The sequence below is a fragment of the Pan paniscus genome, chromosome 21 (genome assembly GCF_029289425.2).
Source record: "Pan paniscus chromosome 21, NHGRI_mPanPan1-v2.0_pri, whole genome shotgun sequence".
Taxonomy (NCBI): Eukaryota; Metazoa; Chordata; class Mammalia; order Primates; family Hominidae; genus Pan; species Pan paniscus.
Window position 1 is genome coordinate 18,501,891 of NC_073270.2, and position 287,736 is coordinate 18,789,626.

Genomic DNA, 287,736 nt, shown 5'->3' on the forward strand with positions numbered 1-287,736 from the left:
GCCAGGACAGAGACCCCTTGTTCATTCCCGGACCTCCATCACACAACAGCCCAGGCCACCAGCCGCGCTCACAAACCTCAGCCCCTCCGGGATGCGGGGCAGCAGTAAATGTGTCTGGCTCTCAGGTGTCGCAGGCCCTGCCCCCTTATCCTGCCCGGAGGGCACTGAGGTCTGGGAGGTGACAAGGAAAACTGCTGGGGGCCCCGGAAGCAGCGAGTCTCAGCCCCATGCTACGCGGAGCTGCAGCCTCTGCCTTCAAAGCAGCTGAGGCCCACGCTTACTCTCTTCCCGAGTGCGCCCCCATCCCTTGGTTCTTCATCTTGGGCCCAACAGTGGGTGGGGGAGCCCCAGCAGAAGACCAGACGAGACCGCAGCACCGGGCACCAACGTTGGTTTTAATGGCATCAATACCCAGGAGGTCACACGTCAGTTCTGGTTGGCAATGTCTAGGGGTGAGGGGCTGTGGCCTCCAGTCGGCCCCACAGCCTTTGAGAACTGGCTGCCCGGTCCCACCCGCTTCCCGCCCCGCCCCACTGAAAAAACACTAAACGATTGCACTGACAGACAGACCCCAGAGCGCCCGGCCTCCCACACACCCACGGGGCTGTCAGAGTCAACCAGGGCTTTGGCGTCACTCAGCGGTGGCCCAGGGCTGCGCCCAGGATAGTGTTTATCAAATGTGACACAGGTTCATTTACAAACTGGGGCTCTGGAAGGTCTACTTCTGTGGCTCTAAGAGACTTGTCTCTCATGGCTTCTCTCGGAGCTACCGGAAGTTGGGCCTGGATAACGCTGTGTAGGTTGGTTGGTTTATTTGTAAGGAAGGTGTAAGGCATTTTGGTAAGTTGAACAGTAACTTCTTTTTCCAAAGAGGAGACTCAGACAGAGGTGCCCTCCTTTGAGCTGCTGCCGTCCTCCTGTGAACGAAGGCAGGTGGCGTGAGGGGGGCTGGGCCACGAGCCCTGGCAGAACCACCTGCCCTCTACCCTGGGCCTTTAGTCCCTCCCTGGATTGACCCCCTCAAGCCACTCCAGTCCCTCAGAGAACAGGAGCCACAGACCCCTGGGGCTGGGGGACAGGGAGGACTTGGTGGGAGCTGAGGGGGAAACCATCATCCTGCAGGGCAGGGGCTGGGGCACTGGCTAAGGGGCCCACACAGGTGCAAAGTGAGGACCTGGGCCAGCAGGGGGATCAGACACTCGCTTCCCAGCAAGGGAACCCCAGAAGGGTGGGTGGTGGGCCGGGTGGGCTGAAGCCCTCGTTAGGAAGTCTCTGTCCCCACTACCTCCGCCCAGCTCTACCTCCCCTGGGGCTCCCGGCCCAGCGCTCCCAGCAGCTCGACGACTCCGCCCAGCTCTGCCTCTCCCAGTCCTGCCTGCCCAGGGCTCCCGGTCCTGCCTCCCTGGGGCTCCCGGCAGCTCGACTCCTCCCGCCCTGCTTTGGCGCCAGGCACGCACTGTCTTTTCCAGCTGTTCCTGCAGCTTCTTCACCGTGTCCTTCTCCCTTGCCAGCTGCTCCTGGGTCGTCTTCAGAAGCTCCTGCAGTTTTATGGCGGCGCGCCCCAGGTCACTTGTTAACTTCTTCTCTTTTTCTAGTCTCTCCTGATGGTCAGAAGGTTGACGGGCGTCAGCCCTTGCACCAGCAGGAGGGCCACCCCAGCTATGCCCACAGGACCCTGACGCCAGGGGCTGGAGCCCTCTGGGGACACAAGGAAGGCAACTCCTGGTCACCCGGAGACAGGTGGTGACGACAGGGAGGAAAGCGCCCATGCGGACCGTGAGGGCTGGGTCCTGTGCTCTCAGCACCACCAGAACTTCCTGGGGCAGGAGCAGTCTACTCCGCACTGTCCAAGGCAGCACAGGAGACACACCTGACTACTGAGCGCTGGACGTGTGGCTGAGGAACGCACTTCACGTTCTACATGATTCACATTTCAACAGCCACCAGGACTAATGGCTGCCATGTGACCATGTGACACTGCAGGGCTAGGAGTCCCCACCCCAGCCCCGGGTAGTGACAAGGGGAACCAGTGCCGAGGGCAGGTCCCAGTGGGGTCGGCTCTCCCCTTCCTGGCCCCTTTCCGAGGCCAAGAGTGGCACCAGCCCCAGAGCAGACCCTCCAGATGTGACCCCCGCCCCAGCCCCTGCCTGCCTTCAGCTGTGAGGCCTCCTCTGTTTCTGAAGACTCTAGGGGGCCGGCTGTGCGGAGCTTCTCCAATTCTTCTTGTAACCGACATGCCGAGGTCTGAGCCTTGCCAGAGAGGGAAGTGAGGTCTGGGTGAGACGTCTTATAAACGGCTGTGCTGTCAAGACCCTACCGAGCACGCCTGGGGACCAGGGGGCCCCCCCAGCCTGATGGAGCAATAGCTCCATCCTGTAGCTGGAATGAGTGGACCAGACCCACAAGTTCTGACCCAGTCCCAGGCCCTCCAGGCTCCTCAGGGATGCAGACCACCCACAGGGCTCCCAAGGTGCCTCCAGCCTGTGCTCCACCTGCCCGGGCCCCACCCACTGCTGCCCAGAAGGCCCAGGCCCAGCCCAGGTGCTGCTGGGCACAGCCGAGCGGGGCAGGGCTGACCCACTCATTCCCTGGAGACTCAGGGCCCGGGGGCTGATGGGGGCTGAGAGCCACCAGGCAGGGCCTGACCTCCTCAAACTCGGCCGTGAGCTTCTGCCGCTGTGTCTGCTCATCCTCCAGGATGGCTTCTGTCCGCTCCAGCTGCGTCTTCAGCTGTGCAAACACCGCAAACATAACCCGGCAGCCCGGTGAGGAACCCTCCAGGGGCCCAGGGATCCAGCACAGGCACCGCTCTCTAGCTGCTTCTAGCTTCCCCTTTCCCTGCCCCAACACTCCCCTCGTTGGGGAGAGGGCACCTCAGCCCCTGGTACAGACTTGGGTGTGGCTCAGGAGCAGCTGATGGGGCCTCTGCAACCTCAGGGGCCTTTAATGAGACTCACAGGACAAGAAAGATGCCTCCGAGCCCTGGCCCCACGACAACCCCCTTAACAGCCACACCATGGCCACCCCAGGGACAGGCCCTGCCTCTTGGTGAGGACTCTTGGTGGCTATCGCCGGGCTCAAAACTCTGGAGAGCGAATATCCTGCTAGCGATGTCCCAGCCGGGGTTGCAGTGGGAGACAGTCCCCTTCGGTGGCTGCAGACCCTGCCCAGGGCTGCTCCTGAGCCCTGTAGGTGCAGACCCCAAATCGCGGACTCCCTCTTCGAGTCCCACCTCCCCCCCACTCCTCCAGCCACCTTCCTGTTCCATGCTCTGTGGCTTTCTCCGAACCTGGATGACCCAAATGGGGCAAAGCAGGGTGGGGTGGGGAAGCAGCGGAGGCTGGAGCAGCCAGTGCGGGGTTTAGTCGGAACGGAGGCAGCAGGGCCTGCACTCTTCTGGGATTAGTGGTGTTGTCTGGGGACCGGCTCACCGCCCTAACCTGAACGGGGTCCTGCTCAGCTGGGGGCGCCTCTGGGGAGGAAGCTGGGGCCCCAGCTATGTCACCATCCTCTACGTGGCTCTTCATTTCACTCAACTGCTGCCTGACCTGGAACAGGAAGGGGTGTGTTTGCAAATGCACAGCCAGTCGCACACCCACCATGCTCACTCCTGCAGGGACCCCCTCGGAGGACCGTAGCTGCTCTCAACAGCCAAAGTCCCTTCAGGGGACCTGGCTTGGTAACTGTGACCTATGTCTGGCCACCCCCGCCGCCAACCTGAGCCAAACCAAGGCCACCAAGCCTCTGGGCTAATGAGACCCAATGTGCTCTGCTCCAAGCCCAACCGGAGGGGAGCCCTCCCTTGGAGTGAGGTGACCCCTGATGGGCATGGCCCACAGAGCGAATGAATCCGAATGGAACCGGGGGGTGGCCGCCACACTGTCTACACCCCCCGTTTCTCCTTCAAGGATGCAGTCCACTGCTCAGAGCCCTTTCCGGGGTCTAGAAAAGATTATGAGATAACATTCTTGCCTAACAAGGTCCCCCACCCCTACGCTCCATCACTGGGGTTGGGTGGCATATCTGGCCGCACCCAAACCACTGGGCCTGCAATTTGAAGGGCAGGTGTCACTCGAGAGGCTCAGGTAGAGGTTCCAATTGGAGACCCGAGTAGGGCCCTTGGCATAAGCTCCCCAGGGAACATGGGTGGTGTCTGACCCTGCGCTGAGGGGCCACCCCAGGTACGTGGGAACCCCAGACATTCTTCCCCCTCTCTGAACAGCCCCTCCCAATGCAAATACCAAACTGCACAGCTGGAAGACAACAGAAACTCCAGGGGGTTTTCTCTGCACACCCCCGGGCCTGGGCCATGCCCCTGGGGCCTGTCACCCAGACTTCGCTCAGCCAAGGCTTCAGTGAGTGGCCCCTAGACACAGGAGACCTGGCCTGGGCAGCACTGCCCTCTGGTGTTCTGGTCCGGGTAAGACCTGAATGACCAAGGGGGACCGAGGGTGTTGGGAGCGTGTGCCGGACTCACTGGCTGCTGCAGGGGGAATGCCAGCCCATTTTTATTTAAAATTTCCCAATTTCTCCCTGTTGACAACTAATTCAAGATTTAAAAGAACACCGCAGATCAAACAGAACATGTCTGCGGCCTCACAGGGTGCTGCTCACAACACCAGCCTTGGGGCGGTACCAGATCCAGTGAGGCTGGGTGGAGCCTGCCAAGGAGCTGGGACTTGGCATCAGACACCTGAGCCGAACACCAGGAGGGACTCGAGGCCACCTGCACAGGCAGAGCTCCAGCGGTCTGCCAATGGGGCTGCTCTCTGCACCCGGCAGCTGGTACGGGGCCGGGTGTGGAGCAGGTCTTCCCTGCATGCCTGTGGCTTTGACTGAATTGATCTGTCACTGAGGTGAGAAAACCCACAGCACGGGACTTGCTGAGAGCCCCAGGGCAATGGGTGGCCAGGCCAGGAGGAACCCCCAGGCTTCCTGGTCTTGTGATGCCAGGGACTGCAATGTCCCTGACGCCCCCAGGTGACTACAATGGGCTCACAGGGAATGCAGACGCCCAGAGCTCTCACTACCTTGAACAGGGGACCAGGTAGCCAGGGGACAGGAGATGGAGTGGGAGCACCCTGGTCCCAACAGCCACAGGCCCAGCTCAGAGTTCTGGGCAAATGTGCAGGAAGGCCCCCAGAAGCCGGCCCCATGCTGCTCAACGGGTGACACTGTCCCTTCCCTAGGCTTTATCTTCGAGTGGACACAAATGCATGACTGGCAAATGCATCTCACACACGCAACGCCCCAGGTCACACTCCCGGCATGGGGACATGGAGGCCACCTACCAGGGCAAGCTCATCGCTCTGTTTCTGGGCTTCGCTCTTGGCGGCATCGAGCTGAGATTGAGATTCTAGGAGAAGTTGCCTCAGCTTGGGGAGAAAACAGAGGCGGGTGATGGGAAAAAAGGAGCGAAAAGGAGAAAACCAGTCCCCGTGAGTTAGCGCCGAAACATAAAACCTAACACATCCACTTAACCAAAACCATGAGGAGGGTCACAGCATCGGGCCGGCACAGGGCTCGCCAGGCTTCCTACAGCTACGATTTCTTTTTTGAGGACTTAGGAAGAATGGTGTTCACTGCGTACCTCTTTCAGGCCTTCACAAATGTTTACTGATTATCTCTGGCAAAAAAGGGCCAAAAGTTTGAGATGATTTTTTTTTCAGAGATGGTCTCAATCTGTCGTCCACGCTGGTCTTGAACTCTTGGGTTCAGGCAATCCTCCTGCATCAGCCTCCTAAGCAGCTGGGAACGGAGGTGCCCACCAGTGCGCCTGGCTTTTTTTTTTTTTTTTTTTTTTTTTGGTAGAGATGCGGCCTTGCTATGTTGCCCAGGCCGGTCTCAAATTTCTGGCCTTGAGCAATCCACCTCAGCCTTTCAAAGTGCTGGGATTACAGGCATGAGCCGCTGTGCCTGGCCCAAAAGTTTGAGATTAAACCAGAATTGGGATACTGGGCTTGTGCTTCTGCTTCTGAAGAGCAGAAAAAGTGTCAGATCTAAATCCACTCCCCACCAGATACGACATCAGCAAGCCAGGCAGAGAATCCCCTCGCGGAGGGATAACCTAGAATGTCAAACGCCTCCCTCGGGGCAGGGCTGCCTGGCTCTGCCCCTGTCCTGGCTGGGAGGCTGCCTTTTTGAAACCTGCCCTGAGAGACACCTCAGGCCTGACAGCCCAACGAGGGGCCTGTGAGGCTTCGGGCAAACGCCTGAGGACTCGGACTTCAAGGCTTATGTCACCGAGAGCTGCTCCCACAGGGCTGAGGAGAAGCAGCTCAGGGAGGACCGCAGATCTGCTGGGCAGGGGCTGCACTCCTTGGGGGGCAGACTCACCCCTGCCACCTCCTTGGCGTAGTTCTGGCACTCGGTGCTGGCGGCCGCCATGTGCTTTTCCAGCTCTGCCTCCAAATGCGACGTGTGCTCCCTCACCTGGACAGATGCACAGACACGCACACGCATGCGCCAGCAGCCTCTGCTCAAAGGGCACTCACCTCAGGGAGCAGGCTGGCCCTGGGATAGGTGAGGGCTCTCGGGAGATCCCTGAGGCCCACCAGCTACCAAGCAAACGAGAAACTAGTCCGTGGCAAGAGAACCCCTTACGGAAAGTGGCAGGCTGCACCCGGGCACTCCTGGGGACTGACATGCTCTTAGATTTACTTGCAAAGGCAGGTACCCAGGGTACCTTCTCCAGGGCTCCCTGTGGCGTCTGAAGGGGGCAGTGGGGCCACCTTGACTGTGAAGGCCGTGGCAGAAGCCCTGTTCACCAGGGCTGGGCAGGTCTGCACAGGGCCCGTGGCTGGGTCTCAGGGTCCTCTGAGGTAGTAAATGTTTCTCATTAAGGAAAAACAGGATGGACAAGATCCCTTGGCTTGAGAGAGAATGCCTCTCTTAAGGCACACGGTCCATGAGGAAGAAATAAGTGAAGTGCCCTCTGCATTAATGTCACTTTCAAAGAGGCTCCCGGGACAAGAGAAAGAGTTCTCTGAGCAGAGCACATACCTGGTCGGAACTTTCAAGTTCTCCTTTTAGCTTCTCTACAATCTCTTCGAGATGTTTCACTGTGACCCGTGACTACAAAGCAAGGGAAAGGCTCCGTCAGACACGAGCACCTGGGGGTGTCTCCTTCCAAGGCCATGCTGGGACCCGAGCAGGACTGACCCAACTTAGGAAGCCCCGGGGGTGCCCACTCCACCCAGCTGGGATGGTCACCCTGGCGCCATCTGGCAGTGTCTTCCTAGGCGAGGGCCTCCTGGAGGACGGACTGAGCTGTCATCCCGCAACTGTGCTTCAAAGGGTGTCGTGGAAAAGCCCCACCGAGACACACGAGTCTCACAGGTGACAGAGACAATCCTGTCAACTCTCCCCTGGGCTTCATGTGCTCCACGGCGCCGGGAGGCAGGCAGGGCTGCATATACCTTCTGGAGCTCCTCCTCTGCGGCGCCCACCTTGGCCCTCCACACCTGCTCCTCCTCCTCCACGCTCTTCTGCAGGTCTCTGAGCATGCCCTCCTGGGGGGAAACCGAGGTGAGGCAGGGCCCTCTCCCTCCCGGGAGCCGCACCACACAACCGCATCTTCCTGTCCCTGCAGCCCTGGCGACCTGCCGTGCTCCGCCTGCTGACTTCATGAGCGCCAGCATTAGGTGGGGAGGGAAGGCAGCCACTGTCCTGGGAGGGAGGTCCTCTGGCCAGTGGGCCAGTGTGGCTGCAGTGCCAGGCAAGGAAATGAGGTCTGTGACCTGCACGGGACCACTAGGATGCTTGTTACTGCCAGGGTTTGCCACCAGCACCAAGCGTGTCAATGGCCCAGGACGAGGAGCACAGGATGGGCCGGCCAGAGAGTGGCAGGGCTAGACCTGGCATTGCTCTTAGAGTCACAAAGGGGGTTCAACCTGGCAATCACCAGCTGCTTACCCCGTCCTTTCCCTTTCTCAGCTTAGAGACCGGCCCCAAACCTTCAACTTGGCCTTCTCTTCAGCTTAGAAACAATGACGACCTCAGAGGGTGCCATCCATTCCCTTTACCATGCAGCCGAAGAACGGGGCCCAGAGTCACAAGGCCAGTGGGCTTTTCCAAAACACCAGGCCACCTCCTGCCCCATAGGCCCCGAAGCTCTCCTTCCCTGCAGCCTCCCAGGGATGCCCAGCTGGCAGGTTCCCAATGCTCACCGTCTCCGCCAGGATGCTGCGGTACTGGTCACACTCGGCCTGCAGTGTGCTCTGCGTCTCCTCGGCCTCCCTCAACTTGGAGGCCAGGTCCTGAGAGAGGGAAGAACAGGTGTTTAGTTAGCCACACACAGAGGTTTTTCTCTTGGCTTCCCGTTGAAATGACTTGGGGCAGCCCCTCTTCCTGGGGACAGGGGAGCCCGACAGAGGAGCCTTGCCAGGCAGCCACACTTACCGAGGAGGGCTCCGCAGGAGCTGGCGGGTGCTTCAGCAGCGTGGGGCCTTTCTCTTTGAGATCCTGCAGCCACTCGGTGTAACTCTGCAATGAAACACATTCGGTGAGACCCGGGGACGTTCCCTGAGAACTGTGAGGTCCCCGGGAACCACCCTCCCCTCCTACCTGTTGTGCCAAGACAGAGAGTTCTGGGAGCAGAGCCAGCAGGGCCTCCATGGTCTGCGCCTCAATCAGGCAGAGCTGCTTCTCCGATTCCTCCTGGGGGGTGGGTGGGGAAGAGCGGAAGGTGTTCAGCTGCGGAGGTGTGGGGCACCTCCCCAGGTCTTTACTGATATGCCCGGGTCTCTGCCCCAGAAAGGGCACATCCTCAGCTCTTCAGGGAAGCGACAAGAATCAAAGGAGAAGATGAGGCTCCATGGGGCTGACTGTAAGCAGAGGGGTTACCCAGCCTGTGCCTGGTCCATTTCAAACAGACTAAGCTCTGATGAAAGGAGCATACTGGGTCAGGCCAAGATGGCAGGTGCCAGCTCCCGGGACATCTCCCAGCAGGGACAGTCTCCACCAGCTCTCACTTCCTGAGCTCTCTGGGCATGTGTGCATGTGTGGGGGAATTTGGGGGGTCCGCAGTTGATGTGTGAGAGCCAGGGCAGGAAGAAGGGATGGGAGGACACTCATGGCCCCCAGTGTTTTGGAATCTAGAGCTGTGATGGGGATGGGGGTGAAGGCAGGGAAGCAGTGCGTCTGCTGGCGGCACCACCGTCAGGGGCTAGTGGCAGCCAGGAAGGGGCAACCCAGAGAGGCTCATCTCCAGCCACCCTGGAGAGGGTGGATCAGCATTCCCCCTCTGCAGAGGGAGAAGCCCACTCAGAGGAGACAGGGACTTTGCACCCTGTGCCATGCTGGGTCGGACACCCCCTCAGTCCTCAATGAAGAGCCAGCAGCCCCCATTCAAAGCACAGCAAAGAAAAGGAAACAAAGGGGGCCCGAGGGAATCATGAAGCAAAGCCTAGGACCACAGTGTCCCCCGGGAGACAGCTGGGCTCTCCCACACCCCGAGGGGAAGGCTGCTGGGGTAACAGCCTGTGTCTGGCCCTGCCACCACCTGGACAGGCCTGGCCTAAGACCCAGGGAGGCCCCAGGAACTCCACCTGGATCAGAGCCGATGGAGTGTTAACTCCCCCGAGCAGAGTCCTGGAATGTGCATGAAGGATGCTGACCACCAGACACCCAGCCTGAGCGCAGCGCCCTCTGGCCTGACGCACACCTGAGAAGCGGGCCCTTCCTGGCTGGCCAGGTTATCCACAGGTAGGGCCCGTGACCCATGTGGACCCTTGACCTCACGACCACCACTGAGGCCTCTAGTTGTGAGTCAAGGCAAGCTGGAGACCCAGAGGCCACCTTCTATCTGGATGTGTGACCACAATCAAGTCAGGTGACATCTCTGGTCACAGCTTCATTTACCACATGGTAGCCAGTCTCTGAGGTCACTGGGGGATAGAAGGCCAAGATTCTAGGAGTCTAACTATAGCTCTCACAGGGTGGCCTGAGGCGATCCTTCACCTCCTGCCCTAGCTAGTTGTCCTCATCTGATACAACCCTCAGGCTTCCTGGGAATCACCGCAAAGCTCCTGCCGTTGGGGGAGATATTCCTGTGAGGGAGGCTGGGAGGGGAGGCCCTTTCATGAGGTAGGAAAACGTGTGTGACCTCAAAGTGTGGGCAGGGCCTTTAGTTGCAGCTGCTGCTGGCCATGTCCCCTGGCCAGAGCCTCCTCACTGGCTCCTGGACAGCCCAGCACCCCAGAAGCAACCCGTGGGCTCAGACACTGGGAGACGCCTGCACACGCCCCACCTGGACAGCATGGAGCGCAGGGCCAACGCGGCCTCTGTTCCCCGAGTGCTCGCTGCAAACAATGTCCTCCCCTCTGTGACTTAAAGACTCCTCATGGCACTGGGCGTGGTGGCTCACGCCTGTAATCCCAACACTTTGGGAGGCCAAGGCAGGCAGATCACTTGAGGTCAGGAGTTGGAGACCAACAAAGCCAACATGGCAAAACCCCATCTGTACAAAACATGCAAAACTTAGCTGGGCGTGGTGGTGCACGCCTGTAATCCCAGCTACTTGAGAGGGTGAGGCAGGAGAATTGCTTGAACCCAGGAGGCAGGGGTTGGAGTGACCTGAGATCACGCCACTGCACTCCAGCCTGGGCGACAGAGCAAGACGCCGTCTCAAAAGAAAAAAAAAGTCTCCTCACAGAGCCCCCTGGGCCATGACTTCAGAGGCCCAAGCAGCAGGATTACCCCGACAAAAGGACACACAACAGAAATAACACCAAAAAAGCTCATAAAGAGTGCAGCCTCGGGCTCACTGCCTCCAGTCCCACCCCAGCAGCTCTGTACCCTCAGCCAGAGAGACCAGCACAGAGAAGCCCATCAAGGGGGCACCCGCATCCCTCTCTCGGAAAGGAGCAAGTGAAGAAGGGAAGGACGGCAGGGAAGGAGGTGGGAGGGGGAGGTGGATGTAGAGCCGGGGTCTGGCGTGGACTCAGGAGCTCTGAGGCCAAGGCCACTCTGTGCGCACTTAGTGCACTGTGTGCGTCCTAGTGCACCTGTGCGTCTGTGTGTCCTAGTGCATCTGTACGTCCTAGTCTGTGTCTGTCCTAGTGCCTCTGTGTGTGTGTCCTAGTGCGTCTGTGCATGCTAGTGCGTCTGTGTGTCCTAGTGCTTCTATGCGTTCCTAGTGCCTCTGTGTGTCTGTCCTAGTGCATCTGTGCGTCCTAGTGCATCTGTACGTCTTAGTGCATTTGTGCATCCTAGTGCACTTTGCATGGTGGGGGTGTGAGTGTGGTCGGGCTCTGACCTTGGCCTGGGTCAGGGAGTGCAGCTTCTCCTTGCAGGCCTGCTCGGCCGTGGTCAGTGCCTCCATGGCCTTCCAGTTCTTCTCCCGGAGGTCCTGGAGGAGACACAGGTGAAAGGTCAGCAGCCTGCACTGGCAGCACGGGCTGCCTAAGCTGGTGTCAGACAGGACAGGGCCCAGAGACCCTCCTTGATGCCACCCTGGCCCACAGAGGACCTGCCACGGGAGAAAATGCCCTTTCCTTGGCCCATGACCATGGCGCCTGAACACAAGGCCTGGGTGCCGTAGCCAGAGGTGGGCAGCATGGCACAGGGTGAAGAGGTGGTGCCCTTTCGATAAAGACACCACTAGCCAAAGGGAGGAGGGAGGGCAAGCCTGTGTCCTCAGAGGGAAGAGGTTCCTGCCACCAAATGGTTAGTGCTGATCCCTTGGGCCAGCTCTGGCAGAGCCTGGCACAGGGAGGCCAAGGCCAGGGCCTGCCTTGGGAAGCTGCAGCCTCTGCAGGGAGCAACCGGGCCAGCCAGCAAGCCCGGCTCTGTGAGAAGGGGGCAGGAGGGTGTGGCCGAGGCCACACCAGGACAGCAGGCATGCCACCTGCCGAGCTTCTACATCCCCTTCTCCTGGACCAGGATCCCCACTTAAGGCAACCACGTGACTCAGGCCAGGCCAACGGCACACTGTCCCCACCCCAGGGATGACTCCACGCTTGAGCGAGTGGCGCAGGCTGATCCACAGGCAGTCAGCCCTGGGTCTTTGGCGGAACTCAGGGGTGAGCGGACGCACCCCCCACACCCTGGACCCCCATAGCACAATGGGGTGTAGAAACACAAGCTCAGCCCTCCCCCGAGTCCAGGGCGGGTGCCACATAGCAGAACCTTTCCCGGCCCCACCTGTGCTTCCCTGGCCCGTCCGTCCCCGCCTGTGCCTGCCGCACTCACATTGTTCTTCACTTTCTGCTGCTCGACGGCCTCCCTGAGCTCAATGGCCTCCTTCTCCAGACCCGACACCTGGGACTCCAGCTCCTTGAGGCTGAAGGGACACAGCGAGGTCACCGCCTAGGCTCCAAGGGGCTATAGCCCCCACAGATCCCACCTAAGGCCCCATCCAGGGAGGAGCACCTTCGAGGCTGAAACACCTGGCCAGGGATGGTCCCCTCTGGCTGCCCCCACCTCACCCAGCGTGAGCTCCCAGGGAAGCCTGAGCAGCCCCCAACACCCTCCCCTCCCCCCGCCATCCAGAGCACTGACCCCAGAGCTGTCACCAGAGTCCCAGTTGGTGACACCGGAGAGTTGGGTTTCCAGGAGAGGTGGAATCGTGACCCTGCCCTCAGAGCTCTCCTGGGGCCCTCACAGCTTTTCCCTTCAATCCCCACATCATGTGACAGCCTCCGCCGGCAAATCACCCCAAGAGCATCCCCAAAAGAATGAGACTCCAAGGAAGAGGTGTCAGCAGGCCAGTGGCAAGGACACACTGACAATCACACCCTTGGCAGCCACTGCCCGAATTCTAGAATATCTGGGGCTGAATTGCTCCTCTCTACTCCAGAGCAGGATGGCCCAGCCTACACATAACTTTCAGATCAACTGTTTGAGAAGGAAATAAAAGCACCAATTTCTGCCAGACACATCTACATGATGCAAGAAAATTCAGATTGATCCTAACTACAACATGAGTTCATTATCCTAGTAATATGCTGTGTGGCCCAAGAATCTGATCTTAAAACACGAGAGCAAAACAACAACCTCTCTACCCCAACAAACACCACCAGGAGAAACAAAGTTTGCCCATGCTTTTTGGGAAAGGAAGGTGGACAAGGTTTGGTTGTGGGTCATTCTGGGCCCTCAGGGAGGCTGGCTTCCTTTCCCAGTCCCCAAGCTGCAGAGCCCAATGCCAGGGAACATGGGCTGTGGCCTGGGGAGCTGCCTCTGCTGAGAGGCACACAGGGAGGTGCTTCTTTGGTGACGAGGGTCAGGACAAGGGAACTTTGTGAACTGATGGCCTAGGACACATCTGACCGTGTGCGAGGGAATGCAGGACACCCTCCATGCCTCCCCCACCTGCTGCTGCATGGACCCCTAGCCACGGCGGCCAGGACCTGCCTCCCGAGACTGTGGGCATGTGCTACAGGAGGCGAGCCCCAGAAGTGACAGTCACAAGGACTCTGGCCCCTGACTCGAGCCACCCCACCCAGGTGTTGGCTCCGGCCTTAGCAACAGCAAATAAACACTCCCCGAACATGGCCTGGCGCTGGTGCTGCTGACACGGAGGGAAAACAAGGTCTGGCCAGCAGTGAAGTCACCTCACAGATGGAGGAAAACAACGCTGAGACGCTGCCAGCTCTGCCCGACGCCTCAAACCTGTGCTCCAGCAGCAAGCCTGGGTTCGCCATTCTGGGTTGTGCAACCATTTTTCCTGTTAGAGTTCCTGACCTCAGCCCCTAAAATCCCTTGCTTGTACACACAGAACCTCTGACCAGTCAGTCCCTTCCCACAGAGGGATGGACAGGTGGATGGATGGACGGCAGGTGGCAGGGGGTGCTCCCACCCTGGCTGAGGCCACTCTGGAACGATGTGATCACGAAGCTCTCTGCAAGGCCGCCTTCTTTCCCGCCCAGGCCTGTCCCCTGTCCTCTAAATCACCGGAGGATGGGGGAGGGAAGGGAGCCTCTGAAAGGAGCTCTTCTGCAGAGGACCTGAGCACCCTCCTGAAAACCCTGGCCCCCCAAGGGTCTTTGGTCCCCCGGGCTGAGGCTCAAGTGAGCAGGCAGGCTGCTTCCCCAGCTTACCGAGTCTGCTGCTGGTCAGCCTCCGCCTGGCTGGCCTGGAATGAGAGACAAAAGCTCCTTGGTCTCCAGGAGACTCATCTCACGCAGCGGGGCTAGTCCACCCACCTGCTGGATGGAATTCCCTTTCCTCCCCATGGCCCCAGGCAGAAGGCTGACCTGGGCGTCCTGGGCGTCCCGCACCTGGCCCGCCTCCAGCAGGGCCTCAATGGAACGGATTCTCTCTGTGAGCTGGGAGTTCTCCGCCCTGGCCTCCTGGAGCTGCCCGTGGAGGCCACTCAGCTCCTCGCATTTGCTGCGCACCTCCGCCTCGGAGGACTGTAACTTGCTGTGCAGCTCTGGTGCAGAGGAAGGGAAACAAGAGAAGTTAAGAGACTGCAAACCCCGGGGGGTGTGAAGGATGCCCTCACTGCTGCCCTCTTAGCACACGTGGGGCACCGAGGGCTTCCTCCTGCCTCCTCTGTGTGTCTGGGGCTCTTAAGACATACTACTGACCACTGGGGCCTCTTGTTAGCGGTTGAAGAAAGTGCCACTCTGGCATCACTTCTGAGAACCGTCAGGGTAGAATGCAATGCTCTCAGGACACTCATGAGAAAATGATAGAGAGTGGAAATGGACTCCAGCTGAGGCTTTTAAAGATTCATCTTCTAGAAGACTCTTTTTCTTACTGAGACCAGAAGTTCCTTAGAAAGTGGCTAGGTGGACCCCACTGCCACACCTCCCCCACCTCCCTGGCTGGGTCCCCCTCAATCCCCAAGACCTCTTCACAGTCGAGAAAGGCCAGGGGGTGACTTTTCTGCCCTGAGCCCCTTTCTCCCCTTGAGGTGTCCTCCTCCTCAGGTCACCTCGGACAGTCCCGTGGGTCTAAGTGTCATCTTCGTGCCTCTGAGGCTGCACTCTCCCCAACCCCAGGCTCTGCCATCTGCCTCTTCTAAATGAAGCTCTAGTTAGACAACGCAAACCCAACATCCCCACCTCCCAGGACTCCTCATCTTCCTCCCTCGCCCACTGCCGAAGCCTATGAGCCCACACCCGCCATCTGTCAAGTTGCCCTCTTTGCTAGCACCTCTGCGGCCACCTGGGCCCCACCCGGCACCCACAGCAGTGCTTGGCCTGGGGAGGGGCTCGGGAAGCACCAGTGAGCCAAGGGCCAGGGGCCTCTCACTGGCACCTTCAGCTCCCTTTCTCCAGGGGCTCTCGGCCCTCCATCCCTGTCACCCTTTCCATGATCGACTGGAGCAAGGGAACCACAGGCTTGTAAATCCTGCCTGGCCTCCTGAGCTGACTGAGCTGGGAGAGTAGAAAGGCCCAGAACACACATTTAGCTGAGACGCCTCAGGATCTCCCTGGCTCACCCACAGCCACTGCGGACCCAGGCTTGGGAGGGAAGCAGTGCCTTCCACCCCCATATGCCCTGCTCCCATGCACACCAGGCCCTCACAGGCCTTGCCCCCCACTTCTAGCCCCTGTAGGTCCCATCCTCACAGCTCCACCCCCCCACCTCTGGACTGCGCCTATAGGCTGACTGCGCCCCCTGCCAGCCCCTGACTGGGCATAATCCCCTGCTCTTTGACTTTCTGAGGGGCAGTCAAGGGATCCGTTCTGCCCTCACCCAACAGGCCTAACCCACTGAGTTGTGGTACTGGCAGTGGGGCTGGGCCGGCATGCAGACCCAGCACCCTGCACTGAACCCCCGGCCCCACTGCCGCCGCCCTTACCGGCCATCTGCTGCTGTTGCTCCTGGGCCTTCTCGGCATCCGCCCGGAGGCTGGCGTGGCTGCTCTGCGTGTGGCACAGCTCCCGGCTGACCTCGTCCAGGCGCTTCTGCAGGCCCTCCTCACTCTCCCTGTGGGACGCCTGGGGACGGGCAGGGGAGTGGGGCAGTGAAGACGTGGAAGGACCAGGCCCTCAGCGGCTCTGCGGTGGAGGCGGACAGAGCTCTTTACCCCACCAAAGCCCCATGCAGTCTCTGGTCCATGCGGGAAGGAAATGCATCCCTCAAGGCTCTAGAACCCGCACAGGCTTCACTTCGGCCAGAACCCTTTCATGGGGAGAAGGCAGCTGCCAGGGATCCACACTCACTTCCCAGTTCTTTTCTGAGTCCCTATTTTTACATTCTCAAGTGATTCATGAAGACGTGGTTACTGCAAGAGTCCAAAGATACTGATTCAGAGTAAACTAGCGACATTTCCCAATCCAGTCCTCGATTCCTCTCCCAGGGGCGGACAGTTTGGTGGGTCTCCCACCTGCAGCTCCACGCGTTACACACACACACGCACGGTGCACCACTGCGATCACGCTATAGGGCAGTGCTCTTAGTTCTTAATATTAGGTTGAACCACACATGAAATTGTCAGTGTTTGACCATTTTTACCTACAAAAATGGCAATTTCACAGGCTTCAAAAGTATCTCAGAGACATTTCCTCACTCAGGACAGACGGGCCCACCACACCCTTGTTTAGGAGCCACACAGAGCTTCAGTGTTTGCCCAGCTCCCGGCTCAGCGTCAGGCAGGCTCTGGCAGTCCCAATCGGTGCCCCACAGGACACCCTCATCCACCTGTAAAGGATTCCCACACACTGGGGCAGAAGTGCTGGCCAAGGCCTCCATTTAACCAGCCCTTTGGAGAACTCAGTTCTCCAAAAAGCCCGACCACTGATTATTCATTAACAAGCTTGTCTGGGGGCAGAACCAGGTAAGAGGGGCATCAACAGATGGCTGCTGTTTAAATAAGAGGCTGTGAGTTATCCCTCGTCAATGCCTTTACCAAGCTGATCCCATCCACATCCGTTTTCATTTTCTTTTAGGGCAATGGCTGCACAACCTGGAGCTGGGGTAACTGCTCAGATGAGCACCATCCGGGCAGAGGCGTGGCTGGAGCCAGTGAAGCCATCACCAAGGAGGTGGCCACTAGGCCATGGTTCACGTGTACTGTGCAGTGAAAACTGGGGGCAGCTTTAGGATGGGCAGTGCTTTCTGCATTAGAACGTAGCAGGGGATTACTCAGTTCCAACTCCTAGGGAGGAAACGAAAGGAGTGACTGCAAGCTGCTCCCAGAAAGCACACCTGCTTCTCCTCTGCCAGGCGTCCCGGGCAGGAGCCTGCCTTGCACCCACCGGCTCCAACACCCTCACACCTCTGCCTCGACCAGGATACACAGGGCAGGGTCATTGCACGACTGGAAGAAAACACACCAGCTGCTGCTGCTTTTTTTCTTTAAGAAAAGGAACTCCAGCTCAGACTGCAGGGAGACTGACCGCACATGTTCTTCCGTTTGTTACTAACATTGATTAGAACTCTGATTCCAGCAACAAGCAAACAAAAACCCACCCACCTTCAGGAACCCCAAACTTAAAATCTTTGATGGAAACCACAGGCCTCCATCTTAAGACCTGAGGTGACAACTGTCTTTGCCTTGAAGAGAATGTTGTTAGCACAGCCAATCACACTGAACAATTTCAGAAGTGGGTCCCATGGCTGGGCGGGCCCAGCTGGGGACTTTCATAAGGCCCTCCTGGATTTCTAAGATTCAGTTCTTCTAGAAGGATGTCATCAGCACCTTCAATGGGTACTTTCTTCCAAGCAGGCCCCAAGAGGCCGTCCGGGGAGAGACAGGCAATGAGGGGCAGGGCACCTCCCTGATGCCAGTGCTCCAGGACCGAAGGTCAGCACAGGCCACCCCCGCCCTCATTCCTGCAGAGCTGGCTGGCAGTGAAGGGGCCTCAGGTGAAGGCAGGACAGTCACAATATGGAAAGAGCCCCATTTTCACCTCAGCAAAAAAGAGACATTTTCTACAACCTCAACCGCCAGTCTGACTTGGAGATATCTTGAATAAAATGTTGTAGAGTTCACATTGAGCTCTTTTTCTGAAAAGCACTGATCTAGTCCTAGGCACTCTGGGTATAATAGCATGGTTAACTCCCACAGTCACCCTGCAGGACAGCTCCTACTATCCTGTCCATAGTACAGATGGGGAAACTGAGGCTCTGAAATAACTTGCTAGGAAGTGGCAGAGCCAGGACCTGAACCCGACAGCTGGCGCCAAAGGCCTCACTGTCAATCACTGACTTGACAGGCACAGCATCTTTGGTGTCAGACTGGAGAGCAGGGAATCCTCTGCCCAGCCCCAGGCTGTGGACAAGGACCCTGAGTCTGGAGAGGACAGGAGATACTGGGAGCCTGGGGGCCCTGGCTAGATCCTTCATAGGAATGACACGTGATGGTGACAGACCAAGCCCAGTTCCAGGCCCAGATGGACCACAACCGTCCAGGAGCCTTTAAAACACAACCATGGGCAGGCACACCCCACAGCTTTTCAACTCCCTGTTCTGAGTGGGTCTGCTTCACATGAACATCAGAAAACACCAAATTATCCATCTCAATTCCACCCCAATTCAAACTGTTTCTTTGTCCATGTTCTCTTCTAGTCCTTGCACACGCTCAAACATCACTCTTAAAATTTCGTGTCTGTTCTAGCTCCTTCCAAGAGGCAGCACTAATGCCCCCATGCACTACAGCCTGGTTTCAATGATGGGACAGAAAAAGGGCCCTAAGCCCCTGGGGTCTCCTCATTATCCAGAAAAGTTAAACCCAAGTGGGCATGACATCAAGGTGCCTCATGCCCTGGGTAACAGCCCTATGTGGGGTCCACCTGCCCAATACAGGCCAGCAGACGGATGGGAATTCATCAGGCAAGGCCTCTGGGCTGGGAAAACATGCTGCATGCTGCCCGTGTCCCCCTGGGGACAGAGGGACAATCTTCCTCCCTCTGAAGGAGAACAGGCACCCTCCTGGGAAAACAGGCCTCAAGGCCACACCCAGAGGCTGAGAAAGAAGAAACCCCACTGGCCTTGAAGCCAGAGGCTGCGTCCACAGCCTGTGGGCTCAGCTGGCTGCTCCAGAGCTGCAGTACCACAGTGGGGGCAAGTATGGGAGGAAAAACACGGCTCCAGAGCGAGACTTGGGGTTCAAATTCTGCTTCTGCCATGTCCTGGCTGGGTGAACTTGAGGTAGTTGCTGAACTTCTCTGCGCCTCAAACTCCCTTATGGGTAAAAATGCAGACACTACCAGTGCCTACCTCATAGGGTTACAAGGAAAAGTGGCTGAGTTAATGCTTGAAAATGCTCAGAACAGTGCTTAGCATACAGAAAGCTCCCGCTTGATGCCAGCTGTAACTACTACCAAGGAGACTAAGGTGAAGAGTTTGAGCCCCAGCCCTGCAGACACCATCATCTGTCCCAGTCAAGGCTAGAAACGGGTGCCCAGTGTGGCACGGCCAGCCTGGGCCCATCCCCACTATGCAGACAGGCTTGCTGGACAGTGAACAGGGCACTGAGGCGGCCACTGCCCCGACTCACCTGCAGCTGCAGGACCTGCTTCTCGAAGGCAGCTGCCTTGGCTTCCAGAGCTTTCCGCTGCTGCTCATCTTGCCGCACAGCCTCTGACTTCTCCACCAGCTCTTTGCTGACCTTGCTGAGCTCCTGCCGAAGCTTGGCCAGCTCTGCGTTCTGCCTGCAAGACAGTCACCAGCCCGACTAATGGAAAGAAAAGGGTGATGGGATCGGTGGTCCAAGCCCTCCCTCCAGGACTCCAGCTCTCTTGTAAGTAAGCAGTTGCCCAAGTCTTGAAGCCATTACCAAAGCCACTTTTCCATTATCAGCTGTGTGGGGTTGGGCATGTGTTTTGTTGATGACATTGTTTTACCCATATACTGCATGAACCAGAGACAGCATAGAGCAAATGTGCACTAAAGCATCCCAGGGGAGCCCCTCCCAGAAACAGCCAGAAATTCACAGAAAACAGCAACACAGTTCTGGGTGCAAACCAGCCTCGAGATGAAGATCCACCCGCCTTGACGCCCTGTAGGCCTGTGGGCAGCAGCCCACGGAGTCCACGTGCCCCCTCACTGGCCAGCTGGACCAGGGCCAGGCTGGGGAGGCTGCCCAAAGCCAGAGCCTGAGGTGCTTACAAAACAGACCCTTTAGGACTGCACTTCAAAAGCTGGGTCTCGGGAGCTGGGAGGAATGTTCCGGAGTTACAGAAGGAGACTTAAAGGAAAAGGGGGCAGCTGGAGGCCTGCCTTTCCAGCGTAAGGCGTGTGATCAGGATGCCACTCCCTCACTAGCAGACGCTGCCTCAAGGCCAAAGACTGACTGTCCAACCAAGGGACACCACCAGACGAGACTGTCCCAAAGCCTGGGACGCAGCACCAGGCCAGGCGGAGCTGGGAAACCGGGCTGAGGCTAGATTTGCTCTGCTGCCTGCGGGGTGGTGGGTCCCACCTCTCTGACTTGGGGGCTGCCTCGTCTGTACTGGGGAGGCCACACCAAAGCCCACTGTAGGGCCATCAGCTCCATGCTTCACAAGGCCAAGGTTCAAGTGACCTAGGAGGGAGGCGGAAGGTCGTGTGGTGCCCTCAAGATGGACTGGGAGCTCTGAAGTGGGCCTGGGAAAACACATCCCGCTGCTGAGAGCCACCCACCAGCCAGAGCTTCTGGACTGGCAGGGCCACCGCCTCAGTGTGACAAGTCTCCTGGCTTTAGAGCCTTACCCAGTAAGGAGGCCACAGCAGATCCTATGTGGGGAGACGCCAGAGAATTTCTCAGTCCCCACATTTGCCTTCTGCTGTGGCTTTTGGGGAACCAGCAGCCACAAACCTCCAACCAGCCGATGGCTCAGGAAGGGGACCCAGAGGGGACAGGCAGAGGGGAAGGCAGCTGCTGGATCTCACTCCACGTCAGAGGGAGCCATAGTCAAAACAGACACTTGGCCCGGCTCCCCTCCCTGTCCAGCTCCCACACTGGACTTCCCCTGACCCGACTCCCAGACAAGGACTAAGGGTACCAGGGTGCTCTGCTGTGGTCAGCCCCTGCCTTGGTGAGAGCAGAGGCTTTCGGGATAACACAGAGCTCTGCCAAGTCCCTGCAGGACACTTCGGACCAGAGAAAGCAAAGAAACGTGCAACTAAAGACACTGCAGTGGGTTTCTCGAGGGCCGCCGCTGAGGGTGTAATGCTTAAATCAGGGAAGCAGAAGTGCGGCTGTACTTAACTCCGGAGGGGAAGTGCACCCTCCGTCCGGCCCACTTGCTGTGGGCTGCGGTGCTTCAGCAACTCAGAGACAACACTGAGATGAGAACCCCGCTAGGCAGGTGGGTGCTGGAAACCCTCCCTAGTACCAGTGCATCTGAAGCAAGGGTGTTGCAGAGCAGGAGGCTGTGCTCCAGGGCACAGTCGAGGCCCACCACCAGCCACCACAGGGACGCTGGGCCACCTGTTAGAAGACTCAGGGGCCCAGAACCCAGACGGGAGATGGAAGGTCAGGACGGCTCCGCACACATGTAGGGCCCATGCCTGGCTCTTGTGCCAGCTGCCCTGGCCGCAGCCTCGTGAAGCCTTCCTCGCTCCAGAGCCCTTGGGGAGGTGCTGAGGCAGGAAAGCTCAGCTTACTTGCTCTCCACCTGGCTCGTAGCCTGGTTCAAGGCATCCCGCAGGATGGAGTTCTCCTGCTGCAGGCGGGCCAGCTGCGTGTTGGGGCCATTCTCCAGCTGCTCCTGAAGAGTCCGGATCTGGAAAGTCACGGGCAAGGGCATCAGAGGCAGCTCAGCCTCACACACAGAACTGACTTCTGAGCAGTGGTTAGTGAAGACACAGCCCACAAAAGAAAACCCCCAAAAGCCTCCACCTTTTCCACGTGGAAGTTAAGAGGATCCCATAAAACAAGAGGCCTGAAAATTGCGAAGCTTAAGCGGCCAAGCATGACTCCCACACCCAGCGACACCTCTCTCGCTCCTCACTGCTCATGGCCTGCCCGAGGCTGAACACTCAGCCCAGGGTCTCTGACACACCCCATGAACATCTGCCTCCAAGGTCACATGGTTGACTGTTCTAAGACAAAGCACATGCACCGCCTCTAACCCCCCTGAGGAAGCCTCGATTCCTGCCCTCTGACCTCTGGCACGTCCTGAGACATGCAGCAGGGAGGAGGTCGCAGCCCACTATGAGCAGGGTGCAGGCTTCAGACTTTGACTACAGGGCCAGTCTGGGCAGCCGCCCAGTGCTGGCCTGGAGCCCCACGCTGGAGCTGTGTGATTTTCAGGCCTTAGTATTATGGGATCCTCCCAACCATGTGGAAAGAAGATAGAGCCTGCGTTTCTCTAGGTTCACATGAAGGGTGAGAACTTCACAGACAACAGGGCTGGCCATCTGAGACTAGGCTCTTTTGAAAAGTGTTCTTTAAAATGTATTTCATACCTCCCTGGCTTTTAACATTATACACACACTTGGGCTGCCAGACCCTGTCCAGCCAAATCCAACAGCCCCTGGACTCCTAAACCTGACCAGACCTTACAGACCCCTGTGGGCATCCTCAACCCCCTCCTCATGCCTCACCCTTTGGGCCTCTCTGGCTCCCTCCGTCCTGGACCGGGACTGGGTCCTGTCCCTTCCCATGTCCCCGCCAGCCACTATACCCACCTTGCCCTGCAGCTGCTGCACCTCCTTCACGTGCTCCCGGTAGCTGGCCTGCATGCGTGCCTGCACAGCCGTGATCTCCTGCTCCCGGGCCACCAGCTGCTTTTTCACTTTGGCCTCCCCGGCTGCTGCTTTGGCCTTTTCCGCTGCCATCTCCTGGGGGGAAAGTAGCAGAGAGAGGGGCTGGTAAGCCTTGCAGGGCAGGAGCCTATCAGAAGGGAGCAAGAGCATCACCCGGGCTGGGAGGCTGGAGAGCAGAGCACAGACCCCTCCTGCTGGCCGGGTTCTCGGCTAGACTCAAGCCAGCTGCAGCGGGAACGACGACAGACAACAAGGGATCCCTGGAAACCCTGCTGGCCCTGGCCGGTTGTGGGCTCAATGTCAGGCCTTGGCCACAGTGGAGGTGGCAGATGCGGCAGGAACAGCAGAGACACACGGTGCTGTCGCTGGCTCTCCAGGGCACTGGCTCGGCCCTGCTGTGATGACAACACCCCGGCTTGACTCAGTCACCAACATCCAGGCCCCTGGGACACCTACTTCTACTCAAGTGCCTTCATCAGGACTGAAAGGCGGCAAGCCCTGATGGCTAGGGTGGGGGTGGGGCCAGCTGCCAGCTCCGCCGTGGCTGGGGGTAGGGCATGGGTCTCTGCAGGCAGTCGCTCTGTCTTCCACCCAGGGGGACATCGGCTCCGATCAGTGCCAGATACCCACAGGTGAACATGGATGCCGAGTCTGGGGGGTCCGGCGTCTCCAGCAGGGACAGAGCAGGATGGGAAGGCTGGCCATGGTCTGTGTCATCCCAGAGGGATGGCCTCAACCAGAAACCATAGGGAGGCAGGGTGACAACTCAAGGAAAGGTTGACACAATGAGCCCCTGGGGTGGGGGTGTTCCCTGTCTAGCAGGCCTGGACAGACCAGCACTGATGTGATGTGAATACATATCATAAACACAGCAGGCCTGGGTGACCAGGGCACAAGCGTCCCACGAGCGTCAAGGCTGCTCCATGGGCAGTGGGCCAGGAGTGGGGAAGTCCGTCCCCTCCCCAGACCAGGACTGTAGGGAGGCCTGTCCCAAAGGCCAGAGTGTCCCTCTTGCCTGAGATGGGAAAGAACCCTGAGGAGGAGCCACTGGGTGCTGGTGCTGTTCCGTGCTCCTGGTACTCTCTGGGACCTCCTGGGACCCTTGGCCTCACTGTTCAAAGACAATCATCTTTTTGGCTCTGCGCGGGGTGAGAGGCCCACAGGAGCCTGCAGGTCTGCTTCACTGATGAGCTACAGAAGTGGGGGGCGGGAGGAGCTGACACTGCGCCCCAGCACTGTCCCATTTAATTTTCTCTGGAAGACGAGGATTACAATCCCCATCCAAGCTGAGGTCACAGAGCCTTGGAGAGGACACACTTGTCCAAGGTTGGGGAGCAGCTCTAAGAGGCAGGGGTGGGGCCCAAACCTAGGACTGTACAAGACCAAGGGGTTCCCAGAAAGGGGAGGAATGAGGACGCCTGCCCTTCTGTGTGGGCTGGGAAGCCCCTGGGGAAAGGGAGGACAGCTCAGCGGTGATTCCAGGACCCCTCCGCACTTCCTCCTCTAACACACGTGGCCCCACCGGCCCACTGCTGGCAGACAGGTGTGGTAGGGATGGCTGGAAGCCTCCAAACACCAGCAGAGAGGAGGCCGCTCTCTTTGCTGAGTTTCCCACACAACGGCCCTTCCAAGTAGATGGTCCAGCCTTGCGAAGAAACCAAAGCTCAGGGAGACCAGGCATTCCCACAGCCACATGGATGGCTGGTTGGGAAGCCACACTTGGGTCATCCTCAGCCCTCCTCTGCCACCTGGAGACACCCTTCCCAGCCCTGGGCAGGCCTTGTGCAGTTCCAAGGTCCACCCCGCTCAGGGTCTGCAGACCCCTATCTCCTGGGGGTCAGCATCCCAAGGCCGCCAGGATTCAATGGGATCTTCCCCCTCCTTTGCCTCTAGGCTTTTCAAAGAGCAGAGAAAAGTCACTTGTCCTCAGTGCAGCTGTTTAGCTCTCTATGGTTTCTTTTTCTTCAAAGAGCTCAGAGTCCCAGGGTTCCTTCTGCTTGTCAAATTCTTAATTCAGTTGCAAGAGTCAGATTTATTTTCTTGAAAAGCATTCCTGATGGTGGTGGGGGGTTCCGGCGCACAAGAAGACAAGGCTTGGCACCATCACTAGCATTGGCTCAGAAGTGACTCTCTGTCCCTACTTCTTCCAGGCGCTGTTCCCTAGGAGTAGTGGGGCCCCTCATGGTGTAAGCTTCGAGGACTGTAGAGAGCCCTCCAACCTGCTTTCCCAGCCAAGCAAGGAAGCAACCTCCACCAAGAAGGCCTGGTAACAGGAACTCCTCCCGTGACCCCACCCCCAGGTAAACCCTCTGAGGGTCCCAGAGGGCCTTGGGGCTCCTTCTGTTTCACAGCCCCATCTCCTTCTGGGCCCTAAAGCCAGAACACGGGACCAAGCCCAGGACGGGGCCAGTCCGAGGCATGGCTTCAGGACAGAGGTTCTGGTGTCCAGGAACATGACAGCTGGAATGTTTTTCCAGAAGGTTGTGCCTTCTTGGTTACATCACTGGAGCTCTGCCTGGACTCCTCAAACCCCCAAGAGATTCTCAGACAGCCAGGACAGAGTTCTCAAGGGTGTCTGAGCCCATCAACTCCTGCAGACAGTGTGTGGATTGGTCCTTGAACCCAACTCTGCTGGGACTTCGCACATTTGGGAGACCTGGATACAGCAGATGATCCAAATTTTCTTTCTCAGTGTGTCCAGATCATGCCTTCAGCATCAGACCCCAAGAAACAGAATTAATGAAAACCCTTTTCAACTATAAAAACTTCTCTACAAGGACAAAGAAAACATGTCGAAGGGACTAGAACAAAAAACATAGGTTCCATCCATCTCCCCAGCTCCTGAGGGGGATTAAGGTAAGAGGAACTGCCACACTCTCTGGAATTTACTGTCTCGTAACATTTCCCTCAGCAGTGCTGGGCAGTTGCAGTGTTACCGTAAGAATGAGGTAAACAGGCCAGGGACAGTGGCTCACAGCTGCAATCCCAGCACTTTGGGAGGCCGAGGTGGGCGGATCACCTGAGGTTGGGAGTTCGAGACCAGCCCGACCAACATGGAGAAACCCTGTCTCTACTAAAAATACAAAATTAGCCGGGTATGGTGGCGCTTGCCTGTAATTCCAGCTACTTGGGAGGCTGAGACAGGAGAATCGCTTGAACCCGGGAGGCGGAGGTTGCAGTGAGCCAAGATCGTGCCATTGCACTCCAGCCTGGGCAACAACAGTGAAACTCCAGTCTCAAAAAAAAAAAAAAAAAAAAAGAATAAGGTAAACACATCGGCTCTGCTCAGGACTCTCAACAGAGAGCACGAGCACAGGGAAGAGAAACGGCCAAAGGCATCGACTACAAACATTTAACTATTTACAAGAAGACAATGTAAAATACTCAGAAATGCCTCCAGGCTTCCCCTCAGCTGCTAGGTGTCCTGGCCCTCTCGGTGGCCACTTGATCACTGGCGGCCTGCTAGGCTGAGCCTGGTGAGACCACCAGAGTGGGTCTGCGCCGCCAGGCTTGAGGTCTGACAGGAGCCAGATGTGGCCAGGTGATGCCTAACTGTACCAATGACCTCCGTGCAGAACAGGAACATGGGAGCTCCAGAAGGCTCCTGAGGGAGGGAAACCAAATTGAGTCTTCCGGAGTAAGAAGACAATGTCCAGACATCCAAGCACGGAAGGGCATTAGAGGCCAAGGGAAGAGCAAGAGGAGAGCCCCAGAGGAGTCACGAAAGGGCACAGCCTGTCTGGGCACAGGTAGGGAAAGGGAAGAGGTGAGGCCAGAGGCAGGGTGAGTGGCTGAGCTGGGGCTTGGGGGACAGACTTAGGTCTGAAGATTAGGGGCCTCTGGCAGAGTTTGATGGGGGTCCTCACAGATCAGCATTTGGGAGCCCAACAGGACCTCTTCAGGCTTAGGGAGCACAGTGTGGGTGGGAGGGAGGCCACGCACCGTTAACCTTCTCCTCACCTAAGAGGCAAGGCCGGTGGTCTCCGAGGAGGCTGGGTACTGAATGAGGACCACAGGCTGCCCTGAGCATGCAGCCAGGGAGATATTCTACCACCCCAGCAGGGTGGAAGGCAGCATCAAAGAGCGGCCATCTAAGGTGTGTCTTCTGGTCCTGCCCATCCCCCACCCAGTGAACTTCCCATCTGGCTCAGAGCCGTGACCCTGAATTTGCGACAAAAAGTAAGGCTGCCTTACTTCCAATTCTTTGTGCTCGAGCAGACAAAGGCACCCGGAGGAAGGGCTGTAGCCCAGACACTGTTGGACAGTCCACCATCCAGGCCCTCCCCCTGCGCCCGCTGCCCGGGATGGAGAAGGCAGGGAGGCAGGGAGAGGGCAAGAGCAAGCCTGCGGTGCTGCATGGGGCAAAGACGGCTTTCAACAGGGCCTGACCAGTCCCAGAGGGCCAGGGAGCCCCTCACCCTGCCCTTCCTCCAGGAAGGCTGGGGCACCAGGGCCCACCCTCAGAAGCAGAGAGGTGGGGAAAGACCCCGGTGAATTCTGCAGTGGGAAGAACAGCCCCTATGCCATGGATCCCAACACAACCTCAACGTGCCATCAGCCCCGTCCTATGGCAGCACCAACCCACCACCGATTGCTGTTCAGAGTGCAAATGCTACGTGCCACGCCATCCGCTGATACGGGGAGCCAGGGTTTCCCTGCACATCCCTCCTCTGACATCAGAAAAAGGGAGAAGAGCAGCCCCTCCAGTCCCCTCCCCACAAGGCTTTGCATAATCCTCAAGAAAACAACCTTGAATCTACTGTGGCCACCCTCCTTTCCAGGCACAGCCCCTAGAAAGCTGGCCTGTGACTGCAGGACCTGTCTAGTGAAAGCCAGGTCTGGTCCATCCCCATCACAAACTGATGCTGCTTAACTTCCAAACCCTTGCTTCGCTTCCCTGCGTTCTTACAGCCACAAAGGAAGCCACCACGCCGTATAGCCACGAGCACTGCCAAGGGTGAGCTGCCGGCCCTTGGCTCTTTAGGCAGCAGACAAGCAGCAGTCCCTACTCAGCAGCCTGACAGCCAGCTACGTTCCAGGCAGGCCCCAGCATCTCGTAGCCCGGGATCCACCGTGGATGGGGCGGGGGTCCTCTGAGGACGGGAGAGGACAAACCATCTCCGAGCCCACTCAGGCTGTACCTTGTTGAGCTCCCTCAGTTTGCTCTTGGCGACAGCCGCATCTTCCTGCTCTGTGGCCAGCAGTTTTTCCTTCTCTTCCAGCTGGCGTTTCAGAATCGCCACAGGGTCACCCTTCTGAGTGGCCTAGAAATACCCAGAGATGCGTTAACAGAGGGGACAAATGGGACTTGGCTCATCCCCCGACCCCGGACAAGAGCAGAGGCCTGAGGGCTTGATGAAGTGGAGCAGGGGCTTCGAGTCAAGGGTTCCACTGGGACTCCAGATACTTGTGGGGAAAGGCGGCCCCGCCTCAGCCATCAGCCTGCCGGGACCCCTGACCCAGCGTGTGTTGGGACTGTCAAGGCCAAAGGCTTTGGATCCCTGGAGTGGCATTTAGGAGTGCGGTGTTGCCAGCTCCTCTGAGGGGCAGCTGGCCACCATTTCTGGCCTGGAGCCTACCCGAGCCGGGCGTGCAGCCCGTAGGCCTCTGGCTGCAGTATGGGGGCCGGGTACTCTGAGGACAGTGACCTGAGCAGAGCCAGGCCTCTCCCTGGTCATCTGAATCTCCTATGGCCACTCATACCCAGTAGAGCCCCCAGTGACGACTGACAAGCTCTCGGTGCCACTGAGACTGTGCAGGATGTGTATGGCCAGGAAGGGAGTGACCCCACTGGCCTCAGGGCACACCTGAGCATCTCTAACCACTAAATTCTCCAGCACAGTTACCCTGAACTCTGACTCCAGTGAAGGAATGTGCCACACAGCACTTCTTGGGCGCAGCTCTTGGCCAGAGGCACGAGATAGCTCAGAACTCTTAGCCTCTGAACCTGCCCCTGGCAGCACGACGGAAACCAGGGGCGCTTCTGGGCTGGGGAACCTCACAGGGCCCCACACTGTGTCCCTATACCTTCCTTTCTGCACCCTGAGCTGTGGCCACAAACTGGCTAGGCCCCAGCTCCCTAGATCCCATACCCTGCCAATACAGAGCCCTGCCCCAGCCCTAACCATCTCAGGAGCCAGGCCATGGGTGGCTTGACAGAAGCCAAAGCACCTGCGAGCGATCCCTCAGGGTGGCAGAATTCTGCCAGGAAAGAGAAGTGGAGGCTGCCCTATGAATGTCCTCTCTGTGGCAGAGGGAAGGGCGAAACCGCCCTAGCCAGCTGCAGTGGCCCCTGAGCATGGCCAGCAGGAGGGTGGGCCCACCTTGTGCCAGGTGTCCTGAATGATGCCAGCCTTCTCAGACAGGATCTCGATGAGCCGCTGGGCCTCGCCCTCGTTGAACACCATGCTCCCAACCGTGGAGACCAGCGTCTTGTAGGGGAGGTAGAGAGGGCCGTCGGCATCTGGGGGCCCTGTGCAGCAAGAGGGAAAGAGCTGAGACTTAGGCCCATAAGCCACAACACACGTGGCCACAAAGCCCATCACACCAAGAAGGTTCCGGCCACAGCCAAGAAGAGCTCTCCGACTGCTTGGGGTCAGCAGGCTGAGCATGGCGAGTCTGCTCCAGTGTCTCCTGCTCTTTCAGGACACCGAGAAACTGACTCAACGATGGGTCCCTGCGCCATCCTAACTCGCCCATAGGAAGTCCCTGCCTGGGGTGGAAGTAGAGCTCATCTTTTTTTTTTTCTACCATCAAGATGGCCTACAACAAAATTAAGCAAGGCGTACTTTTTCCATAGGCTTTTCTCCCTTCCTTTTTTTCTCGCAAATGCACTGGTCCTGTTCTCAACCTGCATGGCTCACCACGGTTCTCCCCACTGGCCGTGACTTAGCCCCGTGGCCTTGTGGGACCTGACTGGGCAGCGAATCTACCGTCCACCACACACAGACACCCAGAGCCACACTCCTGCAGCCACAGGAGGAGCACAGAAGGCAAGGAGAGGCTGCTTCCACACATCAGTGCAAACCCTATTTCCAGCTCCCTGGATGAAGCCCAGGCAGTGACAGGGTTTGGGAGAGGGAAGGCTGGCTGGGTTCTTATAGAAAGGGCCTGTCCACTCGCCAGTCCATGAGTGACTGCCTGGAGGACAGGGAGCCATCTGCCACCAAACGTCACTTCTGAAAAACTAAAACTGCCGACACCCCCCACGCCCCTCCCCACACACACGGTTTTGTTCTCATTGGGGCTTGAATGCAGCCTCGGAAGCAAGAAAGGGTGAACCAAGATGCCACGCCTGAGTGCCTGGACTCTTCCACAGCTGAATGACAGCACTAAAAATGAGCCAAATCAGAGAGCGGACCGGCCTACAGCAGCCCCTCAGCTGAGCCCACCTTGGGAGGACAAAGGAGAGGGCTGGTTTCCATAGCAACCCTCAATTCTCTGGCTTGTCACAATATTTTCACTCACTAGTCATAATATTTTCATTACAAGTCAAAGCATTTGGCACGATACCTTAATGAGGGGAACGTGGGATGTGGGCGAGCTGGTTGCTATGAGCACCTTTATTTTATAACTTCTTACCCTGGTGAGGCTCGGGAGTTTAAAAATAACCATGTTGACACCAAAGGCCTAAGAGGTCATGGGTGCCACGAAAACAGGTCCTGGCAAAAGCATGCCCCTTCAACCTTCTTTTTACTGAAATACGTGTATGTACATAAAGTAATTTTAATGCACACACGAGAAAATTCTAACCCAAAAGCCAAAAGAAAATAAAAACATGCATGGCTCACTCTCGGGAGAAACCCCCGTGTTAGTTCACATTTCGGTTCCCAGCCTTCCTGTCTTCCCCCTCAGCCTGCAGGTGCGTGTCTACTGCCACCACTTTCCAGGAGACAGAGGTCACTTCTTTCAAAGACACCTCTGTAGTTACAGACTGGGCAGGGCAGCTGCTTCAGCCGGCGTCTAGCTGCTGGCTGCAAGGACATTTCCCCCTCCTGACTCAGAAAAGTGTCCTGCGCCGTCCGATGTGCTGGGCACCAGCCACATGTGGCTACTGGGCACCTGCAACGTGGCTGGCCTGACTCGAGATGTGCTACGAGTGGAAAGTACACGTGGAATTTAGAAGATTTGGTATGAGAAAAAAAGAATGTGAGGTATCTGTAATAATTTTATATATGGATTGTATGTTGAAATAACATTTTGGATAAACTGGGTCAAACAAAATGTATCGTTAACATTCAGTCCATTTGTTTCTTGCTGGCCTTTTTAAATGTGGCTGAGGACATTTACATCACATCCATGGCTCACACGTGTGTGGCTCACATTCTGTTTCTCCTGGACTGGCTGGCCTATTCCTTTCCAGAACCGGGGACCCCCAAAGTGCCCCCTGCTGAATTCCTGGCAGCCCCTGGTCCTACAGAGGTTCCAGAGTCACCCAAGAGCTCTGGCCTCTCTTGAACTCTCTCCTTAAAGACCACCCTTCCAGGCCCCACAGCCCCTACTGCACTGCCGGGTGGGGAAACATCTGGATAAGGCAGCTGGATGGCACGCGCTCTAGGACGCCGCTTCCTGCACAGGGGCACCGTGGCCACATGCTCACCCGCTGCAGGCTCAGTCCACAGAGTGCTCCCGAGAGTGTTCTTGGAGCGGCATTCTCATAAATCTTTATTAAAACTTTCTAACGTAATTCCATTCTATTAGATATTTTAACAGAAAAATAAAAACTTGCAACACGTGAAACAAACGCAAAGCTGCGTACAGCAAAATGTTAACGCTCTCCTCTGCCACCTCTCATGGCCCCCCAGAAACTTCCACAGCCTTTGCCACACTCATACAAACACTACCTTTTATACTGTTTTTAGAGAGCTATAACTTTACAAATCATTTTTCATTAAATCTTTTAGGTAAAAACTGTGCTGTCTCAATTGTCCCCAAATCAAGGGCAGCACAACTGAAAGAAAAAAGGAAAGCCCTCAGAAGCAGAGGCAGGATTTCTGGGCCTCCACATGAGTTGCATTTAAATAACGTACTAACGGGAGCCTAAGGCGTGCCCAGCACATCACTTAGGGCTCCAGCAAATACTTGAAGATACCAGTAATCTTCCGAATTGTGAAATCTTAACGCACTAAACTAAGTCTCTCAGACTCAACACCTAGTCTGTGAAATCACAGACTTCAAAAGGCCCAGGGTGCAGTGAATGCTGGAAAAGCTCGGCTCCCTGAGGGCTTGCTCCTGTGGCTAACACTTTGCCCATCTTGGTGGGTATGAAATACCAGGAAGGGACAGGCCAGGAGGCCTGGGGAGTGACCAGGGAGCAGGAGACCCAAGAGTAGAGACGCAGGCCAGTGTCTCACTTTGATGGATAATCCGGACCTCTGCCTGGCAGGGGACACAGCAACACCCCAGGGGCCAGGCCCTGCAGGAATGGGACAGGTACTGTGACAAATAACCACACAGGCCTGGGCTCAGGGGGGTGGCCTCTCCTGAGCTGGGTGGCCCTGGGCACGGCACTTCACCTCCAGGTGATGGCTGCAATGGGGCAATCTGAGCCAGAACCCTCAAAGCCACAGGCCTGCCCAAGAGCCTGGAAACGAGATTTTTAAGTGCTATCTTCTCATCTTTACTGCTGACAGCTAACTCAATAAAAAACAAATAAATGAATGAAACCACTGTACAGATGAACAAACACATCCGTGGGCCACGTCCAGTCTGCAGGTCACCTCTGTCCTTGGGCAGTGGGGCACCAAGGTCAGAGCAAGGCCTCTGGGACCAGGTGGCCTGGAGTCGAATCCCAGTTCAGCTCCTTCCCACCTGTGTCCTTGGACAAGTGGCTTAACCTTCCTTTGCTTCTGTTTCCTTGCCTACAAAATGGGGATGATCATTGTTCCCCTCACAGCGTGGCTGGAAACAGTAAGCTGCAACGTGCTTGGAACCATGCCTGGTGCAGGGTAACGCACAGCAAAATAAATCAGCATGGCCGGCCTTCAAGCAGCTCACAGCAGCTCAGATAACGCACCTCACACCCCAAATTTCAAAATGACTCTCCCTTCTGCGACCACGCTGGGAGGCTCAGGCACCTAAAATTAAACTCATCTGGCAAAGAGGCACTTAGTGTTCTCTCTCACTGTCAACTGTGGTGTCCTTGGATGAGGCTTTTCTCTCTGTATAATTTCCAGGATCCCCCATGGCCAGGGCTCAGGCATAGGAGGAGGATCTCAGCCCTAAGTGGCCTCATGAGACTCAGCGGCCAGCCCCCCACAACAGCTGCTGGAGCACCCCTGCACTGTGCACACCTGGCTCTCTCAGTCCACGGGGAGGGTATCAGAACCACTCCAGGAACTGCCGCCTGAGCCCTGGCAACAGCTGGTGGTTAATAGGAGGGGATTATCGCCTCGGCCCTGGGATGGGCCCCACAAAAGGCTCCAGCTCAGCTCTAGCTGCTGCTACAGGTGCCCAGCAGCCCTGATCAGGGCAGGCAGGGCCAGGTGGTCTCTAGACACAAAGTATGTACCACCTGCATACCCAGCAGTCCGTAAATTGCTGGGCCTGGAAAGTTAAGTTATAGGTTGGGCTGTGGCCAACAGAGGCAGAGGACACAGGGCCATAAGGCAGAAGAGTGACACAAGGGGGACCTGGAGAATGGTTGTGGCAGCAATGCCGAGAAAGGCTTTAAGGCCTTGGGCCAAGCATAGCTGGGTAAGGACACGGTGAGGGGCTTTGGGCCCTAGTGTGTCAGACTTGCACCCGAGGTTGGACTAGGTCCAAGTCTTCATAGGCCCTGGGAATCTGGATTTTATTCTGTAGGCAACAAGCGATGCCTAGAAAGGAGCGTTTGAATTTGAGAAAAAGATTTCAGGATGCCCAGGGGGATGCGGCTGGAAGCAGGCAGACCAGCTGGCCTGGACCCTGGACCTAAGAGCCTATCCCCGCTGGGTCCTAAGAGCCCAGGACCAGGATCCGGGCCCGAGTATTCAGGAAGCTGAGCTGGTGGGAGAGAGGCCCAGGTGTCAACCCAGGGACTCTGGCAATGGAACCTGAAACAGCATGGACTTGAGGGCTTGGGGAAGAACTCCATTGGCAAAAACTCTCATTTCCTAAGAGATTGTCCAGATCAGTTCTGAGGGTGCCTCCCTCAGACACACACATGTAGTCTGAATAGCTGCTGCCTCCGGGCCTGCACAGGGGTGACTCCAGACAGTGCAGACCAAGGCACCCAGCATGGCTGCCCAAGCCAGATTGCAATCTTGGCGTGCCTTCCATGCTCTGCAGTCCCCAGTCACCCGACCCAAACTCAGGTCTGCTGTAAGAAGGTGAAGACCCTGGGGCCCCAGGAAAGGGCTCCCACATGCCTCCTGGAAGCCCAGCACCACGCAAGCAGTCATCAGCCTCTGCAGACCAAGATTCAGAGGCTGAGGACAAGCTCCCCATTCCTGCTGACCCAAAGTCCAGGGCATCTCTGTCTCTCTCAACCTGAGGAGCCGGCTCCCTTCAGGGTCCCACCCCGAGGTGGGACGCAAGACGCTCTCTAGGGAGGAGCTCCGGCCAACATCACTGCTGGCCTCTAACTGCTCGTTCCTGGACTGTGGCCGTGAAGGCTCCTCCTGAGCCTGTGGGGGAAGTGAGCTTTATGAGACCCTGGAGGAAATGAAGATCTACCAAATGCTCCTGGAGGCAAACCGCGACTCCTGCTCTCACTCATTGCTCATCTGCCCACAGCTGAGGCAGGCCCTGGGCAGTGCACAAACAGTGGACTCCAGGCCCAGCTCAGGCCACAGAGCCCGGCCTTGCCCAAGCGCTGGTCAGTGCTCCTGACAGGAAGCAGGCCAAGGAGGCGCAGCTGCACTTGACCCCAAATGCCATGAACGGTCACATCCGCAGCTTTAAGGGCAATGGAGCTCAGTACAAATAATGTCATGAACAACCCAATTCAGGGCCTTTCAATCAGTCCTTTTCCTTTAGTTGGAGAAAAACGTAATCGGCTACAAACTTGGGGACTGGTATATTTAATGGTATCTAATGGAATTTAAAATATCCTATAGATTGAAGAACTGTTTTCCTCTTTAAAGTTTTGTTTTTTTCCTCCAAATTTCAACAAAACCAATTTTATACCTGGAGTTAAAAAAAACCCACATCACCATATTTTTAAAAGAACGACAATTCCTGGAGGACCTCTGGGCAAGGCCCTTCCCAAGGCACACAGGCTGGCCCAAGGAGGATACGGTTTAAACAGCAATTAGGACTCTACCTAATGCCTGCAGAAAACGGCAGGGGATTTTTAATCCCAGGCTGTCTGACCACAGCCGTCTGGGGGCAGTGACCGGAGTCCCAGCCTCAACATGTTTTCAAGTGGCTGAAAAGAGATTTCTGGAAGAGTGTCATCTAGCAGCTTCTCACACTGATACTTGGCTCGCTTCCCTAGGGGATGTTTTTGTTCTTCTTTAAAAAAAGAAGAAGAAAAGAAAAAGTTGGGTTTGAAGAACTTCCACAGAAAGTGAATAAAGGCTCATAAGCCCCAGAGAGTTTTCTTCAGAGCTTCAGACCCTGAGAAACTGAGTTAAGTTCAAAAGAAAAAGTATCTGACTTGATCTCCGTGTACACCTCTCTGTGCAACTGCCGGCGAGAAGGGCACAGGGGCACCTGCCGGGCAGGGCGGGGGCCTCGGGAGGGGCTGCCCACACCGGCCGCTCTGCCATCTGCTGGTCATGTGCATGACTTCTGGGAAGTCTGAGCTTTGCTTTCTGCTTTTGTCAAACAGGTAAAAATTCAAATCCACCTTAGAGAATTGCACGAGGGACAAAGGCATGGAAACCAGCCTCCTAAACTGCACATCTGAACAAACACCTGGCTGGGGAGAGCAGTGGCGTCACACCTGCTGTGCTAAGCAGCGCTGGGTCTGGAGCACAGCAGGCTACACATGGGGAGGACAGGCGTGGGTGGGTGGGTGGGTGAGGAGCTAGGAGCAAGGGGTGTTCCCATCACGAAGTCAAATTGTTTAAGATGAGGGCCCTGCTACCCTAGACACCTTGAATACCGTTTCCTGGGGGCTTGACAACTCTTCCCCATACCCCCTGACCTGTGACCCCAGCCCCATTAGATTGCAGAACACGACTTGGGATTTTAGGTTACATTTCCTATTGTAGGGGTAGAATGGGGGCTCAGCGAGACTGCACATGACACGGAGCTCACAGGCCCCCTCCCACCACGGCACTGCCAGGCTCCAGAATGTGGGAACTGCCTTTAACTTCCCACCTTACCTCAGTTCATGAATGCCTCCCAGACGCCTGTGTGCTAGGGCTGGGACACGCACTGGCCTCCTTCTGGAGGCCTCAGAAGAGCTGGCACTACCTTTCCTCATTCCAGACCCCAAAAGGAGCAACGTGCTCCTTGCTGCTCCTCAGAGGACACAGGGCTGCCTCAAAACACCCAGAAGGATGAGAGTTCCATCAGCTTTGATATAATGAGGGCCTGTTTATTTGACTTAGCGACACATAATGGAGTTTTTGTTTCTTCTCCATAAAAAAAAAAAAAAAAAGTTATAGAAAAACTGGAAAATGCAGAAGGGTGAAAGGAAGATACTAACATTTACCCATAATCCTACCTCCCAAAGGTGGCCTCTTTTTCCCACATGGACTTATCTGACAACGTGGCAAGAATGGGCCTCTGAAATGCCTGTTTCTGAGTGTTTGCCACCTCATGGAGGTTGGGTGGGTTCTCCTGGGCCATGACACAATGGTCTCTCTGGCCACAGAGTAAAACTGGCTTGCATCAGCAGGCTGGGGAAAGAGGGCCCCGCAGAAAGCAGGCCCACAGCCAAGACAGAAGAGCCATGCCCCCAGGGTTACCCACCCCCGTCCATTAGGCAGAAAGGTCACAGGTCCTTGGGTGAGCTCCAGACTCCCCAAGAGTGCAACAAGTACCCTGCATCCCCGCATCCCCTGAGTGATGTGCTAGCAGAGGTAATGAGGAAACACCTGTTTCCAACCAGCAGCAACAATGAGTGAAGCAAGCTCCAGTTAAAAGCACACTGTTCTGGAGCTCATGCTAACTGTGGGGTCTTCAGAATGTACATATGTACTTCCTCAGTCTACGCCCACACTGTAGGATCCAGACTTGATTCCAGGTGCTGGGTGGGACAGCTCTCCTGCCAGTGTAACACCCAGATGGTGATTAGTACAAGATCAGTGCAGCCCAGGGTGGGAGGCAAACCAGCATAATCCTGCAAACAAAGACTCAATCTGAGGATAAAAATAGATTTTTTTAAAAACCAACACCACTGCCGACACACACGTCTTGTGTTAGAAACTTGACTTTCCTAATAGACACTGTGCATAAGTGCTCAGTTAACTATCGGAGAACAAACCAGCTAAAGCCTGGACACGTGCGTCAGCTGACAGTACCCGGAACACGGGGAAGCTTCCATTCTGGGGAATTTCCACTTCTCGAGGATCCCATCAATTTCCTCCTCTCCAAACATTTAGTAAAGAATTTGTGCCTTTCATTTCCAAAGAAAGAGGCTTTCTCCTTATCCCACGTCTGGGTTTATAATGCTCCCTGCTCCCCAAACTTCCTGAAGTTAGAATCATTCCCAGAGTAGCACAGCAGCACCGTGTGAGGAGTGCTGAGTCAGAAAACAAATCTTGTGGGCCTCTCATCGTAAATTGTGAAACGTTTCTGGAAAGCAATGCAGCACTGTCTTCCTAAATTAAAAACGTACCCACCTTTTGACTTGACAATTACTTATCCAGGACTTTATTTTGTAGAGACACACAACAGTGTATGTACATCATTGCAGCATTAATTTTAGCTGCAAAATAGCTGCACACTACTTAAATGTCATTTAAATAAATTACAATACAGTCATGCTAGGGAATATTATGCAGCTGAATGTGGCAGTTACGCAGGTGCAATACGGAAAGATGTCACCAACACACTGTTAAGCAGACAGCAGTGTACACTGTAGCTCCCGTTTGTGGGTGCCCATGTGAAGAGCACAATGAATTTGCCCCCCCGCCCCTCCATCCCCGGGAAGCGGATGGTGATTGGGATGGAGCAAAAAGACTTTCTATTTTCACCTTCCATGCCTCCATACTGTGAATTTTGTTTGCTGGAAACACATATTTATGTAATAATAAATTGTAAAAGGCAAGGATTAGGAAGGCAGGTGTTCTCTGTCAAATACAGCCATGGACAAGTGGTAAAAACCTGCTGCAGGGCCCCCATCTGCTCTTGGAGGAAAATCAGAGCAGAAGTTCTGGAAGAGCTCCAGCCTGGGTCTGCAAAAGCATGTCCTGGGCCTACCACTCCTGCCGGGTCTCCCTCTGGGGCACCTGTCAGCAGGGGGCCCTGCTGGACCAACCAGGTAACAGGTAGGGCTAGGAAGACTGAAGAAGCAATTCAAGTCTCTGGTGGAGCCCAGCTCCAGTACTGGTTTTGCTGCTAATCTGTCCTGTGCTATGGGCCAGCCACAGCCTCTGTGCAACACCAACACAGGTCTGCACAGACCGGCCAGTGATCCAAGAGGCCACCTCCTTTCAGATGGTCCTGTTTAGAGCACTGCTGTGCAAAACTTTCTGCTCTGGCTGAGATGATCTGTCTCTGCACTGTGTAAGGGGAGCCACTAGCCACATGTGACTAGTAGGCACTTGGAATGTGGTTAGTGTGACTGAGGAATGGAATCTTTAATTTTATTTACTTCTGACTGATTTAGGTGATAATTTAAATGCTCCCATGTGACCAGTGCCTCCCACATGGGACAGCACAGCCCTAGGTCCTACACCTCCCCTGCCCAAGTCAAGGCCTCCTGGACTCATGGGAGGAGTTCCCGTCCTGGCCTGCTCCACACCGGTGATCTAGAACCCACTGCCAAGCACCTCCCAGATCCCCGCAGCACAGCCCTCATGCCACCTCACCCCTCCCACCCAACACACTCACACCCACAGGTCCCTGTGTTTCTAGATGCCCAGGGCCAGTCAGCCCACCTGGAGTTCTGCCTACAGTTGCCTCAGGTTGGGCACACATGACCCCCAGAGAAGCTGGAGTGGGCAGGCCCCAGACTGACAGGAAGCTCAGCCCCAGCAGAGGGGCAACGAGGCGCAAGGTGGCCAGTGGGGGCCGCCGCAGCCTTTCCAACAAAGGGAGGAACCCACGGTCTAACGTGTCTCATCCGGGCTTGCTCACCGGGCAACATGGTCACAGCCGCCAATGTTAAGTGGAAATCCAAATAATTCTGGAACATGAAAACTCCACATATAAGACGTAGCAAGGGTGAAACCAATTCCACAAGCCACTGGTGAAAACCCATGCTGTGGACTCACAGATTTCTGCCTCATACCCTCGGGCACCACAGCTCATGGCTAACTGAAAACCAAGAAAATCATCCGAGGGCACAGAGACAAGGTGGGAAATCACTGCAAGTGATGAAGTGTGCCCGGAGCAGAGAAGGGCCTTTGCAAGGCAAAACGGCCAAGCATCCAGAGAGCGCCACCGACAACTGACTGCAGTGGTGGGAATTCTGCCAGATGCAGCGACATGCCCACCGCGCTCAGCGCGCCCTCGGGCTCTCCCCTGTGTTCGTGTTATTTGTGTGTGGGAAAAGCAGACTAACTGTGAGGAGAGGTACACACTTCACTGAGCCCACCCAGGGCCTCTGTCCTTTACAGTCAGAGCTGCAAAGCAGCTGGGAGCTATGCAGACAGACCTTCTTGCACACGCCACCTGGCAGTGGCTTAGGGGTTGGGCCGCCCACCCATGCTGTTAGTAAGAAGATGGTAGCCACAAATGAATCAAGAAATGTCCTTGGAGCCCGTCAGCTGCAAAGAGCAGAAAATACGTTTGCTAAAGAATAAGCAGACTGTGACAGAGTCCAGATGAGACCAATACATACAGATCACACGCCAAGAACAGCCTGGCCCTGGCCAGGCGCGGTGGCTCACGCCTATAATCCCAGCACTTTGGGAGGCCGAGGCGGGTGAATCACCTGAGGTCAGGAGTTCAAGACCAGCTGCCAACATGGTGAAACCCCATCTCTACTAAAAATACAAAAATCAGCTGGGCGTGGTGGTGGGTGCCTGTAATCCCAGCTACTTGGGAGGCTGAGGCAGGAGAATTGCTTAAACCCAAGAGGCAGAGGTTGCAGTGAGCCGAGATCGTGCCATTACATGCCAGCCTGGGTGACAGAGCGAGACTCCATCTCAAAAAAAAAAAAAAAAAAAAAGAACAGCCTCCTGGTCCCAAGGTGGACAGAAAGAGCCACACATACATGCCTCACAACCCCCAGCCACCAAAGACCAATGTTGATGGGGACATTAATATCAGATACCCACCAGCACAGACTAGAGAAAAGCACACTGCACAGTTAAACAGTAATGCACGAACCCATTTTTGTCTGTTTTGGTTTGATAATGGCCATGCAGGGTCTGACCACTGCACTAAAGGACACAACAAAAGGACAGGGCTCTCCACCCCAATCGCTACCCGCGCAGACTGGTGTGGGCCGTCCACGTAACATAGACTCGACCTCCTCACATCCCAGGGCCGGCACCCTCCCTTCACAGTCTCCCTGTAGGAGAGCCTTTGTCATTCCAGGACTCAAACGTCCCCTACATCCTGGGTGTGACCCCATCATGGAACTGGTGGCAGCAGGTGCTGAGTGTGAAGCATCTTAAGCCAGAGTCCTAAATGCTTCTTCTTGTACAGATGCTGCTCCCCCAGTGAGAAAATCTCTACCTGGGACCACGCAACTCCAGACACATTAAGAACTTACGGGTTTTCTGTGGATAAACTTGGAGGCTTACCAATATGCACTACTGATTCTGTGGAAAAGAAGTAGACTGAATACATTGCTTGTTAACTGGGATTTCAAATACCTTGAATTTCGGGCCTTACCACTCAATCACGTGTGCGTTTGCTAGTGACTCCCTTCCATGTTCATAAATGCCTCCTTTCATCTGTCCTAAGCTTTTGCTGCTTGAGCATCATGGAATCAGGGAGGGTCTCTTCACTGTGGCTGGAGCTCTGGACCCATCACCAAGTCCACACTCCCCTATCAACAATCCTGGGTGACTCCATAGCCTGTGCCATTATATAAACCACCCTCAGCCCCTAAGGTCTGTCCACTGTGGCTCTCGGGTCCTTCTCTGCACTTCACCCCCGAACTACTGAGATGAACCCACAGGCAGAGGCCTGCGGTGCTGAGCTATGTCCAGAGACAGCACGCAGGAGCAGGAGTTCCAGTGGCCCCTGCCTTCCAGGGATCTTTCTCAGTTGTTTTAACATCTGGAATTAAGGAAGTATCATTATTCCTTTATTTTTCACAATGGCAAAGAGAGTATTTAAGATAATATATCAAGACCCAACTTTATCTCCCTAAAATAATTTCTGAAGGGCACTATATCAGGAAGGTTTTAATAGGAAATTCTTTGCTTCATCAGTTCGTTGGAATTCCTGTCCCAGTAGCATTAATGAAGGTTTTCCAAAGGGCGTTCCCAGCTCCAGGGGGCGCTGTCACAAACACAAGATCTAGGGTCTTCAGCGTTGCTTTTTGACTTGTATTTTTTTCTTTCTTTTTAACATTTCTTATAGAAACCAGGTCTCACTATGTTGCCCAGGCTGGAACTCCTGGGCTCAAGTGATCTTCCCACCTCGGTCTCCCAGGGGCTGAGGATAACAGGAGTGGGCCACAACGCCCAGCTGCTTTTTGACTTTTGAAGAGAAAACTACTACTACATTGAAGAAAAAAATCAGAAAGGAATTGTACTGTATTTCCTACAGTTACGGTTTATCTTGTTATCACTCATTTAATGTCTCTTGAGGCATCTAAAGAATTTGGCACCCGACTTCTCCAATGAAAAGTCACACTGTGACCACGTGACCATGTCTTTGCAGGTTACTATGGGATCTTCACAGGCATCACTGTTAGTGGCTGCACTGTGTCTGGGTGAGCCGCATGCACCGAGGCCCTTGGGGTGGTCCGAGGGACACCCCAGCCACTCACCCACAGACTTGGCTGCCACAGTTTACACTGTTTCCTGAGGGGAGTCCAGGAGAAGAAGAAAAACTACTCGCCCCTTTGAGGCTCTTGATACATTTCACAAAATTGCTTTTCAAAATGGTCACACAATTTACAATGCCAGCATTTAAAAATATACATTATATATTTATATTAACAGTTTTTAAATAAAGCTTATTTGCTTTAATGTGAGTTTTCAAAACTGCTAAATGATGATGTCTCCTGGATCCTGACTGGCCCCACATGTGGGACGTGGGACCCACAGCATCAGCAGCTCCCAGGAACTGCTTAGAAATGCAGAATCTCAGGCCCCACCTGGGAGCTGCTGAGTCACAAGATCCTGGGTGATTCATCTGCATACCAAAGTTTAAGAAGCACTTCAGGAGGGGACGTCTCCAGGATCCTCACGGTGTCTAGGGAGTGGCCCAAATCCACCGCAGATGGCCCTGAAGATGCCTTTGTACATCAACCATGGGAAAACAGGCCTGAGATTCCTCAGTGCTAATTCAAGAAACGAAAATACAAAGTCCAAGAAAGAACTTTCCCCATGTTTTCCAGACTGCCGACACTGTGAAGAAGAAAGAAACCACCTTGCGGGCGGCATGTTGGTGGCACGTGTGGCCCTGTCTCTGCCTCCTCCTTGTGGTTGCGCAGCCCTGCGTGGCTGTGTGTCAAGCTCCCCCATGTCAGCCTTGGTGACTTCTTCTCATGACAATGTCAGAGTGGCCATCTTCCACCATCTGGGCTAACCCATATTCATTTCTTTTCAAATTAAATCTATTTCATCCAAACCTTAAATTTTTATAGAGGCAAGTGCTTGGCGGGTCTAAGAAGACTTTTCCAAATTATGAATATATGAACACACTGCCCTAGATCATCTGCTGAACGTTTCCTTCCCTACTGCAATATGATGCTTCTCTCATTCAAGTTCTCAGTCAGTTTCAGAGCCTTCTATTCCCCTACTTGTAATTACAACAGTTGGGAGACGTTCACACATTGACAGGACTGGCCTTCTAAAATCCACTGTAAAAAAATCTATTCAATTATTCTTACCTATTTTTCCCTCAGATAGGACTTTTGGAATAATCCGTCAAGTTAGGGGGAAAATCTTCTCAAGAAAGTTTGGCTGGAATAATGGTAGACCACTAAATTAACTTGAAAATTACTATCCTTTCATTGATAATATTTCATCTTCTTCTCCTGGAATATGGGTTTTGTTTTCTTGGTTCCAACTTTATCACCCCACTCAAGCTGTTGTGTTACGTTCACAGAGGTCACACGTAGGTCTCATCCCTAACAAGGTTCTTTATTACCTGCAAATTAGAACAATTTTGTCTTCCTTTCCAATATTATCATCACACTTCTGTTTCATATCTCGTTTCAAATGTCTAAAACCACACGAAATAACAATGACCATGGGATGCAGGAAGCTGTGGACATGCCTGATGTGGAAGAACCAAGTAAAAGCTGATTCTCAGCTCCATCCCCAGCTTTGAATCAAGTGGAACATCATGTTAAAGAAAGGGCAGTGCGTCGCCTGCCAGCCTCTGGAAGTAGGGCTGAGGCCAGAGCGTCTGGGTTTTCAAAGGGCTTTCGAGGCCACCTGATCTGGGCTGGGCAGCTGGTCCCTGGCTTCCCACAGGAGCCTACAGCTGCTCACAGGGGACAGGGCCTCTCACACGGAGCAGGGGGCTGCTGCCCTAGCAAATGGCCCATCAAAAACAGCAGAAGGAGGAAACCCCACGAAGGTAATAGCCTGACAGAGGCAAGATAGGGAAGCCCAGCTAAAGACACAGGGCCTGTGCAGCCCGACACAGGTACAAACATTTCACACCTCCTAAGATACCCTTTGTCAACACAAATGCAATTATTTTTCCAAATCAGCTAATGGCTATTTAAAAACAAGAAAAGAGAAGAAAAGAAAAGAAAGGAAAAAAGAAAAGAAAAGAAAAGAAAAAAGAAAAGGAAAGGAGAGGAGAGGAGAGGAAAGGAGAGGAGAGGAAAGAAAACATAAGTGAAACTGAATGAATGACAAACATGAAACAGGAACTCCCTGGACCAATTTCTACAGTAATATACACTAAACAGATAAAGGTAAACCAGTGCTTCATATGATCACATATCTATCTATGTAATCCAGTGTTTATGTTAATGCTCTATAATGCTTTACCAAATGACTAGGGTGGCGCAGGGGAAGGAGAAGGCAGAAGAGGAAAGAATGCAACTGCTCTTTAAAAACACCTTCCTACCATCATTCACTCAACAAGCACAGATACCCGAGTCAGGCTGCACAAAAGCATCAGGTGAGGCAAGAACATCGAACAGGCTGACGGAACGCAGCCAGACAGTTAAGAAAGACTTGCCAACACGCAGAACTCTTCTACACTGTGTGGTGGACAGAATTACTGCTCCTAATTCCTCACCTTTCCTTGTGCTCCCATATGTTTAAGACATGCCAAGACACGGACCTATTGCTCACTCCTCACCTCTCCTTTCTCACATCACCCTGCAGTCCCTTCTCCCTGGACACAGTGGACTCCCTGCCCCTTGACTCAGGCTCAGACACATCACTTGATCTGGTCAATGAAATGCTGACTTGAAATGCCCTTTTGTGCCTCTGTTGTAACTATGAAGGGCCTCTGCCCTGGAGGGCGCCAGAAGGACCACACATGGAACTGACCTGAGCTCAACCTGTAGCAAAGAGTCACCAACCCAGTTAAAACCAGATTGAGGCAGAGCCACCAACCGAGAAAGCTCACATCTGCCAACCTCCAGAAGCATGAGCAACAATAAATGACTGCTGTTGAAGGCCAATGAATTTTTTTTGAATGTTTGTTACGCAGCCTTATTATGACAATAGCTGACTGATACAGGTGGCACTCCCCGAGAGAATCCATAAGTCATTTAAAGACAGCCTTTCCTTCTAAGTTCATAAAGAAATCAGTTACTTACCAGGCTCACCTTTTTTCTTTGAACCAGACTTCTTCTTGGCAGGAGCCTCTTGCTTTGGTGCCTCTGGGCTCTGGGCCACATCTGTATTTCTGCCCTGGACAGAAGCTGACTCTGTCTTTTTACCCTGATTGGCAGCTGCGTCTGCCTTTTTGCCTTGGTTGGGGGACCCTTCTGCCTTTTTGCCTTGACTGGGGGACCCTTCTGCTTTTTTCCCCTGGTTTGTAATATCCTCTACCTTTGTGCCCTGATTAGCAACCGAATCTGCCTTTTTGCCCTGGTTGGGACTCCTTTCTGTCTTTTTGCCCTGAGCCCCTTCTGTCTTTTTACCCTGATTCTGGGCTCCCTCTCCTTTTTGGCCCTGGTTCTGGGCTCCCTCGGCCTTTTTGCCCTGGTTCTGAGCCCCCTCGGCCTTTTTGCCCTGGTTCTGAGCCCCCTCGGCCTTCTTGCCCTGGTTCTGGGCCCCCTCGGCCTTCTTGCCCTGGTTCTGGGCCCCCTCGGCCTTCTTGCCCTGGTTCTGGGCCCCTTCTACTTTTTTGCCCTGGTTCTGAGCACCTTCGGCCTTCTTGCCCTGGTTCTGAGCCCCCTCGGCCTTCTTGCCCTGGTTCTGGGCCCCCTCGGCCTTCTTGCCCTGGTTCTGGGCCCCCTCGGCCTTCTTGCCCTGGTTCTGAGCCCCCTCGGCCTTCTTGCCCTGGTTCTGGGCCCCCTCGGCCTTCTTGCCCTGGTTCTGGGCCCCTTCGGCCTTCTTGCCCTGGTTCTGGGCCCCCTCGGCCTTCTTGCCCTGGTTCTGGGCCCCCTCGGCCTTCTTGCCCTGGTTCTGGGCCCCCTCGGCCTTTTTGCCCTGGTTCTGGGCACCCTCAGCCTTCTTGCCCTGGTTCTGGGCCCCTTCTACTTTTTTGCCCTGGTTCTGGGCACCCTCAGCCTTCTTGCCCTGGTTCTGGGCCCCTTCTACTTTTTTGCCCTGGTTCTGGGCCCCTTCTACTTTTTTGCCCTGGTTCTGGGCACCCTCAGCCTTCTTGCCCTGGTTCTGGGCCCCTTCTACTTTTTTGCCCTGGTTCTGGGCCCCCTCTGCTTTTTTGCCCTGGTTCTGAGCCCCCTCGGCCTTTTTGCCCTGATTCTGGGCCCCCTCTGCTTTTTTGCCCTGGTTCTGAGCCCCCTCGGCCTTCTTGCCCTGGTTCTGGGCCCCCTCTGCCTTCTTGCCCTGATTCTGGGCCCCCTCGGCCTTCTTGCCCTGGTTCTGGGCCCCCTCTCCCTTTTTGCCCTGATTCTGGGCCCCCTCTGCCTTTTTGCCCTGGTTCTGGGCCCCTTCTACCTTTTTGGCCTGGTTCTGAGCCCCCTCGGCCTTTTTGCCCTGGGTTGGGGCCCCCTCCACCTTTTTCCCCTGGTTGGGGGTTGTATCTGCCTTTTTACCCTGGTTCTGGGCCCCCTCCGCCTTTTTGCCTTGGTTTGGGGTTCCTTCTGCCTTTTTGCCTTGGTTTGGGGTTCCCTCTGCCTTTTTCCCTTGGTTTGGGGTTCCCTCTGTCTTTCTGCCCTGGTTTGGGGTTCCCTCTGCCTTTCTGCCCTGGTTTGGGGCTCCTTCAGCCTTTTTGCTTTGATTCTGAGTCCCCTCCGGCTTTTTGCCCTGAGTAGTGCCAGTGGCTGGTGTGTTGCCCTTGGCACCCACTGGGGGCACCACCACCATCGGCACCTCCTTGGGAGCAGTTTCCAAGATGGCAGCCTTCGAAGTGAGAACCTGGATGGAATTCACTACAGAGCTGACAGCTGGTTCCACTTTTGCCACTTTTTTCTCCTTCTTCTTTTTGTCCTTGGGGGAGGAGGCCAGCTTCTCCTGGGGCATGGCTGGAACTGTGGCGACAGGAGCAACGATAATGGGGGGCTGGACTGGGGTTGGAGCCACAGCCACAGCAGGAGCCCGCACTGGTTCTCGAAGGAGGACAGTCACACTGGGGGCTGGATCGTGATCAGGTATCTTCCCATCAGGTTTCTCTTCCTTTTTCTTGGTCTTTCCTTTCTTCTCCACTGTTTTCTCCTTCTTTTTCTTCTCTACTTTCTGGTGGTGAGTTTTTGCCATCTCCTTGCGCTGGTTGGCTAGGGCTTCTTCATACGACGTTTCCTTCATGGAGAAAGTCGACACCAGGAAGATGCCAATGGCAGAAACAACCATGAATCCTCCAAAGACCACAACCCCCAAGGTTTGAGTGTCGTAAATATCCATCCTGGCTTGCTTTCCTTTCACCTGTCAAACATACATGGAGGTTACTATTTATAGAAATCAAGGCCTTCAACAGTTTCTATCCCCACCCTACCATCAAACTTCAGGTTTCACTAATTCTTTCTTCAGGCAAATAAATTCAGAGAAGAAACAAACCCAGGCACTCTCTGATGTCCCACATTCTCACCTGCTCCTCTTTAGGAGTGAGCGATTCGTACCCAAGGCATGAGCAGTCCCCATACAAAGCAACAGCAGAGTCAGAGCAGAGTGGAGGCCTATCTCTGGAGCACACACGCCCAGGAGCCTCAGCAGCCATGACCCTGATGCAAGATATTCCCCACCCAAGGTCAAAGATGCACAGGAGCACAAACGCAGGCCAGGTGTGAGACCATGGGGAGTGGTGGAGACTGTAGTAAAAACACCCGCCCCCACCTAAAATTAGACAGTGACACTCTGTCATGGCCGATTGCCCTAGAAATGTGATTGCTGAGTTGGAAGATGTTTTGATTTTTCACGTTAGGCCAGACACTTTAAAAAAATTCTTCTCTCAACGTGAAATTGACTGATTTAAAAAATATGTGAACCGAACCAAACCAAACACATCTGCAGGCTTTCAGCCACAAGCATTTTAGCCAGCAGGCCCACAGCGTGCCATCTCCACTCTGTTGCTTCCCTCTTCCCCAGTGCCAATAAATGCTGCTACCCAGGATCAGAGATAAAAACTTCTGCATTACAATCCTGAAACGTGTTCAAAAATTCAGTGAGGGAAAATAGCCTTTTGCCAGCAATAGCTCCTGAGGGGTTACGGAGCCTGCAATTTGCATGTTGGGAAACAGGAAGAATCAGTCTTGGGAGGCCCAGAAAATGCCAGGTTTGGAATTTCACATCCAGAAGCTGCACAGAGGGTGAGGAGACAGTGTCAGCAGGCCCCTCTGTCAGACAACACTCCCCAAACCATAAGGACGAACAACACCATTCTCACTGCCTGTGGACCAAAGTCCAATGGGTCAGAGGCATCCAGGTTCATACACCTTCCTGCCACAGCCCGGGCTAAGTTCGACTTCACTGAGGAACTCCAGGAGGTGTATTTATTTGGATACATTCAAGCCAGTCCCGAGTCTCTCTAAAGAAGATCGATGGAATGAGCAAAGAGAACACAAGGGTAAGAAGGGGTGGGTAAGGGGAGGTAGAAGGAGGTAGAAGAGGAGAGGAGGGGAAGTGGACAGGCCTCCCCCAACATTGCCCTGCAAAACCTCTAGATGCTGTGGGAGACTGGGTCCAGGATGCTTAGTGGCTCAGATACTGAGATTCTTCTCCTAAGAAATTGAGATCCCCACTCCTCTTGAGTGGATATAGAGGAGGGAAACAGAGTAGGAATCAAATCCAAATTTTGACATGAGGGCATTTTAAAGAAGGGACTGAGAAGGGAGACTGTTTTCAACGTCTTGGCATTGTGTTCTAAGAAAAATCACTCTCGGCCGGGCGCGGTGGCTCACGCCTGTAATCCCAGCACTTTGGGAGGCCAAGGCAGGCAGATCACGAGGTCAGGAGATCGAGACCATCCTGGCTAACACGGTGAAACCCTGACTCTACTAAAAATACAAAAAACTTAGCCAGGCGTGGCGGCGGGTGCCTGTAGTCCAGGCTACTCGGGAGGCTGAGGCAGGAGAATGGGATGAACCTGGGAGGTGGAGCTTGCAGTGAGCCAAGATCGCGCCACTGCACTCTAGCCTGGGCGACAGAGCGAGACTCCGTCTCAAAAAAAAATTTTTCAAAAAAAAAAATCACTCTCATCACAGAAGGAACACATTACTTTGACCTAAGACCTTCGCAAGAAGAGGGTTTAAGACACTCATGACGAAAAAACTTCCCAGCATATGCTCTCCCTGGGGACAACTCTATCAGCTGCTGTGGCAACACACTTCTCCCACACTGTCACTCGGCGTTGAGCGAGACTGAGTCACACTTTTCATTCCAGTCTTAACCTCTACAAAGTCTTAGGGGAGCTCATGGAGGCCTTTGAATCCTGGGTAAGGCAGCATTTATATTTCCAAATGGGTTCTGACCTCTGGCCGTGGGCAGTGACAGTGTGATCCACAGCCAGGGAACGCTCACGTTTGATCATCGAGGGAGGATACCAGGAACTGGCCTTCCGAGAACACACTCTCAAGCTGGGTGTTAAAAAGGAAATCGCACCCTGCTCAGCCATGGATGGATTCAGTGGGTAGGAGGATGGGGACAAGAAGGTCTGGAACATGGTATAGGCAACCCTCACTTTTTGGCAGGTACCCACCAACCAAAACTCCTCTGGGTACTTACAAGATTTCTCAGAACTCTGCCAAAATGGACACCACATTATAATCACTACATTCAAAAATCCTAAGGCCAGGCATGGTGGTACAAGCCCGTGATCTTAGCACTTTGGGAAGCTGAGGAGGGAGGATCGCTTGAGCTCTGGAGTTCAAGGCCAACCCAGGCAACATAGTGAGACCCCATCTCTATTTTAAAAAAAATAAAAAATCCTCTAAAACACTCCCCTTCTCTAGAGAAACGAACATTAGGGGCCTGGGTCACCCTCATTGAGGCTCCATAAACCCCGAATGGTTTCCCAACAACCATGTGCTCGAGGGGTAGTCTTTACCGAGTCGCGATTGGCACTGGTTGCAGACCGTGACACAGTGAACAGCCATGCACAAAGCGGGGCCTGTTCACAGCCGAGGACTGTGGGGCTCTGTGCAGCCTTGTGGTTTCCAACTTCTAAACTCCAGCAGAAAAGCCAAGGCTGGAAAATGAACTTTTAATCTTACTCAACATAGGCAAACACAGAATACAAAAATATATTCTCTGTTGGGACCCAGAATCGAGAAAAGCAAACTCGGGAGAATATTTTTCCTTTGCAACGCACACAAATGTATGTTTTATAGCAGCACAAATGTGTCTTCCCAACTTTTGCAGAAAAAGAAATTACATCCCCACCACTAATTCCCAAGTTAGAATTTTTTAAAAGAAATCTTTCACAAGAAAATGAAAAGCCCTAGTCTTAAGTAGTAATACACTGAAACATTTAAGGCTAAGGCAATACCACCACGGACAGCAAAGAAATCGAAATGAAAAACAACCTTTCTGCTGCTTTGCAGAGTCAGCTTCGGTGAGGCGTAAACATCATGCTGGGAGATCCCTGATTCACAGAAATGATGAAGCCAGGGATGCCTCTCAAATTCGGTTCTCACAATCAGCATTCCGGGAGATTTGCTCCTGAAATCCACACCATAAGAGGCCCCCAACAGAAACCTCTTCTAGGGCTTCCTCCACTGCACCAGAGTTAGGGCAGATGTGTGCCCACCCATACCTTGTAGGGTCTGACCACAGGGATCTATATTCTCTCAATTCCAGAAACTTCTGTCAAATACGTACTTTTACTCACTGCAGTGGTCCTCCCTTATCCTCTGGGAAACTTCCCAACACCCCCAGTGGGTCTGAAACTGCAGTAATACTGAATCCTATATACACTATTTTTTTCCTATACCTACATACCTATGATGAAATTTAATTTAGAAATTAGCCACAGTACGAGATTAACAATAATAAAATAGAACAATTATAACCATATGCTAGCATCACCACTCTTGCACTTTGGGGCCATGATTAAGTAAAGTAAGGGTGACTCAAACACACGCACTGTGATACCAGACAGTGGATCTGAAAGCTGAGAGGGCCACCAAGTGACGCACAGGCAGGTAACACAGACGGCGTGAATCCACTGCACACGGGATCGTTCACATCCCAGGCAAGACACTACTCAGAATGGCATGCAACTTAAAACTCAGGAAGAGTTTCTTTCTGAAATTTTCCATTTAATATTGTCAGACCACAGCTTTCTGCTGGTAACTGAAACCACAAAGAGTGAAACCATAGATAAAGGGGGACTACGATATTGCTAACATACTCAGACTGTAAGACAAAAAGATGAAGGCCCCAAGAGGGAAGGATGTAGGAGGCTGCGCAGAGGCTGGACAGACTGAACTCACTGGCCCACCTCTAAGATCTTGAGAGAATGGCTCTTCTTCTGTTCTTAAGATTCGGGGAACAAAAGTAAGAGGAAGCCCCAAACTCTTTAGACACAGAAGATATCTGCTAATTCACATGGCCCGGCCAAGCCAGTTGGGTCCAATTTGGCAGCTGGGATTTTGGTAGGTTTTGTGAAAAGACCCTCAACAGCTCCCAGGACTCTGTCTCATTACTAAGCAGCAGCTCCCCGGGGGACCGTGTGTGGAATCTTGGAGAAGCTGTGGGGTAGGGGTGGACAAAGAAAACAAACCCCCAGATCCATTTCCTGGGCATAAGGTGACCTGCTAGGAAGGTACAGAACGAAAACAGAATGACAATAAAACAGAGACCCTAGCAGACATGGCTACATCAGAATCAACAGCTCCTAATTTTTAAAATATTATGAAATGACTCATACAAAAGACTAAAAAGAAAAATATGAACATCCATTAGCCTACCACCCAGGTTTACCAAACCCTAACATTTTGCCATATGCACTTTAGATATTTATATATATATATGTATGTGCCTGTGTATACATATATATGTGGGGGGGGACACACATGTGTATATGTATATATATGTCATCTCCCTTCTAGAGGGGGACAACACCCTGAATGGGCCACTTACCACTTCCACCTGCTTTTGCTTCTATTACATGTATCTCTACCAACAAAATACAGCCATTACTTTGTGTGTTGGTAATTGCTGTGTAAGTGACATTGTTCTGGGTGCTATTTGGTAACATTTTTGGACTAAACTTTGTGAGAATATTCATATAGATACACATAGCTTTGGTTTATTCTTTTTGTTTTTTTGAGACAAAGTCTCTCTCTGTTGCCCAGGCTGGAGCTCAGTGGCATGATCCTGGCTCACTGCAACCTCTGCCTCTCAGGTTCAAGCCATTCTTGTGCCTCAGGCTCCCAAGTAGCTGGGATTACAGGCGTGTGCCACCACACCCAGCTAATTTTTGTAGTTTTTAGTAGAGACGGGGTTTCACCATACTGGCCAGGCTGGGGTTTATTTATTTTCACTCCTATATTACATAGTTGAACCACAAATTATTATCCATACTCCAATGCTTTTAGGTTTTAAAAATTTATGCTATCACACAAAATTGTAGTGTGACATGTCTACCATATGACTGAAAAATCTCCTTTATACCCCTGAAGCCAGCCACCCAGGGTCGCTTCCTGGAGATAACCATTGTGACAGAAGTCATTTTACTGTTTGTAAGTTATTTTCTTCAAAAGACTTTGGTAATGCATTTCAAAGTCAGGTTCTCAATTACCAGGAATTTACTTTGGTATGTGACAGGAAACAGTGATAAAACTTTCCCCATCAGTTTAATTACCCAGCACCATTTCCTGACTGGTCTTTTCCTTCCCCCACAGACTCAGATGGCCATTTCTGTGCCATTCAGTGGATCTGTTTCTAGATTCTACACTTTGTTCCACTGTTATATTTATGCCCTGCATCAATGCCACATTTTCAGCTTAAGCATCCCCTCCAAAATTTCTACTGGAATTTGTATTTGAATCGCACTGAGTTTATACATGAACGTAGAAAGGATTGATATTTCTAACTATAGAAGCTATCTGTCAATGAATATGGTATGCTAGAGCACTACACTGACTTAAATGTTTTCTTCGAAGCCAGGCACAGTGGTTCATGTCTGTAGTCCAAGCTACTTGGGGGGCTGAGGCAGGAGATCACTTGAGCCTTGGAGTTGAACACCAGCCTGAGCATCATAGCAAGACCCTGTCTCTTAAAAAAAAAAAAAAAAAAAAAAAGTTTTCTTCCATACTTCTATAAGATTTTAATGATTTTCTCCATAAAAGTCTTACACGTTGTTTTGTTGATGGTTAGAATACCTTTTGTAAATTACTTCTTCTACTCCTCAGCTACAGATAACCAGCAAAGTAATTCATTTCTGCATATGTATAATTTACCCAGCTATCATCTATGTTCTTGTCAAATCTAGGAGTTTGTAGATTCTTTCCGATTTTTTTTAATAAAAAGTAAGCTGTGGAAAAAAAGACAGTATTGTTTCTTGCTTTCCAAACCATATGATCTCATTTCTTTTTCTTGGCTTAACAGAGCTGGCTGAGAACTCTGATGCAGTGCTGAGCAGAGTCTGTGCAATAAGCTGCCTTGTAGCATTCGCAAGTTACTACTTCTAATGTTTTACTACCAGTGTCGTACCAACTGCAGGTTTCTGGCAGAAATCTTTCCTCAGGTTAAGTAGCATGTCTTATATTCCTAGTTATCTTTTTAATATAATTGAGTATTAGATTTTACCAATTGCTTTGTCTTTACCAGTTGACAGTTTCTCCTTTAATCTGAAGTATGTGGAATTACAGTAATGCACAGTCTAATAATGCCAGTTCACAGAAAGTTTCTATGGTATAAATGTTTCTTGATGGAGATTCTTTTCTAACACATCACTAGATTTGGTTTGTTAACATTTTTATGTGAGATTTCTATGTGTATTTTAAAATGAGAAAAATCAGAGGTGATTCTCAGACTGTTCTCTGATCTTGGTATTAGGGTCTCTTGAGTCTCATAGAATGAGCTAAAAATCATTCCTTTTCCCCTATTCTTTGGGATCGTTTGTGTAAAGGTAGGGTTTTCTGTTCTTTGTAGATCTGGAAGAACTTGCCCATAAAACCATCAGGATTAGTGTTCTGAGATCTTTTCTTAAAGGGGGAAGGGTGGCTAGAGTGCTGATTTTTAACAATTTCAATACAATTTAACAACATCAATTTCAATGATGATTCTAGGACCAGCTGCTGGGTTTGTGATCCAATCTATAAAATTAATATTCATTATTCCTTCCTCCATCTTCCATTGGTTTATTCTGTCTTTTCTAACTTCCTGACACGGCCATTTATCAACTTCCAGTCCTTTCTCTTTTCTTGCAGCAAATATTTAAGGCAATAAATTTCCCCCTAAGTACTGCTACGGCTTCATCCTACAAGCTGTGATGCTAACACATCTTCCTAACATCCATACGTGACTGAATTTCATGAATGTCTCCAGCTGCCTCCCCAGTGGTCAAACCACCTACAAGGTCTTAGGTCTGCTGCCCTTCCCCATGACATGAGCCCCCATCACACACACATCTGGCCTAGTCAGTGTTGTTTGGTTCCGGATAGCTGACACTTGCTTGTTTACCCAAATGCTGGCCATCTGCTCATCACTGCTATTTGCATCTCATTCCTTTTTTTAGGGTCTTGCCAAAGTACATCCTTGAGTAGTTCTTTCAGCAAGGATCTCTCCTTCATAAACTTTCTCAGTCCTTAAAGCCCTGAGAAAATTTACTTCACCTTCATGGATTAACTGAGGACAGAATTCCATGCTGACAGTTTTCTCTCACCATGTTGAAGATGTTATTTCACTTGTCTTCTGGCCTTTTCTTGATGAGATGTTTAGAAACACACTGTCAGTCTATTTGTTATTCCTTTATAATATCTTTTTAATCTCTCATTACTTTTAAGATCCATTTCTGGGGTTCTAAGGATTCAGCAAAATGTTTGTAAGTGTATATTTAACTTATTCAGGCTCACTGTGCTGAGTGTGAGGAGTTATGTTATTCTTCAATTCTGGAAAATCCTTGGCCACACACTTCTTTGAAAATGGTCTGCTCCCTATTCCTTCCTGGTAGAGCTCCTAATTAGACCTCAATCTCTTTGTGCTACCATTTGGAGAACTCGTTAGACCTACACTCCAGTCTTCAGCTGAATCTCACTAGCTCTATAATCAGTCCTTCGAGTTATTTGATTTGTTTTTTAAGTCTGACTGGCTTTTCTATTTTTCATTGTCTTCTTTTCTACCTCTAATAGTGATGTGATATTATATCTTTGTGGGGCTTTATCACTGGTAAACCTTAATGGGCTGAGTCGTGGGCCTGCCTCTAACGAGCTGTTTTATCTTTGCTTCAACTAGGCCCTCAGGGAAGACCAGCCAGGGACTAACTTTTACAAGAGGCATGGTCTCTTACAAATTATCAGGAGACTGTGTCTCCCTTGCCCAAGACAAAACAGATAAATTCTTACCTGTCATCTCCCCTTGCTACTACTGGGCAGGTGTTCTTTCTAGTCTGTCCCCCCATGGAGGGTACAGCCCTTCAAGGGTTCAAGTCTTACAGGGGGATGTGAGAGAAGGCTCAGTTCCCATTCCCAGTCTCAGACAAAATCCCATTCCCCCTGGACATTAAAGCCAAAGACTCAGATGACTTTGACCAATAATACCGCACCCCTACCCCTGTCCCAGGGTCAGCTCACTGCAGGTCCCAGTCACTCGCTGCAACCTTGGCTTATGAACTCTGGTCATCTCTTTCCCTACCTTGTGAATGCACTACTATGCATTTTAAAGACTGCTTACTAACTATGTAACATTTCTAAGTGTTGGAGAAGTGGGTTTCAGATCAGTTGACCTAAAATTTTAAGTGCAATCTCTGATTTTTTTTTAACCCAAAGAAACTAAGAGAAAATGCAGTAACAAAGAGTCTGAAAAAATTTATTTAATTTCTAAGAGGATACATATAATGGACTTCCTATTTTAAAGAAACAATGTTACTCATTTTAAAAAAGAGTTGAAACACTAAAAATAGAAATGTACTCTATTATAAGCCTTTGCTTATTCATCAGCCATTTCAGATTCAATTTCTATGCCTGAGGGGGGTAAAAAAATAAAGAATTGACAATTTTTGGTGTCTCTCCAAATAACAGTCTTTGGAAAGTAGGTACTTAAACAGACCCAAATCTTCTGCAAACTTCCAAGAAGCCTACAGGCTTCACCTTATTGAGGAAGACAGCATGCCTATGCGGTAGGAATCAAGAACTGATGTCTCAAAATGGACATGAACAGTTAAGATGTGCTAGCCCACAAGGGAGTTCTTACTGCGGTAAACATTTGTCTCCCCAAAGCAGGGGTCAGTCTCATCTATACTGTACCAAATCAAACCTCACCACATCAAATATGGTAAGTGATGAATCAATCGTCTACTCAATATCATATCAGGATCATATGTGCTAATGTATATCATTATAAGGATCAAATCTAAACAGAACAACCCAAGTATCCAGATGGAAAATAATACACACTATGGAGTCTTACACATTTTCAGAGTTACTTCTTAGTTTTTCATAGTTTTCACACACTTACAAATGGTAGCTCTGAAGTTTCGTTTTCTGCTTGTTGCTGGTATACGGAAACGTTACTGATTCCAGTAGGGTGATTTTTCCCCAACAGCAACTTGCCTAAATTCTAGTAACACATCTGTCAATTAAAAAGAAAAAAATTCTACATATATAAGCATATGAATCACAGTTTTGTTTCTTTCTTCCCAATTTCCTATCGTCTGCTTAATTTTTCTTGAATTTTTGCACAGGGCAGGACCTTCAACACAGTGCTAAAGAGAAGGAATGACAGCAAGTATTCTGTTTTTCTCATATCAAAGGGAAAGATTTAGGTGTCTCTCTTTAGTGTGAGATTTACTAAAGCCTTTTTGTAGACATCCTTTATCAGGATAAAGAGGTTGCTTTCTTATTCCTAGTTTACATAAACAGATGTTGAATTTTATCAAATACTTTATCTGTATCTATTAAGATAATCATACTATTCTACTCCTATAACCCGTAGGTGTGGAAGGTGAATATAACTTATTTTTAAACGTTAAACCAAGTTTGAATTCCTAGGATAAAACGATTTACTCATACATACTGCTGGACTTCGTTTATCTTTTCAGGTATGAGATCTGACTGATGGTTTTCTTTCCTCCTACCATTCTTGTCAAGTTTTGTAACAAGGTTGGCTGGCATCAAAATGAGTAGTGTAGGATTCTTTTTTTTTTTTCATTGTTTCTACTTTTTAGCAATTACCTTAAAAAAAAAAAACAGTAACACACAGCACTCACAAAATTCAAAGTTAAACAAATCTTTACCCCCCCAAATTAATTCTATTATCCCTTCCAACTTAGACGTTACTGTTTTCATGTATTTAATCTTATCCTTGTTCCAGCCTCTCCAACATTATTCTTTTACATGTATTTAGAACTGTCCAAATATTTACCACTTTCTTTACTCATCATTGCTTGTTATGTCTTTTTCCACTTGCCATCACCTTCCTTCCAAGAATATCCTTGAGAAGTTCCTTTAGCAAAGATCTGTCAGTAGCTATCTTGGGTTTTTGTCTTAAAACGATCTTTTCACTCTCACTGTTGAATTTTTCCCTTGAGTTGCTGTATCACTAAATGTCTATATGTGGATTTATTTTTATTTACCCTGCTTGGGTTTTGGTTGGGTGTCTTACGCATTCCGCAAAATTCTCAGTCATTAGCTTTTCAAGTACTGGCTCTGTCCTCGCTCCTCTCCTGGAACCCCAATTAGACACACTTCTGAATCTACTCTTCCTGAATCTTAATTGGTCTTACAAATTATTCATCTATGTGGTTCTCTAAATTATATTTCTTCTTCTCTACTTTCCAGGTCATTCCCTCTCTTCAGTTTTATGTAATCTGCTAGTAAATCCATCTGTTAGATTTTTATTATAAAGACATGAACTTTTCATGTCTACAAGTTGTTCCTGGTTGCTTTTTCAAATTTGCTAGGTCATTGTATAGTTTCCTCTTCCTCATAGGTATTTTCAATCTTGCCTATTTAGTTTGAGTAAGGCCTTTAAAATCTATGTCAACGAGTCCATTATCTTATGTTTTCTGAGATCTGTTCCTGCTGGCCCTCATTCAGTGCTTTCATCCTTTGCATTTAGTTGTTACTAACTATGGACTATTCTCTTTCGTTTGATAATTACACCTGCGGATTTGGTGAGCCTAGGATAAAGGTGCAGTCCTTCAACGATCTGCTCGCCCCTGGACTGACCCAGGAACACTAGGTGTGCAGGTCCACTCTCAAATAAAGAATCTTCAAATCAGCTTGGAGTTTCCCGCTACTCAAGTCATGGGATCCACATGAGGGACAACTTGTGATACCCACTTCTCAGAATGTGCCCCTCCCTACCCTGCCTGTAGGGTGAGAATGGGCTTACCTCTGACTCCCCTTCTCCATGAAGGTGTCATGGCCCCTTGTGGTTCCAACTCAGGGAGCCTGTGTCCTATCATGCTGCCAGCATTAATCTCTGCCCCCTGCGCCTGGAGATGCTATCAGAACTTAAGAGTTCGCCTATTTTGCCAAAGGCCCCCAGGGTTGTCCTTATCCTCTTGGGTCACTCCTTTCACCGCCTGCTTCAGTGTATTCCATTCTAGGCTTGTCAGAAGGTATTTTTAATGTCATTTACCTCTTGTCCAGGCCATCCAGCAAGTTAGAAGACTGGTTCAGGCCACCCAGCCTATTCTATCACCAGAAACCCAGTGTTGTCGCCCCCAACAGCCAAACCAAATTCCAGCCAACCATGCTCTTCAAAGAAAAGGGAGCACGTGGCTGCCATGTGCCAGGAGGCTGGCTGTGCCAGGGAGACTACTACCAACTCTGGACCTGGATATACCATCCTTCATTACTAGGTGGGCCAGGGAGGAAGGGCTCCTGCAGGAATATCCCAACACCGCCAACCCCTGGAGGTGGGCGGAGCTTCTAATTAGAAACACATGGGCCAGAGCTAAATGAGGTCTGATACCCAACTATTGGTTCTTTTGTTTTTAAGAAATTCACTCTGTAGGGGAAGAGTTCTGATGAAGAATTCAATCTCAAGATATGAGCTTCGTTGAATTCCCTTCCATTAACTCCTCGGAGAAGAGCTGCATTTCCACTCAGGTTTATATTAGGAAATATCACCTGCCCATCAGCAATAAAATCTGACCCTCTCACAAGCCCTTTTCCCAAGGCCCACCTTTGATTAACGAATTCTGCCAGCCTAACATCCTCTCTCTGTGACAGCGGAGAACTTCAGCCTGAGTGAGTCATTTCTTATTTATTATCAACGGTAACTCAAAATTCATTTTGGTTCCCTTTTAGAATCAGCCACTTTATAATATATTCCAAGGTCTCATTCATATACTGTTGGTGGGAGTGTAAATTAGAACAAGCACTTCAGATAAAAAGTCTGGCACTTTCTTTTAAAGCCAAGCACCTACCTCCTTCTGGTCCTGCAATTCCACTCCTAGGTATACAGACCCAATGGAAATGTGTATAGACATTCACCAAAAGTCTGCGGTATTAATAGCCCCAAACTGGAAACTCTCCAAGTACCCACCTACAGTAATGTGAATAAACTCATATATTCACATGCTGGAATAGTGAGAATGAACAAACTACAATTACCCCAACAACCTGACAAGTCTTACACGTAACGTTGAGTGAAAGACACAAAAGAGCATATGCCGTTTGAGTCCATTTACATCAAGTTCAAACACAAGCAAAATCAATCACTGGTATTATTAAGAAGAGAGCAGGTATTCCCTGCCCACGATGGGCAGCAGCTGGAAGGGGGGCACAAAAGGAGGTTGGGGAGGTCGGGAATAATCTATTTCTTGATCTGCTGGTTAAACAAGCATGTTTAGCTTGTGGATACTTATTGTGTCGACTCGTGATAGTGCATTTTTCTGTATATATTTTACTTTAATAAAGAGTTTAAAATGTGTGTCATATTTCCTTGGAAAACGTGCCCCACAGATCCTGGAGGAGGAGCATCTTTAAGGCCTGAAGAATCTGTTACGGAGCCCTGTTACTACTGCCACTTCCCAGTGCTCACACCCACACAGGATCGCTCCCTTCACAGACAGGAAGTAACTGAGGCCAGGGTCAAGGCAGGCAGTCACCTCCTGACCTGACAGGGCAGTGACTCAGTGGGACCCACAGCCCTTTACAGTCCTGTGGCCATGCCACCTTGCTGTCCTGAAGTCTTTCTTTTTTCTTTTTTTTTTTTTTGTGATGGAGTCTCACTTTGTCGCCCAGGCTGGAGTGCAGTGGTACGATCCCGGCTCACTGCAACCTCCACCTCCCGGGTTCAAGTGATTCTCCTGCCTCAGCCTCCCAAGTAGCTGCGATTACAGGCATGTGCCACCATGTCCAGCTAGTTTTTGTATTTTTAGTAGAGACAGGGTTTCACCATGTTGGCCAGGCTGGTCTCGAACTCCTGACCTCAGGTGATCTGCCCGCCTTAGCCTCCCAAAGTGCTGGGACTACAGGCTGAGCCACCATGCCCAGCCCACCTGCAGTCTTTTTAAAATCAAACTGTACAGAATAAGTCTCCAGATCTTCCAACTTAAGAGGGATATGACTTAAGATGGAAAAGACTAACTGAGCTTCAGAGCAGTGGCTAAAGTTGACCTTTTAAGAGTCCTTTGACACATCACCAATAAGACTTTTCATTAAGAGTCTCAATAATTCATTTATTCTTCAGCATTGACTCCTTCCTCCCCTCAATCACTGTGATTACTATTCTGAAAATTAAGACTTTCCTTTCTAATTACTACAAATACCTAGAACAACCAAGGAAATAAAAATGTATTCATAAAACTAAAGCTACATCTAATTCCTATTCAGGATCAGACTTAATTAAAAACCAATTTAATGCAGTTGAGTTGCACACTTTAATCACTGAATGAGAACTTCAAAAAAACACACCACCTGGGTTTGAACAAGGGTCTTTCACCTTTCCAAGTAAAATGAGTAGGTCAGACATTCCCGTTAGAAAGGGCTAGAAATCTAGTATCTACTCTTCTTCACCTAAAATCAACAGGAGAGAAGAGGAGAAAAAAGGATGGGGCTAGACATAGTATTGCCTCTTTCCAACCAGACCACCCTGCCTCAGCCATTGCTCCTCCTACTTAGCGGACTGCCACACAAAATTCCTCTGAGAAAAGAAAAACACCATGAGGTGAGGCAGGAGAGGAACCTTGTCCCCTCCCTCACTTCCTAGCACGATGAGGACTGACCAAGAGAAAACAAAATGTAATGCCAACTATAAGAATTCTCCCGGCCAGGCTCGGTGGCTCACGCCTGTAATCCCAGCACTTTGGGAGGCCGAGGCGGGTGGATCACGAGGTCAGGAGATCGAAACCATCCTGGCTAACATGGTGAAACCCCGTCTCTACTAAAAAAAAATACAAAAAATTAGCTGGGCTTGGTGGTGGGCGCCTGTAGTCCAGCAGGAGGGTGAGGCAGGAGAATGGCGTGAACCTGAGGGCAGAGCTTGCAGTGAGCTGAGATGCACCACTGCACTCCAGCCTGGGAGACAGAGCGAGACTCCCTCTCAAAAAAAAAGAATTCTCCCTTCTCCCCCTAAGGAACATTCTTGCCCACTAAACACAAAATCTACCTCTTTTCAGAGCAGCCAGCACACTGTTCACACCCAAAACAAATGTTCTGTTTCCTGGTGAGTGTGTCGTCACTGAAATGCTCAGTGACTCTGCAAGGCCCACCTCACACTCACTGGTTATACAAGGAATTAAAGGATGCTCACAGCCAAGTCTCCTCCCCAGAACTGGTGCAAGCACCTGGGAAGGGCCCAGTTCTGTCAAGGTGCCATGCATGATGGACTCCCAGAGACACTGGGATGAATCTAACCAGGCTGGAGACTGAGGGCTCCCAGGAGAGAGCCAACATCCACATCATCTCCTAAGGTTCACTTCAAACCCCAGCCTCCGCTGGAAGGGCAGGATGTCCACATTTAACAGTGCCCTCTGCATGTGACTGTCAATTTCTCAACTGGAGGCAGGCTGGAGGTAATCCAAACTTCACTTGCATTTGGCTCTGGAATATGTTTTTGTGTTTATATGTGATGCTCTAGGAATCCAGACTCCTTCAGGCTACATGATATACTCACAGAACGCCAGTGCTACAAAATCATCTCCATTAGCTCAGCAAGAATGGGCACCTATTGCATGCTAGTCACTGCCCTCGACACTGGATATACCTCAGAAAACAAAAGCTACATCCCTGCACTGGTAGAGCTTACGCTTCGGAGGGGGAGATGACAAAGTCAGTCAAATACGGGACATGTCAGGGGGTGATGAAGAGAAAGTGATGCAGAGAAGGGGGGCAGGGAGTGGGGGTGGGGGAGCGTCAGAGGCTGACACTCCACACAGGGTAGCCAACAGGCCTGAAGGAGACGAGGGAGCCAGCCATGTGCCATCTAAGGAAAAGCTCTTAGGGATATGCCAAAGGAGACGCAAAGGCCCGGAGGCAGAAGCATGCCTGAGGAACAGAGGCCACCGTGGCTGCAGCAGAGGACAGGGAGACGGTAGGAGTGAAGCTAGAGCAAAAGTGCCCTGAGAGGCCACTGGAGACCTTGACCAAGGAGGGTCTTGAACAGAGGAGTGACATGGTCTGCTCTGGCAACAGACTAGAAGGCAGGGGTTATAGGCAAAGGCAGGGAGCCCACCAGAGGCTAGAGAAATAACCCAGGGCAGAGGTGAGAGCAGGCTGGGCATGCTGGCTCACGCCTACAATCCTGGCACTTTGGGTGGCCAAGGCAGGAGGACTCCTTTAGCCCAGGAGTTCAAGACTAGCCTGGGCAACGTGGCAAGACACCATTTCTACAAAAAAACCTAAAATTTCACTGGGTGTGGTAGCATGCACTTGTGGTACCAGCTACCCAGGAGGCTGAGGCAGGAGGATTAACTGAGCCTGCAATGTTGTAACTGCAGTGAGCAGCGATTGCGCCACTGTACTCCAGCCTGGGTGATAGAACAAGACCCTCTCAGAAATAAAAAATCAAAAGGTAAGAGCTGTTTGGACCAGGGAGAAGGCAGAAGTGGTGAGAATGGTCACACTGGCTCTGTCTGGAAGGTAGAGCTGATGGGACCTGCTGCGTACAGGGTACAGGTATAAGACGGCGAGGAGTTAAGGATAAACCGAGGTTTGTGGCCTGAAAGGTGGAGCTAGCTGGCCTAGTTTCATTTTATAGGAGGAGAAAACTGAAGCCCAGGGAGGAGAAGTCATGTCCAAAGTCACTCACTTACTCCAGGGATTACAACACCCAACCAGTGCTTCTCCCACTGCTCCACACAGCAGCTCCATGGGACATGCTGATGACTAGTCCGGTCACACCGGACAGCCCCCAGCACCCTGAGGGACTGCCAATACCCAAGCACGTAACATAAATTGGGGTAGGATGCTGGGCACTGAGAGCACAGGCCCGGCCCAGAGACGACAAACACAGTCCACGGCTGCCACACAAGAAAGTCAACCTAGTGTAGCCAGAAATTCCCATTTTCCCCCAGAGAACCCAAAAATCTAGATTTTGTTTTTGTTTTTTATTATGTGACAGAGTCTCACTCTGTCGCCTAGGCTGGAGTGTAGTATGATCTTGGCTCACTGCAACCTCCACCTTCCAGGTTCAAATGATTCTCCTGCCTCAGCCACCTGAGTAGCCAGGACTACAGGCACATGCCACCATGCCTGGCTAGTTTTTGCATTCTTTATAGAGATGGGGTTTTGCCATGTTGCCCAGGCTGGTCTCAAACTTCTGGGCTCAAGCGATCCACCCGCCTTGGCCTCCCAAAGTGCTGGGATTACAGGGATTAGCCACTGTGCCCAGCCCAAAAAATCTAGATTTTAGTGGGAAAAAAAAAAAAATTCCATTTTTAAAAGGTGACTCAATTGCTTAATAACATGAGGTCAGTGAAACAAATTCCATGTGAAGGCCAAGTTCAGCTCACACAGGGCACCAGTTTGGAATTCCTCTCAAGACAGCCTAACAGACCTTGTTTGCTTATACCTTGCCCAGGATAGAGAATTAAAGATTTGAATTCAAGATGGTCTTTTATTCCAACTTTTGAATCAGCAGATGATATTCATTATCACTATAAATAGTCTGTAACTTCCAGTAGTCTTAGTGGGCCTCCTTTCTGACCAGAAAGAGATCAAGTAGCTATCCATCATTCAGCTTCTTCCTTTAAACTTTGGTTTTATGTTATTCTTTACAGAGTACTAATACTAAGATGAGCCCATAAGTACAACCAAGAATTCAAAAATTATTCCCCAGTACTGCCCAATGAGCCTTTCAAAGTTATATGGAGGCCGGGCACAGTGGCTCATGCCTATAATCCTAGCACTTTGGGAGGCCGAGGAGGGCAGATCACCTGAGGTCAGGACTTCTAGACCAGCCTGACTAACATGGTGAAACCCCGTCTCTACTAAAAATACAAAATTAGCCGGGTGTGGTGGCGCATGCCTGTAATCCCAGCTACTTGGGAGGCTGAGGCAGAAGAATCACTTGAACCCGGGAGGTAGAAGTTGCAGTAAACCAAGATCACGCCATTGGACTCCAGCCTGGGCAACAAGAGTGAAACTTTGTCTCAAAAAAAAAAAGAAAAAGGAAAAAGAAAAAAAACTTATATGGAGAATAACAGAGCTGTGTAAATAGTCACTGGTGTAGGAAGCAATTTATGCCACCCAAGAACACTGGAACTCCAATACTTTGGAACTGAAAAGGTTTTGGGACTGGGCAGGTATTCTAGTCTTGCCAAAAAAATCTAAGTTAGAAATCACAAAATGTTCTTGATAAGTTAAAGTTGCTGCCCATTGTTGACAGGTGGAAGACACATGTTACTGAATGCACATAAAGGACACACACGTCTGGTTTTGGGGGGTGTCTGGTTGTCTGCTTCAGGAGACTCGGCCAGAATTTGTCTGCCTAAGAAAAGTCTCCTAGGAGGCCCCTGAACTAATTTTCTATATGCTAAGTGAGAGTGCCTCCTTACCTAGGCACTGTCACTTAAAATTAAATATTTACCTTCCCTTACAAGCCATCACTTTCTACCTAATATCAATTTATTTTCTGTCTTTGCTACAAGTCACCATTCTGATGCTGAGGGCATTGGGTAAAAAATCTCTCCAGGAAAGGGCCACTATCTGTGTGGACCCCTCCCACTCCTTTTTCTTGGAATGCAGTTTACAATGCACACAAAGAGGCGGGACTAATGCTTTCTCAGGGTGAGATCTTATCAGGTGAAGTGTATCAACTGCCACTAGTCAACTGGTTTTGACCTACAGAATGGGCAATTTCATGTGGTTCAACATATTACCACATGATCAAGAGGAACAGGGACATGAATGTTTAGAGAACACCAGCTGCCTCTACATCAGCACTGTCCAGAACTTTCTGTGATGGTGGAAACCATCTACAGCCACGCTGACCAACTTATGACTACTGAGCACCTGAAATGTGGCTAATTTGACTCAGAAATTGAATTTTTAATTTTACTTAATTTAATTTGAATTGTTTTAAACTTAAATTGCTACTTGTGGCTACTGTATTGGACAACACAGTTCTAGACAGTAGCTTTTTCAGGCAAGAACTAGGCCTCACTTGCAGTGTTTGAAGGCCCACCACACAGGAGACCCTCGGTGAAAAAAATGAAATGAAAAATACCTTCAGCACTGCCAGATTTTCAAAATGCCTCCCCACCTTCCTGCCACTGAAGCTGTTAATTTTGATCTTCACGTTCTGTGTCCTCCCTTGGGTAATTACTGCCCCAGGAAGGTGGAGGTATATGGCCAGGAGGGAACATTTGGAAGGCCGGGCCCGCATCGCCTAGCAACTGGGCAACAGGAACTGGCCTGACAACCTTCTGACCAGCTGGACCTCCACGTTCTCATCCACTGAATGGGTGACAACCATTCCCACCCTCTAGAACCGAGTTATTTTAAGGCCTAAATGTAAACCACAGTTGTGGAATCTGATTCTAAAAAGTGAACCTTAAAAACCAAGTTGGGCTCAGCTTCATTTATCCAATGAGACAGCTGGGAATAGTTTAACAGGTATGGGGGGGCTGTCCACCTGGTATAACCAATATTTATGATGTTATAGGCCAGGCCTTAACCACTGCAGGCCCAGCATGCACAGACGGACAGCACAGTCCCTGCCTTCATCATTCTGACTTGACCATTATTTTTGTTTCTCCTGAAACAAGATTTTAGCAAAGAAAAACTTGCTGTCTCAACAGAACGGTTGATCCTCTATGTGTCATTCATCTATTAGTTAAAATTCCCAGGGCTAAAAAGACAAGAAGAGTCTGGGGTCCCAACACTTTTAAAAGGTGTCCCTGCTACATAATAAACCAATACTCCAATTCAATCACTGGTATTCAACCATTTAAACTGAGTTTGCTGCTATGTAATTATTGCAGCCTGTTGAGTTAGGGCTCATTTCATTAAAGAGCATAATTGCTCAAATGTGACTTGATTTAAGATTTATTTAAAACTCTTCCATCACCAAAAAATACTCATACACCATGAACCACTGTAACTTCTTAATCTCTCTGTAAATGTTCAGAGGCAGATTCCTAAGTATGAAAGGTGAGAGTTGTTATAGTGCCTAGAGCTCTAAACCCTCTCCTTCTAAACCCCAAGATCCCTTTCTGGTTTCCCCTCCCCCAACCTTAGCCTCCTCCAGGCCTCCACTGGTCCAAGATCCCTGCAAGCCGGCTTTGCGGTGCTCCATGTAAAAGGAAAACTTCACCTACTAGGAGGTCTGCCCCGGCCTTTGCTTCAACAGAGAGGGAAATGGCACCTCCAGGACCTCAGAACCGGAAGCTTCTTTCTGGAAGGGAAAGAGGTTGGCAGATGATAGTGGGAATGACCTTTGGCAAGTTCGTAAACGAGTCAAGACATCACACAGTAAGTGACATGCTGCAGGGTCACAGATTTCTCCAGGTGTCGGATTAACAGGAAGTTAAATCAAACAAGGAGTGTGAGGAGGGAGGCGGGGCAGTGGGAGAATGCCCCCCAGCTGCACAGGGCGGGGTAACATTCGCAGTTGTTCTTCCTGGGAGTGCCAGACAGACGTCCTGGGTCTCTGGGGACACCCAGTTCTGAAGAGGTATGTAATGTGAGATATGAGGCCCTACCAGGCCCATTTCTCCAAATTCCTGAAAATGCCATCCAGATGGCCCCTACCCTGAAGGTTCCAGCACGCAGAGTGAATAGCTGAGCAGTGACGTGGGAGGCTCCTCAGGTCCCTCAGAGTTTCATTTCCTTGGTGCTTCCCAGTCTTTCCTAACCTCTGACCTCTCAGAGTAATTGCCAAATTGCCTTCTGTTTGTACAAGGTCCCAGCACTTCCCGGCGTGGTTCCCGACCCTGTGAGTGGGTGGTGCTGTCTTCAGGCCACAGATAAGAAACTAGGGTTCAGAGGAGCTATGGGACCTGCGAGTAGGCGGCCAGTACGTGGCCCGGGGTGTAGAACCCTGGCTGTGCAACTTCTGCAGCCCCGCGCCCGCCGCAGTGCCGGAGCCAGGCCCCACCTTCCTCCCGTGTCCAGCACTCCCCAACAAAAGCATCCCAACTGAACAGCCAACACTTGTGGCTCCTTCCTACAAGTGCTGGGTCTCCACAGCTTTCCTCGCAAATCGAAGCTAACAGGAGCCCCGATTTGCAGACCAGGAAATGGAGACCCCGAACGAAACAACTTGGTCGGGGTCACCCTCGCCAGCCGGGACACTCTAGAGCTAAAACTCGCTACTTATCATTCGGAGAGGGGTCCCTGAAGCATTGCGGGCGCCCCACTGGAAGCGCAGACCCCGGCCTGCCTCCCCTAATCAGGGCGCAGCGGGAGAGCCGGCCGGGCCGGGGCGGGCACCAGGCCGGGTGCCAGAGCGCTTGGCCGGCCCGGAGGTGTCCGCTTCCGCCCGGGGCTGGCACCGCCGGCCCATTCATCGTGGCCGCGGGCGGGGCGGGGCGGGCCGGGCCCCGGGCGCCCTCGTCCCCCCGCCGGGAGCCCTCGAGCTAGGCTCCGCGCAGCCCAGCCGGGGAAACGGTGGCCCCGGCCCCGCCGCCAGGGGGAGCAGGGAGCCGCCTCCCGCACTCCGGGAAGTTGCCACCGCGGCCGCCCGGCGTCCGTACCATGGACAGACCCGGTCCCTGCGCCGCGAGCCCTGCGGCCCCGGCCCGCCCCGTCGGGGACCGTCCCAGCCCCGCGAAGCGCCAGCGGGCCGCGGCCCAGGACCGGCGCGCTCGGCCCGTGGGCCCCCATTCAATCCCGCCCTCCTCCCCTCGGCCGGCCTCCGCCGCCTTCCGCCCGCACCCCCACCCCTCCGGCCCGGACTCCAGCCCGGCAACGTCATCCGGCGGCTTCCCGAAACTTAACCCCTTCCTCCGCCAGCTGTGCGCCGCCCCGCCCCGCCGCCAACTTTCTTCGCCCAACTTCGGAGCGCGCTGGCCGGCCCGACGGCCCTGCCGGGAGGGAGGGAGGCAGGGAGCGGTCGCCACGTCGCGCCCGCCTGCCGCCGCAGCTCCCCCGACGGCGAGGGCCGCGGGGTCCACACCACGGGGCGCGCCCTGCCTACGCCCCGGTACGGCGCTTGCCCGGCACCCCCGCCCCGAGTCCGACCCCGACCCCGATGGTGCACGGCCGCGGCGGCGGGCGGCGGGCGGGCCGGGGGAGGGGCCGCCGAGGAGACGTGTCACTCGCGGCGCAGCGCGGCCGGCCCCGGCCCCCCGACGGCCCGGCCCGCGCGCGGCCGCTGCAGGGCCCGGCCAAGTTTCTTACCTGCAGCCAGAGACGCGAGAGGGAAAGCGAGAGGGCAGGAGCCGCCGCCTTCGCAGCCGCCGCGGAGCCGGGAGAGAGGAGCCGGCCAAGCCTCCGCCAAGAAACCGCCCCCGAGCAGCTGTAGACGCTGCGACCCTGACGCCGCCCGCCCCGTCTGCCGTCCGCTCCGGCCGCTCGCTGGCTGCGTGCGCGCGTGTGGAGTCGTGGCACTTTCTGCCTCAGAGCTGGCGAACGGCCCCCTCCGCCGGGATCGCCGCCTCCTGCCTTCCCCACCCGGGCCAGCCATTCATCGAGCCGCCTCTTCCCATTGGTCCGCACCCCGCCACTCTGCCGGTCGCTGGCCAGTCAGGACGCGGGTGGCCGAGCCGCGGCGGCGGCCATTGGGCAGAGAGGAGGGTCTCCACCTCGGCCAATGGGAGAGGGGAGGAGCTGCGGGGAGGTGAAGGGGGCAGGGCCGGGAGAGGCGGGGCCGAGCGGCGCGGCGCTCGGCCGTGCGCGGGGCGGAGCGGAGCAGGAACGCCCCGCCCACCGAGGGGGGGGTCTCCGGCCAGCTCCGCCCACTCTGGGCCCGCGGCTCTCCCAGCAGTCTCTGACTAGGATCCGGCTCTGCCTAGGCGGGAAGCAGAAGGTTCGGGTCCCGGCGGTCCCGGGCCTGCGCCTCTGGATACCGCTGGGCTGACATGGCGGTGGCTGAACAGGGTTGCGCAACCGCGAACAGCCAAGGAAGCTGCTTTATTTAAACCCAACTAACTTCCCCCGAAGCAGCGCCCCCTCGGGCCGCCGGGTATGAGGACAAGCTCTGCTGGGGGTCAGCCCAGGGAGAGCAAGTTCTTATCATCAAAGAGATTGCAATCAGCACCAGAAGGAATTTCCTTGAGTAAATGGAGGAATTGGGGTGAAAGAGCCAGAAAGTGCACGAGGAATTGAAGCGGATGTCATCGCCCTCGTTGTTAGGGAGGGTACAACTGAGGCACGGTCTATTTAAGATACTCAACCAAATCACAGCCGGCAGAGCAATAATTACAATCCACTCTGTGGCGTTTTATTCCATGCGTTGGGGAAGGTGAGAGGTTCTAACCTAAGAAAACTCATCCGTGTCCCACAAAACGGAGCAACTGGTACTTCCTCATTCCCTGACTTTCTCCCCAATGTCAGCCAACACTCAGTCTTCATAATTAGTCAAGTCTTTAAATTAAAATAATTTTAGGCTTGATTTTTAACCATTATGTCAGCGTCTCTTAAAGCCAACCCTTTGAACTTGAGCCAAAGCCAGCTTCTTTGGAATTTTGGATTCTGAGCGACCAAAGGCTGCCTAGACTGCCCCACATCACTTCCCTAGCTCCCGTTGCTGCAGAATCCCGTGCCTAACATCTATTTCTTGGACAATTTTCAATCTTCCCTGTCCCCATTTGTCACTAGTACTGTACTAGCTGTTGTTAGAAAGATGTGAAAAATACAAGCCTTCATGGGGAATAAAGAGCGATTGGGTTGAAATTAAACTGTTCATTCCTATTTTTAATCTTGGCGGTTCCTTAGCCCATTAATGATTAATCAGCAGGAATTAACCTGGATTAACTCTTGAACACTCAGTCATTTTCCAGCAGTGAGACCCGGCTTCAAATGAAAGTCAAGAATCCCAGCTTCTGGCTGGCAATTGCTACCAATGAGTCCTACTTGACCAGGGCTGGGCCATCTAACTTTTCTGAACATGGGTATACTCCTTTAGGACAATCACTCCTTCCTCTGGGTTTCAGGGAGGAAATTCACTCATTCATTCATTCATTCATTCATTCACCGGTGTTTGTGGAGTGCCCGGTATACAGTGCTAAGCTGGGCAAGCAGCCTAGAATGACACATAGGTCCAGTGAAGACCCAGCTGCCCTCAAGGGCCTGTCCAGGGACAGGGACCTCCTTTATCCTGTTCACTGTTTATCTTTTTCCAGAAGCAGATCCTGGCAGTAGGGTTTGTTCAATCATTCATTTGGGGGATAATCATAAGAAACATTGGTGGAGAAGTGGGATGAGCAAGAGCCAATAAGGGGACCAACATCAAGCCTGTGACTGGTGTGGGCACACAGGGCTCGGCGTCTCTGGGGATGCTGTGAAACTGTGTAGAACACACCCCAGAGACGTCCCAGCTGAGGGGTGAGGACCTGGTTATTTATCCAGCCACTCCCAGTCCTCAATGGTTAACGGCTCCTTCTGGGGGGACTTTAACCCCCGCCCCCATCAAGCTGGAGAAAGCCTTGCAGCAAGAAGCCCTTGGCAGAATGGTGAATGCCTGGAGGCATGTCGAGGGCCACAGCAGTGTCTCCCACACTGTGAACCATAGTCCGACACAGCACCTGCACAGAATAGAGGCTTGTGAATATACGTGTTCTGTAAATATTGTCCCATGAGCGATAACATTACAAAGTCCTTAGGAGTGAGGAGTGTTTACAGAAAAGGGGCTCCCTGTTTGTTCCCTTACATAACTTAACATTTGATTTGGCCTCAACACAACATTTGTTTCGGGATGGAAGAGCAGCCCTGTCTGAGCCTTTGCATTTCCTCTGTCCTTGCCCCTTATCTGCCAACAGCCAGCCCCAATGTGCTGTGAAGACTTCCAGCCTCATCATCCTCATGCCCTTTGAGCAAAGAAATCAGTCCTGCTGCACCAGGCTCTGTCAGGGCTGATCTGCACACCCTCAGGGTGGCCCGACTTTGACAGCCACTGCTGTGCCTGTGGACACCCATCTTTAAGCCCCTGCAGCCTCGTCAGCTCTCCCAAGGCATATCTGGGAAAAACCAGATCCATCCCTAGGACTAGATGGACAAGGGTTGCCTGTGGTGGGAGTGAGAGGCATCCCCCCAGGCTCAAGTCTTCTGCTAAATCATGCAGCCCTCCAGCAGCACGAGAAAGCCCATCCCACAGTCCAGCCTCCAGGCTGGGGCTCTCAGATGGGAACAGGTCATTTCAACACAAAGTCAGCAGTCTGGGAGCCCCCAGCTGGGGGAGTTACCCCACCCTGAGGGGAGCAGAGGCTGACAGCAGAGGTGTGAAGAAGTGGGAGGTAGCCAGGCCAAAAAGGGCACACTGGCGAGGAATAGCATGGGCAAAGTAAGGCATGATGTTAGCCAGGTGTGGTGGTGTGCCCATGCAGCTCCAGCTAGCAGCAGGACTGCTTGAGCCCAGGAGTTCCAGGTTGGAAGAAGAAGAAGAAGAAGAAGAAGAAGGAGAAGGAGAAGGAGAAGGAGAAGGAGAAGAAGAAGACAGAGAAAGAGAAGGAGGAGAGGGGGAGGTGGAGGGAGAGGATGATCTGAGATCACATCATCTCAGTTTATCTGTTGAACAACTCAGTTGTTGGCAAAGCCTGAAGGGCAAGGGAGAGGCTGGGAAGAGCTGGTTCTAGACAGGTGATCATAAGGGAAACAGGGAACTTCCCTGGGGTGGTGCAGATGTTTCATATCTTGATTATAGTGATGGCTGTGGTAAAACTCATCGGATTGTACACTCTTAAAAAGAGTACATTTGGTTTGGAAGCAAATTATGCTTCAATCAACCTGACTCAAAAAAAGGATGTATTTGGTTTTAGTTGTGTATTAAAAACAAAGCATTATTATTAGAAAAAAATTAAACATACAAGAATAATTACCTAATATGGTCCATTAACTCATGACAATAAATTGCAAATATTATCTGAAAGACTAGACAGGAAGATGGGAATATATTATATCTCACAGTTTAAAAAGAGATTTTGCTTCATCAAACAACTATGAAAGCATGACAAATGACAAGTACAATAAAATATCATGTGAAAATAAAAGCCACTGTGATAATACAGAACATGTTTAGGTTTCTTGTGCCAGGTACCATTTGAGACACGCTACAAATACGTAAAGTTATTTAACCCTCAGTACAACCCTATAAGGGAGGTAGAGTTATTATTTCCATTTTAGAGATGAGGAAACTGAGGCACAGAGAGAGCAAGGAACCTGCCCATGTCACAGGGCTCATCGGAGGAGTTACATTGGTCCCCAAGGCTCATGGCAATAACTCTTGCATTCAGCGCCAGGTCGTGGAAGGTGTGCTGTGCCTATAGAAGGGGCAAGATTTGAGCCTAATCCTTTGAGAGTAGCAACTCAAGGAAGGGTTTGTGATTGATGACAGCTGCGATGACTCCTTTGACATTCTATATTTTGGGTGGATGCTAGGTTTGGGGCCCACAGGGTTGTAAGACCCACAATAGCTCAGGTGAGAGGTGACAAGGGCTGGAATGGGGCAGTGGCAGGGGTAGGAGCTGCAAGGTCCTTCAGGAGGGGTATTAGGACATGAAGTAGTAGCAAGTGAGGCTTGGAGACCAGCAGGAGTGAAGGAGAGAGGGGTTACCCATGAGCCCTGTTTCTGGCCTGAGTGATAGGGAGCATGGTGGTGTCACTGCTGGGGCAAGGCACACAAAAGAATGAACAGATTGGGGACAGAAGCTGGGGGAAATGTTGTATTGTATTTTGACATGTTGGATTTCAGGAGCCTAAGGAAAGTCCAGGTGGAGACAATGTTTCCGTAGGTCTGAGGCTCAGGGGTTGATGTCAGGGTCAGTGATGCAATTAGGAAACCTAAGCATACCCTTGGAGGTTCAGACCCAAGGACAGCAATGACTATAACCAGTGGATAGAGTGGGAGTTGCATGTGGATGGGAACAGGAGAAAATGCTTGAGTCCTGAACAGAGAAAGGAAAAAACCCACAAAAGAGTATGTATCAATCAGCTTTTGCTATGTAACAAACCACTCCCAAACTCAGTGGCTTAAAACAAATATGGTTTCTTATCAGAGCTCACACATCTGTGGGTCAGCTGAGGCTTGGCTGATCTTGGTTGGCTCACTCATAGGTCTCTGGGTGGCCTGAGAGCTCACCTCCAGCCTGGGCTTGGCTGGGGCACCTTACAAGCTCTGCTGCACCTGGCTTACCCCCTCTTCCTGTGATCAGCAAGCTATAAGGGGCATTCCCTTCTCACGGTGATGGTTGAAGGAAAAGAAAATAAGCAGAAATACATATACAAGGTGTATTGGATAGGTGAGCCCAGATTCAAGGGGCAGGGAAATACAGGGAAGGGTAAAGCAATGGCACCAGTGATGCAATCAACTACTGAGTCCAAGAAGGAGAGATGGAAAAGGTAAATCAGGTGAGGATGGCCTCAGCAAGGGAAGAGAGTTTCAAGAATTGGGGATGGTAAGCACTGTTAAATGTAGCCTGAAAATCCAGCAAGATGAAGACCGGGGCACATGGCAACTCAAGAGTCACCAGGGACCTTGGGGAAACAGCTTTAGAGGAGGGGTGTTTGGTAAGGATACCACCAGATCGTGGAGGGCTAAGAAATGAATGGGAGTGGAGAAGGTAGAAGGAATGTACATCCATTCATCCGACAGATGAATCCAGCTGAGGACCCACTAAGTGTCAGTCACTGTTCTAGGTGCTGGGGAGAGAGCCACGAACAAAGGAAGGGTCTTCTCTCACGGAGCTCACATTCTAGTGGGAAGAGAGATAGTAGACAAAGCAACCAATAAATAAGTAAGAAGAATTGAAGTGGTGCAATGGGCTACAAGGAAATGAGAATGGGCTCAGGTGATGGAGAGGGATGGGGATTTGGAGAGGGGGAGTGCAGTGGATGTGAAGAAGATGGACAGAGAAAGCCTCTCTGAGGAGGTGATGGTTGACCTGAGACTTAAATGATGAAAAGAAGCTGATCTTGTCTTGGGAAAAGGAAGGGTAAGTGCAAAAATCCTGGGTCAGGGAGGATCTTCGCAGCTGGTTCAGGGAACGGAAAGAAGGTTGTGTGGCTGGAGTTCATGGGCAAATGGAAGGGAGAGAAAGGAAGGGGGTCTGCAGGCAGGAAGGTCCCAGACCACGGAGGCCTGAGGATACCATGGGAAGCTGAGGTTGGGTGGGAGATTTAAGCAGAAGAATGATGCAATCTGATGTGCATTTTCAAAGATCACTTTAGCAGCAATGTGCAGGATAGATTGGACAGTGTAATGGAGGATTCAGGACTCAAATTAGGAGACTGTTCCGAGATTCCAGGCAAGACATGGTGGATGATGTGCTGGTAAATATTTAACAACCGGCTCTCAGGTGCAGATGGGGATGGGGGCACTCCCTGATTTACAGCATCTGCCAATTTCTGTGGTGTAAATATTCCCATCAGAGCCAATTGATTTCAAGCTATGGAGTCATTGAAGGCAAAGATGGGAAGAAATTTGCAGTAGCACACCACTGTCTACTATTTCTACCATAAAAATATGAGAGACACAAATCATTCCAAGAGTAGAGATAGTAGTACAATGTACCAATTAGGAAGTGATGGTTTTGAGTATTTATTATCTTTGTTTTTAATATGATCTATTTCATTTTAAGTTTATATAATTTAATTTTTAATAATGACCATGTTTAACCAACTGCTGGAAAAATTCCTAAAAATGTAACAATCAGCTGTCATAAGCAGGCTGGCTCTACCATACCACTAAATACAATAGTCATGTGGATCAGAGTGGAGTGTGTGTGTGTGTATCTGTGTGTGTGTGTGCATGTGCACATGCATGCCTGAGTGCATGGGAAAGAGAGAGAGAGACCCAGCAGGATTTTTAAATGTTAGAAAAATGAGATGTGCGTGTTCATGTTGGCATTTCTGCACCCATATCATCTCCCTGTCTGAACTGTGGATTCATTAGGGTCAGTGGCTCTACCCAATGTTTAATTATGAACACCTAGTCCAATGCCTTTGTCCTGGTAAGAATTCTCCCTACCTGGGTTAGATTTCCCCAGAAGCAGACCCTGAGAAAAAGTGTTGGAGTGAAAGCAGTTGGAAGGTGATCCCAGGAATTACCAGTAGAGAAGTGGGGAAGTAAGACAGGGAATGTAAGGAAGTCAGTGAACAGTGCATCAACAGCAAGTTACCACTGTGAACAGCTGACGTGTAATCCCATTGAGGAACTCTCCTGCTTCCAAACTGAGAAGCAAGGAAGCAGAGTACTTATTCACCAATTCCTATTCATCACTGGTTGAAGGCTGCTCCTGGAGGCATTAGCTCTCTGGTATTTCCAGCCCACACCTCAGAGAAAGCACTTAGGAAGAAGGTTGCTGGTGTTTGCAATCACAGGCTGTTGATATGCACAGGAATGGCAGAGGGGATGTGGGCAAGGTGCCAACAGTGTCTGCTCCAAAACTCATAAATATTTATTTAATGAATGAACAAATGAATGAATGAGTGTAGGACCGTTTGAGCTTCTTTAAACACTGACCTAGAGTTTTAAAACAGAATGGAGGCTGGGCACGGTGACTCACGCCTGTAATCCCAGCACTTTGGGAGGCCAAGGTGGGCGGATCACCTGAGGTTAGGAGCTCGAGACCAGCCTGGCCAACATGGTGAAACCCCCTCTCTACTAAAAATAAAGAAAATTAGCTAGGCATTGTGGTGGGTGCCTGTAATCTCAGCTACTCGGGAGGCTGAGGCAGGAGAATAACTTGAACTCGGGAGGTAGAGGTTGCAGTGATCTGAGATTGCACCATTGTACTCCAGCCTGAGCAACAGAGTGAGACTCTGTCTAAAAAAAACCAAAAAGCAAAAAACAGAATGGAGAGCCTTCCATTCCATAGTCAGCACATGTATCATGCACTTTTGCAAAATTTAAATCAGAGGACCTATGTGATATCCCAGACAATTAAAATTCTGCAATAGTTTTACTCAAAACCAGAGCAATGTTGTTACACAACAAAAATCTCTATAGACTATAGTGATTGTCAAAACAAAAATAAAATATACACAAAGGAAATAGATGTAAGTGTGAACCCAAGTTGCCAATTTTTGTGGCTGCAAGTGGTAGTAAAAGAGAACTTGGGAGAAGAATATTTGGTTTGTTCTGTGCGTGATGTTAGAAGTGAGCTTACAGATAGGAGTTTTTGCAAAAAATGACAATGATTGACTTAGTGGCTGGTGGTGAGTCCCCAGAGAAAACAAGAAAAACCAAAATAATAGGTGAATGATATTTATCTGACACTTTTCTGTTTGCAAAGTGCTTTGTAATAATTGTTACTATAACCATTATTATTATTATCCTCAGTTCACAGGTGAGGAGCTGACGTTTAGAGAAGTACAGTTGCTTGCTGAAGCCTTCACATTTATAGATAACAAAGTTAAATAAGCCCTGAACACTCCAGAAATGGCACCTTTGTAGGATACATCTCCCTGCCTCTCCCACAGAAATGCCAATGGAGAAATGAGCAGGTATAACAGACCCTACGTGAGTTAATGAAACCTTTCTCCTTTCTATTGTCCTTGCAGGACTCCATGCATCTTCCCTTCAGTGCACTCATTGGATAGTAGCAAGCACTTAGTAAGCTGTCAAAAATGTTTTAATTGAACCAACGACACTGTCTAGCTGTGCTGTCCAGCTACGGTGTCTTAAGAATCCTGGATTCACAACTCCCTATCTCAGATGGGAAGTACCAGTCAGAAGAAACATTTCATGGCCCTGAGGTGTGCCTGGCATGACTAGGTGCCTCACATTGGACATCTTGGGATAAAATCCAAGGTCCACTGAGTTGGAAGGCACAATAGGGCTTCGTCTATCCATCCCTGAGCAGAAGGCATTCTTAGCTAGTCCAGCTAGTTAGACAACTTGGCTCTTCTCTAAGATTACCAGAGATGAAGAGCTCAGGACTTTGATGTGTAGTCTAGAACTTCATCTCCCATTCCTGGTTTAGTAAACTCATTCATTCAATAAATATTTATAGAGCACTGCTGCACACTACAGTCTATATGAGCTGCTAAGAATTCAGCAGAGAACAAGACAAATAGGACCCCTACCCTCAGTGGGTTGATAGTCTAGTGGTGATGGGGGATGGGGGGAGGCAATCAGTATTTCAATAGATGGATGCTTAATTTGTGGTAAGTGCTCCAAAGTAAATTCACAGGGTGAAGTGGTATATGGAAACTGTGAAGGACCAAGTTGTCTTTTTCCCCCCTGCTTTCTCTTTCCAATCCATCCTGCTCACATTTAGGAAACTTAACATTCCAAAACCACTACTTCTATCTTTTCTTGTCTCCCCTTCAGGAGCCTAAAATTGTACCCACCATGTCAAGTCTCTGTTTCTCTGCCTGACTTTTGTGGACCTCCATATACCAGTGCCCCCTGACATTCACCAAGCTCCTCCTCTTCCCATTTGTACCCCATGTGCCTCTGCCCAAAGCACACTCCCTATAGCCTTGCATGCCATTCTTGCCCTCTCATCTTTCAAGAGCTGTCTTTGGTCATTCATCCTGCAGTTGGTGCTAAGTTTGCCAGGCACCCTCTTGTTGATAGGGGTGCAAAGTTGGATTGAACTTGGTTATTCTCTGCCCTCGAAGAGCCTATGGAGCTGATTCCTCCACAGGACTCCTGAATACATAGCTACCACTCTTTTCCTCTGCCCCACCAACTCCCTTTGGAGACCACCACAACACAACTGGGCACCCGAGTTCACTGCTAGATTCTGTACATAGCAATCCTGACTCTTCAACAAAAAAGCTTATAAAAGGCCTGAGTCATACTTGTTTTTTCCTTCTGAACTCCCTGTGATTTCAATTCTGCAATGAGTTGGTTTTAGCTTCAGGAAGTCCTTTCTTATGTCTACCTTAAATCACTTCTACATCACTGTGCACTTATTTCTTAGAGTCTTATTCTTCATGGCTTTAGGGCAGAGCTTCGGCACTCTGCTCAATGCTGGGTCTCTGCTGAGTGTTCACAAAGTGCCTGTCACTTGATTAGTAAGTGCCTGGTACTTAAAAATCATTATTTGATTCCCTCCTCCAGGTTCTTCCCTCCAGACTTAAAAACTGCAGCTTCTTAAATCTTTCTTCCCCAGCCACTTAATCATCTTGTGACACTTCTCAAATTCTGTTAATCAGCATTTCTTCTTTATTTTTAAATGATTAGTGAGAGTTTTAAAGAAGGTCCTTAAACCAGAGGCAAAAAATATATATATATAATAGTATTCAGAAAGGGTCCGCCAGGGCAATTGAGTTCAGCTCCCTGTCTTTGGCTCTGCAGTCCCTTCTGCCAGCTAATAGATCAGGCCAACTATCCCAGCTCAGCACAATCGTCCCAGCCTCTGATCTGAATGTGCACTGCAGAAAAACTAGATTTGGAGGGATGAGAGCATAGCCTGCAGCCCCACTTGTACTCTTCTTCAGAAAGCTACTTGTCACTGTGGTCAGAAAACTCCAGGCCAGGGCAAAATTTACTTAGGTGGTTGAATTTAGGCAACTTTTCATTCTTCCTTCCAGTGCCATTTCCTGGTGAATCTGCAGATTCTCATGAGATTTTAGGTGTTGTGTGTGTGTTTGTGTGTGTGTGTGTGTGTGTGTGAGAGACAGAGAGAGAGATTACCTCAGATAGACTAATTTGCACTAAAGTTTTACTGACTTACCATGAAATGCCTTTCAAGCATTTTTGCCATAATACCTCTAGTGTCAGACGAGAGTGAATGTGGACACCAAGGAGGGGCGTGGCCTTTAAGCCATCTGTCCAAGAAGACATTGACGTTACCATTAAACACCCATATGATTTTTTTCCCTTTTTCTGAGACACAGTTTCACTGTCACCCAGCGTGGAGTGCAGCAGTGCGATCTCAGCTAACTGCAACCTCTGCTTCCTGGGTTCAAGCAATTCTTGTGCCTCAGCCTCCCGAGTAGCTGGGATTACAGGGATGCACCACCAAGCCCAGCTAACTTTTGTATTATTAGCAGAGGCGGGGTTTCACCAAGTTGGCTGGGCTGGCCTCAAACTCCTAACTTCAAGTGATCACCTGCCTCAGCCTCCCAGAGTGCGGGGATTACAGGTGTGAGCCACCGCGCCCGGTCCCATGTGATTTTTTATTCTTCTTCAAGCTATTTCCACATAAGCTGGTTTTCTAAAAATGGAAATAGTATCACTGTTATTTTTATGATATAAGAGTAATACATTTGAATGCATAATACAGATAATACAGGACAAGATATCAAGAATAATGTAAAAATCACCAGAAGTCCCAACCCCCTGATATCATAGTTTAATTTTTTTCCCTTCTACACTATTTTCTAAGACACATTCCTTGTTTTAATATAAAAAAAGTTTTAAATTACTTACCACTGCATAAAGAGATTCTGGCTTATGTTTGTGGTAGCATCAGGTCCAGGCCCTGGGGAATTGGCCCAGCCTGATTTCCACTTTGAAAAGCTGGCACTCAGATGTGATATCTCCAGGAACCATGGACATTTCAGAAGAGGAGGGAAGAGACAGGGCAGAAGAACTTTCTGGAAATGTACTGGATGGGCACTTTTGAGAGGAGTGGGTGCTTTCCTGCCTTTGCTCAAGTCACCCACAGGCAGCGGGTGGCCATTGGCGTGGACAATGTCTTTTGCAGTGTGCTGGTGTTTCCCGGAATGACCTACCTACAAACCTAGATTAATCTTCCTTGCAGGGAGGCTTCACCCTCCCTCAGCAGAGTGCTAAACACGCCAATTTCTAAAGAAGTGTTTTCTTTCTTTCAGGCACGAAAATTAATGAGCTCCGTCTTTGGCATGGGCTAGAAAATTCCACTGTGGCACTGGCAGGGTTTATGCAGAATCAGAACTTTAAAGCAACCCTGCGCTGAATGCTGCGAGGAACAAAGGTAAGGCAGATTGGTCTGACTTCCTTGCTCACAGTGGGGAAGAGACCGCGGGGAAAGGAGGCAAGGACAAATCACCTGGCTAGGAGAGGTGTGTCCAGTCGGAGGAGGTGCTTTCCCGAATTCTGAATTCTTTTCGGGACGTGTCTCTGCAGGCAGCACAATGCCCTCCTTATTCCCGCATCTTCACACCACGGTGGCTGACTTGGAGCCTGTTGGGCAGTGGCAAGCGTTCAGATCTATGGCCGACGGGCACGTCTTGGACGGATTCCTTCAGCCACTGGGGTGGGAACAAGCAGCGTTTGCCTCACAGTCTCTCCTTGTTGCGATGAATTGGCAGATTGAACTGAATACATACAACGTGTGGCCTAATTGTCAATAAGTACTTGTTCGTTCATTCAGTAAATGATTTTTGAGCACCTACTGTGCTCCAGGGGCTGGACATACAGCAGTGAACAAAACCGATGCAAAGCCTCTCCACAAGGAGGTGTGGGATGGGAGGTGGACAGTCAGCACAAAACCAAGACAATTTCAAGTACTCATAAAACACAGTGATGGGACAGAGTGGGAGGAGGCTATTTTGGGATGATTAGGTAAAGCCCCAAGAGACACTGGAGCTGAAATCTGAATCACCCGAGGGAACCAGCTGTTGAAGATGCGGGAGCAGAGGTCTTCTAGGTGCAGGGATCAGCATGTGCAAAGGCCCTGAGGCAGGAGGGTGTTCGACAATCTTAGGAACTGAGTGGAAGCTGGTGAGGAAGTAGTGCTCGTGAGCAAGGAGTTAAGAGGTCAGAAACAAAGGTAAGGCCTGGATTTATTAATATATTGTGTGAAACATTACATCTAACATTGTAGTGTTTTATAGTTTGCAGGGGGCTATTTTTCTTTTTTCTCTCTCTCTTTTTTTTTTTTTTAATTGAGACAGGGTCTTGCTTTGTTGCCCAGGCTGGAGTGCAGTCATGCCATCACAGCTCACTGTAGCCTTGACCTTCCAGCCTCAAGTGATTCTCCTCCCTTAGACTCCCAAGTAGCTAGAAATAGAGGTTCGTGCCACCAGGCCTGGATAATTTTTTAAAATTTTTCTGTAGAGACAGGGTCTCACTTTGTTGCCCAGGTTGGTCTTGAACTCCTGGACTCAAGCAATCTTCCTGCCTCAGCCTCCCAAAGTGCTGGGCTTATAGGTGTGAGCCACCGCACCCTGCCTGCAGAGGGCTTTGAACATACACTATCCTAATTCAATCATCCCAACAAACTGATTATATAGATAAGAAAACTGAGCCTCAGGAAGTAACTTCCTTTAGGTCATAAAACGAGGAAGTAGTGGGACAGGGACTTTGACCAAGGACTCTGTTTGCAAAACTCCAGAGTTGTTATAGACCACCATAAGCACTTGCCTTTAGCAGCTTGAAATTTTAAAAAAATGAACATTTTTCATTCTGTTATTTAAAAAGTAAGGCTGGGTGTGATGGTGTAATCCCAGCACTTTGGGAGGCTGAGACCAGAGGATTGCTTGAGCCCAGGGGTTTGAGACCAGCCTGGTCAACAAAGGGAAGACCCCATCTCTACAAACAATAATTAAACAAAAAATTAGCTGGGCATGGTGGCATGCCTGTAATTACTCGGGAGGCTGAGGCAGGAGGATTGCTTGAGCCTGGGAGGTCAAGGCTGTAGTAAGCCATGTTCACAAACCTGCACTCCAGCCTGGGGTACAGAGCAAGACCCTGTCTCAAAAAAAAAAAAAAAAAAAGTAGAATCGCATAGGTAAAATTTTGGTAAATTTAAGAAGATACAAAAATTACCTATAATCTCATCTGTGAAACATAACAACTTGCACATTTTAGTGTATTCTTTCTAGTTTCTTCCCCTAGAAAAACCTAGGGTGTGTGTGTGTGTGTATTACACATTACATATGCACACACCACACATACATATATGTGTATATAGTCACCTTTATTGAGGTGTAATTTACATGCTCTAAAATTCACACATTAAGTGTACAAGTTGATGAATTTTGACAAATGTATACACCCGAGTAATCATCGCCATGATAGAGATCTGGAATATTCCCTTCATCCCATGGAGTTACCTGTGCCATTTAACCTGTTCCCCCATCCCCCACTCCAGGCAATCATTGACCTTATCTCTGTAGCCTCAGATCAGTTTTGTCTATTCCAGGACTTCATATAACGGGAACCATGTGTGTACTCTTCTATGTCTGGCCTCTGTTGCTCAGCATAATGTTTTCAAGGTTTATCATGTCATCATATATGCATCAAGAGTTTGTTCCTTTTGTTGCTGATTAATATTTCATTATAAGAATATACATTCACCTATTAATGGACATTCACCTGTTAATGGACATTTGGGTGTTTTTGGTTTGGGGCTATGATGAGTAAAGAAGTTATGACCATTCCTGCACAAATCTTTTTATGGACATGTTTTCCTTTTTCTTATTTATTGTAGAGATAGGGTCTTTCTATATTGCCCAGGCTGGTCTTGAGCTCCTGGCCTCAAATGATCCTCCTACCTTGGCCTCCCAAATTACAGAGATTACAGGCGTGAACCACCACACCCAGCTTGTAGATGTGTTTTCATTTGTCTTGGGTAAATACCCAGGAGTAGAATCCTAGCTTATAGGGTAGGTCTTTATGTTTAATTTTACAGGAAACTACCAGACAATTTTCCAAAGTGGTTATATTATATTACATTATGTGAGAGTTACAGTTGCCCCACATCTTTGTCAACACTTAGTATTGTTGCTCTTTTTAATATTAGCCATTCTGGTGGGCATGTAGAGGTTTTAATTTGCATTTCCCTTACCACTAATAATGTCGAACATTTTTTCCCAGGTAAGTGTTTTTATAGTTGTAATTCTTTGTCTGGAGGCAGAACTAAAGACTGTTTGAGGCCATTTTTTGAGTCCTGGGTAATGCTGAAAATATTGATATTGTTATTGATGCAATGCTCTGGTACAGTAGGCTTCATTCTTCCTCTAGCCAAGTTGAAATGTGGAGGAAAATAACTCTGGGTGCCATGTTGCCAAAGAAATGATTTGTGTGAATGATCAGCCAAGCCGCGATTGGATCTTTTCAGTGGCAGTTCCAGAATTTCAGTACATGCCGTGTCTGATTGGAAGAATGGGAACTGGACTTGAAGAGTACTTTCTCGACATGGTGTTTTCGTTTGGATTGTAGTGTGTTAGCAGGATCTCTAAGAGATCTGATGGTGATGATGATGATGGTGATGATGATGATAATGGGGAGGAGAATGTGGAAGGAGTTAGGGTGGAAACTAAGGCCCCCTGCAAAAGCTATGGCAGAGTTGGATTAATCCTACCAAAGTGCAGGTGTGAGGCTGGGTGTAGCATGGTATTGAGCAGAACACCTAGGAAAGCATATTAATCCTAACAGGCCAGCAGATATCCCTAGCGAGCCTTCTCTAAACACCTGAAAGTCCCCCAAAAGCATGAACAAGAGCCATATTTTATATGGTGCTAGCTCCACCTCCATATTCTTATTCCAGGAGGAATTGTCCAGGGAGATGGAAAGCAGGTGGAATTTGTATAGCAAATCAGTCCCCTGGGGGTAGCACATTCAGGCCTCCCTGTGCAGAGGAAAAGGCCTTTGGGCCAGGTTGCCAGGCCTCCCCCTGAGCATATCAGCTCATGTGTTTCCTCAAGACATTCCTAATGATACTCCAAAGGCCAACCAGCAGAACACCTCCATCTGCCCTGAGACCTGACACTCACCGGTTCCCAGACATTCTGAATTGTACCAAGCCAATTTATATAGTTTCTCCATCTAAATGTGAACTTATAAAGAACAGACATCATTTCTTATTTACAAAGTCTTAGTTTGGGTTCCCCCTGAAGCAGACCCTGAAACAAGGATTTGAGTGGAAGTAGTTTATTTGCAGTTTGATCCCAGGAAACATAGGTAGGGGAGCGGGGAAGTGAGGCAGCGGATGGGGGCAACAATGTGGGGTATGTTGGCAAGCCAGTTGCCACTGTGGGCACTGATATGGTTTGAATATTCGTCCCCTCCAAATCTCACGTTGAAAAGTGATTGCAATGTTGGAAGTGGGGCCTGGTGGGCGGTGTTTGGGTCCTGGGGGCAGATCCCTCGTGAATGTCTTGGTGCTGTACTCATGATAGTGAGTTCCTGTGAGAGCTGGCTGTTTAAAAGTGTGTGGTACCCGGCCAGGTACGGTGGGTCATGCCTATAATCCCAGCACTTTGGGAGGCCAGGATGGGCGGATTATCTGAGGTCAGGAGTTTGAGACCAGCCTGGCCAAAAAAGTGAAACCCCATCTCTACTAAAAATACAAAAAATTAGCTGGGAGTGGTGGTGGGTGCCTGTAAATCCCAGTTACTTTGGAGGTTGAGGCAGGAGAATTGCTTGAACCCGGGAGGTGGAAGTTGCAGTGAGCCGAGATCACGCCATCACATTCCAACCTGGGCAACAAGAGTGAGACTCCATCTCAAAAATAAAAAATAATAATAAAAAAAAGGTGTGTGGTACCTCCCTTGCCTTGTTCCCACTCTTGCCATGTGATACACTGGCTCCCTGTTTACCTTCAGACATAATTGTCAGCTCCTTAAGGCCTCACTGGAAGCAAAGCAGGTGCTGGCACCATGCTTCCTGAACAGCCTGCAGAACTGTGAGCCAATTAAACCTCTTTTCTGTGGAAATTACCCAGGCTCAGATATTTCTTTATAGCAAGAGAATGGCCTAGCATAGGCACCTACGGGTGGGTCCTGCGGGTCCTCTGGGACATGGTACAGAACATGACTCCAAGTTATTCCACCTGAGCAGGGAGGGAGCTGGGTTATTTATCTACCAACTGATAATAGTCATTGAATGAGGACACTCTGGAACTTGCAGCTGCCCGCTTGTAGGCAGGGTGGACTCCAGCAGCTGGCAAAAGCCCCCAAGCAAAGATACGCAGGTACTGGCAGCTGGGAGTCAGGTTACCTTTGTACAATGAAGTTGTAAGGCCAAGAGGCTATGGGCAGGGCACTGACAATGTCAGTTGTGCTTCCCCAAAACGTGGCTCAGTTCTGGCAATGAATAGATCCTCAGTAAAGCGTGCTGGTTGAACCCAGAGAGCTCAGCCAGCTTTGGCCCCAAAGCTACAGCTCCTGTTTATTCTCCAGCAACCCCTGAATACTGCCATCAGCTGGCAATACTATTTCAGGATCAAACCTAAGATACCAGCACCCTTACATGTTCTTAAAGTGTGTAGTCTCAGAGCAAGCAGCCTCAACGTCATGTGGGAACGTGTAAGAAATGTGAATTATTGGGTTCTCCCCCAGACCTAATGAGTCAGAAACTTTGAGAGTGGGGCCCAGGAATCTGTATTTTAACAAGTCTTCCAGGTCATTCTAATGCAACCTACAGTTTAAGACCCACTGTTTTGGACTCTAAAATTTAGGGCCACCCAACAGTTTCCAAAGCGAAGCCGTTTGCTCTTGGTTAGAACTCCTCCATCCCCAATCCCAAGCACCAGCAGCAAAAGGGAATGGAATCTCTGGAAACATTTTATACTTTGCCCCCTTTTTTGAGTTTTTCTTTTCTTTTTAGGCTTAGTAAATATACATTGTACCAAGTTATCAATGACCAACAATGGAAAGTAGCCCAGGCATATATGCTATAGAGGATAACCTAAAAGACACCTGTGTTGAATTTAACTTGAAGGTGGGAGGATTTATATTTCTGCTTGTTTTCCTGAGCTAATATTTAAGTTACTTCTCTTTCCTTGAGTCCCTACCAGGTGGGAAGTAGGGGGAAAGTCACGGGTATACCGGTAGAAGAAAAAGCTGCCCTGGAATTTCAAGTCCATCACAGAAGATGTGCAAGGAGCTGGGGGTACCCACGGAAGTCACTTTGTGCAGGAAAACTGTATGAAGGATGGACTTGGTTTAACTGAATTGACGCAGGCCAGGTGAGAATAGGAACCGTGGCAGCAAGTGGCAGCAGGTGGATTCATAAGCAGTCTTCCAGGCTGATGTTTTCTGTGCAGCAGACATCCCTCACTCTTTCCCAGCAACCCCGGCTGAGAACAGCACCCAGACAGGCTGATTTCTTCTGGAGAGGCCTGAGGTTCTTGCTCCTGCCCTGCCCTGTGCCCTGATGCCAGCAGCCACTGCAGCCCTTTTTGTGCTCACCCCCGACCTGTGGTGTGACGTCACAATGTAGTCCATTCAGGATCTTGAGACTGATTTGCCCCATGGGCCTAAGACATAAGCTGAACCTCTGGCCTGCAGTTCCAGATCCAAGGTGACTGAGACAAACTGCCGGCTGCCACTGGCTTATCAGGAGCACCTGGTGAGTATCCAGAACTTTCCCAAGCAGCATGGAAGGAGATACAGCCAACAGCTGGCTGTCTTAGCACTTTAAGGTCTCATTCTCACACAGGTTTAGATGGGCCAAACCGGTGGACAGGAGTTCACCAGGTACGCCCCAAACTCTTCCTGGGAAAGCTGACTCACCTGATGCACACACCCCTTCCCAGCCTCTTCCTGCTGTGTCACCATCTGCGGGAGGTGGTACTCTAGTCTCCCCTGAGACTCGGCTTGCCACCTGCACCAGCTCCCTGGGCAAAGGTCACCTGTGTTCTTAATAGACAGAGCAGAGAGGCCAGGCTTTCAGATGGCAAATTCACTAGAGCATCACTTCTAGCCCTAATTGAGGTCAGGGACAGCCATTGGCCAAATGACACACCACATAGCAGGATGAGCAGAGGTAGCTGACACAGCCACCTCCCGTCCAAAATGTGTACGATGGTCCTTCCTTTCTGTAAGAGGCCTTCCTGCTTTGGCTGTTTTTAAATCCACCTCCTGGTGACCTGCTGGTATATCAAATCACTTCCTTTCCTTTTGGGACAGTAAGAGAGCTTTAGGATGGTGACGGGAAATAAGGAGATGGATTAGAACACCAGGAAAGTGGGCAAAATCTAAGGTAGGGGGGACGGGGACAGAGGCCAAAGCCGTCTCTCAAAGAGGATGCTGGCTCTTTCCATATGGGCCACCTGCACTCGGTTGAGGGTGGTTTGAGACCCAAGGCCTTCTACAACAAACAGTGGGGCCCCAGGAGGCACAGCCGCCTTCCCTACCATGGACCATTCGTGTTTTCCCACAGTCTGTCTACGGTCCATTCACCATCTGTGAGTGCCAACACGTCCACACAGCTGCAGCTGTGTCCCTTCTCCCACAAAGGAGTGGCTTCTATAGGGACCCCATGATTTTGAGAAGGCTCCTGGCTCTCCTTGACTGTGTCAGGTAGAAAGGGAGGTGGTGGGGGGTGGATCAGAGAAATATTTTACCCTTAGGCTTTGCCATCCCTCCTTAGTTTTATATGTGATAGGCTGAAGCCAACCTCTGCTTCACACACAAATCCAAGACGCCAATGGTTCACCAAGCACGCTAAGAACATTTTAGCCCATGTTAGGCCCCACTGGAAAAGGAAAAAAGACAGTAGAGGGGCTGGCGCTAGAGCAACCTGTGGTCCCCGTCCTGCAGCAGGTTTAATTTGGAGAGGAGAAAGGGAGCAAACGCTGAACCTCCCGTGCCAGACCCACCAGCTATGTTATTGCTCTTAATTCCGACCTCTGTGAAGCAGGTGTTCTCAGGTTCATTCTGCAGACACAGAAACTGAAGACTGTTCTGTGCTGGTGCCACATGTAAAGAGGGTCATTAACCTGGAGCATGCCTTCACCCTCTATCGACTATCCCCAACATTAGAGCTCTCTGAAAAGAGAATGGGCTGCTTTGCGAGGCAGCAAGAGTGTGCAGGCCACGGCTCTTCCGTCAGCATGGAAGGGAACGGGATTCTTGTGATCAGCTGGGAGCTGGACCAAAAGATCTTTAAAGGCCGTTTCCAAATCCAAGATTGTAGGATTCTGGGTCTTAGTACTTTGCCCACCCTCTGCGATTGAACTCAGGTGGGTCACGCCTTAAGGACGGCTGCAAACTTTCTGTTAGGCAAGGAGAACTGGGAAGAACCATAGAGATCAGCTACAGGCCCCAGGTAGGAAAGAGGAACCCAGGCTGGTTGAGGGAGTTTTCCAAGGCTCCAGAGCCAATTTGCAGAGTTAACCTGTGTTGACTGAACAAATGGAGGAGCCAGTTCTGAGTGCTGATCAAACGTTCCCATGCCCATCTCTCTCATTCACCTGGTTCTTTCCTATCAAGATTATGATTCAGCCACCATTTACAAAATGCCTGCTGCATGCCAAGTGTGTTTCCAGAGATTATTCCACCTACTCCTCCCCAGCTCCATGAGGTGGGTGTCATTGGCCCCGTTTCTCAGATGAGCATGGTTAGGTAACCACCCCAGAGGATCAGGTACTTGTGGAGATGTCATAAATAAATACTAAATGACGAAGCAGGTCTTTCTAACCCCAAGGAAAACTTATGTCTCCATCTGCTGCCTCCCAGCTTGTGTGAGGAAGCAGGGTCTCCTTTCTTAGCCTTTCCCTAAGACAAACTGCCATCGATGTGCCAAGTTCCATAGTGCCTATTTCCAGCTCCTCTTGGACGTTGCCCTGATGGATGCTGAACTCCCTGTGGGCCCGCCTGTTTCACTGGCCCGGTCCCTCGCTCTGATGGGGCAAGATGGAGCGATGTCTATACACGGACAGATGTTATGCACCAAGGAAGAAAATCTGCTAATCGAAAGCAGCTTCAGCTAATTGTGGCACTCTCCCTTCTGCGTGGTGCCCTGAAATAGTAGCCATGCTCTGTTCTTTTTTCACATCTGGGAGCCCCAATTGGCAACTTAAATGAGGTTGCAAAGAAGTCAGTTACACAAACCTCTGCTGCCAGTTTCCACGGATGAGGCCTTGCTGATGCTCCTTGGATAGGACCCGTGTGCAACTGTTTGTGGACTTGCCTTCTTGCTGTGGATAATTTGGACTCACTGTTGGGCTGGAAAAGCCTCATTTAACCCTGGGGAAAACTGGAACCTTCAGAAATTTAATGGAATACTAAGCCCAAGAACACATGGTCTGACCTTGAACCCTGGTTCTGATCTGCTTCTGAGTTATTCTATAGCCATCTCAGCCAACAGAACCGTCACGGGAATATTCTGTCTCTGTGTTGTCTCATATGATAGCCACTAGGCACACAGGGCCACTGGGCACTTGGGATGTGGCCAGTGGGACTGAGGAGCTGCGCTTGTTGTTTAAATGGAAGCTTAGATTACACAGCCGTGGGTGGCTGGTGGCCGGTGTGCTAGACGCTGCTGCTCTGGCCCCTGCTGACTTTTGTGACTTCATCTCTGATCTCATTCCCCTCTCCTGGCTTTCCCTTTCCCTCTGCCTTCACTCCCAGACCTCCTGCGCTTTTTGATTTTTGCATTTGCTGTTCTCGCTGCCGGCATCACTTTTTCCTCTGATCATTTTATGGTTTGCCCCTGTTCAACAGGAGGGCCTCAGATCAAGTGTGTGTCTTCAGAAAGATCTTCCCTATTCTACCTAATTGTGTCCCCAGCCCCATTCCAATTGCTCCTTATCTCTCTGAAGTTACGTTTGTGTGTTTTCTTGTCTACTGCCCTCTCCCTGGATAAAAATCCCAGTTTCACCAGAGCAGGGATGCAGTCTGCCCTCTCCCACTCCATCTCTGTGCCTGGAGCAGCGCCTGAGAGGCAGAAAGTGCTCAGTATGGTGCTCACAGTGTGTGAACATTCTGCAGGACAGCCCCCTCCTTCAGTGAGGAGGAAAGGCGGTCATGGCCCCAGTAACTTCTGCTGTGTGACAAAATAACATGAGCACAGTGGCCTAGAACAGCAAAGATTCGTATTTCTTCCAATTCTCTGGGTCTGGAATGTGAGCAGGACTCAGTTCCACATTGTGTCACTGAGGGTCACTCAGCTGGGGGCTAGGCTGGACAGGGTGGCCCAAGAAGGCCTCACTCACACAGCTGGGACTTTTGGGCTCTCCAAGAAACATTTCTATGTGGTTTGTCTGGGTTTTCTTACAGCATGGAGGTCTCAGGGCAAGTAGGCTGACTTTTTTTCTTTTTTTGAGACAGTGTCTTGCTCTGTTGCCCAGGTTGGAGTGCAGTGGTGTGATCTTGGCTCACTGCAACCTCCGCCTCCCAATCCTGGGTTCAAGCAATTCTCCTGCCTCAGCCTCCTAAGTAGCTGGGATTGCAGGTGCCTGCCACAATGCCCAGCTAATTTTTGTGTTTTTAGTAGAGATGGGATTTCACCATGTTGGCCAGGCTGATCTCAAACTCCTGACCTCAGGCCTCTGCCTCGGCCTCACAAAGTGCTGGGATTACAGGTGTGAGCCACTGTACCCAGCTGGCTTCTGAGAGAGGAAGCAGAGGCTGCCAGGCCCAGAACTGGCAGCACCATTTTTATCACCTTCTACCGGGCTAACTAAGCCATAGGGCGAGAGCCCAGACAAAAGGGGAGGGGAAACTGTCCACTTCCTGGTGGGTGGGCAGGATGTTCATAGCAGCAGGAAGGGGTCTATGGACACGCTACACAGTCACTTCAACAGTGCTGTGGTGGTGCTTCTCAACTTTGATCATGCACATGGGCCATCTGGGGTCTGGTTAAGATGCAGATTTAGTAGGTCTGGAGTGGAGCCTGAGATTCTGCATTCCTAACAAACTCCAAGAGACGTCAAAGCTGCAGGCCCACAGGCTGCACGTGGAGTAGCAAGGCTGTATTAGAATGCATCCTATCAGGACTGAGCCTATGCTTAGGTTTGACATTGCAGGGCCCTCAATTCCACTTCTAGAGTGGACAGCATTTCTTTGGGTTAAGCATTACCCAATGTTGCTGAGGTCTACATGATTGGTCCCTTCTTCCCAGGCATCTGGGCTTGTGCCCACATAGGGTAACTGTCCCATCCTACCTCCCAAGCGCTTCTCACGCATTGCTTTACCAGCCTTTAAGGCCCCTTCCTTCTTTAACATTTAATTATCATTGTGTCCCTTGTAAAATTGGTGGAATGGGGCTCTTTCAGTTAGGATTAGAAACTAAACTCAAACTAGTTAAAAGGCAAAGGATTGATTGCAGCACATATGGCTTCAGGACTGGCTGTATCTAGGCCCTCAAATGATGTTGTCAAGAAACTACTTGTCACCATCTCCAGTTCTGCATTGCCAGGATCGCTCTGACAGGATCCCCAACAAGTGGAAGAAGAGACGAACACTCACTTAGCAACCCCAGCAAGAAGGGGGCACCACTTCTTGCCTAATCTTTCTGGCAAAAGTACCAGGATTCTGTCTGGCTGGCCCAGCTGAGGTCACGTGTCCACAATGATGCAGTCACTGTGGCCAGGAGGATGTGTTACCTCATTGGCCAGGCCTGGTCATGTGTGTTGTTACCTCACTGGCCAGGGCTGGTCATGTGTGTTGTTACCTCACTGGCCAGGCCTGGTCATGTGTGTTGTTACCTCATTGGCCAGGCCTGGTCATGTGTGTGTCCCTGGAGCCAAGTGGGAGACTGGCCCCACCCAAGCCACATTGGATGAAAGCAGGAAGAGGTGATTCTCCATGTAAAATTGGAGAGAAGGGAGAGCAGTTAGAAAGCTAAAAAAATTGTCCCAATTGATCATGAGAACAGGTGTTGGAGTCCTTGTGTGATGGCTGAGAAAACAGAGGGCAGGAGCCTCATAAATTCCAGAGGGCCCACAGCTAACCAGGCCTCCCAATCCCTAGCACAGACTCAGGGGCTGTCGAATTAAAGATCTTTAGCACCAGAAGAATCTTGAAAATTAGCCAACGCATGTTCCACAGAACACTGGTTCAAGGGAAGCTAACTGATGTTACTTAAAAGGCTGTCTGGTCTAGGAAAGGTAAAGGATAATGGGCTAGGCCAGGTCAGTAGTTCCCTTGCTTTACAGGACTTTTCAAAGCCGTAAATAGGCTGGTGTGAATAGGATTGTGAATCCCTGAGAATGGGGGGAGGCCTAGGGACTATTGTTCGGAAAATTAGTAACCTAACTCTGTTCCTCCCCATTTTATAGATGAAGCAACTAAGGCCAAGAAGGGAAAGTGATTTGGGCAAGGTTATGCAACTAGTTCATGCTGGGATTACCCCAGATGCTATGTTGAGACATACTTCATGCTGTGCAGAAGCATCTCTTTGTACCTCAGGGCAGCCCTGTCCTCCTGGTTGTGTTCCTGCTGTCTGGAGTCTGTGTGTTTTCCTTTCTCCCACGTATCCCTGCATAAGGGTTTGTGGGCTTCTACGGCACTGCTCCTGTGAGGGCCCATGGGCACCCAAAGTGCCCAACCCCTGCCTGGGACATGCCCCTCACTGCTGCATGCCTGAGGGAACTATTGAGAGGTGCAGAAAACCACATGGGTCTGTACTTAGGAAAACGCAGCCACCCAACTGGCAAGGTGACGGCATAGATGAGGTTGAAGGGGCTTGAAGGTTGGCCAAATCCAGAGAGTCAGCACAGACAGACACCAAGTGTGCCAGGCTGAAGGGTGAAGGTTCCTAGAGCCAAGTACACACTTTAAATCCAGGGAGAGATTGTGGGTCAGGGCTGGGGTATGCTGACGTGAGGGTGATTGTTATAGCAACATTACCTTTGAGACCCTCATTCATCTGGGCACTTCATATGAGCTCATTCTAAGCCACTCAGTGACCTGGCTTGGGGATTATCACGACCCATATAGATCAAGAAGAAAAAAGTAGCTGTTGGTTAGTTGGCTGAACTCACAGGTATGAGCTTAACACGAAGGATTCAAGCTCTGGCTCTTCTCTTCACCAAGTATATGATCTTGGGCATGTTACTAAACTGTCTAAGCCCCCATTTCCTCATCTGGCAAATGGGGCTCAGATATGTTCCTACATCATAGCTTTGTTGTGAGGATTAAATAAGATGTCTGTGATTTAGCAAGACACCTAGCCCATCCATAGTAGGGGATCCTTAAGTGATGGCAGGAATGGAGAGGTAGGAACAGATCCACCAAGTAAAGGGTAAAGCCAAGATCAAACACAAGTCCAGCCAGGTGTGGCTCCTTCTGCCTTTTCACTGCCACTAAGAGAGGGGTAGCATTCAATGAGCAGATGGCAGTGGCTCAGAGTGCAGATCAGTGCAAAGGTCTTTCTCGTCTTCTCTGCAAAGAAGGAGGGATGGCATATGTGTATCTGGTCATTTCCAGGTGACTCTATCCAAAGTCCATGCAGGCAAGTAGACGCTGTGAGCAGGATGGAATATACAGATCCAAACCTCTAGAGCAGAGCTAGGGCCAGGCATGACTTGATCAACATCTAAATGCCACCAACACCCAAGGGCCACACAGAGGGAAGAGAACGGGGACCACATCTTGGCACTTTCAGATGGGTTTGCAAGCACTGGAAATCAAAGCTTCACCAGGGATGCTTTAAAGATGAAAATCCCAGCCGGGCACAGTGGCTCACGCCTGTAATCCCAGCACTTTGGGAGGCCAAGGCAGGCAGATCACGAGGTCAGGAGATTGAGACCATCCTGGCTAACACAGTGAAACCCCATCTCTACTAAAAAAAAAAAAATACAGAAAATTAACTGGGCATGGTGGCAGGCGCAGTCCCAGCTACTGAGGCTGAGGCAGGAGAATGGCCTGAACCCAGGAGGTGGAGCTTGCAGTGAACCGAGATCGCACCACTGCACTCTGGCCTGGGGGACAGAGCGAGACTCTGTCTCAAAAAAAAAAAAAAAAAGAAAATCCCAGTAAGGATTTAAGGGAAGATGCTGGGAGTAGCATGTGGTCCCCGAGTAGGAAGATGGAAGTACAGCAGAGGCAAGAATGGCAGTCACTGTTTGTAGATATTTTTCACAGGGAAGGTCAGAACATGTCCCAGGGAAACCATGTCCAAGGTTCAAGATGAGAATGACCTGATCATATATATATATATATATATATATATATATATATATATATATATATATATATACTTTTTTTTTGAGATGGAGTTTTGCTCTTATTGCCCAGGCTGGAGTGCAATGGCATGATCTCGGCTCATTGCCACATCCACCTCCTGGGTTTAAGTGATTCTCCTTCCTCAGCTTCCCGAGTAGCTGGGATTACAGGCATGTGCCACCACACCTGGCTAATTTTTTTGTATTTAGTAGAGACGAAGTTTCACCATGTTGCTCAGGCTGGTCTCGAACTTCTGACCTCAGATGATCCACCCACCTTGGCCTCCCAAAGTGCTGGGATTACAGGCGTGTGCCACTGCACCCAGCCCCAGCCAAGATTGTTTTTTAAGAATCAAAACTTGACTATGGGCTGGACACGGTGTCTCATGCCTGTAATCCTAGCATTTTGGGAGGCCAAGGCAGATGGATCACTTGAGGTCAGGAGTTTGAGACCAGCCTGGCCAACATGGTGAAACCCTGTCTCTACTAAAAATACAAAAACAAAAAAACAAAAAAAAAAACAAAAAGAATTAGCCAGGTGTTGCGGTGCATGCCTGGAATCCCAGCTACTCGGGAGGCTGAGACGGAAGAATCACTTGAACCCAGGATGCAGAGGTTGTGGTGAGCTGAGATCATGCCACTGCACTCTAGCCTGGGTGACAAAGTGATATGTCTCGAAAAAAAACAAAAACAAACAGAAAAAACCCTGAGATCCCTGATCCACAAAAGCCTGAAATATGATGTCAAATTGTATTTTTATGTGCAAGGGGGCATTTTTCTTGAAGGAAGGTCCATAGCAGGAGAGGCAAACTGTGGCATGGCTTTGTTTTGTTGGGTCCATACAGCATTATGAATATTTGAATGATTTCCCAACATTTAAAAATTGGGTACTAGTACATAAAAATCTAGATGTTGGGCTTCTCTTGAAAAGACTCAGAAGAGCCAGTCACATGGGACCCACATTCCAGAAAGGGGTGGCCTCCTTTAGATGGGGTCTGGGACCTCAGTCAGCTACACAGTCCATAGCACTTTTGTGACCTCCTCAGTGGATGTCCAATGTTGGTCCTCTTTTATCAGCGCCCTTGCACTGTTTTCTTTACTGCTTTATTTTTTTAATTTGCCTTGTCCCTCTGGCTTTTTCGTTTGCAACCCGTGATTTGAACTTTTAATAGATGCTCAAAGGGTGGCTGATTTTAAGAAGATTATTGAAACCGAGATCTTTTTTCCAGCTTAAACTCTTTCCCAACAATCCAGTGTTGAAACTGACCCTTAGTAGAGGCAGAACACCACCCTTCCCAGGCCCAGAAACAGATTCTTTTCCTCCTAAGGAATGCGTGAATGTTGCTTGTCCAAGCGCATGTTCACAAATGGCAAGCTTATCTTCTGATGTTATAAAACACCAAAAGCTATTTAGAAATTACTGAAACTCCTATCTATAGTCTCTGCAAGATACTGCTCAGGTGATAATGCAATCAATGAAAGCAATGACAATCTGGGAAATCCTTTCTTTATAACCTTGAGAATGTGGCTTTGAATGGAGACAAATCAAACAGATAGAACTCTTGCTCAGGCCCCTTTTCTGAAGCCAGAGCCAACAAGCCTAGTGATTTTCTTTTGAAAGGGTCTTAAGTAGGTCTTTGCATTTGGGAAGATCAGGCAAGTCACTTAGAGCCGATTTCTGAACTGAGACTCACAGAAGCACATACTCACACCCTCCTATCCGGAGACATGTGGACCCGGAGGGCTGGAGGAACTCAGATGCCTTGGTCCTTAGGAGGATCCAGAACCACCGCACTGAGGCCTAACAGGCAAGGGCAGGACACACAAAATGTGAGAGCAGAGGCATGAAGGAAAATTAAATCTTGGGCGAGGCATTCTGTCCAGCAAAGAACAGGAGGTGAATACATGGCACGTGGGCCTTCGATATCCTATGAGTGGAATGAAGGCAATGCTTAAAACACTGCACCACTGCACAGCTCCACCTGTACACAAGATGCCCCTTTGTTTTGGGGCAGCCAACTGCTGCATCTCCTGTTTATATGTGCACCCAAGCAGAGGAAGTCAGTCCAAAGCTAGAAGGAGGGAAAATGATTGCCCAGAAGCTCAATGGAAGCCTTGCTTAATATCTCAGTGGTTGAGAACACAGATATTAGGCTGAGGCCCACTCGGTTTAAGGCCTGGCAATGCCATAGGTCAGTTAATTTATCTTATCTGTGAAATGGGATAATCATAGAAGCTATCTCATCCCAAGGGCAGGTGGGTGGATGAAATGAGATGATCTTGGTGCAGAGCTTAGCACAGTGCCTTGGTAAGCCTGGATAAGCATGAGCTGCTCTCTTAGGTGGGTTTCCCAGTTGCTGACCTGATCATCTAATTGCAGTGCAAGTAGTTGATATGGAAAGGGCTCCTGGTCCCATGAGGAAGGGAGTGAGGATGTGAGACCGGGAAGGGAAGGTGGCCTTGAGCAGTTACTGCCATGAGCACTGGGGGCTCCCTCCCACTGGGGATGTCTGGATATCACCTAATGTGGGACAGGCCCCAGAGCTGTGCCACCTGAGGGGTGTGGGGCTGGATACTTACCCACCTACTCACATCCTGGCCGAGGGCTGCTCCCAAGGTGTCTCGTCCCCAGCCCTGTCCACTTGCAGGGCGAAGAGCCACCATGGAAACCGTGAGCCCTGAGGGGACATGGGCAGGGCAGGGACAGCATCTGCTAGAACTGTCCTTGTTGTTCTGACTCCTGTCCTGGAGAGGGAAGAGCTGGTCTTTGGAACCACCCAGACCTCAGCCTGTAGCTCATCACTGTCTTTTACTAGATAGGTGGCCCCCTTTGCCTCTTCGGGCCTCCATTTTCACATCTCTTAAAATAGGAACAATTCTCTAATGTTGCAGAATTCGTTTTGAGGACTATGTGTGACAATGGCCATACAGAGGCAGGCACGTAGTAGGTGCTCAGCCACCATGAGCCCCCTTACTCGCCAGCTCAATTCGGTTCCATTTCTCCCGCTTGTCTGTGATCCTTATTCTGTTTCTAGTCCCGGGGTGAGCCCAGGCTGGCACCAGACCTTCTTTCCATGTGATCAGGGACAAGCTGACATCCAGACTAGTGCTTGCCTCCGAGGTGACTTCTGAGTGACAAGCTGCTGCAGTGATCTCCCAAGCTGTGTATTTTTTTTTTTTAATTATACTTTAAGTTTTAGGGTACATGTGCACATTGTGCAGGTTAGTTACATATGTATACATGTGCCATGCTGGTGCGCTGCACCCACTAACTCGTCATCTAGCATTAGGTATATCTCCCAATGCTATCCCTCCCCCCTCCCCCCTCCCCACCACAGTCCCCAGAGTGTGATATTCCCCTTCCTGTGTCCATGTGATCTCATTGTTCAATTCCCACCTATGAGTGAGAATATGCGGTGTTTGGTTTTTTGTTCTTGCGATAGTTTACTGAGAATGATGGTTTCCAGTTTCATCCATGTCCCTACAAAGGACATGAACTCATCATTTTTTATGGCTGCATAGTATTCCATGGTGTATATGTGCCACATTTTCTTAATCCAGTCTATCATTGTTGGACATTTGGGTTGGTTCCAAGACTTTGCTATTGTGAATAATGCCGCAATAAACATACGTGTGCATGTGTCTTTATAGCAGCATGATTTATAGTCATTTGGGTATATACCCAGTAATGGGATGGCTGGGTCAAATGGTATTTCTAGTTCTAGATCCCTGAGGAATTGCCACACTGACTTCCACAATGGTTGAACTAGTTTACAGTCCCACCAACAGTGTAAAAGTGTTCCTATTTCTCCACATCCTCTCCAGCACCTGTTGTTTCCTGACTTTTTAATGATTGCCATTCTAACTGGTGTGAGATGATATCTCATAGTGGTTTTGATTTGCATTTCTCTGATGGCCAGTGATGATGAGCATTTTTTCATGTGTTTTTTGGCTGCATAAATGTCTTCTTTTGAGAAGTGTCTGTTCATGTCCCTCGCCCACTTTTTGATGGGGTTGTTTGTTTTTTTCTTGTAAATTTGTTTGAGTTCATTGTAGATTCTGGATCGAGGGCCCCTTGGGGCTCGCCCCGCCCCACCCCCCCCCCCCACCCCGCCTCACCGGGTCAGTGAAAAAACGATCAGAGTAGTGGTATTTCACCGGCGGCCCGCAGGGCCGGCAGACCCCGCCCCCAAGCTGTGTATTATCATCTTGTTTCCCCTTTAGCTTCGAGCCTCGTCAGTCTGTGGCTTTCATCAGATCCAGAGAGGGTAGAATAACTGGCCGGCCTAACGGCGGCTGAGCCAGGAGTGGAATCCCAGCAGGAAGAACTTTGGACCCTTGCGGTTCCCGCGGCAACCCAGGGCTGGGTGTGTGGGCAGATCTGGGGGCTTCTGCTGAGTCAGACTGTGTGGGAGTGTTGGGGCGGGGGCGGGGGGCGCCGCCAGATGAAATCAGGATGCCCAGTGAAATTTACATTTCAGATAAACAAGAAAAAGCCCCTTCTGTATAAGTACAGTCTGTGAAATACTTGGGCCATACTTATACTAAAAAGTTATGTTGTGTTTATCTGAAATTCAAATTTCACTGTGCATCTGACATTTTTATTACCTAAATCTGGCAACCCTACTCTGGTGGGAACGGAGAACAAACCTCCTGGGAGGTCTGGGTTAGAGATGAGCACAGCAATCCTCCTGCAGGCAAAGGCCAGTGTGGAGCCACTGCCTGCCCCCAGATGGCCTCCCCCGGGGCCCCCCTCCAGGGCCTGTAAAGCCCTCATGAGAGTCACTTTTGCCTGAAGACATTGTTTAACTGCACAGTGGAGTCAGTTACAGATTCACTCTCACCACAGTTACCCGTATAAAGAAAATACGATTCTTTATTCTTAGACACCTCCACACAATGTGGTAAGAACAGAGTAGCTGCAAATTATGTATGTGTTGGGTGGGGTTCCCTGGAAGCAGAGCCTGAGAGCCGGGTTCCGGTGCCCCTGACCTGGTGAAGGAAGCAGGAGAGGGCAGGGGAGGAGCTGAGAGGTGTGCACCAGGGGCACTCAGCTTCTACCTGACCCCCTGGGGGGCTCTGGAGCCGGAATGGTACCAGGGAGTTGGCTCCACCTTGAGACAAGGGGGTTAGGGTTTTGTGCTTCCACATCCGCAAGCCATTAGTTGCTCTTAGGCAGAGGCCTGGGCCTTGCACCTCCCAGGTGTCTCCAGGTGTAGCAGCTTTCACGGCAGAGGTGACAGTCCAGAGAAAGCCACAACCACGCATTGAGGTTCCCTGCAACACTTGTAGCAGCTGGGTGCACCAGCTGGTCAAGGAGACCTGCGCATGGCACCAATGGCACCTACTACTCTCTGTCTCCTTGCAACGGAATAGTCAGATTCTCTCCAGGCCGTGTTAGAGAGTCCCTGTTGGGAGGTGCGGTCTCCTTAGGGACTGCTCTGCCCCTCCTCTGTCCTTCCTAAAGAGTGATGGCGCCAGGTGTGTGTGGAGACAGGTGCTGACTGTGTCTTCAAGGCAGTGGGGAGAGGGGACTTTGAATACCCACGGAATCTGCAGGATGATGGCCTGAGCCTGTGGCAGTGTGGCTGCTGGAATCTGCTCCTTGCCATGGAGGGGTGACCAGTCCCTTTTTGTCTTTTAGGGCTATCTTAGTTTCCACTGCTGCAGCCTGTGGCCTGGACATTTGCCCATGGTTGTGAGGTCCCCATGCATGGGACTTCTTCCTCCTGACTCCAGGCTTCAGTTCACCCATCAGGCCTTAAAGCATCTTCTGCCCTATCTTGCCCTGAACTTTTTGCTGCAAAAACTAAGGGCACTGCCTCAAGCTTATCTTCCCAGCCACTGTTTACTGCTTCTACATTGTTGCCCAAGACACTTCAGAAGTGACCGTTGTTGTCATCTCCTGCCAAGTCCTGGAAGGCAAGCCACCAAGTCCCATGCACCATTCCCACAGCCTGACAACCTTCCTGACTCTACCCACTGGAATCTAAAGAGTCTGCCCACTTCTGGATGTTTGTTCAGGTAGGGAAGTTCAAGCCCCGTGCCCATGAACGTTCATCTTTCTTTTCTTTTCCACCTTCCCTGGGAGGGTAGTGCGGATAATGAGGTGAGCCTTCTTTCTCTTTCTAGAATCCACGGGGCAGAGAAGGTAGATTCTCCCTTCCTGTCTTCTGGGGAAACTCCTTCTCCCTCCTGAGACAACATTGCTTTCCCCTTCTCTGTGGGGTAATAATGGCAGAGAGAGGTGGGATCAGAATGCTGTACTCATAAGGGGGTGTATATTGAGAGGTTTAGAAATATGTTACAGTGCCCCTATGTTTATAGCAGCATTAGTAACAATGGCCAGATGGTGGAAGCAACCCAGGTTCCCATGATGGATGAATGGAGGAGCAAAATGTGATGTATACAGTGGAATGTTGTTTAGTCTTAGAAAGAGGAAAAATCCTGGCCGGGCACGGTGGCTCATGCCTGTAATCCTAATATTTTGGGAGATCAAGGAGGGAGGATTGCTTGAGGCCAGGATATCAAGACCAGCCTGGGCAATTTAGGGAGACCCCCCCGATCTCTACAAAAAAATTAAAAAATTAGCTGAGCATGGTGGTACACATATGTAGTCCCAGCTACTAGGGAGGCTGAGGCAGGAGGATGGAGGATCACTTGACCCCGGAGTTTAAGGCTGCAGTGAGCTATGATTGCACTCCGGCCTGGTGACGAGCAAGACTCCATTTTAAAAGGAAAGAATGAGAGAGAGAGAGAGAGATCCTGTTGCATGGATGCACCTTGAGGACATCAAGCTGAGTAAAATAGGCCAGTCACCAAAAGACAACCCCTGTGTGATTCTACTTCCATGAGGCATCTAAAGTAGTCAGCTTCATAAAGACAGAAAGTGGAATGGTGTTTGTCAGGGGCTATGAGGAGGGGGAAATGGGGAGTTGTTTATTGGATATGAGAATGTTCTGAAGATTGGCCCAACAACGTGAATACATTGAACACTACTGCACCGTACACTTACAGATGACTAAGATAGTCCAGGCGCAGTGGCTTATGGCTGTAATAATCCCAGCACTTTGGAAGGCAGAGGCAGGAGGATTGCTTGAGGCCAGGAGTTTGACACCAGCCTGGGCAACATAGCAAGACCTCATCTTTACAAAAATATTAAAAAATTACCCGGGTGTGGTGGCTCGTGCCTGTAGTCCCAGCTACTCACCAGGCTGAAGCAAGAGGATTGCTTGAACCTGGGAGTTCGAGACTGCAGTGAGCTATAATCAGGCCACTGCACTCCAGCCTGGGTGACAGAGTGAGACTCCATCTCAAAAATAAAAAATAAATAAATAAATAAATAAATGTTAAGATGGTAAAAATTTAAGTTGTGTATTTTACCACAATTAAGAATAAAAAGTGGTCTGAGCACAGTGGCTCATGGCTGTAATCCCAACACTTTGGGAGGTCGAGGTAGGCAGATCACCTGCAGTCAGGAGTTCAAGACCAGCCTGGCCAACGTGATGAAACCCCGTCTCTACTAAAAATACAAAAATTAGCCAGGCATGGTGACAGGTGCCTATAATCCTAGCTACTTGGCAGGCTTAGGTACAAGAACCCGGGAGGCAGATATTGTAGTGAGCCGAGATTGTACCACTGCACTCCAGCAGCCTGGGTGACAGAGTAAGACTCTGTCAAAAAAAAAAAAAAAAAAAAAAAAGAAAGAAAGAAAAAGAAGAATAAAAGGTGAAAAAAAATACATCTATTACAAATGCAGATATCTCATCCATGGAGGGTGAACTAATATGCTTGTCCATTCTTTATATGACTTATTCTATTTCATCAGCTCCTGATCCTTTGCAGATAACAGGACCCCAAAGGGAAGGGAATATTTTCATGAAGGAAAAATGCAACCAGAAATAGTCCTGGCTAGAACCACTATCAGACAAGTATGTCCAGCCTAGATGGAATTTTATAGACAAGGGACAATTCTATTCACAAAGGTTGGGAGACAGAGTCATGGGACAAGGAAGGTGGAGGCTGCACAAGCTGGGAGACAAGCTGGCTTCTTCATGGATCGTTGCAGTTTGCCTTGGCTGCAGGCATGGTGATCTTAGCACACATCCATGAAACCTTACTTAGAATTGCTGGGGCCAGAAGTTCTAGGGAATTCAAAAAATTTTTTTTAAAAAATGGGCAATGTGATGCCTCTTTTGTATATTACAGAACATTCCTAGTGGAGCCTGGCTCAGCACCCTGTAAACCCATTAATATTCCTGTGGTGGAGTGTATAAATATTCACACTAACTGGGATAATAAAGACTATAAATAGCCTCATGTCAGTTCAGGCCAGCATTTGCTGCCAAGTAAGTCTCCCCGCCCTGTGCCCCCAAAAAGAATTTCTGGATTTCAGAGCCATTTGGATATGAAAATGGTAGCTTAGGGATTGTGGACCTGTATGAATTTTATACCATCTAGAGACTGTAAATGAACAGAGACAAAACATAGGAAGGAACCAGAAGGATGAGGTCAGTGAATTTAACGCTGATCTTATAAATAAGAAATGGAGGTGACAGGCCCAATGTCGCTCTGCTGGTCATTGGTGGAGCTAAGGTCAGACAAGGATCTCCTACCCTCAGCCCAGCTCCTCCAGCAGGAGTTAACAGGAACCTCCAGACACAGAGTCCATGAAGCTGAGCCGCCACCTCCTTCCTAGTTCCCTGAAAAGGTGAGCCCTGCCTTTGGGAATGCCTCCTTATGGCTAGTACACCGTGTGTGGTGTGCCCTGCCGTGGGCTGGTTCTGTTTTCTCTGGAAGAGGTATCTGCAGAAGACATCGTCCTGAGGGTTCATGCACTTAGCTCAAGGCCTTGCATACAGATGGCACTCAGTGAATGTCTGAGGAACTGTTGAATGTATTTGGTTATTCATCACCTGTAGACCCATCAAGATAAGGATGTATAATCAAAGGACCATGTGTAAGACAGCCAACAAGGAGCAGAGAAAGAAAAGATCTTGTTCCCCATTGCAGAATCGGAGCTAACGGCAAGGAAGGCAAATATTATTTTATTTTTGAACAACGAGCATTAGTGGTCATTAGAAAGTGATTTCTTTCATTCCTGATGCCTAAGCCATGGGCCTGACCCCGCCCCAGCACTCTAGGTGGAATGGGGAGGCCTTTGTGCCCAGCACAGTGCTCGGTACACAAAGGGTGCGCCACAAACACTTGTTGGATGAGTGAGTGAGTGAATGAGTATTAGGGATCATCAGTTAGAACTCTGTTGATATTCAGAGAAGGACTGTGTGGTAGATAGAGCTCCCTCTCCCCTCTCCCCTCTCCCCTCTCCCCTCCCCCCTCCCCCCTCTCCCCTCTCCCCTCTCCCCTCTTTCCACGGTCTCCCTCTGATGCCGAGCCGAAGCTGGACGGTACTGCTGCCATCTCAGCTCACTGCAACCTCCCTGCCCGATTCTCCTGCCTCAGCCTGCCGAGTGCCTGCGATTGCAGGCGTGCGCCGCCACGCCTGACTGGTTTTCGAATTTTTTTGGTGGAGACGGGGTTTCGATGTGTCAGCTGGGCTGGTCGCCAGCTCCTAACCGCGAGTGATCCGCCAGCCTCGGCCTCCCGAGGTGCCGGGATTGCAGACAGAGTCTCGTTAACTCAGTGCTCAATGGCGCCCAGGCTGGAGTGCAGTGGCGTGATCTCGGCTCGCTACAACCACCTCCCAGCCGCCTACCTTGGCCTCCCTAAGTGCCGAGATTGCAGCCTCTGCCTGGCAGCCACCCCGTCTGGGAAGTGAGGAGCGTCTCCGCCTGACTGCCCATCGTCTGGGATGTGAGGAGCCCCTCTGCCTGGCTGCCCAGTCTGGAAAGTGAGGAGCGTCTCTGCCCGGCCGCCATCCCATCTAGGAAGTGAGGAGCGCCTCTTCCCGGCCGCCATCACATCTGGGAAGTGAGGAGCGTCTCTGCCCGGCCGCCCATCGTCTGAGATGTGGGGAGCACCTCTGCCCTGCCGCCCCGTCCGGGATGTGAGGAGTGTCTCTGCCCGGCCGCCCTGTCTGAGAAGTGAGGAGACCCTCTGCCTGGCAACTGCCCCGTCTGAGAAGTGAGGAGCCCCTCCGCCCGGCAGCCACCCCGTCTGAGAAGTGAGGAGCGTCCTCCCTCCTCGTCTGGGAGGGAGGTGGGGGGGTCAGCCCCCCGCCTGGCCAGCCACCCCGTCCGGGAGGTGAGGGGCACCTCTGCCCGGCCGCCCCTACCGGGAAGTGAGGAGCCCCTCTGCCCGGCCAGCCGCCTCGTCCGGGAGGGAGGTGGGGGGGTCAGCCCCCCGCCTGGCCAGCCGCCCCGTCCGGGAGGCGAGGGGTGCCTCTGCCCGGCCGCCCCTACTGGGAAGTGAGGAGCCCCTCTGCCCGGCCAGCCGCCCCGTCCGGGAGGGAGGTGGGGGGTCAGCCCCCCTCCCGGCCAGCCGCCCCGTCCGGGAGGGAGGTGGGGGGATCAGCCCCCCGCCTGGCCAGCCGCCCCGTCCGGGAGGGAGGTGGGGGGATCAGCCCCCTGCCCGGCCAGCCGCCCTGTCCAGGAGGTGGGGGGGGCGCCTCTGCCCGGCTGCCCCTACTGGGAAGTGAGGAGCCCCTCTGCCCGGCCAGCCGCTCTGTCTGGGAGGGAGGTGGGGGGGTCAGCCCCTGGCCCGGCCAGCCGCCCCGTCCGGGAGGGAGGTGGGGGGGTTAGCCCCCCGCCTGGCCAGCCGCCCCATCCGGGAGGTGAGGGGCGCCTCTGCCCGGCCGCCCCTTCTGGGAAGTGAGGAGCCCCTCTGCCTGGCCAGCCGCCCCGTCCGGGAGGGAGGTGGGGGGGTCAGCCCCCCGCCCGGCCAGCCGCCCCGTCCGGGAGGGAGGTGGGGGGTCAGCCCCCCGCCCGGCCAGCCGCCCCGTCCGGGAGGGAGGTGGGGGGGTCAGCCCCCCGCCCGGCCAGCCGCCCCGTCCGGGAGGGAGGTGGGGGGGTCAGCCCCCCGCCCGGCCAGCCGCCCCGTCTGGGAGGGAGGTGGGGGGATCAGCCCCCTGCCCGGCCAGCCGCCCTGTCCGGGAGGTGAGGGGCGCCTCTGCCCGGCCGCCCCTACAGGGAAGTGAGGAGCCCCTCTGCCCGGCCAGCCACCCCCTCTGGGAGGGAGGTGGGGGGGTCAGCCCCCCGCCGGGCCAGCCGCCCCGTCGGGGAAGTGAGGGCCGCCTCTGCCCGGCCGCCCCTACTGGGAAGTGAGGAGCCCCTCTGCCCGGCCAGCCGCCCTGTCCGGGAGGGAGGTGGGGGGTCAGCCCCCTGCCCGGCCAGCCGCCCCGTCCGGGAGGGAGGTGGGGGGGGTCAGCCCCCCGCCCGGCCAGCCGCCCCGTCCGGGAGGTGAGGGGCGCTTCTGCCCGGCTGCCCCTACTGGGAAGTGAGGAGCTCCTCTGCCCGGCCACCACCCCATCTGGGAGGTGTACTCAACAGCTCATTGAGAACGGGCCATGAAGACAATGGCGGTTTTGTGGAATAGAAAGGGGGGAAAGGTGGGGAAAAGATTGAGAAATCGGATGGTTGCTGTGTCTGTGTAGAAAGAGGTAGACATGGGAGACTTTTCATTTTGTTCTGTACTAAGAAAAATTCTTCTGCCTTGGGATCCTGTTGATCTGTGACCTTACCCCCAACCCTGTGCTCTCTGAAACATGTGCTGTATCCACTCAGGGTTGAATGGATTAAGGGCGGTGCAAGATGTGCTTTGTTAAACAGATGCTTGAAGGCAGCATGTTCGTTAAGAGTCATCACCACTCCTTAATCTCAAGTACCCAGGGACACAAACACTGCGGAAGGCCGCAGGGTCCTCTGCCTAGGAAAACCAGAGACCTTTGTTCACTTGTTTATCTGCTGACCTTCCCTCCACTATTGTTCTGTGACCCTGCCAAATCCCCCTCTGCGAGAAACACCCAAGAATGATCAATAAAAAAGAAAAAAAAAAAAAAAAAAAGAACTCTGTTATAAAAGGCACAATCCTAACTTAAACTGAAGTAAGCAAAAATGCCTATTTTGTTTATTTTTGCCTGACATAATTGAAAAGTCCAAGGGTAGGCGCCTTCAGGCATGTCTAAATCCAGGCCTGCAAATGATTATTGGGGACTCTGTCTCTTCCCTTCTCTCAGAGCTGCTTTCCTCCACCCTGGCTTCTTTCTCAGGTGAGCTCTCCACAAGCGTGGTGACCATGACCACGGCAGGCTCAGTTCCCACCCGCCGAGCAGCCCTCACAGAAAGTGACTCATGTGGCCCAAGAAGGTGAGGGGTGGTCACTTGCCTGCCCCAGGATACTGTGGTGAGCGTGGTACACCCTGAAAAGTAGTTCCTGAGCGGACTGTACAAAATGGAGCCCTGTGGAAGCTCTTGAGGTCATGAGCTTCCATCCAAAATGGAGGCATTTCTCCCTCCGGTGTATGAGTGCAGCCTGACAGGGTCTCCTCAGACCCTTAACAGCCTAGGTGGGAGAGGGCTCCTCAGAGTCCGACCTTCAGTGTTATAGGAAGGTTACCCCCCTTCTTTTCTTTTCCTTTTTTTTCTTTTTTGAGACAGGGTCTCCCCCAGGCTGGAGTGCAGTGGTACGACCACGGCTCACTGCAGCCTTGACCTCCCCAGGCCCAAGCAATTCTCCCACCTCAGCCGCCCAAGTATCTGGGACCACAGGTGTGTGCCACCATGCCTGGCTAATTTTTGTAAAGACAAGGTTGTGGCATGTTGCCCAGGCTCACCCGTCTTTCCTTTCTATTTTTTTTTTTAAAGAAAGAGGTCAGGTGCAGTGGCTCACACCTGTAATCCCAGTACTTTGGGAGGCCGAGGAGGGTGGATCACTTGACCTCAGGAGGTCAAGGCCAGCCTGGGCAACATGGTGAAACCCCAAGCCAGGTGGTGCGGCATGCATCTGTGGTCCCAGCTACTCGGGAGGCTGAGGTGGGAGAATCTCGAGCCCAGGAGGCGGAGGTTGCAGTGAGCCCAAGATTGTGCCACTGCACTTCAGCTTGAGCGACAGAGCAAGACCCCATCTCAAAAAAAAAAAAAAAAAAAGAAAGAAAGAAAAAAGAAAAAGAAAAGAGAGACGGGGTCTCACTCGGTTGCCCAGGCTGGTCTTGAACTCCTGGGCTCAAGTGATCATCCTCCTGCCTTGGCCTCCCAAATTGTTGGGATTACAGGAGTGAGTGATGGCACCAGGCCAGCCACCCTCATTTTCATTCTTTCTCTATGAAACACTGATCATTTGAAGGGAGAAACTGCAACTCTGGGGTGTGTGGGTAGAGGTACAGGGAGCCAGGAAGCAGCATTGACAGTATTCCCTCAGATTCTGAGGGGTGAGCATCCGAGCTCCCTCGGGCTTGACTCCATCAGTGCAGAGGTCCCATCATCCTCTCACTGTAGACCGAAGGCACAGCAGGCATCCAAGGAACAACCCTGGGGTCATTCTCACCCTCATGCTCTCCCCGCTGCTTGTTGCTACAAGACTGGAGTGTTCTCAGGGCATAGGGGTGGATGCTCTGTTTTCCTATAAATCTGCTTGGTTTGGGAGATACTTATATTCCATATCTGTGAGGAGTTAACTGTGTAATAGAGTAGCTTTTAATAAAGGATGTCAGTGCTTTGAATATACGAATCTACATTTTAAAATAAAAGTAGGAACAGAAAATGAAGGCACCGAGCAAAAGAAGCAAATTTAACTACAAAGTGAAAGAGCTGTTCATCTAGGCTAGTTTCCCTATACGGTCATTAGGGTTAGCTCAGAGCTTCCTAGTAGGCCAAGTAAAAAAGGAAACAAGATCTTTACAAATTCTTTCCATCATAAAGGTAGAAATATACCAATTTTGAAAGGCATACTTTTTTCTTGGCATTAAGTTCCAAAAGAAATATATCATGTGGGATAATTTATAAAACAAAATGTGAGCAGCAACAGTCTCAACCATGTTCCCACAGATGCAGATTCCCCTGCCCAACCCCTGTAATATACCTTGTGACTACCCTCTATAATAGATGAGGGAAAAACACTAATTTTAAGTATTAACATCCCACTTCCCTGGGGTAGGCAATATCACATGTGTCTAAATATAAAGCAAACATGGAAAATAAGATAATCTCACAGTTTCTCAGCAAGAAAATTCCAAAAATGCTTTTTGGCCACTTGAATATATAAACTTTTAGGGATATAGATAAAATAGTCTTACAGGTACCATTTGATTTCATAATTTAATTACACACAATTGAAATAACATATTACATAAAATAATATTTAGAAATGTTCATGTAGCAATCTGTTAATGGCAAAATAATACATGAAAATATTGCATTTTTCCCATTGACCTTTTGCAAAAACAATGGTATTCTAATGGGAGTCACTTTTTGTGTTGTAGAGGTTTTTGTTTGTTTGTTTGTTTTTGTTTTTTTTTTTTTGAGATGGAGTCTCGCTCTGTTGCCCAGGCTGAAGTGCGATGGCGAGATCTCAGCTCACTGCAGCCTCTGCCTCCCAGGTTCAAGCAGTTCTCCTGCCTCAGCCTCCCGAGTAGCTGGGATTACAGGCACCCGCCACCATGCCTGGCTAATTTTTGTATTTTTAGTAGAGACAGGGCTGCTGACCTCAGGTGATCCACCCACCTCAGCCTCCCAAAGCGCTGGGATTACAGGCATGAGCTACCGCGCCCAGCCTGCATTGTAGAATTTTTAGAGAATAACAAGTTCACTTCCAGCCAATGGTGGAAGAGATGTCCCTTTTTGAATCCATGTATAGTGTCCCCACTGGAAATTGTATCCCAAGCCCCAAATAGCCATTTGTATGGCATTGGAGCAGTTCCCCATCCTCACCCCATTTATCTGATAGTGGGGACATATTTGTGATCACCTCCTTATGAAGACCTGTCATACAGCTTTTAAAAATAACCTTAAAGGATGTCAAACATTTGCAACTGGGAGGTAATTCCTTTGGGAATTGAGATTAAATTCTACTGATTCCTTTATTCCTTATTTAAAAAGGTGATGCTCTAAGCATCTAAAACCAGAATTGTTTTTGGTCATTCCCTGCCGATGTGTCCTCCCCAAGCAGGACTTTGTGGTTCAAAATACAGTAGGGTCATTGACAGAACACTCTGTAATACAAGGACTTTTACAGGGCAGGATTATGTTGAGGCATCTGCTTAGTTCTGTTGTATGATGGCCAAGGGCTTAAGCTGTCCATAATGGACCCAATGCTGCAGCTCGCCCGGGGTTACAAGAGGGATGCCTTAGAAGAGGGGCGCTCCCCTGGAAGATGGAGAGCTGGTGTGCTTTGCCAGGTGCATGGTTGTTGTTGTTGTTGTTCTGTTTTGTTTTGTTTTTTGAGATGGAGTTTCACTCTTGTCACCCAGGCTGGAGTGCAATGGCTTGATCTCGGCTCACTGCAACCTCCGCCTCCCGGGTTCAAGTGAGTCTCCCGTCTCAGCCTTCCGAGTAGCTGGAATTACAGGTGCCTGCCCCCACGCCCAGCTAATTTTTTTTTTTTTTTTGTATTTTTAGTAGAGATGGGGTTTCACCATGTTGGCCAGGCTGATCTCGAACTCCTGACTTCAGGTGATCTGCCTGCCTCAGCCTCCCAAAGTGCTGGGATTATAGGTGTGAGCCACCACACCTGGGCCAGGTGCATCGTCTTGAACAGGTCATTTACCTTCTTAGGCCTTGGTTTTCTTATGGGAGAAATTAGGGGTTTAGGCTAGATTAGAGAAGGATTTCGGGGAGCCCAAGGAGGGCATGGGGATGGCATCATGTGTTGGGGGGCTCTAGTGTCCTCTTTTCATTCCCAAGTCAACAGAGAGTAATTCTGCTTTGATCTATTTTATATAAAGGAATTCCAGGTATAATTTCCTTTGAAGTAAAGATCCCTTTTTTTTAATTAAAAAAGAAAAAAAGAGGAGCAGCTTGTTATTCAGGTCTGTCTGCTCTGAAGTTCTCTGACTTCAAAGCCATTGGGGTCATAGTTGTCTTCCTATTGATGGCTAATGAGGACATGATGCGCCTGGTGATTTGGGGGTAGACACTGCCTGGGAGCTGCGAGCATGTGCCATATGGCAGCACAGACGCTGCAGATCCCCCCGCAAAGGCCCATTTAGCTGGAACCCCATCATCCCAGCAAATCTGCTTGGAATTTTATCAGATAGAAGCAAAGGACAAGACGTGGTTCTCCAATTTTGCAACATACTTGAGTCACTTGGGGAGTTTTTAAAACTTCTATGTCCAGGGCATACCCTATGCTAATGAAATCAAACTCTGGAGGTGGGATCCAAGCATCAGTAATTTGTAACTCGCCCCATGTGAGGCCTAATGTGCTGTCAAGTTTAAGAATAAGTGCCACTGGTACAGCCGCTTGGAAAACAGTATGGCAATTCCTCAAAAAAATAAAAATAGAATTACCATATGATGCAGCAATTTCACTTCTGGGTATATACCCAAAAGAATTGAATGCACGTTCTCAAAGAGATATTTGTGTGCCCATGTTCGTAGCAGTATTATTCACAATAGCCATAAGGTGGGAGCATCCCAAACGTCTATCAATAGATGAAGAATAAACAAAATGTATTGTGTACATACAATAGAATATAGTTCAGCCTTAAAGAGGCAGGATATTCCAAGACATGCTGCAGCACAGATGAACCTTGATAACATTATGCTAAGTGAAATAAGCCAGACAGAAAAGGACAGATATTATATAATTCCACTTAAAATTTTTTTCTTTTTAGATTCTCTGCAGGGCAAGTTCTACACAGTTCCACTTATATGTAACTTCCACTTATATGAGGTATCTAGAGAAGTCATTTTAATAGAAACAGAAAATAGAATACTGGTTGCCAGGGGTTGCAGGGAAAGATGGAGACTTGCTGTTCAATGGGTATGGAGTTTCAATTTTGCAAGTTGAAAAGAGTTCAGGAGATTGGTTGCACAACAATGGGAATGCACTTAACATTACTGAACCGTGCACTTAAAAATGATTGAAATGGGACATTTTATGTTAGGTATATTTTACCACAATTAATGCAATAACATAAAAAGAGTAAATGGCATCATGAATGTCTTGCTGGTGGAAGTGAGGTCTGTGGGCCAGCAGTGTCACATCTGCTTGGAGCTGGTCACACATGCAGTATCTGAGGCCCGTCCCCGACCTGCTGAGTCAGCACCTGCATTTTTTAACAAAAAAACCCGCAGGTGGTTCATGCACTCACTCAACTTTGAGAAGTGCTAATTGTAATGAACCAAACATTAGACCAGGGTTTAGAAGGTCAGAAGATGTAGCAGACATTGTTGTTTGCCTACCCAGCATTCATTTCTTCTCTTCCTTCCTTCCTTCTTACAGAAACTGACGTTCTCTGAGTAGCCTCATGTTTCAGACGGGGCTCATCTCATCCACACCTCCATAGCCCCATAGCGGTCCCATTCCCCTGGCCAGTGGCTGCTTTACAGGTGGGCATGTTGCCTGGTTCTGGCCAATGAAACTAAAGGAAGTTCCGCTGGAGAGTTTCTGCGGGAGGTTGCCTCCCTTAAGGACACCCAAGAAGAAAAGACCTCTCCTTCATTTGGAAATTTTTTTTCTTTTTCTTTTCTTTTTCTTTCTTTCTTTCTTTCTTTTTTTTTTTTTTTTTTTTTTGAGACAGAGTCTCGCTCTGTTGCCCAGGCTGGAGTGCAGTGGTGCAATCTCAGCTCACTGCAACCTCCACCTCCCAGGTTCAAGCAATTCTCCTGCCTCAGCCTCCCGAGTAGTTGGGATTACAGGTGCATGCCACTACGCCTGGCTAATTTTTGTGTTTTTAGTAGAGACGGGGTTTCACCATGTTGGCCAGGCTGGTCTCCAACTCCTGACCTCAAGTGATCTGCCTGCCTCGGCCTCCCAAAGTGCTGCGATTACAGGTGTGAGCCACCACTCCCGGCACCTTTGGAAGTTTGCACATTGGAATAGGACCTGAGCAAATTCTGGACCCTTGTTCACACAGAGTCATTGACTGATAAGATCCTGGGTCCACCTCATCAAAGGATTTCTTGTTATATGAGATTAGAAGTGTATTTATTGTTTCGGACCACATGGGGCAGGATTTTTCATTACTTATAGCCCAGGGTTTCTTAACGTCGATGGTGTTGACACCTAGGGCCAGATAATTCTTTGTTGTGGGGCAGTTGTGTGCATGGCAGGATGCTTAGCAGTGTCTCTGGCCTCTGCCCACTAGAGCCAATAGTCCTTCCCCCTCTCCCAGGTGTGACAACTCGAGTGTCTCTGGACATTACCAGTGTTCCCTGGGGAGGGGGGCCAATGGCCCCCAGTTGAGCACCACTGTTGCAGCCAAAGGTGTCATAAAGAATGTGAAGACCTTTTTATTCTGACCTCCGATGTTGCTGGAGAGCCCCAGGAGGGCAAAAATCACTGCCTATGTCCACATCCCAGAGGTGTTGCAAGGATCAAAGTGAGCTCAGGTGTGTGAGAAAAGCAAACACACACAAGGTGTTACTAAGCATTACCCGTCTTTGATGCTGCTGATGCATTGATAGCAATGTTGTAGTTTCCATTTATTCTTAGATTTCATAGGCAGAGATGTTTAACTTAACAGATGGCCAGCATGGATAGTGAATGGAATTTTCCCTCAGCAAAGGCGGAGCGGCTCATGAGACTTTCAGGCTTTTCCTTGCTCAGAAATTCTGGATTCTCACCCAATTCATCAATCCCAATTCTCAATCCCAATTCATCATCCCGTAAAGCCATGGGTGCTGAGGCGTTCTCCTGTTAACACCTGAGTTAAACACCATCTTGTACTTACAAAACATATTTTCACAGACGAAGAGTGAGATTCCTATTTAGCTGCTAAAGAGAGGTCGATGCCCTCGGCTCACACATCTGTGGATTTAAGACCCACAGAGTCAGGGGACCTTGAACAACCTCTCAAGTCTTTTGCTCCCCTTCCTAGAATCTGCTGACACATCAAGGCCACTTTTCTTAGGAGCCCCCTGACTTCCAAAATCAGTGCCTTTGGATTCATCTCTTCCGGGAGAGTTCAGTGTCTTCTGAAATGTTACAAAACGTCCTTCGGAGCAAGAAGGCGTACACGAGGAGCTCGACTTTGTAGAAAGGTCTGGAGGAGGATGGGGACAGGAGAGGGGATGGGGCTGTGAAAGGGAGGTGTTGGATGCACCTGATCATTTACGTCATCGAATGCTTACCATGTCCTCGGCAGAGGGGCTGGTGTTGGATTGGGGAGCAAAGGCCATTAGGAGGCAGCTGCAGCCCTTCAGGGCTTCATGATCTACTGGGGAATGTGTGGAGGACATTGGGTCATTCCTGTATCATAGTCCCATATTGTAAGGGGTAACTATCCCCAGGAACAGGATAACTATCTTGATTTTGGTCCCCCCAGCCCCACCCCTGCAGCCCATGGGCTTTGAGGGACACTGACTTCCTTGCTGAGCCCAGAGGTAGAACACACATATCAGACCATAATTTTTGTTTTAGGGGTTGGCATATTACAGTTTGAACCAGAGAGGGCATTTGTTGGGGGCCCCTAGGAAAAGACAGCTTTGTGTTTCTTTGGGGGAGAGGGCTGTGGCTTGCAAAAGCAATGCTGCAGCCCAGTTACTTCCACGAAGGAGTTAAGCAGAGGATTGATCCCATTCACAAAGAAAGACTGAGTCGAGAGAGCTGCCGGGAAATCAAGCTGAAGCCTTGCTCAACCTACGTCTGATCTACCTCTGGACTTTTCGGTAGCATGTGCTAATAACACCTCCCTATTGTGTAAACTGATTTACACTGAGTTTTGTGTTACTTTCATCATAAACTGTCCAAACTGGCACAGAATTTTGTACCAGGAAGGGGATGCTACAATGAACAAACCTTAAATGTGGATTGGTTGAGAAGAGACATTCAGGCGGACAGCAGCAAAGATGTCTCTATCAAACTTGGAAGATGGCGGCCGGGTGCAGCAGCTCATGCCTGTAATCCCAGCACTTTGGGAGACCGAGGTGGGTGGATCACCTGAGATCAGGAGTTCAGGACCAGCCTGGTCAACATGGTGAAACCTCATCTCTACTAAAAATACAAAAATTAGCCGGGCGTGGTGGCAGACACCTGTAATCCCAGCTACTCGGGAGGCTAAGGCAGAAGAATCGCTTGAACGCAGGAGGCAGTGGTTGCAGTGAGCCGAGATCATGCCATTGCACTCCAGCCTGGGCAACAAGAGCAAAACTTCATCACAAAAACAAAACAAAACAAAAAACTGGAAGATGGCAAAACTGGAAGATGGCAACCCTCGTTTAACAAAATGGCCAGTTTTGCTGGGATGCAGACCCAATGCTTATGGAGCCCATGATATTTCAAGATCTTCCAGGAAATATTCAGGATGTTAGCTACCTCTGGCAGTCTTCATTAAGGTCCTAGGAGACTCAACTCCTGGGAGATGGTGGTCCATTTAAAAGTGGAGAGGGATGAAAATAGTTTTGCTAAGACAGAGAGTCTTTTTGCCTGGGGCCTGCAATCTAAAGTTGCAGGAAATTGATGAGTAAGTCCTGCTGTTTGGGAAAGCTGATTTATCTGGCTAAAGTTAGAGCACAGGCAACAAATGAGGTGACTTAAGCAAAAGCCACCTTCTCTTCCTTCTTTTGAGGTGGAGTTGGTGAAGCCAAAGAGTGCTGGAGCAGCCCTTTCACCACCGTGAGGGGAGCCAAGCAAGAATAAAGCCAACACAAGGAGGGAAAGCTGGACAATCCCTGAGGAATGGCGCTGCGACCCATTCCCACCTGCAGGCTTTGGATTTCTATAATGTGTTCTTTACAATTTGAGCCAGTTTGAAGAGTTTCTAGAGAGTTTACACTATTATACAGTGTGATGAACACTGAAATAAAAGTATGACTAAAGTGTTGGGTGGTTAAGAGAGAAGGTGGGTTAATTAGCTAAGAGAAGTAAGTTGTTGCTTTAGGCATTTAGAATGGGGTGAGTTGGAAAGAACCCACTGCAGTTCTTAATATTAAGCACACTCTTTTCGTGGAAATTTATTTGACTCATCTGTGGCCATCATTCGGCTTCTGTTTGTCCATCCAGGTAGGAATGGATGTGTGAAGGCCTTAGTGGAGGCCAGTGCACCTGCATTTAGCAGACCCCAGGAAATGCTGGATGATGGAAGGAATTCTGCCATCTGTTGCCCCAGTCCCTTGGTGGGCTGAGGGAGTTCCCCAGTGTCCATGCACACTGGGAGAAGTCAGGTATCTGCTAATCCTCCTTTCTCCCCACTGCTGTCGCAGGAGATGGACGACATGTCTCCCAGGCTGAGAGCCTTCCTCTCCGAACCCATTGGAGAAAAGGATGTCTGCTGGGTGGATGGCATCAGCCATGAGCTCGCGATCAATTTGGTCACCAAAGGTATCAACAAGGTAATTCATTTTTTCTTACTTCTCTGACTTCTCTTCCCTACCTTTCTTCCCCCAGTCCTGCCAGATGGCACTTCCTGCCACGTGTCCCTGTGAAGGGCCATCAGAGAGCAAAGCTGCCGCTTGGCAGGGTGCCACATGCTTTCGTGCTATTGACCCCCCATGCTCAGGCAGCCTCAAGGGCCTGCAGATGATGGGCACATACACATAGAATGGCTTCAGTTCAGAGCAGCTGGGCTGGGCATGATTCACTTGGTGTTCAAACACTCAGGGATCAACAGAAGTAGGTCAGCCCCCGGGGTCTGAGATGAGCTGTCAGGATGGATGATTTAGGTGCACTCCACGCCCCCATGAAGGGACTCATGGCATCTCGCTTGCCCCTGCCAGGGCACCAGCCTGGCAATGGGCAGGTGAAGAAACAGGAACCTGGGGTCTACACCAGAGTGAGTTATTCTATGATGTCACTCTCAGACCAAGAATGACCTCAAGGCTATCCAGTGGAATTGGAATATTCTTTTCTATGTCATTGTTTGTTTTTATGGGGCTTTTAAAAAGCTGCTTAGGGCCTCAGGAGAGGATGAGACAGTCCCAAAGACAACGCAAAGAGAGTGAGCACAGACAAGGCAGGCTGTGAACTCACAGAACATGGCACGCCCGGTCAGGAGAGGCACCAACTAGAGCTGTTGCTGTTCATTCTCCTCAGTGCCCCAAGTCAGTCTACCAGGCGGGACAGTGTTACAGAAACACCCAAAGAGGCTGGGAACTGCTGCACACATGGCTGATGACTAGTGTGGTTTGCATCTACATCTGAACCATGAGAGCCATGGTTTTCTGATTACCCCATTGCTCTGCACTAGCTGGTAAATACTCGGAATAACACCGCAATCTGTGAGCCAGTTTAATGTCCAGTAGATGGTATCATCAGAAATGGAAGTGCCCCTATTGGGTAGATTGGATTCTTTCCTGCCAGACGAAGGAGGGAGAACCATTCTCTGGGGAACAAATTTTAAATGAAAAAAATTTTTGTACTTTTATGATTTATTTGTTTACTTATTTGAGACAGGGTCTCACTCTGTTGCACAGGCTGGAGTGCAGTGGTGCCATCTCGGCTCACTGCAACCTCTGCCTCCCAGGCTCAAGCGATCCTCTCACCTCACCCTCCCATGTAGCTGGGACTACAGGTGTGTGCCACCATGCCTGGTTAATTTTTTGTGTTTCTTGTAGAGACAGGGTTTTAGCATGTTGCTCAGGATGGTCTCGAACTCCTGGACTCAAGTGATCCAATGTACCTCGGCCTCCCAAAGTGCTAAGATTATAGGTGCAAGCCATCACACCTGATGAAAAATTCCTTTTTTAAAAAAAGAAATCCTTCTTCTTTTTACTTTCCTATTGTGATGTAACATACCGAGGAGAATATGTGTTGATATAAAGGAATTCACAGATCAATGAATTTTTGCACACATATGTACACCTATGTACCCACTACCCAGATCCAGCAATCAGATGTCTCCAAAATTCCAAATGGTTCTCTTGTGCCTCTTCTTGGCCAAGGCTATCCCCTATCCTTAGAGGTAACCACTCTTCTGATGTCAAACGCCATTGATTAAATGTGTCCATAATTGTGGGGTTTTGTGGTTGTTGTTCAGCTATACTCATTATTTTAAAAATGTTTTTATTAAGGTATAATTGACATACATACATTAAATTTCACCCTTTTTAGTACATAGTTCTATGAGTTTGGACACATGCATGCAGTGATGCAGCCGCTACCATAGTCAAGACACAGAGCAACCCCATTACTCAAAATATTCATTTCCTCGTGCTCTTCATATTCACCAGCCTCAGTCCCTGGCAACCACTGATTTATTTTCTGTAGTGTTGCCTTTTCCAGTTTAAGTCTGTGTGTGTGAATAGCTTAACTGTGTTTTAAATGAGGATTATAGGTGGGTGGGTTTTAGAACAAAAAATGAATGAATAATGGAAAAATGTTAGGCATCTGAAAACTTGCCTGTCGAGTCAGGGCTGTGGGGACGGTTTGTCTGTGTACAGCTGGGTCCCTGGAGATGTGCTCCTCTTGTGTCCATGACCTCCTGGCCAGTGCAGTGAGCACTTTCCTAGAGCTGCTAATTTTAGGCACTGGCACTGGGGCTGTCACCTGTATCCTTCGCTTTGAGCCGCCCACACCCGTGATTGAGATGAGGGTCACTCTCTCCACTTTACCAATGAGGAGACAAGGGCTCCGAGGAGTAGTGCCTTGTCCGCTCCCAGGTGAACTGGAGCAGCCGTGGATTGTACTGTCACAAATTGCACAAGAAGATCTGTGGCCAGGTGGTTATGCCCGGCAGGGAGGAGGCTTAGACTAAATTTGGGGGTGAGACCCTGTATCAGGGTCTGGAGTCTGTCTGGGCCTGTAGTGAGACCCAGGAGGAGACCCAGATGCGGCCCTCCGAGATGGGCAAGTGCTTCAAGGTGAGGACCCATCCGAAGTCAGGGCCAGCAATGACAGCATCCTGGGCGGGCAGATCCTGGCAGGACAGGGTTCTCAGATTTAGCCAATAAAGATGCTGACTCTTGGTGGTTTTTATTTTGTTTTGTTTTTGGTTTTGTTTTTGTTTTGAGACAGTCTCATTGTATTGCGCAGGCTGGGGTGCAGTGACGTGATCTCAGCTCACTGCAACCTCCTCATCCTGGGCGCAGCCTCCACCTCAGCCTCCCAAGTAGCTAGGACTAGAGGCACGCACCACTATGCCCAGCTAATTTTTTATGTTTTTTTGTAGAAACACAGTTTCGCCATGTTGTCCAGGCTGGTCTCAGCTCCTGGGCTCAAGTGATCCTCCCAAAGTGCTGAGATTACAGGCATGAGCCACCACACCCAGCCTCTTGTATTTTCATACCTTGCCTGCAGGATACCTAATCCTGGCACAGGGAGGGACATCTTCCTGAGCCTCACGTGACCTCCTGTCTTTGCTGGCTTCTGCCAAGGTGCAGCCATCACCCTCCCCTGCTCCCCGTCCCACCCAGGCTGGGGCTCAGCCTCAGTTTCTTTGCTGTGCACAAAGCCACCTTGGGTTCCGCCCTTGCTTGTGACGGCGTTCCTGGCCTCGCCCCATGGGCTCTGCTCTCTCAGTCCTTTCTGCACCCTCTCTGTGCACCTGCTGGAATGCAGGCCTGTGGGCCACCCTCACACTTACCTCCCTGGGCTCCGCACTCAGCCATCGGCTCTCTCTAGAGACCCCAGGGTGCTGGATGCCCTGGGGGAGATGAGACACCAGTGCCCCCGCTCCACCCCGCCAATTTATCTGGATGTTCTATTACCTCTCTGGGAGTCCCCTTCTCAAACTCTTACCAGCCCCTACGTCGAGTACCTTCTGCTCCATTCCTCCTCTCACACAGGTCTTTCAGCTTTTTTTAATGGAGGATGTGGGGTGCTGGGAGGGGACTGTTCTTACTGCCTGTCCCCATTTTTCCCAGAGCTTTGGCTTTTGGCATGCACTGGTCTCTGGCTCCTGGTTTAAGTCAGGACTTTCAAAACTATTGAGTCTGCCATGGATCTACCTAAGCCTCTTCGGGAGCTTAAAAGCCATATGTGATAGCCTTCTTCTGGGTGTTTTGTATCTGCCCTTCCCAGGGGCAATCAGCATCAGCTGTGGCCTGAGGCTCTAGATCCAGACAGCGGCCGCAGGTACCTGTGCCCTTGTCCGAACTGAGATGTACTAGAAATATAAAACACACCCTGCAGTGTTAAAGACTTAGCCCAAAAAAGGAACGTAAAATAGCTCATCTGTAATTATTTTATTGATTACACGTTGAAATGATAATATTTTGGAAATATGAGAGAAAATATATTTTAGAATGAATTTCACCTGTTTCCTTCCCCCTTTTTACTGTGGCTACTAGGAAAATCAAAATCACATATGTGGCTAGCTCACTTATTTCTGCTGGACAGCACTGGTCTAGATGTAAGGGCGAAAGAGCTGTAAGGGAGAAAGGAACTGTGGAAACAAAATTCATGGTGCACATGCCAATGAGGCTCGCTGTGCCTGGCTCTAGCTCTGTCTTGTCTTCTCTGTCCCGCTGCCCCATCCCTGACCCCTATACTACAGCCAGACTGTCCTCGAACCACCCTCCTGCCAACTTGGAGCCTCTCTTGAAATGGGTTTTGAACCCCTTCAAGACCCTACTCACAGCCCACCTCCCCTGGGAAGTCTTCTTTCTGCCACCCCACCCAACAGGCTCCTTTTTCTGAGCAGTTTGGGTTTTTGGTGGGTGCCCCATGTTGCGACATCTGACAAAAGGTTGACTGTAGCTGGGCACGGTGGCTCACGCCTGTAATCCCAGCACTTTGGGAGGCCAAGTCAGGCAGATCACTTGAGGTTAGGAGTTTCAGACCAGCCTGGCCAAGGTGGTGAAACCCGTCTCTACTAAAACTACAGAAATTAACTGGGTGTGGTGGTACATGCCTGTAGTCCCAGCTACTTGGGAGGCTGAGGTGGGAGGATCACTTGAACCCAGGATGCAGAGGTTGCAGTGACCTGAGATTGCACCACTGCCCTCCAGTCTGGGTGACAGAGGGAGACTCTGTCTCAAAAACGAAAAAGGTCGACGCTAGTTTGTCTGCACATGCCCCAAGAGTCCACACTCACAATGTTAGTGGCACAGCTTGCCTGTGCTTTTCTCCCTAAGTTCCTTGGAGGCAGGGGTGGGTCTGTGTTCTTTGTACTTCTCTTCTCCCTGTGAAAACCCCACCTATGGGTAGGTGAATTTTCAGACATCCCCCAAATGCAGAACTGTGGGGCAGGGCCCTGTGGGGCGGGTGTGCTTGAGTTCTCCCACAGTGCAAAAGTAAGTTTAGCATTGCAGATAATCTGGTTTGGTTCAATGCTCTTTGCAGACACTATAAAGCCATATCCTTGAGCCTAAGTATTCCTCCTAAGAGCTGCCTGAAGGATGAGACTGGAGGAAATAGAAGCAACACTTGGCATTTGCTTCATGTCAAGCACCTCTAAGTGCATTATGTATATTTATCTCATTTAATGATAAAAAACAATCCTACAAAGTACACTATTTCATTTCCATTTTCCTGATTGGAAAGTGGAGACGCATAGAGAGACCACATGTGGATTGCTCAAGATCACATGGGGTGGTGACAGAGACGAAATTTGAATCTGGGCGGATAGGCTGCAGGGTCTGGACACTAAGCCATTGTGCCGTCTGCCCCTAAAACTGAAGCTGTGAGGAAGGTGCTTCTCGCGCGGCTGCTCTTACCTCCTTACCGGCGAGGCTCTGCTCTCCCTCGCCCTCACCTCCTTACCAGCGAGGCTTGCTCTGCTCTCTCTCGCCCTCACCTCCTTACTGCAAGGTTCTGCTCCCTCTTACCCTCACTTCCGTACAGGCGGGGCTCTGCTCTCTCTCGCATGCCTGCAGCCAATCATAGCCCTACCTCTAGACTCTCCATGCTCAGGGGCTTCCCATCTCCTCCCTCCGTTACTTCGTGGCCATTGGTGGACAGGAGCGAGACTGAGTTCAGGACCAGAAGGCCCCAGTGTGGCCAGGCCCTGCCTCCATCATGTCCCCAGGTCTCCACAGCGAAGCCTCTGAAGGCTCCAACTCCTTTCTGTCCACTCTGCTGGGTGGGCGGTGAGACGCTGTGCTCCACGGCCTGATGTCTGAGCCCCACAAGGGGCCCGTCACGTAAGTTTGGGGTTTTTCTGCCTAGGGTTGCCAGATCAAAATTCACATTTCAGATAAGCAAATAATTTTCTTAGTGTAAAATTAAAAGACAGGGAGGAGGAAGAAGGGGTAAACATTCCCTGAAGTGAGGATTCACACCAAAGACACAGAGTTTAAGCCGGGCGTGGTAGCTCCTGCCTGTAATCCCAGAACTTTGGGAGGATCACTTGAGGTCAGGAGTTCAAGACCAGCCTGGCCAACATGGTGAAATCCCGTCTGTATAGAAAATACAAAATTAGCCACGCATGGTGGTGCATGCCTGTAATCCCAGCTACTTGGGAGGCTGAGGCAGGAGAATCACTTGAACCTGGAAGGTGGAGGTTGCAGTGAGCCTCTATCGTGCCACTGCACTCCAACCTAGGCTATAGAGTGAGACTCTGTCTCAAAATAAAAGAAGAAGAAAAAAAAAACACACAAGAGTTTAAACCTGAAATGACATGAAGACTTAGGCGACTGCTGAGAGAGAATCAAAGAAAGTTGTGTCACTGCACCATGGAGTCTGGTGGTGATTGAAGTCCGTTCAGCACAGGTGCTCAGGACCTGCGGACTTGGGCAGAGGGCATTGTAAGCAGCTAGAGAACAAGAGAGGGCAGAGACAGCTTATCTCTGCTTGACAAGGCCCAGCATTATGGTGAGTACTGAGCATTTTAATAAGTGTGGATCTCAGCCAGCTATTTAATTTTTAGGGCCCACTGTAAAATGAAAATGCAAGACCTCTAGTTCAAATTTATTAGGGGGTGTAGTGGCACGTGCTTGTAGTTCCAGCTACTCGGGAGGCTGAGGTGGGAGGATCATTTGAGCCCAGGAATTTATGGTTGCCAAGAGCTACTGCATGCTACTGAACTCTAGCCTGGGTGACAGAATGAGATCCCGTCTCTTAGGGAAAAAAAAAAAAAAAAAAAAAAAAAGTAGGCCAGGCGTGGTGGCTCACGCCTGTAATCCCAGCACTTTGGGAGGCCGAGGCGGGCAGATCACGAGGTCAGGGGATCGAGACCATCCTGGCTAACATGGTGAAACCCTGTCACTACTGAAAATACAAAAAATTATCCAAGCGTGGTGGCACGCACCCGTAGTCCCACCTGCTCGGGAGGCTGAGGCAGGAGAATCGCTTGAATCTGGGAGGCAGAGGTTGTAGTGAGCCAAGACCGTGCCACTGCACTCCATCCTGGGCGACAGAGGGAGACGTCGTCAAAAAAAAAAAAGAAAAAAAGGAAAAGTAATAAAAAAATAAAAGAAATTTAGTAAGAATTTCCAGATGACAAGAGCCAAGTGTTAAACCAGCTCAGGGTGCTCTTAGCACCAGGCGCTGTGTGAAAACATGGCTCAGATGCAAGGGAACCCAACCCTGGCATAGGCTCAAACTGCTGCTGTTTAGCAAGAAGTGGGCACCGCAAACTGGAGGGTGATTCCTCCCCAGCTTGGGGGCCGGCCCCTGGAGGAACCTCACTGTTTGCACTTGGAGTTTAGGGGCATTCTGCCCTTGAGCCCCCATCCTTTTGTTTGTTTGTTTGTTTCGAGACAGAGTCTCACTCTGTTGCCCAGGCTGGAGTGCAGTGGCATAATCTCAGCTCATGCAATCTCCACCTCCTGGGTTCTCCTGCCTCAGCCTCCCAAGTAGCTGGGATTACACGCGGCTGCCACCATACCAGGCTAATTTTTGTATTTTTAGTAGAGATGGGGTTTCACTATGTTGGCCAGGCTGGTCTCGAACTCCTGACCTCAGATGATCTGCCCGCTCAGCCTCCCAAAGTGCTGGGATTACAGGAGTGAGCCACCACACCTGGCCCAGCCCCCCTTCTTACAGCTGCAGGACGGAATGTAATTCCCTGGCTTGGCCATGGCCACGGCCACTGTCCAGAGTGGTAGGAGGACAGGGACATCTGCTCAGGGTTTCTGTGTTTCTGTGTCACCCCTCCCACCCCAGTAGCTGAATTCTGGGGAGCTCTGGCCCAAGGAGGGAAAGGGGCAGCATCTTTTCTCCTTGATTAGGGGGCTTTCTGGAGCCGGGGGAGAAACCAAGTGGGCATCTGGCAGGGCCATGATGGGAGCCCACGACTCCAGCTTCCCTGGGGAGCAGGGTGAAGTGCTCAGGGAAGAAGGGAGAAGGGAAGCCAACTTTCCCTCCTGGGAGATGCCACAGGGAGACAGGAGGGAAAACTGAGGAGGGAGTGTCAGGTTGCCACTTGGCTCCAGAGGCTGCAAGACAGGGCTTCCTGTAGCATTCCTGGAAAGTTTGCCCAGGGTCCACATGTTCCCAGGCATCCTGGCTGCTGAGCCTGTGGGTATGTGGAGGCTGTCACTAACAGGCCAGCTGATGCTGGCAGTGCCACTTCTAAAACGGGCAGGGGATGCATTAGCCTCCGGGCCAGACTGTGGACAGTTGGGACGTGCAGGAATAGTGCAGAGGAAAACAGGAGACTTAGTACCTCCACCTGGGGAATGGGAGGGGTGAGTACATGTGAGGATCAGGTGGATTAAAACGTGTCAGGTGTCTAGCAGCACGTGGCCGACAGAAGTGCTAAAAAGTGCTACTTAGCATTAACTACTATTATTAAGTATTATCATGAACATTTCTCTTTATGGAGAAAGCTTTGTGTAAGCCACTTACTATTAATTATTGTTAATTATTATTAATATTCTCTCTGCTTGGACACAGCTCTATGTCTCTCGTTTCTGTTACCTTCACCTTGGCACCTCCCACACCTACGTCTACTGGCTCAATTAACACTTAATAAATGTTATTTTTCAAAAACATTAATTTAAATACATCTCAGTAAAATCCACCATTCAAAATGGGAGGATACTGATAAAGTAAAATGAGATCACGCCAAGTAACTATATTGCTTTTTTTAAAAAAGATTAGAGTAGCAGTTCAGAATCACCACAAAATCCTGGCTTTTTTCTCTTATCAACAACTGGACCATGACTAAAAATAAAACCCCCAAAATTCAATGCTTGGGTATATTTTATGACTGGGATTCAGCTTTTATTTGATTTCTCTTCTTAAAAAGTATGCTCTCTTTGGTTAAGATGAAGTTTGCTTTATTTTACATAACTAAAAGTAAACAGACACCATCAGGTTTTCCTGGAAAGGGCCCAGAACTCGAGGCATGGGTGGATGCTGGTTCTTGTTGGTTCCAGGCTGGAGAGCCCCCAAAACCAGCCCTGAGAGATGGGCGTTTAATGTGACCTGAGATCTCCAGCCTCCACCATTTAGTGGCTTGGCCAGTTTCTGGCTACGTGGCCTTGGGAATTCCCTTCCTCCATGTGGTCCTTGTGCCTTGTCAATAATGGTGTAATAAAACTATAAAAGATGAATTAAAAGCCTCGAGGCAAGTATTAATAGCTAGAAAGCTTGAGAATGCCATAAAAATAGAAATCACGGTGCACTGAGTGCTTATCTTCCATGTATTTTTTATCCACAGAGACTGAGGAAGGGGAACGTGGGCAAGGTTTAGCATGTTTTAAACCTTCTATGCTCCTCCTACAGGACTACAGCTCCCAGTATGAGAGAGGAATTTACATTTTTTGAATGCCTTCCCATTTAATTCACTTAATTTAATTTGCAGAGCACACCATGTGCCTTAGGAAGGTGCAGAAACTGAGATCCAGGTTCTGTGGGTTCTTACTTCAGGTTACATGAGTTGCCTGAGATCACACAGGTGGTTTGCAAAAACAAATCAATGCTAAGATGCCATTCATCTGTCAGCCCCATGTGCAGTGGTTCTCAGCCCAAGGAGATTTTGCCCCCAAGGGACATTTGGCAATGTTTGGGGATGGTTATGATTGTCGCTACTTGGGTCGGGGAGGGAGGGTGCCACTGGCATGCCTAGAGATCAGGGGTGCTGCTGAACATCCTGCAATGCACAGGACAGCCCCCCATAACATTTCAAGCATTGTCCAAAATATCAATAGTGCCGAGGTTTAGAAACCCCGTGCTATGGGCGCAGTGGCTCACCCCTGTAATCCCAGCACTTTGGGAGGCCAAGGCAGGTGGATCACCCGAGATCAGGAGTTCGAGACCAGCCTGGACAACATGGCAAAACCCCGTCTCTACTAAAAATATGAAAATTAGTCAGGCATGGTGGCAGGCACCTGTAATCCCAGCTACTTGGAAAGCTGAGGCAGGAGAATCGCTTGAGGCGGAGGTTGCAGTGAGCCGAGATCACGCCATTGCACTCCAGCCTGGGCGACAGAGCAAGATTCTGTCTCCAAAAAAATAAATAAATAAATAAATAAATGAAAGAGAAGAAAAGAGAAGAAAAGAAAAGAAATCCCGTGCTACAACAATTGCAGAAGTAGTGGGGCGGGAATGTCTCTTACTCTGTCTGGGTTATGTGTGTGTTTCCGAGAGAAACGCTTCACTGGAGGTCTGAAGGGAGCTTCAGGAGTGTGCTAGGCCCCGGCTACTCAAACTGTTGTCCCTGGACCAGCAGCAGCTGGGAGCATGTTAGAAATGCAGGCCTCTCCCTGGACTTAGACTTTCAGAACCCACATTTTAACAAGCTCCCACATGATTCATGTGCTTGTTAAAGTTTGAAGGGGGCAGGGTCTGACTCATTCCAGGGTGGACGGCCCGCAAACCAGCCCTGAGAGATGGGCATTTAACTTGGCCTTAGCTCTCACCAGGGCTAAGACCCATGTCAGGGCTTCAAGGACTGACAGGCTCCCTTGAATCGGCCCTGCTCCCTCTCCTTTGATTGTCACGTGAGCCCTGGTTGCTGGGAAGGAAGAGCGCATCTGAGCTGGCTTATGATAACCTTTCCTGCTTTCCTCCCTGTCTCATCCCCTCCCCAGGCCTACATCCTGCTGGGACAATTCCTTCTGATGCACAAGAATGAAGCCGAGTTTCAGCGGTGGCTCATTTGCTGTTTTGGTGCCACTGAGTGTGAGGCCCAGCAGAGTTCTCACTGCCTCAAGGAGTGGTGTGCCTGCTTCCTGTAGACACAAACCTCATTGCTGCCCCCCACCACCCCCTGGGGAAAATGACGCCTTCTCCACCTATGCCCAGGCTCTGAGTCCTCATTTGTGTTTTTAATTTTAATGCTACACTCCCATTATAAACAGTAGTTCAAGAACATAAAACAGGACAAATGCAAGAGAAATGACTCCCAAACCCACCACCCAGAAACCATAGTCAATCCCCTTAGATGAATATCATGTCAAATATCTCTCAGCAAAAAATTTATATGAAAGAATGGATAATTTTATTTAAAAACAGGAATTGAATTTTAAGTCAGTGTATTAGTGATCTATTGCTGCATGACAAATAGTCCCAACATGTAGCAGCTTCTCAAAACAAACAATGATGCTATCTCACAGGGTTTCTGAGGGTCAGGAACCTGAGGGCTGCTTAGCCAGCTGGTTCTGTCTCAGGGTCTCTCATGAGATTACTCACTGTTGGCCCAGCAGCAGTCATCTGAAGGCTGGACCAGGGCTGGAGGACCCACCTCCAAGATGGCTGCCTCACATGGCTGCTGGCAAGACACCTTGGTTCCTCACCACATGGGCCTTCCCATTGGGCTGCTCATGGCATGGCATCTGGCTTCCCCCAAAGCTGGTGACCCAAGAGTGAGTGAGAGAGCAGGCAGGAAGCCATAGTGCCTTTTATGACCTCATCTCTGACACATGCAATATCACTTCTTCCTTATTCTATTTGTTAGAAGCAAGTCACTAAGTTCTCAAGGGAGGATAATGAAACATTCTTGAAATAATATGCATACACATTTTAAAAATCACAGTTTCTTGAGGCCTGATTTACATATAGTAAAACTTACCCTTTTCAGGTGTGCATTCTATAAATTTTGACAAATTCACCAGCATAATCAAGATGTAAGACACTTTCATTATCCCAGGGAGTTCCCTCATGCCTCTCTGTAGTCATCACTTCTCCCTTCCCAACCCCTGGCAACCATGAATCTGTTTTCCAACCTTATAGCTTAGATTTTTCCAGAAAGCCATATAAATGGAATTGTATAATATGTAGACTTTTCAGGTGGGCTTCTTTCACTTAGCATAATTCATCTGAGATTAGTCTATTATACAGGCTTGTTAAACTCAAAAAAAGGTTTATTAGATGCTATTGGTGCCCAGCCCACATCCTGTCGGTATTTGCTGTTCTAGTAGAGTCCAGTGACTTCTCCTAGCAAACACTTGAATGTCTTCTGCCTGAGGGTCTCTCTGGCTACAAGAGTGGGATCAGCCCACACATAGGGCAGAGGGGAAGTGGCAAGCAGTTAATGCCCAGTGAAGCCCACAGTGATGGATGAACAGTGATGGATAAATGTCCTGGCTTACCCTGCAGATAGGACAAACTCTGAGACCGTCTGTTTGAGCTCCCTAGTGGTATTGAGCCCTGGTTTCCCACAGCGGTCACCTGCTCTTGAACAGCTCATACTTCTCTCCTTCCTTGTCTTGTTTCCCCACTCCACTACCAGTGTTTCCTGGCATCATCCCCCTACTCCTACTCCCTAGAAAATACTCCAATTTTAGATTCAGGTTCTGCTTCTGGGAGAACCCAACCTAAGACCAAAGTGTTGGAATTTAGTTTTATTTTAATGAAAGAAAAAATTGAAACGTAAAGAATTGCTGAAATTTGATGGATTTTTTCTTCATCTCTGGATATAGTCATAAATTATTAATTCAATTTCCTCTGAATTTCAGAAGAATATGGAGGAAAAGAGTAAGAGGTTAATATCATTAGGTTTATTTTAAACTCAGGTTTTCAGTGAAAGATGGTGTGATGGCTAATACTGAGTGTCAACTTGACTGGATTGAAGGGCGCGAAGTATTGATCCTGTGTGTGTCTATGAGGGTGTTGCCAAAGGAAATTAACATTTGAGTCAGTGGGCTGGGAAAGGCAGACCCACCCTTAATTTGGGTGGGCACCATCTAATCAGCTGCCAGCACAGCTAGAATATAAAGCAGGCAGAAGAACGTGAAAAGACTAGACTGGCCTAGCCTCCCAGCCTACACCTTTCTCCCATGCTGGCTTCCTGCCGTCAAACATCAGATTCCAAGTTCTTCAGTTTTGGGACTCAGACTGACTCTCCTTGCTCCTCAGCTTGCAGACAGTCTATTGTGGGACCCTGTGATGATGTGAGTTAATACTTAATAAACTCCCTTTTCTGTCCCTCTAGAGAACCCTGACTAATACAGATGGTATGAATTCCTGCTATAAAAGTAAAAAGAAATTGATATTCATGATTCTTCTCTACTTCCCTCCCACTTTTATTGGCTTTATTATTACTTTTAATTTGTCAAGGTTTATAGCATTTATATTCTTCCCACAATTGTTTAGTCCTAGTTGTGTATCTAAGAGCTTATCACCAATCCTTGTTAGTATCATTATTTTAAAGTTCATATCTTTGTCATTCCTGAATTATTTATTTTGATAATGTCTTTATTGGTTGACTTACATCAGTGTATCTATCTGTCAGAATAGGCCAAGTTCTGCTTCTGTAACAAACATCCCCCCACATCTCAGTGATTTATCCAACACAGGTTGACTTCTCTCTCATGCTACGTGTCCAGTACATGTCATCAGGGAACTCTGTCTCCTGTAGTCACTCTGAGGCTTTGGTTAATGGAGATACCCTCTCAACACACACTTCCATGATTACCACGGTGGTGGGAAGGAGCCATGCTGAATTACATACTGTCTGTAAAAGCCTCTGTCTCAAAGTAACACATTCTATTTGCACTCACATTTCATTGGCCAAAGGAAATCATATGGCCACACCTAACTCCAAATGGGCAAGGTCCCTTCTGAATGCAGGAGAAGTGGGAACATTTAGTGGCAGCACTAATCAAGACCACTGTCATCAATTAAGTTTATAACTTTTTTACTTGCTGATGTTTTCTTGAAAAAACAGAAACCAACCAAAGTTTATTATTTTTCCCCTGAAAGCCTTGCAGGTATTATGTTTAAGGTGATGAATATTTCCTAAATTCGTAAAGTGATTGGAATATTTCTACCGGAGTCTGTTAGCTCTTTCTAGCTCTGCTTTTCTTGCTCTCTTCAAGGAGAAACCAAAGAATGAAGAATTCCAGGAGAGCCAGTGGGTTGGCCCAAAGATCTTCTGAGAGCTCTGGGTCTCAATAGCCAGAAGCTTTCCTTTGCTCCTTCTTGCATGGCCCACCCTTGGACTAATTCTTCACTGAAATAGTCATGGTATTTAGAGGTAACTAATTTTCTAAGACAGGAGCTGGATGGCTCTAGGGAAAGGAAAGAGAGAGGTACCTTCATCTCTCAGTCTATTTCCACATCCCTCCAACATTGTTGAAATTCATCCTTCTAGCCGGGTTGATGTCCAGGATCATGTAGGAGGGCCAGGGAGCTGAGAAACCTGGAAGAGATGGGGCCCCCAAGACTGAAAAGCCTTTATAAGAGAGACCCTATCACAGATATTGAAGACAAGAGTAGCTGTTCCCTATTTAGTGTAAAAATCTTCCCAAAGGCACTAGGAACTTTCCCCATCAGTCACTCATTCCCTGGTGTTGATTTTTGTCACCCTTGTAGATAAAATTATTGGTCTAAATTCTTCCCTTCTCCCTGCATTCCCCATGTTTGTCATGTGACTTTGCAGTTCCTCCCACTAGAGGCAGAGTGTAATTCCCAGCTCCTTGACTTAGACTTGGCCATATGACTTGCTTTGGCCAATGGGATGTGGCTGAAGTGAAAGTGTGCTAGTTCTGAGCCACATCACTCATTTCTACTTGCTCTCTTGTGCCTCCAAGAGGAGAGCTATTCCCTTGTATAACTGCTGCCCCTTCAGCCTGGGCTTCAGAATGAAACCAGGTGAAACTGACCTGAGCCAACCTGCTGCCAGGACCCAAGGCCAGCCAGCCCTTCAGCTTGATGCAAAGCCGCCCCACTGAGCCCAGCCTATATCAGCCAACCCTCAGCCAACTCATAGGTTTGTGAAGGAGAACGAAGGATTGCTATTTAAAGCCACTGATGTTTGGGACAGTTGGTTATGCAGCAATATCTAACTGATACATTCTTTGTAGTCTAAAATGTCCTTACCCTGCCAAAGTGTGCCACATCGAAGACCAACCCAACCTTTAGATGGAGAAGCAGCCTAGGATGCGGTGAAAAACTTTGCTTCTGGAGCCAGCCAGGCATGGGTGTGAATTCCAATTCTGCCAGTCCTTATCTTATCCTGGGTGAGCTACTTCAACCTTGCTGAGCCTCTGTCTCCTCACTGTAAAATGGGTCAAGAAGGTAACAACCCTGCCTTGCAGGGCGGATCAATGAAAATGCACATGTAGGCTGGGCACAGTGGCTCACGCCTATAATCCCAGCACTTTGGGAGGCCGAGGCGGGTGAATCACTTGAGGCCAGGAGTTCGAGACCAGCCTGGCCAACATGGCAAAACCCTGTCTCTACTAAAAATACAAAAATTAGCTGAGTATGATGGCACATGCCTGTAATCCCAGCTACTCAGGAGGCTGAGGCAGGAGAATTGCTTGAACTCAGGAGATGGAGGTTGCAGGGAGCCGAAATCCTGCCACTGCATTCCAGCCTGGGTGACAAAGCAAGACTCTGTCTCAAAAAAAAAAAAAAAAAAAAGAAAGAAAGAAAGCACATGTAAAGGATGAGGTGAATAGGAACATGATGAATGGTCACTGATGGCTGTTTTCTTAGAGCTCTCCTTCCAGTCCTTGCCTCTTGCACTCTTGGTCCTCTCATGGCCCTTGGGAGAGAATTCACAGCTGCGAGTTGAAAGGGAGCCGAGATATCAACTTATCCAAACTAGTCCAATTTTGTCCCACCATATGAGTACTGGACACTGTATAACTTAGGGATTACACACTCTTTAATGGGTAGGTAAGAAATAACAGATGAAAATCAAGTTATCTCAGATTTTGACTATGGTCTTGTAGGGTTCTCCTAGCCCACTGATCCCCAAATACATTTTAAAGTATGCAGAAGAGGAGTGGGCTTGCACATACACCCCCAGTCCTGCCAGTGGCATCTCTTCTGCTTCTCAGGGCCATTGATTATTTGGGAAAGGGTTAGTGCCTGAAAACATTTCTTGATTGTCACAGATTTGACCAGCTTCTTAAACTATAGATGAAATGTCTACAAGGAAGAGGGATTGGATGCTTCTTCCTGGCCTGATATCTGTAGTTCTGAGGTATCTATGAATCAATAAATGATTTTGATTAGGATTTATGGAGTGTGTAAGTATCCACAGGCGCTGTGGGAGAGGGAGGGGTAATAAGTATGAGTCTCTGGCTTCCAGGGGTGGTTGATTGTGAGAATGCAGGGTCACATGGCAAAGGTGTTGAGAGGTGTGTCTTCCTTTGGGCTTTCCCAGAAGCAGACCCTGAGACAAAGATCTCAGTGAAGGTGGTTGATTTGGGAGCTGCTCCCAGGAAAGGGCAGGCAGGGGAGCATGGCAGATCGGGGAGGCAGCCAAGAAAGGTAACATCACCGCTCATCACGGCGGGCAACTGGTGCCCAGTCCTGCTGGCAGTCCTGGGAGCCAGTGTAGAGCAAGCATTTGAAGCTACCCCACCCTTGGGTGTCTAAGCACCAGTCTTATCAGTCATTTGTGGAAGGCTGCTCCTGCAGGAAGTTCATTCCTCAGCTCCTGAGCCTACTACCTGGGAAATGAACCTGTGAGCAAGTGCTCAGGCAAAGAAATGCAGGCCCTGGCAGTGGAAGGTGGGCCGGCCCCTGTCCTGAAGTAGCAAGGGGCTACTGAAGTAGCAAGGGGCACTGCCAGCCCCTGCCACAGATGGGTTTTGGAATAGGACAGGCCTGGCTTTGAAAAGAGAATCCACCCCTTCCGTCCCATTATGAGACCTTTGGAAAGCCACCCTCTCAGCCCAGCTGCCCAACTGTAGAATGGTTATAATAGTTCCTGCTCAAGTGTTAGGAAGATTTAAATCCTTGCACCGGTAAAATCTTTATGCACAGTATATCTAAAAACCTATGTATTAAAAGGTGCTGCACTACTTTCAGCCAAATATGGGACCAACTTTAGTGCCCACTAGTGGATGAATGAATAGAGAAAACGTGGTATAGATACACCATGAAATATTATTCAGTCATCAAAAAGGATGAAATCCTGTCACTGCAGCAACATGGATGGAAACGGAGGTCATTATGCTAAGTGAAATAAGCCAAGCACAGAATGACAAATATTGCACATTCTCACTCATATGTGGGCGCTAAGAACATGGATCTCATAGAGGGGGAGAATAGAACGATGGTTACCAGAGCCTGGGAAGGGGATGGGGGGCGGTGGGGATGAAAAGAGGTTGATGCATGGGTACAAAAATACAGTTAGAAGGAATGAGACCTGTCAGTAGAGTGAATACAGTAAACAATAATCTTCTGTGTATTTCAAAGTAGCTGGTAGTGAATAATTCAAATGTTCCCAGCATAGAAAAAGACAAATGTTTAAGGTGATGGATATTTCAATTAAGGGTAATCAATCAGGGGATTCGATTATTATACATTATATGAATGTATCAAAATATCACATATGTCCTGAAAATATGTATGTCTATTATGTGTCAATAAAAAATAATCTTTAAAAATGTGTGGCACTGATTGTGTATTGTTATTTAAAGAAAGGAGAGGTTGGTGCAGACCAGAGTGGTCAGGGGAGGCTCCTTGTTGGAAATGACATTTAAGCTTGCTGTTGAAACGGGAGTTCAGGGGCTGGGTGACGGCTCATGCCTATAATGCCAGCACTTTGGGAGGCCAAGGCAGGGTTATTGCTTAAGGCCAGGAATTTGAGACCAGCCTAGGCAACATAGCAAGGAGAGGTCAGGGTTGAATAAGCTGCAGATAGAGAAGAAGGAGGGGGAGAAGGGACAGAGAAGGGTCTGTGATAGGGAAGACAAACCCAACTGGCCTAGAGGGAGTGAGCTGTGGGAACGGAGGAACAGGTTAGGGGTGGGGCTGAATCCTGTAGGGCCAAGAGGCTTCCTCCCACTTCCCCCTGAAAGAAGTGGCAGGTGAGCTGGTAGCTGGCCCAGTCTGAGAAGCCAGTCATTGCAGGATTGCCATCCTGGGGAAATGTTCGTGTTCTGTAGCTATCAGCTGTCAGAAGGGATCAGAGATTCCATCTGTGCTGACAACCCAGAACATGGCAGACCTGCTCCTCGTGCCTGAGAAAGATCCTGTAGTAACGGATCCTAAAAATACAATCCTTCAATCCTCCTTGTACCCACACCCTTTACCCAACTTCTCAGCTCCTCAAGCCAAGAAGTGGAGTCTAACTCCCTACTATTGAATCTGGGAGTCTAACTCCCTATTACTGAAGCTGGACTAACCTTGCAACTTGCTTTGGCCAAAAGAATATGGCGGGTGAGACACTGTGACAGTTGTCAACCTGGGGTCCTGCTTGTGCTCTTGTACCCCTGCAACTATCATGTGAACAAGCCGGGGCCAGCTTGCTGGAGGATGGGAGACACATAGCCCAGTTGTCTCCATGGCCTGTGTCAGCAGTTAGCCAACCTCCAGATATGTGAGTGAGGACATTCTAGACTAGCCAACACATCAGCTGACCTCAGATCCATGAAAGAACCCAGCCAAGATCAGCCATACCTGGTGCAGACCAGAAAAACCATCTAACTAACCCACACACTCATATACACGAACCAATGTTTTAAGCCATGACATTTTGGGGGTGTTTTGTTATACAGCTAGAGCTAACTGGTACAAGTCCCATGTGAAGCCTTAGAGTGTGGAGTATCTCCTGGTATCAGAAAGAACCTCCTATTTTATCTTTTAGAGAGCACCCTGAGTGGTATCCAGGCATACGATAATAGAAGGATCACTACCACTCACATGCAGAAACCAAGCGACTATAGTGGGCATGGGGTGGGGGAAGCAATAAAAGCTAAGCACTGAACAGAGTCATTTTTAAAAAGTGCGACTCTGAGAAGAAGGAGGTAGGACAAAACCGTGACTGAATCTCAGAAGGTGAAACAAGACTTATCGATGGTGTGACCAGCTGTAGGTGGTCTGGGTGATTTATTCCTGGAAACCTCGGAAAGAAAGCTGGCTCATGGAGATAAACCTTTAGCAAGTGTGTCTGGAAATAGATATATAAGTTTTGAATGTTTGGTGTTCTACATGAATGTGAATGTTTTATTCCGCACCATGGTTAATTCACTTTAGCCCCAGGAGGCTTTGGGGGTGCTACTACTTTACTAACACCCCCAAAGCCTCCCAGGACTGAGATGAGGGGTGTTTTCTCTGTCTCAAAAGTGGAGAAACTTAACCAAAGAGGTTAACACAGCCATGATGATTTGGCTGGTGATTTCACTCTAAGTCTGTCTGGCACTGAAGCTGTGCCTGCTGTCTGCAGAGCGCCCATTGGTTGTGGGGAGCGGATCTGGTGATTCTGAGATGCTCTTGGGATCTCGAAGGGAGCACTGACCAAGGACAGACAGGCATCACAAGCGATGAGAAAGACTCGTTGGAATGGTCATGGAAAGAGGACCATGATGCATTAAGGGGGAAGCAGTTTACTAAAAAAGAATCACTCTACAAATGTTTACTGAGCACCTACTATGTGCCTGGCACAGTTCTAGGTACAACAGAGAAAAGGGCAGACAAAAACCATCATTCCTTAGGAGCTGACATTCTATGGATGAGGCAGAAAAGAAGGGTTAAATAAAATAAGTATTAATATGAATCATGAAATTGGCACCTTTTTGGCTGAAAGTAGCTGAATAGGGCCGGGTGCGGTGGCTCATGCCTGTAATCCCAACATTTTGGGAGGCCAAGGCAGGCGGATCACCTGAGGTTGGGAGTTCAAGACCAGACTGACCAACATGGAGAAATCCCATCTCTACTAAAAATACAAAATTAGCTGGGTGTGGTGGTGCATGCCTGCAATCCCAGCTAGTAGGGAGGCTGAGGCATGAGAATCGCTGGAACCCGGGAGGTGGAGGTTGTGGTGAGCCGAGATCACGCCATTGCACTCTAGCCTGGGCAACAAGACTGAAACTCCACCCCCCAAAAAAAGGAAAATAGCTGAATATAGGCAATTTCATATGGTTCAACATGATACTATGTTAGTTTCATGATGGGTGCTATGAGGAAAATAAAGCAAAGGAAAGAGGTCAAGAAGGCTAAGGAGAGTGGGGATTTTAAGTAGAGTAGTCACAGAAGGCCTCATTGCAAAGACTAATTACAGTCAAGTAAGCAGTGAGGCTGAGAGCAGTGGGGTAGCTGGGAGAAGACCATACCAGGCTAAGGGAGCAGCTCACACGAAGGCTCTGGGGTGGGATGGGCCCAAGGAGTGGAGTGAGTCAGTTGAAGAGAAAATGGGTGGGATCAGATTGCATGGGGCCTTGAGGGTCATTGACAAGACATTGGCTTTTACTCCAGCTGAGCCTGAAATCCACTGGGGGGCCACAAGGTCAGACACATATTTTTGAAGTATCACTCTGTGGTGTTTAGAACACTCTGGAGGAGCAAGCATGAGAAGAGAGACCAGTTAGGAGGCTACAGCATGAACCCAGGGCAGAGGTGAGGGTGGGTTAGGCCAGGATGAGAGTGATGTCCTGGTGAAAGTGATCAGATTCTGCATCTATTTTGAAGGTAGGGCCCCTGGAGTGAGTGTAGGAAGAAAAAAGTAGAGGTCAAGGCCTGAGCCCTGCACATACCAATGTTTAGAAGGCAGAGAGATGACCGAGGAGGAGCGGGGATTCCTAAATGCCGTGCGAAGAAGGTATTTCCAGGAGGAGGGAGTGAGCAACTGTGTCAAATGCTGCCGATGGGTCAGATGAGGGGAGAACTAAGAATCGATGAAGGACAGTGTTTTTGGATGCTCTGCAAAAGATCCCGGGGCGGGGGCAGGGGGAATGAGGGGGGAACTTTGGGGATACAGGAGAGAGAGGGAAGAGCTGCTGCAGCGTGTCCTCCAGTAGACAATAGGTTTGGGATCCAAACAGAAGGAAAGACTGGCCTTGGCTAGGAGGACACCCACAGTGGGCCATAGGAGGGAAGGCAGAGCAGGCAGCCCTGACGCAGAGAAGAAGGTGTTGTGGTAGTGGGAGTTTAAGGAATTTCTCTTCTGGTGGCTTCTGTTTTCTCAGTGCAACAGGAAGCAAGATGGCAGGCTATGAATGCGAATGGGGAGTAAAGATGAAGTGTGAGCTAGTTGTCTAGGACAGTGGAAAGGTGGATGCATTTTTATAAAGAGAAGGTGTAACAATATAGACATATATATATACTATAACAGTATAGGATAAACAATATAGATTAGCCAAGTAGATAGATAGATGATAGATAGATGATAGATAGATAGATAGATAGATAGATAGATAGATAGATGATAGATATAGATGGATTGGATGATGGATAGATAGATAGATATCCATTATCCATAGCATAGATCCTGGCTATTCTATGATACATGCATAGAAAAAACTGTGGAAAGAGAGATGCTGAACTGTCAGCAGTGGTTATCCTTGAGGGATGTGATTAAAAGGCCCTTTCACGCTCCACTCTATGCAGTAGTCCAGCATTTAAATTTTTGCAATAAGTATTACTTTTACAAATCAGAAAAAAGCAAGACAGACATTTCCATTTTGGAACACAAAGCATTAGAGCTGTAGAGAACAGGGGGATGAGGTCCTGGGACAGCATTCTGTGGGCCCACACCCATCCTTCTCCCTCTGTGTCACTGTCTCGCATCAGGAGCTCTCTTTCTAAGCCGAAGAGAGCGCCTCCTACATTTCTCTGTCTTGGAGATTTTTGGATCTCCTTACACCTTCCAATTTTAATTCTCTGGTTACTTTTCCAAGGCCAAGGTCACCTTGGCGAAATGCAGGGTGGCTGTCTTTCTTTCTTGACTCATTTCTTTGTGCCTGTTTCTAGCAGATTCTTCAAAGCTGTGCACTGGTGCCCCCTTGATAGTAAATCAACACATTATTGTTGGGGCTGGGTGGGGCCATGTGACTGGTGCTGACCAGCCGTTTGTTAGTGAAAGTGACATGTCACTTCTGAGCCAGAGCATTTAATGGCTAGTGTGAGACACTTCTTTCTGCTGAAATATCCTGCGTACATTTTTTAAGGATAATCTTTAACTGCACAAACTATGCTGCTTTAGTGCTTGGCCTGGTGATTGATTCTTCTTGGACCAGATTGAGAAGCCACTGTAGCCAGGGCACTGGGCAGAGAGTTAGAGGGCCAGATAATGCCATTAAGTGGGTGGGGGGCCAATGACAAAACACTTAATTTGTCTGAGTTGCTGTTTCTTGGACTGCTAAATGAGAAAAATATCTGATTTTCTTACCTCCTAGCTTTGTTTTGAAGAAAGCTCAAAAGTAGACATGAAGGCATTTTAAATAGAAAAGGAGGTGAGGTGGCCGAGTCCGGTGGCTTATGCCTGTAATCCCAGCATTTTGAGAGGCTGAGGTGGGTAGATCACAAGGTCAGGAGTTCGAGACCAGCCTGGCCAACATGGTGAAACCCCATCTCTACCAAAAACACAAAAATTAGCCAGGCATGGTGGCGCGTGCCCGTGATCCCAGCTATTCAGGAGGCTGAGGCAGGAGAATTGCTTGAACCCAGGAGGGAGAGGTTGCAGTGAGCCAAGATCGCACCACCGCACTCCAGCCTGGGTGACAGAGCAAGACTCCATCTCAAAACAAAACAAAACAACAACAAAAAAAAGCAAAGGAAGTGAGGTGCTGTGCAGCAATGGAACATGCAGTTATTGATATATTTTACTTTGGACAGCAGCTGCAGATGACTAACATTGGTGGCAGCTCCTCAGACCTCACCGTCTGTGTGCATGAGTCAGTGCAGGCTACGCTGTGCTGTGATAGCAGCAACCACCCCCAGGAGCTCAGTGGCTTAGGACAGCAAAGCTGTCTATCTCATGCCCATTCCGTGCCCATCTCAGGTCTGCTGGGACAGCTCTGTGTTGTCCTGTCTCCACAACCTGAGCTGACACAGCAACCTCATCTTGAATGTATGCAGGATACTTCAGCAGAAAGAAGTGTCTCACACTAGCCATTAAATGCTCTGGCTCAGAAGTGACATGTCACTTTCACTAACAAACGGCTGGTCAGCACCAGTCACATGGCCCCACCCAGCCCCAAGGGGACCAGGTAGTGCTGTCTGCTGGGAGAGGAGAGAATGGAAAATTGGGGTGAACATCACAAATCACTACCATGTGAACCTATCTTGGGAGTGGGGGTGAGAGTCACAGGAAGTCCCCGAGAAGGCTCTGTTATAGGCAATGTTTGCCCCTTTTTTGTCTTTTTACAGATTTACAATGACTGAGTTTCTTAACCAATGTGCGTGGGTACGATGAATAAATAGTGGATTTACATTGTGAAAACTTTGGAAAATATAGGGGAATGTATAGAAGAAAATGAATAAGTTAGGAAATAAACCCTATCATCTAATATTTTATCGGATTTCTTTCCAGTCTTTTTTCAATTGCCTATAGGTACATTTTTAAATAATAGCTTTATTTCAATAAAATTTGTATACCATAAAATTTGTTCTTTTAAAGTGTACAACTTGGTGGTTTTCAGTATATTCACAGAGTTGATACAACTCTCGCCACCATTTGATTTTAGGATATTTTCATCACCCCAAAAAGGTATCCCCCTAGCAGTTGCTCCCCTCCCCCAGCCCAACCCAGCCCCTGGCGATCACAAATGGACTTTGTGTTTCTATGGATTTGCCTGTTCTGGACCTTTCATGTAAATAGAATCACATGCTGTGTAGTCTTTTGTGACTGGCTTCTTTCACTTAGCATCATGTTTTCAAGGCAAATCAATGTCACATGTATGCTGTATATTTTCAAAAGCAAATTGAGAGGCTGGGCGCAGTGGCTCATGCCTGTAATCCCAACACTTGGGAGGCCAAGGCGGGCAGATCACTTGAAGCTAGGAGTTCGAGACCAGCCTGGCCAACATGGTGAAATCCTGTCTCTACTAAAAAATGCAAAAAAATTTAGCTGGGCATGGTGGCGCATGCCTGTAATCTGAGCTACTTAGGAGGCTGAGGCAGAAGAATCGCTTGAACCCAGGAGGCAGACGATGCAGTGAGCCAAGATCACGCCACTGCACTCCAGCCTGGGGGACAGAGAGACGTCTCAAAAAAATAATTTAATAAATAAATAAATTTTTAAAATTTTAAAAATGATCATATCAAACATAAGTTATCCTGTTTCTTTCATTTTTATGCTTTAAACATTTTCCCTCATCATTAAATCTTTTTGGAAAAATGGCTGGTTTTTTGTTTTTTTTTTTAAGATGGAGTCTCGCTCTGTCGCCCAGGCTGGAGTGCAGTGGCCCGATCTCGACTCACTGCAACTTCTGCCTCCCAGGTTCAAGTGATTCTCCTGCCCCAGCTTCCCGAGTAGCTGGGACTTCAGGCGCACACCACCACACCAGGCTTATTTTTGTATTTTTAGTATAGACGGGGTTTCACCATGTTGGCCAGGCTGGTCTCGAACTCCTGACCTCAGGTGTTCTGCCCACCTCGGCCTTCCAAAGTGCTGGGATTACAGGTGCGAGCCACCTCACCCAGCCTGAAAAATGGTTTTTAACAGCTATGTGTATAACAATCCATCAAATTTGTGTCCAATAATGTGTTGATTTGTGCCTTCTCTTTTTGACTTTTAGGCTTTCAGTTTTTTCACCATTACAATCAAAGCTTTTATGAGGAGCTATATACGTATTTTTTAAAAAATGAATGAGTGAATTCTTAAACAGAAATCTTTGCAATATTTTCCATTCTTCTTTTAAGGAAGATGCCTAAGAATGCATTTAACTGAATAAGAAGGCAGAAACATTTTTAAGACTTTTGATTCTTACTGCAGCTGGTTTTTCTAGTCACCAACCTGAGGACTGGCTTCATGTTAGTCTGGTGACATCCTACCCCATCTCAGAGTAAAACCAAATTTCTTAAGATGGTCTGGAAGACCCTGCACAATCTGGGCCTATTCCTTCTCTCATCTCCTCTCCACCCTGGCCATACCGGCCCCTTGTTTGTCCTTAAACACACCAGAGCCGCTTGTTGGCAGAGAGGCCTCCCAGCCTCTGCACGGCTCCTCCTGTGCCTGAAACAGCCTTCCCCAGCCTCCACCCAGCTCACTCACCTCTTTAAGACTCTGCTCACACTTTCGCAGGAGGCCCTCTCATTAAAAACACCACCCTATCTCCTCTACCAGTTTTATTTTTGTTTTTTCTTCACAGTAGCCCTTATCATCTTCTAATATAACTTTAAAATGTACTTATTTTATTATGTCAACCCATTCAAATTAATCACTAGGGCCTGGCCCTGTGCCTAGTATGAGTAGGCATGCAATAAGTAAGTGTTGAATCAAGCCAATGGCCAGCACTGAGAGCTGGGGGCCTCTACTGCCCAGCCATCCGACCCTCTTCCCCGGCCATCAGTGGGAGCTCTGGTGTTCTACTAAGTCCTTGTCAGCTGTTCCTTCTTGACTCAGCTCTGGAGCAAACTAGAAAGACAACTGCCTCAAGGGTTGTTTGTTCTGCCTTGTGGTGAAACCTGGAAGAGGTTGACCCTGAGAGAAAAATTCGCTCGTGACTGGGGTGAGCAAAGGTTTGTTTTTGGGAGACGTGCAAAGCTTCTCAGGGCTCACACAGGGTGGAGCCCTCCAGGGACCCCCAGTGGCCCACCCAACTTCCAGACCCTGACTGCCCATGGGACAGACTCAGGTGCTGTGACCTCACCAGGACCTGCCAGGGATCAAACTCTCATGCCCAAACAAGGACGGCAGCCCCCTGGTGCTCCTGAAAGCAGGCAGTTTCCTGAACAGCCACAATGTGACCCAGGCGATGGGGCGGGAGAGGAAGAACCCACGGGAAGCAGGGAAATCCCTTGGCTGGCTGAGTCCGGCAAAGCCGTGGGGACCTCTCGGGAACCTCCCCATTGTGTAACACTTCCGGCCAGTCTCCTTAGGCTTCCAGGGCAGGCACAGGATCAAAATTCCCAAACCTAATACAGTTATGTTTTTAAAGTGTCCATAAGGCAATGGACAAACAATGCCCCATAATTAATGGCCTCAGGGTTGGGCCCTCAGCAAAGGAAGCAAAATCAGAGCTGCTCGGGGTCACCCACAGGCAAGCAGGCCCCTCCTTAGACCAAAGGGCTTCTCTCTCACTCCCCATAAGGATGTTGTCCACCCAGGCCCCTGGGGGCCCAGCCACTACTGAGGTTACCCACTCCTGGCTCAGAACATTCTGGAATTCCTCCTTTGGAATGGCCACTAGAGCCCCAAGTGGTTCTCTATACTATTCTCAACATGGTGACGACCCATTTGATCCATTCTCAACAAGTCTTCTGAAGATCCATTTGAGTGACTGAGTTATGGAATATGGTCTCTTACAAAACTCGAAGTGTAATACCCACAGAAAGATGCACAAATTATTGGCGAACAGTGCAATGAATTTTCAGAAGTGAACACAGCCACTTAACTACCACCCAGGTAAAGAACAGGACATTACTGGCAGGCCCCTCGGGCCCCGTCTCAGACGGGTCCACCTTCCCACAGCTGACATCTAGCAGCAGAGATCGTTTAGTCTATTTATGAACTTTATATAAATGGATGTGTAAAATATGTGCAGTTCTGTGTCTGGCTCCTTTCCATGTTATGTTGGTGTGATTCATCCATGATATTGTGTGCAGTAATAATTCATTCTTTCTCGTGGCTGTATAGTATTCCATTATATGAATAGACTACTCATTGGCTATGACAGATAGTGCTGCTAAGCATATTCTTGTATGTGTCTTTTGGTAAACGCATGCTCTCGTTTCTCTTGGGTGTACTTCAAAGTGGGATTGCTGGGTAACAAAGCATATGTATGTTAATTTCATTGGACACTGCCAAACAGTTGCCCAACACGGTTGGACCAATTTATACTCCTGCCAGCCATGTACGGGAAGTCTGCTTGCCCCAAATCCTTATCGACACTGGGTGGGTCAGTCTTTTTAGTCTTATCAATTCTGGGGGAGGTGTAGTAGCATTAAATTTTTCAGGATTTTTAAAGTTAAATTTTAATTTTTTTAGAGGCAGAGTCTTGCTCTGTGACCCCAGGCTCAGTGATGCAATCATGGCTCACTGCAGCTTCAAACTCCTGGGCTCAAGTGATCCTTCCGCCTCAGCCCCCGGAGCAGCCGGGATTATAGGTGTGTGCCACCACACCCACATTTTTCAGTTTTAATTTGCATTTAGAAATATGGTCTTCATTGTTAAAAATCTTAACGTGTGGCTGTAAAAGAAGGAAAGGGACATCCGCATTGTAACTAAAAGGCTGGTGGGACAGTCGCTTGCTGCCTGCAGAGTCCATTGAATAAGAGCGAGGTCCGCTATAAAGAAATTGATTTATTTTCAAAGCTAGCTTACGGGAAGAAGCACTGGTGTCCACCTTGCCTTTGAATGTATCACTTCATTTTTGGAGCAGAAAGTGGGCACTTTTAAAAGGCAGGGGAGGGGCTGGGCATGGTGGCTCACACCTGTAATCCCAGAACTTTGGAATGCTGAGGCAGGCAGATTGCTTGAGCTCAGGAGTTTGAGACCAGCCTGGGCAACATCATGAAACCCCATCTCTACAAAAAATACAAAAAATTAGCCGAGTGTGGTGGTGTGCACCTGTAGTCCCAGCTATTTGCAAGGTTGAGATTGCAAGATTGCTTGAGCCTAGGAGGTGGAGATTGCAGTAAGTGGAGATCGCACCAGGGCACTCCAGCCTGGGTGACAGAGTGAGAACCTGTCTGCCAAAAAAAAAAAAAAAAATTTGTTTTAAAGGCAGAGGAGGAAGCAGGCAAGGTGAGGGGTCCGAGTGTTAGCTTGGTGTCTAGGTGGTTGAGCTGGTGGTGGTACCAGGTGGTTGAGCTGGTCACTGCTGGTGCCCTAATGGGCAGGCTGTTCTCTTTTGAGGCAACCTCCTGGAGGGTGAGAGTTTCTTAAGGGGCATGCTTTGGTTTGTAAATTGACTGTTAACTCTCAAGAGTTCTGTCTTGGAGCATGTAGATGAATTTGCCCTGTAGGGAGTCTGGTGAAGGGGAGGAAAAAGGACATATTTGCATTTCTAAAGGGCTAAGTAGGAAGTGGGGAACCAGGGGAATGAGAAAAGACATAGAAAAAAAATACTTAAGCCATCTCTTAGAAAAATGGGGGTACTTACTTACAATGTTGGGTTTGTAATGGGGCTCTGAAGATAGCCCCAGTACCTGGAATCGGGGCAGCACCATGCCAGTAAGTGCCCAATGGGTCCACTCACCTGGGAGCAGAAGGTCTGATATCACTACTAATACATCAGTCCTGTACCATGTAAGCTTGCTTCAAAAATTCCAATCATCCAGGGGCTTTCAGAGACATACAAAAAAAGGACAATTCTGAGGTCTGTTGAAGTTCCCTTTGCCAGGATTTGCAGACACTTGGGCTGCAGAATGCAGTGCCTCTCCAGGGGCTGGGGACTGGGGAGGGACCATGGACTACTCTGTTCATGCAGGCACTCAGACTCCCCAGAAATAGTCTCTCACATTACGTATCTCTCCCTCAACCTCAAGAATCTGGGGTGTCCATGGAGAGAAGCTTGGCCCCTGTTCCAAAAAGTCTGTGTGATGGTGAGGGTGCTGCCTCCCCAGGAAGGTCTCAAGGCACTGTCCTAATATCCCAGGCAGGCCATGGAGGATGAAGGGGTGACAAGTGACAGCCCCTTTTTGGGGAATTACCAATAGCTCAGCCCAGAAGTGATTATGTTTGTCAACCCTAAAGGTGTAGTCTCCCCTCCTCTCCCACCCATGTCCTGTTCAACATTAGTCCTGTCCACACCAACTCCAGAATGTACCGACCATCTTCCCACTTCCATAGCTCATGCCACACACTACTTCTAGTTGGAAGAGGACAACTTTTCTCCACCAGCCCTGTTTCCACACCTTCCCTTCTACTCCCCTCCCTACCCTAGGCCTTTGGTCCGCTGCCCAGCAGCCAGAAGAATTATTTAAAAACCAAATTAGATGATGCAGTCACATCTTTAAAACTGCAATGCCCTTTCATTGCACTTGGAGTAAAATTCAAGCTCTCTGAGGCTTCCCTGGGTCCCATGTGACCTATGCCTGTCTCTTTCTCAGACCTCGTCTTGTATGCCTGCCCCCTTATCTTCAAGACTTCTTTCTGATCCTTGAGGTAGACCAGTTAATTCCTGCCTCAGGGTCTTTGCACATTCTGTTCTCTCCACCTGCAATGCCTTTTCCACTGGTATCTGCATAAAGTTCAAATGTTGTCTCTTCAAAAAGGCCCTTCCTGACCACTCAACCTCCAGTCATCTCCTCCTCTGGCTACTCTGTCATATCACCCTCTTTATTTTCTTCATAGTGCTTATCACCCTCTAAAAAGATCTTGATTTGCTTCTAAAATGTCTGTATCCCCATCTCCAGAATGTAAGGTGGTATATCCCCAGCACCCTTAAGTGCAGCCAGCATTCTGCAGGAAACCCATAGGTATTTGCTGGATGAATTCTAACATGCTTCCATTAGCGGCAGGGGCTCATCCTATGGGTCTCCTCCCTTTCTCTGGTTCCAACAACTTGTGGTTGAATCGGTACCATGGCTCACAAGCCACTAGCTTTTCCTACCTCAGCTATAGCAGTACCAGGAAGGTGAGCTGTCCCTACTCACATATTTGGGCAGCAAATTGAGAGGATCTGCTCCACTCCTGCAGAGTGTGTCTGTGTCCATCACACAGCTGAACCGCCTTTGTGTTGATATAAGCAAACTGAGGCACACACACTTTTTTTTTTTAAATTGAGCACCTACGTGCCAGGCACAGTGCTAAGCACCAGAGTTAAAGAGAGAAAGTTCACAATCCCTATCCTGAAGATGCTCACAGTTTAGGGTTGGGGAAGAAAAATAACCAGACAAGGGCAATGCTACTGGGTTCAGAGGTTGCAAACGTGAGTGTCTGTGGGAACCAGGCAGGTGCTGTGTCCCCTCACCCATCTCGGGTCTCGCCGGTGATGCAGTGAACACCCTCAGGTGCACTGCAGCTCTCCACTTCTCTAAGGGTTTGCTGTGTTTGCACACTGGGCAAGCTGAGAGGACCAGGGATGGATCACCCCAGGGGTGGCCTGCAGCCAACAAGAGATGGCAGCTGGCGATAAATACCCCAGCCGCCCCACCCCTAAGTGGGACCATTCTGAGGCATGTTCTATGATGTTTCTCAGAGGTGCCCAGTAGCATTGAGCCCCACTTGCCTATGGGATAACTGGTCCATTAGCACCCTATGTATGGGCTTTCTCTCCTCCCTGTCTCACTTCTCCAACCCCTCCCTTGTGCTTCCTGGACTCACCTCCCAAATAAACTACTTGCACCCAAGTTCTCATCTCAGGGTCTGGTTTGGGAGGAATTCACACTAAGGCAGTGTGAAGCAGCTGGGTGTTGTACAATAGGGAATGGTGGGGACTGTGGTGAACTTCTGTGCTCCCTGAAAGGTAGCAGCTGACACTCAGCTCCTGGCTGGTGGTGGCCAGGTTGCCATCTCCTTCAGTTTTTCAAGAGTTGCATCCAGATTTTCACGTGGTATCTCTCAACTTTTTAATGTCATAATAAATTCAAAATAAATTTAAAATACTATACAGGGCAAAGAAAGCACATCAATAGCATAATCTGCCATATAGACCATAAATTTGCTGCCCCTGGTGAGCTCAATCAAGATGTGTAGAGGCATCACGGTGACTCCAACCCAGACTTACCCAGCAAGAGAGTAGGCAGGGGAAGCTTCCTGAAGGGTGTGATCTTTGAGTAGGGTCTTGAGAAGGAGACAGCTAGGGGAAGAAGATGGGAAAGGGCAGGAAGGGAACATAGGCAGGGAAGAGAAAATGGCATGAGCAACATGTGGAGAATTAAAAAGGGGCTCGGAGCTCTGAGGGATGAGGAAAGAGACCATGGATTGTCCAGAAAGATGAGAGAGATGAGTAACAGTCCACTAGATGCCAGGCATGGTATTAAGCGCTTACGTGCATTTTTCATTGCATCTTCCTAACAGGAGTTGAAATTATTATTGTTCACTTTACATACAGAAAAACTGAGACATAGAGAGGTTATTTGCTCCAGGTCACACAGTCAGTCAATGGAGGAACCTGGGCTGGATCAGAAACATGCTATTCCTCCTGGGCCCTGCCTGAATCTGCAGGCATAATAAAATGCTTGTTGTTTTAGGCCTCTACGTTTGAAAAGGCCATTATGCATAATAGATGGCTGAAATAAGAACCTACTGTCATTAGGTGCTACTCCAGGCCCTGCAGATAAGCAATAAGCAAGGTAGCACAGTCCCTCCCTGTGTGGGGCTAACACTCTCACCGGGGAAGACAGATAATGAAAACAAACATGGAAGCAGTGACTCAATGCTTTAGAAAAATAAAACCAGGGACCATGAGAGTGACTGTTGGACAATCTTGGGGAGTGCTAGAATCAAGGAAGGTCTATGTCAGGAGGTGATATTTGGGCTGAAACCTTAATAAGAGCAGGAGGATCAGACAGAACAGCAAGAACGAAGGTGCTAAGGACGCTGGAGGAGCGGACAGCAGTTGGGGAAAGTGGAGAGTGGTGAGGAAGGGCCTGAGTGAAATGAGATGAAGCTGGAGAGGCAGGTGGGATACCCTGCAGGGCCTGTGGGCCAGGCAAGGAGGCCTGTACTTTAAAGAGATGGCCCTGGCTGATGTGTGGGGGATGAGTGAGGGTGGAAGTGGGGACACTGGTAAGGAGCCTCATGTGGTAATCCAGGTCACAGACAGTGGTGGCTGGGACGAGAAGGTCATAGTGGAGACAGGAAAAAGATGAAGTGACACTGTGTGTTCAGGTGGAGCTGACAGCTCTCATGAATGGATTGACTGCAGAAAGCAAGAGATGGAGAAGAATCAAGGACAGCTCCTAGGTTTTCCTATGTCTAATAATTTTGGATTGTATTCTAGGCATTGTGGGTGCTATTTTGCAGTGACTCTGGATTCTATTATATTTCTGAAGAGCACTGATACTTGTTTGTCTGCTTACTTGTTTTATAAAGCCATAAACTTGGCTCTCTCTACTCCAGCTGCCAACCCTCCCTCTCAGTCAGCAAGTTGAACCTCAGCTCAGTTCTTTTAGTCTTGGCTGGGCTATTGGAAGTCTTGCACACACGTACACAGTTGAGGGATCAGCCAGAGATTTGGACAGAGAAAACACACAGAATTCAGGGCTTCTCCTCACTGGTCCTCACCTTTCTGGGGCTCACCTCTCACTTTCTAGCAGCTGTCATTGCCCAGACTCTAACTTTTGACTCTCCAAGCCAGAAAGATGGCAGGTTTTCTTTTTTCTTTTCTTTTTTTTTTTGGAGATGGAGTTTTGTTCTTGTTGCTCAGGCTGGAAAGCAATGGCACAGTCTTGGCTCACTGCAAACTCCGCCTCCTGCCTCAGCCTCCCAAGTAGCTGGGATTACAAGTGCTCACCACCACACCCGGCTAATTTTCAAATTTTTAGTAGAGACGGGGTTTCGCCATGTTGGCCAGGCTGGTCTTGAACTCCTGACCTCAAGTGGTCTGCTGGCCTCAGCATCTCAAAGTACTGGGATTACAGACATGAGCCACTGAGCCCAGCCAACGGCAGGTTTCCTACTGGAATTTTAACCACCCTGCACAGTTCAGGCCGAGAACTGCTTTCAAGCTAAAAGTCATAAAAACAAAATAGCAACCTCTTTCTATGCCATTCCTGTCTTCCAAGTGCAGAGCCTCCTCCTGTTTCTGCCTGCTTTTGTTCATTCTGTAATGCCTTTGGGCAGTTGTTATTTTTATTTTGAGATAATTACATAATCACATGCAATTGTAAGAAATAATACAGAGATACTCCCTGTACTGTTTACTCAGTTTCGCCCAGTGGCAACATCTTGCCAAACTATAGTACAACATCACCACAGGATATTGACACTGACATAGTCCAGATACAGAACACTTCCATCTCCACAGGGACCCCTCATGTTGCCCTTATACAGCCACACCCACTTTCCTCCCACATTACTCTTCCTTTAACTCCTTGTAACCACTAATATGTTATCCATTTCTAAAATTTTATTATTTCAAAAATGTTATATAAATGGAATCATACAGTATGTAACCTTTTGGGGAATTTTTGTTGTTGCTTTTTTCTTAGCATGATTTCCTGGAGATTCATTGAAGTTGCGTGTATCAATGGTTCTTTCCTTTATTTCATGGCGTGGATGTGCCACAGTTTAACCATTCACTGGATGAAGTCCCTCTGGGCTGATTTCAGCTTTTGGCTACTATAAATGAAGCTGCTATGAACATTCGTGTCCAGGTTTTTGGGTGAGCATAAGTTTTCATTTCTCTGGAATAAATACCTAGGAGTGCAATTGCTGAGTCACATGGTAGTTGCATGTTTGGTTTTTTAAAGAAATTGCCAAATTATTTTCCAGAGTGGTTGTACCATTGTAAAGACCACCAATCATGAATGAGTGATCCAGTTTCTTGCATCCTCACCAGCATCTGGTGTTTGTCACTAATTTCTGTTTTAGCCTTTCTGATAGGTGTGTAATGATATCTTCTCATGACTTTAATTTGCATTTGTCTAATAGCTAAAAACATTGAGCATTTTTTCATGTGCTCATTTGCCATCTGTTTATCCTCTTTGGTTAAGTGTCTGTTAGTTTCTGAGCTTTGTTTTTGTAAAGGAAAACAACATATACAATTCTAATAGATATGTATCCTACAAACCTTCACATTTGTAGTCTGTCTGTCTTCTTCCAGTGAGGCTGCCACAGTCAGGACATTTTGCCCTAGGGTTCAGGAGATGATTGTGAGTCTAAATCACCCTCAGGTCAGTGAGGATGGCCAGGAAGAGAGGAGGGAGCAGGAAGACTTTCTGGTGTCCTTAAGCAGAGGCCTGTGGATAAGATTTATCCTCTCTCTCTCTCTCTATGCCATTCCTCATTTTCTGATGGTAAACAGAAGCTCCCAGCCCAGTTGCCGGTTCCCATCCCTTCAATATCTTCCTTGGGCATCCTTTCCCACAGCCCCTCTCAAAGTCACAAAAGCTGACCCCATTGTATTGCACATAGTAGATTATCCACAAATATTTGGGTTTGGTGGATAGAGTTTAGTTGGAATTCCTGGTGTGGTATCACAGAAATCCAGTTGGAGGTTGCCTGGTCCAGAGGCAGAATCTGTCAGAAAGAGTCATTTCTGAGATATATTAAGTCAGTGTGGGAAGGACAGGAGCAAGCCTTGGTCTCAGGCAGCTGGAATCTGCAATCCAACCCAGCCACTACTCTCTCTGTTTCTCATCTCTGTCCTCTGCTCATCAGCTTTTATGCTCTGTGACTGCAGATTGCTAATTCCACAATGCAAGGAACATGGTGCCACCAGCCCTGGAGCCTCCCAGAAACAGAGGGCCTGACCCTGTTCCAGTATTTAAAGTCCTGGGGAGAGCAAGGACAGGCTCAGTAGTGGCAAAGGGGTGAGGCACCACGATGGACAGTTTATCAAATTGTGGGGGTGGGAGAGCAAGAGGTCCTCAAAGTGGGCAGGCCTTGCAGACTCAACCATACCTGTTTGCTCCGAGTTTACTGCAAACATTGAAGGTTCCAGTGAGACCCTTGGAAGGCACATGAAGCTCACTCTCCCAATCTGGAAAGTCTCCTTGACTCCAGCCCAAATCTTACCCAAGTTTCAAGGGGCCATTCAGGTCAGCCTCCTCTGTGACCTCCTTCCTGGGGTCTAACTCTCCATGACATTGTCTGAGTCAGAATAACACTATCTGCTGTAACAAAGAAGCCCCTCCCTTGCAGTGGGTTAACACAATACAAGTATTTTCCTGACTCACTTAAAAGTCTAATGTGTGTGTTTGAAGTTAATCCGGGGATGGAAATTCTCCTCTGATCTTGTGGCTCCACATTTCCCCATTTCAGAGTCTTCTGCATTTAGCCAGGAAAATGGGGAAAGATAGTGGAGAAGACCCTTTCTTAACCACCTCACTCCCATTCACATTCTAGTGGTGGGAGCGGGTCACATGGCCATGCAGGGTGCAAGGTGTGATGGGAAATGTAGTTCCTGGTGCACAACTGCTTCCCAGCCATGATGTTATACCACATAAGGAGGGATGTATGTTTTGGTGGACTGTTGGCTGACTTGCCACCCCACCTCCTGCCCACACAGTCAGCTATTCATGGACGAGTGCCTCGACCTCTGTCCCTGCTTGCTAGTCTCAGTGTCCAAGACACCTGAGTCTTTGCCTCTTGTTACACCCAGAGACCCAGCAGGCCAATGGATTCCAGAAAGAAGATGATTGGCTTAACCCAATACCTTTTAAAAACCAAATTGGCAAGCTACGGCCTGCAGGCCAGCTGCTTATTTTTGTAAATTAGGATTTATTGGAACCAGGGCGAGGATGAGGGTGAGGTGAGTGAGGCAGGATTAGGCCAGTGCAGGATCCAATCCCATCTTTATTTAAAATTTTAACATTTTGCTCATTATGGATTTATTTTTTGCATTCATTTTGATTTTTTAAAATATTACTAAAAATGTTATTTATCTTGATTACCAAGTTTCTTGGCGCCCCCTTCAATGCTGCACCAAGGCCTCTTGCCTTACCCAGCCCTGGCTTCACCCTCCCATCACGGTTTCCTACTCTGAATGCCTGGCATTTGGAAATGTGCCCAGCTCTGTCTGAGTGAGGCTGGTGCAGTAAAAAGAGGTTGCTGCTTTATAAGCAAGAGGAGAGCACAGGCCGCCACAGGTGCAGGGCAGGTGTCTGAGGGGAGGGGCTGGGCCAGAGGCTGCTGAGAAACCCACCATGGGCCTGTTGCTTGTCCTGGAGAAGAATTACTCTCCTGTAGCCACCTTTCACCCAGTCCCTTCACCGCGCTTGGCCAGCAGTACCAGAAGGCCTTGGCTGTTTGAGGACTGCGGTGGAAAGGTCCTGGTTGGCTCCTAGGAGGCCTCCCTCCTCCTTCCAAGGCTCCTGCTGCCTCTGAAGTAGCCAGAGGCCTCACTTATCTCATTTCCTTGGAGTTATGTTGAGTTGAGCTTTGTGAACCTTTCAAATTGAAGTCACATCTCACAATTATTTGGTAGAAAAACACAATTGTCACCTATTTGAAGATACAGATTTTTTTCCCAGAGCTATCTGGTTTCACTTCGCAGGCCCCAGGTTTCATTCCTTTTTGCTTTGTAGCTGAATTTGTTTTTGTGGTTCTCTCTCTCTCCCTCTTTCTGTCTTTGTCTTTCGCAGTGTGTCTCCTCCTCTCTTAATCTCTCTCCCAGTCTTCACTCTCCTCTCTCCCTCTTTTTCTTTCTCCCTCCCTCCTTCTCTTCCTCTTCCCTTTCTTTCTCTCATTCTGCATTTCTATCAGCCATAATCTCTCTCCACCTTCCCGGTCTTTCATCTCTGTCTTGGCCTCTCTCTCCCTCTTGCTCTTTCTCAGTTTCTCTGTCTCTCACTCTCTCTGTCTATCTCTCTTGCTGGGTTTGGGTGGTGCAGACAACAAGGCACCAAGTAGGACCTCAGGGTTCTGTCTCCTCCCACCACCATGATCCCATTTCCTTCCCCTCCCTACAGCGCTGGGGAGGAAGAAGGAATGTGGTCCTGCAGGCTCCAGGCTCTGGCAGTCCTATCTGTGAAGGTCATTGGGAGAAGAGGAAGTGGCAACTTTCTTTAATATGAAAATAAGAATATTTTCCAACCAAACCATACACCTTGTACCCCAAATGAGAAGGACCGAAAGCCTTAGAAAACCACAGGCTGCCCTTTCCCCAAGAGAAAACTAACCATGTTCTATGAGTTAATGGAAGTTGACCTCCACATGCGCTCACGCCATGCCCCTGCAATTCTCTCCTGGACTTAATTAAGGGGAAAGCATTTTGGCTGGGCACAGTGGCTCACGCCCATAATCCTAGCACTTTGGGAGGCTAAGACATGTAGATCATGTGATCAGAGTTCAAGACCAGCCTGGCCAAGATGGTGAAACCCCGTCTCTACTAAAAATACAAAAATTAGCCAGGCGCAGTGGCAGGTGCCTGTAATCCCAGTTACTCGAGAGGCTGAGGCAGAAGAATCGCTTGAACCCTGGGGGTGGGGGTTTCAGTGAGCTGAGATCGCACCACTTCACTCCAGCCTGGGCAATAGAGTGAGACTCTGTCTCATAAAAAAAAAAAAAAAAAAAAAGGAAAGCATGTCTATGGTTACCAAAAGACATAATCAAGAAGGCTCACAGTGGCATTAGTCACAGTCGCCTCAAATCAGAAACTACTCAAATGTCCATCAATGATAAAATGAATAAATACATTGAATAAATATGGCTCACGCCTATAATCCCAGCACTTTGGGAGGCCGAGGCAGGTGGATCACGAGGTCAGGAGAGTGAGACCATTCTGGCTAACACAGTGAAACCCCGTTTCTACTAAAAAAAAAAATACAAAAAATTAGCCAGGCGTGGTGGCAGGCGCCTGTAGTCCCAGCTACTTGGGAGGCTGAGGCAAGAGAATGGTGTGAACCCGGGAGGCGGAGATGGCAGTGAGCCGAGATCGCACCACTGCACTCCAGACTGGGCAACAGAATGAGACTCCATCTCAAAAAATAATCATAATCATAATCATAATCATAATAAATGAACAGATAATCCATCTCATTTGATGGAATATTCTCCAGTAATAAGAATAAACAACCTAAAACTCTACACAAAGACATCGTGATGAGCAAAGGAAGCCAAATACACAGAGAGCACTTGCTGGGTGCTGCCACATTTATAAAGTGCAAAAGGCAAAGTGAATCTCTGCTGTCCACTGGCGGCACTGCCTCAGCAGGGCACAGAACAGACGGGGTGTGAGGGGCTGCTGGGGGCTTGGATCACAGTGGTTCTTGACCCGGGTCCTGGTTACCTAAGTGTGTTCAGTTGGTGAGAATCTGTCAAGCTTTATACTATGGCATACATATGCTTCAGGCTACTTCCAATCATAGTAGAAGGCGAAGGAGAGCTGGCATGTGCAGATCACATGGCGAGAGGGGGCAAGAGAGAGGAGGAGGAGGTGCCAGGCTCTTTTCAACAACCAGCTCTCTCGGGAACTAAGAGTGAGAACTCACTCACTCTCACCAAGCCATTCATGAGGGATCTGCACCCATGACCCAATCATCTTCCACCAGGCCCCAGCTCCAACACTGGGGATCACATTTCAACATGAGACTTGGTGGGGCCAAACAACACCAATCCAAACCATAGCAGCTACTGCCTGGCCTCTTGGACTTCATGAGAGGTGAGGAGGTATAAGAAGGGTGCAGGTCCATCAGGCTCTACAGCAACCCCCAAGCCTCCTGAATGTCCCCCAGGGCAGGGGCAGCCTTCGAAGATGACCCACCTCCCTGACCTGTCTCATACCAGAGTAGCTGAGCCACATCCGATGGGGGCACTGTTCTTGTCTCCAGGACTCAAACATTTCCCCAGCCACAGTCTAGCCCAGGCATATGCTGCAATGGACTCCAGGCCAGGCCCAGCCAAGGCTGGGTAGGTGAGCCCTGCCCCTCCAGGGAATGGGTCATAGGCCCCTGAGGAGGAGCTGAGACAGGCCAGCTGTCACCAGCCTGCCAGGGCTGCCATGCTCTGAGGCCAATGGCACTCCTCCGACTGGCTCAGCTCAGCCCTGTTTCTCCATGCCACAGTCCTCACAGCCTCCGGAGAGGCCAGTAGGTCCCAGAAACTGTACCAGATGCTGCAATACACCCCTCTCCTCACAGCGCTGACATATAAAAAGCAAATGAATAAATAAGACAGTGACAATTTGTGACAATTTAACAGGATAATAATAGATACACCCCTAATATCTGTAGATGATAGACAAGCGATCCAATGGATGTTACTGGTCCAAAGCCCACACCCTTTCTATGCTCCGAACTGTGTCTGAAGGAGCTTTAATACAACCCAAGTTCACAGCCACCTCCCACCACCCTCCCCTCCACGGGTACACATGCCTGTGTTGCAATCTGCCCATGGGAAAACAGACCCAGAGAAGAAAGCCCTGTGCAGCCCTGGGGGCAGCGCTGGGTGGTCTGGGTCGAGTTAGGGTCCTAGGTCTCCAGGCTGTGACCAGATGGAGCATGGGCTCTGGGTGAAAATCTCCCATCAGCCCCATTTGTTCCTTCCCTGGGGGGAAAGGAATGGCCGAGAGGGCAGGAGTAGGGCTCGTGGCTTTAATGGCAGAAATGATTATATTAACTGGCATAGGGACTACCTGGGGGAGGAGAAATGCCAGGTAGGTGCCAGCTATGCAAAGACCCAGAGGAAGAACATTCCAAGAGGATGAAATGGCAGGTGCCAAGACCCTGAGGCAGAATGGAGTTTATAGAAAGACGGCCAGTGTGGCTGGAGCAGAGTGGGGTAAGCAGGGAGGATTATGCAGTTCTTAGAGAAATGAAGGTTTTATTTTCAGAGAAGTGAGGACCTGCTGGATGGGTTTTGGTTCCTTCCATATTGAGGTATAATTAACACACAATAAAATGCACCAGACTTAAGTGTACAGATCCACACACATATGTATACACCCATGAAGGCACCATCAGAGCAAGACAGAACATCTTCAGTCCCCTCAAGGGCTCCCTATGCCCCCTCTTAGTCAAAAGCCCCCTCTAGTATAACCACTGTTCCAGTATCTATCATCGAAGGCTTGCTCTGCCTGTTTTTGACCTTTGTATAAATGGAAGCGTGTGGCTATGTGCTCTCTTACATCTGGTTTCTTTCTCTCAACATAGTATCTGTAAGTCACCCATTTTACCACGTGTAGCAGCATGTACATCATGGAAATGTACATGTCATATCTCTTAAGTGCTATGTATATATCCTGTTGTGTGAATATATCCCAATGTATTTATCCAATCTCCTGTTGATAGGCAGTTGGGTTGTTCCCAGTTGGGGGCCATAGTGAAAGACGTGGCTATGAATATTCTTGGATAAGTCTGTGGGTGGTCACGGTGCTGTCTCTGTGGGGTATACAGCCAGGAGTGGAACTGTTAGGTCATAGAGTAGATTTACGGTGACCTTAGTAGATTCTGCTAAAGAGTGTTCCAGAGTGGTTTGAGAATTTGATGGAGAGTTCCCAGTGGGAGCCTGGTATGACCTGATTTATATTTACGGAAGATCAGCTTGGCACTTTGTAGAGAAGAGCTGTAAGGGGGTCAGAGTGGAGGTGAGGAGACCAGCTAGGAGGTGATGGAAGGGTCTGGGTAAGCCATGACGGAGGCACAGCCGTGGTTGGTAGCAATGAAAGGAAGAAAAGATGTCACCTGCCCTTCAATAGGAAGGACACAGGGATAAGCTCAGTTGTCCACAAGGCCGAGCACAAATTAGTCCTTGAAACCAGGGATTCTAGCATAACCCAGCGTTCCTCCCCACAGGTCTCTCTTGGGTTCGGGGTCCTGTCTCCTCTCTAAAACTCTTTTAACTATGGGATGGCAGCCCCCAGGGCTCACAGAGCTGGTATAGGAAGCTTCAGAGAGAATAAAAGACCTACTGGAGACAAGCAAACCTCTCTTTCCCCCCAAGCCTGGAAGTCACTTGAAAGTCCACTTGTTTTTACACATTTTTTCTTTTGAGACAAAGTCTCGCTCCCTCACCCAGGATGGAGTACAGTGGCGCTATCTTGGCTCACTGCAGCCTCGACCTCCCGGATTCAAGCAATTCTCCTGCCTCAGCCTCCTGAGTAGCTGGGATTACAGGCGCCTGCCACTACACCCGGCTAATTTTTGTATTTTCAGTAAGAGACAGGGTTTCGCGATGTTGGCCAGGCTGGTCTTGAACTCCTGATCTCAGGTGATCCACCCGCCTCGGCCTCCGTAAGTGCTGTGTTTATAGGCACGAGGCACCTCACTCAGCTTTACACATTTACTGGTAGCCCCTGCTCAGCTCCCAAAATGCCCCATCTCCTTGGCTGCCCCTGTGCTCTCTCTGGGGTTGGGATCCCAGTAGCAAACACTCATTGTTTCCTTAAGTGCTGTTCACACTCTGCACCAACGGCACGTGCTGCACACTGGGAAGGGAGGCCATATCCTGGGCTCTTTTCTGGCACCTGTGAGCAGCCAGGTGTGGGGTGGGGCAGGGTAGTCCTCCTCTGCCCTCAATGCACAGAGCCTGGGAGTCCAACAACATGTGGGCTTCCTCTAGAGCCTGGTCAAAATCCTCCTAACATTGGGACCAATCTGGAAATGAACTGCCTTTGCTGCTCATTATGTAGTAGTGATGTCTTTCTATGTGGCTTTGTTCTTTCTTATCCTTTGGATCCTCTGGAGGTGTCAGTGCAGGGTATTACCAGGGCCAGAAATCCAGTTCTAACTGGTGTAAACAGCAACACAATAAATGTGTTGGTTTATATATCCAAGAAACCCAGGGGTGTTGGCTTCAGGAAGAGCAGGCTACAGGTCCTCAAAAATATCAGAAAGCTCCTACTCTCTTCATTTTCATCTCTTCTTTTATCTCTTTTGGCTACACTTTCAAGCTACTTTTCTCCATGTGATAAAAGGCATGGCCACCAACAGTACAAGCATGTCTTGCCTGCTATTAATACCAGTGGAAAGGGAAGGGCTTCTTTCCTAAGCAGTTCCCAGGAGTGGCTTCCCTTAGTCTAACCTGGGTTGTGTGCTCAGCCTGAGCCAATCACTGTGGCCAAGGGCACTGATGTGCTGAGTTGCCACCCGGGAGCCAGAGGGTGCACTAAGAGAGAAGGAGGGGTTCCCCCAAAGGAAACTGGGTACTGTTTCCAGACAAAGGAGAAGTGGTAAATGAACAGCCCAAAACAGCAGATTTTAAAAATTAAAAATAAATAAATAAATAAAAATATGGTGTGAAATGATGTGGCTAGAAAAAAATAAAATAAAATAATATCAGGTGGTCTTATGCTTTCCTTTCAGGAAAGTTGCTGATAAGTCATTCAAGGCAGCCTAAGAAGAATGGATGGATCAATAAATAAACAGATGAAAAAGGGAATAAATATTTATGGGTCACAATATTTTAAGTTACTTGAGAGCCAGAGGGATGCATTTTCCAGGGCCTAGCCCAGGGCTTGGCACGGTATTAGATCCAGGGCAACTAATGCCTGCCATTCACATGGAAGACATGATCAGGAGATAGCTGTTCTCTTCCCTGCTGAGTCCAGACCAGCCTCAGAATCCTTCTCAACACAGCACTCCAGATGAAAGTAACTGCCATCCTTTTCAAACACATCACCTCCCCTCAGAACCTGCCCCAGTCCCCTAGCAAGTGCTCAACAAAAGCTTCTTGACATGGACAAGGTCTCCACTGTGATCCACACCCTGTGACAGGCACATTTGAACACCATCAGCTTTCTAATGGAAAGCTATCTGCCGCTGCATCCCTTTCCCTGTCAATCTTACCTTTGCCTAAGCTCTGATAAGTGTTGACAGCATCTGTTTCAAGAGTATGTTTGCACACGTTTAAAATGGCAGCTGTCTCTGTACCCTCAGAGTCCCAGGGAAGACCTTACAGCCATGGTGTGGTGGTACCTGTGCAACAACCAGCTCTCAAAAAAAAAAAAGTCCTATTTATAGCATCTGCCAATTTCCATGATGTACAGGCTCCTACCGTGGTCAGTTTCAAACTATCAACCTGATCTCGATAAAAGCAGAGTTGAGAAAAGATGCACATAATTGGCTCTTGAGACCTGACATGAGCTGGCTCCAGCACGACACAGCCTTCAAGTACATTTTGTTTCCCATGTGACTCTAGAACCACATCAGAATTTTCTTCAAGGTTGTTTTACCAACAGTCACTCAAGAACACTTGCTGACAATCCAAGACAGAAACCTAAATTCTCTTCTAGAACTTAGAGCCACTTCTAAAATCAAGATTAATGCTACTTTAGGCTCTAGAGTGAAATGTGCACGAAGAGATGTCGCCTGACAGTGTAATATTTACTCCCAGGTATTGCCTGCCTTCAGCACGCCACTCGGTTCTGCTCTTATTCTGCTGTGCACATTCAGTCCACTCATTGACAATAACAACTTTCAAAGCTTTCCCTCAAAATTTTATTACATAAAATGTTTAGCATTTATAAAAATAGTATATGACTAGGCCAGGCACGGTGGCTCACGCCTGTAATCCCAGCACTTTGTGAGGCTGACGTGGGTGGATGACTTGAGGTCAGGAGTTTGAGATCAGCCTGGCTAACATGGCAAAATCTTGTCTCTATAAAAAATACAAAAATTAGCCGGGCATGGTGGCCCACGCCTATAATCCCAGCTACTCGGGAAGCTGAGGCACAAGAATTGCTTGAACCCAGGAGGCGGAGGTTGCACCGAGCCGAGGTTGTGCCACTACACTCTAGCCTGGGCGACAGAGTGACACTGCATCTCAAAAAATAAAATAAAATAAAATAAAAAATAGTATACGACTATTGTGACCCAATTTAATTCTTATCAATCCATGACCAATCTTTCCGTATCTATACTTGACCCACTTTTCACCTCCTATATTACCTTGAAACAAATCCCAAACATCATTTCATCTGTAAAGATTTCACTAAAAAGCAATAATATTTTAATCTGGAAAACTCATATAAACTGAGGTATTTTGCAACTTTTCAGTATAATAAAAAAAGAAAAAAGTAAGCTGAGGCATAATCAACTGAGGAGGAGTAAATTGTCAGCTCTCTCTGACTTCATGGAATTTTTATTTTTATTTTTGAGACAGAGTCTCACTGTCACCTAGGCTGGAATGCAGTGGCGTGATTTCTGCTCACTCCAACTTCTGCCTCCTGGTTTCAAGCAACTCTTATGCCTCAGTCTCCCGAGTAGCTGGGATTACAGGCATGCACCACCACACCTAGTTAATTTTTTTGTATCTTTAGTAGATAGGAGACTTTGACATCTTGGCTAGGCTAGTCTCGAACTCCTGGCCTCAAGCTATCTGCCTGCCTCGGTCAAGGCAGGAGGATTGCTTGATTGAGTCCAGGAATTAGAGACCAGCCTGGGCAACATATGGAGACCCCATCTCAACAAAAAATTTAAAAATTAGCTGGGTGTGGTGGTGTATGCCTGTGGTCCCAGCTACTTAGGAGGCTGAGGCAGGAGGATCGCTTGGGCCCAGGAAGTTGAGGCTGTGGTGAGCCATGATCACACCACTGCACTCCAGCCTGGGCGACAGAGTGAGACCTTGTCTCAAAATAAAGAAAAAAAAAAGGAAAAGAAAATTGGGGATCATTTGCCAACATTTAGCAATTGGGAGATTTTTCTATAAAAATCCTATGGAGGCCAACCCAACAGCTTCTCTCTCCAGCTTTAAGCAGGGCTGATTGGAGACTCAACCCCCTACTCCCTCCCAAGACACCTCTGGCCAATGAGGAATGGATGTTGGTGGGATAAATACTCCAGCTTCCTTGCCCCTCAGGCGGGCTGCTGTGAAGCATGTCCCTGCCGTCTCCCAAGGCCCCTACAGTGTTGAGTTCTGCTTGTTCACGGTGCTAACTGCCCATCAATACTCTGAACAGGTTTGTCTCCCTTCCCCGCTCCCCAGGGGGGCTTCCAGAAATGGGTTTCCAAACAATCTTCTGAACTCCATCCTTCTCTACTTCTGGGAGAATTCAACCCAAGATCTGGTCCACCAGCTCTCAGCCCAAGTCCTCCCAGTTACCAGCTCTACCCCCGGCGGGGCATGTTCATCCGGAGTGCTGCTGTGAGCCAGTCATTGTGCAAGGGCGCTGTGCTGCAAAGATCAAAGAAGCCTCTGCATTCTGGAAAATATTGGGTCAAATAGCATGTCATTTTAGAAAAGCTCTCAAGTATGGCATTTCCTGAGCACTGCAATTACAGCCTCTTTCTATGTTGGCTTTAAATGCCCGTGTAAGCAGCTATTTACTCTCTGGCTCGGGGCACCACTAAAGGGCTCGCTCTAAATATATCATGACAAACTCATAACCCTCAGGCTGCCCGAATGTACATTTGTGAGAGTCGGCCACCGTGCTTGTGGTTGAGTGCGTCCACATAAAACCGTGCCCTGAGTGCAGTTCAAAGCTAAGCAGAGCCTCTTCCCTACTTTCCCCTTCGCCGCTCCCCTCCCCAGGAGAAGCCATGAGGAATTTCTCTGGAGAGAAAAAAGCGACAGGACTTTGAGATTCACTGTTAGACTGGCTCCAAGGGCAGGAGCTTCCTAGAGTTTAACAACAGGCCTGGCACTTAAAATATGTGCCAATAAATATTTGTCAAATTCTGAACCATGTTGGTGGCTTGCTTTCCCTCCCTCCCTTCCTCCTCCGTTTTCTTTCTCTTTTTTTCTTTCCCTTCCTTCCTTCTTTTTCTCTTCCTTCCTGTCTTTCTTCCCTTCTCTTTGCCTTCCCTCCTTCCTTCCTTTCTTTCCCTCCTTTCAAAAGTATACACATGTCATTGCTTGTAATAGACAAAAAACTGGATTCAACCTTCGTGCCGATGGACAATGGCAGGTTAAGTCCTGTATATCCACCTAATGGAATATTCTGTAGCCTTTTCAAAGAGAGCTCTTTATGCTCTGAGGTGGAGGTGCCTCCCAGACATATTGTTAAGTGAAAGAAGCCACATGCTGGAGAGCATGTATGGTGTGTTATCACCTGTAAAAAAAGAAAAAAATGCTTATAAATGCATGAAATACCTCAGGAAAGCTAAAAAAGAAACTAACAAAGGTTGCTTCTGGAGAGGAGAAGTGGAATGTAGGGGTTCGAGGTGAGAAAGAAACCTCACTTTGTGTATTTTATTGATTGTATGTATGTATTTTTCAAATGCAATATCAATAAAAAGAAAGATAAAAGAGCCTGCTTTCCAGTCTGAATGCACTCCCTGGGGTGTGCATTTTCACAGTGGGTTTTGGAATCCTGTGTGCGCCCCCAGCAAAGTGCCTGCCTCAGAATACATAACAGATAGGTCTGTCTTGAGGGAAGCAGGTGGAGTCCTCACCAGTGGTTCCCATCTACCAAAGTCAGGCTGGCAACTTGACCTTCTTTAGGCAGAAACATCACAAATTAGAAGAAAGCATTCTCACAAGAGCACAGTGGACACACTTCATTCACTCTGGGCGCATCTGCTGAGCACCGACTGTGTGCCGCACAGTGTTCCAGGCTCTGGGGTATGGCAGAGCAAGACGGATAATAACCCTGCCCTTCTTGCCTTCTAGCTTGCCTTCTAGCTGGAGGAGGAGGGGGCAATCAACAAGGTAAGTAAATAGACGGAGGCTGGGCATGGTGGCTCACGCCTGTAATCCCAGCACTTTGGGAGGCCAAGGCAGGTGGATGTCTTGAGCCCAGGAGTTCAAGACCGGCCTGGGCAACATGGCAAAACCCCATATCTACAAAAAATACAAAACATAGCTGGGCGTGATGGTGGGCACCTGTAGTCCTAGCCACTCAGGAGGCTGAGGTGGGAGGATCACCTGAGCCCGGGAGGTCCAGGCTGCGGTGAGCCGTGATCATGCCACTGCATGCCAGCCTGGGTGACAGAGTGAGACCCTGTCTCAAGTAAATAAATAAATAAGTAGATGGAGTATGTTAAATCTAGGTAAGGGCTCAGGAGGGGAAACAGCAGGAAAAGTGAATACGAAGTGGTGGGGGTGGGGGCAAGGCTGTGACTTCAAGGTGGTCAGCGGAATCCTCACAGAGAAGGTCAAGGCCTGAGGAGGGGAGGCAGTGGCTCTGGAGATATCTGGGGGAGGAGCTGGAAGGACCAGCAAGTGTAGGGACGAAGCTCCTCCACCGTTTGTAGACGGGTCTGGGTGCCCAGGAGCTCCTGGGAACTCCTCTGAGGCCTGGTTTTGTATGAACTTGGTTTCTCTGAACTTGGATCAGTCAGCCCCATGCTTGGAATCAGGTGGAGCCAAATGCATAAAGGGACCCAGGGCTGCATGGCTCACGCCGAGAATGATACCTTGCTGGCCCAACCTCCACTGCAGGCTCAGGTTTGGAGGAAATAGGCCCCAGAGACTAAAACAATAATACATGTTCCAAGAATACTTCAAAAATATTCCTCCTCACAGGCTTTCCCAGTGTGGGTTCTCCAGCCCACAAAACGCTGTGCCGAGAGAAAGTGGCTTCTAGGGGGCCTCTTGGAGACTGACCGAGGCTCCAACAAGCCCTGAGTAAGAAAACCTAACTCACTTTGTTCAGTTGGGTGTCTCCCAAACTTCCTTGATGAAAGAAGCTTTTTTTTTAAGTTACTGCTATTAATATTCTTGGACACAAACGTCCATGGACTCCTCTGAGTGACATTGAATTAGGAGGTTTTGATGGATTCAACCCTGGAGAAATCATTTTATGAATCAAAAACAGAAGTCTTTGCTTTCTGTTATTTTCCCTGTAAGAGTCTCTTTCAAGACTGTTACCCAAAAAAGAAGAAAGGAAAAACCAAAAAGAAGGTAAGCCTTAAAAATAACAAGAGCGTGCTATTTCCAGTTCAGTGGAATGCCTGTGTCCACTTACGAACAGCGAGCGGGCACCTCGGCTGTGGACAGACCCTGTGCCCGGTAAGTGGGCAACTGTCCAACTGTGCGACCACATTCAGCGTAAGGATGGCCCATCCCCCACTGCCCCTAAACCTTCCCTATTGCCTAAGAATGGGGGAAGGTGAAAGAGAACTTCCTAGAAATGAAGCCTGGAAATTCTCTTCCTAGGTATATGTCTACCAGAAACCAGTGCTTGTGCTACATGGAAGCTTCCTAAGACATGTACGAGAATACACATAGCAGCACTGCTCATCATGCCCCCAAACAGGAAACAACCCAAATATCCATCAGCAGGAGGAGATATAAATTATGTGTGTGTGTTCATACAATGGAACACAACACAATGAGAAAAAGTATAAACTACCGCCACACACAGCAGCATGGAGGAACCCCTGGAAGCTTGCTGTGGGATTCCTTTGTTTGAAGGTCAAGGACGGGCAAGACTGCCCCATGATGACAAAGGTCAGAACAATGGCTAGTTTAGGGGGCAGTGCGAGAGACCCTGCTGGAAGCTGAAAATACGCAGAAAACCAGCAAGCTGCCCGCTTATAATTCATGCCCTTTACTCTAAGTTATATGCCAATAAAGAAGTCAACAAGTTGAGAAGTGAAAACGTAAAAGTACACTTTGGGAGGCCGAGGCAGCCGGATCACGAGGTCAAGAGATTGAGTCCATCCTGGCCAATAAGGTGAAACCCCGTATCTACTAGAAATACAAAAATTAGCTGGGCGTGGTGGTGTGCGCCTGTAATCCCAGCTACTCAGGAGGCTGAGGCAGGAGAATCGCTTGAACCCGGGAGGCAGAGGTTGCAGTGAGCCAAGATCGCGCCACTGCACTCCAGCCTGATGACGGAGCGAGACTCTGTCTCAAAAAAAAAAAAAAAAAGATAAAAGTAAAGGCTGGAAAAGGGGAAGAGGTAGCCCAGAGCTGCCTGCTTTTCTTGCCCTATTAGGGATCCCCTAAATGCCATCGAGAGGCAAATGTCGTTTTTTCTCCAGCCTCTGCTACCATCCCCAATCCAAGCCACCATCACCTCCAGCCCCTGCTGGGTCTCCCCACTACACCTGTTGCACCCATCCCCCCCTTAGTGTCTACACGGCCATTAGAGAGATCTTTCCAACACAGGAATCTGGGGACACCACTCGCGTGATGGATTCTTCAACATCTTACCTTTGTCCTCAGGCTAAAAATCTCAATGCCTTAATAGGGTTTACAGGACCTCTCCAGAGCTGACTGCAGCCTCCTCTGTCACCACCCTTCCTCTTTTCTACACCTCACTCTCCCCTATAGAATCCACTTCAGGTCCCTAAATAGGTCACGTGGGATCTCTCTCACCTTTGCATAGATCATTTCCCCTACCAGGAACAGTACTCTTCCCAACACACCAGCCAACTCCTGCAGCTGCCCATCACTTCTCCCAGCTCACCCTTCACCTCTCAGCTGCAACATCTCTTCCTCCGAGAAGCCTTCCCTGCTTCCACCTGGGTGGTCCTCTAGCACCCTCCTCAGAGCATCCATGGTGCTGTTGTGCAATCACCTGTGCAAGCATCTTCATCTCCTGCCATATCTAGCCCCAAGAGGGCAGGGGCTGCCTGTCTTGCCCACCATCAGAGCCCCAGCCACTAGCACTCAGTCCAACACAAGGATATGCCCAACATGCGGTCAATGGATGGGTGTGTAGCGCTCCTTGGAAGGTGGCTATGGCAGGTGTGGCAGACTCCATCTACTGGGGTCTGCCTCTTTTTACATAAAAGCTTTCTCTGAAGCCTCAGAAGGCTTCCCTGCCCATGCCCAGGGCACAATGGAAGGGCCAGGGAATCAACCTCTGTCCCCCACAACCCTCAGCCCATGGCTGATGGGAGTTGGTGTATAAACACCTCAGTTCACTCTCCTTGGGGGTAATTCTGAGGGAGGGCTCCACTGCTTCCCTGAGTTTCCCTTGCAGTTGAGCTCCACTTGACCACAGTGGTAACCTGTGTGGGGGCCACGACCCTGGGCCCCCTAAAGGCTTGCTGAAAAATTTTTTGCTGAAAAATCACTGACATGAGGCAGATTAATTAATAATAGAACAGGGGCCAGGCGCTGTGGCTCATGCCTGTAATCCGAACACTTTGGGAGGGTAAGGTGGTCTGATCACTTGAGGCCAGGAGTTTGAGACCAGCCTGGCCAACATGGCGGAACCCTGTTTCTACAAAAAACACAAAAAAATTAGCCAGGCGTGGTGGCGTGTGCCTGAAATCCCAGCTACTCAGGAGAGGATCACTTGAACCCGGGTGGCAGAGGCTGCAGTGAGCTGAGATCACACGACTGCACTTCAGCCTGGGCAACAGTGTGAGACTCTGTCTCAAAAAAGAAAAAAAAGTAAAAGAAAAAAAGACAAAATTATTTAACAGATACACACGAGAGCCTTCAGAAGGAGAACCCAGCCCCATGGTGGCTCAGAGGCTTATATACTATCCTGCCAAAGTGGGAGGGGCAATGAGAAATGCTTCTGAAGGGATTTCTAGGGAGAATGAACAAGTCTTAGAGGGAGGGGAAGGAAAAAACAATTGTTCTCATTGGTGGGTCTGGGTCTTAGGCAGATAAAGGGACTTCAGCTTCTTTGAGAGAGACAGTGGGGGCGGGGGGAAGGTCAGAGAGACCTTGAAGCTTCTTCATGTTGTTTTAAATGTTCAATTTCCTTAAAATTTTAAACATTATTTCCAACATTCAGTTGAGCATGTCAAAATGCCATATTTTGGGGTATTGGTTTCTGAGCCCCAACACCTACTTCCTAAGACACCTATTTCCCTTCCTCGTCTCACTCCTATCAATATCTCTGAGGGCCACATCCCAAATAAACAACTTGCCTTTGAATCCTTGCCTCAGGGACCACTTCTGGGGCCCTGTATCCAATAGCAGGGCTTCCCTTGTCCATTCCCTATCTGGCCCCAAGCTGCATGTGGGCCTCTTGGCCCAGGCCCCTTGCCGGGACACCCTCTACAGCACACACAGGGCGGAGATCAGATGGACACAGGCCAGTGAGGACTTGGGAATGGAAAGGCAGTGCCTGTCAAACTGAGAGGAGCAGCCAGGATGCTGGGGATAAAGGAAAATATGAGGCCACAGGGACGTGGTAAAGAGTCGCTGACACAGAAATTAAAGTTGGAAATGCAACACCTTCAACAGAGGCTCGATGTGTGCCTGGAGGGGGCTGGGCTTCTGCCCTGGGTTCTGTAGGTTGAGTGAAGCTCACTGCCCAAACTTGTGAAATGCAGCAGAAGCCCATGTACCTCCCTCCATTCCAGCCTCTGAAGGCCCAGGAGTCCTACAAGGTGCCAGTAAAGCATGAAGCAATGCCCTGGAAAGCACTAGGCACCCTGAGAGACTTGATAGAGATGTCTAAGGGATAAGGGACCCTGGGTGGACCTTCCCAGGTTCCCAGCTGGAGGATCCAAGCCTCTGACAGCCAGGGGGCCACAGCCTCTATTTGAAGATGGGACCAAGGTCTGAACTGGCACATCTGGGATCCCAAGTTAAAGATGTCCCTTGGCATCAGAGGTGGATGGGTGGGAATGTACGGCTGATGGGGATGAGAGGTGGGCACCAGGAATACCAGCAATGGAGGCTGGGAGTCTGAGAAGCATGAGTCCTTCTAGGATGCCTTCCCCATACCCACAGGCTATGGGATTTGGGCCCAAGCCCTGAATGAGGCCTTAGGAGACCAGAGTGGGATCTGTGCTCACCCCACTGGCTCAGCATCCCTGGTTCAGTCATAGGTCTGCTGACCCTTCAGTTGGGCTTTCCAGACATCTATGAAATAACTACAAGTCACATTGAATTGGCCGGATATTTACACTGCCCTGGACCCCAAAAGAAATCCCTAAGTATGGGGAAGAGGTGGGCAGAGAAACTACTGAGGAGAGCAGAGGGGTGCCTAGGGTCAGATATTTGAAACATCTACTTTGAGGTAGCTCTTTGGGCTGCTGTTAACTGGTCTTAGCTTGCACCGATTTGCATGGCTGTATTAACTCCATCGATACCGGTGCCCTCCAATACACATGTGAGCAGTGGGCATGTGAAATGCAGCTAATCTAATCCAACTGCCATGTGCTGTGAGGGTGGAACACACAGACTGCAAGACCTGGAAGGAAGAAAAGATACAGTATCTTATTAATAGTTTTATATTAATTGCACATTGAAATGATATTTCAGATAGATTGGGTTACATGAAATATATTATTAAAATTTATCGAGGAAGGAAGGAAGGAAGACAACAACAAGCTCCGTCTCCCTCTCCCTCTCCCTCTCCCTCTCCCTCTCCCTCTCCCCACGGTCTCCCTCTCCCTCTCCCCACGGTCTCCCTCTCCCTCTCTCTCCATGGTCTCCCTCTGATGCCGAGCCCAAGCTGGACTGTACTGCCGCCATCTCGGCTCACTGCAACCTCCTTGCCTGATTCTCCTGCCTCAGCCTGCCGAGTGCCTGGGATTGCAGGCGCGCACCGCCATGCCTGACTGGTTTTCATATTTTTTTGGTGGAGACAGGGTTTCGCTGTGTTGGCCGGGCTGGTCTCCAGCTCCTAACCGCGAGTGATCTGCCAGCCTCGGCCTCCCGAGGTGCCGGGATTGCAGACAGAGTCTCGTTCACTCAGTGCTCAATGTTGCCCAGGCTGGAGTGCAAGTGGCGTGATCTCGGCTCGCTACAACCTCCACCTCCCAGCTGCCTGCCTTGGCCTCCCAAAGTGCCGAGATTGCAGCCTCTGCCCGGCCGCCACCCCGTCTGGGAAGTGAGGAGCATCTCTGCCTGGCCGCGACCCCGTCTGGGAGGTGAGGACCGTCTCTGCCCGGCCGCCCCGTCTGAAAAGTGAGGAGCCCCTCCACCCGGCAGCCGCCCCGTCTGGGAAGTGAGGAGCATCTCCGTCCGGCAGCCGCCCCGTCCAGGAGGTGGGGGGCGCCTCTGCCCGGCCGCCCCTTCTGGGAAGTGAGGAGCCCCTCTGCCCAGCCGCCACCCCGTGTGGGAGGTGTACCCAACAGCTCATTGAGAACGGGCCATGATGACGATGGCGGTTTTGTCGAATAGAAAAGGGGGAAATGTGGGGAAAAGATAGAGAAATCAGATTGTTGCTGTGTCTGTGTAGAAAGAAGTAGACATAGGAGACTCCATTTTGTTCTGTACTAAGAAAAATTCTTCTGCCTTGGGATGCTGTTAATCTATAACCTTACCCCCAACCCCTTGCTCTCTGAAACATGTGCTGTGTCCACTCAGGGTTAAATGGATTAAGGGTGGTGCAAGATGTGCTTTGTTAAACAGATGCTTGAAGGCAGCATGCTGGTTAAGAGTCATCACCACTCCCTAATCTCAAGTACCCAGGGACGCAAACACTGAGGAAGGCCGCAGGGTCCTCTGCCTAGGAAAACCAGAGACCTTTGTTCACTTGTTTATCTGCTGACCTTCCCTCCACTATTGTCCTATGACCCTGCCAAATCCCCCTCTGCGAGAAACACCCAAGAATGATCAATAAATACTAAAAAAAAAAAAACAAAACAAAACCCATAAACTAAAATTAACAACATAAATTAAAAAAAAAAAAAAAAGACAACAACAGAAAAACCTTGAATCAGGATGAAGGGATTTGGGGTGATCTTTTCCATTCTCTAGTTTCAAACTTCACATAATGTGATATTACTTTTAAATTTTTTATTAAAATTGTTTAAAAACAAAATAAAAATAAATAAATAAATAAAAATAAAATTTATCTCATTGTTTTATGTGTTGAATTGTGGTCCCCAAAAAGATATGTTGGAGTGCTAACCGCTAGTACCTCAGAATGCTACCTTATTTGAAAATAGGGTTGTTGCAGATGTAATTCATTGAGATAAGGTTGATATGGTTTGGTCTGTGTTCCTGCCCAAATATCATGTCTAATTGGAATCCCTGATGTTGGAGGTTGGGCCTGGTGGGAGGTGACTGGATCATGGGGGTGGTTTCTTATGAATGGTTTAGCATCATCCCTTTGGTGCTGTTCTTGTGATAGTGAGTGAATGAGTTATCATGAGATCTGGTTGTTTAAAAGTGTGTAGCACCTCTCCCCTTCTTCTCTTCCCTCTGGCTACATAAGATGTGCCTGCTTCCCCTTCACTTTCTGCTATAATTGTAAGTTTCCTGAGGCCTCCCCAGAAGCAGAAGCCACCATGCTTCCTGTACAGCTTGCAGAACTGTGAGCCAATGAGACATCTTGTCTTTATAAATTACCCAGTCTCAGGTATTTCTTTATAGCAGTGTGAAGATGGACTCATACAAAGGTCATACTGGAATAGGGTGGGCCCTCAATGCAATATGATTGGTGTTCTTATGAAAAAAGGAAGATACAGACACAGCAAAAACATAGCCATGTGGCGATGGAGACAGAGATTGGAGTGATGCAGCTGCCAGTCAAGGAATCCCACGATTGCCAGCAAGCACCGTGTGCGGGGAGAGGCAGGAAAGGCTTCTCCCCTACAGGCATCACACAGGCCACGGCTCTGCAGGAGCCCCGATTTTGTCCTTCTGGTCTCCAGAGCTGCGAGACCATAAATGTCTGTGGTCTTAGGCCACCCACTTTGTGGCATATCGTGACAGCAGCCCTAGGAAAGGAACATACCCTGTTTCATTTTACTTATTTAACGTGGCTACCAGAACCTTGTGAAGTACGCACACCATGATTTCCTCTTTCCAGAGGAGGAAGCCGAGACTCAGAGAGGCCAAATGGTGCGTGTAAAGATGACAAAGAGCCCGGGAGACAGATACAAATTCAGACATCCCCCTTCAGACCTCAGTGTTCTTTCTGGAACTGCATCCAACCTATTGGTTTCACTTTTATGTAACAAAGTTGTGAGGTGTTTTCAGTAGCCACGGACCCTTAGGTCACGTAACATGAGCATGCCCAGATGACTTCAGTGTGCAACCTGGGAGAGGGGGGATCCTAAGTGCTGGGATGGAGGATCCAATCAGATCAAGCTCTGGCATCACCCCGTGGCAGGATCCAGTCATATCACGCCTCCTGGCATCACCTCTTTGCAGGATCCAATCAGATCTCACCTCATTACCCTATGCTTATAAAACCTTACCCAGCCCCCAACTCGGGGAGATGCTGCTTTGGGAATTATCCCTGGTGTTCGCCTTACTTCTTACAAGTAATAACATCCCCTTGCTAAGTCCTCCTTGGTTGTAGTCATTGGGTTGATATCTGCCAAGCAACTGAACCTGCTGGTTGTGTGGATGACATTTCCATTGCTCATTTGTTTGTTTAACATGATTTATTGAGCACCTACAGTTTGCCAGGCACTGCTCTCAGCATTTCAGTTAGATAGATAAACCAAACACAGATCCCTGCCTTGTGGAGCTTATGTTACAGCAGGGAAAGACAGACATTAAATAATAAACATAATGAATAAGTACTTTTTTTGGTACGTTAGAAAGGCTCCATGCTATAAGAAAATAAGTAGAACAGGGTAAGGGGGATTGGAAGTGAAGGGTGGTCAGTTTGCAGTATTACATAGGTGGGTCAGGGTCAGCCCCATGAAGAGGTGAAGCTCAGCAAAGATGTGAAGGAGCTGAGGGAGTGACCCCTGCTGAAATCTGGGGGGAAAGTGTCCCAGGACAGCATGAATATCTAAGACATATCCAAGGGAAAACAAAGCAGCTTTTCAGGTGGGTTTTTGTCACTTGTTGGAATTGCTGCATCTAAGTGCTTTCTTCATGTCTCTTCATGAGACTTGACCAAAGGCCTTTCCCAGAGAAGGGCCCTAGAAGGGTCATGTGGGTTGTCTTGCATGGGCAGATGTCTCAGCAGCAGTGGAAACCTCTCGTCTGTGGCAGAGATTCTGGGGGCTGCACCAAGCCAGGCTTCCCTGGTGGGTCACCAGCCTAGTGCATGAGGAGGTCAGGACCAGCCCCACTGAATGGCGTTAAACACGCTGCAGCTCTTGAATCTGGTGATGGGCTGAGCAGGGTGGGAGCCGGGGAGAGAGGGGACCATTTTTCTTACCTAAATAACCTGGAAGTATAATGATAATTGTGTTATTATCAGTGATTAGGGTGACAATAAGAGAAGATAATTTGTTTAAGGCCGTCCCAACCCCAAGTGTGTCAAGTATGTACGATATGGGGAGTATTTTTAAAAGATATCTGAACAAGAAAAGTCTGAGATCAAGTTAAATGTTCCTTCTCTCACAGAACAGGATGTAAATCTGATAGTCCCTGGGCTTTAGAGAAAATGATACTACTGGATATTAAATTGTACAGCGTCACTATTTATTATTTATTCCAGTAAGAATGCTATCACCCTTACCAGACACCTACGTCTTATACTCACAAACTTCCCTGACCAGGGCCAAGAACAGAAACTCAACAGTTAGAGACTCTGCCAAGTGCAGGGGACAGGGCAGTATTACTCGGTGGTCCTCACAGGCATAGGCAATGTAGTGGGGCATTGGCAAGATGAACAAATTATGACTCCTGGACTCAATAAATAAGATGATCTCCAATTGTCCTGGCCAGAGTGGGCAAGGCCAAGAGGTGGTTTCATTTCTAAGCAGTCAGAGAAGGTAAAAATAGCCTCTCCTCTCACTTCTGCACCACACCTGCATTCTGTTTGCTACTCATCCCTGTCTTTTATCTGGTCCAGCATTGCTAGACAAGATGGTGGCTCTGGAGACGACAAGATTGAGCCATTCTCATGGCTGGATGAAACGAGGTATGGGATGGGGGTCTAGAGTCAGTGTCCTCAACTTCTCACCCCATCCTTAGGGTTCCCCACATGAGTCTAGTTTAATGCAACCGTCATTTTGCACATGGGGAGATAGAGACCCAAAGGGAGCCAGAACCTGCCCATGTCATGCTTAGGTCAAGGCAACCCGACCTCCATGCTCGTGTCCTTCCATTGCCTCACACTCCCTCACTCACTGAGCTCTGTCTCCTTAGGATGGAAAACAACTTTCAGGAAAATAAAATTCATCCAGGCCTCAAAACTTGAGAGAGGCTGGAGAACAGCCTGCTTTATTCCCAAGTGACTAGACCAAGGGACTTCAAACTACATTTCAAGGAATCCCCTGAATGCCTTATAGAGGTTTCTGGAGCTGTGACATGGGGCTGTGTTTCCCCACCCAACCTCCACTCCTCCTGGCCTCACCAGATCTCAGTCCTCATCTGTTTTGTGTTTTGAGGTTCCACACTGGATATCATTGCTTTTCCATATCTGAAAAGCAAGTTTGGGATAAATGCATTGTTCAGAATGCATGGAATACTACTCAGCAACAACACAGATGAATCCAAAATGGGTAATGCTAAATGAAAGATGCCAGGCCCGAAAGGCTACATACTATATGATTCCATCGACACAACATTCTAGCAAAGACAAAACTGTGGGGACAGAAAGCAGCTCAGCAGTTGCCAGGATCTGGGAAGTAAGGGTTGACCACAAAGGGTTGCAGTGTTCTGTGTTAACAGGGATGTTTCCTATCCTGATAGTGGCAGTGGTTACGTGACTGTCAGCATTTGTCAAAACTCACAGAACTATGCAATTACCGTGTAAATTACACCTCAGTAAAACTCGACTTTAACAAAAAAGCTTGGCAATCACTTCCTGAACATTTTTTTATTCTAAGATCTTTATGAACAGTTAAAAAAGGAAGCAAAAGCTATCAGCCTTTGGGTGTGTAGGGTGGGAAGGAGATGGCCACCCTCTGGGGCCTCCTGCATGTCAGACAACCAGCTCGTCACTTTAGCTCATCTTTTAAAATTCACACTTTCACACATACGTATAATCCTCACAATAATTCTATGGAGAAGCTGAAAACTGACAGGCTCAGTGTGGCAGATAATATTTTCCAGAACAGCAAGAGATGATATTAAAAATAAATAAAATAACACAATGCAGTGTTTTAAGCCACCAGGTTTTGGGGATGATTTGCTGCACAGCAATAGATAATTGGAACAGCAGGTAACCCGCCCGAGGCATCTTTGCAGCCAGATAAATACGGTTCTCTATCCCAGGTCTGCCCCTTCGCTCTGCTCTGCCCCTTCTCTCTGCTTTGCCTTGTTCCTGAATCAGGCAGCGAGATACAAGCCCCACACACAGCTACCGAAAGAAACTCTAAATGCATCCCTCTGCAGAGCAGTGGGACCCAGCCCCACTCTGGGAGCCAGGTTTCAAGGTAGTGCCTGGCATACAATAGGTGCTCAATAAATCTTTGGGAAATAAAGGAAGCGATTCCAGGCCGTCCTAGGAGCTGACAGGACAATGAAGCAGACACAGTTCCTTGTTCATGGTGGGGTTGGCGGCGAGTAGGGAGGAGATTGCCCTTTAGGGAGGAGACGGCAATAAGCAAGCAATTCAGATGACTTTAGACACTAAGTGCCATGAATGAACAGGGCTCTGTGATGGGGAGTGACTGGATGTATAGGGAGGCCAAGGAAGTCCTCTTTAGGAGATGACATGGGAATGTGTGAATGAGACCTGAAAGACAGAAAGATGCCAGCTTTGGACAGATGAGAAAGTGTCCACCTGACAGAGGGGCGGTCAAATGAAAAGCTAAAAGAGGTACAAACACACACGTGCACATGTTCATATTCTAGAGCCGAGCAAATAAAACAAACAATATGAGAACACGGAATAAAGTGTAGGGCATCAGTTAGGAGCTCAACTTTGCCACCAGTTCCCCAAGTGACCTTGGAGTGGCTATTTTCTCTCCCTGGGCCTCTGTGTTTCCTGCTGTAGGATGCAGAGGTTGGGTGGAATCAATGACAGGCTGGACTGGCACACCCCAGCCTGTGGCAGCAGACTGTGCGCGTCTCCTCCCAGCTCCATATTCGGTGATGTCACCTTGGTAGGTGGAAACTGGCCATAGTGGGAGCAGTTATACCATGGGAAGTGGCAAATGCCACCAATCCAAATTTTTTTTTTTTTGAGAGTTAGTTGCTAAATATTTGCCAGCACACCACTGGACTAGACGAGTGCTTCTCAAACGCTTTTGCTAATGTTTCCTGGTGGCAGAGGACAGCTGATACATAACCCCAGAGGCCTGGGGTCTCAGCATTTTAGAATCTTCCTTAGACTCTCCTACTGCAGGCTAGGGGCAGTGACTCACGCCTGTAATCCCAGTCGAGGCAGGCAGATCTCTTGAGATCAGAAGTTCAAGACCAGCCTAGCCAATATGGTGAAATCCCATCTCTACTAAAAATACAAAAATTAACCAGACGTGGTGGCACACGCTTGTAATCTCAGCTACTCAGGAGGCTGAGGCACGAGAATCCCCTGAACCCGGGAGGCAGAGGTTGCAGTGAGCCAGGATTGGATCACTGTACTTTAGCCTGGGCGACAGAGTAAGACTCTGTCTCAAAAAAAAAAAAAAAAAAGAAAAAGAAAAGAAAAAAAAAGAATCTCCTATTGTAGTTTTTAAAGTTTTTAAATCTACAGTTAATTTATCCTTCTACACCTTAATGTGCCTGCATGTCCTGCTTCCTTATACACTCAAAATATAAAATTTTACTTTCATAACTTCTGGAAGATGTATCTTATTGGTCCTGTGGGTTTTTTACATCGTGCTACACACACACACACACACACACGCGCGTGCGAGTGCCGCCCTGCTTGAATCAGTGTGACCCTGTGTCAAGGCTGGCACTAGTCCTCCAGGTGGAAGGACTCCTCCTCTCCCATCCCTCTTCTTCCCTTTCCCCTTCTCCTTTCAAATCCATGGCCCACCCTGACTTGGAATTGAAATGGGCATTGGGTGAGGAGAAAACCAGAACTTGCAGCTGATTCATGAGGCCCTGGGACCCAGAACAGAGGTTCCCAGGGTCTGCTCTTGACAGTGGGCCCAGGCCTGGTCAGAGATACTTCCCACCCTCTCGTGACAGACAGCTGCTGGCTCCTCACAGGTGTCTCCACCGGCCCTGCCAGCACCCACAGGCGATTTCCCTGCAGACAGAGAGGAATGAGAGTTTCCTTTTCCTTCTCCTTGTCTGAAAGCAAGTGGGCTTAGATCATCACACTGGGGCTTAGTTAGGGAGATCTGTTTTCTGCATCCCAGACTCGAGGCTACCACAGACTTCCTGGCTGACCTTGGACAAACAGTTTTGTTTTTTTCTATGCCTGTTTTTCCACCATCAGCTGCTGCAAACTTCACTGCTGGGGATGGCTGAGTGGATGTCTGAGACGGCCTCGAAAAGGGGCCAACAATATTTCCAAACACAGAGCTGGGCCCGTGGCCCACAGTTCCATAGCACCGACAGAAGGGCAGAGACCCAGCCTCTCCAGGATGCCAGACTCTGGGGTGCTAGAACACTCATCGTGGAAAATTCCGGAAAAAAAGTGCAAAGCAACAGCATCCCCCAAAGGAGACTTGAGAGGTCTGTGGAGGGGAGGAGGCAGTGTGTGATGGGAACTGATATGGGGACATGGGGGAAGGGACAATCTGATACTGAAGGGACCCTCTCCTCCCCTTCTCCTCTAAGGTTCTCAAAACACCTCCTGGGTCTGCACTAGCACCTCGGCCCTCTGGGGCTGCCCATCCCCCAAGCACTCCAACAAATTTCCACTGAGGGCCTCTTCACCACTCAATTCAATGGCCATTTTCCAGAACTGATCTCACTGTCTGCTCCATCCTGTATGAAACAACCCCTCACTCTCTTCACTTAAAACCCTCTACTTTCATGGTGTATTTGTATTTGTATTGTATTCTCCTAAAGCAGAGACCTGAGACAAAGCCCTACATGCAGCCAGTGTATGTAGCGGGTGGTCCTGGGAAGATGCCAGGAAAGCGAGCCCAGGAAAAAGTGTGTGTTACTGGGCTGGGCACTGCTGTGGGCACCCGGGGCTGGAAGCCTGCTGGGACCCTCCGAGGGGCTGTATAGAATGCACCTTAGAACTGTCCCTCCAAAGGCTGCAGGGCAGGAGCATTGGTCTGGACCCCATGGGTTAAATGTCACTTCCCAGGGATATTAACTCCTGAGGCAGAAAAACAGAGAGCCACAGGGGTGCTTAAGGTGGAAGACATCCGTGTGCACAGGAACGGTCCATACTGCAGCTGCAGCCAATGTGGCCCTGAGGATGAGACCAGCCTGTCTTCTGGACATGGCCTCCATGACAGCCAGCTCCTGGGCTTCTCCTCCTGCTCCTGGAGCCACACTCTCCACCTGCTTCCAGGGCCTCTTCCCTCCACCCCACCCCACCGAGGCTCCCTTTAACTGCAATGCTTCTCACTGACACCTGCTTGCCTCCCTCCACACCCAATGTCCTTGGCTTCTCTCCATCACTGCACAGAACACATTGGATTCACATTTCGTTATGTTTTTTCTCCTGTAGGAAACTTCTTGTGGGCAGGAACAAGTATTGTTCTGTGGGCCTGTAGCCTAACACCGTGTCTGACACACAGCAGGAGCTCAGAAAGCTCAGGAAGAGGGAAGAAGCTCCTCTCTCTTCCCCATAAAATGTCCATCAGTGGTGGCATTAGGAATCCATTTTCATTGCCCTTAAGAGCCCACATGAAGGCTGCCTACTGGTTTCTACTCTCCCCTGATTTCTGAAGAATGCAGGACCCTGGGATGGTGCAAGATGCCACTTTTTCTCTCAGGAATTCCAACCCAGCAGGTGATCTCCATCTGGCTGGGACATTCATTGCCCTCTGAAAGTCCCCCATTCCAGAACTCCACCACCTTGCCCCCTCCCCACCCCTCACATTTTCATAAGGCTTGGCAAATGTGCAATTCTGTGTGCCTTCCCGGCAAGTTAGGGCTAGTTGGAACCCTGTACCCCATAAAGCAGTTCTTCCCCATCCCCCCTCTTCCAGCCCCCTGGAACCCACCAATCTGCCTTCTGTCTTTATGGATTTTACCTATTCTGTATTTTTTTTTTTTTTTTGGTAAATGAAGTTGTATGATAGTGACTGGCTTCTTTCACTGAGCATAGTGTTTTCAAGGTTCATCCATGTTAGCAAGTATCAGCACTTCATTTCTTTTTCATGACTGAATAACATTCTAGATATACCACAATTAGTTTATCCAATCATCCACTGAGGGACATTTGAGCTATTTCTACCATTTAGCTATTGTGAATAGTCCTGCTATAAGCACACATGTGGGTGTATTTGTTTGAGCACCAGTTTTCAACTCCTTTGAGTATATACGCAAGGGTGGAATCACTGGGTCATATGATAATTTTATGTTTAACTTTTTGAGGAACCATCAAACCATTTTCCACTAAGGCTGAACCATGAGGCTGGGTTCCAACCAGCCCTAACCTATACTCCCCCCAGCGATATACAAAGGGTCCAATTTCTCCACACCCTTGCTAACACTTGTTATTTTCCATTTTTTTTTAAACATCATTTTAGTGGGTGTGAAGTGCTAACTTACTGTGGTTTTGATTTGGATTTCCCTAATAATGAATAATCTTGAGCATCTTTTCATGTGCTTGCTGGCCATTTGTATATCTTCTCTGGAGAAATGGCTATTTGATTAGTTTACCCAAGTCCTTTTCAAAATCAGGCTGTTTGTCCTTTTGTTATTAAGTTGTAAGAGTTCTTCACATATTCTGGGCCAGGCATGGTGGCTCATGCCTGTAATCCCAGCATTTTGGGAGGCCGAGGCAGGTGGATCATGAGGTCAGGAGATCGACCTGGCTAACATGGTGAAACCCCGTCTCTACTAAAAATACAAAAAAAAAAAAAAAATTAGCTGGGCGTGGTGGCAGGCGCCTGTAGTCCCAGCTACTCGGGAGGCTGAGGCAGGAGAATGGCGTGAAGCCGGGAGGCGGAGGTTGCTGTGAGCCAAGATCATGCCACTGCACTCCAGCCTGGGCAACACAGTGAGAGAGACTCTGTCTCAAAGGAAAAAAGAAAAAAAAAAAAGAATTCTTTACATATTCTGAATACCAGACTCATCAAAAATATGACTTGCAAATACTCTCTCTCATGTTGTAAGCTGTCTTTTCAATTTCTAGAGAATGTCCTTTGATGCACAAAAGTGTTTAATTTTGAAGCCCAATTTATCCAGCTTTTCTTTTGTCACACGTGCTTTAGTGTCATATCTAAGAATTTATTGCTAAATCTAAGGTCAAAGATTTCCCATGTTTTCTTCTGAGAGTCTTATGGTTGGTTTATTTCGAGTAAATTTTTTTGCACATGATGTGAGGTAGGGGTGCAGCTTTATTCTTTTGCATGTAGATATACAACTGTCTGAATGTTCTCTTTAACTTCCCACATCAACCCCAGGAGAGAAGCAGTGTTATCAACTCCATTTTACAGATGGGGAAACTGAGGTTTTCCAAGGTAAAAAAGCTGCCCAAAGCCGCAGAGATAGCACATGGTACCACTGAGATTTGGTCTTGGGCCTGAGTAAGAACCAGCATATCTGACCATTGTGACTGATACTCTGTCACCTGGCCCTGGCCCTTTCGCCCCCTGATTTCAGCCTGGCTGTGGGGGTCAGTGCGTGTGCACGGCCCACATCCCTTCTCAGCTGTGCTGCAGCATCTCTCTGCTCTCCCATTGTGGGGTTTTTCCTGAAGCCTTGAGAGGCAGCAAAGTCCACACAAAGGCACAATTCTGGGAGGTGACACCCTTCTAGTGGGAGAATTCTACATGCTTCCTCTGTGGATGGAGCTGCCATGCCCACCTCATGAAGCCTCTCAATGAAGCATCCTCCCCCTCTCAGTCTCCCCACACCGCACCCTTGCCTGCTGGGATCCCCACCCAGATAAACCACCTGCATCTAAGTTCTTGCTCAGCTCTGCTTTTGAGGAATCCAACTAAGGTACCCACCCAAATTTGCAGGAAAGTCCTCCGACCCTTGCCAACTCCCCTTCCATCAGAGCACTCCAAGCCTCAGCCTGGCCACTAAACAGGAGGCCTCTGTTTCCCAGCCCAGGCCACAGCTCCTGCTGATCCCATATCTGAGCTGGAGGCCAGAAGGAGTAATTTTACCACAGCTCTGAGCTCCTCTACAAGAAAGGATGCAAATCCTATTTGGGCTGATGTTGCCAAAACCCAAACAAGAATTCTACCTCAAGGCACTTCTTTTTTCAAGACCACATGCACAGCTGGGCTTCCCCATGAAATCATAGCTCTCAGCACTCAAGATTTGTCCACCCGGCACCCTCCCTGGAAAGGCCTCCTGGCAAAAAGGAAGACAGTAGGAAGGAACTGGGAGAAGACAAGCACCCAGGGACCTGCATAATTTTTGTTCCAGAGTTTCATTGCCTCACAGTTTTTCCGGATATGAATGACCTTTTCTAATAGAGGGGCTTGGACCAAGAGACTACTCTGAGCTCTGCCTCCAGAAATCAGGATAGTCCCACAGCAGCCTTCTGATAGCCTGGAGATGTCAGTGGTCACCCACCATGCTCCCCTCTCTGCCACTGGCACAGGGCACAGGGGCTTCCCTTCTAGTGGGCATGATAGCAAATTCCTGACGTTATCTCCCAGGCCTTAACCCCCAACTCTTAGAAGTGTGCTTAGCCTGCAAGGGGTCAGGGGACAGTGTGATTGTAGGTTATGAACCAGAGAGCCACATTCAGGTTCACGATTTGGGGTTATCCAGATACTTACTGGACCCATCCTAAGCACTCAGGGTCAGGCTGACATCCTGCATTCCCAAATGGGAAGGCAGGACGTGAGGATGCCGACCTCTCAGAAGCTGCAACTTCCTCAATTTTTTTTTTTTTTTTTTTTTAGATGGAGTCTCACTCTGTCACCCAAGCTGGAGTGCAATGGTGCAATCTCAGCTCACTGCAACTTCCGCCTCCTGGGTTCAAGCGATTCTCCTGCCTCAGCCTCTTGAGTAGCTGGTATTACAGGCACATGACACCATGCCTGCCTAATTTTTTGTATTTTTAGTAGAGAAGGGGTTTCACCATGTTGGTCAGGCTAGTCTCGAACTCCTGACCTCTTAATCTGCCCGCCTCGACCTCCCAGAGTGCTGGGATTACAGGCATGAGCCACCGCGCCCAGCCCAACTTCCTCAACTTTTAATGGCTTCTCTTAAAAGCCTGTCTTGGGTGTTGTTCTCCTCCCACACCTTTTCTCCCTCCGCACAGATGGCAACACACACAGAGCTGCAGTCCCTTGTCCACACACCAAAACCCCAGGGAGACACATCTCTGCATTCTCATGGCCCACCTGACTCCACGTGGAACATGTTGTCAGGGCTCGATGGATGTCTGTGGAATGGACTGGGTGCGGCCCACACACACAGGCCACTCGCCACAGATACAGCAGCTCTCAATCTTGGCTGCACATGAGAATCACTTGAGAAGCTCAAAAAAGCATTGAAGCCGGGTCCTACCAGAGATCCTGATTTGATTGGTCTGGGTTGGGACCCAGGTAATGAGATTTTTAAAAGAATTACCCAGATGATTCCAGGGTGTGTACAACAGGAGTTCTCAAACTTGAGCCGCATCAGGATCCCTTGGGCCCGGCGGGGGGTGGGGGAGGGGCTTTTTAAAACACAAATTGTTGCTCCTGCAACCTCTGCCCAGAGTATCTGATTCAGTAGATCAGCAGTGGGACTCCAGAATCCATGCTTTGGGCTTGTGTGTGTGTGTGTTTTTAAGAGACAATGTCCCACTCTGTTGCCCAGGCTAGATTGCAGTGGTACGGTGACAGCTCACTGCAGCCTCCAGCTCCTGGGCTAAGTGATTCTCCCACCTCAGCTCCTGGAGTAGGTGGAACTACAGGTACGTACCACCATGCCTGGCTAACAGAATCTGCACTTCTAACAAGTGATGCAGGAGAGTTTTGGAAAACGGGCAATCTGTTCTTTGGGGAGAGAGCTGGGAGTAGAAATGCGGAGTATGGAGGGATTTGGGAAATGCCAGGGCAGGGTGTGCCTCGGGTGAAGCATGAAGGGCATGGGCAAGGGGGAAGGACATGGGAAAGGAGGTGGGCGGGGTAGGAAACGGCAGACCCTGTGGGATTTGGGAACCCAGGAGGTGAGGCGGGCAGCTGAGCTGAGGTCTCTGCTCTGCTCTCCGAAAGCATTCCTTCTGGGATCCTGAGAACACGAGTGGTACAGGCCCACTACCTTCACCTGTCCCCTGGACAATGGCTTAGCCTCCCCTCTGGCCTCCCTGCCCCCTCTCAGGCCCCACCACATCCATTCTCCCCTCTGCAACCAGAGTGACCATTCAATATGGTCAATCCGGCCGTGCCATGTCATCCCTCTGCTTAAATCCTCCTAGGAGTTTCCCAGCCTACCAGTGATGAAGTTCAAATTCTATGTCCTGTTTACCCCACCATTCTGCAGGAGCCATGAGGCTTCCAAATTCAGGGAGTGTAAGGACACCACATATGCACAGAGGCTGTGCCACAGGCTGCACCTGCCAGTGACCGAACATCGTGGAGATACTGAGGCAGGCTCACTTCTGAGAGACATGGGGCTTCCAGAAAGCCCTGCTGAGTCTTCCTTAGACTGCACACTTCTGTGTCTGGGACACTTCCACCCAACCTCCCCTCCCTCAGAGTCAGCCTTACCTAAACCCTCAGAAATTTCATCCAGGCTTCTCCGTAATTAAGGGAGGAGCTGGACTCGTAGCCTGCAATCCTAGGTAGGGGGCACAGAGGAAGCACCAGCCACTGAAGTTATACTTTCCTGCACATGGGGTCCCCCACTGTCTCAGGGCAGCTTCCTAAGACTCCATGCAGATGTTTATGAAGGAAGCACCCTCAAGGGAAACCAGTTTGGGCAGGAGAGAAGCAGGACAAGGAAAGGGAAGGGGTTAAAGAGGCATCCGTTTCAGCTGAGGTCTGCATGGGAACGGCTCCTCTGTGGTGCCCTGGAGATCTCGCGTGTATCCAAATAGGCCACGGAGGCAAAGGCTTGACCCACAGCCAATCTGAATGTGGTGGGTGAAATAACGCCCCGCACCCCTACATCTGTGTCTTAATCCATGGAATCTGTGAATATGTTACCTTATATGCAAAAAGGATGTTGAGTAAATTAAAGAAGTTGAGATGGGGAGATTTTCCTGGATTTCCCAGATGGGCCCAATGTAATCACAAGGGGCAGTGAGAGGGAGATGTGAGGACAGAAGCAAAGGTTGGAGGGATGTGCTTGCTGGGGCCATTAGCCAAGGAATGCAGGTGCCCTCTAGAAACTGGAAAAGGCAAGAAAAAGGATTCTCCCCTAGAGCCTTCAGAAGGAACCAGCCTTGCTGACACCCTGATTTTAGCCCAGGGAAGCCCATTTTGGACTTCTGACCTCCAGTACTGTAAGATAACTTTGTGTGAAGCCACTAATCTGTGATGGTTTGTTGGAGCAGCAACAGGAATTGAACACGCTGATTGCTGGCGGAATGCTTCGTGGTCCTCCTGGATCAGAAGTGGGTGAGAGGCAGAGGCTGCAGAGTTCCAGGCCATCTCCCCATCGCCTCCCAGCCCCTAGAGAGCCGCCGTGGGTCTGTTTGTCATCCCTTCTGGGTTCTGCTGAGTGATGGGGCTCCCCATCCTGCCTCCACTCAGCCTCACTCTAGAATTGGCATCTCAGCCAAGGGGCATCCCCCAGCTCACATGACAGTCACTCGGCCTCTCTTGTTTGGGTGCCCTCCTTTCTGATATGCCGAATGTGGACCTGGGGCACTGGTACCTTTGGCTTACTCTTCATTGTCTGTGTAAGTAATAAACAGTCTGAATCTATTATAAAAGCCCCTGAATCAGGGCTTGGAGTTGCCCTGAATTATATGCACCTGAGCTTGACAAAGTCCCAGTGCCTAATCCTGCAGGGAACCCTGGAGTGGGGGTGACAGCAAAGGAGCTGGGCCTTTGTCCACGTGACCACCAGTCGTGGCCATGGGCTGCCCGGGAACCCCAGTGCCCAAGGGCAGGTCCCTGAAGGTATCAGGGGTGAGCCATTCACAGCAAAGCACACAGACCTTGGAAAAGGACCTCAGTGGGCCTGGAAGTGGGAGAAGAGATGAGGATGTACAGTTCATTACATTCACCAATAATTCATATAAGACGCTGCAGAATTCATTGCTGAGGCACTGGATTTTGACCCCACAGAGAGAAAATGGATATGGTAGCCCAGCATACATAGCTGTAGGGACATTGCCTAGACCCCAGCTTCTAGGGCAGCCATCAAGGGTGCAATTTAACATTCCTGCCAATGTCCAGGCAGGCAGCAGTGGTTGTCCACAGACCAGGAAAAGGCAATTGTTTTCTTCATGAAAAAAGGCCCCAAGCCAGCACTTTTCATGCCAAACTACTGGCGGAAGCCAGCGGGCAGCCAGCCATGCCAGGGTTCTTGGAACACAGAACCAAACAAGGTGGCTCAGCCCCCAGCTGGATGCCAGGATAGGTTGGCTGGAGGAGGTCTCTAAGTACCACCATGGCCATTCAGTGACAGCACAAAAGGATGCCTTGGTCCTCTCCTCTGGGTGCCCTTTGACCTTTTCTCTGAGAACCCCAGCTCCCCACCCGTCTGCCTCCCCCTACCTCTATCTCTGCCACAATGTCTTCATTCCTTGTATTTTCCTATTGGCTTTTCTCCTGCTCTTCTCCTGACTTAGGGATGCAGAAGGCCCACAGGCACTTGGAGCATTGCTCAGCCACACAGGCCCCTCAGAGGCAAAGAGGAATTTCCCTCATGACCTGGAGGACAAGATGGAGGGAAGGAGGGAAATTTAATCACAAGGTGGCAAAACTTTTTCTATTAAGGACCTGAAAGAAAATATTTTAGACTTTACAGGCCATGTGGTCTCTGTTACAACAACCCAATTCCATCATTGTAGCATGAAAGCAGCCATAGACAATGCATAAATGAATGGGCCTTTGAATGGCAGTGTTCTAATAAAACTTTATTTACACAAACTGGCAGAGGGCCAGCTTTGACCTTTGGGTGTAGTTTGCAGACCCCTGGTTTACATGTTCCCAGAATCCAACAAGTTAGAATTAAAGGAACTTTAGAGATCATCCAGGCCAGGGAGGGCAGACAGGTTTCAAACCCATCTGCCAACTCTGAGTGCTCAGTGATGATTCCCTGATTTGCTGTGTTGGGGATTCTGAGGCCAACATCTAGCTTGGAGGGAAAGTGCCATAATAGTACCCTATGCCGTGGGCAGGGAGAGAGGAGTGGCAGCACAAGTGCCCCAGATTAGCTGCTTGATTAACCAAACACTTTCATTTCACATACAAACAGCTGGATCCCAGAGAGGTTAAGCGACTTGCCCAAGGCCACAGAACTGGCCAGAGAGTTGCTTGTCAACCGGCTTCTTCATGTTACTCTGCAGCAAAATGGAAAGCTGCATTTATTCCATTGCCTCATCACCACACATCTAAGCCAAATAATTTGTCATTGTCCCTGGAGAGCAAAGGGTCAGAAGCCAGGGAGCCAGCCAGTCCTTGATTTGTGAGAATTGATGTTTTGGGGGCTTTCACAACTATAAAAAAAAGTCGCATTTGTGATGTCTGAAAAATTAGGAGACTGGCTTCAGAGAGTACTGCCTGACAGATCCTGGTCATGGTCGGGCATGAAGTAGCCCCAGCAATAAGCTGTAGCTTCCCTTTTTCAGCAAGAAATGCTTTGCAAGCACCATGGTCACTATCTCATGAGCCCCATAAGGCTAATGCCAATCAAGCATCAAGCTCTGGTATTTCTCACCCATGTGTCTATTTCCTAAGATTTTCAACAGCTGTGACTATCAGATAATAACTGCCATGGTCTTTATTAATCTTGATTAATAAGCAACTGTAGTAACAACTCTGAAAACAGGATGCAGGTTGAGGTTTTGGAAGAAACTTTTAAAACCCTGGACTCTGTAAACTAGGTCATTTTTAAAAATCAGACTTTCTACTGTTAGAGTACGTCTGGTAGCAGAGCTTTGAAATTGCTTGAGCGTCAGTTACTTGGCTCTCAAATGGAGTAATGCTTACCTCATGGGCTGTTGCAACGTTCAGTTAAATAACAGATGACAGCCAAAGCCCACATGCCCAGGTCCACTCTGGAGGTCACTTACAGCTGCTGTTGGCAGTCCAGGCCATGCCAAGGGCTCTTTCCAGCACCTGCATCTATCTCTTCAGGTGTTCTCTATGTCCCTGCCCCAGTACCTCCCACCCCAGAGTGTTCAGCTCACACTCAACACAGGCTAGAGAAACCAGGGCAAGACTGCTCCTAGGGGCAGCCTCCAAGCAAGGAGGACTGCTAGGAGGTGGTGAAAAGGACTCTTGTGTCCTTGCCTTTCTGTGTACAGTTTTGAGGGATAGTTTGGTTTGATAAAACTTTATACAGTGTCTTAGAAGGCCCACAGGGATACCTGAGCCCTATTTCCTTCTCTCACTAACACAACCCCGTCTTGATTTTCTTTCCTTCCCTGCCTCACTTCTTCCCTCCCAGTGCATCCTGGGGTCATCTCTCAAATAAACGACCTAAGCTCAAGTCTTTGTGTCAGGGGCATCCTGAGATACATTTAATTGTAATTTTTATTTTTTAGAGATGGGGCCTCACTATGTTGCCCTGTCTGGTCTTGAACTCCTAGCCTCCAGTAATCTTCTTGCATCAGCCTCTCAAGTTGCTGGGATCACAGGCATGTACCACTGCATCTAAATCAGAGATACATTTAGATTTAGGAAAGGGAGTGGCTGGAAAGGAAGCAAGAACATGCGTGTGTCCCCCATCCCAACACCATGGAAGAGGATGAGAGGGTTAAAGCTGCCGGCAGCTACGGGGCATCCGATAATGCAATACAAGAACTATCCCTGTCAATGAGCAGGAAGCTGACAGGGCTAATAGCAGCCAAGCAACTTTCTTTCCAGGCTGCTTTTCTATTCCTCTTCTGCTGGTTCCTCTGGGGAGGTACCATTCATGACACAGTCCTGGTGGGTTTGAAAATCACGACACCCAACTCCACCACATCAAACACTCTGAGGTTGATATGGGAGAGACCGTAAATGAAGCTTGTACACCTGGGTTATTCACGGGGAGCGTGGGGCTGCGAATGCCTGGCATTTTGTCTGCCACGTGAACAGAGCTTGCATGCAGAATGAAGGTAAATAGAGGTAAGATGAGATGAGAGAGAGAGCCCATATCATCAGAGCCACTGAATCCAGCTATGACTTTGGAATCTGGTGGTTAACTAGAGTTAACACAAACACATTCCCTTTATGTTTATTTGAGTTGCATTTCTGTCACTTGCAACCAAAAGGATCCTGACCAAAAAAAGACATTTCAGTTGGGCCTCCCTGGAATTATTTCTTTTCCTGAAAAAGCCACGCTGTTCAGCATAACTGCTTTCCTCCTGCACCAGCTCTCTACTGATGGGCAGGAAAGGAAAACAATGTCACTTAATTTCCAGGACTGCACAGAGCTAAGCAGCAGCTAGTAGAAGCAAAAATAGCTACAACTATTAATAAATTAGCCCAGACTTTATTAGTGACCTTTGAACAATTGCAGAACAGCAGACAGAAGAGCTGAGAAGTCAACAATTAGTGTCAAGTGGCTTTCTAATGTGGAGTCAGAAGGTAAAAGAAGAGAATCTAGGAAAACCCAAAATAGATATTAGCCACAAGGGATAAGAATTTAATCAATTACTTAACATGGAGGGATTGAAGCTTTACCCATCCAGGTTTCCATTCAGGGACCCATCCATCTGTTTCTTATTTAAAGGTCTTATCAAGCGTGTGTTTTAATTTGTGTTCCCTCAAAACAAACCCTGGTGCAAGGATTCAGTTATGAGAGTAGTGAGCTGCTCAGACAGACTCTGCCTGGGACCTTCTCATCCATTCATCCCGTAGAGCTGTTCCGGATGAAATTTACTTAACTACAAAGAATAGGACGCCCAAGTAACACTGGCTGAAAAAAAATGAAAACACAATTCTTTCATAAAATAAGGCTGTGGGAGGAGATTTTGCAGTAGCAGCCCAATGACAAGGGAAAGGACCCTGGGTTTTCCCGTCATTTCTCCACTGCCAACCTCAGTGTGTTGGTTTGTCAGCCTCTTGCTTATCACCTTCTGGTCACAAGATGGCTGCTGCAGCCCCCAACATCACAACTACATACAAGGTCAGGAAGCATAGTGGGGCAGGGGCATTACAGCAGACATTATTGGACCTCATCGCCTATCCCTCCATTTTATTATTTCAGTAGGCTCCAATCAATTCCAAACTGCCTTAACCTGAGGGCTTTTCCCTAAAACCTCAGAAAACTGCTCTGCCCATGGACATCAGGTCAGAAGTGCCCCCAAAAATTCATATTCCTCCAGAGAAAGTCCTAACCAATGATTGAGGGGGAGTAGCTATAAAAGTACCTTAGTTCCTTCATTGCTCCAAGGGATAACCACAAGGCATGTGACTTACGCCTTTTCCAAAAATGTCCCTGCATGATTAAGCTTAGTTCTCCACAGTAAAACCTGCTCTATAATGCACACTTTGTTAAATATTTTTCCTTCCCTGTCTCACTTCCCTACTCCCTTGCTAGTGTTTTCCTGGGATTATGTTCCCAGAAAACTACTTACCCCATAATTCTTGTTTCAGGGAATGCTTCGGTGAGGGTTTGGGGGTGGGGACAAAGTAAGACAGCTCTTCTTTTTATCGAGGAGGGAAAATCTTGCCAGAAATTCCCCAGTAGACTTCCTCTTGACCATACCTGAGTTACCTGCCCCACCCCTGCCTCCAGCTGCCCTGGAGGAGTTGAAACAGTGAGCATCTGCAAAGTGCAGGAGGGCAGTTACATCTTTGGAAGTTGAGCTCACTGCCCACTCCCCCACCCCCAAATCAGGGTTTAGTCAGCAAAGTGAGTGAAATGGGCAATGACTGTTGAGTGGGCAACTTATGGAATGCCAGGTTCTGTTCAATCATTTTAAATCAGTGACTGAGATAATAAGGTAAAGGTCATTCTTGGCAAGTATGCAGTAGACAGGAAACCTTGGAGAGTAGCAAGTGTGCTGAGCAACAGAATGAGGAGCCTCAATAAACTCTGCTGAGCAGTGGACTGAAGGATCCTGCTGCAGGCAGGTGGGAGTTAGTGTAACAGCCTGGAGCTAGGGCCCAAAAGGAAAACAAAAACAACAACACAAGCATAAGATGGACAAGCGAAGGCTTATCAAGAACACACTGATGGGCTGGGCGCAGTGGCTAACGCCTGTAATCCCAGCACTTCAGGAAGCCAAGGCAGGCAGATTGCTTGAGGTCAAGAGTCTGAGACCAGCCTGGCCAACATGGTGAAACCCCATCTCTACTGAAAATACAAAAATTAGCCAAGCGTGGTGGCAGGCACCTGTAATCCCAACTACTCATGAGCCAAGATGGTGCCACTGCACTCCAACTTGGGCAACAGAGCAAAACTCCTTCTCAAAACAAAACAAAACAACAACAAAAAACACTGACAAAGACATATGGGGTAGCTTCAGGTGTCAGCAATGTGGTGTGCCTGCTGACTTCCAGCAGCATCACAGGTGATGTGTACTAAATATCTGTGTCCCTCCAAATTCATATGTTGATTCCTAATCCCCAATGCAATGATACTTGGAGGTAAGGCCTTTGGGAGGTCATTTGGGTTAGATTAGGTCATACCATTATAAAAAGAGGAGGAGACAAGAGATCTCTCTCTCCACCATGTGAGGACACAGCAAGAAGGTGGTCCCTCTGTAAACTAAGGGAGCCCTCAACCAAGTTGACTGGCAGCTTGATCTTGGACTTCCCATCCTTCAGAACCATGAAAAATAAATGTCTGTGGTTTAAGCCACCTAGTCCATGGCACAGAGTCCCAAACGAACTAAGACAATAGGTTAATCCCATGAAGGCTAGTGTGAAGGTGGAGGAAGGTGAAAGTTCCCTTGTCCTTATCCTGGATTGATCATGGCTGGGGCCCATCCAACTGTGGATGCCACTTGAAACAAGCAGTAGCCAAACGAAGTGGGCTCAGAAGAAAGTAGCTGGCATGGAGGCAGACCTGGAAGCCACAAGATAAGAGAAGAGGCATTTGATGCAGGGCTGAGGAAATGTGACGTGATAAAGATAAAACTGGAAGAGAACAGTATAGCCATGCTCAAATATTTGCTGTTATCTGGAAGATACATAAATCTTTATACAACTCTAGAAATTCCCTAATAGTATGTCAATCAGTGTCCAGTTAGGGAAATAGGAACCTCTTAGATATCTCAAATAGAAGGAATTGAATGTAGGGAACTGGTTACAAAAGTATTGAGAGAGTTGGAAAGGTAAGGATACCCAAAGATTAGTAACTGTAGGAAGTCACGGTCAACCTTGGCGCTAGAAGAGCAACAGGAAAAATAGAATACCCAGAGCCATCAGTCACTAGACTGCTGGAGCTGCCAGAGCAGGAATCCAGGGACTTATATTCATTGCTGCTTCTGCTGGAGGGTCAGTCTGATACAGAGAGAACAAGATTAGCTTCCCCTTCTTCTGCCTTCCAGTATCTCTCCAGTGCCTCCCATTGACTAAGCCTAAGCAGAAGCCAGCTGGCAAGATAACCTGGGAAATGTAGGGTTCCAGCCCCTTTGGCAGAGAGCAGAGCACTGAGGACAGGAATGGAGCCAAAAGCCAATGAGTGAGTGGTTCATGGTACAGGGTGGCAGGTGTAGAGAGAGTATGTGGATGAATGTAAGGAAGGCCTATCAAACCACCAGACTGGACAAAGACGAGAGAGAGGAAACAGTTCCCTTCTTCTGAGCCATTTCAGCAGAAGTGTAACAGGGAAGTTCCAATGTATGATAGGTCACTAGACAAGATACTTTATAAGGTTCATTTAACACCCGAGAGCCTTAGATGCCAATTATGTACTGTCCACATTCACATTTCTGCAACTGTCTTTCGTTGCATGGTTTTATGCATTTCACAGGGGTGTTGATTATGTGGTCCCCATTCGATATGAATCTCCCTGGGAACTGGGCTCACAGCTAACTTCTCATCCTCTTGCCTCCCAACCACTTTGTGCAGCCTTCGTTAAAGTTATCACCAGGCTGGTGGGCTTCTCTGTGTGGGAAATTATTTACAGTTCCACTCTGCTCTTGAAATGTGCCTAGAGTTTTAAAGGAAAGGGCCTTTACAGAAAATGGACAGACACCAAAAATAAACTACCCAGAAAAATAAAACCTCTTTCCCCAGCACAAAGGAAATTTAAGAGCTCATTAGCCTTAGGAATAAATGGTATTTTCTAATGTGTGAAACCACCAGCAGGCAGAATATGAATATTCATAAGCATGCTCCTGGAATGAAGGTATTTGAAACCTTCCTTTAGGTACTGCCCATTTGGGGGAAAGGTATGTTAACTATTCGTAGTCTGATTGATTCAAAATGCTCTTAAAATGGGATTTCTGGCATTTTTGTTGGAACTTGTGTTCTGACACAAAATTCCTGGTGAAAGCAACGGGAAAAACTGGCCAAACTACCAACTACAGATCAAAAGCCTGGGATTAAGGAAATATCCCAGCAGTTTTATGAACTCTACTGTCCCCACTCACATTTAATAACTCTTTCCACCTTGGCTTCCACGTTGTTCTATTCCCCGACCACAGGAGCTACCTCGATGCAGAAAGTCCCATGGGACCAAACCAGCAAGGGGACGGGGTGGAGCAGAGCATACTGAATGTCTGATTAAGAACCTCCTGGGTCTCATGGACTAAGCCTTGAGTTCTTTCCCTTCCTGGGTCTGGGTCTTTTTTGCGGGGGGCAGGGGAGAGGGTGGTATTGGAGTAAGCCAAAAGATCTAAACCTTGACTGCACATTGGAATCACCTTTGGAGTTTGAAATGTCATAATAACCAGGCCACACTCCAGATCATCAATCACCACAGTCTCTGGGGATGCACCTGGCCTTTGTTTTATCACTCAGGTGAAATCACTCAGGGGATTTCAATGTTCAGCCAACGTAGATGTGGTAGCCAGTCTCTAAGATGTTGCCATCAGTTCCCACCCTTCCCGACAGGCATGCTATTCCCCCATAAAGAAAGGGAGTGTGTTTTCTACCTTCTTGAATCTGGGAAGAAGTGACATGTGCCAGTTTTAGTCTAGCTTATAAGAGAAATGACAGTTTCTGCTCTTTTCCTTTTGAAAGATTTGCTCTTGGAACATTCCTGCTCAGACCCCCGCTGTTATGCAATGAGGCCAAAGCCATGTGCAGAGACCACATGAAGAGGGGTTGAGTGTATAGCTCAGCTACTCTCCCAACATCAACTGCTGACCATGTTGGGAGGCCCTCCCTGGAGGTCCAGCCCAGTTGAGCCTTCAGATGACTGCAACCCCCATTGACATCCGATAGTAAATATATGAGAGACTGAGTGAAAACTGCCCTACTGAGCCCAGTCAACCAGAAAGATGACAAATTATTGTTTTAAGCCAGTAGGCTTTGGGGTTAGTGTCTATTATACAGCATAGTCAACTGGAGCAGTTGGAAACCACTGGATCAAGACCAACCGTCCACAAGTAAACATTCTCCTAAGGTACTTACTGTCCATAAGGAATTAGGATACCATCTGCCTCAACAGGGCCAACTCCATCCACATACTTAGTCTTGCCCCACTCCTACCCTCCAGCTATGCTCTGTGAGAGCACAACAGCCTGCTTGGTGTAGACAGCAGTGGGTCAAAGGGCGCTTCTGGTCCAAATGGGTATTTATTATTAATTTTTTAATATCATGTTAAAATTCATAGAGTTCTTGGTCCTATTTGGTTATTTTGATAACACTGGAAGGAAAGATGATCAATAGTACCTTTTGCAGAAAAGGAACCTGAAGCCTCAGAGAGATTATATGACTTTGCCTTGTTGATGTAGCCAGTAATAGAGAAATAGCAAAGTAAGTCCATGGGTCTTGAGTTTAATACAGGGTTCTTTCTGCTAAATTCTGTCCCTCTGAGGGAAAACACACACACACACACACACACACATATACACACACACACACTTAGAGGGTGCGGTAGAAACTACTGGTTGCCCCTTAATATTTATTTTCCCTTTGTGGCTTGAAAACAGTATGTTGACTTTACTCAGGGAAGCAATGTATCTACCTAAAACCAAATTTCCCAATCTCTCTTGCAGCTAGTGTGGGCATGTGACTAGTGAGATGTAAGCCTTAATGTTGTATGGGGTTTCCAGGAAGCCTGCTTTAGAGAAACCTGTCTCAATTGAGAAAAATATCCCTTTTGCCTTACCTCCTTCTTCTAGCCCATATCTCATCGAATGGCTGGAGCTCTAGCAGCTATATTGGACCATGAGGTGAGTCTGAGGGTAGAAGCTACAAGCTGCAGACAACGGAGCAGAAAGACATAACAAGCTTGGGTCCTGCCCTGGATTGCCTATCTCCAAACTTCCTAACAAATTAGAGAATAAATACTTGGGGATTTAAGCCACTATTTTTCAGGTCTCTATTTTAGCCAACTACAATTTTAAATTCATAAAGTGTACATAATTGATTATTCTGAAATTCCCATGGAAATTCTATTTGATGGTACAACTAACCCTTAGGACACCAGAAACCTATTTTCCATGACACAGCTTTAAACTTAGGCCTTGATTCCAGCTGCCATGCCTACCTCACAGGAGGAAATGGTCCATCTGGCACGTAGTGGATGTGCATCCAATATTTAATGGAGGGACAAAGACTTTTATTGTACCTAATTCTGATAACCACATCTCTGTTCCCTGGGATCGTTTTAAAGACTTGAGAAACACATCACAACTGTGACCTCGGTTGGCCTAGGGATAAGAGGAAACCCAGACAGATATTCCAGCCAGCAGCCCCAGCCCTCAGCCCCTAGTGACCTTATCTCCTATTTTCTCTGGTGGCCTTGATTTACCTCTGCCCTGGATGTGATGTAAGATGAGATTTTAAAGATGCTTGTGTGATCTTCCCTTCCATGATTTTCCACCAGATAGTTACTGCCCTTTGGCTTAGGCTCCAGAATGAGGTCATGTGGAACATCCTGAACCCAATCAGAAGTCTGGCCCAGACAAGCCCATTCAAGATCAGCCAACAGCAGCCCCCCTTCAGTCTCATGGATGTGAAATAAAATCTTTGTTGATGTAAACCACTGAAACTGTAGGCTTATTGGTTATGCAGCATTACTACAGAGGTAACTGACAGAACACCATCCATTGAGAGAACCATACTAGAAACTGGATGTCATCCTTTCCTCATCATGACTTTCCCTCATGCCTCACTTCCAACCCCCAAATCCTAAATATCCCTCAAAGCCGCTCCCTCCTCTCCAGCCTGAGTTCAGTCCTGCCTCATATCTCTGGATTAGAATGGCCTTTCTGACTTTAGATTGGTACCCCCCAGTTCTACTTTCCCCACTGTAGCCAGGATGAGTTTTCTAAAGTATAAATCTGATCCTGAGCCTCCCTTACTTAAGACCATGTTGTGGGTTTCAGTGAGGGGAGTGTCCATGGGTCTTAAGAAGGGGCATGTCCACGGCTTCCATGGGCAGATGCCACTCTCTACCCTGAACATGACTTAGCTCCAGCATTCCCTGCACTGAATTGATCACCTTTTCCCCCTTACATAACACACAGCCAGGATGGGCTCTTGCTGGGTGCTACCTGACCAAGTGCCCTGTTCTTACCCCTAGGCTGCCCCTTAGGGCACTATTTAAATAGCCTGTGGTTCTATTGGTGGGAATTAAATTAGGACAGTCATTACAGAGAACAGTATGCAGATTGCTTTAAAAACTGAAAGATAGGCCGGGCGCGGTGGCTCACGCCTGTAATCCCAGCACTTTGGGAGGCCGAGGCGGGTGGATGATGAGGTCAGCAGATCAAGACCATCCTGGCTAACATGGTGAAACCCCGTCTCTACTAAAAAATACAAAAAAAAAAATTAGCCGGGCGTGGTGGCGGGTGTCTATAGTCCCAGCTACTCGGGAGGCTGAGGCAGGAGAATGGCGTGAACCTGGGAGGTGGAGCTTGCAGTGAGTCGAGTTCGTGCCACTGCACTCCAGCCTGGGCGAAAGAGAGAGACTCTGTCTCAAAAAAAAAAAAAAAAAAAACTGAAAGATAGAATTACCATATCCAGCAGTCCCACCACTGAGCATATAGCCAAAGGAAATGAAGTCAGTGTGTCTGAGATGTCTGAGCTCCCATGCTCATTGAGCACTATTCCCAATAGCCAATATATGGAACCAACCTGTGTCTATCGATAGAGGAAGAGATAAAGAAAAGGTGGTTATATGCACAATGGAGCACTATTAACCCTTTAAAAAGAATAAAATCCTGTCATTTGTGACAACATGGGTGAACCTGGAAGACACTGTGCTTAGTGAAATAAGCCAGGCACAGGGAGACAAATAGCACAAGATTTCACTCATCTGAGGATCTAAAAAGGTTGAATTTATAACAGTAGAGCATGAAATGGTGGTTACCAGGAGCTGGGGGCAAGGGGGGAGGGCGTTGACCAAATAATATGAATTTCTAGTTAGACTGAAGGAATAAGTTTTTTGTTTTTTGTTTTTTGTTTTTGTTTTTGTTTTTTTTGAGACCGAGTCTTGCTCTGTCACCCAGGCTGGAGTGCAGTGGCGCAATCTCGGCTCACTGCAAGCTCCGCCTCCCGGGCTCACGCCATTCTCCTGCCTCAGCCTCCCGAGTAGCTGGGACTACAGGTGCCCGCCACCATGCCCGGCTAATTTTTTGTATTTTTAGTAGCGACGGGGTTTCATGCTGTTAGCCAGGATGGTCTCGATCTCCTGACCTCATGATCCACCCGCCTCGGCCTCCCAAAGTGCTGGGATTACAGGCGCGAGCCACCGCGCCCGGCCAGGAATAAGTTTTTAAGAGCTATTGCACAGCATGATGACCACAGTTAATAATAAAAGATTGTGTATTTCAAAATTGCTAAAATAATAGATTTTAAATGTTTTCACTACAAAAAAAATGATAAATATGTGAGGTGATAGATATGCTAATTAGCTTAATATAATCATTCCACAATGTATACACATATCAAAACATCACATCATAACCCATAAATATATACAATTATTGTTTTTCAATTAAAGAAAAATTTTAAAAACAACACATGGCCAGGTGCAGTGGCTCACACCTGTAATCCTAGCACTATGGGAGGCCGAAGCAGGGAGACTGCTCGAGGCCAGGAGTTCAAAACCTGCCTGGGCAACATAGCGAGACCCCATCTCAAAAAAAAAAAATTTAAAAATTAGCTGGGTCTGGTGAGGGGTGCCTGTTGTCCCAGCTACTTGAGAGGCTGAAGCAGGAGGATCGCTTGAGCCCAGGAAGTTGAGGCCGCAGTGAGCTAAGATTGCCACTGCACTCCAGCCTGAGCGACCGAGCAAGACCCTGTCTCAAACAAACAAACAAATAGCACATATGTACACAAAAAATTGCCTGCGGCTTGTCTGGCTCTCTCATAAACTGTGAGCTCTCTGAGGACAGGACCTGAACACATTTTCCCTGAATAAAGTGAGCACATTTCCAGCCCCGAAGCCTGAGCCGCTGTCCCACGTCCCATTCAGGAAGAGGGGGTTGGCCTAGAAGTAGCAGATCTGACTCAAAAACTCAAGGCAGGAGGGGTAACAATGCCAGAGAGAGACGTAGCAGGGTAAGGAGGAGAAAGAACGAAGAGGAGACGGAGCGAGGAGGAAAGGAATGAGAAATATAAAAATGGAGGAGTGAGGAAGGAATTCAGGAAAGACAAGGAATCGGCACAGGCAGAGACGCGGTTTATCAGCTCTCTCCCTTCCAGCTCACTCCTCTCCACTCCCCCACAGAACTGCTCAGGCCATGTGTGCATTTGGCTCAGGACTCCAGTGCTGGTGCCAGAAGCATAAACCAGAGGGTGGGAGCTGCGTGGGGCCCAGACGAGGCGAGCCTTGTGGCCGGGCCCTCAGGACATGGGGCCAGGCTGCTCCTCCCAGCCGCCCCGGGGGGCAGGCCAAGAATTCTAGAAACCCTCTGCTGGGGAGAGCCCGAGGAGGCCCTGGCTGGGGTGACATCGGGAAAGCCCAGGGGGCCTGCTGCAGGCTGCGAGGAAGAAGGAGGCCGAGGTCATGGTGCAGAGGGCTGAGGAGGAAGTGAACCCCAGCTACAGGGTGCCCGGAAAGGGCTGGACCCACGGGGAATGTTGTGGCGGGGACCACATTTGGAGCAGCTCGGGACACAAGGGGTTTTGTCCCAAAGGAGACTCTGAACAGAGCCGCGGGCCCCGTCCTGGGAAAGCCGCTTGAGGGCACACCTGGCTGCTGCGTCCCGGAACTGCTGACGTCACGGTCACCTGGGGCGGGGAGGGGACTGGCGAGCTGTACTGTTTTTTTAAGTTTCCAATGATTATAAAAAGCAGCAAATGTGGGAACCATTGAACTGGATCAGGGTCAGCAAAACTTTTCTGTAAAGAGCCAGATGGTAAATATTTCAGGCATTGCAGGCCAGGATGGTCGGTCCCTGTCTCGGCGACTTGATTCCGTCGTTGTACTGAGAAAGCAGCCACATATGTGCAAATGAATGAGCATGGCTCTATCTCGAAGAAACTTTTCAAAATTGAATTTCATTGATTTTTGAAATTTGAATTTTTTAAATTTGAATTTCTTGGAATTTTCATGTCATGAAACATTGTTCTGATTTTTTCCCCCAACCATTTAAAATATAAAAACCATCCTTAGCTCACACCTAGTGGTAGGCAGGATTTGGTCCAAGGGCTGTAGTTTGGTGATCATGGTCAGGCCAGTTCTGCCGTAAAGAAACCAGTGTGGAAGCAGAGTGATTGCTTAGAAACTTTTAGAGCAATCTGACATTGCTCTGGCACCCAATCAAGTGTCTGCTGGACTCAACATGACCCAGGTGGGGCGACAGTGAACCCACAAGGTCAGTGACACATAGCGTGCTGCTTCAAATGTGGTCAGTGATGGGTTGGAAATTTTAAAAAAACAGGTCCTTTACCCCAGAAGGTTTGAAAAGTAGGGATCTCAAATCATTCCTTTGACCCCAGGGAGGGTTTGAATCTTCCCACCACGATCATACAATCACCCTAAAATATATAGTTATAACTACAGCAGGCAAACAAAAATATACATTTTTTTGTGCATAGGAAAAAAGAATTGAAAAGAACTATAGCAAACGTTTAGTGAAGATTCTTTGAGTAGAATGTCAATGCATTTTTCTTTCTTTATATTCATCTGTGTTTTCCAAGTTTTCTTTAACGAATATGTGTGAATTTTATAATTAAGAGTTTTATGTGTTTTCTTAAAAATAAGTGGCTTTTAAGAAATTCTCTGGAGAATAATTTCTCCATTGGACAATCCTTCCCAGTGTCTCCCAAGCGTTCGGGAAGTGTTTTTTCATATTTAATCCACTTTTAGAGAAGCAAGGAAGAGAAAGAAGAAAATGGAAAACATATGTTGTCCTGACTGCAGAGCCCCAGTTCTTGTCGTTCATTGTTATTTTTAACATAAGACTCATGGGCAGTAGTGGGGGTGGGGGATCAAGGCTGGAGATGTCATGAATGGTCATGAGTCCATCGTCACGGGACTGAAGCGAGCAGAGCCTCCTACTCTGACCTCTCAACTCTGGTGTCCCAGCAACCAGAGCCCAGTATATGTCCAGTTACTCAGGAACTGCGAGAAAAAGTGTGGGAGAAAGTTCATGGCAGCAGCACTTACTGCGAAGGAAAAAGCACAACTCTGAGTGCTGGGGATCATGGGCCTCAGTGGACCTGGGTTCGAATCCTGACTTGACCACTTTTTCACTGAGAAGCTCAGGCAGAGCACTGACATTTGCTGAGCCTCAATTTCCTCCCCAAGATAAGGTTGGGGGGTGGGGGGTGGGTAAACACACAACCCTCAAGCCGAGTGTCCCAGAGGCGAAGAAGACTGCTTGCATGAAAGCTCTTGACACTAGCAGACATTAAATCATGAGCTCTTCCTGGCTGCTCTGATGACCAGGGTCAAGGTCATCACCCCAGGCCAAGGGCAGGGCATAAACCTCTGCAACTTGGACTCAGTCCTAGAAAAGACTTCAGCTGGAGAAGAAACCATTGCTGCTTTCTTTCTGGACTCCAGCCGTGTGTGACACACACCAGGGGCACCCATGTAACTGTGCATATACTTACGTCCCAAACTCAGCCCCATCCAGAGGCAGCCCAAGTTCAGGGTGTCCTTTGCTCATAAGCGGCACTGCCCAGGTCAGTAGCCATATGTGGCTATGTGTAAAGATTTAAATTAATTTGATTTAAATGAAATTAAACATTTAATTTATCGGTCACAGTACCCACATGTTGTGTGCTCAGCGACCACACGTGGTGCAAGAACATTGCCATCATTGCAGAAGGTTCTATCAGATGGCGCTGCTCGGTGGCTCAGTGCAGCTCCAGAAGACACCCCTAGAAAGTGCAGACTTCTGGTCATTTGCAAAAGTGCCCTCTCATTTCTGCAATAACAACTTCACTATATAGGGAAACAGAAACCTATAAAAATGTCATCTAGTGTCTGGAGTATTTGTGGGATGTGCCTATGAGAAAGCAGCTCCCCGGGTGGGTGAGGTCTGGGGGTCCCCCTGCAAGCCTCAGGCCCTGAAGCTGAAAGAAGCTTCTGCTCACTGGCTGACTGCTGTTAAAATACAGTCGATAAAGAGATGGTACTTCTTGTTTCTTTAAACAAAAACTATTTTAAGGAATTCTTGTTTCAAAATGGCTTGGTGCTATTCACAGGAAGGAAAGAAAAAGGGCAGCCTTATGCAGTGAGGCTCTCTGGGAACCATAGCCAGGACAGCTCTGTGGGGGCCGAAACAAACTCAGGAGTCCCAGAACCTACAGAGTGGGGCTCCACATCCTCTATGCTCCAGCCCAGGCTCTTGGCACCCAGAGGCCTGCTGTGGCTCGGCCGCATGGCAGGACAACCTGTCTCTGTGGGGTGGATTTGCCTGGAATGTGGATGGGATGGGCTTGTGCTGAGTTATAATAAACCTTCTCTCACTTCGCATCCAGCTCTGCTTGCCCAGCCTTCTCTAGAGAGCCTTTTGGAATCTTCTTTTCTATTGCAGCCCTGGCTCCTGCCACATGGAACAGTTTGAACAATCTATTCCAGCCTTAGATAGGCTGTGTTCCTCCCCCAGAAGGTGTAGAAGCTGCTGGCAGTGCCTACCCATGCCCTCAGGCCATGCCACATCAGGGAGCATGAACTCACCTTGGCTGCCAGCACCTGTGTCTCTTCTCCTGAGCTCACCTCGCCCACATGCAGATGTGGCCGTCCAGGGGTATCCAAATTGTGTGCAACAGTTGATGATAACACATGTGGCTACCCCCTCACCCCTTAGAGGAATAACTCAGGCATTGCCCCAGAGTCCGCAGCACTGGAGCCTTAGTCGCCCATGGTGGTCACGTGATCAATCCCGGTCTTTATACCATTACTTCCCGGGATCACCTCCCAAATCAAATGTTTATCTTCAACATTCTTGTTGTAGGGCTGCTTCTGGGAAAACCCCACTGACCACTAAAGCTCCAATTAACCTTAGGTTGGGTTCTGGGAGAAGCTAAGACTGAAGTGCACAAGAAAGTTCTAGAATCAAGTGAGAAATGTGTATTGAACTGGGAGGAGATGGCCTATCTTTTGAAATCCACAGAGAAGAGGATCTGAAGGATTTCTCAGTGAAGGAGACCAGCTGCTTCTCTGTGGAGTTTGGAGCCGCTTATCCGGGGATCCTGAAGACCCAAGAGGATCCCCAAGTTTCAAATATGCTCTTCCAGACACTCAGACTGGTAACCATGTGGTGGAATCTGCCTATACTTCTTCCAAATAATAGTCCTGGGGGGTTGAAAGGAACAAGAAAGGGGCACAAACTTCTCCCCTGTGAGGTCAGTTTCAAGCCCTCACCTAAGAGGGGCCTGGACTCCTAGCAGAGGCTCAGCCCACAGTGGTGCCAAGCCCAGGGGGGTGCTGAGCTGACAGGGGTGCCCAGCTGACAGGGGAGCCCGGCCCAGGGGAGTGCCCAGCCCTTGGGACCCAGGTCCAGTCATTGCTCCTCTGCCCTGTGTCAAGCAAGGGAGGCCCCTCAGGAGGCCTGGTGAGCACCAAGAACTCACTGGAAACCAGAAGGCTTGGGTGCCAAACACAACACATTGTGGTCTCAGGTGAGGATGGGGGAATGGGTGTCACAGGGAGGGAAGAGGCAGGCGCATCAAGTCCATCGCTAGTCCCTGTGCAGGAGGAGAGAGCAGGCTGCCATCACCCCATCTCTTCGCCACAGAGACACGGTCCTCTTTCTGCCTTCTTCCTCTTTTTGGTGAGGCAGACACCCTCCCTGGGCTCAGTCAGAGCCCCCCCCCCCCACATCCCTTCATCCCTACAGCATACCAGGAAGGCAACTCACAAAGAGGCCACAGCGCCTGGGTACATCCACACCCCAGCCCAGTGCCCTCCTGAAACCAGGGAGCGCAGCCGTCCTCTGGTGGAAAAGTGAGAACTTAAAAACGTCCTCATTGGCTGCATTTCCATGTCTCTGGAAAAGCATTCACAACCAACCCATGCTTGAGAGGAAGCTTTCATCCATAAATGCTAATAACAGCCTGAAGGCTGAATCCCAGGACCAAGGGTTTCCTCTCCTTGCAGAACCAAATTGTTATGTCTAATTCTCGGTTGACTTTTCCAGGCGGCTCCGTGGTTCCTTCAGTGTGGTGGCACTGGTGGCCCGTGGGAGGCAGCTGGCTGACAGCACGGACTGTCTTTGAGCTGGAAGAGTCAGGTGAGTTGCTTGGTGTCTGGGAAAGGGGCTAGGTCTGATCAGAGAAGCAAGTCCTACCTGTGTTTTCCTGCCTGGCCCCGGACCCTGCTCCCTCCTTTCCAGGGTCCACTGAGCACAGAGGAAATGGAGCCAGGTAGCTCGTTGCCTGGCTTATTGTGTTGGTTTGGCTTTTAACTTTTAATTTTAAATTAGTTTAATTTTAGATTTAGAGAAATGCTGCAAAAAATAGTACAGAGAGTTCCCTTATATTCTTCAGCCTGCTTCCCCTAGCATCTGACATAACCACAGCATGATTACAAGAAAATTATCACCGGTGAATTGAAGTTAATGTTAGTTAACTAAATAGCAGGCCTTACTTAAATTTTACCAATTTTTCTGAAAATGTCCTTTTTCTGTTGCAGAATTTTATTCGTGATCCCATACTGCATTCGTTGTTACTTTTTCTTTGTCTCCTGTGGTCTGTGACAGTTCCTCAGTCTTTTCTTGTCTCTAATGACTTTGACACTTTTGAGGAGTACTGGTCAGTAATTTTGTAGAATATCCCTCAGTTTGGGTTTGTTCAATGTTTTCTCATGATTGGAGTGAGAGTATGCATTTTTGGCAAGAATACCATTAAAATGGTGTATGTCCTTATATCAAAGAGCTCACTACGTTAATGTGTCTTGTTACTAATCATGTTAACCTGATCATGTGGCTAACTTGGTACCTACCAGGTTTCTCCACTATAAATGGACTAATATAATATATACTGTTTGGTGCCTTTTTTCTCAATAAATTTTTTAGATTCATTCATCCATAATGTTGCATGTATTGTTTGTTCTTTTTTATTGCTGTAAAGTGTTCCATTGTGTGACTATACCAGCACCTCTCTCACCTCCAGGACAGGTGAGGAACATCAGCTATCTTTCTCTCCATTGCCTACAGCAGTATTTGCATTGGTACCACTGAGTACAATTATATGGTGCACAACTAGTGCAGCTACACATGGCAAGCTGAAATCCAAGGACTGCCTGAATCACAATGCAAGTTCTCAGATTTCTTTACCCCCAGAGAATTGATTCTATTGCATGCCGTCATTTGGGAAACTCAGGGTGAAGTACACACTCTAGCATGGCAGCATGGTTAAGTGGTTAATGAACATGAGCCCTGAAGTCTGGCTCTGGGTTCAAATCTTGTTGCCACTCATGAGCTAGGTGACCTTGAGCAAGTTACTTCCTCTCTGTGACTGTTCCATCAGTAAAATAGGTTTAGTGATGATAGTACCTGTGCCATAGGCTACTCCAAGGATTAAATTAAATTTAATTTAAAAAAAGCCTTGGCCATGTGCAGTGGTTCATGCCTGTAATCCCAGCATTTTGGGAGGCCAAGGCAGGCGGATCACCCAAGGTCAGGAGTTTGAGACCAGCCTGGCCAACATGGTGAAACCCCATCTCTACTAAAAATACAAAAATAGCTGGATGTGGTGGCAGGCACCTGTAATCCTAGCTACTCAGGAGGCTGAGGCAGGAGAATCGCTTGAACCTGGGAGGTGGAGTTTGCAGTGAGCCGAGATTGCGCCATTGCACTCCAGCCTGGGCGACAGAACAAGATTCCATCTCAAAAAAAAAAGAAAGAAAGAAAGAAAGAAAGCATTTAGTATGGTGTCTGGCATAGAATAAACACTCAACATGTTAATAGTGTTATTGTTAATAAACATCATTGTTGGCCAGGCACGGTGGCTCATGGCTATAATCCCAGCACTTTGGGAGGCCAAGGCAGGCGGATCACCTGAGGTCAGCAATTCGAGACCAACCTGACCAACATGGAGAAATCCCATCTCTACTAAAAATACAAAATTAGCCGGGCGTGGTGGCGCATGCCTATAATCCCAGCTACTCGGGAGTCTGAGGCAGGAGAATCACTTGAACCTGGGAGGCGGAGGTTGCAGTGAGCCGAGATTGCGCCATTTTACTCCAGCCTGGGCAACAAGAGTAAAACTCCATCTCAAAAATAAATAAATAAATAAATAAATAAACATAATGATTTTTATGGATTATTTATTTCTTGTTATTAATATTATAATACTACTCATTAGCTTTGCAGCCTCCATCTCTGAGGGCGTGGTTTGAATGAGCATGTATCCCTAAGAGCTGCCAGCAAACGGAAGAAGAGTTCCTGCACCTCTTGGTGCCTGAATGGTCCAGGGTCACCAACAAATAATAATACTCACAGCATGGGGTGTTCGTCAGGATTCTACAGAGACATAGAACCATTTGTGTGTGTGTGTGTGTGTGTGTGTGTGTGTTTGTATGCATGTGTGGAGAGAGGAGGAGAGAGAGAGAGAGGGGCTTATTTTAAGGAATTGGCTCATGTGACCGTGGAGGCTGGCAGAACTCCCTCTTCCTGCAGGGAGTCAGTCTTTTTTCTTTGAAGGCCTTCAACTGATTGGATGAGGCCCACCCACATTATGGAGGGCAATCTGCTTTCATCAAAGTCCACTGATATAACTGTTACTCTCACCTAAAAGAAATTACCTTCACAAAATCTAGACTAGTGTTTGACCAAATATTTGGATGCCGTGGCCTAGCCAAGCTGACATATAACATTAACCATCACAGAGGGCTACAGTTTGTGGTCCCCCTTCACATACAGAGGTTGACAACTCGAAAGTCCTACAGCAGTCAGTGCAGATAAAAATGGGGGGGTGGGCTCACCAGGCGGACTTGCCTTGGGGCGTAGGGGGACGTGGGCTGCCTGGCAGTCCCTGCATTGAGTCATGGTGGCCCATGCTTGGACCTAGGCCAAGACATATCAGGACTGCCAGACAGTATTATTTCAAATAATGCCAAAATCTGAATTTCTAGGTGGAAGTTTCTATTTCTTTAATACTGGCAACTAGTTAAATGTTTTTAATTGTGTGCAGGACAAATGCACAAACCCAAGGGAAAGACGTGCCCTTGGGCAGCCCATTTGCGATCATGACCTACGCGATCTTACTAAATCTGTCAGCTTCCTTGTTTAAGGTATTCACAGAGCTTCTAGTCATAAAAATTGTAGTTTTGTAGGGGCGTTAGTGAGTTCTTTGAAAGCAGGATTTCTCTGCAGATCCGGAGCAGTGCTTCCCACTCTTTAGCATGGATCAGAATCCCGGGAGGGCTGTGAAACAGCCACCACACCTCACCCTCATTTCCGATTCAGTGGGTAGGGGTGGGCACAGAAAATCTGCTTTTCTAACAAGCTCCCAGGAGGTACTGATGTTGCTGGTCCAGGGACCAGGCTTTAAGAACTGCTGGTCTAGAGGGGAAAAAAGAACATGGGTGGACAGCAAGGAGAAGACATGGTGACAAGACAGGGCAGATCCTGCAGAAGCAGGAGCCGGGGGTATTGCTTTGGATTCACCACTATCCTCAGTCCTGTCTGCCTCCTTTTCTAACATCCTGATCTTTACATCTCCACCAGGATAGTGAGCTCTGTGGTAGAGGCATCTTCTATAAGATGCTTTACCCATGAAGGACACTCTGAGGCCCGAGGGGCCTCAGAATGAGTCTTCTTATTTCATTTTTGTGAAAGATGATATGGATAATGGTGATGGTTACACAACCATATGAGTGTGCTTAATGACACTGAATTCCACACTTAAAAATGGTTAAAGTGGGGCCAGGCACGGTGGCTCACACCTGTAATCCCACTTCGGGAAGCTGAGGCAGGTGGATTGCTTGAGCCCAGGAGTTTGAGACCAGCCTGGGCAACATAATGAGACTTCATCTCTACAAAAAAAATACAAGAGTTAGCTGGGTGTGGTGGTGCATACCTGTGGTCCTGACTACTCAGGAGGCTGAGGCGGGTGGAGGCTGCAGTGAGCCGTGATGGTGCCACTGCACTCCAGCCTGGGTGACACAGAGACCCTGGCTCAAAACAAAACAAAAAGGTTAAAATGGTGAATTTTATGTTATGTGTATTTTACTACAATAAAATATATGTTCTATGCTTAGAGATATGTATATTTGTAAAGCCCTGGAGTAGACCCAAATCAGCAGCATAGATGCCGAGGGACCGACAGGATTTGTGCTGGGAATGTGCCAGAAGGAAGAAACCCTTGAGCTCACCTAGCCATTCTGCAGATGAGCTGACTGAGGTCCAGGGCGGTCACCTTTGCTGTCAGGACTGGAACCTCAGGTGCATCCTCACTGAGCATCTGAGGACATTGCCAGGTACCTGTTCATAAGAACCCTCCAGAAAGGGCTGAATAGTGCTCCCTTCCCAAACACAAGGGATATGTTCATGTTCTCAAGCCCAGAACCTGTGAGTGTGACCCTATTTGCAAAACAAGGACTCTGCAGATATAATTCAGTGAAGGGTGCCAGGATGAGATCATCTTGGATTATCCAGGTGGGCCCTAAGTCTAGCAATAAATGTCCTCATTAGAGATACGCAGAGGAGAGACTCATAAGTGAGAGGAGAGAGGGCTTGGGAAGATGGAGGCAGAGAACAGACTGATGCAGCCACAAGCCAAGGAGCACCCGGGGCCACTAGAAGCCGGAAGAGAAAAGGGGAGATCCTCCCTGGAGCTTGTGGAGGGGCACGGCCCACCCGACACCTTGACATTGGACTTCTGGCCCCCAGAGCCATGAGAGGATGAATTTCTCTGTTGTTAGCCACACGGTTTGTGGTGGTTTGTCACAGCAGTACTGGAAAACAAATGACCTCCATAAATGGCTGAAAACTGAAGGGAGGAGAAGGGGAAGGTGCTGGTGGAGATGGCAAGTACTGTGGAAATAGACTCATCCTGTCTGGGCTTCTCAAACCAAAGCTAGCCTCTCCAACAATGGCAAGATAGTCACTGTATTCCCAAGGTGTCATCTTGACAATCCTTCAAACTCTTGCCCCCAAGTCACTTGACTCGACCTCCACATGGCTCGCTGGAAAGCCGGCTGGGAGCAGAACTCTTACCTCCAAGCAGCTGCCCCATATATACCACCCCAGGCCCCTAAGAGGCTGAAGCTGAAATCCCCAACCCACCCTGGGTGGGCTCTGTGACACCCATAGGAAAAAGAGTGGAAAATCCTACAGAATTCCTGTGCGATCACAGTGGGGTGAAGTCCTGCCTCCACTGGCCCACCCAACCCAAATGGAAGTCAAGTGATGGCAGTAAGGGACACCCCAGCTCCCTGTAGGAAACAGGATTTGCCCTGCTGAAATGCGCGGCCCTGCCCTGCCCGGCTGGGGTCTAACAGAGGCTTCCCTCCAAGGCCGAGAGTCAGAAGTCCAGCACTGCTCTCTGCCGCTCTTGGCTGCGGTGCCAGCAGGTCTCCCCAGCATCCTGCCGGTCTCTGCCCTCCTCCAGGCACGAACCAGGGTCTCCACAGCTAAGCCAACGCAGGATTGGTCTTCTCCAGGCTAAGCCAGCTGAACTGCCCCCTCTGAATTAGAAAGGGCCCCAGGCCCCACATCTAATTGGACACTCACAATGACCAGAAAATCAGGAAGAATGAACCCCAAACTGCTCACAAATGCCCCATTCTCCGCTCCCCAAGGAGGCCCTGTCCACAAACAAATGGGCAAGCAACAGGCCCTTTCCCCAACCTCCTGGTGGGATGATGCCCTGGCGACGCCATACATTCCTTCTTGCCCAGACGCGGTTACCTCATGTGCCCAGCATTTCCTATGAAAAGGAAAAAGCCATCCCAAGCCCATCTCAGGAAACATGATCTCTGGCCAGAGAGGCAACAGTCTGAGAGGGCCAGGCTCCTGCCACATTGTCCCCAGAAGGCAAGGGAAACCCTGGGCTCTAAATCCACAGCCCCCACCTGAAAACAAAAATCAAAACCCCACTGATTTTGAAAAGAATTTCCTATCCCCAGAGTTTCTGTCTTTCTTTGATTCTTTACACTTTAACCAAATATCTTTTGCATTTATTATTTGACTGGGAGACACATGCCTCCCAGGGAAGCACCCACCAATATCCAGCCCCCTGGCCTGTGCCCCAGCCAGTGCCATCCACACCCTTAGCCAGCCAGCAAGGGGGCAAACAGATCCCCCAGGCGTGGACTTGAAGCTGCAGCCTGCGGTGTGAGATGTGGTTCTTGGATCAGAGAAAGCCACGGATGTACCCAAGGCAGGCATCTCGTCTCCTCCTCCTGTCACTTGTCTCAGCCTGTCCGTGGCTCGTCATGAAGGGGGTCAGGAGGGGGCCCTGAAGCCACGCTGTCTCCCACCTGGATGGTCCCATGAGCAGCTGGAGTCCCTAAATCCAGCATCCTAGTGGTCTCCAGGCTCTGCAGCCATTTGTCTTTGGTCCAAGTTAGAAATGAGTTTGAGATACTACAGCACTGGTAGCAGAACTCTTATTTTTTTATTTTTATTTTTTGTTTTGAGACAGGGTCTCACTCTGCAGTGGTGCAATCATAGCTCACTGTGGCCTGGAACTCCTGGACTCAAGTGATCCTCCTGCTTCAGCCTCCCAAGTAGCTGGGACTACAGGTGTGCACCACCACACCTGGCTAATAGTGGACTTAAAAGCACTAGTATTTGCATCTCCTCTTAGCCCATCCACCCCACTATCTCTACTCTTCTCTGGGCAATAAGCTTGGAGGGACCCCGTGTGGTGGCCCTGGGCTCCGGCCCTGGCTCAGTCACGGCAGCTGTGCAGGCAGGCCTAGCTCACGGGTCCAAATGGCAGCCCATGTGCCATATGTCTGAGTATTTAAACACTATAAATCAAGCAAACAAACTGTTCAATAAAATATGTTCCATGCTCCTACTTTGACATATATGACCCATGAGGCTGGATTTGAGTTCAGGATTCTAGGGCTCTGCACGGTTCTACTCCAGAGTGTGGCAGTCTAAGAAGAGTTCATGCTGGCCATGGCCTGGCCTCTTGCCTGTCCCACAACAATTCTGTCTGGCATTGCAGGGGGTCTTGTGTGCATGCACACAGATACTCAGCCTGAAATCCAAGTCCCATCCACATGTCCACGAAGAGCTACCACTTGATAGCTCCTGCACCTACCTGCTCTAGTCTCAGGTCACTTTTGGGGGGACACACCTAGAAACAAGACCAACATGGGTCCTGGGAGGAGGCTCCATACCATTTGGGCAGAAAATCCAGGGTCGGGCTGGGCGTGGTGGCTCCTGACTATAATCCCAGAACTTTGTGAGGCCAAGGCAGGAGGACTACTTTAGCCCAGGAGTTCCAGACCAGCCTGGGCAACATAACGGGACATTATCTCTACAAAAAAAATTTTTTTAAATTAGCTGGGCATGGAGACATGTGCCTGTGGTCCCAGCTACTCAGGAGGTTGAAGTGGGAGGATCACTTGAGCCCAGGAGGTCAAGGCTGAAGTGAGCTATGATCACACCACTGCACTCCAGCACAGGCAACAGAACAAGACTGTATCTTAAAAAAAAAAAAAAAATTCCAGGGCCCCAGGTACATGAAATATGGCCCAGAAGGTCTCAGGCCCTGAGTAGACATGATCCCACAGCAACCAGACTCCTCAGTCTGTGGAGAGGGGCAAGGCCAGAGGAGGGCCAGAGAAGGGCCCTCTACAGTACTGGGTGCGGGGTAGGGCCCCCTACTTGTGAGGGTCTAGGGCTGTACTGGTATGACCTTGGGATGCTCTCAATGTGTGAGTCTGCTCAGGCTGCCATCACAAACATCATGGACTGGGTGGCTTAAACAGAAATGTATTCTCATAGTTCTGGAGGCTGGAAGTTCAAGATCAAGGTGTCAGCAGGGATGGTTTATCCTACACCTTTGGCTTGCCTTCTTACTGTCTTCATGGCCTTTTCTCTGTGCATATGAACTTCTGCTCTTTTCCTCTTCTTCTAAGGACACTAATCATATCAGATTAGGGCCCCACCCTTATGATCTATGACTCATTTAACCTTAATTACTTCTTTAAAGACCCTACCTCTAAATATAGCCACATTTGGGGGTGAGGGCTCCAGCATACATATTCTGGGGGAGACACAATTCATTCCATAGCACTCAACCTCTCTAAGCCTCAGTTACCTCATCTGTAAAAAGGAGATGATAATAAGGCTTGCTCCATGAAGATGGTGTAAAGATTAATTGGAATAAAGCAACTAAAATGCCCAGCCCAGTGTCTGAAACATAGTAAGTTAAGTAAGCACTGCTGTGTAACAAATGACTCCAAGGCTTAGTGACCCAAGACAACCCCCATTCTACTATCTCTCACAATTTTATGGATTGGGAATCTGGGCAGGGCTGGGTTGGGCAACTGTTCTGCTCCTCATGGCTCTAGGACAGTCCCTTTGTGTCTAGAAGGTAAGTTGGCTGGTTTGAAGGAGCTTCACTTACATGTCTGGTGCATTGGTGGGGACAGCTGGAAGGCTGATCTTAGCTGGGACATTGATCAGAGTACCCACACGTGGCCTCTTCAGGATGACCAGCCCAGGGTAGTCAAACTTCTTACAAAGGTCAAAGCTCCCAGAGCAGGAGTCCCAGCAGTGGAAGTGGAAGCTGCCAGACACAGACACCTAAGGCCTGGCCCAGAAACTAGTATGGCAGCACTTCCACCATTTTCTACTGGCCAAGTGCCCACAGAGCCTCTCCAAATTCAGCAAGAAGGGACACAGACCCCACATCCCAACAAGAAGAGTAGCAAAGAATGTGTGGCCATCTTTAACCTACCACAGCATCCAGGAAGTATTAACTATTGTCATTTTTCAAACATGGAAGGTAAAAAATGGGAGGCCACAAGAGTGGTGGGGTCCTTGGTGGTCTTTGACACCCGGAATAGAAAAGGGTGAGTTTTTGGTACTTTTAATGTTCAGAGCCTCTCCCCTCTCTCAAGACTCCACTACCTTACCCATCTCACGTCCAGTTTCAGGGACCCTTGCATCACACGAGTTAAACTTCAACTTAAAGTTCCTGTTGAGTGCGGTGCCTGTCAAGAGCTGTTGGTGGGAGACACATGGGCTTTCAGAGATGCCCCGCCCTCCCTCAGGAAGCTCGCATCCAGCCCAGGGAATAGGAAGATAAGCAGTGCTGTGCTGGCAGCCAGCTTTCTGGGGGATGGGAGGACCCCGACTTGTAACATTTGCTGATTTCCCTGGCATAAGTAAACCAGGACTGATTTCAAACTGCCAAAATGACTTCGATGAACCCAGAGTTGAGAAGAGATTCCCAAAACTGGCTCTTGCAAGCTGATGCGTGCTTGTTCCAAAGATGGAAACAAGGCAGGGTCTGGTGAATGCCAAGCATAAACTGCAGGAAAGAGCGGGTCCAGTTGGAGGTAGGATGACGGGGAGGAGGCATTCGGGATGAGGCTTGCAGAATGGGTAGTAATTACTGAAGGAGGATGTTCCAAGCAGGAGGAACAGCATTAAAAAAGACCTAAAGGGGGCCAGGTGCGGTGGCTCACGCCTGTAATCCCAGCACTTTGGGAGGCCAACACGGGCGGATCACGAGGTCAGGAGACTGAGACCATCCTGGCTAACACGGTGAAATCTTGTCTCTACTAAAAATACAAAAAATTGGCCGGGCGTGGTGGCAGGCGCCTGTAGTCCCTGCTACTTGGGAGGCTGAGGCAGGAGAATTGCTTGAACCCGGGAGGCAGAGGTTGTAGTGAACCGAGATTGCACCACTGCACTCCAGCCTGGGCAACAGAGCAAGACTCCATCTCAAAAAAAAAAAAAAGAAAAAAGAAAAGAAAAAAGACCCAGAGGCAGGAAAACCCAAGGTATACCAAAGAACATCGAGGGGCAGGGTTTGTAGTGGACAGCACATGAAGGATGGTTAAAGATCTGGGTAGAAAGCCAGGCGCCGTGGCTCATGCCTGTAATCCCAGCGCTGTGGGAGGCCAAGGCGAGCAAATCACTTGAGGCCAGGAGTTCTAGACCAGACTGGCCAACATGGCAAAACCCAGCTCTACTAAAAATACAAAAAAATCAGCTGGGCATCGTGGTGGGCACCTGTAATCTCAGCTACTCAGGAGGCTGAGGCAGGAGAATCACTTGAACCAAGAGGCAGAGGTTGCAATGAGCTGAGATCTTGCCACTGCACTCCAGCCTGGGTGACAGAGGGGGAAAAAAAAAGATCTTGCTGGAAAAGGTGAGGTGGGCTCTAATGATGAAGGGACTTGAGAGCAAAGCTGGGGGGTTAACATGGTTAAAAGAAAAACTTTAGACACATTTAACAAAGTTTAATTGAGCAAGGAAGAATTCTTGAATTGGGCAGCCCCCAAACCAGAATAGGTTCAGAGAGACTCCAGTGCTGCTACGTGGTCAGAGAGGATTTATGGACAGAAAAAAGAAAGCTGCAGCCAGAAGAAGGAAATGTGGTACAGAAACAGCTGGACCGGTTACAACTGGGAGTTTGCCTTATTTAACAGTTGGCCACTTGTGATTGGCTGAAGCTGGGTGATTGGCACAAGAGTAGGTTACAGTCTGTTTACACATCCAGCTAGGTTATAGTTCACTGTGTCTGGAGAAACCTTTAGGCCCAACTTACAAGATGCAGCTTTAGGCCAAACCTAACAAACATTTACTACGGAGGGCATCAGAAAGCTTTTGAGCAGGGATTGACATGATCTGGAGGGTGCATTGGAAGTGGGGTGAACTTGGAAAGTGGGACCCCCTGAAAGGAGACAAGGAGGTGGGACTGCCGATGGAGCAGAGGAGAGTGGGCCCAGCTGCATAGATTGGCTCTACCGTGGAGATGTCAAAGGTGTGGGCTGCGAGGCTGAAAGCCAGGATAGGGGATGATTTGCCCGGAGGAGCTGTTCTCCAGGGAAATCAGAAATCTTCATGGTCAAGTCTTGAAAAGTTTTGGTCTCCAGACAAAGCTTTCCAGTGGCAGCTCCTGGGGAGAATCTGGAAGCTAGGGACTTCCCCAAGGCCTTCTTTCCAGTAAGCAGCCCCCTGCAGCCACCGCACAGACCCCCTCAGGCCTCAGGTCCCTCTTGGGCCCATCTCCACTGTGACAAGGGGAAGCCAGGACAGGGAAAGCTCACGGTGAGTTTGAACTTGAGATGCCTGGGGTTGGCAGATCAGTGCTTTGTTCCTCTGTCCTGTAGTATTCCACCACCCCCTGGCACTGTCCTGAATGACACATGTGTTCCTTACACACGTGCCACGCTCTACAGCCCATCTAGTGCGTCGGGAGGCAGCATCCCATTTAATCCATGCACATCCTGTCTGAGAGTCGCTATTTATAAGCCCATTTCATAGGTGAAGGAGCTGAGGCCCAAAGAGGTGAGGGACTTCAACAGGCAGTATGTGGCAGAACGAGGGCTCACAGGGCCTAACGCTTGCGCCTTGGAAGGTTCAGCCTATCTGGGGACACAAAACTTGCACTCACGAAATAACTGGAGGGAAATAACTGGAGGGAAATAAAGAAGAGCTCTTTCTGGGGTCTTTTCCAACTCAACAACCCTGACGACCCTGGCTCTAGAAAAGCCCCTTGGGGAACCCTGCCAGGACAACCTGTTTCATCTATAAGTGTTTATTACACAAACATATCTCTTATCCTTGATCCAAATGAAATCACTGCCATTCATATGTAACCAGGATATAACTGGGCCGTGCTGGGGCCCATCTAAACACAGTGGCCTTTGAATAAACACAGACCTCTCCCAAAGCCCTGAAAACCCTTTTTTTTCTCAAGTCTCTTGAGCAGGCAAACATAGGAGGAGAGGAAAGAGTTGGGGGTGGGAAGCCATATGCCAAACCCAACGCTGCCCACTGCAAACTTCTTACAGAGTCCTTCTGTCCGTCTCTGTCTCCAAAGCCCACGCCACAGGGCAGGGGCTCACCCAGCCCTCCCTCTCACCCTCAAACTCTCTGCCCTGCCAGCCTCCTGTCTCACTCCCCCTTCTCCCTCCTCCCCCTCCTACAAGCCCTCTTCCAGAGGTTTCCCTTCTGAGAGCAGCTCTAGAGGCTTTATTTTGAAAATCAAGGTAGCCCATTACCCCAGTTAGCACAATGAAGGGCTGGGTTAGGAAGTGGGTGCCTCCTCCAGAGGCCAAGGGAGAGGGGAGGTGTTTGTGGAAGTCCCTTCTTTTACCAGGTGTGGTGAAAAAGATGCTGAGCGGCAGCTAAGGGTACCTGGACTTAGCTCAGTCATTAAGTGTGCGACCTTGAGTAGGTGATTTCACCCTTGGACCTAAGAATAGAAACTGGGTATAGTGGCTCCTCCCTGAGGAGAGTACAGGGAAGAGAGACGCAGTGAACTTTGAACCCACTAGGTTTGGAGATGAAGAGTGGTTCCTGCCAATGGCACAGCCTTAATCTGATCGTAAGGAAACAGACAGACCTGAACTTGAGAGCATTTCCCGAAACAATGGGTCCTTTAAAATGCCAGGGCCATGAAGGACAAAGAAAAAAGACCAAGAGACAAGACAGTGGAGGGCAGGGTGTAATCCGGGATCAAATCCTTGACGTGGGGAGGGAGTTCCTATAAGAGACTGTACATCAGATAGTAGCTATGAGTCAGTGTTCTATCTCTTGAATTTGATAAATTGCACCGCAGGTGTGTAAGAAGATGTCTTCATGTTTAGGAGATAGACGCTGAAATATTTAACGATAAAGGGGCAGGAGGTCTCCAACTTTCTAAAGTGTTTCAGAAATTAATAACAGTTTGCGTATATATATGTGAATACATGTATATATACACATATATGAGAGAGAGGCAAATGTTACAAGTTGGGAAATCTGGATGATTTTTGTCTCATTTTTATAAGTTTTTTTCTAAGTGTGAAAGTATTTCAAAACAAAAAGTTAAAAAATAAAAATTGAAAAAAGCAGCGATACATAAGCGCTCTGAGTTTTATGAATTTTAATCAATTAAAGAAGCTTGTCGTTACTCCATTCAGTCACTCATTCAACAAATATTGGCTGAGCTCCTACTCTGTGTGGGACACTGTGCTAGGTGTCAGGATGCAGAGAACAAAAGGCCCGGCCCAGCGACCAGACCAAGGTTGGGTCTGCAGTGCATTCCAGGGGCCTCCCCATAACCCCCAACCCCTCCCGCTCTGAGACCCAGGCTCTCCTTGCCCTAGAGGCCAGGCTGTCCCTGCTGCCAGGGGGCCCTTCCTGAGAACTGCCCTCACCTGAAGAGACCCACTTTGACCAAGCTTATTCCCCTCCTGGCATCCAATGTCTGGTCATTTGGGCCCCCTTGCCTGGACTGGAATAACTCCAAAGACTATCCCAGCTTCAGATCTCCCACAGGGCCAGCTCCAGCCCTCATGGTGACAACATCGCAGTTCAACTCCTCCCTCTGCCCAAGAGCACTGTCTGAAAACTTCCTGCATATAACCTCTGTCTCAGAGTTTGTGTCCGAGGAACATGGTCATTACAGAGTCCCAACAGGAAACAAATGTCACAATCAAATTAAGAGAATTCCAGATGACTTATTAAAAGGACTGTTTACAAAGGTATGGGCAGGGTGTAGTAAGACCACCAAGAAAAATGCAGTGACCTGGGGCTAGGAACAATTAAGCCTTTACCAAAGGAGATAGCTGCGTGGAAAAGGCAACCGTTGGCGGAGTAAGGTCCTTCAGCTGAGACTCAGCCAGCCCGAGATGACCCAGCAGAGACGGAGCCACAGGAATAAACAAATGCCTTTCCTCACTCTCCTCGTCCCCTTCCTGCTACTCCTGCCCGGGCCCCCCATTGGCCACACCCAGCCGGAAGTCTGAAGAAGGATGAGGGTGGCTCTGGTGGCAGACGGAAGACCTCAGTACGAGTCCCATACAGCACCCGAGCTTGACCCCTCTGGGAGTGTCTGATGAAAGCTCTGGACTCTCCCCAGGAAATGGATCATAAATACACACACACAATTTTACACTTAATTTTAAGGAATTCATGGCTGCTCTCCCAGGAAGCCCAGGCACCCGAGATTAAACACCACAGTGCTATGAAGTGGTAGAAGCAAAGGCACAAAACACGGGTGATTGAAGAAGGGAAGAGAAAAGCAGAAAGAAAGGGAGGGGCACTGATGTCCTCATCTTACAGAGCTGGGAATCAGCGACTGCTGTCAGAGGAAATGCTCATGCAGGAGTCAAAAATAGTCATGAAAGTTCAGACATTGGGAGTAGTGAGCTAAATGCTCATCTTAGGTATTGGGGAGTGAATAGCTGTTGTCTAAAGATGGTAACTGAGGAATGGAGGTATAAGTATGTGATTTGGAGTGTGGAGAAAATCCATAAACAGCAACTGGCAAAAGATGTTGTCTTGGGGGAGTAGGACTGGGAGTAAACAGGGGCAAGTACAGCAGGAGAGACACGATTGCTTTTCATTGTAAGCCTTTCTGATGTAACTGAGTTGTTGCCACTATATAACACACACACACACACACGCACACACATATGTGTCTGTGTGTGTATATATAACTTTGATAAGTATAATTTTTGTAAAGAAACCTTTCCCTATTAGGATCTTCCAGCACGTCTAACCTCACAAGGCCTCAGAGCCAGTTCAACACACATACCCTTCCAGCAGACTGGCCTGTGCCCACCTGCAGAGCAGAAGTGGCCCTGCTTCAGCCACCTATTTCTGAGTCACAAAATACTCTGAAACTTGGTGACTCAAAACGACAAAAATGTATCATTTCTCTCCATTCTGTGGGTTGACCGGGTGTTTCCTTTGCTTCGCCTAGTGTTAGCTGGGACCCTGGGATGGCTGGAAGGTTACAGAATTGCCTCACTCACATGGCTCCACCGGGCTACTGGCTGGGGATCTGCGGAGCTGTTGACTGGCAGCCTTGGTTCCTCTCTGCGTGGGCCTCTCCACTTGGCTGCCTGGGCTTCCTCACAGAATGGCAGTGAGGGTCCAAGAAGGAGCCATTAAAGAAGTAAAGGCAGAAGCTGAAAATGACTGAAACCATTATACTTATATAGCATCACTTGCACTGCATTCTACTCATCAAAAGAAGTCAAAGGTCACCTCAGGTCCAAGAGCAGGGAATTAGATTCAATCTCTGAATGATAGCAGTGGCAGAAACAGGAATGCTTCATGGCAGAGGGAAAATACTCCACATGACGCTCCCATTGCTCCAACAATTCTGCCACCAGCCACACCTCCAGGGACTGCCTGCTGGAGACTTCCCATCCAAACTTGTGCTTCTGCACACGTCCCAGCCCTCTCAGATGCATCCTCTCTCTCAGTCTTCTCTGTCCCGTGCAACCCATGGTTCTAGATTGACACGGTCACCTTGGCTTTCGGTGTTTTTATTGTTATCTTAACCTTCATCAGATTTTATTATTTATTTATTTATTTTAATTTATAATCATCTTCTTGGAGAATGATTCACCAAATTTTAAAATCCCAGACAATATAAACTAAGTCTTCTAAAATACTCTGTATATCCTACTGAACATCATTTCCATCCCTCCCACTGAGAATTATAGTGAACAGATGCAATCAATGTTTAAATTATGTATCTATGAATATGTAATTTATATATCCATACTTACAAGGCTGCCACATTGCATAACTCCAGGGAGGCACTTTTATGTTATAGGCTATGCAAATGATGTCCCCTGGAGGTATGCAGTACGCAGCTCATACAACTGAACATGGCCTTCCTGGATATGGATGCTTGGTAAGAGCATATCTTTTATTCGACCTCTCTAATGCATACTCATTTTAGGGCAGTGGCTCTCAATCTGCACATTATAATCACCTGGGCAGGCCGCACTGCCAAGCACTAAAATCTGAATCACCTCATGGTGGGACTCAGGCATTGGCGTATTTAGGGTTCCCTAGGTGATTTTAACATGTAGTCAAGGTTTAGACCCAGTACTCTCAGGGGATGCGTACAGAATCCTTGAAAAGGGTTTTGTCTTTGGTAAAAGTGTAAAAATAATTGGCATTCATGTATAGAAAAAAAATAGAAAGTTGCAGGAAACTCTAAAAAACAAAATAAAACAAAACCAGTTCCATGCACTGAAGAAAATCCCTGTTGGCGTTTTTCTTTCTTTTCTCCATGAATATCCTTTGCCCCCTGCAGTCACTCAGTGCAGAAAGCTTTGCTGGGCTTCACCCTGCCTCTCACTTCAGGTGGGAGGTGGGGAGGGATCATGGGGCTGTTGTTGGTGAACTTTGCTTTTCCCTCTGGCCTTAGGCCAAAAATGTGAAACTTTTTTGCTTGCAGAGATTGTCCTGTTCATCCCTTAAACAACCTTTCCTGGCCCAACGGACACTGTAGGACTTAGTTGGGTCAATGTCATGGTCTGTACCTTCTGTGGCCTAAGCTGGCTCCAGACATTGGAGAGAGAATTGTATTAGCCTTGCTGGGCCTCGGCCCTGCCCTCTCCATGGGACATCTCCAGTGCAGGACCCTGGCTGATGGCCAGGCCTCTGCACATCCATTCTGTCATTATCCAGAGCAACCGCCCGCACCTCAGCCCCAAGTCTCCCACCTCATTTTGTTGGGTCCCTTGTTCCTGACCGGATGCCTAGTCTGGTTCTCCTCTTCCTCTCCTAGGAACTTGCTTGCTCCTTTGGGAACTCTGAGCCTCAGACCTGGCAGAGCAGGAGCGTTACCCACTGGCAACATCCAGCTGGCCCCATCGCTGACCACCTACGACCTTTGGGACGTTTGGCTCCTTATCTTGACCCTGGGCTTGACCTGCTATTGCTGCACCATCAGAGAGAACCTTCCTCAGCAGCCAGCCCCGGAGTTCCTCTACTCCCACCTCCACCCTGGCTCTGGCCCCGCCTTCTGTGATGTGAGGGATTCATGAGTGCATTTGCTCTCTCCACAAATGTTTACTGAAAGCCAATTATGCACCAGGCACGGCGCTTGGTGCCCACATTAGAAGAGGTTCCTCCCTCCTGGAGCAGACAGCGAATACACTGTCCCTGAGAGGGGTGTTACCAGGTGATAGGACCCTGCCTGGGATTTGGGGACCACTTCCCAGAGGAAAAGGGGCTGGGAGCCAAGACATGCAGGATGATGAGAAGCTGATGGGGTAAGGGAGCAAAAGCCTTCCAGAGAGAGGGAATGGCACATCCCAGGGTCTGTGCGGAGGCTGGAGGGAGGCCATCGTGGTGGGGTCTCTCCAAGCCAGAGAGTAGAACCAGGTGAGGCTGTGAGGTGGGCCAGGCCAGAGCACTAGATCCTGTGGGCCAAGCAAGATCTTAGTTGGCCTTCCAAGACCCTTCCACGGTTTCTAGGCAAGAGAGTGACACAATCAGACACACCCACCGATCAAACTATCCAGCTACAGATGCAGGAGCCACCATTAAACACTCCCCTTGTGTCATCTGTGGAAGGAGACAGACACTGGGAATGTGATTTGCCTGCCAGGATGGGAACTGGGTCACCCACTGAGGGGCAAGAGAAGAAGAAAGACTCCAGTGTGTGTATGTTCGTACACCTTCTTTGCCAGGCATGGTGGCTCACTCCTGTAATTCCACTGCTTTGGGAGGCTGAGATGGGAGGACTGCTTGAGGCCAGGAGTTCAAAACTAGCCTGGGCAACATAGTGAGACCCCACCTCTAAAAAAATAGAAAGCAATTAGCTGAGTGCATTGGCACACATCTGTAGTCCCAGGTACTCAGGAGGCTGAGGTAAGAGGATCACTTGAGCCCAGGAGTTCAAGGCTGCAGTGAACTATGATTGAGCCACTGCACTCCAGCCTAGAGGACAGAGTGAGACCCATCTCTAAAAAGGACACACATGCACACAAATAGAATAAAAATTATGATTAATCCTGTCCCTTCAAAAAAGCTTAACTTTGCTATGGTTTGAAGGTTTGTCTCCTTTGAAATTCATCTTAAAACTTAATTCCTAATATGGCAGCATTGAGAGGTGGGGCCTTTAAAAAGGGACTGGATCATGAGGGCCATTCGTGTATTAATAGGTTCTTGGGTTATCATGGCGGTTGGTCCTTAAAAAGCCAGCTTGACTCTTGCTCCTACCTCTGCCACAAGATCCCCTGCAGCACCTCAGGACTCTGCAGAAGAAGGCCACCAGCAAGAAGACCCTCACCAGATGCAGCTCCTCAGCCTTGAACTTCCCAGCTCCAGAACTGTAAGAAATAAATTTCATTTCTTTACAAATTACCCAGTCTCAGATATTCAGTTATAGCAACAGAAAACAGACTAATACAAGCCCGAATCTCTTCCTGAAGAGCAATTAGTCAAATCCAAATTGAGGCACGGTCTGTCAAACAAATGACTGAATGCTTTGAAATATCAGGGTCATGAAAGACAAGACAGGCCCAAAGCTGGTTCCAGGTGAGAGGAGCTTGAGCGGAGGCACAATGGAGGGAGGCGGGTCTTGACTGGATAAAAAGGGACATGGACATGACAAGGACAACTTGCAACATTTGGACATGGGCCATGTAAAGAGACCAGGCTTGTATCTACATTAAATTCATTGAGGGTGGTCATGGTTTCGTTCTTATGTGAGAAAATGCTCACTATCTTAGAAAAGACATGTGGAAATATCTGGATAAAATCTCAAGATATCTCCGCAACTATTCTCAAATATAGAAAGAAACAAAAAGGCCTGGTGCAGTGGCTCACATGTGTCATCCCAGTGCTTTGGGAGGCCAAGACAGGGTGATTGCTTGAGGCCAGGAGTTTGAGACCAGCATAGGCAACATAGTGAGACCCCATCTCTATAAAGAATAAAAAAATTAGCCAGCTGTGGTAGTGCACATCTGTAGTCCCGGCTACTCAGGAGCCTGAGGCAGGAGGATCGCTTGAGCCAGGAGTTCAAGGTTGCAGTGAGCTATGATCATGCCACCATACTCCAGCCTGGGAAACAGTGAGACCCTATCTCTAAAAATATAAATAAATAAAAAGAGAGGGAAATGATAAAAAAGGAAAGAAAGAAGGTGGGGTAGGGAGAGAAAGAGAAAGAAGAAAGGAAATAAAAAAAGAAAGAGAAGAAAAGTGATAGGGGAGAGGAGAGAAGGGAAAGAAAGATACTGATTTTTTTTTTGACCAATGAATATGTTTATATAGAGATATAGCAAATGTGGCAAAATATTAACTGCTGGTAAATTTCATAGTTATTATTCTTGCAAGTTTTCTATGGCTTAAAATTTTTCAAGATGAAAAGTCTGGGAAAATTAAGATGAACATAAAGTAAAAACACTTTTTAAACAATTGTTTATGATTGGAAAAAAAGAATCTGACTGTTGACAGATTCCAGGACCACGGCAACTCTTCATATTTTAAGAATAAACAAATCTCTCCCATTTAGCCTGGTGGCTGGGTGATCTATCCCCACCCCTACGGATGACAGGATGTAAAAATCACTTACTTTGGACTCCACGAAATGGGTGAAACACCCCACTGTGAAGGCGCTGGGGGAGCTACGTATTCAGAGGACTCTCGGTTCTTTTCAAGCACGTAGACATTTCCGACAGTGTAATGTCCTGACCTTTCTCACATGCCAAGCTAAAGTCATTTTTCTTTGAATAAGCTGAGATTTAGAAAAAGAAAACAATGATCCAGGTGGCCTTTAAAGAGTGAATGTTATAAAGAGCATTTCCCGCACTGGGGCTGGGGGCTAGGGTGAGGGCTGGTGGTCTGGGTCACATGGGTTCCAATGACGCTGCTCCCATCACGTGCAGCAGCAGTCGGCCTCACCCGGGAATCAGAGCCTGGACTGGCCACTGTGTTGCCTTTACTCTTAGAACTGGAGATAATGAAAACTAGAACTCATTACATCTGTAGGTGCCCAACATCGAGTGTGCCATGTGGGCATGGGTCTCGGGAATGGAGCATTTTGACGGTGCTCCTAAGAACCCAAAGGAAGACAGTGGCCCAGGGAGTGGTGTTCTGGTTGGCTGACAGGGCCTGCAGTGGGTGTACACGCAGCCATGGCTTCCAGGGGAGCCATGAGATGCAATGAGAATGGGGGACACTGACAATGCTCTTGATCCCACCCTCTCAGGCCACCCGACTGCTCTTAGTGCTGCCGGAGCATCTGAGACATGTGCAGGTTCTGGTTTCTGATGACAGCATCCCTAGGGAGCCAAGAGTTCAGGCTCTGGAGTTGAGAGCTGGTTCAAATTCTACACTTGTTACCTGCAGACTGGGACTTGGGAAGGCTGAACCTCTCCAAGCCTGTCTTCCTCAACCCTGAGATGGGGTAGAAGGAGGAGTGCGCTGATGATTAAATGAGACGAAGCCTCTTACTCTTATACATGGTGCAGATCGGAGCCCCACAGGTGGTAGCCCAGCCAGGAAGCTGACCGGGGCAGCAACCTGGAAATATGACAAGATGGAGCAAATCACACTCCCCAGAGATTGGAAGGAGCACTTTGTCCAACTGTGGGGATGAAGGTGGGGCGGAGCAGTACCAAGCATCACTAGGCTGCCTTCTGGGGAAAGAAGGACTCTGTAACTGGAGGGCCTTTCCTTTTCTGAGTAGAGTTTCCAAGTTTGGATTCTGAACTGAACCATCTGAGAAGATAATGCTGAGGCAAAGGCGCATCCAGCCGTTTCACTCCTCTCCGCCTCCCTTCTAAATACCATCAGGCGCTGCATACACTATGGTGGTCCCATAAGATGACCATGGAGCTGAAAAATTCCTGCCAAGGAAGTCGAGGCTGCAGTCAGCCATGTTTGCATCCCTGCACTCCAGCCTGAGCGACAGGGCGAGACCCTGTCTCAAAAAAAAAAAAAAAAATTCCTGTTGCCTGGTGACGTCATAGCTGTCATCATGTTGTACAATGCATTACTTGTGTGTTTGTGAGGATGCTGGTGTAAACAAACCTACTGCACTGCCAGTCATATAAAAGTCTAGCACATATAAATACTGTATGTGCTGTGCATGATACTTGATAATGATTAATAAACTACTATGTTACTGGTTTATGTATTTGCTGTAATTTTAATCATTATTTTAGAGCATATACCTTCTACTAATTTAAAAAAAAAAGTTAATTGTAAAACAGCCTCAGGCAGGTCCTTTGGGAGGTGTTCCAGAAGAAGGAAGGCATTGTTATCCTAGGAGATGACAGCTCCATGCATGTTACTGCGCCGGAAGCCCTTCCAGTGGGACAAGATGTGGAGGTGGAAGACAGTGATACTGACAACCCTGACCCTAGACCTAGGCTAATGTGTGCATTTTTGTCTTTGTTTTTAACAAAAAAGTTCAAACAGTTAAAAAAATTAAAAACAGAAAAAACTCATAGAATAAGGATGTAAAGAAAGTACTTTTGTACAGCTGTACGAATGTGCTTGTGTTTTAAGGTAAGGGTTATTACAAAAGAGTCAAAAAGTTAAAACAAATTAAAAAGTTTATAAAATGAAAAAGTTACAGTAAGCTAAGGTTAATTTATTATTGACAAAAGAAAAATGTATTTTCTAAATTAGCCTCAGTGTACAGTGTTTCTGAAGTCTACAGTAGTGTACAGTAATGTCCGAGGCCTTCGCATTCACTCACCACTCACTCACTGACTCACCCAGAGCAACTTCCAGTCCTGCAAGCTCCATTCATGGTAAGTGCTCCATAGAAGTGGACACTTTTTATCTTTTATACCATATTCTCATGGTACCTTTTCTCTGTGTAGATACAAAAACACTTACATTGTGTTACAACTGCTTGCAGTATTCAGGACAAAGACGTACTGTGCAAGTTTGTAACCTGGGAGCAACAGACTACACCACATAGCCTAGGTGTGTAGCAGGCTGTACAATCTAGGTTTGTGTAAGTCACTCTGTGACGTTCACACAACAAGGAAATTGCCTAATAATGCATTTCCCAGAACATATTCCCCCATTAAAGGGACACACGACTGTACACGCCAAGGAAACATTTACGGAGCATCCACTTCAAAATTTACATCAGTGGAGAAAAGTGATTATTCAAAAGATCCCAATTCAGCCAGGTGCAGTGGCTCACGCTTGTAATCCCAGCACTTTAGGAGGCCGAGGCAAGCGAATCACTTGGGGCCAAGAGTTCAAGACCAGCCTGACCAACATGGTGAAATCCCATCTTTACTAAAAATACAAAAATTAGCCGGATGTGGTGGCACATGCCTGTAATCCCAGCTACTTGGGAGGGTGAGGCAGGAGAATCGCTTGAACCCGGGAGGTGGAGGTCACAGTGAGCTGAGATCACACCACTGCACTCCAGCCTGGGCAACAGAGTGAGACTCCATCTCAAAACAAACAAACAAATAAAAGATCCCAATTGAATGGGACAACCAAGTGGTCATCTGGGAAAAATTAAAGCTGAATCCCTACCTTATTCCTCACACCAAAATAAATTCCAGATGGATCAGAAATTTAATCCCTAAAACTAAAACCATAAAAGCATTAAAAATAGAATACTTTTAAAAAAATAACCTCAGAGTGAGAAAGATCTTTCTTAACATAACACAAAATCTGGAACACATTTTTTAAAATACTAATAAATTTGATTATATAAAAAAATGTAATTCAAATATCAAATAAAAGTCGAAACACAACCAACAAAGCAAAAAAAGTGTTTACAACACATGCAGTTGGCAAAGGCTAATTTCCTTAATATATAAAGCACTTTTAGAATCAATAAGAAAGAAATGGCAAAGGATAGAGAAAAGCTCATAGAAATGGACCCACAACTGACCTTTTTTTTTTTTTTTTGAGACTGAGTCTCACTCTGTTGCCCAGGCTGGAGTGCAATGGTGCAATCTTGGCTCGCTGCAACCTCCGCCTCCTGGGCTCAAGCAATTCTCCTCCCTCAGCCTCCCGAGTAGCTGGAATTAGAGGTGCATGCCACCACACCCGGCTAATTTTTGTATTTTAGTAGAGACGGGTTTCATCATGTTGGCCAGGCTGGTCTCGAACTCTTGACCTCAGGTGATCTGCCCACCTGGGCCTCTAAAAGTGCTGGGATTACAGGAGTGAGCCACCTTGCCCAGCTCCACAACTGACTTTTAAACATAGGAGAAGATGCTTGACCACACTAGTATTAAAAGCAAAAATTATAATTATGATTGTATACCAATTGCTTTTAGCTAACAGACTGGCAAAAAGTTTCATAGCGCTGTGTGTTGATGAGAGTATAGAGAGACAGACATTCTCAAATATTATTACCGGGAGTAAAAAATCAGTACTATTACCCTAGAGGGCATTTTGACAATATTTATAAAAATTTAAAATGAACATATCTTTTGGCTAAGCAATCCCACTTCTGGGATTTATCCTGCAGACACATGGGCACACATGCCAAACAATCTAGTGACAAAGCTCTCTGAGATAGCAACATTGGAAGCAACCCAAGTGCTTGGCAATAGGAAATTGGTTAAATAAATGTACCATCCTGCAAGGGAATACTAGCAACCATTTTTTTTAAATGAAGCAGTACTTTATGTGCTGATATGAAATTATCTTCAAAATATATTAACATATATATATGCTCTTGCTTGCATAAAATATCTCTGGAAAATGCACAGGGCACTGGTTGCCTCTGCAGGGGGGAAATGGAGGCAGGGAGAGAGGCCACTTATGTTCATGTTTGATTGCATTAACATGCACATGTATTACCTATTTTTAAAAATAACATTTCTATAGTTATTACACTTGGGTAGGTCAGCTGTGGCTTCCCTAAGGATAAGGTTAGTTCCTCGATTCAGGAGCCAAATGCCAAAGGTTCTCCAACAGTGATTCAGGTTTGGAAACAGCCCACGGGAATCTGTGCTGACTCATCGGAGGACCCAGCGGAACATGGCAGCTCCAAGCCAGAGCCAGCCTGAAACCCTGTGAACGTGCTTTAGGACAACCAGACGGTCAGAGCGAGATAGGGTCGGGGTAGGGGACACCCTGCACCAAGGAGCCAGTGACTTCCAGGAGAAGAGTGAGGAGAAAATTCAAGGCTTTCCTCATGAAAGGGGGCAGAGCCGGGACAACATTCAAGGAGGCCAGGGGGATGTTGAGGGGGCCTGGCTGGAGGGCCTGGCAGGTGCATGGAGAGCCCCTTCCCAGACAAAGACCTGGGCCCAGTCCCTGAGAAGCACTGAGGCACCCACCAGGCTGGAAGCAGAGCCCTTCCCGCCCCCACCCCGGCCACATCCACAGTTTGCTGGCATTTGCTGGCCTCCACCTCAGGCCCAGCTGAATCAAGGAATTCCAAGGAACAGCCACCTCTTCCCATGCCCATCAAGCCGACCTTCCATGGTTTCCGTGGGACGTTTGGTCACACTGGGCTCAGAAATCTGCACTCTGTAAACTCACCGGTTTCTCCGTGACTGGGGTTTCCCTTTGTGCCTCAGTGTTCCTTTGGGAAATGTTCAACCTTTTTTTGGCCTAGTTAAGGAGAAAGGAATTTTTCCAGACTCAGTCAGAGATGTTGGCTCAGCTTGATTGGGAGGGAAGGGTGATTTTAATAAGGCTGGGGGTGGTAGTGGGGACAATGTGTGACCCCCCCCGGGAAGTGGGACCGCACACGGTACCGGGGTGGGCAGTTCTGGCTCCTCCTGACCTGGCTGTCCCTCCCCAGTGCCATGAGTTTTGAGCCTGGTTGCCTTGGTGACCCGTTTTCAGTCCTTATTCACCTCCTAACCATCTCATGTTCTCTCGAGCCTCCTTCCATCCCCAGCACAGTCCACACACAATGTAAGTGCTCAAAAGTCGGCCTGTAGCACTGAGTTGAGGGGCCGTCAGCCCCGGTGAGCCCTGGTGTCTCATCACGGTTTCCCCATGGCTGTCTCCACCCGTCTTCCAGAAAAGCTATTGAGAAATGGAACTCTTTGACATCACCCCTAGCTAAAGTTGCTGAAAACAGCTCAGAGGAGTGAATTCCACAGAGCCCTATGCCCCGCCTAGATTCCTGGGGCTTCTTGTCTCATGGAGTCTGCAGAGCGGCGTCCAGACCCCTCATCCTGGACCGCTACCCGGCATCGGCCTCCTCCACGTAGTCTTCTTGCTCCCACCGCACTCTGACTTTCTGCCAAACCATTTCCCTCCTGGCTTCAAACTTTTGTCGGGAAAGAGATGAAATCAGCACTTGGAGAGCTGGAAAGGGAAAAACAGCTGCTTTTCACAAAATGGGCTAGGGCGGGGGAAGGGGAGCAGCACAGCTGGATCTTGGTGGGAAAGCCAGAGTCTGGTGGGAACGTACAGCTCACAGCAGGAGAGACAAACACACACACCTAGAGGGGCCCAGCGGCAGCAGCTCAGGGACTTGCTTGCCAATGGCAACTTGTGCCGTATTCTTCAGATACAGTCACATCTCATATCCACATTAACCATCCTAGGGCTGTAGAGATTTTCTCCATTTTAGAGAGGTAGGCACAAAAAAAAAAAAAAAAAAAAAAAGATTTCTCTTTCCCCTTAGTTCTCCTATAGGAATAATTATAGTGCATGTGTTTGAGACACAATAGAGAGTGGTGGGGCCTGTGACATCAAGGCCGCCAGGTAAAATTGCTCAGGTTGGGCGGACTCTGTGGCATCTTGCAACTGTGGCCGTGTGGCTATGTGGGCCTCTGATAACAACTATGATTTTTCAAGAGGAGCCAGGGATCTGGATTTTTATGTAAAAATTACCTGAGATTTAAACATTGGCAACTAATTCAGAAGCTTTACGGTATTGAGCAGTCAGTAGTACACTGTGGGCCAAGCAAAACATGTCTGTGGGTAGAGTTGGGGCTGAGGGCTGGAGTTTGAGTCCTCCTTTATGGGTGAGAACTGACACATGTACCCCAGCCAGGAGCAGGCTTTGTCAGCACTCTACCCATCCCCCAAATCCCTTCCTCCCTTTTTTGTTTCCGTGACCCCTCCAGCTCCGAAGGGCTTTCGCTTCCTGCAGTATGCACCTGACTTACCTCATGGTATAACCTGTTTCTTACCATTCCACTTTTCATCTGCCTTCCTCAATGATAACTCTAACATAATAGTACATAATAGTTGTTTTTTGTTTGGTTGGTTTTTTGTTATTTATTTATTTTTTTTTTTGAGACAGAGTCTCACTGTCGCCCAGCCTGGAGTGCAGTGGTACGATCTCAGCTTGCTGCAACCTCCACCTCCTGGGTTCAAGCAATTCTCCTGCCTCAGCCTCCCAAGTAACTGGGACTAAGGTGCCCACCACTACACCCAGCTAATTTTTTGTATTTTTAGTAGAAATGGGGTTTTGCCATGTTGGCCAGGCTAGTCTTGAACTCCTGACCTCAAGTGATTCGCCCGCCTTGGCCTCCCAAAGTGCTGAGATTACAGGTGTGAGCCACTGTGCCCAGCCTAACATAAGAGTATTTTAAAATATCAGTGGCTTATCAGGCACGATGCTAGGTGCTTGACATAAATATTGGTTTAAAATCAACACATCTAAGGGAGATCACATTAATGCTTCATTTACTAAATGTCTAATGGTTTTTGAGTTGTAAGGCAAGGTTTCAAAAGCCTAATCAATTTATATATATATAAAGTTAACATATCCACATCCTTATGATGCAGGTAATGGGATTATTCACTTTTTTTTTTTTTTTCAGACGGAGTCTGGCACTGTCACCCAGGCTGGAGGGCAATGGCGCGATCTCAGCTCACTGCAATCTCCGCCTCCCAGGTTCAAGCGATTCTCCTGCCTCAGCCTCCCAAATAGCTAGGATTATAGGTGCCCGTCACCATACCTGGCTAATTTTTTGTATTTTCAGTAGAGACTGGGTTTTACTATGTTGACCAGGCTGGTCTTGAACTCCTGATCTCGTGATCCACCTGCCTCAGCCTCCCAAAGTGCTGGGATTACAGGTGTGAGCCACCGCGCCCGGCCTATTCACATTTTATGTATAAGGAAAGTGAGGCCCAAAGACATCTGACCACAGCTTATAAGCAGCATTTCCTGGGGATCTTCTTCAGAGGGCTCCCTTCACCTTGCTTGGAGTGACAGAGAGCCCAAGGTGCCTAGAAATTTGCATTCTCCTCCCACACCTGCAATCCTTGTCCAATGACTAATGGGCACAAGAATTTGAAAGTCCAGCTCCCTTGCCTTGGGTTAAGATAACTGAAGTGTCCCCTGCACTCAGAGCTCCCCCTCAGGGTCAGGCTGAAAAGCCGTCATCTGTAGGATGTCGCCTGTGATCACCCCTGGCTTGGATTCCTCTCTACCCCAACCTGCTTCCTTCAGCCCCTTCCCAGTTTGCCCTGGGAGAACTTCCTTAATAAATCGCAGGCACACGAGACCTTGTCCCAGATCTGTTCTGGAAGAATCCACACTTAGGCACAGCCAAGGCTAATGGGCAACTCCTCTTACAGGAGAGAAAGAATCACCCTGCCAGGGGCTGGTACAATTGTTTGAGAGCCTCGGAGGACATAGGCTATAAAAGGACATTGCTTTCTCTGAGAACCAAGTAGCATGCCGGGGCCCCTCCTGCAGCCTCTCTGCTCTCCCACCCCACCCCTTCCTCCACACATCATCCCTCCATATAGATGTGTCATTGCTGCCAAGCATCGTTCCACCCCTCCCGCTGCCCTGGCAACCACGAAGATGGTGTGTGTCTGACCCTGCCCTAGCTCCAGAGCCCTGACTGGAGTAAGTCCTAGCTACCTTGTCATAGTGGTTGGTACAAATAACCCAGACTGAAGTCACTTCGCATATGAGATTCCCATGGAACACCATAGGGAGTGGCCCAGAGGCTGGGAACACAAATTCAATCTCAAGGGTGTACAGGCTTGGAACATGGGGAAAGCCAGCAGAAAATCAAGTGGATCTACAGAAATGGGCAGACAAGAAAAGTGAAAGGAAAGGACACCAGAGCCCAAACCTGGCTTCTGTTGCTTGCCAACAAAAGCATTGTGACAATTCCCAGGACTCCCAGAGACCTGTTGTGTGTTTTGCAAATTCACAGAGCACCTAAGACTGAGCAGAAATACAGAGGAGGTAGACACTGGTCCAGTGTGGCTGGTAGATGCTGACGGTGGGAAGCACAGGATCTGCCCAGGGTGTTGGGTGCTTCTGCAGAAGGGTCAGCCCTGCCATGAACATGAAAACCCCTTGCCTGATCCCTGCAGCTCCAGCCAGTCACTAAATGACAGCCATGTGACTACTGTGTGTGATGGGCTCACCAAGTGCATCCGACACAGCTTGTGAATTCAAGAACCTTGCAATCTAGTTAGAGGGACCACATTGGCTGCATAGGGTGGGGGTAAGGGCATGGTTTGGGGATCAGATGGACTTGGGTCTGGGTAGCACCAAATCTCTGTGGGCCTCAAGTTCCTTATACGTAAATGAGAGATAATACCATTATCTACACCATAAGGATGTGTTGACTTTTGAAAAATATATTTTTATAATTAATCAGGCTTTGAAACCTTGACTCACATATAATTCAAAATCATTAGACATTTTGTAAATGAAGCATTCATTTGATCTTTAGATGTGCTGACTTTTAAACAATATTTATGTCAAGTACCCAGCATCATGCCTGATGAGCAATTAATATTTTAAAATGTTGACTATTATATTAGAGTTATCATTAATGAAGGCAGGTGAAAAGTGAAATGGTAAGAAACAGCTTATGCTGTGCCCTAAGTGACAGACACAGACAAAGGGTGAGGTCTTTCTAGGAAAGTTTAGGAAAAGACAGGCTTGTGCCTCCTTTAAAAGACGGGGTGAGGGGGAGCTAATGCTGTTACAAAGGTCTCTATCTCTGATCAGAGAAGTGCTGGGAGCCACATGAGGAAAGAGGGTTTGCATGGGCAGGATTCCATTACCAATTTGAGCTTCAATCCCAACATGGCTTTCATTCCAAGGTCTTTATCCAGAAGTCTGATTTGAGGGATAAGAATCAGGGAAATGTCTTGGCTCCCATGTTAGTGTATGTGATGAAAAGAGACAGCAACTGGCATTTACTGGACCTCTACGATGTACCAGGCCCTGTGTAGGTGTTTTTATAATAGTGTATCTGTCAGCTATTCCCACAATAAAGCTGTGTAACAAAATTCACAGCATACAACATCTTCGGGTTACATGGAATTTGGCTGGCCGAAGCGGGGCTCAGCTGGGCCTGACTCCTGGCCATCGGATGGGTTCAATTCTGCTTAGTATGTTTCTTATACTTCTGGAACCAGCAGCTACCTAAAAAATTATTTTCTACAATGATGGTAAAAAAGTGCAGGAGCCAGCTTAACAGCACGAGCCCACTCAAGCCTTCACTTACATCATGTCTGTCAACATCCTTGACCATAGCAAGTCACATGGCTAAGACCAAAGCTAAGGGACATTAAGTATACTCTGCCACCCGAGGCCATAGCAAGAGTGTGGACATCTAATATTAATGCTACTACAGGGAAGTGAAAATAGGAAATTATTATTCTACCTTCTACAGAAGCTGTTTTATTCTATCCTCTTCAACAACCCCAACAGGCAGCCATTATTAACCCCAATGTAGAGATTTTAAAAACCCAGGCTCGGAAAATGCCACAGTAATTTAGAATGTCTAAGCCACCAAACTAAGATTAGTGCCTTGTCTGCCTGGCTCCAAAAACCGGGGTCTTCTGCCATTCTGGGCAGCCTGTTAAGTTGAGAATTTGCATTTTAAACCATCCATCTGTGGGCAACAGTGACCTATCATAAACCACGGTCAAAATCAGAGAGAAGGATTTGAGTACAAGTAGGTGATTTGGGAGGTGATCTCAAGAAGCACCATAGAGAAATGTGGAAGAGAAACAGGGAAGAGAAGCCAAGAAAGGGGGCTTACTGGAGCCAGTTACTGCTGTGGGAGGATGGGCTACTGAGGACAGGGGTGACCAATAGAAGAGGGTCACATACTTCAGAGTTGTTGCAACCAACAGGCGGGGAGCTGGGGTCCTTGTCCATCAACTTCCAGGAGCCATTGAGAAGCACCACTCTGGTTCACTGGGTCTCAATCTAAAATCATCTGGGAGTTTGTTGTTGTTGTTGTTGTTGAGACAGTGTCTCACTCTGTCACCCAGGCTGGAGTGCAGTGGTGTGATCTTGGCTCACTGCAACCTACCTCTGCCTCCCAGGTTCAAGCAATTCTCCTACCTCTGCCTCCAGAGTAGCTGGGATTACAGGCGTGTGCCACCACGCTCGGTTAAATTTTGTACTTTTAGTAGAGATGGCGGTTCCCCATGTTGGCCAGGCTGATCTCGAACTCCTGACCTCAAGTGATCCACCTGCCTCGGCCTCCCAAAGTTCTGGGATTATGAGTCACCGCGCCTGGCCAAGTTTATTATTTTTTTTTTCCGTGATGCCTGGGTCTCACCTCCAGTGATTTTGAGCTGATGAGGCTGTGTCAGCCTGAGCATGGGACTGGTGAAAGCTACCCCAGTGACCTGTTGGACATGGTAGTTTGGGAAGCTGTGGTCTAGCCAGTTCCTCGGATCCCTCTGAGCCTACAAGTTCGAGGCCTCTTTGAACAAGCTCAGCTGAGGATGGAAACCCTGAGAAAGTGGCCCGTGCAGCTGGAGATAAATCATTTATTGGCCGGGGCTGCAGCTGGTGGCGGCTTGAGAAATGAGCTTTTTGGCCTTAACTCCACTGTTTGTGCTCCCGTGACCATAAGGGAACTCAACGCACAGACTTTCTTTTTAGAAAGAAAAAAAAAATGTCAAGCATATTTTCCGAGGTTTAATTTCCCTCCAATGTCCTGAAGAAACCTTTCGAAAAGCTTAGACTGCCTCAACCCCAGTCTCTAGTAATAACATCAAAGACTTTGAAATGGAGACCCAGTGTGACTTTGTTTAAGTAAATAAAACCCAGGGAAGGAGAGAAATTAAAAAGAGCACGGGTTTAAGAGAAGTCAAATTTCCACCAAAAAGGTGGAAGAGGGAAGCTGGTTGGTGGAGTAGGATGGGAGGCAGATGCCGAATCCCAAGAGTTTAAAATTCAGGAAAAGAAGAGAAATGCACTGTCTTTGCCAGATTTAGCAAATAAAAATATGGGATGCCTAGTTCAATTTGAATTTCAGATAAACAATGAATTTTTTTTAGTGTGTGTCCTGTGCAATATTTGGGACATACTTATACTAAAAATATTATTCATTGCCCATCTGAAATTCAAATTGAACTGGGCATCCTGGATTTTATCTGGCAACCCTAAAACATACAAAAATTGGTCTCAACTGGTCAGGACACCCTTAACCAGGTGTCTCTGAGTTAAATTGGGTGACTCTGTGCTAAACGAGATGTCTCTGGTCTTAACTGGGCATCCCTGGTCTTCTCCCATCTGTAACTGGAGTGGAAATACCCATAAAGGAAGATAAGGAAATAAATGGATGGAAAGGAGAGGAGACAGAGAAAAAGGGGGTCTTCATGGGAAGGGCAGGGGCACCAGCATCCCTCTGCCTGCTTTCTCCCACCCCTGAGCTCTCAGCACAGCCGAGGGACCTGAGGTCAGAGTCCCTGTCCAGAGTGAGAATTCGCCTTTCCCTCTGTGAGCTGAGGATTTGGAGGAAGGTCTGCAGAAATCGGGAGGGCCATCTGCCCCAGCCCTGGAGAAATGAGATGGGGTGCTGGAGGTTTAACCCCCAGGCACGTACTCGGGGCCACCCCTTCCCTATGGCCTGCCCTCCTTTGCCCAACCCTTTCCTCCCTGTGCTGCCTCCACCCACCCTCTTCTCTTCTCCTACCTCCTCATCTCTTACCCTCCAAATAAGGAAGCCAGAGGCAGTGGTGTGGTCAGGGAGGATGCCTGCAGGTCTGGTCCCTGCCCCCAGGCAGAATCCAGTTGCCAACGAGGCAGCTGGGGAGGGTTTGGAGGAGGGGCTGTGGGTGCTGGGTGGTGCTGGGGATCCTGGCTCGCTGAACGCACAGGGCCCCACCGCTGGCTCCAGAGGACTCAGTGTAGCTGTCTCAGGCCTGCCAAGGCGCCTGTATTGGAGCCACGTCAAGGTGAGAAGAGGGCCTGGCCTGCAAGGCAGCAAAGAACAGCTTCACTCCTTCACTGCCAGCGGCTCTGGGAGGTGGAAGATGACGTGGCCCAGTCATTCCACTCCCAGGAACTGACCCAAAGAAAATAATCCAGCCCAAGAAAGAGAGCTGTGCTCAGAAATATTCACAGCAACATAAGGGAAGTGGTTTCACAAACCTTGGCATGTCAGCACCGTGGAATGTTCCTTTATTTCACCCGACATTTAAGTGACCACTTGGTGACAGGCATCCTGCCAGCTACTGGGTACACAAAGGAGGGTATAAGCTGATCCCTTTTCTCTGGGGTTCACAAGCAAAATGAGGGAGGTTGAGAATGCAGCCTCCAGAGTCAGGTAGCGATGGGTCTGTACACCTGTCTGTCCCCTCATCTGTAAAGTGGTGACACCCCATAGGAAGTGGTGAGGGCCAGTGGGGTGACACGCATCACACACAGCACAGTGCCTGACATGCAGTGAGTGCTCAGCAGTTACCAACTACCCTCATGGCTCCTCCTACTCCTGCAGGGATGTGACAGGCATGGTGACGGGAGGATGTGTGAGCCGTTAAGAGTTCACAGAAGAGGGTGTGTAGGCACCACCACTGAAGTATGCGCAAGTGCTGAGAGCAGAAGGAATGATGGGGTTTAATTCTACTGGAGATGTCACCAAAGGTCACCATAGGCCTTAACTCAGCTGGGTCTTGAAGGATGTATAGAAGTTTGCTGGATGGACAAGAAATGAAAAGACATGCCAGGTAGAAGCAAACCTGTGGGCCCAGTGTGGGCAAATTCAACTCCACCAGACTCAGCTCTCCATCATGGTCCCCAGCCTTTTGGTGATGATCTCAATCTACTCAAGATGTTTTCAGGCCAACATTGAAACGAAAGGTTCTGGGTCTCTTCCCTTTTCTTCCCATGATTCTCAGCCCCTGTGCAAATGTTCCCACCTTTCCCAGCAGTCTTTGCACTCTTCATATCAAGAGATATTAGAAAGACCAGAAGTGAGCCATTTCAATGTCCACTCACGCACAACCGGGTGAAAAGATCCCACGTTCTTGAAGGAAGGGTCTGTGGTGATAATATTGATTAATAACAGTCAACAAACACGACACCATACTTTTTTTTCTTTTCCTTTTTTTCTTTTTTGAGAACAGGGTCTCACTTCTTGCCCAGGCTGGAGTGCAATTGCGCAATCACAGCTCACCGCAGCCTCCAACTTCTAGGCTACAGCCATCTTCCCACCTCAGCCTCGGAAGTGGCTGGGATTACTGGGCTCTGCAGTAGGGCAGCCCTGGGTTTGAACCTAGGTTCACTATTACTAGCTGGGTGACCTTGAGCAGGTCAAGCATGCACCACCACACCTGGCTAATTTTTTCTTTTCTTTCTTTCTTTCTTTTTCTTTCTTTCTTTCTTTTTCTTTCTTTCTTTCTTTCCTTTCTTTCCTTCCTTCCTTCCTTCTCTCTCTCTCTCTTTCTCTCTTTCTTTCTTTCTTTAGAGATGGGATCTTGCTATGTTGCCCAGGCTGGTCTCTAACTCCTGGGCTCAAGCAATCTTCCCGCTTCATTCTCCCAAAGTGTTAGGATTACAGGCATGAGCCCTCACACCTGACTGTTTACTCTCTATTGAGTACTTTACAAATACCATCTCTGTGAATTAGGTATTCTTATCCCCTGAGCTTAGATAATGCAGCTGAGTTGACGCGGCCTGCTGAAGGTCACCCAGCTACTAATAGTGAATCTAGGTTCAAACCCAGGGCTGCCAGAGCCCATTCCCTTACACTGGGTCATGTTACTAAAAATGCCAAAAGAGGCTGGGCGCGGTGGCTCACGCATGTAATCCCAGCACTTTGGGAGGCCAAGCCGGGTGGATCACAAGGTCAGGAGATCACGACCATCCTGGCCCACATGGTGAAACCCAGTCTGTACTAAAAATACAAAAAATTAGCCGGGCGTGGTGGTGGGTGCCCGTAGTCCCAGCTACTCGGGAGGCTGAGGCAGGAGAATGGCGTGAACCTGGGAGGCGGAGCTTACAGTGAGCCAAGATTGTGCCATTGCACTCCAGCCTGGGTGACAGAGTGAGACTCCGTCTCAAACAAAAAACAAAAAAAAAACAAACAAATACAAAAATTAGCTGGGTGTGGTGGCACGGGCCTGTAGTCCCAGCTACTCAGGAGGCTGAGGCAGAAGAATTGCTTGAATCCAGGAGGTGGAGATTGTAGTGAGCCAAAATCGCACCATTGCACTCCAGCCTGATGACAAAGCAAGACTCCATCACAAAAAAAAAAAAAAAAAAATGCCGAAGAGCTAAGTCAGGGCTTTGGTCAAGAGAGGGGAGAAGGCAGGGTTGAGCTCTTCGCTTGAGATAAGGGGTTAGCTGGTGATGTTGTCATAAGCCCACGAGGGGCCACAGCTCTAGACCTGAGTGCTACACATTGACCCTCCTCTTGGCACCAGACACTGCCCTGCTTGTCATTTCTGTACGGATCAGGGTCCCAGCACAAAACCAAAACCATGCTAGATCTTCCAACCCAGGGAGTTTAATAGAGGGAACTTGTTTTGCAGCTTTGAATTGATAAATAGCCATATGAGGATGTCGAGGTCACCCAGAGGTTAGTAACAACAGGAAGCCACTGCTACCATCACTAGGGCTGGGACAGGAAAGGACAAAGGGACAAGGTGGGGTCATCAGAGTTGATGGTTCTGGGGCCTCTGGCAGGAGCTGGAGCCGCAGCAGAGAGGCAGCCACTGCCTGATGCACCCCCAAAAGCAGAGCGGGGAGACACACCCTGAGCTCTCCCCGCCTCTTCCCTCCAGGCTTCTACTCATTTGTCCAAGCCTATCTGAAGCCAGAGGGCAGGGGCCCTGGAAGGGACCCTCTCCACACTGTAGAACAGAAAGCAGAAAGGAGAGAAAAGGGTCCGAGAGAAAACAGGAGGAGGCCAGGCACAATGTCTACCCCAACAACTGCCCTTCAAGTTCATTGTTTTTACCCCATTGTAGAGATGAGGAAACTGAGGAAACACTCACATATCCACAAGTGCACCTACACATGTACACATCACATACACATATGCACACATACAACCATTATGCACATCATACACACAGGATCACTGCTTCACTTTGAAGAGGTTAAATGACTGAGCCAACCAAGATGAGACAACTTTTAGGTTGGTGGAGACCTAATTTAAACCCAGGTCACTAAATCGGTTTTCACAGCTCAGGCCAAACTGGTCACCTCCAGGACTTTGTGAATCATGAAGAATCCAACAACAAAACAACAGCAACAACAGCAACAACATAACGATGTAAGAGACCTTGAAGTTCCAAAGGCTTAGCCCGTGTGGGGCCAAGGGTCAAGGGCCCTCGGATGACGATGGTGCTCGTGTTTCCCTCTCCTCCTCGGCTCCCTAAGTCCCAGCTTCAGAAGAACATTCTATTAAGCCACAGCCAGCACTCTGGTTTTGGGGACTAAAGGCAATTTTTATTTCCTTCTTTGTGCTCTTCTCTATTTTCCAGAAGATTTTGTTGTCGTTTTTGGGGGGTTTTTTGTTTGCTTGTTTTGAGACAGGGTCTGGCTCTGTCGCCCAGGCTGGAATGCAGTGATGCGATCTTGGCTCACTGTAACCTCCGCTTCCGGGGCTCAAACCATCCTCCCACTTCAGCCTCCTGGGTAGCTGGGACTACAGGTGCATGCCATCCCACTAGCTAATTTTGTATTTTTTGTTTCGCCACATTGCCCAGGCTGGTCTCGAACTCCTAGACTCAAGCAATCCTCCTGCCTTGGCCTCCCAAAGTGCTGGGATTACAGGTGTGAGCCACTGCACCTGGCCTATTTTCCAGTTTTTTGCGAGGAGCATGCACTGCTTTGTTACTGGGAAGGACAGATCATCTTTAGGCAATATTACACGGTAGCAGGCCCCAGATGAAGGCTTAACAGAAAGAAAGTTGGGGCAAAAGAATGGTGGCAGGAAAGAGGACTGGCCAATACAGATGGCGTGTCACCGTCCTGCTCCCTCCTTCCCTGGAAGGGGACAAAACCAGGCACCATTCACATGCCATGGTCTGGGCTATTCTTAACATACCCTCACACATATGCACACAAACCTCAGGTGCACAAATAGACACATGCACTTACACATATGACACACATAAATATACACACACAAAGACACACACACACCCTCACAAGCACGCCTGCCCATGATGCACGTGCATACATACACTCACATATTTGCTCACACATTCACACACATATAAACACACCTCTCATGCACATACACACTCACATATCCACACGTGCACCTACACATGTACACATCACATACATGTATGTACACGCACAACTATTATGCAAATCGTACACACAGGCTCACTGCTTCACTTTGAAAATCGGATTTCCAAAACTTTCCTAGCACAACCATCTCACAAGGGTGTCTCTGGCCTTCTCCTCTGAGCAGCTCCCAATAACGCCTTCCAAGAGCAGGGGTGGCTTCTGTCTGGGCCCCAGAACACGCACTGCAGGTGTTGTCTCAGGGTGGGCTCCAAAGAGCATTTCCCTCTGTAACCACAGGCTGGGAGGCCCAGCCCATCCCCTTGAGCACTGGCCAACCTGTCGGCACCCAGGAGCTCAGCTCTCAGGAAGCCTTCCAGAAGCTCCCTTCAAAACCTCAGAAGCAGCTCCATACCCTAAGGAGAGGCTGCAGTTTGCAGAGTTCACACTTCCCTGGAGGAAGCCTATGAAGCCAGACCCACCTGGGCCCTCCGAAAGGCCCCTGGAGTCAGAATGCTTGGATCCAGTCCCTGCTCCTCTCTGAGCCTTGGTTTTCTCATCAGTAAAGGAACAGACCTTTGAGCTCTCATCAAGGGCTTGTAGCTAATACTATAGACTGAGCCTCTCAACCTTCAAGGCAGCTGGAGAGGAGTTTAATTCAGTGGATAACATGCACCCAAAGTCCTTAGCCATCAGTATTTATTGCTGGGGGTTCCACAGTCCCTGCTGATATAAATATATATGTAACTTGCTCCCCCCAGAGAGCCCAGATGGCTGGGAGGTGGAGGGGAACTGCACACACCTGTGCAGTCACCCCCACCACCCCCACAGGTTAGCCACAGCCCAGTGGTTTGGCAAAAACATCTGCCCCATGCTTCCTGGATAACATACTGAGCAGCAGAGGCCCAGGATGGGAGGGGCAGCTGGGAGCTGAGGGCCTCCGGGATGGTCTCGAACAGGAAGGGATGGCAGGTGCTATGCCTGCAGGTGCGGGGACAGGGTCACATGAATCAGGTAGGCAAGTCATGGGCCTGTGACTTTTGAGGACCAAGGAGGGGGACATGCTCAGGATGGGCTGAAATGTCCCTCTGTCACCTTCCAAAGGGGGTGCCTAGCAGAGATCCAACTTAGGGTTTTTGCTTCTTTAGAGAAAGCCATTGTCAGCTACATCACAGAATGGGTGGGAATAGGAAGTTAACTTGGAAAGACATGAATTGTCATTCCTTGGAAAAGGGGAATGAGCTTCCAATGGTCCAAGGAATCAGGAATGAGTCCACTGGGAAGCAGGATAACTCTGGTGTCCCCAGAGAGCCAGGTCTGCAGTGACACCAGGAAGCCCTGCAATCGTGCTGGGCTTTGACCTGCTGGGTGAGGCCCCTGCCCCAGGCTTCAGGCCCTGCCAAGCTCCATGCTGGCTCTTCTGGGCCATAGTCCTCCCCAGAGTAAGGAGTTGGTGAGGCCAAGGGGACATGCCCAGCTAGATGATCACACACATCCCCTTCTAGAAGGTACCCCTCGTCCTGAGGGTGGCCAAGGGGACACTGTCTGCAAGAGAATGATGGAGTGTGGTTGGCCAGATGTGTGTGCCCAGGGCACCTCAGCATGAAGGGGACTGGGAGGTGGGAAGGGAAGGAGAGGGAAAAGGGAGGCCTCCTACCCAGGCTAAAATCCCCATCCAGTGATTTCTGCTTAGACTGGCCACCCTTGTCATAAAGGAGGCCAGGAAAGGTGACTGTGCTATGCTTAGTAATACAGACTCTGTAACTGGTAAGATCAGGAAAGACGATTGAGGGCAGGCAGCCGGCAGCCTTTCTGTGCTTCACTTTTCTACTAAATGCAGCAGAGGGGAGAGGGTTGCCCCACCCCAGAGAGTCCCTACCACAGAGCAGACCTCCTTAGCACCCAGGATCACTCCAGGAGCTGAGGACTATATCCAGCACCCACACCTTAAACTTGACTAGATGCAATTACTCAACCATACACTCACATTTTCCTCAGCCAGCCACTGAGGTCAGAGCCAGCTAGACTGGACTTCCTGCTGCTGCCCTGGAGATCCCTGTTGGCACTGGAGACTCCTGGACACAGAACGTGTTATGAGTCAGAAGCAAATGTGGAATTCTCTACTTCCTGCCGTCACCCACACGTGGGGCGTATCCACTACTGCTGTATAACAAATCATCCCAAGAATGTAGTAGTTAAAGATAACAACGGTTTACTTTTACTCACAAGTCTGTGGATGGTCTGAATGGTTCTTTGGATCTGGACTGGGCTCAGCTGGCCTCAAATGGGCCTCACCCCTGCATCTGGAGGGAGCTGCTGGCTCATCTGGGCACTAGCTGGTCCCGATGGTCTCAGCAGGAACGGCTCCTTCTGCTTTGCATTCTCGCCTCCTCTAGGAGGCTGGCCCAGGCATGTTCACAGCACAGGTTGGACGGGTTTCCAAGGGAGCAATGGAAGTGTGCTGGGCCTCTTGAGGCCTGGACTTGGTTGCACCACATTCTATTGGCCAAGTCGCAAGACCAGCGTGGATTCAAGGGGTGGAGAAATAGACTCCATCTGTTGATGGGAGGAGCAGCAAAGGCACATCGTGAAGGGATATGATAGGGGAGGGAATAACTATGGCTATTTTTGCTTACAAACAGCCTACTACAGGAAGTGTGGCCATCTGCCCTCCAGCACAGAGTCAGCATGCAAGCTGCCCTGGAAAAATTCCTATGAAAATTTTTTTGCAAACTTGTGGCCATTTGGAGGTTACGTGGTGAGAACATTCAGATATACGTAGATATCTGACCATGGTAGCTGCAGCACTCAGGGCCCCACCAGAAAAATAGAGCCCCAGCCAAGTAGTTCAATAGTGAATTAATACTAGAAACTACAGCTTGACCTTTGAACAATGAGGAAGTTAGGGTCATCAACTCTTCACGTAATTGAAAATCCACATATAACTTTTGACTCCCCAAAAAGTTTAGTAATAGCCTACTGCTGACCGGAAGCCTTATTGATAACACAAACAGTTGATTAATGCATATTTTATATGTTATAAATATTATTACTGTATTCTTACAATAAAGTAAGCTAGAGAAAAGAAAATGTTATTAAGAAAATCATATGAAGGAAAAAATAAATTTATTACTCATTAAGTGGAAGTGGATCATCATAAAGGTCTTCATCCTCATTGTCTCCATGCTGAGTGGGCTGAGGAGGAGGAGGAAGGGGAGGGATTGGTCCTGCTGTCTCAGCGTGGCAGAGGCGGAAGAGGATGAGAAGGTGGAAGGGCCAGCGGGAGAGGCAGGCACACTCGGTGTAACTTTATGGAAATCTATCATCATTTTTGTTTGACTTTTTTCCTTTCTCATTTCTCTGAAAATGTTTCTGTACAGTACCAATTCTTCTCCCACCATTTGCTTTAGTTTCAGTGCCCAAACCATAGAAGGGTCCATGTGGTAAAAGAAGTCAAAACTGACTTTTTTTTTTTTTTTTGAGTTGGAGTCCTGCTGTCACCCAGGCTGGAGTGCAATGGCACGACGTTGGCTCACTGCAACCTCTGCCTCCCAGGTTCAAGCAATTCTCCTGTCTCAGCCTCACAAGTAGCTAGGACTACAGGAACATGTCACCACACCTGACTAATTTTTGTACTTTTAGTAGGGATGGGGTTTCACCATACTGGTCAGGCTGGTCTCGAACTCCTGACCTCAGGTGATCCACCCGCCTCAGCCTCCCAAAGTGCTAGGATTACAGGTGTGAGCCACTGCGCCTGGTCAACAGTCTTAAGTCATTGGAACCCTTCTGCCAGATTGTGTAATGTCAGTCTCTTTTCTCACACTGCCTCTTCTATGTTCTTTTTTTTTCTAAGCCAGTCAAATTTAGCAATGGGGGTTGTATACCAACTTCAGTGACACTAACGTTAATAAGTTCTGATAATCCACTACCATGTCTTGTTTCTCATTGTCCGGCTCTGGTTCAGAAGCATTAATCTCTATCAAGTTGTCTTCTGTTAATTCCTTTGTGTGGTGTCTGTTAGCTCTTGAATTTCTCCAAAATCCATATCTTGAAACCCTTCACTCCCCAACCTTGTTGCCATACTCACAATCTCTTTTCTTGATTGGCTCTGTCATAAATCCTGTGAAGTCATGCACATCTAGACACAGTTTTCTCTAGCAGGAATTTAATGTCTCAGACTTGATGGCTTTCACAGCTTTTTCTATAACAACAACGGCATCTTCGATGGTGTAATCCCACCAGACTTTCATGATATTTTCTCTATTGGGGTTCTCTCTCATAGCACTGACAATCCTTTCCGTGGAATACTGTGTGTATTGAACTTTAAAGGTTCTTATGACCTGATCTAGAGGCTGAATTGGAGACATTGTGTTTGGGGGAAAGGAGACCACTTTGACACCTTCGCTGTTGAACTCGTGGGGTTCTGGGTGGCGAGGGGCATGGTCCAGGGTCAAGAGAACTTTAACAGGCAGTCCCTACCTCACAAGGTACTTTCTGACTTCAGGAACAAAGCATCGAAGGAACTAGTATAGAAAAAGAGCTCTCCTTATCCAGGCCTTCTTGCACAACCAAAAGACTGGCAACTGGTGCTTATCTTTCCCCTTCAAGGATCAGGGTTTAGCAGCTTTATAGATAAGAGCAGTCCCAATCACAAACCTACTGCATTTGTACAACACAATAGAGTTAGCCCATCCCTTCTTGCCTTAAATCCTGGTGCTCACTTCTCTTCCTTACTAATAGATGTTCTTTGTCCATTTTTTTTTCCAGAATAGAGTACCTTCATCTGTATTTAAAAACCTGTTCAGGTAGACATCCTCTCTCCTCAATGATTTTCTTAAATCATTTCTTTTTTTCTTTTTTCTTTTTTTTTTTTTTTGAGATGGAATCTCGCTCTGTCGCTTAGGCTAGAGTGCAATGGTGCGATCTCGGCTCACTGCAAGCTCCGCCTTCCGGGTTCAGCCATTCTCCTGCCTCAGCCTCCCAAGTAGGTGGGACTACAGGCACCCGCCACCGAGCCCGGGTAATTTTTTGTATTTTTAGTAGGGATGGGGTTTCACCGTGGTCTCGATCTCCTGACCTTGTGATCCGCCTGCCTCGGCCTCCCAATGTGCTGGGATTACAGGTGTGAGCCACTGCGCCCGGCCCTTAAATCATTTCTTAATGGCATCTGGGAACTCGTCTGCTGCCTCTTGGTCAGCAGGAGCTGCTTCTCCTGTTATCCTGACATTTTTTAAGCCAAACCTCTTTCTAAAATTATCAAACCATCCTTTGCTATCATTAAATGCTCCAGCTTTAGATCCTCCAACACCCTTTTGCTTTAAGTTGTCATAAAATGACTTTGCTTTTTCGTGAATCATATTAGAGTCTCTAGGTATGCAATCCTGCACCCACATGAAAGCTGCATTTTCAATATGAAAGGAATTTTGCAAAAAAAAGTGCAAAGTTTTTGTGCCTGCTGGCCCAGCAATGGCTTCACGAATTTCCTTTTGTTTTTTACAATGGTTGTTAGGCTGGTTCATTTGTTTTTGAAATAGCCGGCAACCTCAGCTGCAGACATCAATCTATGGTAAACATCAAGCAATTCAACTTTCTTGTAATGTCATGGCTTTCCTCTGCTTCTTGGGAGCACCCCCAGCACCACTAGTGGCACTTCATGTGGGTCTCATGGTGCTATTCAGGGTTTATGGTATGCACTGCACACAAAGAAAAATACACGAGAACCAGAAGAGATCACTTTTCACTGCAATATGCAGTGTATCATTAGAGACAAACTGCTCACAGGGAGTCTGATCAGCATCATAGGGTGTTTAAGCGGATACTTGCAACAGGAGCTTGCCACAATAGCAACAAGAGGTGGCTATGAAATTATGACAGTAGTATGGTATCAGAACAGTTAATTCGATGCAGTTATGATTTAATACTGTATCTTCATTTGTTTCCATTTATCTTGATTGAAAGGCACCATGTATGGTCTGTGTTCGTATGTGTAAGTTTTGATAAATTTTAACTTTTTAGAATAGATTTGTGTATATTTTATGGTAGTAAATGATAAAATAGACTCATATCTACATATATTTTATGCATTCATGACATACCTAACTTTTCCTGAATTTTCTTGATATTTCTAGACCATGCTGCAAGCTTTTTTAAATTATCACAAATCTCCAAAAAATGTTTATTGAAAAAAATCCATGTAGAAGTGGACCTGCGCAGTTCAAACCCATGTTGTTCAAGGGTCACCTGTAGTTGCAAAGGTGATGGAAGAGCTGAAAACCTAAACGGGAGGGTAGAGCAACCCAGAAAGTAGAAACTGCTACTTCCCCAGGGCTAGAGGAACAAGGGAAGAGAGGGTATTATTAGGAGCCGAAGTTACGGAGGAGATTTGGCCACTGCTGGAGGCATCACCTGAAACAGAAAGGGCTGGAGAGAGAATATTCCTGGCTTCTCTCTTCTACCAAGCTCAATCTCCTGCCACTGCTTCCCGTTGACTGAACTTGTCAGGAAGCCAGGGTGCAGGGGAGCCTGGGAAATGTAGTCCACAGAGGTCAGGGCCATGCAACACAGCACAGCAGAGAAGGATGAGGGATGGATCTGAGGACAAACAGGAAAGTGACAGTCTCCACCGCCTGAGCTGTGTGATGGGGATGAGAAGGGCCCTGTGCCTACCTGAAGGCAGAAGATTGTCTCAGCTGACAGCTTTGCGTCTTTTCTGATTCCTACAGAAATGGAGAGCATGAGCGGCAAGGGAGAAGTCTTTGTCACCCTGCCCCCAACAGGAGGGGACTGTGGGAGAATGATCTTAGGTGCGGAGATGACCTGTGGTCTGGGGAACCAGGATGGCTGGGTTCTTGAGAGGCCCTGCCAGCCAGAGATGGAGATCAATCCCCGCATTAGCAAGAGCAAACATCCAGCACTGTGGGGAAGTCACTATAGTAGCTGCCGTAGATGAAGCATCCACTGGTCCAGGAACTAACCTTCATGCTTTAGGTGGATTATTTCATGTAATCCTTTTTTATTTTATTTATTTATTTATTTATTTATTTGAGATGGAGTCTCGCTGTTTCTCCCAGGCTGGAGTGCAGTGGCCTCATCTTGGCTCACTGCAAGCTCCTCCTCCCATGTTCGCGCCATTCTCCTGCCTCAGCCTCGCAAGTAGCTGGGACTACAGGCGCCCACCACCATGCCCAGCTAATTTTTTGTATTTTTAGTAGAGACGGGGTTTCACCATGTTAGCCAGGATGGTCTCGATCTCCTGACCTCATGATCCACCTGCCTCGGCCTCCCAAAGTGCTGGGATTACAGGTGTGAGCCACCATGCCTGGCCTCATGTAATCCTTTTAATAACCCTTTGAGATAAGCACCAAGGGTGTTCCATAAAACCTAGAAAAAATTGTAGCCAAAAAAAAAGATTGTTCCAGTACACATATAACTGAACAAAAAAGTCCTGAAACTGAAAAATGAAAAATCCCAGAAGGTCTGAGTGTAGTGTGGCTGCTTGAGGCCAAATTAGACCTTCTGGTCAACATGATTTCCTGTAAGTGAATAGATAAAAATAAGCTTCTGTATATGTTCTATGTATTGAATCATACAGTATCACTATATATGTTTTTTCATTCAATATTTCTTACAATCCAGCATTGTAAAAGTTTCACATGACATGACACTTTAGAGGAAGAAATGGAAAATCAGGCTGGATGTGGTGCCTCACACTTGTAATCCCAGCAATTTGGGAGGCCAAGGCCAGAGGATCTGTTGAGCCCAGGAGTTCAAGACCAGCCTGGGCAACATGGCGAAACCCCATTTCTACAAATAATAAAAAAATTATCCAAGCATGGTCGCGCATGCCTGTAGTCCCAACTATTCCAGAGGCTGAGGTGGGAGGGTCGCTTGAGCCCAGGAAGTTGAGGATGTAATGAGCCGAGATCATGCCACTGCACTCCAGCCTGGGTGACAGAGTGAGACCCTGTTGAAAGAAAGAAAGAGAGAAAGAGAGAAAAGAAAGAAAGAAAAGAAAAAGAGAGAGAGAAAGAAAGAAAGAAAAGAAAAAGAGAGAGAGAAAGAAAGAAAGAAAGAGAGAGAGAGAGGGAGGGAGGGAGGGAGGGATGGACAGAAAGAAATGGAAGATCAGAGAAGTGGAATAACCTCCTAGGATCACACAGCTTGTGAATGAGAGGCACTGAGTTGCTCAGTGATGGAGTGTCTAATGTTGGGTGTGTATGTACTGACTGTGTCCCAAGGCCAATTATAACTTGGTGAAGGCACCACTACCTCCCTGTCATACAATGGGTACATTGTCTGTCAATGGCACGTGGTTGTACACACCTCCAGGGGTAAACAGTCAAAAGTCAGGAGCCTCTCCAGCTCTCCCTCATAAAAATACTGTATCCTCTAGGGAGTGGGTTTCTCTAGTCCAGCCCCATGTGATATGCAGTCCCAGTGGGGCCGGGAGATTTGCCCAAGGTTACACAGCTGGTTAGAGGGGAACCACACACCACCACGTCCTGCAGCTGCAAATCTGTTTCATGGCCTGCTTCCTCTCTTCTTCCCTAGAATGCCTTTTTTTTCTACCACAGAGTTTCTACAGTTCAAACCTGGAGGGCAGGTTGGGTTTTGTTTTGTTTTTCACACACTCCTTCACAGATTACAGGAGAGATTTTACTCTTGAACTGAAAGTAGAAAATTATTGTTAGCTTTAACACGCAGCTCTTTCTCTCTTCCCCAACCCAGATACATTAGGATCCTCTTGTCCTATAAAAAAAAATAGTAATAATAATAATAATAATAATAATTCTATGGGGCAGAAAAGAGAAGAATTTGTGAGTTTCCCATTCCTGGCTGGACATTTCCCACAAATGGCAATTAAGTCTTCATTGACTAATAGGAAAAGAGCAGCTCCAGCCGCATGACTTCACGGCACAGGCAAAGTCAAAGGCAAGGAGAGCTCACCTTAACTCTGGTGTATAGACACAGACTCCATGCCTCTTGTCCAACTCTTCCATCAGGGAGCCAGAACGTCCACATCTTCCAGGTTCCTGTAGGCTGTGTTTAGGGGGAGATGTAAGACTCTACTGGAACTTATGTGCTGGGAGGGCCAACAGTGCTGACACTTGGTCTTCTTGCTCTTGGCTGATGGATAGCAGGGAATATGAAGCTATCTATATCTCACTCAGATAGAGATGGACTTTCCAGTCAAAAGCTAAGCTACTTCTGAATGCAAAGATGGTGTATCAGCTTTTGCTGCATAACAAACCACTCCAAAATGTAGTGGTTAAAATAACTATTGTTTATTTAGCTCATGAGTCCTCATATTAGCCATTTGGGTTGTGCTCAGCTGGGCTCATTCCTATGTCTTTGGCCAGCTGCTGGGTTTGCTGGGCCTGTCTGATCTGGGATGGCTCAGCTGAGACGGTATGCCTCTGCTCCACGTGGTCTCTCATCCTCAGCAGCATAGCCTGAGCTTTATGCACAGTAGCCTGGGCTTTATCCATGGTAACCAACAGGCTCCCAAGACAAGAGCAGCAGTACTCAGGGCCTCTTGAGGCCCAGGCTTGGAACTGTCATAAGGTGACTCCCAACATATTCCAATGGCTAAGTCAAGTCAAAAGGCCATCCCTGATTCAAGGACTGGAAATCAGCCCCAGAAGCTACAAAGTCACATTGGAAAGGGGCATAGATTTAGGGAGGGGGAAGGATTGTCACCATGTTTGCAAATGATCTTCCCCTATATCCATTTAAAATTCTTCTAGGAACAAAGTAGGGGTTTCAGGAAAAAAAAAGTGTTGAATCAAATAATACACCCAAGTAAGAGTTTGTGGCACCAGCCTGTTGTACACCTACCAAATGCAAGCCTTAAGCCTCTGTAGTGGGCCGACCCTAAGCAGTAGCAAGCTGGAGCCTGCTAGCACTGACTCATGAAAGCCAACTGTTAAATGCTCAGGAATTTTTTGAGCCAGTTGTTAAACCATCATAGCTTGAAACTGACCATGGTGGGAGCGTTTACACCATGGGAATTGGCTAGCACTACAAATCAGGTTGCTTTTTCTCCTGGAGAGCTGGAGAAGCTTAACACCATCCCCGTTAAGCTGAAGGAAATACTGTCTCTTCCAACTTGAGGAGTAAGACAGATACACAATGGAAGATTATCACATGCCAATCAGGCATGATGACTTCAATACAAGAAATAAACTGAGAGACTGGAGACAGCAGGGAAAGGAACTCATCATTTCTGATGTGTAGAAATTACATAAGGCATCGTGGAGGAGGTGGTCTTTTCAGCTGGGCCTTGAAGGAAATACAGAGATAGCCACAGCCAGAGGGAAGGCTGCAGCCTGTGGAACAGCCAGGCACAGAAAAAGGTGCCTTTAGAGAGCAGGCAGCCAGCCTAGTGGAAGGGGCTTAGACTACAGGTGTTTTATTTAGTACCACTTTTGCTTCAAGTGACAGAAAATCCCAAACAACAATGACTTAAGCAAGTTGGTTTAATTCTCTCCCTATAAGCGATTTTGGGAAATGATTGTGAATGATCAGTGCTCTGCAGGCACAGCGGCTCTGCCTCCGACCAGCCCTCACATCTCCTCTTGTCCCAGAATCTCCCAGAACAGGTGCATGGTCTTCTTGTCCTTCTCTCTCCTTCTTGGGTGCTGCAGGCCATCCGGCAGCCTGGGATCTGACATCCAGCTTCCCCACTCGCAGCTGTGTGAGCTCAGAAAGGTTGCCTAACATTTCTGAATCCTGGTTTCCAACTTGGTAAAATGGAGCAACGTAACTCACAGAGGGTTACAACAATGTGGGGTATAGTGTCTGTGCAGAACTTAGCATGGTGACCGACCCAGGGTGGGCACTCAGGGGAAATAGGGTGTGTGTGCGTGCGTGCATGCGTGTGCGTGTGTGTGTGTGTGTGTGTGTGTGTGTGTATGTGTGTGATGAAAGAGAGAGAGAGAGAGAGCCTCTCCAGGCCCTGGCCAGAGACCCCTTGGCCTCCTCCAGCCTGCTCGGAGAGGCAAGGTCTCTCTTTTTCCCAGGCTCGGGTGATGGAGCTGTTGGGGAGGGAGCCCTGGCAGCCTGGTCCTTGTGGAGTTTGGTTCTGCGTGGGCAGCTGTGTGAACTTTGACCGCTTCAGACCAGCTTCACTGGGGTAGCCACTTCAAAGGGCCCATGAGGATGCCTGCCCCAGTCCCCAGCCCATCCACCCTCACCCACAGCCCATGCCCCATGAGAGGGGACTGTGCCTGGAAAGGCCCTCTCTGGGAAATGATGTCTACCCCTCCAGGATCAAGGGGTAGGGCAGTCGGGTTGCAGCTGGGGAGGAGATGAAGGCAGGAAGTATGCTAGGTCAGTGACCCAGGCAAATATTTGGCAGATCAATGCTCAAGGTTGACCTCAAGTGTTTACCACTGGGTCACCAGGAAGTGGCTTCTTGCCACTTTCACCCACGCCTCCCCTCATGGCAGCCTTCAGGGATGAGGGCTTTTCTGGCTGTGGTCAGGGGCTCACCTGTCCACCTACCCCCCTGGCCTAGAGCGCCCTGCCTTGCCCACCTAACTGGAGGTGGTCTTGGGACACATCATTTTTTCCTCAGAGTGAGTGGTCGTCAGAGGCCAGATCCCACCAGGAGAGCCTCCTGCCCTGTGCTGAGTCCTCTCCTAGGGAAAGGCCAGCCCACTCGCTCTCCCCCAAACAACCGGGGGCACAGGCAACTCGCCTCTCTCCAACCAATGAGGACATCCCGCGCCCAGGCTCCTGAGGGAGGGCGTGGGAGGAAGGTGCGAGCCAGACCCACATCCTCTCTGCTGCTGGAGGGGGCCCTTGCACCGGCTCAGAAAGGTGCGGAGCATTGCCTGCAGCCGAGAGGGAAACAGCGCCTCTCCGAGCACTTTGTTCCACTTGCTGGAGGGCTAAAAATACACTGGCACAGCCAAAGGCAGTCCTTGAGAGCCCAGGGGAGTTGGCAGTGGGGAATAGCTATCCTAGCACCTGGCACTATTAAAGGAGCATCGCAGGATTAGCCAACCCCCTGGGCCCTGCCTGCGCCCGTCATCCCCACTCTGCACTCAGTTCACTCTTCCTGCAGCAGAGTCCGGGCTTCCCTGCACCCCTGCTCCACCCCTGCCCACTCTTTCCCCAGGCTGGACCATCTGTATCCCTGGTTGGAGCCTGGGGCTGCCCACGTGACTGCGCTTTTGCAGATGTCAAAACAGCAGCTCTCCTGCAAAACACCGAGAATGCTTCCAATTCCTCCAGGGAAGCTACAATTTGCCATAAAGCTGAAAATGAAAATCCTTTTAGTGGGCCACAACCCAGTTTGTGAATTTCTTAAATTCAAGAAATGTGCATTGACACCCTGCTTCTATAGGCCTGAATCTTTCCAGGACCTCAAGCCTCTGTGAGAGTCTGAAGAAAGACAGGGACTCAGGAAAAAAAAAAAATGCTCCTAAGCAGCAATTGCCAAGCAATTTTAGGGAACTGGATTTTAGGGAAATGGATACCATGAACCCCATCCACACATGCGCACACTCCGAGTTCAGAATGCTTGATTTGCTGGAAGCCAGGCACTGAGCTAGACCCTGAGATGGAGAGATGAGGAAGTGGGGGAACTGCCGGGCATGCAAATGCCACCAATGCCACGGGCATGGTTAAACAGAGGTGAGAACCAGGCCCTCAGGGTTGCGGCGGCGGGGCAGGGGGGAAGATGAACCAGGGTGTAACTAGAATATGGAGAAAAGGGTGCATTTGAATGGGGCTTTGAAGGACAAACGCGATCTTACTGGGGAGAAAATGTAGGGTTAGAGAATTTGTGTACATGGAATTTGTGCTCCTAGCAGGGCATGAAAAAGAAAAAACTTGTTTGGAAGCAGGGCAGTCCTGAGGGTTTGCAGGGGATACGAAGGCTGAGTGGATTCATTCTCTGTTGCTGTGTAACAGTCTACCACAAACTGAGAGGCTAGGCACAACACACGCTTATTATCTCAGCTTCCGCGGGCCAGGGGTCCACCCAGTTAGGGTAGGTCCTCTGCTCAGGGGCTCTCCAGGCTGCACCAGGGGTCACAGGGACCTGGACAGGAAGGAATCTGCACCTGAGTTCATTCAGGATTTTAGCAGGATTCATCTCCTGTGACTCTAGAACTGAGAGCCCCACCTTCCTACCGGCTGGCGGCTGGAAGGTGCCCTCAGCTCCTAGAAGCCACCACAGTTCCCTGCTACAGGCCTTCTCCATGGGCACCTCCCAACACAGCTGCTGCCTTTTCAAGGCCGGCAGAATCTCTATAAAGTCTGCTAAGACCGAACCTTCTATCATATAAAGAGTGATAGCCCATATTCTTGCTTCTTGCTAGGAGCAAGTCACAGGTTTTACCTGCACTCAAGAGGTGGGGATTCTATGGGGCGTAACAGTGAAGAGTGGAGCTCACAGGGCCATTTCAAGTTCTGTTGGCTGAGGGAACACTTCGCTGGAAAAGAGGCTTGGAGAGAGTTATGAATGCCCTTGCATGCCAGTTTGAAATGTACGGGAGACAGGGAGCCACAGAAAGGGGATGAGGAGTGAAGGATAGGATTAGAGGCCAAAAGTTCAAGGGGAAGGTAATTTCTTTTCTTCTCTTCTTTTTCTTTTTCTTTTTTTTTTTGACAGAGTCTTGCTCTGATGCCCAGGCTGGAGTGTAGCGGTGCGATCTTGGCTCACTGCAACCTCTGCCTCCTGGGTTCAAGCGATTCTCCCACCTCAGCTTCCTCAGTAGCTGTGATTACTGGTGCACGCCGCCATGCCCAACTAATTTTTGTATTTTTAGCAGAGACGGGGTTTTGCCATGTTGGTCAGGCTGGTCTCAAACTCCTGACTTCAGATGATCTGCCTGCCTTGGCCTCCCAAAGTGCTGGGATTAAAGGCGTGAGCCACAGCGCCCAGCCTGAAGGTACTTTTTATGGTTGGGAGGGGAAAGGATGAGGAGCCATGGCCATGGGATGGTGAAGAAAGACCCAGTGTCTGCCTCGCTGACCTGCATTTCCTCTTGGTCTCTATGCAAGTGTCACCTGATCAGTAAGGCCCTCCCTGTCCACCTGACATAAAACACCCGCCCACCTCCTCTCTCGAGCCCTCACCCAGCCTTACTGTCTCACAGCTTACCAGCACGTGTCATACCATGTGTTTGCTTCTTTATCTGTTTATTGTCTTTCTGTCCCTTGTAGAATGGAAGGAGTTTGTTCGGCTGACTGCTATATCTCCAGCCACTAGAACAGTGCCTGGGGTATTGTACCTACTCAATCAATATTTGCTAACTAAATGAATGAATGAATGAATGTATTCAAAAGAGCTTCTGGCAGTAGACTTGCTAGAATTTCCCATAATTAAAAGGTGGTAGAGGAAGAAGTAAGCCATTAGTGATGCTCTAAGCTTTCTGCCTTGACAGATTGGAAGGTGATGCTCGGTGACATGGGAAGAAATAGGTCACAGTGGGAAGCAGATCTGGATTGAACTTTAGTCTAGTGGACCTGAGACATCCAGGTAGCAGCCAGGTCAGGAGAGCAAGGAGGGTGTTAGAAATGTGAGATCCAGAGCTCACGGGGTAAGTAGGAGAGAAGGGAGTAGATTATATAGTCAGTGCTAACAGGGAACAGATGAAGTCGTGGGGTTCAATGAGAGAGGAGAACCAAGGACACACGCTGGGAAAGAAGAAGCCAGTCTGTGAGGTAGGAGGAGACTCTGGGGTCCCCAAGTAAGAGTTCCAAGACGGGAGGCAGGTCCTGTTCAAACTATGGAGAGGGCAAGCAAACAAGATGAGATGTGAAAGGATTTGGTGATTAGAGGGTGACTAGTGACCACAGGGAGAGAATCTCAGAGAAGTGGAGGTTTCCAGGTCAATGAGAGGCTGAGAAAGAAGGAACACGAGGCAGTGGCAAGAACAGATTTTATGGTGAGAAAGGGAGGAAGGAAGGAGGGAGGGAAGAGGATGGATCCAGGAGTGGGAGAAGGAGATTCTGGGACGGACAGAAGTTGCTAGCCTAAATAAGCAGCTCAGCAAACTCACCCTGAGTATCCCCTCCCCTGCTGTGCCCCACCCTCCTGTCAGTGGGATGTGGGAGAAACAGAAGACAGACTTGAGCATACACTCAAGGACATCTGGGTCCATTGAACCTGCCCCAACCTTGGGCTTGTCTGAGCTACCAAGAAAAACTTACAAGGAGGTACTCAGTGGGAACTTAGGGGAGCCCTGGGGGCTACTCGGTTGCACATGGCAGATCCTGGTTCTCACTGTTGTCCAGGACTGGAACCCCTTACAGCCTGTGGCAGATGGCATTTTCTAAAAACAGCCACCACAGTATCTCCCATCCCACTTGCTCTTATACAAGTGACCTTGGCACACCCCTATTGAGGGGTAAAGTCAGTGTCCCTTCATCTTGAACCTGGGCAGGCTTCTGTGACCTCCTTGGCTGGTGGAGTCCACCATAAACCATGTCAGATAACCTCATCCTCACGGCTGGACAAGGCCACACAGCTTCTGCAGGTTTCTCTCTCTTGGCACATGTGCCTTCAAAGCCGTGAGCCATCATGTAATAAGTTATCCCAAAGCCACCACACACACAGGCCCATGTGGAGAGAAACTGAGGCCGCCAGCCCCAGCCCCTAGCCCCACCTGAGCTCCTAGAAAATCACATCCAGGCCACAGCACTCACGATGGCTACAATCTGCCTTGCTCTCTAGTGTTCCCCAAGGCCCAGCTCCCCATCCCTGCTGTGTGCTCCCTGGGAAGGCTAGCTTCACCGCCCCCCCATACACCTGCCTGGGCCCAGCAGGGATTAACAAACAGGCCCTGGGTACAGCGCCTCATGAGCAGGACTTAACAGTGTCTGCACAGGTCACCTGCCCAGCTCCCAGCTCCCCACCCACCCCACTCCAGAAAAATGGAAAATCCAGGGACCATCCCAGGCCCAGCTGCGCTCCAGGAAGAAACCAGGCATGCTGCCAAGAATTACACAAAATGGACTTTGGGCCGATTGCCCAAGCTGGACTAATGCCCCCACCTTCTTAGGAAGGGCACTCTTTCCAGAACCAAGGCCATAGCCTGGAACAAAAGCCAGATGTCTGTAGAGCAGGACATGCCAGGTGGGAGGGGTTGCCGGGGTGTAGGAGGCACATACTTGATGCCTCTCGCACCCTATCAGCCCAGGCAGGCAGGGTGCGGGGAGGGAAGGAGACCCCATGTGTAAGGACTATCATCATTCTATTACTGCAGGCAGCTGACTGCTTCTGGAGGTGGACCTCTGAGGCCTCTGGCATTCAGCCCCCTCATCCCTGCCTTCAGCAATGGGGACAAATCGAGGTTGGGGGGCACAACAAGCTATGCTCTCTGAAAGTAAAACAGATAAGTACCAATCAGGAAAGAATTGTTTCCTATCCTGTATTTGTGTTAGGATACATGTAATCTGTGGCTGGGCACAGTGGCTCATGCCTGTAATCCCAGCACGTTGGGAGGCCAAGGTGGGCGGATCACCTGAGGGTCAGAAGTTCGAGACCAGCCTTACCAACATGGAGAAACCCTGTCTACTAAAAATACAAAATTAGCCATGCCTGGTGGCACATGCCTGTAATTCCAGCTACTCGGGAAGCTGAGGCAGGAGAATTGCTTGAACCCGGGAGGCGGACGGAGGTTGTGGTGAGCCGAGATCACACCATTGCACTCCAGCCTAGGCAACAAGAGCAAAACTCCAAAAAAAAAAAAAAGGATACACGTAATCTGTACCCCTGGAGCATTTAAAGTAAGACCTGCTTTATTGTCTTATTCTCAAGTTATCTTAATAAATATTTCTTGAGCACCTATAATGTGCCAAGCACCACAGATATATTTTCATAAATACATATGTGCATGAATATGCAAAGGATGTCTCTAGAATAGTGGTTCTCAACCAGGGCTGCCAGGGAATGATTGTCAATGTCTGGAGGCATTTTTAGCTGTCACAACGAGGAAGGTGCTACAAAAATCGAGTGGGGAGAGACCAGGGATGCTACAAAACATCCTGCAATACACAGGACAGCCCCTGCAATACAGCAACAACTTCTCTGGTCCAAAGTGTCATTCGTACTGAGATTGAGAAACTCTAAAAGGATACACAAGAAACATGTTCACAGTGAACACCCCCATTGCAGGGACTAGGGGGCCAGTGTGCATGGGTATGCAAAATCATTAGTTTTCCTTGTGTGCCCTTGTGAGGAAGGGCATTTTGTAGAGTTGCTTATGAAGTGCATGTATTACTTATTTTTAGAGAAGAATAACTGTGACTTGACTGAGCCATAATTATTTAGTGGTCTTCTCTTGATTGCTGGGGGAAGGAATTAAAGAGGAGGAAAAGCAAGGGCCTGCCACAGTACCTGGGACCCACAGTCCTGAATCCACCTAGTCTTCCTCTAGACCAGAGTGTCCCCGCCTGGCACCAGCGCATGGTGACCCAGTCTGTTCTTTCCTGCAGGGACCATCCTATACATTGCAGGATGTTCAGCAGCATCCTGGCCTCTCCCTCCCCAGATGCCAGTGGCAATCTCTTCCCCATTTCGACAACCCAAAATATCTCCAGAGATTTCCGATGTCCTATGGGGAGCAAAAACATCCCTGGTTGGGAACCACTGTGCTACATTTACTCTGTGAAAATCTAAACACAAAGAAGTCCCCACTCACTGACCTCAGGGACCTATGGCTCAGCTGGATCCTCAAGGAGACACCGACCCACAGACAGGCCATGCCCTGGGCCAAAGGACTAAGGACACGGAGACAGCAGACACTGCATGGAGCCAAGGGTAGGGAAGAATGTCTCCTGCAGGAAATGTTGCCCACAGATTACTGAGCATAGAGAGGGGCCTCTTGGCCTCCCCTAAAACATCTGCCCATTTCTTTTTTTTTTTTTTTTTTTTGTGTGAGACAGAGTCTCACTCTGTCGCCCAGGCTGGAGTACAGTGCAGTGGCGCAGTCTCGGCTTACTGCAAGCTCCACCTCCTGGGTTCACGCCAGTCTCCTGTCTCAGCCTCCTGAGTAGCTGGGACTACAGACGCCCACCACCATGCCAGGCTAATTTTTTGTATTTTTAGTAGAGACGGGGTTTCACCATGTTAGCCAGGATGGTCTCAATCTCCTGACCTTGTGATCAGCCTGCCTCGGCCTCCCAAAGTGCTGGGCTTACAGGCGTGAGCCACCGCGCCTGGCCAACATCTGCCCATTTCACAGAGAAGGAGGTGGAGCAGAGGAGTGATAGGGCCTCAGTCACAGAGTGAATGATGGCTAGGAGAAGCTGGGACAGCTCTATTCCCTGTAGCATCCCAACACGTCCTGGGAGACTTTCCTTGTTCTTTATCCACTCCCTGACTCCATGGACACCCCCAAGTCTCCTGGTGCCTGCTTCTTGAAAGGGGGTCACCTAAGATGGCTCATGACTAGCATCGTGTATTTTCTGCATTTACCCTGTATTTCTAGATAAACAATCACTCTGCTGTTCCCAAACACCGCAGTGGCTGCACACTGAGGTGTCTCCTAGGGGCCGGAGGATCACATCCGCAGCTGCACACCACAGGCCCAGGAAATGTCCACCAGCATTAGGCTGTGCCACCTTCTGCAGCTACAGGCAGCTGAGACCCAGGGAAACCCAGTTTACAAAACTCTCTGACATCTATATAAGTGAGAGTGGCAGGGAGAAATAGCATGAGAACTAAAACCCACCTTGTTTCAACTCCTTAAGGAAGGCAGCTCAGGGCGAGTTCAGCCTTGGACAATGAAGTCAGCCAAGACATTCCTTCCACCAGGTTAGAAAAAGTCAGATATCAAAGAACCTAGGCTTTAAAGCCAAACTGCCTGGGATTGTAACCCCATTCTGTGACTTCCTGGCTGTGTGATCTCAGACAAGTTACTCAACCTCTCTGAGCCTGAGTAGCTGCATCTATACGACAGAGATGATAACACTGACCACTCTATAGTATCATCAGTCAGCTGAGATAATACAAGTGAAGTTCTTAGCACAGAGACCAGCACATTGTAACTACATGTTACATGATTCCTGCTATTATTTTATTATTAAGCATAAATATAATAACAACTACCTTACTGTGGTTCATGAGCTGGTATGTGGGGCCCCATAGAAATTTTCACAAATAAAGTCCAGTTTGGAGGCAGCAGGGCTGGAAAACTATGAAATATCTGATCGTTTATATAACATCCCTCCTCCCACCATCCCATATTGAAAATATAAAAAGATCTTTTAAAAACAAATTTTAGTGGATCTTTTAAAAACAAATTTTACCCCATCTGAACAGCTAAGACCTGACTGCCCTGTTCTTGGTTTCAGCTGTTTTCCAGCTGCAGTGTTTTTCTCGTTGATCAGAGAGAAATCCCCAAGGTCTGGCAAAGGAAGCTTTTAATTGCTCTGGATGGACCGATTTTTGGCTTAGCTGCTCAAGCATATAATTGAATGAGAGGGAAAGAGAATATCACTTTGAGATTGCTTTGAGATGAATATACAGTCAGACATCCCCGCTCCTGACCAGATCTCAAAGATTCTCCTAGCCTGACTCCCACAAGCTCTGCGGACAGAGAACACGAAGCATTCACTTCATTTTCCTGATCTTTATCAAAATAATAACAAGAGTGATCATAACAATCGTTGTCCTTTATCATATGTGCTTGTAGGTTGGAATTCCCCAAAAGTGAACTCTGAGACAAGGATTTGAGTCCATTGACCTTCTTTGGAGGGAATCCTGGAAGCACAAGGAAGAAAGACAGAGAATGGAAGACAGCCAGGGAAGCAAGTTATGGCTGGGGCCGCTGGAGCTCAAGCCCCCTGGGGACTCTGGGAGCCAGTGCAGCGCGCACACTTCAGCATCATCTCATCCAGGGATGAGGGCACTGGGGAATTTATGCCCCAGATCCCATCAGCCATTGGTTGAGGGCTGTTCCAAGGCTGTATTAATTCCCTGGCACTTCCAGCCATCCCCACTGCAGGCAGCCCAAAGAACGGGAACCTGGGGCAAAAGAGCCACAAGTCAGGCCTTCTGCAAAGGCACCAGCAGCATCCCTCCAGCACCCAAATATGACACAACCCCAAAATATGATCATTGCCCACTTCTCCACTCAAAAGACCCGAGGATTTGTGACCTAATTGAATATATAATCTTTTTATAAGTAGATAAAAGAGTTAAATATCTATTTATAACATTTAATTTACCCTACATGCTTATAATCACATATTATATGTTAATGATATATTAATTTAGAAAAGTTGCTATCTCTGCCCTCATTCCATGACTCAGTTTTATTCCAGCTCTTCCAATTCATCATTGCTCTCATGGTCTTTGTCATCATCAAAGCCACCTTTTGAATCATCTTAGTTTCCCAAGCACATCTTCTTTCCTCCCCTCTGGGTTCTTGGCGATACAGCATTTTTGGAATCTGTAGGATGCTTTCACTGAAATTTTTATCCCAAGCCTTGAGCACCTATTTGCATAACATTAGGGCAGCTGGCTGTTCCATTCATCTCGGAGGTGCCAATGCGTGCTCTCCATAATGTAACCACGGATGGTATGGCTTTCTTAAGTGTCCTTAAAAGACTCGCTCACTCTCATAGTGCAACACTGTGATGCCACACCCTTGGAAATTTGTTCCCAAATCTGGGTTACATTTCCTAGCTTCCTTTTTAGCAATTCCTTCAAGATAACCTTAGTAAATAGCCAAAAAAAAAAACCACCGATCAAGGTTGTTTCAGATAACATCTCGCCTAAACAGCACTTGGTTGTTTAAAGTAAAATAGTTGGGAGCACCCCACAACATGAAAGACTGTGTGAGTCTTTCTTGAAAATAGAAAGTCTCATTCCAGAGATCATCTGGGGAGGGGGGAGCTTTGGTGAGTATCCAATCCTGATAGTGGTTTTGACAATCACATGCATAAACCCATCTTAATCTTCACAACCACCCCAGGAGGTGGGTTCTATCATTATTCCCATTTAACAGATGGAGAAATTGAGGCTTGAGTGGCTCAATAAGCAGTGGTGGGTGTTACTTGGGGATATGCACACCTTCCCCCACCATGCCGCCACCCCTGATGGGGGAGAGCTGTGCCCATGGGCGTAGCTGGTAGACTCCTGGGCCAACCAGCAAACCCTAAGGAACAGAAAGCCCCAGCTGGCCCGCAGCCATGGTGAGGTCCTCACTCATTTCCCTCCACTTTCCTGAGTGAGGAAAGAAAAGGGCAACTTCCACCCTTCCTGCTGAAAACCTCTGCAAGAAAATGCAAAGAAAATTCCCCTCTAAGGGATCTGGAGCTGCTTCCAAAACCCACACCCAAGACCATTTCAAATAGGAAACCAAAAGTGTGCAAGAGTTTTTAAAACAAGACAAAGTGGAAAAATCTTGACTCCCCCTTTCTTGTCTCTCTTGCTAATCAGTCCATGACACTTTGGGTATTTACTGATTAACAAAACTGAAGAATTGGCGAGGGCTGTGAGGGAGAGGATTCAGCCTGGTATCATAGGGAGACTGTGGGCTTTGGGAGCTGGCAGGACTGAGCTCACTGCCTTCGGGCACCCTCAGCCTCAGTTTCACCATCTGTAAGATGGGTAATAATCCCTACCTCGCACTGCAGTGATGGTGATGAAGATTAAGTAGAATGCAGCAGTCAACATAAGTCAGAAATCGATAGTGTCAATCCCATCCTGCACCATCCCTCCTTTCCTCTTCTGTTTCCAGACAGGTTGTAGGAGTGGGGGTGCTACAATGGGACAGACTGGGTCCCTCTGGAGTTGGGAGCGAGAGTTACCATAACGAGGAGTGGAGACCTGGACGCCTGGCTTCCTGCTCTTGCCTTTCTCAGGCACCTCTTCCCACTGGGAGAAGACCACGCAACCTGTCTGCCAGAAAGCCCTCCACCCCACCCCAGACCACCCCAGTCCTGCCTGTGGCCACAGCCGTGTGTGGGACCCTCGTCTCCCCAAGGTGAGGTGAGTGGATGGAAGCCCCATAGCTGCAGCTGCACCCCTGCCTTCCAGAAACCAGGTATGGGAGCTAAAGTGGAGGAAACCGAGAGGGAGAAGACAGGTCAACAGCCCCAGCAAAGAGAAGACGGGGTGTTCTTCCCGAAAGGGCCCCTGAGGGGCACACGCTGGAGGCATGGCTGCTGAAGCCCCAGACCAAGCCGAGGGCATCCTGGGTTACCCTGGTGGGTCTCAGAGCTGCTGGAAGGCTGCCCCTGGCCTCGCGCTCCCATCTCCTCACAGCTGCGAACTGTGAAGGGTTCTCAAAAGCAGGGTTTCAATTTTGCAAACAGATCTTCAGAAAAGTGTGCCTCCCAGCTTCCCGCGGCCAGCCACGTCAGCAAAACATACCTCGGGAGAGGAGTCCGCTGCCAAGGAGGCTGAGAAACAGCCCGGAAGCCCAATGCGCCTCGGGAGGATCTGTTTCCAATTAGCTGGTGGCCGTTCCCCCCAACTCGTTACCATAACCAGATTTGGGGTAAGTGAGCATGCCCCATTTCACGAACAGTTGTCAGAGAATCCCCAAATCCTACTCTCTGACAGGCCACACAGACCCCCCAGCGCAGACAGCCCGGTGTCCTCAGGAGAAAAATGAGAGACTTGCTCAAGGCGGCTCCTCTGACCTCATCCAGCTCAGACGTTCTCTGATTTCGTATTTTCCCTGGACTTCCTTTAGAATAATTCCACAGAGTCTACTACACTAGCCCCCTTAGTAATCCCTCATTATGTAAAAAAGAGAAAAGAGGAATATGTGAACTTTCTAGATATAGCACTCACACAACTCACAATTTAAAAAAATTTAGCAACAGGGTCTTGCTCTGTCACCCAGGCTGGAGTGCAGTGGTGTAGTCATAGCTCACGGCAGCCTCAAACTCCTGAGTTAAAGTGATCCTTCCACCTCAGCCTCCTGAGTAACTGGGAATACAGGTGTGCACCACCACAGCTGGCTAATTTCTTAGGTATTATTATTTTTTTGTAGAGACAGAGTCCAGGCTGGTCTTGAACTACTGGCCTCAAGCAATCCTTCCACCATGGCCTCCCAAAGTGCTGGGATAACAGGTGTGAGCCACTACACCCCGCCCAGAGTGCACAATTTAGTTGTCAAGGAAAGATGGGTAGACAGTTATTTTTTGGCAGCCCCTTTCCCCTTTCTATTGCCTACTCCCCAAAACACTGACGGATACAGGGTGCCAAGCCCTTATATTTTCTAATTCAAGAGCTAAATAACATTAAAGAATAATTTTTGGAAAAAAGACAAAATTATGACTCTCATTAAAATATAAAGATTTTATTTAACTCATTAATTAATGGGACGTAGTTAAGATGTTCTAACTGGTTAAAAGGAGAATTCCAAGAACCACACACATGTAAGTCAACAGGAGGCTGAAATGAACTTGCAGAGGAAGTTTATCCACAGGGCAACCATCGAGTACATTCCCCGGGACACAAGGAATTTGCATTTCTATGAACTGAAGTCATTTGCACTATTATCAGTTCTCTGTGACTTATAGAGTTGTAAATGGCTCAAAGGCAATGGAAGGCAGTGATAAACTGGAAGAGTGCTCTAGGCTGGACATTCAGTGACATTTGCTCTTTTTTGTCCATTTGAAAGTCTTTCACTAATTTTTCCTGATGGTAATATAGGAGACCAAATGGTGGAAGAGTCAATAAAGGCTACACTTAGAGGACACTGATCCCTCCAGATTGGAATCCTGTGGAAAATTCTTGGAGGAGACAGAAGTTGAGCTTAATTTTGAGGGCTGGTGAAGATTTGGAGGCTGGGAGGGAGCCTCCAAATTATTCTTTAATGTTATTTAACTCTTGAATTAGGTATCACGCCTGTAATACCACCACTTTGGGAGGCTGAGGAGGGAGGATCGCTTGAGCCCAGGCATTCTAGACCAGTCTGGGAAACATGGTGAGAGCTCGTCTCTACAAAAAAAAATTTTTTTTAATTAGTTGGGCATGGTGGTGTGCACCTGTGGTCCCAGCTACTCTGGAGACTGAAGAGGGAGGATCGCCTGAGCCCAGGAGGTCAAGGTGGCAATGAGCCATGATCATGCCACTGTACTCCAGCCTGAGCAACAGAGCAAGAAACTTTCTCAAGAAAAAAAAAAAAAAAGTTATGAAGAGGAGCACATCTGGCTACAGAGGCTACAGAGGCGAGTGTGGGCGGAAGTTTGGAGGGAGGAAGGAACCAGGCATGTTCTGCTGGCAGGGTGCACTTTTCTGCCCAGAAAAGTGGGTTTGTGAAGGAAGCAGGTGACAAGGTTGGAAATGTAACTTGGGACATCCTTGTGGCTTTTTACTGTGGCTCTCAGCTTCTTAACAGTCCTGGAGAAAGAGAGGTAACAGGATAAATAAAGATGGTGTAAATGGTGTGAAGATAGTTATCTGAAAAGGCTGCTGGGAGGTGCTGGTCTTTTGTTCTGTTCATAGGAGACAATTTTGGGTGCCTACCTTTTTTGGGAGTGTGATCCCCCTTCTTGCTGATGAGGAAGAAGCAAACTATCAGGTTTGAGACAGATAGCCCCCCCACTTATGAGAGGGGGACAGAATTTGAACTCAAAAAGACCCAACCACAGTCAGGTAGTATTGACCCGGAAGTGGTAAGAACATATAAAACTGGAGCCCTGGTTGTTACCACAGCAACCCATAGTCTGTTGCATGCTGAGTTTGGGGGAGCAGAAGAGTCTCGGGGGGATAGTCAGTCCGCAGGGAGATTAGCACAGGCCGGCAGAGAAGTGACCCAGCCCCAGGTTGCCTGGTAACCTTCCGTTCCCAGGAGGCTGCTGTGAGGCTCCTCTGGTAATCAGTTCCCTGAGTCCAGGGTTTCCTAATAGGAGCCCGTCTCCCTCCAGTTCACTTGAAGGGCTCTCTGCTTCTTTCCCTCAAACAGGCTTCATGGAGTATAATGGACCCACAGCCATCTCCTTCCCCAACACCAACTCTGCCTGCATTTTAGGCCAGGTTTGTAGGAGAGTTGAATGAAGATTGAATGAATGAATGATGAAAAGTACAAAATGCCATCACTTCACTTCTTTCAGGAAGACCAGGACACTCTGCTGCATCCTCCACCTGTTTGTGAATTAAATGTCCATGATGGCTTTTACTAAGCACTTACTATGTGCCAGGCACTGTGCTGAGCTCTGCACCTTTAAGAGGCAGCAAGTCGTGACTGGTTCAGAGCTGGCTCAGAGCTGCCTGAGTTGGAAGCCTCGGATAGGAAAACGGAAGCTTAAAGAGGTTAAGCCCTGGCCAAGCACAGTAGCTCATGCCTGTAATCCCAGCACTTTGGGAGGCCAAGGCGGGAAGATCACGTGGGCCCAGAAGTTCAAGACTAGCCTGGATAACAAAGTGAAACCTCATTTCTACAAAAAATTTAAAAATTAGCCAGGTGTGGTGGCACACGCCTATAATCCCAGCTACTCCAGAGGCTGAAGCTGGAATATCGCCTGAGCCCACAAGTTCAAGGCTGCAGTGAACTATGATCATGCCACTGCGCTCCAGCCTGAGTGACAGAGCGAGACCCTGTCACTAAAAAAGTTGGGGAGGGGGGTCAAGCCCTCTGCTGAGCTAGTAATAGTGGGACTGAGGTTCAAGCCCATGGCTGATTCCAGATCCTGTTTACAGAGCCGTTATGTGACGTAACTAAAGTGTTGATTATGCATCGACTAGGCACACCATGCAAGGTGCTGGGGATGCTGCTGTCACCAACACACCCAGTCCTGGCCCACATGGGGCTGCCACCCCAGCCCCCAGTGCTCTCCCTGGATCCTGAATCCTAGCTATCCCTTCAGAGCCACCCCTCTGGCTTCCAAGCACCTGCACTACCCACTCTCACCCCTCTCTGGAAGGGATGGCGCAGCCTGGGAGCCAGCTGCTCTGGGGGGCTCAGACCTGTGGGCTGGATTGTCCATGTGTCAGGGAAGGAAAGGGAAGCCCATGGCAGGAGGGACACCCTTTTATGGGTGGTAGCAACTCCATGGAGCCCAGGCTGCATCGTTCACTGAGGCTGCTAATGTTTGAACCTATCTTTGAATAAGATCCACTCTCTTGCGCTGGCAAGTCCAAGCTGTAGTAAACCCTGAGGGAGACCCACAGTCCAGCTGCAAGGCCCTGCCCCACTCTTGGCCGCTGGCAGAAGCTCCAGGCTTGCCGAGGGGTGCCACGTAGCAGAGGCAGTCTCCGCCTCTAGCCCATCCCACTCCTCCATCTGCTTCTCGTTAGCTTCAAAAGTGAGGCCTGGCGCTGTGCCCTGGGCAGGAGGGAGAGCTTGGTGTGGCCTCTCACAGAGCTTCACCTCCCTTGCCTGGGGTTTCTCTTCTCCTGCCCCATCCATCGTCAGCACAGCTGACTGCTTCTGGGGCTCCTCTGTCTACCTCCCCCACGTTCCAGCACCCCCCTCCCCTGCCCCTCTGTAGCAACCGCCTCCCTGCAAAGCCCCACCCACCCACACACTCATACACACACCCCTCTCACTCCCCTGGCACTCGGTCCCTCCAAGCTTCCTTCCTTATCCCTTTAGAGCCCTGCAGCCCTCAGGCAGTGTAGCCCAGAGGTTCAAGGGCATTCGCTCTGGCATCAGAAGGGTCTGGGTTCAAATCCCTTGTGCACTGCTTGCTGGCTGTGTGACTTTACGCAAGTTGCTTAATCTCTCTGGTCCTCAGTTTTTGCATCTGTAAAATGGGGATGATATTAACAGTACCTACTTCATAGGGTTATCTTGAGGATTATATAAAATAGTACAAGTAAAGGTCCCAACATAAAATCAGGGCTGAGCCACCTTAGGTATAAAAAGGATAAATTAGGACTTGGAATCTTACTCTTCCTAAGGAGACCTGCAGTTGGCTAAAGGAGGACCTGCCTTCAGGGACAGAAATTAAGGTTTTGTTTTAGAATAGGCCTGAGGGAGTAGGAAGCTGGAGGAACCTGTCTCCATATTCTGGATACCTCAAAGACAGTTAAATTCTGCCGTGGTGAGCATTTATTGAGCACTACCTGTGTGCCAGGCACTGTGTGGGGAAACCACAATCCCTGCAGATCAAGGAGCTCAGATTCTAGTGCCAGAAAAAAACGTAAAGAGAAAGGGCCACCATGCCACCCACTGAAGACGGCAAGGGAAGAGGCCAGAAAGTGCTACGAACAAGGAGGAAACAGCTCCAAGTTGTTGGGTAGTCGGGCGCTGGGTCTCAAAGGAGGGCCACTTGCATGGACAGAAGGTACCCCTCTTACTGAGCACTGGGGGCCTGGTGGGCCTGGTGGGCCCCTGTGCTCTCCAGGAGAAGCAGGCAGAATTCCTAAGCCCCGTTAGGCCAATGAGGAAGTTGAGGCACCGAGAGTAAGGGGCATCTGCTTCCCCACCAGCTGACTTCTATTCTAGAAAGGAATGTTCTGCACAACCCCAAACCGTCAGCTCTTTCTGCTTGCAAACTTGGCAGGAGTTTGCAGGGAACACAAAGAAGAGAGGGGGAGGAGCAAGGTGGATCAGCCGGGCTGGCTTGCCCAGGGCCTGGCACAGAGGATGGACTTTGTCCCGCGTGGGTGAGGGGCGTTCACACACAGGCGTCCACACCCCCACGTTGCTCCACCAGGCACAAGGCCAGATTTTGTCCTTGTAATTCCCAGAACTGCCCTGAAACAGGACTGCTCACTACTGTGCATGGTTTAAAATGCAGTGGGGGGTTTGGGGGAGTTTTTTCGTTTGTTTTGATACGGGGTCTCACTCTGTCACCCAGGCTGGAGTACAGTGGCATGATCATGGCTCACCACAGCCTCAACCTCCCGGGCTCAGGTGATCCTCCCATCTCAGCATCCCGAGTAGCTGAGACTATAGGCACTTGCCACCATGCCAGGCTAATTTTTTCCATGTTTTTTGTAAAGACAGGGTTTTACCATATTGCCCAGGCTGATCCACCCACCTCAGCCTCCCAAAGTTCTGAGATTACAGGCATGAACCACGGTACCTGGCCAAACATGCAGTGGTTTTAAAAGAAGCCTGCTCAGGGAGAGGAGAAATGAGTCCTGTCAGATCTGCTCCCCCTGGAGAATGGCTTCCTCACCAGCCCAGCCCCTGTCTGTGCCCAGGGGGAAGCAGGCATGAGGAGGACCAAGGGGGCACTGCCATGTACTGGCCCCAAGTGAGCCAGGCAGGCCCTCTGCTGGGATCCTCACAGATGTCAGTCTCCTCGATCCTTAAAATCAGAGCTCTGGAGTCAGTCTCTTGACAGCAAGCCAAGTGGAACGCCTGTGTCTGAGCAGTAGGGCAGAGACCCCGCTCTGCCTGAGCAGCGGAGACATCTCAGATCTCGCGGTTGCAGAGGATCTGCTTCCCCCTCAGATGCCTGCAGGGGGAAAGAAGCGGAGGCAGGGGGTTGTCCTGGCTCACTCTGAGCCTGCCTGGCCTGGGTAGCAGGAACAGGAACTCCATAGTGGGGACGAGGTTAGAGAGGAGGTGCTAGCCGGCTGCAGCCCCTCACAGGCAGGGCAGCCAGTTACATCTGAATTACAGATAAACCAGAAATACTTGTAGTTTAAGCATGGCCCATGGACTAGGGCAGTGGCAATGGGGGTAAAGAAGGGGAGAGGTTTAAGATTGTATTTGAAGGAACTGAAATCAGGATCTTGAAGAGATGATATCTGCGCACCCAGGTTCATTGCGGTGTTACTCACAAATGGCCAAGATCTGGAAACAACCTAAATGTCCTTCAGTGGAAAAATGGATAAAGAAATTGTAGTATACAGCTATGAGGGAATATTATTCAACATTTAAAAAGAAGGAAATCCAGGGCCAGGGTGGTTGGTCACACCTGTAATCCCAGCACTTTGGGAGGCCAAGGCAGGAGAATCAATCACTTGAAACCAGAAGTTTGAGACCAGCCTGGGCAACAAAGCAAGATCCTGTCTCTACAAAAAATTTAAAAATTAGCCGGGTATCATGGCGCATGCCTGTAGTTTGAACTGCTCAAGAGGATGAGGCAGGAGGATCGCTTGAGCCCAGGAGCTGGAGGCTGTTGAGCTATGACAGCACTGTTTCATTCCAGCCTGGGCAACAGAGCAAGACCCTGTATCTAAAAAAGAGAAAGAAAGAAGAAAGGAGGGAAGGAAGGAAGGGAGAGAGGGATCAATCCTGCCATTTGTGACAACATGGATGGACCTGGAGGACATGATGAGATCCTGAAGTAACTCAGACAGAAAAAATCAAATACTGCACTTTCTCTCTTATACATGGAACGGAAAACAGCCAAACTCATAGAAGCAGAAAGTAGAATGATGGTTGCCAGGGACTGGGAAGAGGGGGAAACAGGGTGATGTTGGTCCAAGGGTACAATGTCTCAGTTACGCAGGATGAATACATTCTGGAGATCTACTGTACAACTAGGGCCTGTGATTAACAATGCTGTACTGTACACTTACAAATTTGCTAACAGGGTAGATCTCATGTTTAGTCCTCTTACCACATAAGGAAATGAAAAAGAAACAGAGGAGACGGAAGGACACTTAGAGTGATGGATAAGTTTATGGCCTTGATGAATGTTTTCGCAGGTGTGTACATATCTCCATCCATCAAGTTGTATACATTAAATATCTACAGGCCGGGCATGGTGGCTCATGCCTGTAATCCCAGCACTTTGGGAGGCCATGGCGGGTGGATCACTTGAGGTCAGGAGTTTGAGACCACCTGGGCAACATGGTAAAACCCCATCTCTACTAAAAATGCAAAAATTAGCCAGGCATGATGGCTCATGCCTGTAATCCCAGCTACTCGGGAGGCTGAGGTATGAGAATCATTTGAACCTGGGAGGTGGAGGTTGCAGCAAGCCGAGATCACACCACTGCACTCCAGCCTGGGAGACAGAGCCAAGTTCCGTCTCAAAACAAACAAAAAAAACCTACAGCTTTTTGTGTGTCAATCATACCTCCACACTACGGTTTAAAAAAGCATGTGATTTGGAGATGGATGCTCTGTGGATTGGTAATAAGTTAGATGTAGGAGACAAGGACATGGGAGAAATCAAGAACAACCCCCAGGCTTCAGGCTTGAGCTACTTCTGGGTTCATGGGACCACTTACTGGGGATGGGAGGGCAGGGCAGGATCAGACTAGAGAGGGGAACCAAGGCTTCTGTTTCTGGTGCTGTTAAATTTGGGAGGATTATTTGATCCCGAAGTGGAGATTACGGTTATCCAAGCCTGGAGATTCCAGAATTAAGGGAAGGTCTGGCTGTGGCATTACCAGCACCTGGGTGGAATTTAAAGCCATGGTTCTGGATGCAACCTTGTAGGAAGTGAGAGTTCAGAGAGCAGAGACAACTGTCCAGAATTAGACCTTGAAGACTCCTCAACGCTGAAGGTCACCGAGAGGAGGGACAGCCAAGGAAACTGAGTCACAGCAGCCGTGGAGGCAGGCGGGTGGGCACAGAGGGCAACAGAGGGGAGGTTTCTGTGAGCAGCGGGGGTGACTGCGTTGGATGTTACTAGGAGGACTGATAAGATGGGAAGGGGCAGCCAAAGCCAGCCTGCAGTGAATTGAAGGGGGAACATGAGGAGAGGAAGCCGAGGCAGCCAACATACCCACCACCGTCAGGAAGCCCTGCAGTGCTGGCTGGGGCAGGGGGCAGATTGAGTAGAGGCCACCAGAGGTCCAGTAAGATTGGGCAGGTCTTCATCAGTGACCTTTGGATGGGTTCCCTGCCTGGAAACATAGAGACAAATCCTGACTGCCCTTGAATTGGCAGTGGGACCTCAGGCAAATTGAGTCGAGTGAGAGATAGTATATAAGGGTGTTTTAATGTGTGCTGAGTGATACAGAGTGGGAGGGATGAACACCCCATGGTAGGTACATACACACAGGGGGGCCCCGCTCAGCAACAGCAGGGGACAAGCTACTGAAACCCACAGCAACGAGGACAGATTTCAGAATCGCTACAGGGAGGGAAAGAAGCCAGAACTCAGAAGGGCACCTGCAGTACAAATCATTTCCAAGAAGTTTTAGAACAGGAAACACTCATCTATAATGAAATAAAAACCTGAACAGGGGTTGCCGCGGGGGGCAGTGTGGGGGTGGCCTGACTGGCAAGGGACACGAAGGAACCTTCTGAGGGGACGGGAACATCTTTCCCTTGGGAGGAGTCTGATTTAACAGATGTCTGCATTTGTCACAATCCAGCAAATGGTGCACTTAAGATTGGAACATTTCACTCTATGTAAATTTTACCTAAAATGAACTATAAAGGCATTCCTGAATGCTACTTAATGATATACATGTGGAGACCTTTGGGAGTGAAGTGTACTGAGGTTTGTGGCTCCCCTTGAAAGGTGGAAAACAATAAGATGAAGTAATGGGTAGATGTGGAGCTGTGTGATGAAGAGATACAGTAAAATGCCATCCAGGGGGTGCATATGTGGGTGTTCACTGGAAAATGCATTCAACTTTTCTGTGTGTTTGAAAATCTTTATAATAAAATGTTGAGGGGAAATTTTAAAAAAAGGATGTGAAACTACTTTTCTTTTCTTTTCTTTTTTTTTTTTTGAGACAGAGTTTCGCTCTTTGTTGCCCAGGCTGGAGTGCAGTGGTGTGATCTCGGCTCACTAAAACCTCCGCCTCCTGGGTTCAAGAGATTCTCCTGTCTCAGCTTCCCAAGTAGCTGGGATTACAGGCACCCACCACCACACCCGGCTAATTTCTGTATTTTTAGTAGAGACAGGGTTTCACCATGTTGGCCAGGCTGGTCTTGAACTCCTGACGTCAGGTGATCTGTCCGCCTCGGCCTCCCAAAGTGCTGGGTTTACAGGTGTGAGCCACTGCGCCTGGCCAAGAAGACTTTTCATCCAATGCAAAGATACTTGTTGGGCACCTGCCATTATGTCAGGTGCTGCAAGGCAGGGGACGCAGTGCTGATGGAGATGTCCAAAGCTATGGCACGAGGCGTCATCCAAGTGACAGGCAACTGAGCCAGCTCCTCAGAGCAGAGCGCTGTCATTGTCCCTTCTCAGAGAGGACACCCAGGGCCACAGGCAAAGGAGGAAAGCACAAGTAGGTCTGCTAGGAACTAATTTAAAGAAGCAAGTCAGCTGGGCTCGGTGGCTCACACCTATACTCCCAGTGCTTTGGGAGGCCAAGGCAGGAGGATCACGAGCCCAGGCATTCAAGGCCAGCCTGAGCAGCATGGCAAGACCCTATCTCTACAAACAAAAATTAAAAAAAAAAAAAAAAAAAAAAAGAACAAGTCTCTGGGGCCTGTGCAGAGGGCAGCAGGGTGACTGGGCCCCCGGAGATTTGGGTTGGGATATTCAACACGTGCCTCGGAGAATGAAAATACAGTCAGGTTTGGGAACAACCACTGCAACCCCAGGGGTTGAAATATGCCCCCCATCTAACTGCCCACTGTTCGGGGCTTCTGAACGTTTCAGCCCCTCCATTATAAATAAGAGAACAGGAAACCCAGGATTGCCCTCCCCACCAAAGGTGTATCTGTAGGAATGTTCACCATAGCCTTGTTTTTTGTTTGTTTTTTTTTGAGACAGAGTCTCTCTCTGTCACCCAGACTGGAGTGCAGTGGCACAATCTCGGCTCACTAAAACCTCTGTCTCTCAGGTTCAAGCGATTCTCCAGCCTCAGCCTCCTGAGTAGCTGGGATTACAGGTGCCTGCCACGACACTTGACTAATTTTTGTATTTTTAGTAGAGATGGGGTTTTGCCATCTTGGCCAGGCTGGTCTCGAACTCCTGACCTCAGGTGATATGCCTGTCTCAGCCTCTCACAGTGCTAGGATTACAGGCATGAACCACTGCGCCCAGACACCATGGCCTTGTTTTTAAGAGTGAACATGTGGCAGCCGCTGCCACATGCAGCTACAGGGGACTGGGTCAGTCATTTTTGATGGTTTAAAGTGCAATGGAACTCCATGCAACTGTCAGAATTAGTGAAATAAATCTATAGGTCCTGGACCTTGAACTGCCCAAAACTTAATATATTGTTAAATATATATACACACACAGACATATAATATGTACATTATGATCCCATTTACATAAAACTATATGTAGGTAAATGTGTGTAGATACATATATATGGGTGTGAATATAAATATATATAAATACACACACACACACAGAGCACCATAATAAAGTTCACCAAAATGCTAATAACAGTGATCTCTTCATAATGGAATTTGAATCATTTTTTCTTCACTTTCTTCTTGGTATTTTTCTACATTGTTTAAAATTTCACAATAAGTGTATATAATTTTAATGAAGCAATTATTTTTAAAAAAATAATTGTGCAGGAGGTTTCAGAGTAAGTTGATGTCCACAAAGTGCTTAAGAGACTGTCACTTTGGCCGGGCGCAGTGGCTCACGTCTGTAATCCCAGCACTTTGGGAGGACAAGGCCGGAGGATCACCTGAAGTCAGGAGTTTGAGACCAGCCTGGCCAACATGGTGAAACCCCATCTCTACTAAAAATACAAAAATTAGCCGGGCATGGTGGCGAGCACCTGTAATCTTAGCTACTCAGGAGACTCAGGCAGGAAAATTGCTTGAACCCGGGTGGTGGAGGTTACAATGAGCCGAGATCGCACCATTGCACTCCAGCCTGGGCAACAAGAGCGAGACTCTGTCTCAAAAAAAAGGAGAGACTGTCACTTAGCCCCCCCATGGTGATGGAGGCCTGAGTCAGGGAGAGGTTGGGGAGGTGGGCTAAGGACTCTCTCGAGCTATGACCGAGAGCTCTCCTGTCCCCTCCCTGAGCCCTGAGGCAGGACTGGCTATATTTTTGTGGGGTTCAGTGCAAAATGAAAATGTGGGCCCCTTGTTCAAAAGGTATTAAGAATTCCAAGATAGTGACAACAGAGTATGAAGCCAAGTGCAAGGGCTCATCTGGGCATGGGACCCCGTGTGACTCCACAGGTCACAAGCCCATGAGGCTGGCCCTGCCTGGCAGGACCATGTGAGCAAATTACAGAGCAGGGGATGAGGCCAGGAAAATGGTCAAGGAGGAGCTGGTCTGGGCCTTAAGATGCCATGGACCCACACAGACCCTTTCAGTTGACCAGGAATCTTGCCAGAACAAACCTTATAAACATTCATGCTTGTGCATTTGAAACCGTGGCTCCTGAGATGTTAAAGGCCCAGTGGCAGGTTCCAAGGGCCCTGAGTCATTGGGCAGCTTTAATTAGCAAGAATTAGAGTCAGGAGGGGCTTAAGCTCAGGCCAGGCAGGTGGGCCTGGAGGGCTGCTTGTAGGAGGTGGCTTCTGCCTGCTGTGTGGAATCCCGGGGCTGGCCAGAGGGAACCTCCTCCAGGAACCTTCCACCCCCAGCCCCCGGAAGCTGCTGGTGCCCCTTGGCCCAGCCTGCTACCTTCCCCCAAGTCTCTGTTGGGGCAGTCACCCCAACACGTCACAACGTGGCTGCTCCCGGGGAAACCTGCTCCTGCGCCTCCCACCACCATGTCCCACCCCCGCACCTCCTGGTTCCTGGGCACCACAAAGAGAGCCTGTGTTGAGGCCCAGCCGCGCTGAGCGTGCAGACAGCCTACACCTCCCGTAGGCCACACGGCACAAAGGCTGGTCTGTGTGGCCTGGCCTGGAGGGCCCACCGCCTCCCTTCCTCCACCAGGCACTGGGATCAAGTCATCAAAGGTCCCAGGAGGCTGCCAGGCTGGCTGGACAGCCGAGGAGACAAGAGCTGCTCAGCTGACCCTGCCAGACTCCAGTGTGTCCAGCAAGCAGCAGCCACTTCCAGGCTCACGGGCACTCACTGGCGACGTGTGCGCAGCCTCCAGCCTCTCTGAAGGCTCCTCACCCCTCTAAGTTCAGCTGAAGGGCTTATTCAGGCTCTCCCCTAATCAGGGCCCCTGCCACCAGCCTTTCCCCACCCTGCAACCCACCAGTGATGGGTACAAAGATGTGCCATCACTCCCACTGTCTGTAGAACAGCCCAGAACTGATGAGGGTTTAATGCTGTCCACAGCAAACCTCACCAATAAGAGTTTGGCTTATGTCCTCAGATGATTCCAACAGAATGGAGTCCAGGCGCCCACACTAGTAACAGGCTTTTAATGCAGCCACTGTTGGCTCCCTGTCTCCTGTCCCCCTTTCCCCTCCCCTCCCTTGTGCCTCTGGGAATCACCTGACACATAAACCTCCTGTGCCCAGATCCTTGTCTCAGAACTGCCATTCCAAGTCTCTCCCAGCCTTGATCTCACCCCCCTGCTTCATTCATATGTGCAAAGGCTGGGCATGGTGGCTCATGCCTGTAATCCCAGCGCTTTGGCAGACTGAGGCAGAAGAACCACTTGAGCCCAGGAGTTCAACACCAGCCTAGACAACATCTCGAGTCCCTGTCTCTACAATAAAATAGACAAATTAACCAGGTGCGGTGGCATACACTTGTAGTCCCAGCTAATCAGGAGGCTGAGGCAGAGGATCACTCAAGCACACGAGTTCAAGGCTGCAGTGAGCTATGACTGTGCCACTGCACTCCAGCCTGGGTGACAGAGCAAGACCCTGTCTCTAAAAATAAATAAATAAATAATCATAGCTGCAACACACACGTGTCCCATGCCTGTTAGGTGTGCGTGGAGGGGAGTTTGGGTGAGGGGAGATCCCTGCAGTGGCCCCTGCCGCCCTTTTCCTCCATGGGTTTCCTTTTATGGGAAAAGAGAAAGAAAGTAGAATCTATGGAGACAAAAAAATGGGAGAAAGGGGCAAGGGGAGGGAGAAGGAGTGGGTGGTATAGAGGGACACCACCTCCAGGGGACAAGCCAGGGAGGGGCAGCCCCTCCCTCTCTCCACTCAGCTGCTTCTCCAGGAAGCCCCTTTATCCACACCGGGCTCCCCTGAGTCCTGCTCATAAAGGCATTTAGGACTCAGCTGGACTCCGCAGGGTGAGTGGTGTGCTGGTTAGGGTATTTCCATCCGCTTCCCGAACATTCCCTGCCTGGCCCTACCCCCTGGAAGGCTGAGCCCTCGGGACCGCACTGCCTGGGATCCCTGGTCCTCCACTTCCTGGTTGATCCAGCCAATAGCCGACAGTGGCAGGAGATGGGGGTTGTGGGGGGTGGGGCAGTGGGGAGGCAAAGTGTAGAATATTTATCCCCCACATTCTTCTCTCCCTCCCTCCCCATGGTTCTGGCAGGGGCTTCAGTCGGTGGCCCTCCTCCACACTGCCCTTCTCCCCAGCAGCTGGAAACACTCTTCCATGGCCTTCCACTGGAGGGCATAACAGCTCCCCACTGCTGCTAGTGCCTGCGTGCCTCAACATCCCTTGTTTCCCTAAACTCAGACCAGGAGCAGACCCTCCATTAAGAAAATCTCTTTTGAAATCCCTTGAGGTACCACGGTTTTCTGTTGATACCCTAACAGAGTCAGGTGCCTCAGAGTCACCTCCAAGCAACTCCTGGAAGCCCCTGGCTCCAGCAATGTGGCAAATATCAGTATTCAGCTCAGATGACCTGGGTTCGAATCTGAACTTCACCATTTACTTCCAAGTTGCCTGGCTTCTCTCAGCCTTTGTTTCTGCATCTGGAAAATGGGCGTGATCACGGCAGTGCTAAATGTCTCAGAATTCTCAATGTGGCAAATAACTGATCCCACTTCAGGCCAGCCCAGGAGACAAAGAGGGATTTACCGAAGGGCTGTGGGACCCCTGATAAGAACAACGGACTCCATGCAGGTTCTCACGACTGGTTCTCTTTGTCTCTAGGTATCTGCTTCTCTCCCTTGTCCCTGCTCTCTGCTATACCTCACATGTGAGGTATACGGCTCCCCTCCAGCTCATGAGTTTACATGCTCTAAATAGATACAGACTCCATTCCCCCTTCCACAAAGGCAAGCTCATACTTGCATACTGTACCACAACCCACTTCTATCCACTCATCCTCAGGAACCTCTTCCCGTCCCTGAATACCTTCTACACTGAGGGATGACAGCGTCCCGGTGAGCAGCCACGAAAAATCCACTGGATGTTCCATCAATATTTATCTTATTGACTTGTGTCTTTTCTTAGTAACTATCAGTGGATTCCGGAATGCATTCCCCTCTTCAGAACCCTATCTCAGGACCCCTTTGAAAGCAGGGAACTTGCCATCCTACTGTCCTGATTTCTTTCCTCCAGCCCCCAACTCTTGATCTGGCTTTCATGTAAGGCTCACAGTAGTGAAAACAGCAGCAGACCTGGTGCCGTCTCTCTCCAGTCCTGTTGTAACTTACTCTGAGCTTTCCGGGGCTATCGCCCTTGGGGATGAAACCATCTTCAATTTGGTCCAGCAGCTGTGACTTTTAAAACTCAGTTGAGTCTTGCACTGAAGAAAGACACAAAGCTACCCTTCTCCTCTTCTCCAAAGGTCAGCTCTGGTTTTTAAAGTTCAAACAATAGCAATTCAATTGAACACACAGATCCTAAATCTTTCCTGAGGCCTTCAAAAGAGAAAGAGAACACCACGGAGCTTTTAAAAATATTGTATAAAATCAAATTTTGAATATCACATCTTCCAGGGTCCCTGGAGATGCAGATGGCACACTCAGACTGGGCAGTTTGAGGGGAGTTTAATAAAGAGACTATTTACAAAGGCACAGATAGGATTTAGGAAATCAGTGCAGGCTAATTCAGAATTCTGTGGCCAGCAACATCAGGGGACGATTCCTAAAAGTGAAGAAGTAATTACAGGAAGCCAAGAGGGTAGTGGCAATGAGAGCTCCCTGGACAGAAGCCAGGACCTTTAGGAAGAGGAAGTACACGACCCACAGGGAATCCGAAAGGAAGGGCTGGGGAGGTGGATACCCAGACTCCCTCCCCTCCTGTCTTCCACACACTATCCCGTGGAGTGAACCCAGCTGGAAACTAGACATCATGGGAGCCCACTGCTCCAGGCTCCAGAGCCCTGCATCCCGGGACACAGAGCAGACAGGGAACAGGCAAGGCTGGGAGGGGAGCAGGGAGGAGAAGCAAACCGAAGCAAGCCCAGTGCAGATGCTTTGAGAGTTTACAACCCAATTAGAAAGTACGAATTTAGTGCAGAAATTGGGCAGCAATTACATGCACAGCTAAATGATTTTTTTGTTTTTATAAATATTTTCAACAAGTTCCCTTTAAAAAGCAAACGTCCCCCTGCAATTAAAATATGATTTCACTTACAGGAAATTCTACTCACTCAGAGCTGTTCCAGACCCCAGACATTCAGGTAAATAAAGGTATGGAGCAAGCTTGTGTTGGCTTTGAGTCAATTGCATCTCCCACAGACATCCCCTCCAGCAACCTCCTTGATGACGTTCAAGCCAGGGAGAGGACAAATAGTTCCCCAAAAGAAAATTGGAGGGCTGCTGGAAGGGGAAAGACGCACTGGAAGGCCACAGAATGCCAGACAGCCATTCCACGAAGACACGCATTAACTCACAAAGGTCATACCATCTGTAAGTGGCTAAGCTCAGGTGGAAATTCCAGCCTGTCCTCCCCAATGGCCTTCACAAATATTCCAGAGGGCCTTCCACATGGAACTATGATCTGTAAGCCCTGGTTTAGCAGGGTCCTTCTTTCCAAGAGAGGTTCTTTTCTGGGCACTCCCATCAGGAACACCCAGGTCTACCCACGTGTGCCTTCTGTCTTGGGGGACCTGGTAGTTGGCAAGTATTTTCCAAGGGAGGTCCTTCTTTGGGGATTTTTCTGTGCTCTCCGCATCCTGGCTGTGAGACATCGTGGCAGAGTAGTACTTCACTGATAATAATTCCAGGTATGACACCAAGAAGCCCAGCCCCAGGGCCCAGTGGTGGAGGGTGGGATTCTGCTCAACTGCAAGGCCCAAGCCCATCCCCAGTCCCCTGCCAGCAGACAAATGGCTGGACCCACACATAGCACTCTCTGCTCCTGGGACAGGATGTCAGCCAGCGCTCTGCTGGATACAAGATCTCAAAGACAGACATCAGGGAAACAGAGAGAGACCCACACAACTGTTTCAAACAAGTCATGCTCAAACCTTCTTCTTCTAATTCCTAATGTACCCCTCTCTTCTCACCTGATGCTAAGCAGTAACGGTGCCTTCATAAACTCGGAAAAGGAATCAGGAAAGCACCACCCTGGCCTGAGCAATAACAAAGTGCATGAAGGTCAGAAGCCGCTGTGTTTTTAAGAGGCTGTTTTATTTATTTATTTATTTAGAGACAGAGTCTTGCCCTGTCACCCAGGCTGGAGTGCAGTGGTATGATCTTGGCTCACCGCAACCTCCGCCTCCCGGGTTCAAGCGATTCTCCTGCCTCAGCCTCCTGAGTAGCTGGGATTACAGGCACATGCCACTGCACCCAGCTAATTTTTGTATTTTTATTAGAAACAGGGTTTCACCATGTTGGCCAGCGTTGTCTTGAACTCCTGGCCACAAGTGATCTGCCCACCTCGGCCTCCCAAACTGGTAGGATTATAGGTGTGAGCCACCGCGCCCAGCCAGAAGCTGTTTTTAATAACTGACCTTTTCAGACAAATCCCAGCAAACTTTCGCCCTTAGCACCATCTCTGAGGCCACGGTGGGTAGGGTGTGTCACCACGCCTCTCTGTAACACCTCCTGTGCCCTCTTGAAATGGTTATTGTTTCCTGAGTGGTGGCTATGGACTTGTGGCCTCATTATGTCATATTATCTCAATGGAAGCCATTGTCTCCTGCTGGAGCCTCCATGGCTCCTGTCTTCATAATGCAACACCCTGACCCTGAAGTCTTGCTCTGTAGAGACTGTAACAAGATCCTGGCAGGGCTCAAAGGAAACCTTTCTTCTCTCCCAGCACATGCAGAAGTCCCACTGGCAGGGCCAAGGCATGGAGCTCTCCATCCCGGAACTGGGGCTTGAACTTGGCCAACCTGAGTTGGGGCAGATCATGCCCTCCAGCTCTGGTCTGTCCTGATTTTCTTCTGGCCACAGCACATCCCCTCCCACTGTTCCTGTGGCAGCCAGCCTTCCAGATGCACCCCACCTCCTGGCAATCCTGCCCTCATGTAGTCCCCTCCCACATTAAATAGGGCTGACCTGTGTTATCAGTTGTGGAAATGACAGACTGTAACCAGGTCATAATAGATATTGTGGCTTCCATCTTGCTCTCTCTTGAATCACTCACGATGGCGAGAGTCAGCTGCCATGTTGTGAGGCTGCTTAAGCAGCCCTGTGCAGGCGTCCAGAAGGTGAAAAACTGAGGCCTCCTGCCAACAGCCACACGAACTCATCATCCATGGTGGGGAGCCATCTCCAGCCCCAGCCACGCCTTCAGGTGACTACAAACCCAGCTGCATCTTGATGCCAACCTCATGAGTCAGAAGCCACTCCTGGATTCCCAACCCACAGAAACCGTGAGACATTAAATGATTATTGTTGCTTTAGGCCACTGTGTTTTGTTCCACAGGATGATTTGTTCCACAGCACTAGCTAGCTAATATTCTGGGTGATAATGTCCAGAGAGGTCAGCCTCCTGGGGTCAGAGTAGAGGAGGTCAGAGAATGAACACGGAGGGGCAGACAATGCAGAGTCAGAACACTTGGTTTCCTGATCCCATATTGTCCTGCTACACATTTTCAAAAAGGGGAGGGGTATTAAAAATGAAGCAAAGTAGTTCAGTATGCTCCAACCAGCCGTGATCACCCTGGGACCATCTGCTTCTATGAACTGGACACTATCGTCCCATAGTGCCCCAAGTTAGGTTCCCCTTACAAAAACAGCACCACGCTGGTGACGGCTGAAACCCTGAGCTTCTCTTCACACACACCGCCCAGACCGCCCAGACCTCCTCAACTGGTTCTATGCTTGGACACCAGATTTCTCTTTAAAACCTAACTTTCTCTGATATCAATTGATCTTGGCCTTACTCCAAAGTTCCAATCTATCGAAATCACTTTCATCTCCCATTTGGCTGTCACTTTCACTGTTCCCTCCAATATGTGTCACCTGCACATCTGACCCTGTACTTTCTGCCATCTTCATCCAGAAAGTGGACTGAACATTGATTGGCTAGGGCAGAGCTCACCACAGAGCCCTTTGGTACTCCATGACCACCAGGGCAACAGACTTCTTGATGGCAAACACTTTGCTGATAGACGTGCAATCTGCCATAAATCCCACCAAAAAACACCGTCATTACCAGTGAGTTTGCCAATCCTTTATTAAAATGCCGGCCGGGGGTGGTGGCCTATGCCTGTAGTCCCAGCTACTCAGGAGGCTGAGACTGGATCACTGGGGCCCAGGTGTTCGAGATTGGCATAAACAACATAGCAAGACCCTGTCTCACAAAAAAACAAAAAACAAAAAACAAAAAAAAAACAGTAACATAAAATGCTGGCTGGACACAAATTTATTTACCCCATTATCCAGTACTGTCTAAAAAGAAAGTTGGTTTGTGTATTCGTTGCCTGTGGTTGCTATAATTACCATGAACTTTTGGTCTTAAAACAACAGAAATTTATTATCTCACAGTCCTGGAGACCAGAAGTCTGAAATCAGTGCCACCAAACTGAAATCAATCCATCAGTGGGGCTGTGCTCCCTCTGGAGGCTTTAGGAGAGAAACTGTTCCTTGCCTCTTCCAGCTTCTGGGAGCTACAGCATTCCTTGGCGTATGGCCACATCACTCTAATTCTCACATCCAGTGTCTTCAAATCCTTCTCTTCTCTGTCTTCACATGGCTTTCTTCTCTGAGTGTGAGTCAAGTCTACTTCTGTCTTATATGGACACTTGTGATGGCATTTAGGGCCCACCGGAGAGTCCAGGATAATCTCTTATCTCAAGATTCTTATTCACTTCTGCAAAGACCCATTTTTCTTACAGGGTAACATTTATAGGCTCCAAGGGTTAGGGCCTGATATCTCTAGGGGGCCGTTATGCCACCCACCACAGCTGGGCACAGCTCATCCCCACCAAACTCTCCCACCTCACCATCACTGCATTTTTTTCCCTGCTGTTCACAAATGAGTTTATGTCATGCTCTGCTCTATAATTTTCCAAAAGTCAACATCAAAGTTACTGTCTCTACATTTTGGAATCTGCTTGAGACCTGTAATTCACCCAGCCACATCAGTCTGGACATTAAAAAGAGGTCATAATAAACAAAAATAGCATTTCTTAGGTTTGCCATTATTGCTGGCTCTCCAGTCCCTTAGAAATGTCAAGAATTCTCAGAATGTGTTCTCAAGTGGAGGCAGCATAGAGGTTGCAATCAGCTTCCCAAGTCAGACTGCCTGGGTCTGAATACTGCCTCTGTCACTATGGCCAACTGTGTCTTCCAAAGATGGCCACAAAAATCTCTCCCTTCCCACATGCTCTTCTGCAGCGTGGCCTTGCCCCATCCCACCAGGGGGTCCATTTCTTCACCCCGCTCTAAAATGCATATGGCACAAGTGACACTGCCATTTAAAGACAAGGCCCTTAACAGTTGCCTGTTCCTGTCTCTTGGAATGTTTGTTCTTGAGACTCTACGCTCAGAACTCAGCCACCATGTTGTGAGGAAGCCCTCACCACATGAAGAGACCCCTTGCAGAAGTTCTGGCAGACTGCCTCAGCTGAGCTTCCTGCCATCAATGGCCAGTGTGCAAGTGAGCCACTGTGGGCCTCCAGCCCAGTCGAGCCTTCAGACCCTCCAGCCCCAGCCAACACCTGACTGCAGCCATGGCAGACCCCAAGTGAAAGCCACCCAGCTGAGCCCAGCCAATTCACAGAAGCAGAAGTAATTGCGAAGTGTTGTTTAAGCCACTGGATTTGGGGACAGCTCATTTTACAGCAATAGATATTCAGAAGAGCCACTTATTGACTGAGTAACCTGAAGCAAGTGACAAGCTTAAGCTTAGGTTCCTGCCAGAAGCACATACTGAGACCAAGGCTTGGAGCATATAGTTTATTTGGGTGATGAATCCAGGAAATACAGGTAGGGGATTAAAACTAAAACTACTGCATGATCCAGCAATCCCATTTCTAAGTATATAACTAAAAGAATTAAAAATAGGATTTTGAAGAGATATTTCCATACCTATGTTCACTGCAGCATTATTCACAATAGTCACAAGGTGGAAGCAAACTAAATATCCATCAACAGGTCAGGTGTGGTGGCTCACACCTGTAATTCCAGCATTTTGGGAAGCCAAGGCTGGAGGATCACTCTAGCTCAGGAATTGGAGATCAGCCTGGGCAATACAGTGAGACCCCATCTCTATTTTTAAAAAAATAACAATTAAATGTTTAAAAAAGTAAATATCAGCCAGGCATGGTGGCTCACACCTGTAATCCCAGCACTTTGAGAGGCCGAGGTGGGTGGATCATCTGAGGTCAGGAGTTCAAGACCAGTCTGGCCAACACGGTGAAACCCCATCTCTACTAAACATACAAACAATTGGCTGGGTGTGGTGGCGGGTGCCTGTAATCCCAGCTGCTTGAAAGGCTGAGGCAGGAGAATTGCTTGAACCTGGAGGTGGAGGTTGCAGTGAGCTAATATGGCGCTATTGCACTCCAGCCTGGGCAACAAGAGCAAAACTCCGTCTCAAACAAAAAACAAGAAACAAACAAACAAAAAATATCCATCAACAAAAACTATTAGAATTGATAAATTCAGTAAAGTTGCAGGATACAAAAAAAACATACAAAAATCAGTAGCATTTCTATATGCCAACAGCAAACAATCTGTAAAAGAAATCCAGAAAGTAATTCCATTTACAATAGTTACCAATGAAATAAAATACCTAGGAAATAACTTAACCAAAGAAGTGAAAGAGCTCTACAATGAAAACTACAAAATCTTAATGAAAGAAATTGAAGACACCAAAAAATGAAAAGATATTACATGTTCATGAATTGAAATAACCAATATTGTCAAAATGTTCATACTATCCCAAGCAATCTATAGATTCAATACAATCCCTATCAAAATAACAATGACATTCTTCACAGAAATAGAAAAAAAAAATCCTAAAATATATATGGAACCACAAAGACCCAGAGTATCCAAAGATATCCTCAGCAAAAAGAACAAAACTGGAGGAATCACATAACCTGACTTCCAGTTATATTACAGAGCTATAGTAACCAAAACAGCACAGCACTGGCATAAAAACTGACACATAGACCAACAGAAAACAATGGAGAACCCAGGAAAAAACCCATACATCTACAGTGAACTCATTTTTTACAAAGGTACCAAGAACATACATTGAGGAAAGGACAGTCTCTTCAATAAATAGTGCTGGGAAAACTGGATATCCATATGCAGAAGAATGAAACTAGACCCCTATCTCTTGCCATATACAACAATCAAATCAAAACGTATTAAAGACTTAAATCTAAGACCTGAAACTATGACACTATTAAAAGAAAACATTGGGAAAAAATCTCTCCAGGACTTTGGACTGAGCAAAGATTTCTTGAATAATACCCCACGAGCACAGACAACTAAAGCAAACATGGACAAATCATATCAAGTTAAAAAGCTTCTGCACAGCAAAGGAAACAATCAACAAAATAAAGAAACAACCCACAGAATAGGAGAAAATATCTGCAAACTATCCATCTGGCAAAGAATTAATAGCCAGGACATATAAGGAGCTCAAACCAGTCTATAGAAAAAAATCTAATAATCCAACCAAAAATGGGCAAAAGATCTGAATAGACATTTCTCAAAAGAAAACATACAGATGGCAAACAGGCATATTGAAAGGTGCTCAACATTATCGGTCATCAGAGAGATGCAAATCAAAACTACAATGAGAGGTCATCTCACCCCAGTTAAAATGGCTTTTGTCTTTTGGACAGGCAATAACAAATGCTGTCAAGGATGTGGAGAAAAGGGAACCCTTGTACACTGTTGGTGGGAATGTAAATTAGTACAGCCACTAGGGAGAACAGCTTGGAGGTTCCTCAAAAAACTAAAAATAGAACTACCATATGATCCAGCAATTCCACTGCTAAAAATATACCCCCAAAAAAGGAAATCAGCATAATGAAAGGATATCTGCACTTCCATGTTTGTTGCAGCTCTGTTCACAATAGCCAAGATTTGGAAGCAACCTAAGTGTCCATCAACAGATGATTGGATAAAGAAAATGTGGTACATATACACAATGGAGTACTATTCTGCCATAAAAAAGAATGAGATCCTGTCATTTGCAACAACATGAACGGAACTGGAGGTTCTTATGTTAAGTGAAACAAGCCATGCACAGAAAGACAAACTTCACATGTCCTCACTTATTTGTGGGAGCTAAATATTACAACAATTGAACTCATGGTGATAGAGAGTAAAAGGATGGTTACCAGAGGCTGGGAAGGGTAGTGGGGTGGGGGTAGAGTGGGGATGGTTAATGGATACAAAAATATAGTTAGAGAGAATAAATAAGATCTAATATTTGATAGCACAACAAAATGACAGCAGTCAACAATAGTATATTATACATTTAAAGAAAACTAAGAGTATAACTGGATTGTTTGTAACACAAAGAAAGGATAAATGCTGGCTGGATGCAGTGGCTCATGCCTGTAATCCCAGCACTTTGGGAGGCTGAGGCGGGTGGATCATGAGGTCAGGTGTTCAAGACCAGCCTGGCCAACATAGTGAAACCACATCTCTACTAAAAATACAAAAAAAAAAAAGGGAAATTCAGACACACGTTACAACATGGACGAACCTTGAGGACATTATGCTCAGTGAAATAAGCCAGTCACAGAAGGACACATACTGCATACAAGGTACCTAAAGTGTCAAATTCACAGACAGAAAGTAGAATGTGGTTGCCAGGGCCTGCAGAGAGAGGGAATGAGGAGTTATTTAATGGGTATAGAGTTTCAGTTTTGCAAGATGAAAAGTTCTATTACACAACAAGGTGCAAACAGTTAATACTACTGTACTATACACTTATAAATGGTTCAGATGGTAAATTTTATGCTATGTGTTTTTTTTACTACAATTAAAAATAAAATTGTCTCATCAAGGAGCAAGCACCCTGGGGTTTTCATACAACTCCCATCCCTCGCCCACCAGCTGAGAATCACTCTTGAGGTGTTAACTCCCCACACTCCAAGGGCCATACAGCATGCCCTGTAGAGAGATACAGGGAGCCACAGGCACACATGGAATGGTCTGAGGTCACCTCCCAGTGCCCGGGAGACATTGGGGCACTGACCACATCTGCCATATCATTTACCTTTGAGTCCTCTGTAAAACAGGAATGATAAACACCTACCTCGATAGACCAGTTGCAAAGGCTACTTTGAACATACGCAGACTTAGACTTAGCACAGTGCCTGGCCCACAGTTAAAATGTTATAATCAGGCTGGGTGGTGTGATGGCTCCCACCTGTAATCCTAACACTTTGGGAGGCTGAGGTAGGAGAGTTGCTTGAGCCCAGGAGTTCGAGACCAGTCTGGTCAACATAGCAAGACCCCATCTCTACAAAACTTTTTAAAATTAGCTGGACGTTCATCTGAGATGTGAGGATCTGAAAAAAAAAATTAGTCTGATGGGCTGGCCCACGCCTATAGTCCCAGCTGCTTGGGAGGCTGAAGCAGGAGAATCCCTGGAACCCTGGAGGTTGAGGCTGCAGTGAGCTATGATGGTGCCACTGCATTCCAACCTGGGTGACAGCGTGAGATTCTGTCTCTAAATAAATAAATAATTTAAAAATTAGTGGGGTGGCTGGGTGCAGTGGCTAACACCTGTAATCCCAGCACTTTGGGAGGCCGAGACAGGCGGATCACCTGAGGTCGGGAGTTCAAAACCAGCCTGACCAACATGGAGAAACCCCGTCTTTACTAAAAATATAAAATTAGCTGGGAGTGGTGGCACATGCCTGTAATCCCAGCTACTCGGGAGGCCGAGAGGCAGGAGAATCGCTTGAACCTGGGAGGCAGAGGTTGCAGTGAGCTGAGATCCTGCCATTGCACTCCAGCCTGGGCAACAAGAGCGAAACTCCGTCTCAAAAAAAAAAAAAAAAAAAAATTAGCAGGGCATGGTGGCACACACCTGTAGTCCCAGTTACTTGGGAAGCTGAAGTGGGAGGATCCCCTGAGCCCAGGAGTTCCAGGCTGCAGTGAGCTATGAACAAGCCACTGCACTCACTCCAGCCTGGGCAACACAGCAAGGCTGTCTCTTAAAACAAACAAAAAGACTATAATCATTGTACACATCTGCCTTGTCTATTGGCAGGAACAGCGCCAGGACGGCAGGGGAAGAGCTCCGTTTCCCTCCCTGCTCTGGCTCCCTTTAAAGATGGCTGCCTCTCAGCCTCCTGGCCCACCCGGCCTTCAGGGCCACAGGCCTCAAGCCAGCTGGACACCTCACGCCGGACAGCTCTGCCCTGGGAATCCTGGAACCCCCTGCTAGTAGGCGCCGCGACCCAGGCCGAGGAATGCCCTCAGCACAGAGACTGTCCCCTGGGGCAGCTCGCCCTACTGCCTGATAAGGGCGGCTCCTTCGCGGCTCCCAGACTCTGGAGCCTGGGGGCTGGGCTGCAGCCAAACGCAGACACCCCTCTAAAGCCGACAGCCTGGCCCCCTTACCCTGTAGCTCTCCGCCCTCAGGATGCATTCTTCCCCAGAAGCTCCCTGCCCACCCCCACCTGGAAGGCCTCCCTCGTCTGAATCAGGGCGCACACAGCTGAGTCTCCAGCGCGGACACCCCGTCACCCCAACACCCTTCTCCTCCCCCCGAACAACCGCTTACGATTTTTAGAAATCAGTAAAATACGTGCCCAGCTCCAAACTTTTGGAAGCGCCTCAGAGTTTTGCAGAGCATAGCAGTGGTTCTGGGCTCCCCAGTGCACCCCAGACTTGGCTGCCTCCTGCCCAGCCCACAGCCGCGTCCCGAGAGTGAAGGGGAAGCACAGGCAGCCCTTTCCGCCGCCCCCGCTGGCATGACATCACCTTCCCCACGCCGAGAAGCTGAAGTCTTTCTCATTTTGTTTCATGCTCCAAGCGCAGCTTTAAAAACCTTTCCTGGAGGTGGGGAGGGAAAATACCCAAAATATTAGCCGTGGCTACAGCTGGGTGTAGGATGCAGGGAGTTACTGTTTCCTTCTTTATACGTTTGTATTTTCCACAATGACCACATTCTATTTTTTATAGTCAGGAAAACGAATGAGTGTTTTTTAAGTAAGCAATTTAGAAGCCTATTTGGTTGCCTTCAGCATTTTTCAGGGCCTCAGCTCGTTTCTGGAGCCAGCTTTTCAGCCGCTCTTCTCTCCGTTCTCTCGCTCTCTGAGGGGAGTTCTCTGCCTTCCACCCTTTGCTTCTGTCCTTTGAAAATGTGAGCGAAGCACAGTTGCTTGTGCAAACCACACCAGCCTCCTGAGATCCTCTCGATTTTCCTTCTCACTGGGAATATTTTTCATCAGAATGTATTCTCCCAAACTAAGAAAGGGACCTCATGTCCCCGCTGATCTGATGCACTGAGAACACAGCATCATTTTCCCAGTATTCTTGCCAAAAATACACAACCTGAGGCTTATCATGAGGAAACATCAGGCAGACCCAAACTGAGGGACATTCTACAAGAAAACTGCGTGGACTCTTCAAAAATGTCAAGGTCAGGAAAGACAAAGAAAGCCCAAGGAACTGCCGCCGATTGGAGGAGATTAGAGACAGGGCAACCAACTGCAGCACGTGATCTGGGATATTGTGTTGCTATAAAGGACATTACTGGGACAGTTGGTGACATCTAAATCTGAATACCGTCTGTAGATTAGCTAATTGTATTGAATCAGTGTTCGTTTCCTGACTTAGTCACTGCACTGTGGCTGTGTAGCAGAATGTCCTTTACTTTTTAGGAATTATACACTGAAGCTTTGGGAGATAGAGGGCATCCCATCTGCAATTTACTCTCTTATGATTCAGAAAAATATATATATTTGTACACACAGACAGAGAAAACAGTAAGGCAAATGTGGCAAAAATGTTAATATTTGGGGAATCTTGATGAAGAGTTTAAAAAAAAAATCCCTTTGTTCTGTTCTTAGAATTTTTCTGTAAGTCCCTTTGCTTCTGACCTCTGGGTTAATGCAGCTGACACAACAGCCTGACTCCTAGGCTGACTGCTGACTAATTCTTTGCTTGATGCTCTTGACCTTGGACTGTGTCCTCCCCCGATTTAGCCCCTGTAGAGACAGTGAGCGGGAAGACTAGTTTGGTGAATAATAAATCCGCTGTCACTGCCACCATCGCCACCAGCAGGGGCAGAGGGACTTTTGCTGAGCCCTCACTATGTAAGTCAATGCTCCCATACCCTGAGTGATGTACACAGTACTTCACTCAGTCCTCACAGTAGTCTTCTGAGGTTGCCATTACAATCCCCAATCTACAGATGAAGAAACTGAGGCTCAGAGATGAACTCACTTACCTAACGTCACAGCAGCTATTAAGTGGCAAGGCCAGAATTGACCCACAAATCTCTAGAACTCCACAGTCTTACACTAATCTGCCCTGACACTGGTAAGGAGACTGACTGGCTGTACTCTGTTCTGATATTTTCTCTCCTGATTCTCCTTTGCTGAAATAATAGAAACAAAAATAATTGTACCAGCCATAAAAAAATGAAATCCTGTCATTTTCAACAACATGGATGAACTTGGAGGACATCATATTAAGTGAAATAAGCCAGACACAGAGAGACAAATACTGCATGATCTCACTCATATGTGGAATCTAAAAAAAAAAAAAAAATTGATCTCATAGAAGAAGAGTCAGAGAGTCCAACAGTGGTTACCAGAGCCTGGGAAGGGCAGGGGAGAGGGGAGGATGGGGAGAGGTCGGTCGACAGGTACAAATTACAATTAGATGGGAGGCATAAATTCTGGGGTTCTGTTACACAGTAGGGTGGCTATGGTTAACAGTAAGATATTGTATATTACAAAATAGCTAGAAGAGAGGCTTTTGAATGTTCTCACCACAAGGGCATGATAAATGCATAAGGTGATTGATATGCTAACTACCCTAATTTGACCATTATACAATATATGTATTAAAATATCAAACTGCACCCCATACCTATGTACAATGATAATGTGTCAATTATTTAAACTAATTAATTTTTAAAAATTATTATAAAGCTATGCTGCTCCATAGAGTGACCACATGTAGCTGTTTAAATTTAATAAGGCTGGGCATGATGGCTCATGCCTGTTATCCCAGCACTTTGGCAAATCAAAGCAGAGAATTGCCTGAGGCCATGTGTTCAAGACCAGCCTAGGCAACACAGTGAGATCCATCCCTAGAAAAAATAATTTTAAAATTAGCTGGGCATAGTGATGCTTGCCTATAGTCCTAGCTTGACTGGGACTTTGAGGCTGCAGTGAGCTATGGCACGCCACTGCACTCCAGCCTGGGCAACCAAGCTGAGCTCTGTCTCTAAAAATTAATCAGTTAATTAATTAATTAATTAGAATTAAGTAAAATCTGAAATTCAGTTCCTCAGTCTCACTAGCCACATTTCAACTGCTGATTAGCTCCACGTGGCTTGTGGCTACAATTATTGGACAGAGCAGATTGTAAAACATTTCTAACACGGCAAAAAGTTCTATTGGACAATGCCGTTCCAAAAACTTTTACATGTGTTCATGAAGATACAAAAAATGAAAAATAAACAAAAAAAAATTTACATACCCTTCACTGACCAAGATAATTTTTTATTCAAAGTTAACTTATTTTTAAGATAAAACTTCAAACACAAAATTGACTTTAACACTGTTCTCACTTGTCACACAGAAACCAACTTTTCAGCCGCGGCAGCATCAGGTGTTAGGGAGAGACACCTCCTGGCAGCACATGGAATTACAACCTAGCACAATCAGACACTGGAACCAGCCAGGGACTGGGTTTCAGCAGCCATCGGTGGAATACCAGGAGATTCCCAAGAGTGGGAGAAAAATCCCATACCAAGAAACAATCATGGATAAGGCACCAGGAAGACATACTAGGTTACAAAAGCCCATCCAAGGCCAGGCGCAGTGGCTCACGCCTGTAATCCTAGCACTTTTGGAGGCCAAGGCGAGCAGATCACTTGAGGTCAGGAGTTCGAGACAAAAGCCCATCCACCACCAGACATAAATCTCCTGTGTCACATCCCTCAAGCCATGCATGGCTGCACGGAGATACATAATAATGTGTCGGTCATTTGAATAAATAAATGATTGATTGATTAATTCTGATTATTTCAGAACTCTACCATTGAGCATTTTATTGTCTTCTTTAACATTCTTTTTCAGTTGGACACATATTATGAAGGTAATGTAGAGCTGGGATTTACTGCTTCAAACAACTTAGCTGACACAGAAGTGTTCGATGATCAAGGAACGTCTGGACTTTAACAAAATCATCAAGAACAAGAAAACATCAAGATGTTTGAGTTTCTGGTAAAGCATAAAAAGATGTTCCTGGCTAGGCACGGTGGCTCATGCCTGTAATCTCAGAACTTTGAGAGACCAAGGAGGACAGATCGCTTGAGTCCAGGAGTTTGAGACCAGCCTGACCAACATGGTGAATCCCCGTCTCTACTAAAAATACAAAAAGTAGCCAGGCATGGTGGTGTACATCTGTGATCTCAGCTACTCAAGAGGCTGAGGCACGAGAATCGCTTGAACCTGGGATGCAGAGGTTGCAGTGAGCTGAGATCATCCCACTGCACTCCAGCCTGGGCAACAGAGTGAGACTCTGTCACAAAAAAAAAAAAAGAAAGAAAGATGTTCCCATTTTTTTTTCCTTTGGCCCA

General features: G+C 49.0%; 2 protein-coding genes across 5 annotated transcripts; one reads left to right on the plus strand and one right to left on the minus strand.

Annotated features, from left to right (window-relative positions):
* Window positions 1-375: 375 nt before the first annotated feature.
* RRBP1 (ribosome binding protein 1) lies at window positions 376-68,487 on the minus strand. 3 transcript variants are annotated; one of them, XM_063601142.1, is made up of 24 exons: window positions 68,255-68,487; window positions 44,549-46,781; window positions 28,914-29,062; window positions 27,732-27,854; window positions 22,513-22,665; window positions 21,487-21,605; window positions 19,397-19,550; window positions 15,755-15,893; window positions 14,196-14,374; window positions 14,040-14,074; window positions 12,193-12,283; window positions 11,258-11,350; window positions 8,566-8,658; window positions 8,401-8,484; window positions 8,169-8,258; window positions 7,419-7,511; window positions 7,003-7,074; window positions 6,337-6,432; window positions 5,292-5,375; window positions 3,441-3,548; window positions 2,647-2,730; window positions 2,152-2,250; window positions 1,458-1,601; window positions 376-917 (listed from the first exon to the last, which is right to left on the minus strand). In XM_063601142.1, exons 2-24 carry the CDS (start codon window positions 46,758-46,760, stop codon window positions 879-881), a joined length of 4,533 nt encoding a protein of 1,510 aa, XP_063457212.1. In that variant the 5' UTR covers window positions 46,761-46,781; window positions 68,255-68,487; the 3' UTR covers window positions 376-878. The 3 variants fall into 3 exon arrangements, with proteins under 3 accessions (XP_063457212.1, XP_063457213.1, XP_063457214.1); XM_063601143.1 differs by having other exon boundaries at window positions 1,458-1,607; window positions 2,158-2,250; window positions 68,255-68,474; XM_063601144.1 differs by having other exon boundaries at window positions 44,558-46,781; window positions 68,255-68,463.
* On the plus strand, window positions 65,329-130,912 carry BANF2 (BANF family member 2). Of its 2 annotated transcripts, XM_055105100.2 has the most exons (7): window positions 65,329-65,527; window positions 66,152-66,385; window positions 79,799-79,920; window positions 85,690-86,243; window positions 99,431-99,810; window positions 115,044-115,172; window positions 125,697-130,912. In XM_055105100.2, exons 5-7 carry the CDS (start codon window positions 99,799-99,801, stop codon window positions 125,841-125,843), a joined length of 288 nt encoding a protein of 95 aa, XP_054961075.1. In that variant the 5' UTR covers window positions 65,329-65,527; window positions 66,152-66,385; window positions 79,799-79,920; window positions 85,690-86,243; window positions 99,431-99,798; the 3' UTR covers window positions 125,844-130,912. The 2 variants fall into 2 exon arrangements, with proteins under 2 accessions (XP_054961075.1, XP_054961076.1); XM_055105101.2 differs by lacking the exons at window positions 65,329-65,527; window positions 66,152-66,385; window positions 79,799-79,920; window positions 85,690-86,243 and adding an exon at window positions 98,170-98,690.
* The last annotated feature ends 156,824 nt before the right edge of the window (window positions 130,913-287,736 follow it).

Bases quoted from the DNA above. Each gene is read 5' to 3' on its own strand.
- RRBP1 (XM_063601142.1), bottom strand. From the start codon at position 46,760: ATGGATATTTACGACACTCAAACCTTGGGGGTTGTGGTCTTTGGAGGA. The intron at 15,894-19,396 runs GTGAGTCGGGGC...GCCCGTCCCCAG, and splicing joins AGCAGGTCCTGCAGCTGCAG to GCGTCCCACAGGGAGAGTGA. The intron at 1,602-2,151 runs GCAGGCAGGGGC...TCTGACCATCAG, and splicing joins AGGAGGCCTCACAGCTGAAG to GAGAGACTAGAAAAAGAGAA.
- BANF2 (XM_055105100.2), top strand. The intron at 115,173-125,696 runs GTAATTCATTTT...TCCCCTCCCCAG, and splicing joins TCACCAAAGGTATCAACAAG to GCCTACATCCTGCTGGGACA.